General features: G+C 42.5%; 4 protein-coding genes and 2 pseudogenes across 7 annotated transcripts; 4 read left to right on the top strand and 2 right to left on the bottom strand.

Moving 5' to 3' along the window:
• Positions 1–13,533: 13,533 nt before the first annotated feature.
• On the top strand, positions 13,534–107,224 carry UHRF2 (ubiquitin like with PHD and ring finger domains 2). 2 transcript variants are annotated; one of them, XM_001142916.8, is made up of 16 exons: positions 13,534–14,093; positions 21,086–21,316; positions 34,054–34,313; positions 60,678–60,896; positions 75,607–75,716; positions 77,849–78,035; positions 81,867–81,990; positions 82,216–82,323; positions 87,025–87,129; positions 94,005–94,111; positions 97,373–97,535; positions 98,192–98,332; positions 100,007–100,103; positions 100,724–100,881; positions 104,753–104,851; positions 106,207–107,224. In XM_001142916.8, exons 1-16 carry the CDS (start codon positions 13,941–13,943, stop codon positions 106,351–106,353), a joined length of 2,409 nt encoding a protein of 802 aa, XP_001142916.3. In that variant the 5' UTR covers positions 13,534–13,940; the 3' UTR covers positions 106,354–107,224. The 2 variants fall into 2 exon arrangements, 1 of the variants encoding a protein (XP_001142916.3); XR_010148980.1 differs by having other exon boundaries at positions 13,571–14,093; positions 100,671–100,881.
• A 25,111-nt stretch (positions 107,225–132,335) lies between these two features.
• On the bottom strand, positions 132,336–241,087 carry GLDC (glycine decarboxylase). 3 transcript variants are annotated; one of them, XR_010148783.1, is made up of 26 exons: positions 240,833–241,087; positions 240,202–240,280; positions 215,642–215,777; positions 205,573–205,737; positions 201,963–202,040; positions 200,508–200,655; positions 199,965–200,161; positions 197,486–197,582; positions 190,399–190,504; positions 188,204–188,343; positions 187,496–187,576; positions 184,566–184,663; positions 183,989–184,073; positions 183,772–183,813; positions 182,520–182,662; positions 165,237–165,312; positions 158,468–158,593; positions 156,062–156,211; positions 154,572–154,684; positions 153,259–153,400; positions 150,703–150,814; positions 142,499–143,540; positions 139,926–140,021; positions 135,921–136,093; positions 134,564–134,644; positions 132,336–133,026 (listed from the first exon to the last, which is right to left on the bottom strand). XR_010148783.1 is itself a non-coding variant. In XM_001143144.8 (25 exons), exons 1-25 carry the CDS (start codon positions 241,085–241,087, stop codon positions 132,883–132,885), a joined length of 3,063 nt encoding a protein of 1,020 aa, XP_001143144.1. In that variant the 3' UTR covers positions 132,336–132,882. The 3 variants fall into 3 exon arrangements, 2 of the variants coding, with proteins under 2 accessions (XP_001143144.1, XP_054514639.1); XM_001143144.8 differs by lacking the exon at positions 142,499–143,540; XM_054658664.2 differs by lacking the exons at positions 142,499–143,540; positions 240,202–240,280; positions 240,833–241,087 and adding an exon at positions 218,228–218,455.
• LOC737867 (large ribosomal subunit protein uL23-like) lies at positions 234,701–235,248 on the top strand. The gene has a single exon (XM_054658665.2). The coding sequence runs from the start codon at positions 234,725–234,727 to the stop codon at positions 235,190–235,192; it is 468 nt and encodes a 155-aa protein (XP_054514640.1). The 5' UTR covers positions 234,701–234,724; the 3' UTR covers positions 235,193–235,248.
• On the top strand, positions 239,863–270,804 carry LOC129136016 (uncharacterized). The gene is made up of 5 exons (XM_063787350.1): positions 239,863–239,902; positions 240,535–240,718; positions 240,880–241,674; positions 249,259–249,371; positions 270,700–270,804. The coding sequence occupies exons 1-3, from the start codon at positions 239,863–239,865 to the stop codon at positions 241,640–241,642; spliced, it is 987 nt and encodes a 328-aa protein (XP_063643420.1). The 3' UTR covers positions 241,643–241,674; positions 249,259–249,371; positions 270,700–270,804.
• Positions 270,154–271,224, bottom strand: LOC473139 (E3 ubiquitin-protein ligase RING2-like; annotated as a pseudogene).
• A 5,141-nt stretch (positions 271,225–276,365) lies between these two features.
• LOC134807005 (large ribosomal subunit protein eL33-like) lies at positions 276,366–276,815 on the top strand (annotated as a pseudogene).
• The last annotated feature ends 11,543 nt before the right edge of the window (positions 276,816–288,358 follow it).

The raw sequence follows: 288,358 nt of genomic DNA, 5'->3' as shown, positions 1-288,358 counted from the left end.
TACACTTTGCCACTTTAGGAATATCCTATTCCCTAACACAGAAGTGATGTACTTGTCCTAGACCCTGTGCCCTGTGCCCCACCACACCCTAGGGCAATTCACCTGAAGCTAAATATTTCCCTAAATTTTCATTGTGTCTGGAAAGATAGTACACAGAAGCTTCAGCAGAATTGTTCGATTTTGGGAGACTCAAAGTATGCACACTTTCACAAAATATTTGCTAGTTTAGAGTGAAGTTATGCCTCCTTATTCCTGTGTAAATCTAGTAGAAAACACATGTGCATGCATGCACATGCATCACACATGCACGCATAGCACACATGTTCACACACTGAGACATACCCATATATGTGTGCATATACACAGCATACATACATGTATACATACATACATGCCTGCATGTGCATGCATGCACAGTACCATACCTTTCAAAAATCAGAAGAACTAAACAATCTCTCATCAATACCCTTAGCTGCAGAACCTATAGAAGATTATAAATGTAGCTTTTCTTTACCTTTGGCCACATTAACGTTTTTTGTTGTTGTTGTTGTTGTTGTTTTTGAGGCATAGTCTCGCTCTGTCCCCAGGCTGGAGTGCAGAGGCATGATTTTGGCTCACTGCAACCTCCGTCTCCCAGGTTCAAGCCATTCTCCCACCTCAGCCTCCCGAGTAGCTGGGACTACAGGTGTGTGCCACCACTCCCAGGTAATTTTTGTATTTTTAGTAGAGATGGGTTTCTCTATGTTGGCCAGGCTGGTCTCGAACTCCTGACCTCAGTAATCCACCTGCCTAGGCCTCCTGAAGTGCTGGGATTACAGGCGTGAGCCACCGCCCCCAGACTCCACATCAAATTCTTATGCTGGGTTTTCACCCTAATTAAACTGTGAAAGAGGAGGAAGAAATCTTTTCCTTTTTAATATCTCTATACAGGTCAATCTTGAGGCCAGGGATAGAATTTATGCTTTCATTTATACCACCAATAGATAAAAATAAAAAGTCCCATTTTTCTAACAAGAACATCTATATAATTATGTGAATATAGGCATGCGTAAACATTTAATATACATACATTAAAGTGAACAAATCACAGGTGTATAGTTCAATAAATGTTTATATATATAAACCACCCTGTGGTCACTACCCAGGTCATAATATAGAATATTATGATCACCTAGAAGGTTCCTTTGCACCTTTCCCAGTTAATACGACCAATTTCTCCACTCCCCAAAGCTTTTACTTCTAACACTATGAATTAAGTTTGCATATTTCTGAACTTTACATGAAGTTAGTCATACAGAATATGCTTTTTTTACTCAGTGTAATGATTTAGAGATCAATTCATGTTGTGGTGTGTATCAGTAGTTCATTCTTTTTTGTTGCTATGTAGTATTCCATTATGTAAATATACTATAATTTGCTCATCCATTCTCTTATTTGTAGACATTTAGGTGGTTTTCAATTTGGGCCAATTACAACTAAATCTATTACAAACATTCTTGTACCTATTTTATTGGACATATGCACTAATTTCTATTGCATACATAGCTACGAGTAGAATTGTTCCTAGAATAGGTATATAGAAACTACCCAGCAGGTTTCCAACTTGGTTTAATTAACTCACACTCCACCAGCAATATATGAAAGTCCCAGATGCTCTATATTCTTGCTAATACTCAATATTATCAGCCTTCTAATCATTAGCACATGCTAGCGGGACATACATTTCCTTGATAGTGATATTTAGGATCTTTTCATAGGTGTGGAGGCCATTTAGATGTCCTCTTTTGTGAAGGGCCTGTGCCTATGTTTTCTCTGCCCCTCTCCCACTGAGCCTATTTTTAATTAGGTTGTTGTTCACCCATATTATTAAAATTGTACTTATTTGTGACACATTTTAAGAAACTAAATACAGTCATCCCTGGGTTTACAGGGTATTGGTTCCAGGACTCCCATGTATACCAAAATCTACACATGCTCAAATCCCACTGTAGGCCCTGTGCATATTTGAAGTCAGTCCTCCATATAAGTGGATTTCGAGTCCCTCCAATACTGTATTTTTTATCTGTGTTATATTGAAAAAGAAATCTGCATATGAGTGAACTAATACTTATCAGCCAAAAAGATACCGATGACCAGTTAATGCTGGTAAACTTTGATCTACCTTAACCTTTGTGACTCAGTGTAATTTTTTCTAAGCCTAACTAAGGGAAAATTATATACTTTCTTGAGTGACTCCTCAGAATATATCATAGTGAAACACATTAAGGATTATTGTTTTGATTGTTTAAAATTAATAGTAATTGCTATGAATAGCAATTCATAAAAATTGCTTTTAAAAAATCACAATACAGTTGATCCTTGAACAACACAGGTTTGAATTGTATTGGTTCACTTATATGCAGATTTCTTTTTCAATAGATTTCTTTTTCAAAATTCAGATTTCTTTTGCAAAATTCAGCCTGAACCAGCAATGTATGAAACATACTCACAACAATAATTTGTGGTAGACTGAGGGATTGAAAGATTATGAAAAATAGAGGACAAGATGTTACCAAAGCTATAAAAGGTTATCAATGAGTAATCTATTAATCTATTATAATTAGGGTTAGGAAGAGATGGTGTTTTAGATTAATTATAAAGATGACCAGGCTGGGCACAGTGGCTCACACCTGTAATCCCAGCACTTTGGAAGGCCGAGGCGGGCAGATCATGAGGTCAGGAGATCGAGACCATCCTGGCTAACACAGTGAAACCTGGTCTCTACTAAAAATACAAAGAATTAGCCAGGCGTGGTGGTGGGCGCCTGTCTGTAGTTCCAGCTACTCAGGAGGCTGAGGCAGGAGATTGGCACGAACCTGGGAGGCGGAGCTTGCAGTGAGCTGAGATCGCGCCACTGCACTCCAACCTGGGCGACAGAGCAAGACACTGTCTCAGAAAAAAAAAAAAAATGCAAAATTAACCAAATGTAGTGGTGCGTGCCTGTAATACCAGCTACTCAGGAGGCAGAGGCAGAAGAATCGCTTGAACCCTGGAGGAGGAGGCTGCAGTGAGCCAAGATCACGCCATTGCACTCCAGCCTGGGCAACAGAGCAAGACTCTGTCTCAAAAAAGAAAAAAAAAAAGATGACCATAATTATTCCCCTCCCAATATACACACTCCTTTGCAATGAGACTTTGCAGCTCCTCCTATCAAGAGGAAGAATCAATTTTCCCTCTCCTTGAATCTGGGCTGGCCTTGTGACTTGCTTTAGCCAATAAAATCTGTTGAGGTGATCCTGTGCCAATTCCAGTCTTGGACCTCAAGAGGCCTTGGAGGCTTCCACTGGCTATCCAGTCACTGTGTGAATAAGTCGAGGCTAGACCCACATAGTACACTGACAGATTATCTCGGGTAAGAAATACTCTGCCAGAAGATCCTGAGATGTGCATGGAGACAAGTTTGACGGGTTATAAATTGTATTGCAATTTACAAAGGAAAGCACTTGAGGCTGGGTTTGGCGGCTCACATATGTAATCCCAGCACTTTGGGAGGCCGAGGCAGGTGAATCACTTGAGGTCAGGAGTTTGACACCACCCTGGCCAACACGGCGAAACCCCATCTCCACTAAAAATACAAAAATTACCAGGGAGCAGTGGCACACACCTGTAGTCCCAGCTACTCGGGATGCTGAGGCAGGAGAATCGCTTGAACCTGGGAGGCAGAGGCTGCAGTGATGCAAGATTGTGCCACTGCACTCCAGCCTAGGTGAAATAGCAAGACTTCATCTCACAGAAAACAAAAAAAAAACAAAAAAAACTTGAGGTCAGGAGTTTGAGAAAGCATTTGAGTATCAACAAGAGCAAGGAAAATTCTGCCCACCTTTTTAAAAATGCATTTTTTCGAAGCCCTGAAATCCTTGCCTGCCTGCCAAACAGTTTAGCTTTACTAATATCATCATTTTATTGTATTATAATGGGATTTATTTGGATAATTACTTAGATAATTTGTTGCATTTTGTATATATTACTTTATACCACTTAGTAGAAAATAGAAAAAGTGAAAGTACTGCTTATAATGACAGTGCAATTGGGAGCAAGATGGACTCATTAAGTTTGCCAAAAGCAATAGTCAGCTGGCACAGTGGCTCATGCTTGTAATCCCAACACTTCGGGAGACTGAGGCGGAAGGATTGCTTGAGCTCAGGAGATGGAGATCAGCCTGGGCAACATGGAGAGAACTCATCTCTAATAAAAATCAAAAAAATTAGCTGGGTGTGATGTGTGCACTTGTAGTCTCAGTTAATTGAGAGGCTGAGGCAGGAGAATCACTTGAATCCAGGAGGTTGAGGCTGCAGTAAGTCCTAATCACACCACTGCACTCCAGCCTGGGACACATAGCGAAATCATATCTCAAACAAAACAAAACAGCCAACCAAACAAAACCCAAAAGCAATAGTCGTTAGTTTCAACCTAATGTTTATGGGACTAAAGATGATCTACTGTGTACTCAATAATTAAGGGAAATAACAAAATTAAAGAATATGAGAAATATGCTAGATTAACTCAACTCTTGCTCAAAAACCTCATTTAAATGATAGTAAAGGAATTTTTAATGTAATTCAAAAGAACAGAAACAAGATACTAACACATCCTTAGAAGATGAAAAGCCTATGGATTACTTGTTGATCTCTACCCCAGAGAAACTCTGCACACAGTGGAATGTACAAGAATGTTTAGAACATTGTTTGTAAGAGTAAAAAATAGAAACAACCTGAATATACATCAAAAAGAGAATGATTGGCTGGGCATGGTGGCTCATGCCTATAATCCCAGCACTTTGGGAGGCTGGAGCGGGAGGACGGCTTCAGCCCAAAAGTTCCAGACCAGCCTGGGCAACATAGCCAGATTTCATCTCTACCAAAAAAAAAAACCAAAAACAATTAGGCAGGATGGCATGTGCCTGTAGTCCTAGCTACTTCGGAGGCTAAGGTGGGAGTATCACTGGAGCCCAGGAGTTTGAGGTTGCAATGAGCTACAAACGTGCCACTGCACTCCACCCTGGCCACAGAGCAAGACTTCATCTTTAAAGAGACAGAGAGAGAGAGAAGAGAGAATGATTACATTATGGTATACTTAAACAATGGAATATGATAGATTAGTAAAAATGAATGCCATGGAACTAGGGTCAGCAAACTGTGGCCCACAGGCCACATCCTATACTCTGATACCTATTTTTGTAAAAAAAGTTTTGTCAGAACAAAGTTTTATTCATTCATTTATATACTGAGTGGAGCTGCTTTTGTAGAACTGTAGAATGAAGTAGTTGCAATACAGATCATCTGCCTTCAAGATCTGACATATTTACCCTCTGACCCTTTAAGAAAAAGTTTGTACTAGAGCTACACGTCAACACGAACAGATCCCAGAAAACCAATACTGATTTTAAAAAAGCAAGTTTTAAAGTTATAAAAAAATCATGTTAAGTTTAAAAAGACACCCAAATTTATTATTGTTTAGAAATACACATATACATATTAAAAGTATAAAGATGCACATGACAATAATAAATCCCCAATTCAAGACAATGTTTATCTCTTTGGAAAAGAGAGAGAAAAGGGAATGTAAGCAGAGAGGGGTTTTAACTATTTGAAACATTTCTAAAGCAAGGTGGTGAATACAAGAGTGTTTACTATATTATCCTCTCTACCTTTTAAAATATGGCTAATATATTTCATAATTTTTTTTCAGAGATGGAGTCTTGCTCTGTTACCCAGGCTGGAATGCAGTGGCACAATCACGGCTTAGTGCAGCCACAAGCTCCTGAGCTCAAACGATCCTCCTGCTTCAATCTCCCAAGTAGCTGGGACTATAGATGTGCACTACCACATCTGAATAATTTAAAAAAAAATTTTGTAGACACATGGTCTCTGTAGGTTGCACAGACTGGTCTCAAACTCCTGGGCTCAAGCAATCCTCCCACCTCTATCTCCCAAAGTGCTGGGATTATAGACATGAGCCACCATGCCTGGCCCATATTTCATAATTTTAAAACTCTGTGGTTGTACTAAAAAGGGATTGAAAAATTAGATAGAAGAGTTGTGCAACAGATTCTATTTTCCAAAATTGGCTGCAATAATATCTTCCATCCCATGTGCTCTTCTTACAAAGTGACTTTGACACTCCTCCCACTGAGATGTGGGGTCTCTATTTACTCCCCTTGAAACTGAGTGTGCTTTTGTGAATGTTTTGATCAAAAGAATATGATAGAAATGACACTGTGGCCAGGCGTGGTGGCTCATGCCTGTAATCCCAGCACTTTGGGAGGGCAAGGCAGGCGGATCACTTGAGGTCAGGAGTTCAAGACCAGCCTGGCCAACATGGTGAAGCCCCGTCTCTACTAAAAATACAAAAATTAGCCAGACATGGTGGTGTGCCTGTAATCCCAGCTACTCGGGAGGCTGAGGCAGGAGAATCGCTTGAACCTAGGAGGCAGAGTTGCAGTGAGCTGAGATCACGCCACTGCACTCCAGCCTGGGCATCAGAGTGAGACAAACAACACCAACCAAAAAAAAAAAAAAAAAAAAAAAAGAAATGACACTATATGACTTTCAAAGCTAAGCCACACAAAGTCATACGACTTCCACTTTGCTCACTGGAATTCTCACCCGTCTTTGATGTCTTCAACCACCATTTAAGCAGTCTGACTGCCCCTGAGGTGGCAATTCTGTGAGAGTGTCCAAACTAGTCCACAGAGAGAGACCACATGGAGAGATCCTGAGACTTCTTAAGGAAAGGAAGAGAGAGAGGAGACAGGAAAGAGGAGAGACAGAGAGAGAGAGACAGAGAGAGAGATGGGGGTCGGGGGGCGAGAGAGAGAGAGAGAGAGAGACAGAGAGAGAGACCTAGCTAGTTCCTAACTAACCGTGTCCTTGTTCTTCCAGTTCTGGCCCCATCTGATGATACTGGCATGAGAGACCTTGAGCCAGATTCAGGCTTTTAAACTGAGCCGTTTCTGAACTCCTGCTCCACAGAAACTGTTAGAGATAGTAAAGTACTTTTATTATAAATCTCTAAATTTTTTTTGCAAAGTAAGTTGCATGTGACAACCTAACTGGAAGTTGAACCTTAAGTTAACCCCATCATTAGGATGTTGAACCCTAAATGATGTCACACACAAAATTACAACAAATTTAAAGATCTAATTGTCTTTCTTTTGTGATTCTGGAATTGGGTAACATCTCATTCTATAAAACAGAATGGGTGTTCTTCCAAGCTGAGCAGAGGGGGTTGGCTTTATAGGCAAAGGGCTGAAGAAAGCAGAAAGCAGATTGACCATTTCAAAGTTACTTTCCTCATAGGGTTAAAACAGAGTGAACTTTTTTTTTTTTTTTGAGACAGAGTCTGGCTCTGTTGCCCAGGCTGGAGTGCAGTGGCACGATTTCAGCTCACTGCAACCTCCACCTCCTAGTTTCAAGCGATTCTCTTGCCTTAGCCTCCCAAGTAGCTGGGACAACAAGCGTGTGCCACCACACCCAGCTAATTTTTGTATTTTTACTAGAGACAAGAGTTTCACCATGTTGGCCAGGCTGGTCTCGAACGCCTGACCTCAGGTGATCCCGCTTGCCTTGGCCTCCCAAAGTGCTGAGATTACAGATGTGAGCCACCATACCTGGCCTAGAGTGAACTCTCTTATCATGCAGGCTCAGGTAAACTGGGGTCCCTCTGATTGGTGGCTGTGTTGCTATGAATTTCCTGGTTTATTTATTTATTTATTTGAAAACTAGCCCCTTTCAAAGTTCAGTTTTATTATGTGGCACTTAGCACAGGTGACTCCATGCTGGTTTGGTCTGGTCTGCTGGGGGTTAGTAGAGGATCAGTCTAATAATTTTTTTTTTTTTAAACAGAGTCTCGCTCTGTTGCTCAGGCTGCAGTGCAGTGGCAGGATCTCAGTTCACTGCAACCTCTGTCTCCTGGGTTCAAGTGATTCTGCTGCCTCAGCTGGGATTACAGGCATGAGTAGCTGGGATTACAGGCAAGCACCATCATGTCTGGCTAATTTTTATATTTGTAGTGGAGAGGAGGTTTCACCATGTTAGCCAGGCTGGTCTTGAACTCCTGACCTCAAGTGGTCCTCCCACCTTGGCCTCCCAAAGTGCCAGGATTACAGGTGTAAGCCACTGGCGCCCAGCCCTCCTAAATTTTGTTAAACACTGTCATCAGTATAAGAAATGAGCTAATTGATTCAAAGACCCTCAGAAATGTTCGGCAATAGGAATGACAAATTGCAGAAGGCAGAGGAAGGCATAAGATTGAAAATGGGGATACATTGCAAGTCTTTAGTGAGAATCCCAGGTCCCCACTCCTACCTGAGCTATCGGATTGTCCAAAGAACCAGGGTCACTCACTGCAGAAAAGAAGTTTATTCTTTGGACAAAGTTCAAAGTTATTTGGACAAAGTTCAAGGGGAAGCCTCCAGAGAAACAAGAGGGTCAATTGAAAGCTAAAGAACACTGGCCAGGGAGGAAGGAGACCAGAGGTTTAAACGTTAACACTCTTTCATTGGTTACATGTCCTTGTGCAAATCATTTCACCATTTGCTAAAGAGAAGGTTAGACCAGAATGAGCTCTAAAGTAGATTTTCATAGTAAAAATATGTGATTCTATTAAAAAGAAAGAGCACACTTTTTAAAATATGACTAATTTAAGTAATGAGCAACCATATTAAGTGCTTTTTAGCCAATGGAAATTCTAGTGCATTTCTTGTAACATGTAGTCCTTTCTAAAATAGCATTAGAGATTATAATCCAAATCCTCCAGTTAAGAGAATTTAATGGTTTCCCCGCCCCATGGGACCAATGATAAGAGTATGGAACACGATACAGGGAATGGAAAGAATATGCATGCATCTAGGACTAGTGACTGCAAATATGTAACAACCCCTGAACCCAAAGCAACAGGGGAGGGAAAGATAGGTTACCAGAACATGGAAGAGCGAGTCACGTGGAGCAGGTCACCTGAAGAGGACAAGTGACATCATGCGAAGGCAAGAGACAGCCTGACTTGGTCTTGCAGGGAGAAAGCCACGGGAATATCCTGATCTCGTTCTCTTCGTATCCTGCAGGTTTTTGTCTGTGCTCCCTCCCCGTTGGTCAACCTCACTTGGAAGCTTGAGGGTACTGCCTCTATATTCTTCCTACTCTTGGACTCTAGGACTGTAAACAGGTAGATAGTGGCCCTGGAGGAGAAAAATGAAGACATCCAACATAAAAGGGCAGATGAAAAGGTATTAATCATAGCTTCAGAGGATAGGTTGTAATTCATTCTTTAAAAATAAGTTACTGGCTTTGGGACAGTAGTTAAGAAACAAGACATTCTGAAGTATAAGATTCTGGAATTTGTTCTACAATCAACCTTTTTCTGTTTTGCCTCTTGACTTGAACAAATATTGGATCATGACTGATGGTACAAACTTTAGTATTTGCTTTTCATCCATGTAAATAATTTCTCTTTATTTTCCCTGTTCATATCCAAATGGTTTCAGCTACACACTTGGTAGTAAGGTATGATATGCCAAAACTGTCTTGGCTGAGCACTGTGGCTCACTCCTGTAATCCCAACACTTTGAGAGGCTGAACCAAGTGGATCCTTGGGGGCCAGGAGTTCCAGACCAGCCTGGCCAACATGTTGAAACCCTGTCTCTACTAAAAATACAAAAATTTGCCAGGCGTGGTAGTGCGTGCTTATAATCCAGCTATGTGGGATACTGAGGCACAAGAATCACTTGAACCTGGGAGGCACAGGTTGCAGTAAGCCGAGATTGCACCACTGCACTCCAGCCTGGGCAACAGAGTGAGATTCCATCTCAAAACCAAACAAACAAACAAAAAAAAACCCAACTGTCTAATATTGCTGTTTTTGTCAGAGAACTATTTTGTTTTTACAACTGGGCAGATGCCTAAGCACACAACAACAGTACTGCAGGCAAAGAGAGAAAACAGTACACAGTACTACATGGAGAAACACAGGAAGGGTGTATTTTGTTACATATACAATCATTACTTGCAGTTATTTGTGTATACCCTAAGTCGCCTACTGCATATGTAAATTTATGTTTCCAGATGTAATTCATTTGGTCTGCAGGACAAATACATCATTTTTGAGTCTTACATCTCTAAACTCTGTGCTTAACAATATAGATTGTTTGGGATCTATACACAAATCCTATACAGTCTCAGTAGATACCTAATTTTGAGACAGTCGTCTTATCCCCTCCCCACCCCTGCAGTTCTCCATTTAAAGCCCCATCACATTAAGAAAGATAAATCTCATAAGAGTGTGTACAGGAGGTCTTAAAAAGTCCCTCTTTAAGAACTTTCCTATTTCTCTTCAATACGTCAAACTTCTATTTCCAGTGGTCAGTTAGACATCTCCAGCTAGACAGATGCTATATTTTGGATGCATTTCAAATGCAACACAGCTCATTTGGAACTCATTGGATTTTCCCGACTTGCCTCCTCTACAAGTTCAGAGCATCACCATCTGCTTGAGCCATCAATTTAAGTCTCCTAAGCTAGAAACTTGGGAACTGTTCTCAACATTCCATTTTCCTCATCCTTTATATCCACAGTCCTACAAGTTTTATAGGCTCAATTTTCTAGAATACTCTGGAATACATCCTCTCCTCTCCTACTTACCGCCACTAATTTCACCAAAACTGACACAATTGCCTCCTCTGTAAACTTTCTGACAATAAGTTCTCCCCTCATGTCCCTCTTCCTTACTTTTTCCCTAAGGCATCTGTCCAGATTCCTTTTGCTATTATTTCAAATGCATATTTAATTACATCCATCTACTCCTTAAAAGTCTTAGTTTTTCCCTGGGGCCCACAAAAATCATCTGCTTTGAATGCTAATTTTCACACACTACCCTTTTCTATTTAGTCAACCATTCTCTGATTTGCAGTCTCTTCTGACCTGTAAAAAATGCACACTTTTTTGTCTTTGTTTAAGCACTCTTTCCTCTTTGGGCATACTCTGTTTATCTAAATCTTCTCCATAACAACAGTACTAAAATAATTTATTGTGTACTACTAAGGGATAGTATGCAAACCACTTTACAATCATTAGGTTATTTCAAGCACCATTTTACATTGAGGAAATTGAGGATGTAATTTGTACAAGATCACATTTTTAAGCAAGCAGTAAAACTGGGATTATAATTCCAGTCTATCTCAATCCATGAACTGAACATTTAAATGCTGCCTCCTACTACAATGTATCACATAACTCGTGTCAAGTTATACAGTTATCTTTAAGCTTCCAGATCATTCTAGTTCCCCTTTTCTTAATCATTCTAGTTCTCCTCTCATCTCTAATCATGGTTTGCGCCAACATCAGTGTTTAGTACTAAGTTATTCTTTAATATTTTATTTTTGTTAAATCTTATCTCAACTAGATTGTAATTTGTTTTGTGAGAGGTAACTAAAAAAAAATCCTAACGTAACTCCACAAAGCCATAGAATAACGTTATAATAGTAAATAGCATAACCTTATAATAAATAGCTTCGCCTTATTGAGGTAGGTAGTAAGTGTGCTTTAGGTAGATTTGGTTGTTGCAAATGTAATTGTGCTTTTTGCCATCGAAAGTAATGGCAAAACCTCAATGACTTTTGCACCAACCTAAATATCATCTCATTTACATATGTAATAAATACTCAATATTTGCTTTAATTAAAGTAGGGGTAGACAAGTGAATTATATTTAGAGGTTCTAGGTGACTGAAATTTTCACAAGGGCAGAAACCCAAAATATGTATGTGCAGTTAACTTTTTCTGTCTCTCCTGTGTTGGGCCATCTTTTTTTTCTCTTTTTTTTTTGAGATGGAGTCTCACTCTATCGCCCAGGCTGTAGTGCAGTGGCGTGATCTCAGCTCACTGCAGCCTCCGCCTCCCGGGTTCAAGCAATTCTCCTGCCTCAGCCTCCCGAGTAGCTGGGACTACAGGCAACTGCCACCATGCTCAGCTAGTTTTTAAATATTTTTAGTAGAGATGGGGTTTCACCATGTTGGCCAGGCTGGTCTGGAACTCCCGACCTCAAGTGATCCGCCTACCTCGGCCTCCTAAAGCGCTGAGATTACAGGCCTGAGCCACTGCGCCCGGCCTTTCTCTTCTTTTTCATGATATACTACTGGATTTGTCTGTGCTTGTAATTATTTTAGCTGTTTATTACAAAAAAATGGTACTGTACCTTTATGGGAATAATTAGCACCTATCTGAATATTTAAGTTGCCGATTTTGGCAAATATGAAGTCCAAGTTGTCTTGTTTTGTTTACCTTTATATCCTCTCTCCCTTCTTGAGAAGACATATTTTCATTTAAAATAAACCCACTTGGCCGGACGCAGTGGCTCACGCCTGTAATCCCAGCACTTTGGAAGGCCGAGGCGGGTGGATCACGAGGTCAGGAGATCGAGACTATTAGCCGGGCGCGGTGGCGGGCGCCTGTAGTCCCAGCTACCCCAGGGAGGCTGAGGCAGGAGAATGGCGTGAACCCGGGAGGCGGAGCTTGCAGTGAGCCGAGATCGCGCCACTGCACTCCAGCCTGGGCGACAGAGAGAGATTCCGTCTCTAAATACATACATACATACATACATACATAATAAATAAAATAAAATAAACCCACTCACCCCCACCCCGACTCCCCAGCTGTAGCAGGGAAGGATTAAGAAGGCGGGGTGGGGGGATGGGGGAAGCCCTGTTAGGTAGTGCTGCGTTGGGCCCACTTCTGAGGGTTTAATCCTAGTAGGGTCTTTGGAGTTCTTTCTTCGGAGGCGCGTAGCTCTGCATTATTTAAAACTGTTTCCCGCAAACCCGCAATCCCTTAGGCCAAAGGCACCCCTAACGCGGAAGGTCTACGAACGGAAATGTCCGGAGTTAGAGAGCGGCCTTTCGGGCAGCTGCCCCGGCTTCTCCAAGGCCGGAGGGCCGGCTGGGAGCGCTGCAAGCCAGAGAGGGCGATCCCAGCGGGACCCGCGGCCTGAGGATAGGCCTGGAGCTGCCGCCTCCGCCAGGCGACGGGGAAACCCTCGGAAGTGGGTTTCCGCGCGAAAGTAGCATTGCGGCCAGGCGGGAAACGTGTTCGCGAAGCAGGAGGGCCCCCGGGGCCTTTCCCGGGCGACCCGACCCGCCAGGCCGCGTGGCGGGAGCTTTCCTGTTGAGCGCGGTGGAGCGCACACATTTCCTTCAGTTCTTTCTCAGAAGTTTAGGCCGCACCCGCCCGCGCCCCCTTTCCACGATTATACAAGTGCACGCCAGGGTTTCTTATTTTTGGTGTGTTTTTGAGACCAAAGAACCATATCCGCTAAGCCTGAGGAGGCACCCGCCCCCTCAGCTCTGAAACGAGGCCTCAAAACGGCAACCGATGTGGGTAGCCGCGCAATCTTCCGAAACCCAAAGGCTAGAGGGCGTGCCCAGTGGCCAGGTGCAGGCGGTGGGGCACCTAACGGCTTTGGGTAGCCCCGCCCCTCCGACCCGCCCTCTCCGCGCCTGCCCATTTTCGTTCCCTCGGGTCTGTAACCGTCTCCCGGGCCGCTTCCTCTTTAAGGCGGAGCCCGGCGTGGATCTCGCGAGATCCGGCTTGGCGCCGTGACCTCCATGTGGGAGCTCCAGCTCTATAAGTAAACACTCTGCGCGGCGCAGACATGGCCTCTTCCTATCTTTGAGGCGGTGTCTGCGGCAGCGCCTCAGAGTGGTTCAGGTCGTCTCTCCTCAAGTCGGCTAGTCGGGCGCGCGGGCTGAGAGTCGTCGCCGCCTGTCGGGCCCGGCGTCCGGTCGGTCCAGTGGGCGCGCTCGCCCGCCTGCCGCTGAGGGCCCGAGCCGCAGGGAAAGCGGCGCGGGCCGGGCGGGGCGCGGCGCCCAGAGCTCAGGGGGAGACAAAGGGGACCGGTTCCTCTCTAGGCGCCAAGATGTGGATACAGGTTCGCACCATTGATGGCTCCAAGACGTGCACCATTGAGGACGTGTCTCGCAAAGCCACGATTGAGGAGCTGCGCGAGCGGGTGTGGGCGCTGTTCGACGTGCGGCCCGAATGCCAGCGCCTCTTCTACCGGGGCAAGCAGGTGAGGCGCGCCCGCCGCGCCCCTAGCGAGGCTGGGGGCCGGAACAGCTGGGCTCCTCTGGACGCACCGGTCCGAGGGCTCTGTGCGCCGCGCGCGCAGGGCTCACCTGGCTCCGCTGCGGGTGGGCAGCCCCCGCGAGGCGCGGGGTGCGGGGCCCAGTCCCGCCGAATGGTGGGGAGTGGGTCCCTGCCAGCCCCAACTGGAGGTGCGCCGCGCGGGGTCAGAAGTGAGGGCGTCCGGAGCGCAAATATCTCGCCGTTTGTATTTGGTAGGACAGCGGCCGTAGGCACTGGGTGCCCAGGTCCCTCGCTTCCCGCGCTCGGCGGGGCCTGGGGCCCCCAGAGGGCGGGGAGGGCAGAGGGCTCTGGCGGCCATGCCACCGCGCGGGAGACCCGGAGAGCTGGCTCACCCGGCTGAGCGTCCGCCTGGCTTCCGCGGCTCTTCCGCGTCTTCGGCTCTCAAACAGGGGAAACTCGGGCATTGAGTTCTCAAGAATAAGAACCCTAGCTCTGCTTCCTGACTGGGGTACGATTCGCGCAAACTGAAGATTCGAAGGGTTTCCAGAACTTCTGGTCCCTCTCCCTCGCCGCCTTTCCTAGGTTTGGAATGTCTCGAGGGAGGTTAGAGACCTGGGCATGAAGAAACTGTCGGTTTAACCGGGGGCCGGGTTTACGAATGCCCTGTATAAGCCAAGAGTTTTATTCCCGAAGTGAAAAGGAGTATAAGACTGTTTTGCTTTTCTTACTTCTCGCCTTCTAATACTCATCTCGTTCACGCTTTAAGCATAGCACTGCAGCATAGCCAGCGGTGCATACTTGAAGGCTGTCTGTGGGCATCTCTGGTATTTTTATGGTCTGGCCAGTCTAAGTTTTTTTCCTATTCCACAAGTCTCTTATAATCTATATCCCTAGCCACTCAGACCCATCGTATTTTTCTTTGTCTTCATGTTGTTGTTAATACACTAAAAAGTTGGCATCCTGAGTTGATAGACCACAGTTTGGCTCCAATCCTGTGGTTTTAAATAAGTGTAGCTCTTTGATTTGGTAGAAGTAGCCTACAGTTGCAAACTACTTAAAAGGAATATTTTCCTCCCCTTCACAGGCTTAGTTTTCGAAGACTGTCCAGAAATTTCATAGTAACAAATTACACTTTGGGAAGGAGAGAGCTTTTTTTCCCCCTTTCTTTCTCTCTCTAAAATAATGTTATAGCACCTTTGATTTGTGTTTGCAGCCAGTTTTGTATTGACTCCTTAGTGTTTGACTTGTAAAAACAGGTATTTAGTTGTAAGCTTTGCTTTTGAAATAATTGTACACTTGTTAAATACTACATAGATTTGCTTTGCTGTGCCTCAAGTGGCTGATACCGTTTCCTTTTGATCATAAGTGAAAAAGCATGTAATCGTTTGATGCATTTTATTTTCTAGCTGGGGACAAATAGTACATGAATTCCTAGGACACTGGTGATTTCAGCACCAGAGATAGAAATGAAGGATGTTCCTGGGCAACACTCTTAAAATCTTTATTATCAAATATGCTAAAATAATTATCACATATGGGATTGGGTTAAATTCAAGGCAACAAAGTAGACTTTCAGTAAACCAGGAAGCTCATTCCAGATTCCAGGGAAAACTGAGGATAACCGTTGCACTTCCTCTTCCAGGGTCCTAGTGGGTAATTCACTACTTGGGTTTCTTCAGCCCAGTAATAAACCAGTAGGGAAGAGGAATAGACCTTTGGTGCCAGCCATTAACTTGGAAACAGAAAAGGAAGGTCATTGGTACCAGCTGTGTGTTCACTTTCTTATGCGCTGACGAGTAGCTATGGCAAGCAGTGTTATCTTTCGTGGTCTTTGGAGCTCCACAGATGAGGTAGCCAGCCTGTAGCAGGTAGCTACTGGAATGGCATCACAGAAAGTCCCCGTCCTGTAAAATACCATGTCCTCACTGGAAAAAGGTACCCCTACTTCAAAATACTTTACTGCCACGTAGTGAAAAATGTCATAAATTGTAGACAATACATTTATTTTTATTTAAGTGGTACCCACCCCCCATACTCCATTCGTATGTTAGGCTCCAGCTTTTAATCTTTGGTATGTATCAGAATCGCTTGTGGATATTTATTATAGATGTTCAGCTCACCCCAGAACTGCAAGTAGTTGAATTTAACAAGACCCCACGGGAGATTCTGATAACACTACAGTTTAGAAAATGAATGTTGAAAGATAGTCTCCCACTGGTCTCTTACTATTCAAAGTATGGTCCCTGGATTCTCAGGACCAGCAGCATTAGCTTTACCTGAAATCCTCACGCCAGACCTACTGAAGCTGACCTGCTGAAGCAGAATCTGTATTTTAACAAGATCTCCAGGTGATCTGTATGTAGGTGAAGTTGGAGAAGGCAGTGTTAATTGACTCCACTTTTTTTGTTGTTGTTTTTGTTTTTGTTTTTTTTAAGCCGGAGTCTTGCCCTGTCGCCAGGCTGGAGTGGCGCGATCTCGGCTTACTACAACCTCTGCCTCCCGGGTTCAAGCGATTCCCCTGCCGCAGTCTCCCAAGTAGCTGGGACTACAGGCGTGCGCCACCACTCCCGGCAAATTTTTTGTATTTTAGTAGAGACGGGGTTTCACCATTTTGGACACGATGGTCTCTATCTAGGACAGGACCTCAGGTGATCCGCCCACCTCGGCTTCCCAAAGTGCTGGGATTACAGGCGTAAGCTACCGTGCCCAGCCTTGACTACATATTTGAGGGTCAAAATGGAGACCTGCAATTCAGGGCTATAAGTTTTGGTTAGAGTAGGATAACATGCTGTGAACATTCTTATCTGGGAAGTTGAGTTTGAGGCACGCGGGGGATTGGGTCTTTTTAAGGAAGAGATTATGTTGGTGGCTCTCTAAATCTTTTGAGAATCCAGAGCTTTTCCTATTTTAAAGGATTCTCTCTCGTCATTCTTTCACTCCTTACCACTATAGAGGTGGTCTTAAAATAGATAACAATGTGGGGCATGAACTATAGTTGAAGAAAAAAGTTGCCTCTCCCACTTGGTTTTCACACAGAATATAAAAGTACTTGCCTATTTAAAGGAATATCTATGTATATATTATATGATGTATATAACATATATAATACACACATATATAATATGTGATGGATACGTGAAAGTTGTTTTGCCCTTCACTGGCATCCCTAGTCAGTAGTTGCTTGGGAATGACTTCCCACTGCCCTCTCAGCCACTTCCACTTGGCATTTGCTTTCTAGTATTCCCTTGCATCATTGTTGCAGTTCCTCTTGTTACCTGGAGTTTCTTCTTTCAACTCAGTAAAATTTCAAGAGTGGTCTGACAAAAAATCCTAACCATTTTTGCTTCTTAAGTATTGTAAATACTGCATCTCCATCTTCGAGTATGGCAGTTCTCAAACATTTGCTTTTGAGACATTGATGGACCTAAGTTACATGCTTCTGACTCACAGATGTTTGTGATTTCTAAATGACCGCTTCCTTTTTTCCCTACTTAGAGCTTAATTTGAGTGTCAGAGATAACTTTCAATCTTCACTTTCATTAAATGTGGAAGAACTTCGGTACTTTTCAAGTAAATCATCTCAGCACTTCACAGCTCTTCATAATATGTGAAGCTTTGTGGAATAAAGTTGTGTGGAACTTGTTATTGCGGTAGATAAATGGTCACTATTGTAGGAAGACTGGAGGAGTACCTATGAATTAGGGAAGGAGTGGATAATCTGGGTTTAAAAAGCCTGTCATAGCAAGCATGAGGAAAGGTGGTTATATGTTACTGTGGATGTAACTTATAGGGCCTCATGCCGTGATATGCTTAGACATGGTGCTCTTACGACATTTTTTCCTGTCAAATCAAATTTTAAAAAGCACCACTTGAAACAGTTTGTATTTACTCCTGACCGTCATTTAGTAGAAACTAACCAGGAGTTGACTGTAGAAATACCCTCGACGTCCCTCTGACTCTGGTCCCTCAAACCTAAGTGGAAAAATGTTCTTTCAATTTCCAGCAGTTTTATCACTTTAACTGCTATCTTCATTTTTGGAAATATCCTACTAGTTAATTTGCATGTTTTATACTTTTAGAGTTTTTTTTAATTATCTTTAAGCACTTTCATTTAAAAATAGTCATAATGTTTGTCAGTTGTATGTTATGCTTTTTCAGCTCCTCCAGAATTAGTAAGGTATTTTGTTTGGGTTTTTTTGTGGGGGTGTTGGAAAATGTCAAAATGATGGTGTGAATGCAGTGTTTGCTCCTTGAGTTTTTTGGGTTTTTTTTCCCTCCACGGGAGTTCAAGACTAGAGGGTGTTCCTTTTTTTTTTTTTTTTTTTTTTTTTTAATCAAGGAAGCAATATCCCCATCCCTATCCTTATCAGGGCTTACTTGCTTACTGACTTGGAATACTACTTTGGCTTATTTAGAGTAAGCATGGTAACTTGTGAGGTAGTACATACTTTAATTCCCTGACTGGGAAACTTGTGAAATTCTTGATCCCTTGTTCTACTTGACAAATGTGAATACCTGTAGTGTTTGAGATTGTGCTTGTTGGGTTCTTGGACCACCTGAGTTCAAATTACTGATCTAGTAGATTAAAAGTTTTAAATTCAGGACATACTTTTATTTCCATTTGGTTGACTTCTCAAATACGATGTTGCTGTGTTAGAGTTGTGAGTGTTGAAAAGTAATACATATGAAGAGTAGAAAATGAGCAATTTAAAAATTGATTATGTTTCTGGGAAAGTGATAGTTGTGGCCTGAAAGGAGTTTAGTTTTCTTGTTTCACTGTATCATAGTGAAATTGCCAACTGAACTTTATAAAGACACAAAATGGAGACTTAATTTCCTAGGGCTGTTGTACTAATGTATCAAAACCTGGGTGGCTTAAAACAATAGAAATTTACTGTCTCACAGTTCTAGAGGTCTAGCAAGGTGTCAGCAGGGCCGTTCTCTGATAGCTCTAGGGGGAGAACCCTTTACACTTTGCCGGAAATTTTCTTTCTTGGCTTATATTAGGTACATCACTCCAGTCACATGGCTGCCTTTTTCCTGTGTCTTCACATTGTCTTCCGGCTGCATCTTTCCAAATGTCCCCTTATTATGAGGACACTAGCCATATTGGATTAGGGCCCTAATGACTTTGTTTTAACTTAATTACCTCTCTAAAGACCCTATCTCAAAATGAAGTCACATTCTGAGGTACTGGGGGTTAGGACTTTAACAAAAAAATTTTGGCAGGGACGCAACTTAGCTCATAACAGTAGGTTTTACATTTCTTTTGTTAAATTTATTTCCTGATTACCTCTTTAAAAGACTGTTTCCAAATAAGGTCACATTCTCAAGTACCATGGATTAGGATTTCAACCCATAACCCTTACCAAAATATGGGTGGGTTGCAAATAATTTATTCACTATTCTTCCTGGAAGACTTCTTGATAAAACTTGATAATTCTTGCAGATGGATAGAATTAGAGAACTTCAGGCAAGTGAAGTAACATGAGCAAGAATTAGAATTATCCCTTCTTGGTTTTTTTTCTGCTTGACTTAAAAAATAAAAACCTACTGATAATGCTTTAGAAAGATAACATATTTGACTTAATGTGTTTTTTAAAAAAGTGAAACACTGAGCTGATGACTTAATGTCTTTATGAAAAATAAGGTCATAAAACAACTTTGAAAATTCACATTTCTTGAAGTTGATTCAAGCACTGATTAAAAATAAAACTTGATGAGAAATTAAATCTAGTTTAGAGTTTTTCTGTGTAGGTCATAAGGTCACAGCCACAATGAAACATTTTGGGATTTATTTATTTATTTATTTGTTTATTTTGAGACAGGGTCTCACTCTGTTGCCCAGACTTGAGTGCAATAGCATGATCATGGCTTACTGTAGCCATGACCTCCTGGGCTAAAGTGATCTGCCACCTCAGCCTCCTGAGTAGCTGGGACCACAGGCATGTACAATCACACCTGGCTACGTTTTTTATTTTATTATTTATTTTTATTTTTTGTAGAGATGGGGTTACCCATACTGGTCTGGAGCTCCTGGGCTCAAGTGATCCTCCCACCTTGACTTCCCAAAATGTTGGGATTACAGATGTGAGGCACGGAGCCCAGCCTCCCCCCACCACCTTTTTTTTTTTCTTTTTTGACAGTCTCCCTCTGTTGCCCAGGTTGGAGTGCAGTGGCGCAATCTCGGCTCACTGCAACCTCCACCTCTGGAGTTCAAGAGATTCTCTTGCCTCTGCCTCCTGAGTAGTGGGATTACAGGTGCGTACCACCACGCCCAGCTAATATTTTGTATTTCTAGTAGAGACGGGGTTTCACCATGTTGGTCAGGCTGGTCTCGAACTCCTGACCTCGTCATCTGCTCTTTTCGGCCTCCCAAAGTACTGAGATTACAGGCGTAAGCCACCGTGCCCGGCCCATTTTTTTTTTTGTTTTAATGGCTAGCAGTGTTCTCTATAGTGAATATGGAGTAATTATTAAGAATTTATGGCCGGGTGCGGTGGCTCACGCTGTAATCCCAGCACTTTGGGAGGTTGAGGTGGGTGGATCACGAGGTCAGGAGATCAAGACCATCCTGGCAAACACGGTGAAACCCCGTCTCTACTAAAAATACAAAAAAAAATTAGCCGGGCATGATCATGGGCACCTGTAGTCCCAGCTACTTCAGGGAGGCTGAGGCAGGAGAATGGTGTGAACCCGGGAGGAGGCGCTTGCAGTGAGCCAAGATCGTGCCACTGCCCTCCAGCCTGGGCGACAGAGTGAGACACCGTCTCAAAAAAAAAAAAAAGAGAGAGAGAATGTATTGGGGTCCAGAGAAGACACTGACATCAGAGGCCATTAAGTATTAAGAATGGTTTTAAGATCTCTAAATTGTAGTGCTATGGATTTTAAGTTTGGCTAGGACATTTGAGCAACTAAAAATGTAGTAAGATACATTTTAGAGAAGCATTTCACTATTCTTTCTTTATTTTCTAGTTGGAAAATGGATATACCTTATTTGATTATGATGTTGGACTGAATGATATAATTCAGCTGCTAGTTCGCCCAGACCCTGATCATCTTCCTGGCACATCTACACAGATTGAGGCTAAACCCTGTTCTAATAGTCCACCTAAAGTAAAGAAAGCTCCGAGGGTAGGACCTTCCAATCAGCCATCTACATCAGCTCGTGCCCGTCTTATTGATCCTGGCTTTGGAATATATAAGGTATGTTGTTTTCTTCAGACTTACTGTTGTGAGAATACAAATAAATTTATTTTCTGTTCAGGATGTTTTGAATAAGTAAACATTGATTGCCATTTGAAAGTAAAGATTGGGATGTTAATATCATAACTTTTAAAAGTAGTCTTTTAAAAATTGATATGAAATACGTAGACAAATGTACAAGATGTATATGTACAGTTTAAAGAGCAATAAAGGAAATACTTGGGTAATTGCACCAAGGTTAAGAAGTAGATTGATTTAAAATACTCTTTGTTTGTTTGTTTGTTTGTTTTTGATAACGGAGGGAGGCTTGCTCTGTCACCCAGGCTGGAGTGCAGTGGCGCACGCAATCTTGGCTCGCTATGACCTCTGCCTCCCAGGTTCAAGCAAATCTCCTGCCTTAGTCTCCTGATTAGCTGGGATCACAGACGTGCACCACCACACCCGGCTAATTTTTGTATTTTTAGTAGAAACAGGGTTTCACCGTGTAGGCTAGGCTAGTCTCGAACTCCTGACCTCAGGTGATCCGCCCACCTCAGCCTCCCAAAGTGCTGGAATTACGGGGGTGAGCCACCTCGCCCAGCCTTAAATACCTGTTTAAAGCCTCGTGTGTGTCCCTATCAGAACACTTCTCTCTGTCTCCCTAAGAGGTAAACTGCTTATTTTTTTATACTTTTTGTTTTTTATTTTTGCTACTTATGTATATTTCTCTAGGCAGTATGTTTTGTCTGTATTTGAATTTTATATAATGGAATTCTACTTTTTCTCAGCATTGAAAGATTCTCTGCATATGGCTGTGTTTTATTCCTTTTCACTATTATGTCATTCCATTTTATTAACATACCACGGTATATTTAATCCATAATTCATAGATATCTGGGCTGTTTCCAGTTTCATCTGTTTTAAACAGTGCTGTTTTGAACCTTCTGTTAACCTGGTGCATATGTTCAAGAATTTCTACCTAGGAATAGAAGTGCTAGTTGTTCACCCACAGGGTACTGCCAAACTACTGTACTTCGTTCCATTGGTCTGTTTGTCTATGTGTGTTCCTATTCTCTTGCCTCTGCCTCCTAAGTAGTGGGGTTACAGGCGCGTACCACCATGCCCTGCTAATTTTTGTATTTCCAGTAGAGACGGGATTTTACCATTTTGGTCAGGCTGGTCTCGAACTCCTGACCTCCTCGTCTGCCCTCCTCGGTCTCCCAAAGTGCTGGGATTACAGTTCTGAGTACTGTAGCCTTATAGAATGTTTGGATCTCCCTTTCTCCTATCTCCCCAATTTCTTTTCTCTTTCAGGGTCTCCTGGCTTTTAATATTTGCGTACAAAAACCGTAGAAATAGCATATAAAGCTCTACAAATCTGATGGGATTCTATGGAGATTGCATCTATAGATCAGCTTGGAGAATCGACATCTTTACAATGTTGAGTCTTTTAATTCATGAACATTAAAAGACTTGACTTCTCCATTAACTTAGATCTTTTCTTTTTTTGAGACAGGGTCTCGCTCTGTCACCCAGGCTCTAGTGCAGTGACGTGAACACGGCTCGCTGTAGCCTTGACCTGCTGGGGTCAAGTGATCTTCCTGCTCGGCCTCCCAAAGTGCTGGGATACAGGCGTGAGCCACCGTGCCCGGCTAACTTAGATCTTTGATATCTTAATTAGTTCTTTCTTTACATATTTAATATGTTGCTTTATTTCTGGTAGCTTTGTTTTTGATGCAATTATTATATATGGTTATCTTCTAAAATAGTAATCTGTTTGCTGATATAGAGAAATGAAATTGATTTATTTGGCTTTTGTAACCAGCAACCTTTTCAAATCTAATAAATTGTGTAGAAATAATCGAATGGCAGTTTTGCTTTATCCTTTCCTATCTTTGTAACTTCTTAATTCTTATCAGTTGGGATAAATGGGCACCTATACTGTTTTTCAAAGCATTTAAGACCAAAAAATTGGTAGATGAAGTAAATTATTCAAGATTATTCAAATGGAGATAATTTTAGATATATGGAAAAATGCCAACAGATCTACATATGTATATAGAAAGATTAAGAAGAGATAGAACCATGTTTCCAAAGAAAGTACCAGGCTTGGATGGCTGAATTGTTTTAAACCTATGAGGAGTAGATCATTATAATGTTACCTAAGTTGACCTACAACATAAAGAAGGAAAGCTTCCTATTGCTTTATAAATTGAGTTTAATACTGATACTAAAACATGACAAAAAGCACATCAGCTTCACTAACATTGACATAAAACCTAAGTTCTAGTCAGCAAATAGAATTACGGCTGTATTCGCTGATTTAAATTGCTTTTAAAAAATTATGGCTGCTTATTAAAAATATATTACTTTAAGCAAATATGGCTTGTCAGGATGTGGGGACAGTTCATTATTATAAAATGTTTCAATATAATTCATTGTACTAATAAGCCAAAGAAAACATATTAATGTAAAATGTTTTCTGCATTTAAATACAAATTTGAGTCATTAGTGATTTTTTTTTTTTTTTTAAAGAAAAGTCTTGGCCGGGCGTGGTGGCTCACACCTGTAATCCCAACACTTTGGGAGGCCGAGGCGGGTGGATCATGAGGTCAGGAGTTCAAGACCAGCCTGGCCAAGGTGGTGAAACCCCGTCTCTACTAAAAATACAAAAAATTAGCTGGACGCGATGGCAGGTGCCTGTAATCCCAGCTACTCCGGAGGCTGAGGCAGGAGAATTGCTTGAACTTGGAGGGCAGAGGTTGCAGTGAGCCAAGACCGTGCCACTGCACTCCAGCCTGGGCGACACAGTGAGACTCAGTATCAAAAAAAAAAAGGAACTCTTGATAAGAGGAATAGACAGAATAGGTTAATATTTTAAACCACATTCTATACCGGTATTCCCTTTAAAGACGAGCTAGACAAGGAAGCCAATTCATGCTTCCTTACTTGACATCTTTCTGGAAGTACTAGATAATGCAATTAGGCAAGAGAACAAAATAAAGTGTAAATATTAGAGAAGGCAAAGTTGCAGCCTATGGATACCTGGGAGAGCTGAGAAAATATTTTAGAAAGTTATGAGCAGTCACTAAAGTGGCTATCTTCAAAGTTAACATTGAGCTACTGATAGCTCAAGGAATTAATATGTGAATTAGAACAGGAAAAAAATTTGCAATAACAAAAGGTAGAATCTGGGAATAAGTTAAGACTTACGTAAATTAAAACAGTGCTATATAGTGGTCACAATTAAGAGAGAATTTTTAGCACTGAAAGCCAACTTGCCATTTTTTTCTATATTAATCTGATTTCATCCACCTTTTAAATACCAATACTTAATACATTTTTTACATTATTACTTTTTTATTTGTGTTACCACCTCCGTCATTACTTTTAAAATAAACTTATTTTAGAACAGTTTTAGATTTATAGCAAAATTGAAGATAGTAGACAGAGTTCCCATATATCCCACACCTAGTTTTCCCTCTTAAGATCTTAGTATGGTGTATTTGTTGAAATTAATGACCCATATTTTCTTAGCTTTTACCTCATGTCCTCTTTTTGTTCCAGAATCCCACTAGGATACTATACTGTGTGTAGTTTTTAAATCTCCTTTGACATTGACTGTGACAATTTCTTAGGATTTTTTTTTTTTTTCAATTACCGTGACCATTTTGAGGAGCTCTGGTCAGATATTTTGTAAAATCTCCCCCTATTAGGATTCATTTGTTTTCCTTATTTGTCTGGGTTTGTTTTGGGGAGGAAGACCGCAGAGGTATTTTCATCACGTATATAGGGCACATACTATCAGTATTCTATTTGCTAAGTATAACTTAGGTTTTACATGAATAATAACATTAACACTGATGTGAACCTTAATCATCTGGCTGGGGTAGTGTTTGTCAAGTTTCTCCACTATTAAACTACTCCCACACCTCCTTCCTGTCTTTCCATACTGTACTGTTTGAGAGAAAGTCACTGTATAGTCCACACTTAAGGAGTGGGAAGTTAATGTACTTCACTGCCTTGAGGGCAGAGTATCTACAAAAAATTAGTTAAAATTACTCAACATGGGAGGTGTATTTATTCAGACATTTACATCAGTATGAACTCATGATCAAATTGTTCCACTTTTGGCCTTTAGAAACTCGTTTATTTGATGGCTATGTCCCTTTGACATACCCCCATTATTGTGGGTGTTTTGTTTTTCTTAAGCATTATCTTACTTTCTGGCACTACAACATGCTTCAGGTACATCTTGTATATTTCCTGCTTCAGTCCTAGAATCAACCATTTCTCCAAGGTTCCCTGTTTCCTTTAATTGTCAAATGATAGAGGCCGGGCGCGGTGGCTCATGCCTGTAATCCCAGCACTTTGGGAGGCTGAGGAGGGTGGATCACTACAGGTCAGGAGTTTGAGATCAGCCTGGTGAACATGGTGAAACCCCATCTCTGCTGAAAATTTAAAAAAAAAAAAAAATTAGCTGGGCGTTGTGGCACATGCCTGTAATCCCAGCTACTCGGGAGGCTGAGGCAGGAGTATCACTTGAACCCAGGAAGCGGAGGTTACGGGGAGCCGAGATCGCGCCACTGCACTCCAAGCCTGGGTGAGTGAGACTTCGTCTCAAAGTAAATAAATTAAAAAAAAAAAAAAAAATCAAGATCTCGGCTCTAGGTATGCTTCTTACTGTTGGTGTGTCATTGCTTTTAGAGCCTTCAACAGACAGCAAGGAAATAATACATATTTGTACTAACCTGTGTATATATACATCTATGAATATTTATGTAACTATCTGTATATTAAGCTTACATTATTACTTTTCATCTTTGACCAGAGTTTAGAAGCTGCTGCTTTTGAATCGATTGTTTGGGCAGTGACAGGATGGATTTGCTTTCAAAGGAGGGCCAGTTTGTGTATCTGCACATCTGAGATTAATCAAAGTTCAGCAGTGTGGGTCAACTTCAATTTCTGTTTAGCAAACTTCTCAATACTCCACTATTCCTTCCTCTTCCCTCCACAATCTAATTCGGAAGAGCATCAGGAGAAATTACTTCTCTCAGGAGGTCTTTGCTTTTTATTTTCAGTGTTAGTGCTTTGGCTGTGAACTACAGAATTTAAACTCTATTTGACATCTCTTCTATTTCCTATTACTATGTGGTATAGATGTTAAAGACTTGAGCTTTGCCAGGAGACCTGGTTTCAAATTTCAGTTCAGCTGCTGCTTGGTTATACAAATTGGCAAGTAAATTTTACATTAAGGTTCCCTTTCCCCATTTAGGAGCACATTGGAATCTAGTAATAAAATTCTCAGAAGGTTGCTGTTCATACAATAATAAATTTAGAGCTGTGTTTAATCTTAGTTGAAGCTACTGTAGATTTATTTACTTTCTGGGGGATGAACCTTAGTAATTGTCATAGGTATTTGAAATTTTGACTGGTGCCTTTATATTTTTCAGATAGAAGTACATATTTCTGGATAGCTCATTCCATAAATAGGTGGATATCTAGCATATGTTTGTAATCGGTATTCTGCCTTCACAGAATTTTTATCACATACTGACTTGTTGACTAAACTGAAAACCATTTAGAAGCTGCTACTTTTGAAATGATTTGCTTTATTTTTATTTTATTTTATTTTTGAGATGGAATCTCACTCTGTTGCCCAGGCTGGAGTGCAGTGAGCCATCTCAGCTCACTGCCACCTCTGCCTCCTGGGTTCAAGCGATTCTACTGCTTCAGTCTCTTGAGTAGTTGGGATTACAGGCACCCGCCACCATGCCCAGCTAATTTTTGTACTTTCAGTAGAGACGAGATTTCACCATGTTGGCTAGGCTGGTCTTGAACTCCTGACCTCAGGTGATCACCTGCCTCGGCCTCCCAAAGTGCTGGGATTATAGGCATGAGCCATTGTGCCTGGCTTGAATTGGTTTGTTTTATATTTGCATTGGGTTTCTTGTATTTCCCATAGTGCAAGTCTGAGTAGTTAATATATAAAAACTTTTAAGTTGATTATAAGTCACTTAAAAATTGGGCGTTGTATTGCTTTTGTCTTGAATTCTTGGTTATGCCACTTGGTAAATATATTTTTTTTCGACATGTAGAGCTTTCTATAGTTGAAATTGCTTTATGGATGAGCAAACATTTTTGGACTTTTCCTTCTGACTGAAATATTCTTTGAACATCATGATAAGCAGGTACAAAGGATGAATTTTCAAATTAACTTTATTCGAAACTGGCATAGGTAAACATTTAAACAGTATGTTAAGATGAAATTTTAGGCCAGGCACAGTGGCTCACACCTGTAATCCCAGCACTTTGGGAGGTCGAGGCAGGCAGAGCACCTGAGGTCAGGCATTTGCAACCATCCTGGCCAACATGGCGAAACTCCGTCTCTACTGAAAATACAAAAATTAGCTGGCTGTGGTGGCGTACAACTAATCCCAGCTACTTGGGAGGCTGAGACGAGAGAATCACCTGAACCCAGGAGGCGGAGGTTTCAGTGAGCTTAGACCGCGCCACTGCACTCCTGCCTGGGCAACAGAGCAAGACCACATCTCAAAAAAAAGAAATTTTAATCTGAACTTATTTATTGCCCAATATCATTATTTTGCTCTATTTGATAACTGAGCAATATTTAACCAGTTTCAGATATTTTCATATGTTATTGCAAGAAACTAGATACCACTACTACATATGGAGAGCCTATGAAAGATTGTGCAGAGGCTGGGTCCATCCATTCACATTATATGTGCATTTAACATAAATTGAATCACACTGGGTCTAGATTGGGAACTAATTTTCTGAAGCAAGATGGACATTCGAACCTAAGTTCGTTTTAATTTTGGTTTTTGTGTATGGAAGCTTTTTATGATGCCAGAAAGATCGTACTTTCAAATGGCTGTCATCCTGGCCTAAATAATGACTGTTTAGAATGATGATGGTAAGCCTTTACAGTTTAGCTGAGCATGTGGCACTGTTAAACTTCTTACATGTTTTCTTATGCTCATTGTATAATAGAAAGTACTGGAAAGAGGAGAATTATCATTGATATCTTCTTATTTCTTTTGTCCACAGTACAGTTCTTGATGTTTAACGTTTTTGATTATGAAATGTATTAGACAATACAAAGAGCACGATCACTGTCTATAAACACCATCCAAGTTATGAAATAGAATAACAATACTCCCAGGAACTTACCAGGTGCCTCCTTCCTGATTATAACTCCCTCTTCCCTAGTTGTAACTGCTACCCAGACTTCTATGGTAATCATTTCTTTGTTCTTTACTAACTTTCTTATTAATATTAACCTTTAACAACCTATTAATAATCTTTAACTTATTTATGCAACCCTAATCCCTAATTTTCTGGTTTCTGAACTTCATGTAAATGGAACCATATTGCTTTTGCTTTTTTTTTTTTTTTTTTTTTTTTTTGGAACGATCTCATTCTGTCACTTGGCTGGAGTGCAGCCCCAACCTTCTGGGCTTAAGCGATCCTGCTGCCTCAGCTTCCTGAGTAACCGGGACTACAGGTCTGTGCCACCATACCCAGCTAATTTTCAGTTTTTCGTAGAGACAGAGTTTCACTATGTTGTCCAGGCTGGTCTTGAACTCCTGGGTTCAAACAGTCCTCCTGCCACTTCCTCCCAAAGTGCTGGGATTACAGTGTGAGCCATCACACCCAGCCCTGCATTTTAAAATTTGTGATTAAAGAAAGATGGGGCCGAGTGTGGTGGCTCATGCCTGTAATCCCAGCACTTTGGGAGGTGGAGGACAAGTGGATCACTTGAGGTCAGGAATTCGAGACCAGCCTGGCCAACATGGTGAAACCCCATCTCTGCTAAAAATATAAAAGGTTAGCCACTATGGTGGTGGATACCTGTAATCCCAGCTACTCAGGAGGCTGAAGCAGGAGAATTGCTTGTACCTGGGAGGCAGAGGTTGCAGTGAGCCAACATCACACCACTGCACTCCAGCCTGGGCAACAGAGCAAGACTCTGTCTCAGGAAAAAAAAAAAGGAAGATGGTACAATGAGAGAACAATTTTCAGAGTTGGAGAACCTGTATTCTCAGCTTAACTCCCACATTTTTTACCTGTGTATCTCTTGAGCAAATGTATTTCATGTCTGGACCTCATTAGAAAATGGGAATTATTGTATATTATAATTAAAGGAGGTAAAGTATGTAATGGTAAACAGCTAATGTTTACCAGCAGTATGGTAATAAGACTATACTCTGAGGTTTTTGTGTTTTTTTTTTGTTTCTGTTTCTTTTAGACAGAGTCTTGCACTGTCATGCAGGCTGGAGTATAGTGGCAGGATCCACGCCTGTCTAGTTTTTGTGTTTTTTAGTAGAGATGGGGGTTTTTGCCATGTTGGCCAGACTGGTCTCGAACTCCAGACCTCAGGTGCTCCACCTGCCTCGGCCTCCCGAAGTGCTGGAATTACAGGCATGAGCCACTGCACCCGGGCTATACTCTGAGTTTTAATGAGTCTTAACATTGAACGTATATACTTAGTAAGGAGACAGTTCTTTCATTTGTGTGTACTATATGCTTGCTGGGTTGGCACGTTACATGAATTTTCTCACTTTATTTCAAATACACTGCAAGATGCTGGGACAAATTAAGTAACTTGTTCATGGTTACACTTAGTGGGTGATAGATGAAGAACTTGAACCTAGGTTTACCTGCAGAGCTGGAGTGTTTTCTGCAAAACAAATGGTACCTAGCATATAGTAAAACCATCAAATATTTGCTGTTGGTATTTTCTTTTTTTAATGATTGCCCCTTGCCTCCCATACTTCAGGTTTTAAAAATATTAGATATTTGGACAGGGGAAACTTTTTGTCTAAATGTGGCTTTTCTTTTTTTGAAATGGAGGTTTACTCTTTTTGCCCTGAAGTGCAATGGCACAATCTTGGCCCATTACAACCTCCACCTCCTGGTTCAAGTGATTGTCCTGCCTCAGCCTCCCAAGTAGCTGGGATTACAGGTGCATGCCACCATGCCTGGCTAATTTTGTACTTTTAGTAGAGACAGGGTTTCGCCATGTTTGCCAGGCTGGTCTTGAACTCCTGACCTCAGGTGATCCACCCACCCTGGCCCCCTAAACTGCTGGGATTACAGGCGTGAGCCCCTGTGCCTGGCCCTTAATGTGGCTATATCTTTGATGTGAATGAATGCAGCTCTTAAGTGTAGAATTATGTGGTTGGCTTAAACTTTTTTTTAGCTTTTTAGTTCAACTCCTCTCCTCCCCATATTAATCTTTTAAAAATAATTGTATATTTTATGATGTTTTGACATCTTTGGGGGCCTTACTGGCTGAGGAGAGACTGCCCTTCTTCCTAGGGCTAGCTTATTCCTAGAGATAGTAAACAGCTGATCAGTGAGCCTGCCTTTTATATACAAAAACATCTAATCCCGAATCCATGCACTTAACTACCTCCCTTATCTAACTCTTAAACACCAAGCCAATATTCCGCCCTGATCACCCACAGCCAGGTACCAAACAACTAGAGGCCACCCCTACAATCCAAAGCCCACTGACATTATTCAAACTAGCCGTCTTGTTTCCCCTGCCTTGCCTTTCCCATGGAAAACACAATAAAGGCTCTGGGCCCTAATTTTCCCCTGTTCCCTCTGCCTCCTGACCAAACCTAGTGCTTTCCTATATTTCCCCTTCTCTTGGGGAATGAGTAATTCTTCTTTCAGTGGCATTGGCTTCTCCATGTTGTCACTTAGTTACATCAATAAATTAAAATCTCATGAGTATAATTCAGATGCTCCCACATAGGCAAATTCTGTTTTCCTCTTTTGTCTGCTATTTTGCTACTCCTTTAGCTAATTACTTCAGTTCTTAATTTGTACTAGATTACTTAGTTACCATGGCAGGGTCTTCTGTGTTCATATTAATCATACAGGCCTAAGTATTTTTCCTCTGAACTGCCTTTAAAATCCAGGCTTTATAACACAGCTTTAACATCTTGCATGCATCTTGGCCTATTCAAATTTTGCTTGACTTAGTATGTCTATCCAATGTGCAGAAAGTTTTGAATTTAAGAGCATTTCTGTCCCCACCCAGTTTATGTGCATTTCTGTGAGTGCTTACTCACAGCAATCAATACTTAGTAGGGTACTTACTATATTTAGTAGGATAATTCTTTTTTTTGGCCAGGCAGGGTGCCTTGTGCATGTAATCTCAGCACTATGAGAGACCAAGGAAAGAGGATTGTTTGAGGCCAGGAGTTCAAAACCAGCCTGGGCAACATAGCAAACTCTGTCTCTACAAGAAGTAACATTAGCTAGGTGTGGTGGCATATACCTGTAGTCCTAGCTGCTCAGGAGTTTGAGTTCAGGAGTAGGAGGCTGCGGTGAGCTGTGATCACACCACTGCATCCAGCCTGGGCAGCAGATAGCCTGTCTTAAAAAAAAAAAAAAAAAAATTCTTATGTCCAGTTGTAAATCTAGGTTTACTATATTCAAAGAATGCCCTACCTTTGTGAGCTGATATGTTCTATGTGTTGATGTTCAAGCAATGGCAGCATTTTGAGGTTGATTTAGGTGTCTGTTAACTTTAGTTTATTGTTAGATGTTAAGGTAGCCAGCTATTAGATCTGCCTGCTAGTATCTTACATTTGATAGGCAAATTCAGTACTTCATTTGTGCCGCCTCGTGTTCCTTAGTAAGGTTGATATAGCTTAATGTGTTTTTGCTGTTACCATTTTAGTATCAACTATATGCTGCATTCTCTGCTATGCAACATTTTTATAGTAATATATGAAACTTACATTTTGATTTGCTGCGACAGAGTGGTAACCTCAGTTTATTCTCCCAAGTATGATGGACCTTAACATTGATTATTTTCATTTTTACTGTGTTGTCTACAAGAGACTAAATATCTTTAAATTTGTCAGTGACTAGTATGGGAGAAATGAGCCTATGTTTATTTAATACATGAATTAATTTATGTAATGTATAACATGCTCCATCTCTGATTGTTTGTCATACCCAGCATGGTTGGCTCTTAGGTTTTTATTTTTTCCTAAACTGTTCGTTCTTGTGTAATATTAAACTTTATGTCTTTCAAGCTATTTCATTGCTACCATGTTCATTACATACACTGCCTTTGGTCAAATGTACCTCTTCCGGTAGTGACAGTTGATAGTTTTTGTTTAGTCTGTATTCTTTCTACCTTCTGTCAGTTTGTGGTTTGAAACCTTTTTATATTTTCAGTAACTTATTTCTAAGTTCCTCACTTACCTTTGAAGTTCCTGTATACCTGTCTTGTCATTTATATCAAGGTTCATGGTATGATGGCAAGAACATAAGCTTCAAAGTCAAGATGTCTTCAAATCCTAACCTTACATTTCATTAGCTTTAACCTCGAGGAAGTTAATTTCTCAGAGCCTTTGTTTCCGTATTTTGTAAAATAGGAATTAAACTTGTTACGGTTAGACATATCTAAGTAAAGAACCTTGCATAATATCTGGCATACTCATATTTAACTTACTTCTCCCACGAGGTATGCCATCTATTAGACACTTTAAGAGTGGTGTCTTCTCCCTTCAAGGAAAAGATAACTTGATGAAAATAGTGATCTTGTGTTGATTTCATTTTTTCCTTTTTAAGGGCTTACAAAGAAAGTTGAAGGAATTTCTCTTGGTTATTGTCCTGAAAGGGCTCTGGCCATTTTTTTTTTTCTTTTTGAGGCAGAGTCTTGCTATATTGCCCAGACTGGAGTGCACTGGCACGATCTCCGTTCACTGCAACCTCCACCTCCCGGGTTCAAGTGATTCTCCTGCCTTAGCCTCCTGAATAGCTGGGATTACAAGCATGCTCCACCACGCCTGGCTAATTTTTGTATTTTTAGTAGAGACGGGGTTTCACTATGTTGGCCAGGCTGGTCTTGACCTCAAGTGATCTGCCCCTGCCTTGGCCTCCCAAAGTGCTGGGATTACAGTGTGAGCCACCATGCCTGGCCTGATCTTTTAAACAGCGTTTAAAAGGAGAAGATTTGTTTTTTAAACCTTTCATTTCATAACTCTTAATTCTCTGATACACCTGTTTTTTAATACTCCTTCCTTTTGTCAGATTGCATGGGTTAGTTGTGGATCAGCCACTGGAATTGACTACATCCATTTTGTGTCTTACAGCCCTGTTCATTTTTATATTTTATCTTTGTTCTTTGAGGTGGTAGATAAATGTATTTGCCTGGTGAGTTACTAACTAGTGATCGAACTTCACCATTTTGTATAGATGGGTTCATTAGACTCTTTTTTTTATTGTGCATAATTCTCTCATTTTCAAGTTTTGTTTTCTTTTTAATACTTTACTGTTTTCTGGTTGGACTGTGTAAGTTATCTTCAGGATTATGAAGGAATTAATGGAACAGATTAGTCATATTAGCTTAAAGTCCTGGCTTTTCATTAGTGTCATTCTTACTGGATGACTTGCAAGAATGACCCTTAGGTACAAAAGAATTATATTTTCAAAAGTCTAGTGTATACGTCAGTAAGGCGTAAAGAAAACACCTATTTCATTGAAGGAAATCAGGAAGAAAGTTAGTTTTCATCTTAGTCAATAGATTTAAGATAGCACAAATCAGAAAGAATAGTTCTGATCTAATCTTGTGAACCACTTTAAACATGAGTAGCTGCAAATATTGTTTACCATGATAACCCACAAATAACTTGAGTTACATTAAGGTTTTTGAAGCAGTAGACAAAATTAAGCTTCATTAACTGATTTTAAACTTTTTTTAGGTAAATGAATTGGTGGATGCCAGAGATGTCGGCCTTGGTGCTTGGTTTGAAGCACACATACATAGTGTTACTAGAGCTTCTGATGGACAGTCACGTGGCAAAACTCCACTGAAGAATGGCAGTTCTTGTAAAAGGACTAATGGAAATATAAAGCATAAATCCAAAGAGAACACAAATAAATTGGACAGTGTACCCTCTACGTCTAATTCAGACTGTGTTGCTGCTGATGAAGACGTTATTTACCATATCCAGTATGATGAGTAAGTGCTCAAGCTATTGAGGACTTTATTCATATTTTCATTTGTAGAAACCAAAGCCTTCTATTTCAAGATTATTTTAAATAGTCTTTCTGAAGAAATCCTTTAGAGGTTATGTTCATTTGTTACTTTTTGGTTTTGGTGGTTGTACTCTAATTTAAAGGTCCTTTTAGCTCTCGATTATCTCTGGTTCTTAAGTGGTTTATTTTTTAGTATCACAATACTGGCTTAATTTGGGGTGTATGGGTTTCTGTTTGTCTTTTTCTCTATTAGGTGGGCTTTTTTTGAGATGGTCTCTCTGTCGCCCAAGTTGGAGTGCTGAATGGCACGATCTCGCCTCACTGCAACCTCAGCCTCCTGGGTTCAAGTGATTCTCCTGCCTCAGCCTCCCAAGTAGCTGGGATTACAGGTGCATATCACTACGCCTGATTAATTCTTGTATTTTTAGTAGAGATGGGGTTTCATCATGTTGGCCAGACTGGTCTCAAACAGCTGACCTCAAGTGATCTGCCCCCCTTGGCCTCCCAAAGTGCTGGGATTACAGGGGTGAGCCACTGCGCCTGGCCTCTATTAGGTATTTTGATATGTATTTTAACAGTATTTTGGAAACTGTATTTTATAATATGTAGTGTAATAGCATTAGAGTGACATCTATATGTGTATGTTGTGGGGCGTGGGGACCGGGTCTCACTTTGTTGCACATACTGGAGTACAGCAATTTGATCCTGGCTCGCTGCAATCTCTGCCTCCTGGGCTCAAGCGATCTTCCCACCTTAGCCTCCCAAGTAGCTGAGAATATAGGCATATGTATTACCATGTTTGACTAGTTTTTTTTTTTTTTAATTTTAGTTTTGAGACAGATTCTCACTCTGTCACTCAGGCTGGGAGTACAGTGATGCAACCTCCACCTCCCCAGGTTCAAGCTAGTCTCCTGCCTCAGCCTCCCGAGTAGCTAGCATTAGAGGCGCGCACCACCATGCCTGGCTAATTTTTGTATTTTTACTAGACATGGGGTTTCACCATGTTGGCCAGGCTGGTCGCAAACTCCTGATCTCAGGTGATCTGCCTGCCTCAGCTTTCCAAAGTGCTGGGATTACAGGCGTAAGCCACCACACCTGGCCGGCTAATTTTTTTGTAGAGATGTGGTCTCACTGTATTGTCCAGGCTGGTGTTGAACTCCTGGGCTCAAGTGATCCTCCCTCCTCAGCCTTCCTGAGTGTTGGGATTAAAGGCGTGAGCCACTGTGCCCAGTGCAAGATTTTTTTTAAACAGCTTTTTATTGAGATAGTTCACATACAATTTACCTGTTTAAAGAGTATAATTCGTTGTCTTTGACGTACTACCACAAACTAATTTTAGAACAACCCCCCAAAAAGAAATCTCATATTGATTATCAGTCACTCCCCAATCCCACTTCCCCAAGATAATAGGATTTATTTATTTATTTATTTAGAGACAGAGTCTTGCTCTGTCACCCAGGCTGGAGTTCAGTGGTGCGATCTTGGCTCACTGCAACCTCTGCCTTTCAGGTTGAAGCGATTCTGCTACCTCAGCCTCCTGAGTAGCTGGGGGCTACAGGTGCTTGGTACCACACCGGGCTAATTCTTCTATTTTTTAGTAGAGACAGGGTTTCGCTGTGTTGGCCAGGGTGGTCTCGAACTCCTGACCTCAAGTGATCCACCCACCTTGGCCTCCCAAAATGCTGGGATTACAGGCCTGAGCCACCACGACCGGCCCAAAATAGGTTTTAAACTGTTAGGATGGAAGTGGTATTAAGAACTTGTCTTGAGGGTTTAGATTCTGACAGTAAACTATTGTCTTTATCCATTTAAAAAATTGTAGTACGAAAGTTACTGTTGGGACAGATTTAGTATATTAAACACACTAAATGACCTTAAGTCACTAATCAAGTAATACATTAATATGTATGGAAAATATTATGCTACCAAATTCTTAACAAGTACGAGTTCGAAATCCTAGAACGCTTATCATTTTTCATACCACAAAACAGTATAACAACACTTCAGTATTCAGATTTCCAGGATATCTGGAAATAAATCAAAAGTAGATCCCTTTAATCTTTACTTTTCTGGTACTTATTGCGCTTGTGGCTAAGCGGCCAACACTGCTTACTTGACATGGTAGATGGTAATAGTACCAACGATTATCTGAGTATTTAGATCTGGGATTGGCCAGAACTGAACTGAGGCTGGGGTAGAAAGGGGTTGAAGTTGTTGTATTAATAGTAAGTGGTCTCTGGGTTTATAATGCTGTGTCAAAAGAGGTAAATAAGTAGAATGTTTTAAGTTCTTGAGATTTATTGTGGAAAGGGGAGAAACAATTAGGAAAACTACTACCTTGAATCTGATTCTGGCCAATAAGAGTTATTGTTTGGCAAATAATATTATGCAGAATGGCACAACATAGACATAGAATAAGGAACTTTAAATAGTGAACTAAGGCTTATTAAATTTTACAGTTTTAGGGGCTTGTAAAGTTGCTTTTGAAGTAAGACTATCCAGTGGATAGGACCTACCCTTCAGTTTGGTGTATCTTAGAGCACAAAACACAGTACCTTAGCATATATTTGGCAGCTTTTTTTGTCAGTTAGAATGAATGTTAAGTAAAGGGGAATCTAAATCCAACATGTGTGAAAAGACTAAAATTACCTGCCCTAAATAATTTTACGTGATGGAATTAAATGTTTCAATGCTGGCAACTTAAACATAACGATAGCTGAACTTTCTTTGAAAAATGAAAGATAACAGAAGCTTAGTAACAGGTAAATGTCACCTCTTTAAAAAGAGGAAAGGACTATATAAAATATGAGATGTATAACATAAATAAGCTCCTGGATAAAAGAATCATTATGAGCCCGATATGGTTGTGATAGAAAGCATGTTAAAGTTTCATTCTTCGTGATCATTAGAAAAATGAATTATAAAATATAATGAAGTACATGTTGATTTCAGTAAGTTATCAAACAAGTTCTTCTTTGAATGGAGGATGCATTGAAGAAAGCTGATATAGCCTAACAGTAGTAATAAGCAGATTTTTTATTTTATTATTATTATTTTTTAGACAGAGTCTCGTTCTGTTGCTCAGGCTGGAGTGCAGTGGCACGATCTCGGCTCGCTGCAACCTCTGCCTTGCAGGTTCAAGCGATTCTCCTGCCTCAGCCTCATGAGTACCTGGGATGACAGGTGCCTGCCACCACGCCTGGCTAACTTTTGTATCTTTAGTAGATACGGGGTTTCACCATGTTGGTCAGGCTGGTCTTGAACTCTGGACCTCAGGTGATCCACCTACCTCAACCTCCCAAAGTGCTGGGATTACAGGTATGAGCCACTGCACCTGGCCAGATTTTTTTATTGAGTAGTAAGCTCCAAGTGAGTCGATAGAATGTGGTTGTCATATAGTTATGCTGTAAACCTGTTTTGCTTTATTTTATTTATTTATTTTTGAGACAGAGTCTTGCACTGTGGCCCAGGCTGGAGTGCAGTGGTGCGATCTCAGCTCACTGCAAGCTCCACTTCCTGGTTGCAAGCAATTCTCGTGCCTCAGCCTCACAAGAAGCTAGGATTATAGGCATGCACCACCACACCTGGCTAATGTTTGTATTTTTAGTTGAGGCTGGGTTTCACCACGTTGGCCAAGGTGGTCTTGAATTCCTGATCTCACACACCCACCTTAGCCTCCCAAAGTGCGAGATTACAGGTGTGAGCCACCACACCCGGCTAGTTTCATTAGAAGTAAGATACCTAGTACAAACCAGATGATGCTGCTGTTGTACTGGACTGGCTATTCCCTACTAGGAATATTGTCCTCCTACTCCCATGCCTTAAAAACAATACCATCAGGACCTGGTGCATGTTCAGAGTAGGACTCAAAATGTAAAACTACAGTGAAGAGTAGCCAAAAAAACTAAATACTTAGCTTGAAAGACCTGGATTATGATAGTTCCCGTATTGTAAAAGGTCTTAGAAGAGATTTCTGTGTAACACAGAAGGGAAGTTTCAGGATAACCTAAACTTCCTACCAGTCAAATCTCTCTGAAGATGGAGAATGGTCTGCCTTGAGAAGTAGCCAGTAAACTAGCATTGGCCATTTTCAACCATAGTTGGGAAGACTTATTGGAGATGATGCACTGCAAAGAGAATCTATGAAGTTAGTAATTGTATTAGATGACCTGTAATGACAGCATGTCATTTTTACCTCTAAGCCAGTGTCTCTCAAAGTCACATTTTTGTACTTTAACTAAATAGGCTTTAAGTACTTATAGGTTACCATCCCATTGCATTTATGGCTTTATGGTATTTCTCTCAAAGAACTACTTTTTCATTTTTCTCCTAGAGTGATAAGCATTATTTGGCAAACCTGTGCACAATTGTGTCTGCAAACCTCTTGAGTGTAGCAGTGTAGTTTGAACAAGCTGTCATTTAGCAAAAGCAGGGAGATGTATTGTACATGAGATGAAAGAAACCTGCCTCTGGAATTATTCTGGGGTATGCAATGTTTGTCAGTTAAAATGGAGCTGTTTAAAAGCTGTTTTTTATAGTAATCTACATATCTAATAGATTACTAGACCAGATTATCAGTCTTTGAGATGAAGCTTCATTAAAACAGAATTCGTTGCTGAATTAGGCCAAGAGAAATAGATACTCTCTTGCATCTTCAACTTCTACTCCAGTCAGAGCAGAGTTAAAAACAATTTTTAGTCTATGAGGAATGATAGCCATTATAGATTTATGATGTTTCTTCTTAGGTAGAGGAGTTTCAAACACCAAGCCAAAAAAATTTAAGTTATAGTAGAAGATGTAATTCTAAAATATAACTGAAATAATTTGTTTCCTAATTTATCTTCACTTTTCCTTCAAAAATTATAGATACAAACACTAAGTTCATGAAAAACAGGTTATGTTAAGAGATTTGAAATGTTTTAAAATTTGAGTTTTACTAGTTGCTTGTAAATGGTCCTCTTCTATAGATTTCTTGGTGAACATAGGCTGAATTGTTTTTTGTTTGTTTCTTTGAGACAGCCCTGCTCTATGGCTTGGGCTGGAGTGCCGTGGTGTGATCTTGACTCACTGCAACTTCTGTCTCCCGGATTGAAACGATTCTCCTGTCTCAGCCTCCTGAGACACAGATGTGCACCACCACGCCCGACTAATTTTTGTGTTTAGTAGAGATGGAGTTTCGCCATGTTGGCCAGGTTGGTCTTGAACTCCTGACCTCAAGCCTCAGTTTTGGGATTACAGGCGTGAGCCTTCCTGAATTGTTGAAGGTTTCTTGTGAATATTCGATTGTCAGCCTTAAGGCCTACATTAAGCTGTCACCTTTGTGGTTCACACCTTTATGCAGATAGTGCAAAGCAAACATTGGGTTCACATCGTGTACAAAGTAGATAGATATTTATAAGTTTTTTTTCTGGATTGCTGTTCTATGTCACTTATCTGTCCTTAACCTTGTTTTAGTAGAACTCAACCTAATCAGTACTCAGGGAGAACTTTGACAGCAGAATTATTAAATTTAAACTCTAGAGATTTAGATTTCAAGGAATTCTTAAGTCATTTTTAAAACCACTCCTTTAGTGGGCACATACAACTTGGCTGTGAGAACTACCTCCCCTTACCCAAACCCTGGTTACTGGAGAGAGGCTATACTTGAATGAAAACTCTTGTTTCTAGTGGTATTTTGAACAGAAAAGGGAGGAGGACTTAAGCAAAATGTTAAGGTAATAGAGGCAATTATAAATCATTAAGTGGTTAATATAAAAGAAAAAAGGGAGAAAACATCAAATTTTCGTGTTTCATTTTAGTAAGTGTGTACTGTTCAGTTTTATATCTTCCTCAATGTTGTGTATTCCCGTCAATTATCCTTTCTGTAGTTAAGATATTAAAAGTTAAGATTAACATTTTTAAGGGCCCTAAACATCTAAATTCACAAAACTGACAGCAGTCTTGCAAGTAGAGACCCTGAAGCTATTGTTGAAGAGTCAGGATGTTGACTGAGGGAAGTAGTGGTCTTGAAGGGCAGTCATTTCATTAGTGTTTTTAATAATATCTGTGGCATAGCTTATGATATTTTAGAGAATGTTGTCTTATGTGCCGGACTCTGAGCATAACTTCTTACACAGATGCTATGTAATATTTAGCATGACTATAATGTTAGCTACATTAAATCTCATATGAGGAAACCAAGGATTAATTATATAATTAGCCAAGGGTCACATCTATTAAACTGTCTGACTCAAGAGCCCAAGAGTTAACCAATATGCAGTGTTGTGATTCAGCACAGACATGGTACATATAATTGATAGTAGCCAACTTTTCTATATTGCTTTCAGAGGTCAACATTTTATATAAATATTTAATTGCAAGTATGAGCTGAAGACTTGCTTTAGACTTTGCCTGGGATTTAAAGCAAAAAGCACACACGCAACTTCTATTGAGCTAAACCGTAGGTATGTCAACAACTTAGGGTATCCTGCCAAATTTTATCTGTACTCATCATTTGGCTGCTAAAATCTTTATCCTGCTTTTGTATATAAGAAGCATCTGCTTTCAGTGGATTTTATTTAGATTCATTTTAGTTACTTAGACTAGTGTTCCTCAACCCTGGCTACACATTGTCTAGGAAGTTTTCAAAATAATCGGTGCATGAGACCTCTCCGCATAGAATTTCTAGTATAATCCTTCTGAGGGAGCCCCCTTCCCTCTCCCTGGCATTGATGTCTTCAAAAGTTGTAATGATTCTAATCATTCCCTGATTCTATTTCATTCCCTGTGATTCCCTGTGATAATAATTCCCTATGATTCTAATGTCTAGCCGTGGTTGAGAACCACTGCCTTAGTTTATTGATTCTCAAAATAATGGTCCTTGGCCAGGAGCATCAGCACCATGTGTTAGAAATGCAAATTCTTGGCCTGTGCAGTGACTCATACCTGTAAACCTAGCACTTTGGGAGGCCAAGGCAGGTGGATCACTTGAGCCCAGGAGTTCGAGACCAGCCTAGGCAACATGGCAAAACCCGGTCTCTACAAAAAAAAACTCAGCCACCTATGGTGGTGTGCACCTGTAGTCCCAGCTACTCGGGAGGCTGAAGTGGGAGGATGGCTTGAGCCCAGGAGGTGGAGGTTGCAGTGAGTGAAGATTGTGCTATTGCACTCCAGCTTGGGTGACATGGTGAAAACCTGTCTCTACTCCCACCCCCAAAAAGAAAAAAAAAAAAGCAGAATTAAAAACAAAAGAAATGCAAATTCCTGGGCTCACTCCAGGCATATGATGAATCAGTCCTGGAGTTGGCTGAGCAATATGTGTTCTAATAAGTCCTTTGAGTGGCTCTGATGCATACTCAAGTTTGAGAACAAATCATTGATAAATTCCTTTTGACCCAGCCTTATCCATTACTATCAGGCAACTGCTGCCAAACAGCAGTATGGGGGAAAGGAGTTGATATATGACAGTTTAACTAAATATATTTTAAAGACCAAAGATGATACGCAATACCTGAAGAATCTGAGCATTCATTCTTATTTTAGTATGTCTAGGTGGTTTGTGGCCGGTTTTTTTTTTTTTTTTTCCATTTTGTTTCCTTATAGACAAAATTATTGGAACTAATTCTTTTCTAAAATTATATTTCATTCAAGCTAAATGATCTGTAGTTGACTTTAAATGAGGGACCATTTCTCCACTATACAGTCTTTACCCATATTAATTTTTCATAGAAATTAATGTCCATAATGTATTTATGGGGAAATTTGTCTGTTAAATTCTTGAGTGGGGGAAATACTGTGTAATAGTTGACTGTTCCGAGACCTAAGGTTTTTCTTGCTCTGTTGCCCAGGCTGGAGTGCAGTGGTACGATCTTGGCTCACTGCAACCTCTGCCTCCTAGGTTCAACAATTCTCATGCCTTAGCCTGTCGAGTAGCTGAGATTACAGCTGCCTGGCACCACGTCTGGCTAGTTTTGGTGTTTTTAATAGAGACAAGGTTTCACCATGTTGTCCAGGCTGGTCTCAAACTCCTGACCTCAAGTGATCACCAGCCTCAGCCTCCCAAAGTGCTGGGATTACAGGTGTGAGCCACCACCTCCAGTCAGTCCTTCTAAGACAAGCCTCCTGAACGGGAGATGGGATTGAACTAGATGTCAGATTCTTCCCTGATTGTAAAATGCTTTTCCTTGAAATGTTTCCAGTGGATGAAGCAGCTCAGTCTCTGGTCATTACAGAATAATCAATCCATAAATTTTCAATCAGTTCAAAAGTTCTCTAAACATTGGCATAAGGTTTTTTTTGTTTTGTTTTGTTTTTGAGACAGGGTCTTGTTCCATCACCCTGGTTGAAATGCAGTGGCACAAACATGGCTCACTGCAGCCTCGACTTCCTGGGCTGAAGTGATCCTCCTGCCTCCGCCTCTCATGTAGCTGGGACCACAGGTGCACACCACTGTGACCAGTTAATTTTTGATTTTTTGGGGTGGGGGGGGTAGAGATGGGGTCTCACTTTGTTGCCCGGGCTGGTCTCGAACTCCAGGCTTAAGCAATCCTTTCACCTCGGCCTCCTAAAGTCCTGGAAGTACAGGCCTGAGCCACTGTGCCTGGCATGGCACGGAGTTCATGATGATATGGTCTAGGCTTTAATTTTTAGGCCATAGTTACCACACTACCACCTGTTCTCTTTATCCTCTTAAAACCAAGGATTTAACATGTACTGTCAGTCAGTCTTACAGTTCAGTTAAAAAGGTAAGTGTAAGGAAACTATTATTGTTAGTGACTTGCTTTTCCTTTATTGCTTTATTTAACTTAGTGGTCTAATTTAGAGGTCTCGGGTTATAACTTTTAGCTGATTTCTATAAGAATAAAAGTAAGCTAGAAAACACCTAGTAGTTTGAACAAGGAAGTGTCTATGTAAAGAAGGAAAATTCTTATGAAAGTTAATATGTCTGTATCTGATCTTAAGAATGAAGTTACCTTTGGCTAGGCAAGTTGCAGTCTTTAACTGTGGGCAAATGATCGCCAAGAGCCTTTTCATAGTGAAGCCCAAATTAAAGTAGCTTAATCCAATAATTTTCTTATTAAAATAACACAGTGTGCCAAGCAGTATACAAATACTTCACCTGGATTATCTCCTGTAATCTTCATAGAAACTCAGTGAAGTGTAGATGTTTTCTTATGTGTAAAGTGGGAATAACTGAGGTTTAAAGAAGTAACTTGCTCAGTGTTAGAGAGCTAGTAAGTAGTAGGCAGATTCCAAAAAGCGCATGCTTGCAACTACTCTACCATACTACCTCTCATTTTAAGAGAAGCATGCTTTTAAAAAACTATTGTAAAACACCATCTATCTATAGCATATCAGTTTGTTTAAATAACTTAAAAATTTGTGTTTATCTCTCTAGTCAGAATGCTTTCACAGAACAGATACTATAAACCAGAGAAGTTCTTTTTCTTGTCCATAAACACGTGTATGTACTTCTCTGTGGGGGAGAACACATACTCTTTAGTATTAAAAGGGTTGCTTAAACCAAATAGGTTCAACTGTTACTTTTAATACAGTGTCAAGGCTTTACCATGGGATTGAAATCAAATGAAATGTTACAGCATCACTTAGAATTTTGTGGGTAACTTAGGCTAGGCTATAATTAAAAACTCATCTGGCAAACGTCTTAAAATATGTTGTCTTTGCTCCCAGCATTCTTGAAGATTTCTGGAGCTATTCTCAGTCTGTGGTACATGATTTTGAGTAGCCTTAATTATGGCTACTGCAAATAGAAGTCGGTGAGCCAATTGTGAATAAAATCAAGTGGTATTTTTAGATGAAAGTTTTTCCAAAAAGTAACAAAACTGATTTTCTTGAGTATATTGATGTAGTGATCTTTTTTCTAAGAGTTCCAAAAATGTTTTTAATAGTGTCAAATGTAATTATTTCTAGGTTTTGATGGGAGACAGAGTAGATTTTTCTTGAATTAAGTGTCATGTCAGTCTTGAGTACAGGAGGGAACTAGAATGAGTTGTTTAATTTCAGAACCCTGGTAAAATAACCTGTCTGCTCTATTGCTTCTTGGTTGTTATTGGTGTCTTTACCAAAGACTTAGAGTATTTCCTCTAACTGTCTATGACTTGTAGGCTCCTGAGTGGATGGTAATCAAAAGGAGGAAGGAAGAAGTTAGATATGCATTTGATTTTCTCATTGCTCATGTGTTACAAGATCACTTAGTACTTAGAAAAAGAACTTTACAGATACCAGTTGATTTCACCTCTTCAAACTTATATATTGTCCCTTTACATTTATGCTTCTCAAAGATGGTCAGAAACACTGCATTTTCACCCATGTAAGGTGTTTAAGAAACAGATTCCTGAGGGGACCCTCTCTCCCTGCTTCCTCATTGTGTGGGCCTTGGATAGGGCCTAAGAATCCGCTTTTTTTTTTGTTTAGACTGAGTCTTGATCTTGTTGCTTAGGCTGGAGTACAATGGCATAATCTCAGCTCACTGCAACCTCCCCCTCCAGGGTTCAAGTGATTTCTCCTGCCTCTGCCTCCCAAGTAGCTGGGATTACAGGCACCCACTACCACGCCTGCCTAATTTTTGTATTTTTAGTAGAGACAGGAGTTCACCATGTTGGCCAGGCTGGTCTTGAACTCCTGACCTTAGGTGATTGACCTGCCCCGGCCTCCCAAAGTGCTGGGATTACAGGCATGAGCCACCAAGTCCAGCCTAGGAATCTGCTTTTCAAAGAGGTACCACGCTGGCCATTAAGTATACGGAGCAGTGGTTCTGTCACAGGCTACATAGTTTAGGCACTAGATTTAGAATTTGGGTTGAGGCCGGTCATGGTGGCTCACACCTGTAATCCTAGCACTTTGGGAGACCAAGGTGGGAGGATCATTTGAGCTCAGGAGTTTGAGGCCAGCTTGGACTACATAGCAAAACCCTATCTCTATTTAAAAAAAAAAAAAAAAAGAATTTGGTTTGAATTCCAGGTCTTTAGTGTTTATTATTAAGGTTTTTGTTTTCTCAAATTTTTCAGCTTTTAATTTCCTCATCTGTCAATAACTATTTGACCTGTGTTATTTATGTATTGATTGATTGATTGATGGAGTCTTGCTCTGTCTCCCAGGCTGGAGTGCAGTGGTATCATCTTGACCCACTGCAACCTCCACCTCCCAGGTTCAAGCGATTCTCCTGCTTCAGCCTCCTGAGTAATGGATTACAGGGGCGTTCCACCACATTCGGCTAATTTTGTACTTTTAGTAGAGATGGGATCTCACCATGTTGGCCAGGCTGGTCTAGAGCTCCTGACCTCAAGTGATCCGCCTGCCTTGGCCTCCCAAAGTTCTGGAATTACAGAGGTGAGCCACCACGCCTAGTCTCTTTATTTATTTTTGAGACAGGGTCTTACTGTGTCACACAGGTTGGAGTGCAGTGGCACAACCACAGCTCACTGCAACCTTGACCTCCTGGGTTCAAGTGATCCTCCTACCTCAGCCTCCTAAGTAGCTGGGATCACAGGTGCATGCCACCATAACTGGCTAATTTAAAAATTTTTTCTTTTTGTAGAGACAGGGTCTCCCTGTGTTGCCTAGACTGATCTCAAACTCCTGGGCTCAAGCAATCCTTCCCCCGTGGCCTCCCAAGGTGCTGGGCTTACAGGCATTAGCCACTGGTCCTATCTCTTTCTTCTAATAATATTGAAAATAACCTGGTGATAATGGGATAAAACTTTTTGCTTTTCATTTACTAATTAATAAAGACAGGTTGTTTTGGTAAATACTCTTCCCCCCCGCCACCCTTTTTTTTTTTTTCCCACCTGTTTTTGAGATAGAGTCTCACTCCCGTCATCCAGGCAGGAATGCAGTGGCATGATCTCGGCTCACTGCTGCCTTGACTTCCCTGGCTCAGGTGATCCTCCTGCCTTAGCCTCCTAAGTAACTGGGACTCACCTGGATAATTTTTTTTTTTTTTTAATACAGTCTTGCTCTGTCACCAGGCTGAAGTGCAGTGGCTCAATCTTGCCTCACTGCAACCTCTGCCTCCCAGGTTCAAGCGATTCTCATACCTCAGCCTCCCAGGTAGATGGAATTACAGGCGTGTGCAACCACACTTGGCTAATGTTTAGTAGAGACAGGGTTTTAGCATGTTGGCCAGGCTGGTCTCGAACTCATGGCCTCAAGTGATCCACCTGCCTCAGCCTCCCAAAGTGCTGGGTTTACAGGCGTGAGCCACCATGCCTGGCCTAATTTTTTTTTAATTTTTAGTAGAAGCAGGGTTTCGCCATGTTGCCCAGGCTGGTCTCAAACTCCTGGGCTGAAGTGATTCGTCTGCCTCAGCCCCGGTCTACATACTCTTAAATAATACTCAGATCTGGGCACAGTGGCTTATTCCTGTAATCCCAGCAGTTTGGGAGGCCAAGGTGGGTGGATCACTTGGGGACGACAGGCGTTTGAGACCAGCCTGGCCAACGTGGTGAAACCCCGTCTCTATATGAAAATTTGCTTGGCGTGGTGGTGCACGCCTGTAGTCCCAGCTACTTGGGAGACTGAGGCAGGAGAATCACTTGAACCCAAGAAGTGGGGATTACAGTGAGCCGAGATCGCGCCACTGCACTCCAGCCTGGGTGACAGAGTGAGACTCTGTCTCAAAAAATAAATAAACAAACAAATAATACTTATAAGTTTTATTTTTGGCATACTTTTTGTTTTGAGACAGAGTCTTGCTCTGTCACCCAGGCTGGAGTGCAGTAGCGCAATCTCGGCTCACTGTAAGCTCCGCCTCCCGGGTTCACACCATTCTCTTGCCTCAGCCTCCCAAGTAGCTGGGACCACAGGTGCCTGCTACCACACCTGGCTAATTTTTTTGTATTTTTAGTAGAGATGGGGTTTCACCATGTTAGCCAGGATGGTCTTGATCTCCTGACCTCATGATCTGCCCGCTTCTGCCTCCCAAAGTGCTGGGATTACAGGCATGAGCCACCGCGCCCAGCCAGCATACATACTTTTTAACCTAATTATGTTGTTTCTACTATTAGCAAAATAGATGTCAGGCGGTCATACTTTATTATATATTTGATTAAGAGCTTTTTATATAAAAGCACAGTTTTCTGTTTAGTAAGTTGGACATGTTTCCAGACATTTGTAGGCCTGGTCTCTCCCAAACACTCTATATTTTGAACATGGTACTTGCTCCTCAATGAAAAATTGCTGTTTTACAGTATGATGGAAATATGCATACCTAGCTTTGAGAGTATAAAGGTAGAGGAGATATTTTAGTTCCTGAAGGAGAACAGCAGTTTACAAGGATAAAGAAGCAGAAAATATGGGGCTACCTGAGAGTAGATTAATACGGCTGGAGTGTAGAAAGCATATAGTGAGCAAGAAGAAATGAAACTAAAGGTAAATAAAGATTTCCAGTTAAACATGGCAGGTTAAGATACATGTTTCTTTTCACTCCTTCCTAAACCATCCTAGAAGACAGTAAAATAATAAATCCATAAACCCCCGAGGACAAAAAAAAAAGGCACAGAAATCAAAACACAAGAGAAAGCAACAAAATTTTGGAAGGCACAACACTAATTAACATTGCCTAGTTTAGCAGGCCAGAGAAAACTGAAACCTATGGACGAGAAGCCAACAAACGAAGCAAGCAAATTGGTGTTGGAGAACCTTGGGGAAGGCTCAGGCCTTGAATTCACTAGGTACTTTGGAGGAAGGCATGTGGAATAGAACTAAAAACAAGAGGATTGGTTAATTTGTATTAACATTTTAACCACTTTTAACCCTACCTAGTGTTTAAAACAGGAAAGAAGACACGCTCTCCAGGAAATAGGATTCAATATAGGAGGTAATGGAAGGAGATGCTAGCATGAAAGCTGTGGACCAGGCGTAAAGCCTACAAAGCCTACAATCTGGACAAAGCAAGGTGTCCAAATTGGAATTTGACAGAGGCTCTAGAAGAAATGTTTCAAAGTTGCAAAAAGACAGAGTACCTAAGATGGCTGAACAGTTTTACAACTGTGTAGGAATGTAGATAAATTAATGATAGGTACATAGTAACAACCAAAAAGAGCAACCAAATACTCAAAGGAAAACACAGTTGTGGAAGGAAGGAAATGTAATTAAAGCATACTTCATTACTTATCTGTGAATACTATTTAGTTAACATGTAAAAAATATTGATTTTACAAACTACATAGTTTCTATAATATGTTTAAGAAGAAGAAAAAGTTTGTCTCTGTTAAGTGTATGGATTCTAGAGCCAGGTGATCAGTTTGAAAAACGTCTCTGTTTTTATTACCGTCCAAATAAATAACTTCTATGCTTCATCTGTAAAATGGGGATAGAATAATGCCAAACTGTCCTAAGAGTTGTTATAAGTATATGTGAACACTTAATGGAGTGCTCTGTGTTAGTAATTACAAGAGGAGGATGGAGGCAAGTGAACTGTATTTGGTGGATGTTAAGAGTAACAGTTTAACAACAAAAAATATAAAGCATGCTGTTTGAAAATGTGGAGGTAAATAAGATAAGAATGGAAAGTTTTCGCCTCTTGAGTAACAAGAGTTAGGAATGTGGTAGGTTGTGGCAGTAGACAGACTACTTGTCTTCATTGTAAGCCTTGAATGTCACCTTTTAAAGTTTGTACACATGAGGAAAAACTTCAAAAAATAGGAAGAGCCTTTTGTGTTTAGCCAGTGTTTGGATTTTCAATTGCATAGCATTTGTGTTTATTACGGAAATCTTTAAACATTGCAGAACAGCAATATGATGAGCCCATCACGTTGCTTTAACCATCATCAACTCATAGCCAATTTTGTCTTACCTTTACCAGCACCTTTGAGCACCACTGTATACTTTTGAAGCAAGTCCTGAACCTTATATGATTTCCATTGCAAATGGCCTCATATGTGGCCCTAGAAACTGGATCCTAAGAAGTAAAGGTCTTAAGAAAGACCTTTACTGACCAGCTGCAAGTAGCGCAGTTAGCTGATGGTCTTCAACTACAGCGCTTTCTAACTCTGCCACAGTGTTTGAAGCAAAGCTATGCTCTTTCTTGGCCTCCCTCAGCCAGTGACCAAGTGTGACAGTGCTTCTAGATTTGGCAATTTCTGCCCAATGTTAATTTCACACCTGAGCTTACCATTAGACTGGCCAAGATGTTGTCAGAGTTGAGCAACACTCAGGCTTTTCCTGCCCCTTCCTTCTTTCAAAATGATAGACCAGCATCATGGTCTAAGGGCTTTTACTGCCTAGTTCTCCTTTCTTTCCCTGTCTTTCATAGGTGTTACCTTCATCTTGTCGTCTGTTTCCCAGAGTATCCAACGGACAAAATGGCTTTAAAAGGATTCTTTTTAGAGTTTGCAGAAAAGAGTTAACATCAGATCCGAGACTGGTATCCCTAAAATGGTGAGCTTATATGGGTTGGCCCTGGCCTGCTGTTTGGAAACCTTAGATTTCAGGAACATTCCCATTATTTTCTGATTAAAAATAGTTCTCTGTGCCTAAACTGTTTTTGCAAACAGTATGGTTTATGCTGAACACTTGCTTCTGGGAGTCTGGAATTATGGTATGTGCTAGGCAGTACCTGTTATCAGCCCCTAATTATCTTGAACGCTCTAATCTGCCCTAGCAGACAATATTTCCCATGTGTTTTCACAGTTGGTTGTTGGAGGCATTAAGCATGCCCTGTGTGACTACTAGGAGATGACTCTTAGAGAGCTTGTGTCTGGTTTCCTCTGGTTACCTCATGTGCCTTTTCCCTTTGCTGATTTTGCTTTTCATTGTTGTTTGTTTTTTGTTTGTTTTTTGACTGTATTAACTCAGCCATGGGTATGGCTTCATGCTATAATGTGTAGAGGAGTCCTGTGAGTTCTGCTACATCATTGAACCTGGGAACGGACTTGGAAACACTGACATACAAAGTGTAACAACAAATGTCACATAAAATTCCCAATGATTCCTTAACATCAAATAACCAATCAATGTTCATAGTTCCTTAATTATCTATTTAAAAATGTACTTAGGTTGTTCAAATAAGGATCAAAAACAAACCCCACCCATTACATTTAGTTGGTAAGTCTCGATCTACAGATTTCTTCCCCTTCCCCCCCCTCCATTTATTTTAAATAAACTGTGTCATTTGTCTTGTACAATTTTCTCAGTCTGGATTTTACTGATCACATTCCTGTAGTGATATTTGACACATTCTTCTGTTCTGTGTTAGTTTCCTGAGAAGCTAATAATTACATCTAAAGTTTGATATGATTTAAACTCTGTTAGATAAGACTACTTGAGAGATAGTGTTTGTTTACCTATGGCATGGTATCCTATCAGGAGACACATAATACTTTTCTGTGGTAAGATTCAGGTGTTGTCAGCCTGATACACTCAAAATTTGTTACCAGCTTGTATTGTAATTCCCTAGAATCCTTCAAAGGTTGACCGGTGAGATAGATACTTTTAAGTATTATTATGAACTTCCAGTGCCTTTTAACACCTATTTTTAACCTATCCCAGTTGTTACTTTGATGCTTAGATTGTCTCATCTTTAGCCTTTGGAAGATCCTTCAAGTTTAAAGTGACATAATAGTTTTTGAATGTTTCTTTGTGTTCAGGTATAACAGAATGTTCCAGCCCTGGGTTCAGCCATGTCTAGGAATCCCAGTTATTTCAAATTAGAAATGGTATTTAGAGCACATAGTCTGTGCTGCTTACTGATATGTGTTTGGTCATGTTTCTAGGTCTTTTCGTTGGAAAAGAACTAGGAAATAATACTTAAATATAACATGGGTGAATATTGATAGTTCCAATTAAATTTAGAGGAGGAAAGGGTTATAACTTAACCTCTGTGGTTTTATGTTTATTTTCTCTTAACCTGAAAATCACAGTTCCTAATGATATCACTGATTTGCTTTATCCTACTCATGGTAGTTTCAGACTAACAATACTTTCATATTGCAAACAATAGGACTACTGAAAAGTTATGTGGTTTTTTTGTCTTTAGGAAATATATCATTTGGGCTGTCTAGTGAACTTGGTGTGCTTTCACATAACTTGTAATTGTTTATCCTGGTGGTGTTAGGCTACCAGTTGTGTAGTTACGTTCATTGTGCTTTTGGTTTTTAGGGATTTCTCACATTTTGTTAATTGTGTTTATAATTATGTCACACATTACATACTTCTGTAGTTAAATCTCCAAAACAAAATAATACTAAGAGAAATTGAGCTTCCATCCTGATTCCTTCTATCCTGTTTCTTACCTAGGTTTTGTTTTGTTTTTTTTGTTTGTTTGTTTTTTTGTTTGTTTTTGAGACGGAGTCTCGCTGTCGCCCAGGTTGGAGTGCAGTGGCGCGATCTCGGCTCACTGCAGGCTCCGCCCCCCGGGGTTCACGCCATTCTCCTGCCTCAGCCTCCCGAGTAGTAGCTGGGACTACAGGCGCCCGCCACCTCACTCGGCTAATTTTTAGTTCAGACGGGGTTTCACCATGTTAGCCAGCATGGTCTCGATCTCCTGACCTCGTGATCCGCCTTTCTCGGCCTCCCAAAGTGCTGGGATTACAGGTGTGAGCCACTGCGCCCAGCCTGTTTTGTTGTTGTTGTTGTTGTTGTTTTTGAGACAGAGTCTCAGTCTGTCACCAGGCTGGAGTGCAGTGGCACGATCTGGGCTCACTGCAGTCTCTGCCTCCCTGGGTTCAAGCGATTCTCCTGCCTCAACCTCCCACCTAGTTTTTCAAGTAACAGTGTTAGTTTGGTTTATGCTTCTGTTTTAATAAAAGTGTATTGTGTATATATGCATTTGTATATATGCCATATACCCATATCAGTGTATATATGTGTATTTATACATATATACACTAGATAGAAAATAGAAACTACACATACCGTTTGCACCTTATTTTTTTTAAGTTCGTATATCCTGGAGATCACTTCATAGTATGTTTCTCATTTCTTTTTTATAGGAGCACAATATTCTATTATGTACCTGTATTATGTTATCTTAAGGGTTTCTGTTATGGACGTTTGATTGTTTTTAGACCTGTTACAAATAGTGCAGCTATAAATAGCGTTGTGTATCTTTTCATCAGGATTTCATTTATGTCCAGGATACAGTCCTAGAGGTGGAATTCCTGGGTCAGAAAGTAAATGTATAGACAGTGTTTCTGGTAATTAACAGATTCCCCTCTAAGAGGGGAAAATACCACTTTGTATTTGTCAGCAATATATGAGAGTACTTGTTTTCCCATAGCCTGTCAACAAATTGTAATCACACTTCATAAAATATTTTAAGTAGGTCTGTGTCTTAGAATCTTCATTTTGGCAGAAATATGATATGGATTGAAAGGTGTGATCCTAAAGATGGGGAAATGTGTTGGGCCTAGTCTGAGAAAGGTAGATTTTAACTAAGGATATAGAGTTACATTAAACAATCATTAACAGGTTATCGTAAGTGGGACTAAGTAACTGGATAAAGGCAACATAAGATAAATTGGAGATAACTCTTACACTTCTAAGAGCATGAAGGGTTTTTCTCAGAGAATACTGAGCACCAGCAGGTTATGGGGTAGGGGGATTCCATTTTGGATGCTTTGCATTTGAGGTGCTTCTGGGACATTTCAGTTTGGGGTGTAGATGGTTATATGAATCTGAAAAGTTTAGGCGAGAGTGGAGCTTTAGAGTTATCACTGTATATTTTAAAATATGTGTAGCTGAAGATGCCCAGGAAAATATTAGGTAACATTTGAGCGCATAATAGGTTCCCAACTTTAAGAGTAGTTTTATGTTCCTTTTCTGTTTTTTTGTTTTTTATTTCCCCCTAGCAATTGACTTACTGTCTCCTTGGTTAGAATTTAAAAATGTATGCTTCATTTTCATGACTTATCTTTTACAGACTTAACTATGTATGTGTATGAGTACAGATAGAATATATGTAATCCACTATATAATTCTCTCCTGAGTTTGTACAAATTTAGTTTTGGTGCAGGAATAGCTTAAATTCCCTTGCTGTGGTGCCCTGTCTCCATATAAACATAACTGTATATACAATTTTAAAACTTTGTTGAGGTTCTCTACTTAGTTCAAAATCTTTCCATTCTGGGTATTTAATTTTGACAGAGTTAGGTTAATGGAGGTGGTTCTTTTGCCACTGAAATATGCTTTTTACAGTATAATTTAAAAACATACAGAATGATGATAATGTGTTGTCCAAGTAATTTTCACTTTACAGCTGAGAAAGGAGTATTATCTGAAATAGAACAGGTTTCTGTCTTACATGGACTTAAGAATATTGAGGCAGGAAATGAATTTACAACTGTGGAATTAGAAAAGCATTAAAAGATCTAGTTTAACCTCATTTTATAGATTGAGAAAAATGTTTGTTATTTTTCTGACCAAACCGTTGTGAAACAACATGAGTGTATAAATACCAGATGTTGGGCTACAGACTTTAAATTTAGGTTTGACCATTAAAAAATGGGATTGGCCGAGGTGGGCAGATCATGGGGTCAGGAGATTGAGACCATCCTGGCTAACATGGTGAAACCCCATCTCTACTAAAAATACAAAAAACCAACCAGGAGTGGTGGCAGGCACTTGTAGTCCCAGCTACTCGGGAGGCTGAGGCAGGAGAATCGCTTGGACCCGGGAGGCGGAGGTTACACTGAGCTGAGATCATGCCATTGCACTCCAACCTGGGCAACAGAGTAAGGCTCCGTCTCAAAAAAAAAAAAAAAAAAAGGTAGGGATTGAAATGGAGAAGAGTAGAACTATAGACATAATTTTGTACTTGTCGGGTTCCTTCTTTAAGATTATTTCTGCATAATAAAAAAATACTAATTGACATTTACTTACCCCCATTATGTACTGTTCTAAGTGATTTAAAAGACTTCTCATTTTAGTCCTCAAAACCACCATATGAGATACAGTTACCATTAGGTACGTATTACGGGTTAGGAATATAGTCCAAAAGATTTGGTAACTTTCCCAAGTATACACAGTGGCCAGAAGCTAAGTTGAGGGGTTGGTGGGAAGTTGAGGGAGAAGCTAAATTGGGAATCTAAACCTAGGCAGACTGAAAATAGAACATCTTTTGAGTGAAGACACCAGGATTGATACAAGGATCCAAAACCTTGTCACATGAGTTGAAGGAAATTGATTAAAAATGGTTTGAATTAGGAAAGATGATGATTGAGGCTGGCAGGGACATTTAGGCTAAGTGTTAGATCTGTTGTGGCAAGAGTGTGTCGATTTCTTCATGGACTTAAAGCATAGAATGAGTTCCAAAAGCTTATCTTTGATTCAGTATCAAGTACTTTCTCTTTCCTATGTCAGAACTACGTGAACACAGAGTGGCTTTTCTTGGAGTTAAAACTGCCCCCCAGCCCCCATCACCTACGTAAGATCCCACACAGGATTAATATCTATTTAATCTAAATGAGTTAGGTACACTGTTAGAGTCCTGAGCTTACGTAGTTCTTGTTTGATTTGGAAGAGCCAGAGCTAGCTCCTTCTAACTTCAGGCCCACTTTGGTTTTGAGCAGGCCACTCTTAGTTGGGTAATGGTTCAAGATTTCTTCCCTTAGTTTCTACCTTTTTAATGCTGCCTCACTAGGATATGGTATTTAATATCATAAATACTAATTCCTGTATTTCTATGGCACAGTGGGTTTTTAAACTTGAGCATGCATCGGAATCACTGAGGGGATTTGTAAATGTAGATTGCTGGACCTCATTTCCAGAGTTTCTGACTGAGGGTCTGAGATGGAGCCCAAGAATTTGGATTTCCAGATGATGTTGATGCTGCTGATCTTGGGACCATACTTTGAGAACCACTGCTGTAGTAGCCTGGCCTACCTTTGATAGATTGAGCTTTTTAAGAGTAAGAACCAGATGTTACTCATTTCTTTGTCCCTCTACTACCTAGCAATACATAGGAGCAGCAGCTTTTTTGTTTGTTTGTTTGCTTATACTTTTAAGTTCTAGGGTGCATGTGCACAACGAGCTCATTTGTTACATATGCATACGTGTGCCATGTTGGTGTGCTGCACCCATTAACTTGTCATTTACATTAGGTATATCTCCTAATGCTATCCCTCCCTCCTCTCTCCACCCCACAACAGGCCCGGGTGTGCGATGTTCCCCTTCCTGTGTCCAAGTGTTCTCATTGTTCAGTTCCCACCTATGAGTGAGAGCATGCGGTGTTTGGTTTTTTGTACTTGCGATAGTTTGCTGAGAATGATGGTTTCCAGCTTCATCCATGTCCCTACAAAGGACGTGAACTTATCCTTTTTTATGGCTGCATAGTATTCCATGGTGTATATATGCCACATTTTCTTAATCCAGTCTGTCATTGATGGACATTTGGGTTGGTTCCAAGTCTTTGCTATTGTGAATAGTGCTGCAGTGAGCATACTTGAGGAGCAGCAGGTCTTAATTTTATAGAAGCCAGTGTGGACTGTTACTGATTTCTTTGGTCTGATGATATCAGGAAGTTAGGCCTAAAAGTGAAGAACCTGGCTCAGCATGATTGCTTATGCCTGTAATCCAAGCACTTTGGGAGGCCAAGATGGGAGAATTGCTTCAGCCCTGGAGTCTGAGACCAGCCTGGGCAACATGGTGAGACCCTGTCTCCACAAAAAGTTTTAAAACTAGCCAGGCGTAGTGGCATGCGTCTGTAGCCCCCGCTTCTTGGGAGGCTGAGGTAAGAGGATTGCTTGAGCCTGGGAGGCCAAGGCTGCAGTGGGCATGATCACACCACTGCACTTCAGCCTGGGTGACAGAGTGAAACCCTGTCTCTGAAAACAATAAATAAAAATATGTAAAATTGAAGAACCTTATAAAGCTTTAGGTTCAGGTCAGGTTAGGTTTGTAATACTTACTATTAGGAAATAAACGTACAGCCAAGTCACTGATAGAATTTTTACATGGTTTTACTTTCTTATGAAATTTCTTGTTTTTTTCTTTTTAAAATGTTTCTAGAGAGCTGGCTACATATAAAAACTAGAATCTGTTTTTTCCTGACTTTTTAATGATCGCCATTCTAACTGGCGTGATACGGTTATCTCAGTGTGGTTTTGATTTGCGTTTCTCTAATGACCAGTGATGATGAGCTTTTTTTCATATGTTTGTTGGCCGCATAAATGTCTCTTTTTGAGAACTGTCTGTTCATATCCTTTGCCCACTTTTTGATGGGGTGGTTTGTTTTTTTCTTGTGAATTTGTTTTAAGTTCTTTGTAGATTCTGGATATTAGCCCTTTGTCAGATGGATAGATTGCAAAAATGTTCTCCCGTTCTGTAGGTTGCCTGTTCACTCTGATGATAGTTTCTTTTGCTGTGCAGCAGCTCTTTAGTTGAATGAGATCCCATTTGTCAATTTTGGCTTCTGTTGCTGTTGCTTTTGGTGTTTTGGACATGGAGTCTTTGCCCATGCCTTTGTCCAGCATGGTATTGCTTAGGTTTTATTCTAGGGTTTTTATGGTTTTAGGTCTTAACGTTTAAGTCTTTAATCCATCTTGAGTTAATTTTTACATAAGGTCTAAGGAAAGGGTCCAGTTTCAGTTTTCTACATGTGGCTAGCCAGTTTTCCCAACACCATTTATTAAATAGGGAATCCTTTCCCCATTTCTTGTTTTTGTCAGGATTGTCAAAAGATCAGATAGTTGAAGATATGTGGCGTTATTTCTGAGACCTCTGTTCAGTTCCATTGGTCTACATGTCTGTTTTGGTTACTGTAGCCTTGTATAGTTTGAAGTCAGGTAGCGTGATGCCACCAGCTTTGTTCTTTTTGCTTAGGATAGTCTTGGCTATATGGGCTCTTTTTTAGTTCCATATGAAATTTAAAGTAGTTTTTTCTGATTCTGTGAAGAAAGTCAGTGGCAGTTTGGGGACAGCATTGAATCTATAAATTACTTTGGGCAGTATGGGCATTTTCACAATACTGATTCTTCCCATCCATGAGCATGGAATGTTGTTCCATTTGTTTGTGTCCTCTTTTATTTCGTTGAGCAGTGGTTTGTAGTTCTTCTTGGTGAGGTCCTTCACATCCCTTGTAAGTTGTATTCCTAGGTATTTTATTCTCTTTGTAGCAATTGTGAATGGGAGTTCACTCATGATTTGGCTCTCTGTTTGTCTGTTATTGGTGTATAAGAATGCTTGTGATTTTTGCACATTGATTTTATATCCTGAGACTTTGCTGAAGTTGCTTATCAGCTTAAGGAGATTTTGGGCTTAGACGATGGGGTTTTCTAAATATACAATCATGTCATCTACAAACAGGGACAATTTGACCTCCTCTTTTCCTAATTGAATACCCTTTATTTCTTTCTCCTGCCTGATTGCCCTGGCCAGAACTTCCAACACTATGTTGAACAGGAATGGTGAGAGAGGCCATCCCTGTCTTGTGCCAGTTTTCAAAGGGAATGCTTCCAGTTTTTGCCCATTCAGTATGATACTGGCTATGGGTTTGTCATAAATAGCTCTTATTATTTTGAGATACATTCCATCAAAACCTAGTTTATTGAGAGTTTTTAGCATGAAGGGGTTGAATTTTATAGAAGGCCTTTTCTGCGTCTGTTAAGATAATCATGTGGTTTTTGTCATTGGTTCTGTTTATGTGATGGATTATGTTTATTGATTTGCATATGTTGAACCAGCCTCGCATCCCAGGGATGAAGCCGACTTTGATCGTGGTGGATAAGCTTTTTGATATATGCTGCTGGATTCGGTTTGCCAGTATTTTATTGAGGATTTTCGCATCAATGTTCATAGGGATATTGGCCTGAAATTTTCTTTTTTTGTTGTGTCTCTGCCAGGTTTTGGTATCAGGATGATGTTGGCCTCATAAAATGAGTTAGGGAGGAGTCCCTCTTTTCCTATTGTTTGGAATAGTTTCAGAAGAAATGGTACCCACCTCCTCTTTGTACCTCTGGTAGAATTCAGCTGTGAATCCGTCTAGTCCTAGGCTTTTTTTGGTTGGAACTTGTTATTGGTCTATTTAGGGATTCGACTTCTTCCTGGTTTCGTCTTGGGAGGGTGTATGTGTCCAGGAATTTATACATTTCTTCTAGATTTTCTAGTTTATTTGTGTAGAGGTGTTTATAGTATTCTCTGATGGTAGTTTGTATTTCTGTGGGATCATTGGTGATATCCCCTTTATCATTTTTTATTGTGTCTATTTGGTTCTTCTCTCTTTTCTTCTATGTTAGTCTGGCTGGCAGTCTATTTTGCTGATCTTTTCAAAAAACCAGCTCCTGGATTGTTGATTTTTTTTTTTTGAAGGGTTTTTCATCTCTCTATCTCCTTCAGTTCTGCTCTCATCTTAGTTATTTCTTGTCTTCTGCTAGCTTCTAAATGTGTTTGCTCTTGCTTCTCTAGTTCTTTTAATGCTGGAGAGGATGTGAAGAAATAGGAACGCTTTTATACTGTTGGTGGGAGTGTAAATTAGTTCAACCATTGTGGAAGACAATTCCTCAAGGACCTAGAACCAGAAATACCATTTGACCCAGCAGTCCCATTACTGGGTGGTGTATACCCAAAGGATTATAAATCATTCTACTATAAAGACACGTGCACATGTATGTTTATTGAAGCACTGTTCACAATAGCAAAGACTTGGAACCAACCCAAATGCCCGTCGATGATAGACTGGATAAAGAAAATGTGGCACATATACACCATGGAATACTATGCAGCCATAAAAAAGGATGAGTTCCTGTCCTTTGCAGGGACATAGATGAAGCTGGAAACCATCATTCTCAGCAAACTAACACAGGAACAGAAAACCAAACACCACATGTTCTCACTCATAAGTGGAAGTTGAACAATGAGAACCCATGGACACAGGGAGGGGAACATAACACAGAGGAGCCTGTCGGAGGGTAGGGGGCTAGGGGAAGGATAGCATTAGGAGAAATACCTAATGTAGATGACAGATTGATGGGTGCAGCAAACCACCATGGCACCTGTATACCTAAGTAACAAACCTGCACATTCTGCACAGGTATCCAAGAACTTAAATTTAAAAAAAAAAAAAGAAAGAAAGAAACTGCAATCTTTCCTTTCTCTTTCAGGGAAAATGGAGACTATTGGAATATGCTAGGTTCATGTTCTTATAAGTACTGCAAATGGCAGAACTTGATGAACTTGTACAAAGATCAGAAAGAGGCCATCATCTAGTCCTGTTAAAACTTAAACTTGGGGCCGGGTGCGGTGGCTCACGCCTTTAATCCCAGCACTTTGTGAGACTGAGGCGGGTGGATCACCTGAGGTCAGGAGTTCGAGACCAGCCTGGCCAACATGGCAAAACCCCGTCTCTACTAAAAATTCAAAAATTAACCAGGAATGGTGGCACATGCCTGTAATCCCAGCTACTTAGGAGGCTGAGGCAGGAGAATCACTTGAACCCAGGAGGTGGAGGTGGCAGTGAGCTGAGATCACACCACTGCACTCCAGCCTGGCTGACAGAGTAAGACTCCATCTCACAAAACAAAACAAAAAACTTGAGGCCTGACATGGTGGCTCATGCCGGTAGTCCCAGTACTTTGGGAGGCCAAGGCAGGGGGTTGCTTGAGGCCAGGAGTTCTAAACCAGCCTCACGAACATAGTAAGACCCTGTTTCTACAAAAGAAAAACATATTAGCTGGGTGTGGTGGCACGTGTCTGTAGTACCAGCTACTCAGGCAGCTCAGGCTCGGGGATTTCTTGAGCCCAGGAGTTTGAGGCTACAGTGAGCTATTATCGTGTCACTGTACTGCAGCCTAGGTGGCAGAGTGAGACCTTGTCTCAGAAACCAAAACAAAACTTGGGATAAAAAATGTAGAGCAAGAGCTTATGTTTTTATCACCCTCCCCAGTCCCCTACTTTCCCAGCTAGCAATGAATGTCTTAATAAGACTTTAACAAGAATAGTTTTGCTCTGGGAAGTCAAATCATGAGTGTATATCATTTAAGTGCCATTACAAATATTCAGGCTCTCATTGCGAATATCTAGATTATAACAGTAATACGTGACTGAATAGATACATAACATATAGTTTATTCTAGAAAAATTGTATATAGCTCCCTCATAGTAGATGATTGTGGTTCTTGAATGTGGGCTGAACACTTACTTGCCTGACAACCTGCAAGCCATGAAGAGATCCACATCTCCAAGGCCTAGTGGGAATGGGGAGACAGTTCATGCTGATATAGAAACTACCCTGTAGGTATCGCAGTACAGGTGAGAAACCAACATGAAGTAATAACACCTGCTATTTAAGGACACTTCAACCTATTTTACTCTTTCTCTTAGATGATTAACTCAGCAAATTAGGTTTTTCTGTACATTGCATAAAACTTTAGTTGTCTTTGGTAATCATAAGCCATATGGTTTTCTCTCTCCTCAGATACCCAGAAAGCGGTACTCTAGAAATGAATGTCAAGGATCTTAGACCACGAGCTAGAACCATTTTGAAATGGAATGAACTAAATGTTGGTGATGTGGTAATGGTTAATTATAATGTAGAAAGTCCTGGACAAAGAGGATTCTGGTTTGATGCAGAAATTACCACATTGAAGACAATCTCAAGGACCAAAAAAGAACTTCGTGTGAAAATTTTCCTGGGGTAAGATTGTCTTCACTGGTGCCATTTAATTAACTGAATTGATCAAGGAATGTATTTTTAGGTATTAACCACGTGTACCTTAGTAAAAAAAGATGGAGTCTATAAAAGATGGAAATTTCCATACTGAAGGAGAATATTTTTATAAATTCTTAAGAATTTTTAAAAGTTAAGAATGGCTTAGATCTTCAACTTTAAAGTTTGGAGATACTGTTTGGAAGAATGTTGGAAATAACTGAGTGTTTTATTACAGAAATTCTTACTTCCTCGTAGGATTCTTATAGATGGAACAAAACAATATATAAAAGCATTTTAATAACTATAATTGCTATGAGGATCTGTGTTGATGTAATAGCAGTGGATGACTACTTAACCAGCTGTCTGCTGGACTTCTAAGACTAGCTGAAATTTTCCTTCATAGTGATTTTTCAACTTACAGAATTTAAACTTAATGAAGAGAATTCAGAATGCAAAATGTCACCTGAATCAAATCCTTCAGATATTTCTATCATTTCTTTCTTTTCTTTTTTCTTTCTGTCTCTCTCTCTCTGTCTCTCTCTCCCTCCCCCTCTCCCCCTCCCCCCCTCCTTCTCTTCCCCCCCCCTCCTTCTCTCCCCCGCCCCCCTCCTCTCTTGTTCTGTCACCCAGGCTGGAGTGCAGCGGCATGATCTTGGCTCACTGTAACCTCTGCCTCTTGGGTTCATGCAGTTCTCCTGCCTCAGCCTCCCAAGTAGCTGGGACTACAGGCGTATGACACCACGCCCACCTAACTTTTATATTTTTAGTAGAGATGGGGTTTCACCATGTTGGCCAGGCTGGTCTCGACTCCTGCCCTCAAGTGATGTACCCGCCTCTGCCTCCCAAAGTGTTGGGATTACAGGTATGAGCCACTGCGCCCAGCTTTCTATCATTAATTTTTTAAGAAATACTTTCAGATGTTTCCCAAAGTGATAAAAGTAGTAGGCGTTATTTGAGTTACTTTTTTACACTTTGGAAAACATTGTCACTCTTTTTCTGTGTCTGCTGCTTCTGAATAATTTGCTGAATAGTCACTAATTTCCTTTTTAATAAATAAAATCTGTTAATCATTTCCAGTTCTTTATTATCAGTAATTACATAAACATCCTTGTATATGCATTTTTGTGCATTTCTTTTCTTTAGAATAAATTGTTAGATTTGTTTTATTGAATGCCGAGGGTTTTAGAATAACCCTGACAATTTTTGTTTTTAAAAAAAAAAAAATAAGAGAAACAGCTAAACGAATATTTGTGTCAAGTTCTGATTAACTGGATTAGTGATACAAGGTGACCAATCTTGGAACAATGATTAAAAATCTAAAGCGAGGATAGGCAAGCTTATAGCCCACTAGCTGCCTATTTTTGTAAATAAAGTATCATTGGAACACAACAGTGGCCATTAATTTATGTATTATCTGTGGCTATTTTTGTGCTCCACAGTATTGTTGAATAATTGCAACTGAGACCATCTAGCCTGCAAAGCCAAAACTACTTACTTTCTGGCTCTTTGTGGGAAAAGTTTGCTGACTCCTGAGATTTAAAAAAAAAAAAAAATGATGCGAGGTGTTGAAAACTTAACATTTTAGAGAACAGATTTCAGAACTTCTTACAAACAAAAGTGTGATTCTATTGCTAGACTAAGGGTATAGCTCAGTCACAGACTTCTAAACACCTTGAAACCCTGATATGGATGCAAATCATGAAGAAGGAGAAAGCCCCTAAATAAACTGGCTATGTTAGGAGCCTTATAACCTACTTGAGTGTTGGAAGTAGAAAGCATGTGTACACAGTAGGATAACAGCACACATAGCATTGAGCTAAAAAAGCTTGCTATTAAAAAAAGATTTCCTGGCTGGGTGCAGTGGCTCATGCCTGTAATCCCAACACTTTGGGAGACCAAGGTGGGCGGATCATGAGGTCAGGAGTTCGAGACCAGCCTGGCCAATATGGTGAAACCCCATCTCTACTAAAAATACAAAAATTAGCTGGCTGTGCTGGCACGTGCCTGTAGTCCCAGCTACATGGGAGGCTGAGGCAGAGGAATCACTTGAACCCAGGAGGCAGAGGTTGCAGTGAGCCGAGATCATGCCATTGTACTCCAGCCTGGGCTACAGAGCGAGACTGTCTAAAAAAAAAAGTTTTCCCAAGTGATCCTGAGGTATAGTTAAGAGTGGGAATACACTGGCTTTAGAAGTGGAACTAAGACTGAGTGGGCCAGGTGCCGTGGCTCACACCTGTAATCCCAGCACTTTGGGAGGCCAGGGTGGGTGGATCACCTGAGGTCAGGAGATCGAGACCAGTCTGACCAACTAGTGAAACCCTGTCTCCACTAAAAAATACAAAATTAGCTGGGTGCGGTGTTGCATGCCTGTAATCCCAGCTACTCGAAAGGCTGAGGCAGGAGAATCACTTGAACCTGGGAGGCGCAGATTGCCGTGAGCTGAGGTCATGCCATTGCACTCCAGCCTGGGCAACAAGAGTGAAACTTCGTCTCAATAAAAAAAAAGACTTGAGTGGAAATTATGGATAGGCAAATACCGGCTTGATGGAGAGAATGGTTATGTGATTGCTATCCCAACAGTACAATAAAATGTAAAGTATTATTCTTTGTCATTAAAGTTTTTACTAGAAACATTAGGAACACAATAGCTAAAAAGGAACCAGTGTGGCTTATGGATAGAATTTTTTTTTTTTGGGAGATGGGGTCTCGCTCTGTTGCCCAGGCTGCATAGCAGTGGCACAATCCCGGCTCACTGCAACCTCCGCCTCCTGGATTCAAGCAGTTCTCCTGCCGCAGCCACCGGAGTAGCTGGAACTACGGGCGCATGCCACCACGCCCATCTCATTTTTTGTATTTTAGTAGAGACAGGGTTTCACCTTGTTGTCCAGGCTGGTTTCGAACCCCTGAGCTCAGGCTATCTGCCTGCCTCAGTCTCCCAAAGTGGTAGGATTATAGGTATGAGCCACCGTGTTTGGAGAAAAAAAAAATTTTTTTTTAATGATTAGAAATCTTTCATCCTCACTGGTAAGAATGGATAAATAACAGGTTGAAAGAACAAATGCATTCTGCTGTTGATAGGCATTTTGGGGCTGTTAGAAACAGTGCTGCCATCAGGTTCTTGTACCTATACCTGTATCCTGGCACTTATGTGCATTAGTTTCTGTAGGATGTATCATGCCTAGGATTAAAATTACTAGGTTGTAGAACCTGTGCATCTTCAACTTGAGTAGATAGAACCAAGTGTCTGTACCAGGTTACAGTTCTGCAACAGTATGAGAGTTCCTGTTGTTAGTTTTCTCATCCATGCTTAGTTTTTTCAGACTTCAGTTTCCACTAATCAGGTGGGTATGTAATAGTATTTCATTTTGGCTTTGATTTGCAATTCTCTGACTCCTAGTGGGGTTGAGAATCTTTTCGTATTTTTATTGACAAGTTGGATATATCTTTTGTGAGGACCTGGTTCCAATTTGGTGACTTTTTTTGTTGCTAAATAATGTGTCCGATTCATTTTTGGAAGTTCTAATTACGGAGACTAGACTATTTCAGTTATATGTGGCAAAAATACTTTTTCTAATTCTGTGGCTTGTCTTTTTCTCCTTACGATGTTTGAATAGTAGTTTTCTTAATTTTAATGCAGTTGAGGTTATCAAAGTTCAAGAAAGTTTTTTTTCCTTTATGCTTGTACTTTCTATGTCTTTCTTAAAGATACTCTTGTATTACCTTCTAAAAGCTTTGTGGTTTTGCCTTTCTTTAGGTCTTTAATTGACTTGGAGTAGATTTTTGTGTACAGTGTGAGTGAGGTAAGGGTCTAATTTAACTCAATACATATGAATAAACATTTTTCCTAGCACTGTTTATTGAAAAGCCCATTTCCCTCCCATTGATCTTCAGTATCACCTCTGTCATATCAAGAATCTTATATTTGGTGAATCCTTCTGACTTCTCTATTCTGTACCATGGGTCTGTTTTTTGTGTATCTTTGTATCAGTTCCACACTTTCATAATACAACAGAGCACATGATCCTGCCTTGTTCTTCAAGTAGGTTTTATATGTTCTTAGCTCTGTGTACTTCCATTTGAATTTTGCAGTCTTCTTTTCTCTTTCTGGTATATAGGAATACAAGTATCCTTTGATCTTGGATTCAGTAGCTTTACTAGATTTACTAATTTTAATTTACATGTAGATTGTTTCAAAATGTTTGGAATTATAATCATCTGTGAATTATTACATTTTTGTTTTGTCTTTTTCTTTACTTTTGATTTCTTCTTCTTGTCCTTATTCACCAGTTGAGCCCTGAATTACATTGTTGAAAATAAGTAGTGATAACAGGCATCTTTTTCCCCTGCTTTCCAAGAGAAAACATACAAAATTTCATCAATAACTACAATGTTTGATATAGGAATTTTGTAGATATGCTTTCCTAGATTTGGTTTGACAGTGTTTTGTGTAGGATTTTTACATTTGTATTAATGTGTGAAATTTACATGTTAATTTTCCTATCTCAGTGTCCTTCACGGATTTATGCTAGTTTCACAAAATAATTTGGAATCTTCTTTTTCTTTCTTACGGTAGAGTTTTGTGTCCTTGTCTTGATTGTTTGGTAGAACTTCTCAGTAAAGTCATCTGGGGCTGAGTTTTCTTTGTGGGAAAGTTCTTTTATGGTCAATTCGGTTTCTGTAATGATCAGAGGACTATTCATGTTTTCTATTTCTTGAACTAAAATTTAATTTTCTAGGAATTTATCCATTGCAGCTAAATTTTAAAATCTGTTGTCATAAATTTTTTTGGTACCTACATCTTTTTAATGTGTTAATCTGTTACGATGTTTTTTATTTCTGAATTTAGTTTGTGACTTTTTGACCATTCTCATCAGAGGTTTATCAGTTTTATTAGACTTTTACAAAGAACTAACCTTCAGCTTTGATCCTCTCTATTGTATTGAAGGTGCAAAGGAAGAAGCAAATAGAGGACATGATTTTTAATCTGCCTTGGAGATTTGATAAGGGAACTTGGAGTTAAAGTTCATGCTTGTTTCTGTTTTTAATTTGTGAGTACCAAAAAGTACATATGCTTGAACTGTCTAATTCTAGTTATCAAATTCTATTTTCATGTTGTCATTTTCTATTTATTTTAGCTTTGAAAAAAATTGAAAACAAGTTTGGGATTCAAAAACATTTTTAAAAATAATTTGTTCACTTACTATTGTAATATAATATATACTACCATGTGAAGTTATGCTGATTTAGATATTTATAAGTAAAGTAGTATTTGAATCCTATTGGAAGAAAATTAATTTACCTTATTAAAACTACAGATAAAGGCCGAGCATGGTGGCTTGTGCCTGTAATCCTAGCACTTTGGGAGGCCAAGGTGGGCGGATCAGTTGAGGTCAGGAGTTCGAGACCAGCCTGGCCAGCAGGGTGAAACCTCATCTCTACTAAAAATATAAAAATTATGGCCAGGTGTGGTGGCTCACGCCTGTAATCCCAGCACTTTGGGAGGCTGAGGCGGACGGATCACCTGAAGTCAGGAGTTCTAGACCAACCTGGGCAACGTGGTAAAACGCCGTCTCTACTAAAAATATAAAAATGTTAGCTGCGCATGCTGGTGCACGCCTGTAATTCCAAGTCCTTGGGAGGCTGAGGCAGGAGAATCACTTTAACCCAGGAGGCTCAGGTTGTAGTGAGCAGAGATCACGCCACTGTACTCCAGCCTGGGTGACAGAGTGAGACTCTATCTCAAAAAAAAAAGAATAAAAAAAAAAAAAGCTACAGATACATTTTAGGTTCAGTGTCATTTTTACAGAGTTTTATGTATTTACTAAATTTTTTTCATACTTAAGAAATTTCTATAGTGATATACTTCTTATTCAACATGGCTTCTTACAGAATATATACTTAATATGCATATCAAGTTGTAAGTCACTGGTCACTGTGCTTCGGCCATGCTGGCCTCCTTGTGTTGCTTGATCACGCAAACATGCTCCTGCCTTGGGGCCTTTGTACTTGATGTTCCCTCCTACACAGATACTCATTTGACTTACTCTGTCTCTTATTTCAGTTCTCTGCTCAAAAGTATCTTCAGAGTTACCTTTCTTAATCACCCTTTTTAAAATCACATACATACCAGACATAAGCTACTTAAATTCTCCCTTACTCTGACTTTTTCTGAATTCTGAATTCTTTATTTTATTTATTATCACCCCATTTGTGTTTAGTTTCCTATTGCTGCTACAACAAATTACCACAAACATAGTAGCCTAAACAATAGAGCATAGTACAGTTTGGAGGTTAGAAATCTTAAATGGATTTGGATTTCACTAGGCAAAAATCATTGTTAGCAGGGATATGATTCAGTTTTTTAGACTCTTAAGGGAGAACCCATTTTCTTGCCTTTACCATGTTTCAGAGGCCTCCCACATGCCTTAGCTTGTTACCTGCTTTCTCCACCTTCAAAGCCAACGATGTTGCATCTCTTTGACAGTTCTTTTTGTGGCTACATCCCCTTCATATTCTCTCCTCTGCCTCCCCTTCCCCTGTGATTATATTGGTTCTGCGTGGATAATCTTCCCATTTCAAGGTTTTTTATGTGCAAAGTCTTTTTTGCCATATGAGGTAAACGTATTTATAGGTTCCTGGAATTAGGACATGAACCTCTTTGGGGCCCATTGTTCTGCCTGTCATACCACTGGAATGTTAATGTTTTGTTTGTTTTGTTTGCTGTCGTGTGCCAGGCCTTGTTCTAGGCACTAGTTACAATAGATTTTCAGTACGGTATTTCATAGATTTCCGAGAGAATAGTTTTTTTTTTTGGTATTTTAACATCTCTGAAATAAAAATGTATCTTAAATTTGCTGTTGGGCTGACAGAAGTTGAATTCTTTCAAAGATTTGAATTTGCTTGTTTACTAGTCACTTGGGAGTGCCATTTAAGTTTAATACTCTGCTTGAGCCTTTTTAGACCACATAGGTAGCATGAATTCAGGCCTCTGAACCGGACTGAATCCTAGCTTATCATTTAATTCTTGGAGGATGCTTTTTTTCCCTTATACCCAGTGGCAGTATTGAAACAAGAATTTTTTTTTATCTGCAAGGTGTGGTTTATTTCTCATTTTAACTGTGAGAATGGGTTGGTATCTAAGCTTTATTTGAAGGTGTTCCTTAGACACCTCATCACAGTCTTTTTTTCTTACTTGAAATTACATAATGTGTCTTATAGTTGCTGATTACCATTTGGTGTCCCAGCTTTATTTGGGAATTCTTAGACTGCCTGATTTCAGTCTAGTTTCTTTTTTATTGGTACATAAATTGTTTTACAAGTATCGGCCTATTAGATTCAGTGAAATAGGATATTTCTTGGGGAATGAATTGATTATATGCATGTTTTTATTATGATCAATGGCATTTAGTTTTGTGTATAAAGAGTGTCTTGATAAGCCTTTAACAAAAATGGTACATAAGTGAAAAAGTGGCTTTGGCCTTGAATTTGTGACATTTATTGAATCACTTAAAGTAGTACATGGAAAGCACCTGTTTGCAGGTAGGGTGGGACAGCTGGCAGTAGATTAGTGCTTTTAGCTAAAACAACTAAATAGCCCGATCAAATAGTCATCTCTTTGAATGCACCAGAGAATCAAAGAGAACCACTGCGGGTATGTCTCTGGAGAGGTAAGAATCTCATAAGGCAGGTAGCTTTGTAGTTGTGTTTTGCCCCTAGGGAATCTGCTAATTCTGGATGCAGTGTAAAATCTAGTTCAGAGCAGCTAGGAGTAGGATGGAAAGAAAAGTCAGCAGAGCTTTTGGCAGATATTTGGGATGCCTCAAGCATATGGCCTGCTTTCACCTTTGGGCTTTGGTTGAATACTGGACTTGTGCTGGACAAGAGGCTGGAAATGTAGTAAAAAGTGGCATTTTCAGCAGTCTTAGAAGGCATACACTAGATTTTAGGGTAACTGGTGTAATGGCTCCACAGAATATGTAGGTCTTTTAGTTTGAAAACTGGATGGCTAAGGCATACAGGTAGACTAAATCTTACTTAAAGACTGTAAACCAACCTTGACTCAGCATAGATGCTGATTAAATGTTAAACCACCACAGTATCTCTCCAGCAGTAGGAAGGTTGAACTTTCCTTTATATAAGATAATATCTGAAGCTTTTGGCTCCATGATGGAGCCAAAAATGCCATTCTGCCAAAAGACGGTGCCACATAATCAGAAAACAGAAGGAATACCAATTATGGGAATAGACCCATAGGTGATCTTGATAATTCAAGTTATCAGAGAAACTTTCAAGTAACTGTGATTAATATGCTGAAAACATGGTGAATTTCAGCTGAGAATTGGAATTCACAAAATAATTATATGGAGATTCTAGAACTGAGAATTATAGTTTCCTAAGACCTTGTTAAATTGATTTAATAACAAATAAGGGCCAGGCACCGTGGCACACGCCTGTAATCCCAGCACTTTGGGAGGCCGAGGCAGGTGGATCATGAGGTCAGGTGATCAAGACTATCCTGGCCAACATAGTGAAACCCCGTCTCTACTGAAAATACAAAAATTAGCTGGGCATGGTGGCAGGTGCCTGTAGTCCCAGCTACTCGGGAGGCTGAGGCAGGAGAATCACTTGAACCTGGGAGGCAGAGGTTGCAGTGAGCCAAGATTGCGCCACTGCACTCCAGCCTGGCGACAGAGCGAGACTCTGTCTCAAAAAAAAAAATTTAAAAACATAAAAAAAAAAACAAGACACAGCAGAAGATAGGATTAGGAAACCAGAAGATAAGTCAATAAAAACTACCCATACTGAAACATGGAAAACACAAGAGTACAAGAGTGTTAGACACATAGGACTTGGTGAAAGGTGTGTATGTGTGTGTGTATGTATATATATACACGTATATATACACGTATATGTGTATATATATACGTATATATACACGTATATGTATATATATACACGTATATATACACGTATATATACACGTGTATGTATATATATACACGTATATATACACGTGTATGTATATATATACACGTATATATACACGTGTATGTATATATACACATATATGTGTGTATATATATGTATATATGTGTGTATATATATTTATATTTGGAATTCCTAAAGAAGAGAGTAGAGTGAAAACAGTATTTGAAAATATAGTAGCCCAAAATTTCCAAAACTGATTAAAGATACCAGTTCAGGTCAAAGAAGTTCTGTAAACTCTAAGCAGGATAAATATAAAGAAAATGCACAGTGGTATATCACAAACAAGAATGCTAAAAACTAAAGATAACACAGTGAAGATGACCAAGTTTTCATTAGAAGCAATTTAAGCTAGGAGACAGTGGAATGGCATGTGAAAATACTAATTTAAAAACATTCCCAGCTGGGCGTGGTGGGTCACGCCTATATAATCGCAGCATTTTGGAAGGCCAAGGCGGGCAGATCACTTGAGGTCAGGAATTCAAGACCAGCCTGGCCAACATGGCAAAACCGTGTGTCTACTAAAAATAAAAAAATTAGCCATGCGTGGTAGTGCACACCTGTAACCCCAGCTATTTGTGAGACTGAAGCAGGAGAACTGCTTGATCCTGGGAGGTGGAGGTTGCAGTGAGCTGAGATCGTGCCTGGGTGACAGAGCAAGACTCCATCTCAAAAAAAAAAAAAAAAAAATTTCCCAACTTAAAATATATTTTTCATGAAGATACCTGTCAAAAATAAAGCCAAAATAAAAATATTATCAAACAAAACCTGAAAGAATTCACCATCAACAGACAGGCACTAAGAGAAATAATAAAGGGAGTTATTTAAGTGGGAGAAATGAGATTCCCGACGGAACATGGAAATATGGGACAGAATTAAGAGCAGGGAAAGGGTAAATGTATGAGTAAGTATAAATAATTTTTTTTTAAATAGTGAACTTTAAAATATTCATAGAAAAAAATGCGTGACAACAATAATGCAGAAGATGGGGTTGGTAAATGAAGTTGTGAGATTCTGGCATCATTGGGGAAGTAGTGAAAGTAAAATTTAAAGTAGATTATATCAGGTTTGCACAGTCCAATCTCTAATGCAACTACTAAAAATAAAGGATTTTTAACAAATTAACACACTGAAAGTGAAAAAATAAATATTAGTCTAATCCAAAATAAGGCAATTGTGACTAAAAGAAGCAGATAAAGTAGAAAACATACAGTAAAATGGCAGAAACAAACACAGCTTTATCAGCCTTTATATTAACTGTGAGTCAAGCATTTCAAGACAACGATCAACAAACTAGATTAAAATAAAAAAAATCCACATGCTACTCTTAAGAAAGACTCCTTAAATATAAAATCACAGAAGTTGAAAAGAGGTGAATGGTTGGGATTGTAAGAAGATGACAACAGCAAAGACTTTTCAAATGCCCTTAAATGTCCTGGGAATATAGAGCAAAATATTACTAAATTATCTAATTCACAAACTCATGGACAGCATCTACAATGAAACAGGGTGGTATGGTATCATAACCCCCAAATAGCTGGTGGGATAAACAGTGGAAAGCTTCAAGACCTGTGTAGTATCAGTGGCTATGCAAGAGAAATATGTGTTGGGCCCAAGAATTCCAAATAATGAATTAGCTCAGCAAACTAATTTGAAAATAGCAGCTATGGTAGCCATCTTTTAAGGTAACCCCCAGTGATTCCTGCTTACTCTAATACTCACCCTCATGTGGTTTTCAGCCATACTTCACTAGGGTGGCCCTTTGTGACCAATAGAATATGGTGTAAGTGATGCTGTACCACTTCAAGATGAGGTTTTAAAAAGATACCAGCTTCCATTTTGGGTGTGCCCTCTTGGATCACTCCCTCTGAGGGAAGCCAGCTGCATGTGATGAGGCTATCCAGGCAGCTTTTTTATTTTCCCTGAGTAGAGCCTTTAAATGAGACTGCACCCCTGACCAATGGCTTAACTGCAATCTCATGAAAGATCTTAAGCCAGAACTACCCAGCTAAGCTACTCCCAGATTCCTGACCCACCCCCATATGAGTAAGTACAAGCAGTTTGCAGTAAGATCTGAAGGGGCTAGAGTACTCTTTAAACTCTTTAAATTGGTCGGTTAAAGCTCCATTCCAGGACTAAAGCTCTATATTGAGAAGAAACTGGTGGGAATAGGTTCCAAACTAAGTAGGACCAGGAGAATAGAGACAAAGGAAAAAGAGGTCCAGTTAGAAATAGGGGAGGAGAATATAGCCAAAAGATTTCAGTAAGGAAGCTTCCATGCTGTCTTTTAAAAATTGTTTTTGAGGTATAACTTACATTCAGTAATATGTACTTACCCTTAAGTGTATCTTAAATACAGTGAACATTGACAAATGGATATACGCATGTCACCACTAATCAAAACACAATGTTTTCATCACTCCCAGAAGTTCCCTTGGGTCCCATTACAGTTACCGCTACCATCTGTAGCATTGGTCCCAGACTGCCACTGATTGGCCTTCTATCAGATTAGATTTTAGTCTCCAGAATTTTGACTCTTTCTCCAAGAAATGTGTACTCTATAGCTGCTAGCAAAAAGTGAAATTAGACCCTTTAAAGGGTTTAGGAAATTTATCTTATGAAAATAAGCGAAAGGATCGATGTTAAATTCTGTATGAAGTTAGAAGAGAGTGAGAAAATAAGGAACAGTATAACATGCTTACAAGGAAAACATTCCAGAAAAGCATTAGTCAAGTAAAGGAGAGCCAAGGATTTTAAGTCAAGCCAAACTAGCCTTTAGTATAACAGCTATAGACAAATTGTCATTAACTTCCAAAACTGGGGGAATATTATTCTCATGAACCCTTCCTAAGGAATCTTCAGGAGAACTAGGTTCAAACAATCAAGATGACTGAAGATAATTTGAAATAAAGAGTTGCGCTAAACATTTAAAATATTTTTACATTTAGAAACAGAACTAACTGAACATAAAGGAGAAAGTATACTATGTACTGGCTCTATGACCTGACACAGTTAGCTATATTATAACTAAAAAGTAGAAGGGAAATATGCAAAAAATTTAAAGTGTTTTCAGTAATTGACAGCTGGCAACAATGTCTTGTGTGTAATGTGGGATAAAGCAAAGGAGTATTTGTAATATTCTGATTTTGGTATCCTTAAGAACTAGGATTTTTCTGGTTGGGGGAAAAAGGAAAAAAGACACATAATTTTTTTAAAAAGTAAATATCCTTTAGCCCTGAATTTGAATATAAAATACTAGCATGAACTCATGAGATGTTTTGTGTTTGAGTGTGTATATTAATGTGTATGTTTAAAATGTATAGGGTACAAACAGTAATCAACCTAGTTGCAGTAAGCTTTCCTAGTGCCTAACTATGGTCTCGAAATACCTTTCCCACTGAAAGAAACTCCTGGCTGGAGGCAGAAAATGGGCAAGATGAACCTGGAATATCTTGTCATGCAAATAAGGAATCCCACAAAGTCTGCTAAGTTCTCGTCAGAAGGATTTGGGAGTCAACTGGAAGCTCCCACTGGTCAAAGATGAGACAATTTGAACATCGATAAGAAAAATAAAGTGGGTCGAGACATACCAAATATATTTAAATCCATGAGTCCGTAGTAACACAGTCAGTATGGAAGTTGTTAGAGAATGATTTATTTTTAAAACTGCTAAGTCAGCATTTTATCTTTGTTATATGAGCTATACTACTGGGTCACCAACCAGTTTAATGAGGTCCTTTCTCTGTAAAATTGTGCCAAGTAAATGAGATGAGAAGGGAATGATAGAATGGGAATATCAACATTTTCTAATCCCCAAAGAATTAATGTAGGCATTGAGCATAAGTAGCTGCCGTCAGGAGAGGAAAAGAGATAAATAAATAGGTGCTTCCTGATGGAAATAGACCTATGAAATTATCTTACCAAGAAAATGAACCTAAATCTGATTGAGATTGAGACTTTAGCCCAGGAGTTGGCAATATTTTTCTTCTGTAAAGAGCCACATAGTAAATAGTTTAACTTGGGGGCCAGATGGTCTGTCACAACTACTTAACTCCCCTGTTAACAGCATGAAACCAGCCATAGATAATACAAAAATCAGATGGCATAACTAAGTTCTAATAAAACTTTATTTTTAAAGTTTTTTGACCTACGCTCCAGATCAGCTACCAATGTACAAGAAGTACGAATGACAGAAAAAACTGTTTAACCCATACTTTGGGAATGCAAATATCAAAAATCAACACTGTGAGAAACACTATAGGACAAATGGTTGGACTTGTTAACAGATTTCAAGGAGGAAAGAGATGGCATGTGAATTTATAGATTAGAGACTTTTCAAACACAGGCAAAACTGTTTTAGGGAGGTAGACAAGTGACATGATGAAAAAAATTAAGGTAAATATAACTCTTGGGAGGACATGAAGTTGTCATTGTGAGGGGACAAGGTGAGGGTTTCTGAGGTAGTTGATATTCCTATGTCTTCTGTCATTGGTGGTCACAACGGATGTGCATGTTGATAATTGGTTAAGCTATGCATTTATGCAGTTTTTTGCATTTGTGTATATTTGACATTGAAAGGTTTTAAAGAAAAGGTGGAAGGATGGAAAAAGTCTTCAAGCAAGTGCTAACCAAAAGAAAGTAAACTTTTGATTCAGAATGCATTACTAGAGATAAGATATTCAGTAAGATTTAGGCTTCTTAAATCTGTAGCTAATAAAGCAAAAGCCAACAGATTAAAAGGAGAAATGGGCTGGGTGTGGTAACTCATGCCTGTAATCCTAGCACTTTGGGAGGCCGAGGCGGGCAGGTCACCTGAGTTCAGGAGTTCGAGACGAGCCCAGCCAACATGGTGAAACCCTGTCTCTACTAAAAATACAAAAATTAGCCGGGTATGGTGGCGCAGGCCTGTAATCCCAGCTACTTGGAAGGCTGAGGCAGGAGAATTGCCTGAATACAGGAGGTGGAGACTACAGTGAGCCGAGATTGCACTACTGCACTCCAGCCTGGTGACAGAGCGAGACTCCATCTCAATAAATAATATAAACAAACAAATAAATAAATGGAGAAATGTACAAATCCACACCCATAGTAGGAAACTTTGAAGAAGTATATACAAACAAATATGAATTGAGTCTGACAAGTATGGTTTAGTATTTGAAAGACTTTATGAAAAGGGCATCTTATTTTTGCCTAGAAATTATATTTATTGGAAATTTATTTTTTGTAGATTTTTAAACTGTTACAGAATTATCCCATGTAATTACATTTTCACAAAAGTATATAAAAATATATTGCTTACATAAAAGAAATGTTAAAATTCTACCAAAGGACAAAACAAACAGAAAACATACCTTATTTCTTGATAGAAAGGTTTAATATTGCACAGATTTAACAGGAAGTTATTTAAATATTTCATTTTAATTGACAGAGTGCCATTTTATCTAGTCTTTAAATTTACAAGGTAGCTACTTCTCACCAGATTATCTAATGAAGTCTGTATTTTTTTTCTCATATTACACTATGAATGTTAACTAATCACTATGGACTTTTCCTACTATTGAAAACAATAGTTCAGAATGATTGGAATAGCTCTAATCTCAATTTATAAATAGACAGATTTCAGTGAGATTCCAAAGTGACTTTTAATTATTATTTGTATATACCTTAGATTTTGCTGGCAGAAGTTAACCTTTCTTCCTTTTTTAAACAGGGGTTCTGAAGGAACATTAAATGACTGCAAGATAATATCTGTAGATGAAATCTTCAAGATTGAGAGACCTGGAGCCCATCCTCTTTCATTTGCAGATGGAAAGTTTTTAAGTATGGATTTTTGTTTTTGGGCTTAGACTACATGTGTTGTACATGATTGAACTTTATTTTTACTGGTCAGTGAATAACTTGGAAGGAAGTATAAAACTGTAGACCATACAAATTTATTTTCAAGACAACAGTTTTGATCTAAGATTCATTTTGTTTTAATGAATTTTTCCTAAATGATAAAAGTGTTATTTTTGAAGAAATATATTATCTTGGTATTTTATTGCTATTATTTTATTTTAAAAATATTTGTGGATATATAATAGTTGTAGATATTTAAGGAGTATATGTGATATTTTGATACAGGCATACAGTGTGTAAATGATCAAATCTGGGAAATTGGGATATTCATCACCTCAAACATTTATCATTTTTTGTGTGTGTTGGGAACATTCCAAATCTATTCTTTTAGCGATTTTGAAACATACAGTAAATGTTAACTGTAGTCCCCCATCGTGCTTCTGAATACTAGATTTTATTCCTTCTGTCTAACTGTATCTTTGCACCCTATAGCCAACCCTTCTTTATCCGCTGTCCCACTTCCCTTCCCAGACTCTGATAACCATCATCATTCTATTCTCCAGCTGCACAAGATCAATTTTTTTTGGCTCCCACATATGGAAGAGAACATGTCACATTTGTCCTTCTGTACTTGGCTTCTTTCACTTAACATAATGTTCTCCAGTTTCATCCATGTTGTAAACGAAAGGATTCTATTATTTTTTATGGCAGAATAATATTTTATTGTATGTGTATATACCATATTGTCTTTTTATCTGTTGATGCGTTTCTTGCTGTTTCTTCTGTTATAGATTCTGTCCAAAGAAAAAGCCTGTTTCTGTAATTTTGTTAGCCACCCAAGTTTAGTTTTTAATAATGAGATTTATTTTTACACGAGTAAAGCCTTAGAATTATAGTGCTGATTGAGCCTTGAATTTCTGGGAGGTAATAAATGAGGCTTATATAAACATTTGAAGGTTAGAATGCAGCTGTACCTCTTCATTTTACGGATTTTTCTTACTTGATATCAAATATTTGGTAACAGAGTTAGGATTAGATTCTAGGTCTTTTAATTCATGGTGGGGCTTTTTTTGTTTGTTTTTTGTTTTTTGTTTTGAGACAGTTTCGCTCTTGTTGCCCAGGCTGGAGTGCAGTGGCGCAATCTCAGCTCACTGCAACCTCTGCCTCCCGGGTTCAGGCGATTCTCCTGCCTTAGCCTCTCGAGTAGCTTGGATTACAGGCACCCACGACCATGCCTGGCTAACTTTTGTATTTTTAGCAGGGACAGGGTTTCACTGTGTTGGCCAGGTTGGTCTCGAACTCCTGAGCTCGTGATCCGCCCAACCCAGCCTCCTAAAGTGCTGGTATTACAGGCATGAGTCACCACGCCTGGCCTCAGGCATTTGTTCTTAAAAACCTCACACTTGATTATTCTTTTTAGTTCCTTTCTTTTCATTAGAAAAGCTGTATGCTGGCTGGGTGACAGCAGTTTGGGAGGCCAAGGTTGGTGAATCACCTGAGGGGTCAGGAGTTTGAGACCAGTCTGGCCAACCTGGTGAAACCCTGTCTCTACTAAAAATACAAAAATTAGCTGGGTGTGGTGGCAGGTGCCTGTAATCCCAGCTATTCCGGAGGCTGAGGCAGGAGAATTACTTGAACCCAGGAGGCAGGGGCTGCAGTGAGCTAAGATTGGCACCATTGCCCTCCAGCCTGGGTGACAGAGTGAGACTCCCTCTCAAAAAAAAAGACCGGGTGCAGTGGCTCACATCTGTAATCCCAGCACTTTGGGAGGCTGAGGCGGGCAGATCACCTGAGGTTGGAAGTTTGAGACCAGTCTGACCAACATGGAGAAACCCCATCTCTACTAAAAAATAAAAAAATTAGCCAGGCGTGGTGGCGCATGCCTGTAATCGCAGCTACTCGAGAGGCTGAGGCGGGAGAATCGCTTGAACCCAGGAGGCAGAGGTTGCAGTGAGCCAAGATCACGCCATTGCACTCCAGCCTGGGTAACAAGAGCAAAACTCCATTTCAAAAAAAAAAAAAAAAAATGCTGTTTCCATGGGCTTTTCTTTATGAGATTCATAGATATAAAAAATGTTTTAAGACTAGACTTGCTATAATTTTGTTCTTAATAGGGCGAAATGACCCTGAATGTGACCTGTGTGGTGGAGACCCAGAAAAGAAATGTCATTCTTGCTCCTGTCGTGTATGTGGTGGGAAACATGAACCCAACATGCAGCTTCTATGTGATGAATGTAATGTGGCTTATCATATTTACTGTCTGAATCCACCTTTGGATAAAGTCCCAGAAGAGGAATACTGGTATGATTATCAGGTTTTTGTTGTTGTTCTTGCTGTGTAAACATGAAATATGTATTTGAACCACCAAAAGTAGATTTCTAAAGATACATAATATAAAAGTGCTTAAAATGTTATGGCCAGTGGTTACTTAGCATTCATAGCTCTATTCAATTACTGTAACAACCTCTGAACCATCTCTTGCTCCATTTTTTAATCCCTTCCGTTTCTTCTCTGATAATAGACTCTGTGTTCATTCAAAAATGCAAATCTGACTGTGTTGCTTTGTTGCTTCAGATGGTTTATGTTGCCTTACAGGAGGACCCTATGTGATATTTAGTTGCTTCTCCAGCAGTGTCTCTTACCACTTTCCTCTTTCATTTCCCCAAATACGCTACACTGTAGCCAGATTAAATATCTTTCAACTCCTTAAGTAAGCCATGTTCTTTTTCAGGTTGTCACACTTGACATATTTTTATCCTGGAAACATTACCCTCTTTGGTTAACTTCAAGATGATACTAATCCTTCAGCTTTTCAGTTAAATGTGGCTTCCTCTGGTAATCCTTTATGGATGGTCCTCTACCCCTAAGCATGTTAGATATCCTTGTTATGTTCTATAATAGTACTTAATATTTACTAAACACTAACAAAATGGTTTATATGGATTACTGTATTTAATCCTGTGACGTTGATACATTGAAGAAGGCTCCAATTATACTTGCCAAAATCTATTTTTCTCCTATGGCGTGGTGATAACTACAAAAAGAAGTTATTAGAAAAGAGACTGGGAAAAATGTGTCCAAAGTTGAACCTTTTAATACCAAGTTAAGGAGGTTTTTTCTTTTTAAACTATGTGCCATATTGCTACTGGTGAGCGTTTTTAAGTAAGACGGACGACTGAGTCAGAAATAACTGATGTCACAAGTGGGTAATTGGTATCTGTGAAAAACAGATTGTTCCTTTGATCTCTCCCTAACCTGTTGGGAAGGCAATTGCTGTATTATGACAGGCTGTAGAGGTGAGAGAAAGGGGGAAAGGATATATCTTCTTCCTTTTACCTCCTACTACTACCTCATATGATCACACTCTGAATTTTACCATCGCTAATAACTATTTCCTCTGACGTCTCATATTTTCCTTCTTTCTTGTTCAATGGATGACATATTCCTGCTTCTCTAAAATACGCTCTTTCACCTGCTCTCACAGTTCCATAGTCTTTCCAGAAACTTCACTTCTTCAGTTAATTCCTCTCCCACGTTGCCATTACTAGATCATTCTCATTAGCATTCTAGAATCTCTTGAATTTTCAAAATACACACAAACCTTCCTTGATCCCATTTCTCCCACTGGCTGCCTACCCCGTTCTCTGCTTCTTTCATGCAAAGATTCTCAAGAGCTATCTCTACTAATTGTTTCCATTTCCTCTCCTATTCATACTTCAGCACTCCAGTCTAGCTTTCCTTCCACTGTATCTGCTTATGTCAGGTTCACAGACACTTTTTATGTCTAAACCTAAGGGTCAGTTCTCATTCCTTACTCAACTGCTTAGCTGGTTACTCTGTTTTATAGATTTGAGATCAGGTAATCCCGATTTTCTACCTACTTCACTGGCCTTTCCTTCTTAGTCTCTTGCTGGGTTCCCGTCACCTACCAGATTTCAGAGCACCCCATCCACCCCCACCCCCAACCCTGCCAAAGCACCATCCACTTCTTTTCTATGCTAGGGAACTATGCTTGTTCCCTAGATGATCTCGTCCAATTATGAGATGTTAAATACCAAGCTAATAGTTCTGAATTTATGTCTTCATATCTAATTTCCCCTGGGCTTTATATTCCTATATGCAGTTGGTTAGTTGACTGGGATCACAAAATTAGTCCAGATGGAGTTCTTGATTTCCACAAACTCCCTAAAATCCTACTCCTCCCCCAGTCTTCATTAAATAGTACTAATCATTTTATCTACTTGTTCATGCCAAAAAGCTAAACTTCATCCCAATTCTTCTTTTGTTCTTTCACATACTCTACCTCAATAGATTTTGACAGTTCTTAATATTTCTCCATTCTCACCTCCCAGCCCAAACTACCATCTCTTCCTTGAACTTCTATAACAGATGTCTAACTAGACTCTTTGCTTCCATGTACTATCCGTTCTCCCATAGCAGCAGAATGAGCTTAAAAAGGCCTGAATTAGATCATTCATCTGTTTGAAACCCTCTAATGTCTTCCTATTTCACTTAGAATAAAAAAAAATCTAAGCCCTTACAATTTATGACCTGGTCCATATCTACTCTCTAACTTCGGTTGCTTATCACTAACCTGTTTACTTACTAACCTTGGTCTCTACCCACCTTTATCTTCCTCAAAGCATACCATTTCTTTTTATGCCTCAGGACCTTTGCACTTAAGTGTTTCTTTGCCAGGAATGCTTTTCTTAGGTTATCTACTGTAAGAAGCATACCACTTCTAGTCACTCTTGTCACATATAACCCTGATGTATTTCCACTTAACACTTTCTGAAATTCTTTCCGTGTATGTTCTGGCTTTCCTTCACTACTATGTACAAACATTTTTATCACAAACATTTATCCCCAGCACGAAAATAGTGCCTTGCACATAGGAGGTTCTGAACAAACCTGTTGAAGGAGTGAATCAATCCCAGAGATGACTTTAGGATGGTATAATTAGAAGAGTGTTTTGTATTACTCTGGAATATATCTCTACATTCGTATCAAGGTCTTTCGCTTCACCTGAAACTCCTTAACCTTAAATCTTTTCTGCTTCTGCAAATCATGTTGTCTGGATATTTAACCTGTGCACTAATTTTCTCATCAGAGAGATAATACTTGCTTTAAATCACAGAATCTTTAATAAAGTTAGTTATAAAGATGAGCCCATCAGATAAAATACAGCTTTTCTTTAGGACAGTTTATTTTTGGAAGCCTTCCTGATTTCCCAACTAGAAAGGACTTTACTTCATAGTATTTAGTGCCTTCTCAAACATAATTTGCACAAGATCAGGGACTGAATTATTTAAATTTTTCTCTCCTGTAGTGCTCAACAAAGTATCTCATAATTGGATTGACTTGTGGGCATAGTCTTCTTTGCTCTAAAAGCTACGTAGAATAGATAATTGTGAAATAGAAAGTACGGGCAAAGAAATTTAAGATTAATTGGGCAGTAGCCATTAGATCTTTGTTAGAGTATTCCCAGAGTTTCCTTTGCTTGGTGACATAAGAATAGCCTCCTCTCATTCTGTAGACATATACCTTGCTTTTTAGAAAAGATTCAAGGCAGTTTATGAAATACAAGTTACAGTAGGGTAATCAATTACAAATAGGCTAAAGGACAAACAAGCATAAGCAATTAAAATGAAGCTAGCGATAAGGTTAATATAAACAAACATCCTTGAAGTCCTGTGTACTTGTTATATAAACTACCATTTTTCTCTGGGAATTCTAATAACCAATTTAGATGGGGAGTTGTATCTGTTACACAGTTGAATGTTCTAGGAAGATCTAGCTACTTTTGTTTTAATGACAGGAACTTCAAATTTCTATTCTCAGGGTTAGTGATAAGTTTAGAGTTCTTGGTATCTTTTTGAATCTCATAGCTTTGAGTTTTGAACTGAATTTGAGGATTTATAAGTTATCTAAAGGAATGACAAGGATATTTTTAAAGCCAGCCTAACCATGTAAATATTTTGAAAAGTTTAGTATTTTAATGCTAGTTAAAGCTCTGTAATGTATACCAAATAATACATCTTAAAACTTGCTCTTACTAGGAAGGCTAATATTCTGTTACTAGCTTTAATATGGTATTGTGAAAATGCTTTCGTTCTTTTTTTTCTTTTAAAGGTATTGTCCTTCTTGTAAAACTGATTCCAATGAAGTTGTAAAGGCTGGTGAAAGACTCAAGATGAGTAAAAAGAAAGCAAAGATGCCATCAGCTAGTACTGAAAGCCGAAGAGACTGGGGCAGGGTAAAGAAGAAATTCCCCTTTTCTTCCTAATAGCAAGTTATAATATATAATGTTTTAATACCAATAGTAGTAATGGTATAAAAGATTAAACAGTATCATTATTTGTTAATATCAATGGTACTTAAATTACATAAACAGTTGGGTTCCTATTCACATCTCAGAATTAAGGGCTTTCATTAAAATTTAACATAACTGATTTCTCAACGTTTGTTTTGCGTCTTGTAGGGAATGGCTTGTGTTGGTCGTACGAGAGAATGTACTATTGTCCCTTCTAATCATTATGGACCCATTCCTGGTATTCCTGTTGGATCAACTTGGAGATTTAGAGTTCAGGTATGTTTTAACATTGGCTTAGTTGAAAGGGGAGAATTGACTATCAGATTATAGCAATGTTAATGTCTGTTGATTGTAAGTGAACCTAACACATGACATTCACTTGTTGAATGAAATGTATTTTTTAGGATGGGTGTACTCTTCCTGGAGGTTAACAAAGGAACATACATCACAGAATTGGGCATTAGCTATGCATTTTCATCACTTTGTTTTTACTGTTCTGTTATAGTTGTGGTAGTAACCATTATTGTTAAGCTTTCTAAACAGCCTTTCCTGCCAAAAATTTAGCATTTGAAATATTAAACTTGAATCATGTGGCAAATTCTCGTTGAATGTCGTGGAACTCTAAGCTTGTTTCAGGTGTTGTTTTTGGGATTTATCCTCCTGAACAAATGCTAAGACGTTGGGCAGAGGAAGTGCCAGCTAATCCGAGAATAAAATAATTTCCCGTTTCCAATTATAGACACCCAGGATTCTGAATATTAAATAAGAGGGGCCTTTTTTTTTTTTTTTTTTTTTTTTTTTGAGACGGAGTCTTGCTCTGTTGCCCAGGCTGGAGTGCAGTGGTGCGATCTCAGTTCACTGCAAGCTCCGCCTCGTGGGTTCACGCCATTCTCCTGCCTCAGCCTCCCAAGTAGCTGGGACTACAGGCGCCTGCCACCACGCCTGGCTAATTTTTTGTATTTGTAGTAGAGACGAGGTTTCACCGTGTTAGCCAGGATGGTCTCGATCTCCTAACCTCATGATCCACCTGCCTTGGCCTCCCATTACAGGCATGAGCCACCGCGCCCGGCCTGGCTTTAATTTTTATATTGAATGGCCCTGGTACTTAGACCTTTAATACAATATAACATTTAGATAACATACACTTATCCCTTGGTATCTGTGGGGGATTGGTTCCAAGATCCCCTATAGACACCAAAGTCTGTGGATGCTCAAATTGCACACAAGCTCAGGCTTGTGTGGTGGCTCACACCTGTAATCTCAGCACTTTGGAAGGCCGCAGCAGCCAGATCGCTTGAGGCCAGGAGTTCAAAACCAGCCTCGCCAACATGGTGAGACCCATCTCTACTAAAAATACAAAAATCAGACAGATGTGGTTGCAAGCGCCTATAATCCCAGCTACTCAGGAGGCTGAGGCAGGGGAATTGCTTGAACCCAGGAGGCAGAGGTTGCAGTGAGCCGAGATTGTGCCACTGCACTCCAGCCTGGGTGACAGAGCGAGACTCTGTCTCAAAAAAAAAAAAAAAAAAAAAAAATCCTTTTTACAATGGTGCAGTATTTTCATATAACCTATGCACATCCTCCTTTATACGTTAAATCACCTCTAGATTACCTATAATACCTAATAGAGTGTAAATGCTATGTAAATAGTTGTTAACACTGTATTGTTTGCAGAATCATGACAAGAAAAACTCTGGACAGATTCAGTACAGACACAGCCGTCTGTTTATTCTTCCCAAATATTTTTTACTCTCTTGACTTGGCAGATGTGGAACCAGTGGGCCAACTGTAATAAATAAAAATGGCTTAAAAAGCTATGTATATATTAAATACTGGTAAATAATTTATATTTTAAAAACGCGCCCTACTTTTATCTTTTTTATTTGTTTGTTTGGAGACAGAGTTTCACTCTTGTTGCCCAGGCTGGAGTGCAATGGCACGATCTTGGCTCACCACAACCTCTACCTCCCGGGTTCAAGCAATTCTCCTGCCTCAGCCTCGCAAGTAGCTGGGATTACAGGCATGCACCACCACGCCTGGCTAATTTTGTATTTTTAGTAGAGACAGGGTTTCTCCATGTTGGTCAGGCTGGTCTCGAACTCCCAACCTCAGGTTATCTGCCTGTCTCAGCCTCCCAAAGTGCTGGGATTACAGGCGTGAGCCACTGCGCCCGGCTTCATCATCATTTTCTGTTTCTCAGAGGCAGCCACTTGAAAATTTTAGTTTTCTCCTATGCATTTACCTTCTTATTTCTTTCTTTTTTTTTTTTTTTTTTAAGAGACAGGGTCTTGCTCTATCACCCAGGCTGGAGTGCAGTAGCAGTGACAGCTCACTGTAACTTCAGACTTCTGGGCTCAAGTGATCATTCCACCTAGCTAGGACTAAAGATGTAAAGATGTATTCCACCATGCCTAGCTGTGTTTTTGTTTTGTTTTGTTTTTTGGTAGAGACAGGGTCATGCTATGTTACCCAGGCTAGTCTCAGACTCCTGGCCTAAAGCAGTGCTCCAGCCTTGGCCTCCCAAAGCACTGGGATTATAAGCTTAGTGGCGGCGGTGTTGGCAGATGTGGCAGCAGCTTCTCCTCCTCCTCCTCCCTCCTCTCCTCCCTCCTGTCTCTTCCCTCCTCCCTCCTCCTGGATGCAGTGCCATAATCACAGTCCCCTCCTGGGCTCAAGCTGTCCTTTACTCTGAGCCACCAGAGTGGCTGAAACTACAGGCATACACCACCACACCCAGCTGATTTTTGTGTTTTTTTTTTTTTGTAGAGTCTGGGTTTCACCATGTTGCCCAGACTGATCTTGAATCCCTGGGTTCAATTTCTCCTGCCTTAGTTTCCCAAAGTACTGGGATTACAGGTGTGAGCCACTGTGCCTTGCCCTACCTTCTTATTTCTATTAATAAATAATGTATTTATACGGTTTTAAATTCATCTTTTAGTTGTATTCACTTCTTTCTTTCTTTCTTTTTTTTTTTTTGAGGCGGAGTTTTGCTGTTGTCGCCCAGGCTGGAGTGCAGTGGCACAATCTCGGCTCACCGCAACCTCCGCCTCCTGGTTTCAAGCAATTCTCCTGCCTCAGCCTCCCAAGTAGCTGGTATTACAGGTATACGTCACCATGCCCAGCTAATTTTGTATTTTTAGTAGAGATGGGGTTTCTCCATGTTGGTCAGGCTGGTCTCAAACTCCTGACCTCAGGTGATCCACCCGCCTTGGCCTCCCAAAGTGCTGGGATTACAGGCGTGAGCCACCGTGCCCGGCCATATTAACTTCTTTCTGTGGAAGATGAAACATTTAGTTTAATACTCTCTGTGTTCTTTTATCTTTGCAATAGTTGTATTATAATTTTGGTAGAACCAGTATTCAAAGTTTAGGTTATTATGACTTTGGATCTATAAATACAATAAAATACTGTATATAAATTGAATGTACTACTATAAATATAGTAAAAATACACTTTGTGTATTTCTAATTGCCTTATTTTTTTGCATCTTTTTTTCGTATACCTGTCTGTCACGTATTTATTTTCTAAACTCTGAAAGCCTCCTTATATAGTCTAAGATGACTATGAGGTTGTTTTCCTGAGCATCTAGTGAGATGGATTTGCTATTTAGAAAGTGGGGAAGATTTAGGAAAAACAGATTATTTTGGCCAGGGTTGATGAGGTGGGGAGATCAAATGGTACCTTCTGCTGAGGTGTTTCAAAAGCCAAAACCTTTCCAGGTTCTGTTGCTGTCACCTTCTTGTTGGCTTCTAAAAGCTTCTAAAGTGCCTTTCCACCCCCGCCCCCCGCCCCAAATTATTGTGCAAGCTTGAATTCAGTTTCCTTTACTCTGCTAAGAACAATTGTATTGGCCAGGCGTGGTGGCTCACACCGTAATCCCAACACTCTTGGGGGCTGAGGCAGGAGGATTGCTTGAGCCCAGGAGTTCAAGACCAGCCTGGGCAACATGGTGAGACCCCTGTCTCTACCAAAAAAAAAAAAAAAAAAAAAACCCAAAACAAATTGTATGACCAACAGATGAACTGCAGTCCTTTTTCAGGGAGTTTGAAGTTCACAAAGAAGTGACACTTGTTTCACTGAGGCAGGAATGAAGATATGAGGGGAAAAGCCGTCATCCATTGAAGTAGAAATGGATAGCATGTTTGGGTAATATTGAGGAGTTTTGGCTCAGGCATATATGTTCCTTGAAGGAGAAGCTGCAGATAAGGCTAGGAGAAATAGATAGGAGCCATATTTAGAGAGGGTAATAAATCATGTTGACTTGGGTTTGATACTGTGTGACCACTTAATATATTTTAAGAAGTTGCAAGTCAAAAGCAGAATTATTTTTAAAAGAATCATCCGGTTTGTGATAGATAGGATGGGTTTGAAGGAGCAAAACTAGAGGCAGAAAAAAAAGGATCTGTTGTGAGCATTCGTGACTCAAACTACGATTGAACAGTGGAAGTACAAGAAGATGGATTTGAGAAATTTAGGAGGTAAAATCAGCAATCCTTGTAACCAAAAGGGTTTGAGGAATAAGGGAGAAGAATGGGGCTAAAATAACTCCTGCATTTTTGACTTCACAAACTAGGTAGGCAACAGGGCCACTATCCAAGACTGGAAATAAGAGAGAAACGGTATGGACTGCTGGTAGTCCTCTTTTAGCTGAGTTGAGCTGGAAGTTCCAATAGACATAAGATGATTATTTACTAGTTATTATGCAACTCAGAATTCTACTCAATCAGTTTTAGAATTCTCAGAACCTAAAGGATATGTTTGAGGAGATTTAAAATGAGAGAGCAAAAGATAGAACTCTGTGAGACTCACTTCTTGGATCTTTAGGTACCAGGAGATTTAAAATGAGAGAGCAAAAGATAGAACTCTGTGAGACTCACTTCTTGGGTCTTTAGGTACCAAGAATATATATGAAAGCATTTTGTAAATGTATCTTAACTGTTCAGAGGTATTTTGAGACTCTCTTTAATTGTTTTATAGGTGAGCGAAGCAGGTGTTCACAGACCCCATGTTGGTGGAATTCATGGTCGAAGTAATGATGGGGCTTATTCTCTTGTACTGGCTGGTGGATTTGCGGATGAAGTCGTAAGTCATTATACAACCTTACTTATTAGTACCTGCCTTGACCATTTGTAAAATACAATAGCTTTGCCTAGGATACATCAAATACTGTTGTGTCTTTTTAGCAGTTTTTGTTGAAGTAATCAGTTTTATAGAAGTTAGAAAGTAAATCATTTGACAGTGTTTATTGTTTACATGTACTGGTTTGACTTATATGTGTTTGTTAAGTGATTATTATAAGGAAAACACATTCTCTATAGAGCTTTTTTTTTTTTTTCCTTTTTTTTTTTTTTTTTTTTTTTTTGAGATGGAGTCTCGCTATATCACCTGGGCTGGAGTGCAGTGGTGTGATCTCAGCTCCCTGCAACCTGTGCCTTTGGGTTCAAGTGATTTTCCTGCCTCAGCCTCCCAAGTATGTGAGATTTCAGGCGCCTGCCATCACACCTGACTAATTTTTGTATTTTTATGTATTTATTTTTTGAGGCGGAGTTTTACTCTTGTCACCTAGACTGGAGTGCGGTGGCTCAGTCTCGGCTTACTGCAATCTCCTCCTCCCAGGTTCAAGCGATTCTCCTGCCTCCACCTCCTGAGTAGCTGGGATTACAAGTATGCACCACTGTGCCTGGCTAATTCTTGTATTTTTAGTAGAAATGGGGTTTCACCACGATGGCCAGGCTGGTCTCGAACTCCTGACCTCAGGTGATCCTCCCGCCTTGGCCTCCCAAAGTGTTGGGATTACAGGCGTGAGCCACCACACCCGGTCAATTTTTGTATTTTTAGTAGAGCTGGGGTTTCGCCATGTTGGCCAGGTTGGTCTCGAACTCCTGACCTCAGATGATCTGCGCACCTTGGCTTCCCAAACTGCTGGGATTATAGGCGTGAGCCACGGTGCCCATCCTCTATAGAGCTTTTTTTTGTCATTCTTCTTTAAGTTTTCTCTTTTAAAAAATAAAAACTCGTTCCAGTGTTAAATCTATAGAGTTTTTTTTTTTAAATTAAACTTACTATTTTGAGATAGTTGTAGATTCACATGTAGCATTAGAAACAATACAGAGGGCCGAATCCAGTGGTTCATGCCTGTAATCCCAGCACTTTTGAGAGGCTGAAGTGGGTGAATCTCTTGAGCTCAGGAGTTCAAGACCAGCCTGGGCAACGTGGCAAAGCCCTGTCCCTACCAAAAAAACAGAGAAATTAGCTGGGTGTGGTGGCATGTGCCTGTAGTCCCGGCTACCCAGGAGGATGAGGCAGGAGGATTGCTTGAGCTCAGGAGGTCGAGGCTGTAGTGAGCCATGATCATGCCAGCGCAGCACTCCAGCCTGGGTGACAGAGAGCAAGACCCTGTCTCCTTAAAAAAAAAAAAAAAAAAAAAAAGCGGGAAGGGGATCCTGTGCCCTCTACCCAGTTTCTCCCAGTGGTGACATCTTGCAAAACTATAGTACAATATCAGAACCAGGATATTGACACTATACAGTCGGGCTGAACATTTATATTACCACAGTTTCCATTATTGTGTTGCCCTTTTATAGCTGCACCTATCAGATGTAGCCCCCCCACTGCTTCTTAACCTCTGACAACCACTAATCTTTTCTCTTTTTCTTTCTTTTTTTTTTTTTTTGAGATGGAATCTTGCCCTTGTCGCCCAGCTTGGAGTGCAATGGCGCCATCTCAGTTCGCCGCAAGCAGCCTCCTGAATAGCTGGGATTACAGGCGGCCGGTTAATTTTTGTGTTTTTACTAGAGATGGGGTTTCTCCATATTGGCCAGACTAGTCTGGAACTCCTGGCCTCAGGTGATCTGCCCACCTCGGCTTCCCAAAGTGCTGGGATTACAGGCATGAGCTACCGTGCCGAGTCTTTTTTTTTTTTTTTTTTTTTTTTTTTGAGATAGAGTCTCAGTCTGTCTTCCAGGCTACAGGGCAGTGATGCGATTTCGGCTCACTGCAACCTCTGCCTCCCAGGTTCAAGTGATTCTCCTGGCGCAGCTTTCCGAGTAGCTGGGACTACAGGCATGCATCGCCATGTCTGACTAATTTTTGTATTTTTGGTATAGGTGGGGTTTCACCATGTTGGCCAGGCTGGTCTCAAACTCCTGACCTCAAGTGACCTGCCTACCTCAGCCTCCCAAAGTACTGGGATTACAGGCGTGAGCCACTGCTCCCAGCCTCATTTCTTCCTGTAATTTTCTCACTTCAAGAATTTTTATAAATGGAAGTATGTAGCATATTATATATTAACCTTTAGGATTGGCTTTTTCCACTCAGCATGATTCTCTGGAGATTGTGGCATGTATCAATAGTTCATTTCTTTTTATTGATGAGTACTAGTCCATGGTGTGGATGTACCACAGTTCATTTAATCATTTACTCTTGGAAGAACAGCTGGGTTCTTTTGAGTTTTTAGCTATTACAGATAAAGCTACAGTAAATATTTGTGAACAGGTTTTTTGTAAACATAAGTCTTTATTTCTTTGGAATAAATGCCCCAGAAGTGCAATTCCTGGGTCACATGTGGCAGTTGCATGTTTAGTTGTTTAAAGAAACTCCCAAACTGTTTTCTCCAGTGACTACCATTTTATGTTCCTATCGGCAGTATATGAGTGATCCAGTTTCTCTGCATCTCACCAGCATTCGCTGTTGTTGCTGTTTTTTGTTTCAGCCATTCTGATAGGTGTGTAGTGATATCTTATTGTTGGACGTGATTCGTTTGCTTATTTGCCATCTGTATAGCCTCTTTAGTAGTATAGCACTTCAGGTTTTTTGGCCATTTTCTAATTGGGTTTTTTTTTTTGTTTTTTTTTTGTTTTTTTTTTTTACCGTTCATCAGATATGTGGTCTTCAGGTATTTACTTGCTTTCATGGATTGTTACAAAGATGAATCAATTTGAGTAGTTATGGAGAGAGAACACAAAATATAGTATGTTTTCAGACAAATAGAAAAGCATGCTGGCTTTCTGAAAGGCGGATTTAGCAGTGCATTTACATTAACATGGCAAAGTAAATGGAAATGGAAATATTTAGGTTCATCCTTTGCATTCTTCTTTAGCATCCATATTTTGAAGCTATATCTTTATGTATTTGTCAGAAATACAAAAGATGTTATATAGTTTATTACAGTCAGCTCTTGGAATTTTTTGAAGGCTTTATAAATAAACCAACTAGAAATGTAGTCTCTTTAACATTTGTTTTTAGTGTCTGAGCAATTGTATTTGATCTGGTCTCTGACATTTGTTGTATTTGAGACTTGGGCCAAATTATTTAACTCTGGTAACTCAGTTTCCCCATCTGTAAAAAGAAGAAATAGTATTTTATGTCGGGAAGACGATTACATTAACTGAGATAATTTATGTGGCCCTTTGCACATAGCACGGACTCAAATGTTAGTTATATTCTCTGTAGCAGAATATTAAATAAGGCCAGTCACAGTGGCTCATTCCTGTAATCTCAGCACTTTCGGAGTCCGAGGTGGGCTGATCACTTGAGGTCAGGACTTCGAAACCAGCCTGGCCAACATGATGAAACTCCGTCTCTACTAAAAGTACAAAAATTACCCAGGCGTGGTGATGCATTCCTGTAATCCCAGCTACTTGGGAGGCTGAGGCAGGAGAATCACTTGAACCCAGGAAGCAGAGGTTGCGGTGAGCCAAGATCACATCACTGTACTCCAGCCTGGATGACAAAGTGAGACTCTGTCTTTAAAAAAAAGAAAAGAATATTATCTTAAATATATGAAGTTTATTTTCTTGTTTCCATGTTTTTGAATATACTTACTGGTCAAACGTTAAAACATTTGTGGAGATAAGTACTGACGAACCGCTAATTGTCTTAGTTAAGTCTGTTACATAATGTGAAGAAAAATTTTAGGACTAAGATGACATATAGGCCTTGATTGACAGCTAAAATGTGTCTGGAAATGTTTATATATTTTATAAGCATTTTCAACTTTTTGATCTTTCTATTGTAGGCAAGTATATCTATAGGATTAGGAAAAGGAAACCTGATGAATAAGCTTTTCACATTTAAGAAAAAAAGTTTCCTGAATTCTTGAATTTGGTATAAATTTCATGAAGCCAGTGATCTTTGTTCTGTCTGGGTGAATGGATGTAATACTCTTGCGTACCTGCTGATAACTGAGTTAATATTTTAGCCTAGTAACTTAAGAATTAATCAAATGCCAGTTTTAGTGCCTTGTATTTTGGTGACCTCTTCTGAGAAGTGAGGACCCACAAAGATGACCTGCATCCTCTCAGTTGTCTTGAGAAGTAGTTTGCTCAGTGTTCAGGAGAAGACTCGGAAGCCAGAGTCTGTTTGGTTTTGTGTCCTGGCTGTGGAGCCATCTCTTTTCCTAGTTGTGTGATTTTAGGCAATTTACTGAACCTCTGCCACATCTGTAAAATAAGATTTATAGTACTTAAAGGCTTGCTGTGAGGTTTAAATGAATTAATTATATGTAAAATGCTTCTCCTAACACCACCTAACCCCCCAGTAGTAGATGTGTGTTACACTAGCAGTGGTACAGTTTTGCAGGGATGTAAAGGGTATTATGAGAGAAGTTGGTAACATTTGAGGCTATGGTCTAGACAACCTTGAATTAAGTCATTAAAGGAGTTTGGGGAATGTTTGTCTTCATTGTGCTTTGGAATTATTTATCTGATAGTCTATAGGGAGGAGGCTGAGAAGTTTGGGATAAAGGTCTTCCACCTGATCTTGATGATAGCAAGAATGTGAGCATCCAGCTTGTTGTCTTAGGCAGTTGCTTTAGCAGCTTGGGAGAAGAATAGAGGTTGGGAATAACTGAAGAACGGAGTTACTTTGGGGCAGTGCTATGTCCCTTGTGTAGATAGAGAACTGCTTTATGTGAGCTCTTCCCAGGCAGCAGAACTTGTTTAGGCTACTGCCTGCCAGGCACAATTTAATGGATCATTGACTAGAAGATGCAACAAATTTAGGTTGATTATTTTTCCATAGGAAAAATATTTTATTTTTATTTTTTAATAGAGACAAGGTCTCGCTATGTCACCCAGGCTGGTCTTGAACTCCTGGGCTCAAGCAGGCCAACTGCTTTGGCCTCCCACAGTGCTGGGATTACAGGCATGAATCATTGCGCCTGGCCTTTCCATAGGAAAAATAGCCTGAAATAATATGGTTTGAGCTCTTACAGTCTTGACAGTTTTTTCCCTCGTGATAATATAATGTTTTTGTTGCTGTAATGATTAAAGTACAAATGAGTTAATGGTACAGAATTTTAGCCATGTTTCCTTGATTTGCTGCTTGAAGAATAATCAGAAATGTTTTAAATACTATTTAGCTTACATTTGTCTTATTATGCTCTCTTACTTTCCATTACTTTTTCTTTATGGCACTCCCATAATAACTTGAAAAGTTGACAGAGTTATGAATATGAATATTGTGGAGTCTGTCCAGATACCGGGTGGAAGACTGGTTTTGATCAGTTTAAGAAGTATTCTAAACTGTTCTAGATGTACGTATTTATTAGAATTCCTTCTCATAGAATACATACTAAAGATTAAGTTTCGTAATACCTTGTTTAAAAAATATGTAGACCTTAATATTGGATTAACAAAAGGTGAAAGTAAATTTAAGGGTTTTGGACCAATAACACTTTAAGACCATGAGATGTTTATTTGTGGCTTTTAATCCAAGGGAAAAACAAAGTATAAATAATTGACTTCTATAATAAGAATTTAGTAGACACAAAACATCATTGTCTAAGTTGTCTAAACTAATTAAAATGATCTTGCATTAAAGAATCACTATTTTGCTAGTGTTAGTAGAATTAATTGTGCACTGATAGTTAGTTTTCTTAATTTGTTTCAAGTACTGAATCAGATAGAGACAATAATATCCATATAAATTTGTAGCTGCTATAGAAGTAATTGGAGAGCTTTTGGCCTTTTTTTTTTTTTTTTTTTTTACATTTAGTAGATACTTTATACTACTTTTAGATTTTTCAAATTTTTTCCAAATTTCTTCTTAATGGGAGGCTATTATTTTACCTGAATGTGTGATATGGGTGAACCCACAGAATGTGAAATAAAGGGAACTTAACTATGCTGTTAGAATTTTAATATGAAAGCCAGAGCGCAGTGGGTCATGCCTGTAATCCCAGCACTTTGGGAGGCCAAGGCGGATGGATCACTTGAGACCGGGAGTTGGAGACCAACATGGCCAACATGACAAAACCCCATCTCTACTAAAAATACAAAAGCTAGACAGGCGTAGTGGCACATTCCTGTAATCCCAGCTGCTTGGGAGGCTGAGGCAGGAGAATCGATTGAACCTGGGAGGCAGAGGCTACAGCGAGCCGAGATCGTGCCACCGCACTCCAGCCTGGGTGACAGAGCAAGACTCTGTCTCAAAAAAAAAGTTAATGTGAAGTTTTTAGGTAAATTTGCTTTTGTAGTACTTATTTATTGTTAATGCCAGAATTTGAAATTTGAGGCAGCACACTTAGGTATGGTGTAGATGTCAGTTGGAAATTTGGTTATGGAGTGTTTGTTGAAGTGGTATTATCTATAAAGAACCTACAAGCTGGTATTGATAAGTTTTAACATTGAATTGAATAAAATATAATATTTAAATCCATAAGACCTTACCTTGTTTGTAACATCCTATTGATTATTTTACTACATATATAGCATGAGACTAACCATATTTGGAGATGTTGAAAAGTATAATTTAAAGTGAAAGTGTTAGGTCAAGTTATATGACTTGAAAGTATAGTACACACAAGATTGCATTTAAATTTTGCATTATTTTGGGAGATGCCTCAAGAGAAAATGTCAACTCATAACATCCTAATGAAATGTTTTGACTCTGAAATAAGAATTGATGAAATTATACTTGGGTTTAGCTTTCTTAATAAAGAAAATCTTCTCTGACAGGACCGAGGTGATGAGTTCACATACACTGGAAGCGGTGGTAAAAATCTTGCTGGTAACAAAAGAATTGGCGCACCTTCAGCTGATCAAACATTAACAAACATGAACAGGTACTACTATAGACACTGTTTAGAATTTGAACATTGAATAAAAGTTTCATTATAGGACTGTAAATTGTAACTTACATTGCAGAGGAGAATTTCAAACTGGGAGTTAAAGATCTGAAATTAAAATTCCAGTGCCTGATTATGTAATTGTTTATCAGCATCCTAACATATCTTTATACTGTTATTTTTAAATGCCATAATTTCTAGTCTTACTGAATACATGTGATATGCATTTGAAAATGTTAACAACTTTGAAGGAAAGGAGCCTGTGTAATTTAAGTGAAATTGAGAATAAGGTGGCTTGTCTACTGCTCCATTGGTCAAAGCTAAAAGTGACAAACTCCTTTTTAGAGTAAACTCAGTAATTTGAAATAAAACTATGTTTGGGAGCCACATTTATGTACATAAATGAAACATAAGGTAACTTAATCAGATCTGTACTGAATGTACTTTTAGAATGTCTGCTAATCAGATATCTTCTAAGAGTTGTTAAAGGGAATGTTCATTTAGTTACAAAAGTGGTCTTTTCTAACTAAATCCCCTTAAGACATTACAAAAGAGCCACCGTGTGCTGATCTTTATTCTATAGAAATACTAATGACATCTCAGCTCCCATGGGTACAGAAAATTTATTAATTTCAAAATGTTTTATTTTATAAATGCATGCTAATACCAATATTAATAAGTAACCCAGACCACCAGATAGCAAAAATCACATTATAGTTTGTCCTGCTGAAATTTTTGTGAACATTTCATAAACAGTTTTTATATCCTGTTATTAAGGGTATTTTGTCGATTGAGTAAAAGTGAGTGTTTTTCACTTTGAGTCTAAATCACTCAGTTTTAAGTAGTGTCCCCTTAATTTCTGATTACTGTGTGATGTAAAGAATATACCAGTATGATTTCAAGACTTTCATGCGTATCAATTTACATAGAATCTCTGTTTTTATGTGTTCTGTATTATTTCTGATAGTAGGATTATTTTTACTGAACCAGCAGAGGAGACAGGTCAGATTTGCTGGTGAAAACATTCTTGAGACAGGAGCTTAGCTGCTCTTTTCTAGCAAGAAAGCAGTCCTTCAAGAAGAATGTCTTAAAATAAATATTTTGATGTGTTTTTGTCAATGAAAATGTATCTCAAATTTGCAAAAGGACTCTTTCAAGTTGTCAAATCTGAAAATTATTTTTCCCTTTAATAATCGATAATTTTGCTTGAAAGGAACTTCCTTCATAACTACCCACCATTGTAATGTACATGTTAAGATTCCTTTCACACTTTTGGACAATCTGATAAGTACCGCTACAATCTCAGTAGAAAATAATTGACAAGCAGTAAACATGTTTGCTATAAACAGGAGATAGTGAAAATGAAATATCAACTGAAAACAATTTAGGATTGAATTATCAGAGAGACTTTAACATCTGGTCAGTTTATACGTTAAGTTGTGAATACGCCTTGTGATTGTAAAAGTGCTTGGGCAAAGGTTACCTGTATGTCTTACAAACATGAAAACTGAGGTGAAAGGCACTTTGCTCTGACCCATAGTATACTCTTTGCCCAGTAGTGTATGGTTGAATTCATTTTTGCATCTTTGCTAAGAGGTAGTTCGACACCTTGCTTCTGAGTTTATTCCTATTTCTTCCCCGCTCTTCAAACTTTAAGAAACTGAAGAGGGCAGCAAAGTAACCTGGCCATCTTTTATCAGGGCAGTCAGAGGCACCTGACTGGTTGAGTGGCAGATAGATTAATGGAGGAGCTTTGTTACTGTATTGCCTAGTTTCATCCTCTTGGACTCTTTTCATATACTTGAATAGCCTAATTATCCTGAAGCCAGAAGTGAGTTGACAGTGCCAGTTAGTGGTGGCAGTAATTATGACTGAAGGTATCTGTGAGCATTAAAGCATTCCATTCAGTGACATGAATGAAACTTACCCTAGCTCTTTAAGATAAAATAGGTGTAATATCTCAATAGGTATTCTGTAAGACGTAATACTAGCCCTAGAGTTGATGGCTGTGTTTTTTTCTACCTCTCAGAATTTTAATGCATCTTCCTTTTAGATTAAAAAAAAAAAAAGGTAACTTGGGAAGCTTCAACTCTTTGACCACAGCTATATAAGTTATTTTTTAAAACAAAATACTTTCAAGTTTATTTACTCACTAAAAATATAACTATGGTCAAGACATTTCTTTTCAATAGGTTAGTCATTTTCTTGACGTCTATTTTTTTTAACTTGAGCCTGCATAAAAAGAATTAAACCTTGAAGAAGTATTTTATGTCATATCTGCTTTCACCAGATTGGGTATAGTTCTGTTTTTTGTTTGTTTTTTAAACCTTAAGTGTTCTCAGTGTTTTCTTTTCACTTAAGACGTAGGTGTCCTAGAGGAAAATGCTAATTTTAAACTGATTCTAAAATTGTTATTTTAAAATAGTAAAAATAACTTAAATACAGATTTTGGTACAACTGGGTTCTCCCAAGAGTAAGGTCTTCTAACATCTAATAAGCTCATTGATTTACTACTATTAGGTGAATGCATATACTAAATAAGTTCCAGCTAAGTCAGGTACTACTTCCAATTCAGTGTTCTTCTTTGACCATGCATTAATGCATTATCAGTAAAATGTAGTGATCTCAAGCAGCCAGAAGTCTTCATTGTCATTAGCACAGGCATTTGGATGCTTCAGGCTTATTGAAATTTATCTTTTTATGGAGACCTTTAAAGAACATTCTCATACACCACTTATTCTTAATATCTTTTAAACTTTAAGGATTCTCTGTTGTCTGGAATGTGGAAAGTAGACCTGGGAAGGTCATTTGTACCTTGCTGACAAATTTATATTTCTGGATTTCTTTCTACATTATTCCAGCAATTCACCTCACACCCTTACCAAAGATCACTATTGAAAAAATCATTTGCTTTAGTTTTCCAACGTTCTCCCTTCCCCCAACAAACGTTATTTAAAGAAAAATTCCATGTATTTCTAGTTGTTTTCTATTATACGTGGCACAGATGTTATTACTTTCAGAAGAACCCTACAGGCTATCTGAGAACCAATCCCCTGGCTTGGGGGTGACATCAGAAAACTGATTTGTCTTCTCTGCTGGTGGGGGAAAGCATAATCCTATTATCTGGAATAATATGGAAAGAATCATAGAATCTTAACCATCAGGTAAGGTATAATTCACCTTTTAATTGAGCTAATGACTCGATTGTGTACTTGAAGAAAAATTACATGGTATAAAGACTTCTTTGTTGTTTTTTAGGGCATTGGCCCTAAACTGTGATGCTCCATTGGATGATAAAATTGGAGCAGAGTCTCGGAATTGGAGAGCTGGTAAGCCAGTCAGAGTGATACGCAGTTTTAAAGGGAGGAAGATCAGCAAATATGCTCCTGAAGAAGGCAACAGATATGATGGCATTTATAAGGTGCTCTATCTGGCATGACATCTTGTTTGTCATTCTTCCTGGGCTTTCAAGGCAGGGTTGTTGCAAGGAACTACTGTGGGTGGGCTCGAGGAAACAGTAGCCATCTTATATTGCTACTTTTTCTGGAAATTGAACAGATGCATAAAGCAAACTCTTAACTTCAGCACTTTACTTTTAAGGCTTATTTCGAGTTCCTAGGGGCAGAGTTGGGTTAAGATTTTTTTTAAAAAATGTAAGTGTATGTTCTCTATAATAAAGCCATTTAAGTAACTGGCTGTTGTATAACTTGATTTTTATATATCTTTTTGAACGATTTTAGTTGTAATAGATTTTCAAAGCAGCACATCATAGTAATAGATTTTCATTCTTTGTTTAAAAAGAGGCATTTGCTGCCATCTTTACGATACAAAATTCTGTTAATTAGCATAATCTTGTTACTCTATTAAATTTATAGCAGTCTGTCCTCATGGGAAGTACTGTAATAGGAGTTAAGGTCAAAACTGTTTTAGTGAATATTCTTGACTTACTATCCTTACGGCAAAGCAGAATATTCAGAAGTTGCATTTAGTTCTGGCAAAGATTATTTTGATACCACTAATGTGATGAATAAGTCTAAATTTTAAATCTCAAACTGGCACTGAAATGTTGTGATTTAGGTGGTGAAATACTGGCCAGAGATTTCATCAAGCCATGGATTCTTGGTTTGGCGCTATCTTTTAAGAAGAGATGATGTTGAACCTGCTCCTTGGACCTCTGAAGGAATAGAACGGTCAAGGAGATTATGTCTACGTTTACAGGTTAGATTACATTTGTCTAGGCTGCCTGTGTGTTCATAAAAATATACACCTCTTCTATCTACATGCCTTAACACTGGATATAACCCACAGCAATTGACTGGTGGACTATAAGGGGTGAGGAATAAGATCATGCAAATAGACAGAGGAGAAGAAGAGAAAAGGTAGTATCCTAGATGTCAGACTGCCCTGGGACCAAGGGTTGTGCTTGGGAAAAGTTGGACCTGTTAATTAGAAGTAAAATATTTCCAAATCAATTTGGAAATGACGTGAAGTGTGAGGGAAAGGGATTCATGAAATTTAGGTATAGGAGGCCCTGGAAAAGGACATTTATCCTAGAGGGCACAGGGGGTGTCTCTCTGGTAGGGGAAGGGTGGGGAGGTGGCTTTATAAGAGTGGTCTGCCTTCTCCCTTTCTCACTTTTCCTCACCCCTTTTCTCTCTTCCCCCGCAAAGCTGCTTCCCTGCCCTGCCACCACCTTTAGTGCTTTGTCTTTTTTCCCCTTTGCCCATGCTCAGCTGTTAACCCATAAAGACTTCGTTGATTTTGTGTGCATAGTGGATGGTATGGCTGCATTAATCCCTTCACTGCCTGTATACCCTAGAATTTGTCCCTGACACTGACTTCAGAGCATGGTTTGAGTTCATCTCCCATCATTCCCCATTGTTGTGCTTCCCGTAAAAACTGCCAGCTTTATCATTTCCCCTGGCTCTGCCCACACTGCATGTGTAGGGGCTGAACTATGGGCAAGTGTCTGACCACCCAGGCAGGTGAGTGTGTGTCTTCTAATGCAAGTCTGTTTCTGTTTTTGTTGTCTTTTTAAACTCATAGAATTGATTGTTGAAAATAAGACCATCAACTGCTAAAACAACTACTAAAATAATTCTTTTTAATATAAAAATAACTTTGTCAAATTCACTTTCAGAAGATTTTTCAGATGTCCCTGTTGAGAGCATTGTTCTAGATAGGTTATATTTGAAACTGTGAGCAGAAGCATGTGAGCCCATCTGCTATGATGAGTAATAGTCATTGAGGCCTGAAACATACAGTGCTTTAAGCATGACTGTTATTACAAAGCATGCTTCTCCCACCCCACCCACCCCCTCAAAGAAGGTAGCCATTGAAACATAAGGATGATAGATAGAATGTATTACTTCAAATCTAACTCTTAGCTGGTGGAGGATTTAGTAATTTAGTTGCTTTAGGTCTTGTAAAAGCTCCTGCCCCTAACTTTAGGAGATGAGAAGTTTGACCCTTAATGTTCTTGATATTTTTTTAGATCAACTCCACAATTTACTGTGATCCAGTCTATCTGCTTTCTATCTGTTGTGCTCTATGATTGGTTCTCATTTACCTTCATTTCTGTATTCTACTTTCCTTAAACTTTAAGGAAATCTAATCACAACTCCTGAAGACTTATCTTTCTTAGATCTGAAACTTAAGATCAGTGTATTATAAAATGGAATCTCTTAGCAGTCACAGCTACATAAATTGGGATTTTAATAGTTGTCTGTGCTTTGAATTCTTTTCCTTTAAATGTCTGTTTCTTTTATGTAAAGTTTTTCAGTTTGGGGAACGTGTAGTCTTCCCCTCCCTTTTAATTTCTCACCAGGATCTAAACCCCCCTTCTCTGTGAAGCTTAAATCTGCATTGTACTCTCCCTCCTCCCCCCATCAGTATCCAGCAGGTTACCCTTCAGACAAAGAAGGGAAGAAGCCTAAAGGACAGTCAAAGAAGCAGCCCAGTGGAACCACAAAAAGGCCAATTTCAGATGGTAGGTAATGATTGCAAAATATAAATAATAATAACATACTTTTGTTGTTGTTGTTGTTGAGACAGGGTCTCACTCTTGTCACCCAGGCTGGAGTGCAGTGGAAAGATCTTGGCTCACTGTAGCCTTGACCTCCTGGGCTCAAGCGATCCACCTACCTCAACCTCCGAAGTAGCCCACGGCTGTACACCACCACACCTGGTTAATTTTTGTATTTTTTGTAAAGATGGGGTTTCTCCATGTTGCCCAAGCTGGTCTTGAACTCCTGGGCTGAAGGGATCCTCCCGCCTCAGCTTCCTAAAGTGCTGGGATTACAGGCAGAAGCCACTGCATCCAGCCAACATACTTTTTAATAAAGAGAAATATTAAGAAAATAAATTGAGACTTAAATGAAAGCAAAGGATTTGGCTGGGGGGGCATGGTAGAAGATGGATCTTTTGTTTAATAGTGTCAGAGCCAAATAGCAGGAAATAACAGTATCCTAAATTTTAGGGGAAATTAGATGCTGTTTTATGTTGGTTATCTTTCTGCTAAACATTACTTGTGCCAGTTAACTCTTTTGTTTCATAGTTCTGCTTAGAACCACTTGTAAGTCTGCTGATACATTTTTAAAATAAATCTAGATGACTGTCCAAGTGCCTCCAAAGTGTACAAAGCATCAGATTCAGCAGAAGCAATTGAGGCTTTTCAACTAACTCCTCAACAGCAGCATCTCATCAGAGAAGATTGTCAAAACCAGAAGCTGTGGGATGAAGTGCTTGCACATCTTGTGGAAGGACCAGTATGTGAAGATTTTTTTAAATAATAACATTCTGATATTAACAAATGATAAATAATTGTCTCATGAAGTCTGTTTTTCACACATCAGTCAAAACTTCATCCTTCTACCCGGTTTTCTAATCCAGTGCCACTACCTTTCAGAAATAATCTGAGGCAACACATAGACATGCGCCTAAATTTACTTTAAACCTCTTAGATGCTGGATTTTGACTTCTCTATGCCCAAAGTTACTTTACTTTGAGGTACTGTTCCTCAGAAGAATTTTCAGTTTGTGAAACATCGTCATTTTAATCTAAAAATCACCACGAAAGTTTTTGTTACAGTTCAAAGTTACCTAACAGCAGAAGTCTTAAGCAGTTCAGCACAATTTTCAAAACCTACATGTTAAACTAACTGGTAAAATTAACCAGATTATCTATTAAGTATTTTATGTTTTTAAATTTTCATTTTTTCTTAATCTTTAAATTAATCACATAATTTTAAAGTAAAAAGGAATCACAGTTAATTAATGTGTGGGCTTTGTGTTAAGCTGTGTTTTGCAAACAAGCCTTTCTTATCAAATCCCTAAAGTTGGAGTCTTCAAATATGAACTATCTCTTCATTCTTTTCTCACTTATTGTGTCTTTAATTTTACTTATAAATTTGAATCTTCTATTAAATATTGACCCCTTGTCATTTATAATACAATTACTTTTCTGTTTTCTTTCTCTCCAAAGTGTTGATGTGCCCCTATGTCTGTATGTCTTTTCTATCTAGACTGAAAGCAGCAACACAAAAACTCTACAGAGTTTCCTTTGTGAGAGATAGTCATTATTATTAAGGAAGAATTTTTTAAATATGATTTTTAAACTTTTAGAAATGCTGAAATTTATCAGATATTTGGATTTATATTGGAATCGTTACTTCCTTTGTCTATAAATGTGATACATTGAGTTATCTTTGGCAAAATGAAGCTTACATGTTTAGAGGACAGGGGAAAGTGATTACACTTTGAGAAGTGTTTACTTGTATTTTAGCCAAGACACCCAGGCGTAAGCAGAGTCTGACTTTGTTAGGTCACACTCATTTTCACTTATAGGAAATTAAGATACAGGAAGCAGTTGTTAATCAGCCTAATTATTCTCTGATTGGGAAAGATAGGGCTCGTTAGTGATAACTGAGGTGAGTTTCCACTGTAGGTGGGAGAGAAGCAATTACAGATGGAGGAAAAAGCTACCTGAGTGATGTGAAAGTTGTCTTCCCTATGGGTAGTGTCCCACTGGGACAGAATCTGACCTTCCTAGGTCATATTATTGTGACCTTGCTGCTAGTGATTACTCTGGATGTTATGTACTATTGCCCTGGACAAGTTTCATGCCCATTCTCTTCAGATAGGCCAGGAACACATTTATTAAGCCAGAAAAAAACAGGTGTTAGCCAACAGTGACTTTAAATAAATACATATGTGTATATATATTTATGTCCAAACTCCTTCCAAAGGCCTTGTGATCAGCAGCCCTACCTACATCTGTAGTCTCTTCTTAAACTAGTACTCTTGTGCCCAGATTGCTTGACTGCAGTGGTCACTGTTTTATTTAAACACGCTCGACGTCTTGATACCCCTGGGCCTTTACATACATACTGTTTCTCTGACTGGAATTCTCTTTTCATGTGTCTCACTCTTTCATATCCTTTAAGTCTGTATAAATAGATTCCTCAGAGAGATCTTCCCAAACTACCCTTTCTAAAATGGCAACTCTTTAAAATTTAGTTTAAAAAGTCCAAACAGATGGGGTTACTATGTTGCCCAGACTGATCTCAAACACCTGGGCTCAGGCAAGCCTCCCGCTTCGGCCTCCTAAGTAGCTGGGTTTATAGGCATGAGTCAATTTGCTCTGTTTCATCAGTTATTACTATCTGAAACTGTTTTTGTTTACTCTCCTGTAGGAACGTAAGTTCCAGGAGAGCACAGACTGCCTTTTCATTACCACTGTAGATGAGTGCCTAGCACATTGTAGCTACCTGTAACTCAAAATACCTGTATTAGATATACCCGTATTATAGGAACTATGGCAGTACCAGGTTAAATATTGGTCATTAACAAAGGTGTTTGTTAGGGAGAGAGTACCTGTTATAAAGTTTTCAGCATCTCCACATAATTGCCATATTTTAAAAATGTGTTTATAATACTTTGTAATGTATTTGACTTTAATGATCCATGTTCATAAATCAGTTAATATGAGACATCTTTTGAAATGTGACATTCAATTTTTAAATTTGAAACTTGTAAGGTTTTTTGGTTTGTTTGTTTGTTTGTTTTTGAGACAGAGTTGTGGTCTGTCTCCCAGGCCGAAGTACAGTAGCATGATCTCAGCTCACTGCAACCTCCACCTCCTGGGTTCAAGTGATTCTCCTGCCTCAGCCTCCCAAGTAGCTGGGATTGCAGGCACCCGCCACCACGCCCGGCTAATTTCTTGTATTTTTTTCTAGAGACGGTTTTGGCCATGTTGGCCAGGTTGGTCTAGCACTCCTGACCTCAAATGATCCACCCGCCTTAGCCTCCCAGAGTACTGGGATTACATGTGTGAACCACCATGCTTGGCCTTAACTTTTTCTATTAATATAAAAAATAAATGTGAAATACACTCCCTTACTACCTAAAATAACTGAAGGATTATCTTTATGACTATTTAGGAAAGAAACTAGTTTTCCTTCTAGCTTAAAAAAAAAAACAGCCAAGATGAAATGGAGCCAGTAATGGCTTTTGAAGAATACAGGGTATCCATTTGATCATGTTTACATTAGGTGGCTCTACTTTTTATAATTTCGTCCTACTGTAAATAAACATTAGCATCAGGAAGGTATGGGATTTTAGGACTGAGGTAAAATATGACAGAATAATCCTAGGAAAATAAATGTTTTGTTTATGGTATTAGATACTACAGAGTATTGTTTCCTAGTGTTTTTTTTAAGCTCCTAAAGACAAATATTCAAGTTTTATAACAGCAGAAGATTGAATAGATAATAGATGTTCATACATTTGGAATACTGTGCAAAACAGCTTTTTGAAAAAAGGCAGTCAGTATGTAATGACCTTGAGATAAGTTGCCCATGATTTTTTTATTTTTTAAGTGAAAAATAGTTTGTCCCTGGAATGTGACATTTAGGGGGACATTGACTTTTTAACATCATATATTGACTTTGCAACCTTTCCTACCCAATACTCTGATTTAAAAGTAATGTGTATGGAATGGGATTTCTTTATATAACTTTGCTCTCCTCAGGTAGTTAAAAATCAAGACTACTTGATTTTTTTAAATAGAAGACTTTTTTTTTTTTTAAGACGGAGTCTCGCTCTGTCACCCAGGCTGGAGTGCAGTGGCGTGATCTCAGCTCACTGCAAGCTCCGCCTTCTTGGTTCACTCCATTCTCCTGCCTCAGCCTCCCCAGCAGCTGGGACTACAGGCGCACGCCGCCACGCCCAGCTATTTTTTTGTATTTTTAGTAGAGACGGGGTTTCACTGCATTAGCCAGGATGGTGTCGATCTCCTGACCTTGTGATCCGCCTGCCTCGGCCTCCCAAAGTGCTGGGATTACAGGCCTGAGCCACCGCGCCCGGCCTCTAAATAGAAGACATTAAATGTGACTGAAACATTTTTATTGCTAAATAATAGATGGATATATTTTGGGATACATGTGAAATTTTGATATGTTCATATAACATATAATAAATCAGGGTAATTGGAATGTTCATCACTATAAACATTTATCTTATATGCTGGGAACATTTGAATTATTCTCTACTAGCTGTTTTGAAATACACAGTAGATGAATTTTATTAGCATATTATGAACTGCTAACTTTTCTTTCCTTATCCTTGGATACTGTTCTAGAATTTTCTGAAAAAATTGGAACAATCTTTTATGTGCGTTTGCTGTCAGGAGCTAGTTTACCAGCCTGTGACAACTGAGTGCTTCCACAATGTCTGTAAAGTAAGTAGAATTCCTTCCTCACTTTCCCTGTTAGGCATGAAGGCACACTAATTTCTATACCTGTTTTTAGCATGCTAAGAAGCATTTTCCATGAAGCAGGATAGCTGTGGAACCTTCTAGTTAAGAAGCATTTAGTTACGTCTTGGTGGTAAATGCATGTTTTAATTAGATAGTGATAATAATTCAAATATGTGTCATTTGAGATATTCTATCATGTTTGGAATTTTGAGGAGGGGCTGAAATGGGAAAGAAGGTAAGAGGTCATTGCTCTTGTCTGTAATAGCTTATATGTTTTATATATTATAGCGCAAACTGGAGTGTTTTCATTAATAAATAATATAAAACAGTTTATACCTAGCATCATGCCCAGATGAATTGAATATTGTGTTTTCAGTGTGGTGTAAAAGGAAAGTTTGTGTTTTAGTCAAGCCAAGGTTTGAATCTTGCTCTACCCAGTGGTGATTATGTGCCCTAACTTCAGAACTTCAGTTTCTTTTATAAAATGGAAACAAATCTACATAGGAGTTTGTGCCTGATCTTGAGTTAACTGTATGTTTAATGTATTTAGTACTGCTAAATATATATATATATATGCGTGTGTGTGTGTGTGTATATAATTTTTTTTTTTTTTTTTTTTTGACGGAATCTCACTCTGTCGTTCAGGGTAGAGTGTAGTGGTGCAATCTGGGCTCACTGTAACCTCTGCCTCCCCATTTCAAGCAAGTCTCCTGTCTCAGCCTGTGGAGTAGCTGGGAGTACAAGCATGCACCACCCTGCCCAGCTAATTTTTGTATTTTTTAGTAGAGACAGGGTTTCACCATGTTGGCCAGGTTAGTCTTGAATGCCTGACCTAAGGTGATCCACCTGCCTCAGCCTCCCAGAGTACTGGGATAACAGGCATGAGCCACCCTACCTGGCTGCTAAGTATATTTTTGGAAGACTCACCATATGTGTTAAGTGATTTGGTAAAATATAAAATTCATTTCTAAGCAAGGGAATCCTGATTTTTTTTTCCCCTCTAGGGCTCTGTTTAGAAAGGACAGGGTTAAAATCTAACCCAGAAGATTAGGCTAGTGGCAACCATATGTAATCTCTAACTCCACCATTTTAGTAGATGAGGAAACTGATGCACAAATTACATAAATAATTTACCTGAAGGCTCCCAATATCTGCCAGAGATGAAACTAAAGCCATGACTGTAGCCTTTTCCATAGTGCAGATTCAAGCCTTTATGTTTGTTCATTCTGTACATTTCTCTCATTACCAGTTTCTGGTTCCTATTTAAAAGCATAAGTTGCTGAGTACTTACATGCTTTATGCTCAGATTAAATTGAATGTTTTTGTTTCTACCATAGGATTGCCTACAGCGCTCTTTTAAGGCACAGGTTTTCTCCTGCCCTGCTTGCCGGCATGATCTTGGCCAGAATTACATCATGATTCCCAATGAGATTCTGCAGACTCTACTTGACCTTTTCTTCCCTGGCTACAGCAAAGGACGATGATCTGCCTGCTTTCACTGTGTTGTTCATGGTGGCTTTTTGGACAATAAAGAATCTAAAATGGGTGGGGAGGGTGGAAGAAATGGTGGACTGTATCTCTCACGTTCTGAAGCAGCTAATCCTCTTTCCCACATAGCCATCATCTTGTGTGTGTAGTAAGAGGCCCATTTCTCAACTGTCTTTTAAATATCTAAAGGTAGTTCCTGTAACAACTAGTTTTAATGAGTAAAAAGTCAAAGCCTCAGCTCTAGTTGATATCCAAGTTATGATTTATTTTGCAACTACCTCAGGACAGAAAAGATTTATGGGGATTTTAAAAATCATTGAATAACTAGTTAAATGAAATTTTAGCTACACACTGCCTCCCAAATATTAGTTGTGCCTGGTTCTTGTAATTTGATTTTACAGAAAAGGAAATGACACTTGAGATCCTTGGAATGAACACAGCTTCTAAAGTGTGCATATACTTTTTTAACGTCTCTTCTTCCATTACAATGTGTGTTTGCAAGGACAGGTTCATTTTTTTTAGCCCACTTTGTGAACTCCATTGTGCTTTTTTCTGGTGTTTTATGCAAGTTGACTACTAATGACTAATGAGAACAATAATGAATGCATTGTTGCTGCATTAGTGTAATGTGGTGTGGTTTTGCACTTAAAAGAGGTATTCATATGCTCTAGTTGTAAATGTTCATGAAAATCCACTTCTGTACTAGTCGAACTGCTTTTAGTGTCTCACCAGTGGTTTTACATCTGCAGAGTTTTGAGGGCTGTGCTGACCTTTGAGAGGATTTGAAATTGCTTCATATTGTGATCCTAAATTTTATATTCACTATATTCCCTAAAGTATACCTTAATAAATATTTTATGATCAGAAGAACAGCTCATTTTGCTTTACTTTTTTACACTTGTCTGGCTTATGTTATCAGTTTTAAAGGATCCTATATTTCTGGAGTTTTTCATTGTGCATCTCTATTGAAACATTTTTTTTACTTTGTACTGGTAATGAGAACCAGAATGAAATCTTAAGCACTCAGAACAAATTTCTTCCTCAGTTTTTGTTTGGTTGGTTGGTTTTTTGAGATGGAGTCTTGCTCTGTTGCCCAGGCTGGAGTGCAGTGGCACAATCTCGGCTCACTGCAAGCTCTGTCTCCTGGGTTAGCGCCATTCTCCCACCTCAGCCTCCCAAGTAGCTGGGACTACAGGCGCCTGCCACCACGCCCAGCTAATTTTGTTTTTCTATTTTTAGTAGAGACGGGGTTTCACCGTGTTAGCCAGATTGGTCTTGATCTCCTGACCTCGTGATACGCCTGCCTCGGCCTCCCAAGGTGCTGGGATTATAGGCATGAGCCACCGCACTCGGCCCTCAGTTTGTTTTTTGTTTTTTGTTTTTAAGTTTATTCTAATAGGAAAAAAATTTAAAATGGTAATCTAGTGACCATTTTCTGTAGTTTCTGTCCTGTGTTCAGTTTTAGTCTAATCAGTGCTACTTATTTCACAGACATAAGAATGTTTTAAAACGTTCTATTCTCTAAACTATACTGCTAGGCCAGGCACGGTGGCTTATACCTGTAATCCCTGTGGGACGCCAAGGTGGGAGGATTACTTGAGCACAGGAATTCAAGACCAGCCTGGGCAGCATTATAAGACCCTGTCTCTCAAAAAATAAAATCAGCAGGGTGTGGCGGTTTGTGCCTGTAGTCCCAGCTACTTGGGCGGCTGACGTGGGAGGATTGCTTGAGCCCAGGAAATTGAGGCTGTAGTGAGCCATGATCACACCACTGCACTTTAGCCTGGGTGACAGAGCAAGACCCTGTTGACCACCACACACCCCCAAAAAAACTACATTGTTTTCATCAGAGAAAAGTTTTAATGTGATCCAGTCAGTCCTTGCATCCCTAAGTTCACAGCCATATAAATATCATTCATTGAATACTTACTTTGTACTAGTCATTTGTATGTATTATGTGTATTCATTGAATTCTACCAACAACAAATGCTATCCCTGTCTTATGGGTGAATATCAGTGGCACAAAAAGGTTAAATAACTTGACCAAAGGTGATACAACAATCAAAAGGTGGATCTGTGCCATAAACTTAGGCAGTCTTGTGTCCAGAGCTGGTGATGTTTGCTATATAGGCAGGCCCTCACTCTTGGATATATGGCCAGCTAGTTTCAGTGCTTTTCCTGAATGTAACTAAATTCCAAATCAGGTTGTGGGAAATACCTGGAACTATGTCTCTTAGAGCAAAACATTGGAATCATTTTTATTTTGAAGCATTGCATTTAAATAGGATCTTCTTAAATTGAAAATAAATCGTTAAATTGCATCATTCATACTATATCCCCTCGTATTGGCCGCATTTCTGCATGAAGAGTGGGAAATATCTTCCAGTTTCAGCTACTTGAACTGGTTTATTTCTACCACTTTGATTAGCAAAATAGCTGATTCCGACAGTTCCGCTTTGTATTGTCTGAACTCTAGCTATAACATGATAGACTAGGAAAGAAGGCTGATGGTGGCTTAGCATATTCACAGATGTGAAGAATGGCCCAAAGCTAAGCAATTATTATTGAACCTTTGAATCATCAAGGTTCTTTTACATAATATTTCAGTTGGTATCTAGAAAATGGGGACTTTTAGGACACACAACCACAATACTAAGCAGTTTCTTTACATCATCAAATACCTAGTCAATGTTCCAATTTCCATAGTCTCAAATGTCATAAATTGCTGTTTTGTTTTCAGTTGGTTTGTCTGAATCAGGGTCCAAATAAAGACTTCACATTGTGAGTAATTGCTATCTCTTAAGAATATTTTAATCTGTATACATCCCCTCACATCCCCTCAATCTTTCTTCCCCCTCTTCCCCTTTGCAATTAGTGTGTTGAAATTGGATTGTTTGTTCTGAAGCGTTTCTGACAGAACATAGATAATGGAACCCTGTGGTGTAGTTTAACATGTTTCTCTTTATTTTCAGTTAATTGGTAGTTTAGAATTAAAGCATGACCAGATTCAGACTTGACTTTTGGGGGCAGGGGATGGGTAAGACTTTGTCATAGGTGATGTGGTTGTCCTTCAGGAGGTACATAATACCCGGTTGTCTCTTAGTCCTAAGTTTGAAAGAAGCTTTTTTCACGGGAATTTATTACATTTGGTAGGTTACAGTGATTACTATGAAGTAATCAATCACTTTAATTTGGATAGGATTTAAACTTTTTTTCTGGTTTTACTCACTTCTAAGTAATATGGTTCACTCAACAAATATGTGCATGCTAGTGTTTGAGTATATTGGTAAACTTTTGGAAGCTGGCAAAGTTTCAGAAGCTGGCAATCTAAACATCCATAACTCTCTCATAACTAACAGCTAACAGAAAGGGGCCCTACCTATATACTTAAAGCTTTGGATTTCAGTATAGATCCTGCTTGGAAGAGCTGAGTAGAGATCTGCTCTGATGCCCAATATCTGCCATTTGCCTATTAAGAACCAAACCTTTCCCTATTTTTCAGGACAGCCCTGATTGCAAGAATTGAGCTTGGTGGCCCATTCACCATGAGCTTACACTGGAAAGAGTTACCCTTGCTTGCCCACTCTGTCTGGTCCCTACAACTAGACTGTCACAGTTCCTGAAGGAAGTGATATTTAGTAACCTGGCTTAATCTAATCCTACACAGAAAAAAGATGATATACCTTCACTGGATATAAGAAAATCGGAAGCTTCTTAGAGGGACCATGCAGGCAGACCAAGTGACTGCTGTTGAAAAAGATGAAGATGATCTTTCTTACTCTTTCATGACTAGATTCGCAAGTATGAAATTGCATTGTGTTGACAGAATAAAGCAGGCTGCCATGTGAAGAGTAATTTGAGATTAAAATTCTTGGAAGTAAACATGATTGTGAAGACAAGATGCAACAGATGAAACAATTAGATACTGCCAAAATTTGAATGTATTGCTGAGTAATATTTATGGATATGCCATGGTTTATTCATCTGATGGATATTTGGATTGTTTACAGGGTTTTGCTGTTACAAAACTGCTGTGAGCCATTGTCAGTCTTTGGAAAACTCTTACAAAATTATGTACTTCCCATACAACCCATCAGTGTCACTAATTGTTAACAAAAATGACATTTCAAAGTGGTTTATACCATTTTACCTTCCTGCCAGCAGTGCGTGAGATTTATGGTTGCCCCACATCCTCTCTAATACTTGGTTTTGTCAGTTTTTTAAAATTATAAACCACTCTAGACGGTATATAACTCCTGTGAGAGACAAGAATGGGTTGCATACTTGGTGACAGGGGAGTGGACTGTGGTAGCCATTTGTACTGTTCGCCAGGTATCTTTGGCTCAGAAGTGCACGTGCTAGGATTGTTCTTCCAAGCTTCCTTGTGTTTGGATAGGGCCATGTCACGAGTTGGCCAGTTAGTCGTGAGCAGATATGCTGTATACCACTTCTAGGCAGGGCATTTCCTTGCCCGTCAGAGTTTTCTTTCTTCTTCCATGGAGACTAGTAACCCTCCAGATGGGACTTTTCTGTCAGCTTAGATCTCAGAATAAGAATGGTACAGAGCACCTAGCTAACTTGTGGTGAACATGCAACATGAGAGAGATGTAAATGCAAGTCCCTAAAGTTTTTGAGTTGTTCGCAGAGCATGACCTAGCCTATCCTGACTGATAAAAACATTCCTAACTTCCTCAGCCTAACAGCAGGTATGGAATTGAATTCATTCTATATTTTATCTTGAGACGGTCTCTGTCACAGTGACGTGATCATGGCTCACTGCAGTCTCTACCTACTGGGCTCAAGCTATCCTCCTGCCTCAACCTCCCAAGTAGCTGGGACTACAGGCATGTGAAACCTGTAGTTTGGACAGTTTTTGTATTTTTTATAGAGATGAGGTTTCACCATGTTGCCCAGGCTTGTCTCAAACTCCTGAGCTCAAGCAATCCACCTGCCTCAGCCTCCAGAAGTGCTAGGATTACAGACATGTGCCACCATGCCTGGCCTGGAATTGAATTTAATTGGCCTTTTAATATTGAATCTAAAATTTTCAGTGTTTTAGAGCTAATTCTTTAATACCCAACTCAGTTGACTTAAGCGATTTATAAATTGGTTGGTAATACAGTAGGCACCCTCTAAGATGGACCCCAGTGATTTCCTACCTTTTGCTCTTCATGCCCTGGTACAATCTCCTCCCGTTGAGTGTGGGCTGGACTTAAATTGTATTGTAAACAACAAAATACAGCAGAAGTGATCAGATGTCACTTACGAGGTTAGGTCACAAAAATACTGTGGCTTCCTACTTGGACCACCCTCTCTCTCAATCTAGGGGAAGCCAGCTGCCATGCTGTGAGCTGCCAAATGGAAAGGCACATGTGGCAAAGAACAGAGGTCTCCCACCAACAGTCCTGAAGCCTACCAAAAACCACAGAAGTGAGCTTGGAAGTGGATTTGCCTCCAGAGGGTCCTTGAGATGACTTCAGCCCTTTATTGCAACCCTGTGAGAGACCCTCAGCCACAGGTACCCAACTAAATCATTCCTGGATTCCAGACACAGAAAGATGATGAATGTTGATGTCTTAATCCATTAAGCCGTGGGGTAATTATTATGCAGTAAAAGATTACTAATACAGATAGGGTGGCCCTGAGTGCCAGTTTGCCCAGGAAAGATCCAATTTGCACTTGCTGCTCCAAAATTATTATGAATAATACCGTTTGCTTTTCCTCCTTAAAGTGCCCCAGATTGGATAACATCACCCTCTTTACTCAATTGAGATCTTTTATGACATAACCGTGAATTCACTTTTATTTCTGAAATACTGTTTCCTTAACCACAGCCAAGAATTTTTTAACTCATTGATTTTCTTTAGGAGAAAATACAGGCATTTAAAGTAAGTCTCTAGTGAAGTCTCCAGTTAATAGATGAAAATGGTAACTGTAGAAAGTACAGTAATCCCATGGGCATTTTGCCTGGAAATTCTTTGACTCTAAGGAGCTTCTAAATAGATCTTTGCCAGTTTCTAGATGCCAAGAGAAATTTTTGAGGTGCCCCTCACTTCCAACATAAATTTACCCTTTATCTATTTGTGTGGAAGATTGTGAACTAGATTGTTCAAATACTTTATCGTTTGAATTTAGCTAGTTGATGTCTACTTAAGAAATCAGTAAATCTTAGATGACCTTTTGGGCTTATATCCACCCAATACTAAATTACCCCCCACCCCCAACATAAAATGTTTCTATTTGGGTCACAGATACTTAACAAAGTGTCACAAATGTGATCTTACCAAATCCATAAGTTATTATAGAATACTCCATTTCTATAAAGAACAATCCCAATTCATGTTAAAAAAAAAATTTTTTTTTTTTTTTTTTTTGAGACAGAGTCTTGCTCTGTTGCTCAGGCTGGAGTGCAATAGCGCGGTCTCAGCTCACTGCAACCTCCACCTCCCGGGTTCAAGCGATTCTCCTGCCTCAGCCTCCCGAGTAGCTGGGATTACAGGCATGTGGCACCACACTGAGCTAAAGTTTTATATTTTTAGTAGAGACAGGGTTCCACCATGTTGACCAGGCTCGTCTCGAACTCCTGACCTCAGGTGATCCACCTGCCTTGGCCTCACAAAGCGCTGGGATTACAGGCATGAGCCACCGCACCAGGCCTTTCTTTTTAAATTTTGAAGTAATTATAGACTCACAAAAAGCTGCAAAAATAGTACAGAGAATTTCTATGTATTTTTCACCCAGTTTCCCTCAGGGATAGCATCTTACGTAATCATAGTAGGTTGTCCAGACCAGGAGATTGACACTGGTACAATAATAGTAAGTAAGAGCTTACTTGAATTTCACCAGTTTTTATGTAAACTCATTTTTGGGTGTATGTACGTATAGTTTTATAGAATTTTATCACATATATACATTCATTTTTTACATATATACATAGGGTGGTAGTGGTATAAACCACCACCATAATAGAAGATGGACTGTTTCATCATCAAAAAATTAATTCTCTCCTATTATCCTTTAGAGTCACAACTTTCCCCAACCCTAACTCATGACAACCATTGTTCTGTTCACCATCACTATAATTTCATCATCTCAAGAATGAAATATAAGTGGAATTTCATAGAGTGTGACTTTTTGAGACTGGATTTTTTCCCCCACAGCATGATAACCTTGACATCCATCTAAGTTATTGCATATATCAAATAGTTTCTTTCTTTCTTATTGTTGAGTAGTATTCCAGTTTATTCATCTGCTCATGCCTTGAAGGACTTTTGGGATGTTTCTAGTTTTTGTCTGTTATAAATAAAGCTGATAAATATTGCTGTGCAGACTTTTGTGTCGACATAATTCTAGGTGGCATGATAAGTGTATTATTAGCTTTATAATAAATCATTTCCCAGCGTGGCTGTACCATTTTACATTCCCATCAGTAATGTGTGAATTCCAGTGCCATGTATTTTTGCCCACACTAAGTATAGTCAGTATTTTTATTTTAGACATTCTAATAGATGTATAGTAGTATCCCATCATGGCTTTATTTTGTATTCTCCTGATGGCTGATGACTTAGTCATCACTTCATGTGTTTACTTGCCATCCTACGTATCCATGAAGTGTCTCTTCAAATCTTTTGCCTGCGTTTTATTGGATTGATTTTTACTGTTGGGTTTTAAAATTCTTACATATTCTGAATACTGGTCTTTTGTTAGATTTAATTTTTTTTTTAATTTTCAATTTTTGTGGGTACATAGTAGGTGTATATATTTATGGGGTACATGAGATGTTTTGATACAGGCATGCAATGTGAAATAAGCACATCACAGGGAATGGGTTACCCATCCCCTCAAGGCATTTGTTCTTCAACTTATAAACAATCCAATTATACTATTTAAGTTATTTTAAAATATACAATTATTATTGACTATAGAGTTGCCATGTTGTTCTATCAAATAGAAGGCCTTATTCTTTCTAACTAATTTTTTGTACCCATTAACTATCTCCACCTCCCCACTACCAGACCCCACTACCCTTCCCAGACTCTGGTAATCATCCTTGTACTCTCTTTGTCCATGGGTTCAATTATTTTGATTTTTAGATCTCACAAATAAGTGACAACAAGGGATGTTTGTCTTTCTGTGCCTGGTTTATTTCATTTAACATAATGATCTCCAGTTTCATCTGTGTTGTTTCAAATGACTGGATATCATTCTTTTTTATGGCAGAATAGTACTCCATTATGTATATGTACCACATTTTCTTTTCTATTCAGCTGTTGATGGACACTTAGGTTGCTTCCAAATCTTAGCTATTGTAAACAGTGCTGCAACAAACATAGGAGTGCACATATCTCTGATATACTGATTTTCTTTCAGGTATATACCCAGCAGTGGGATGGCTGGATCATATGGTAGTTATATTTTTAGTTTTTTGAGGGACCTCAAAACTGTTCTCCGTAATTTTTGTACTAATTTACATTCCCACCAACAATATACAAGGGTTCTTTTTTCTCCACATCCTCACCAGCATTTGTATTGCCTGTCTTTTGGATAAAAGTCATTTTAACTGCAGTAAGATAATATCTCATAGTAGTTTTGATTTGCAGTTCTCTGATGATCAGTGATGCTGAGCACCTTTTCATATACCTATTTGCCATTTGTATATCTTCTTTTAAGAAATGTCTATTCAAATTTTTTACCCATTTTTAATTGGATTATTAGATTTTTTTTCTATAAAGTTGTTTGAGCTCCTTATATATTATGATAATTAATCCCTTGTCAGATGGGTAGTTTGCAAATATTTTCTCCTATTCTGTGGATTGTCTCTTCACTTTGTTGATTGTTCTCTTTGCTGTGCAGAAGCTTTTTAACTTGATGTGATCCCATCTGTCCATTTTTGCTTTGGTCGTTTGTGCTTGTGTGGAGTATTGCTCGATAAATTTTTGCCCAGACCAACGTCCTAGAGCGTTCCCCAATGTTTCCTTGTAGTAGTTTTATAGTTTGAGGTCTTACATTTAGGTCTTTCATCCATTTTTATTTTATTTTTGTATATGGTGAGAGGTAGGGGTCTAGTTTCATTCTTCTGCATATGGGTATCCAGTTTTCCCAGGACCATTTATTGAAGAGACTGTCTTTTCCCCAGCATATATTTTTGTTAGATATTTGATTTACAGATATTGTTTCCAGTCTGTTAGTTGCATTTTTTGTTATGTTAGTTGCATTTTCATCCTCTTAGCAGGGTGTTTCAGAAGAAAGCTTTTAATTTTGATGAAGTCTGATTCATCAGTTTCTTATTTTATATGCATCATGCCTTTGGTGTCAAACATAATTTATGTTATTTTTTTGAGACTGAGTTTTGCTCTTGTCGCCCAGGCTGGAATGCAATGGCACAATCTCGGCTCACCACAAACTCTGCCTCCCGGGTTCAAGTGATTCTCCTGCCGCAGCTTCCCAAGTAGCTGGGATTACAGGTGCCCACCACCACCGCACACAGCTAAGTTTTTTTGTATTTTTAGTAGAGATAGGGTTTCATCATGTTGCCCAGGCTGGTCTCGAACTCCTGCCCTCAGGTGATCCACCCAGCTTGGCCTCCCAAAGTGCTGGGATTATAGGCATAAGCCACAGCGCCTGGCCCAAACATAATTTTTTAAACTGTGAAGCACAAGAATCGTTTAATACCCAGATGGTTCCCCTTGCCATTGCTCTTTCCAAACTTAATTTTCTAAGTTTTTTTCAATTATTTCCTTTCTGCCTGAAGAACTTACTCTAGTAATTCTTTTAGATCAGGTCGGCTAGTGACAACTTGTCTTAGTTTTCCTTCTTACAAGAATGTCATCATTTCACCTTCATTCCTAAGGGATATTTTCACTTTCCTGGGTTGGCATTTTGTTTAGCACTTGAAAATATCTTGCCACTTCTTTCTGGCTTCCATGATTTCTGACAAGATATCTGCTGTTACTCATATTGTTTTTCCCCTACGGATAATGCATTGCTCTTCTCTGGCTTCTTTCAAGAAATTTTGTCTTTAGTTTTCAGAAATTTGATTATGATGTGTTTGAGAATGAGTTTCTTCAGGTTTATCCTGTTTTGAGTTCGACCAGCTTCTTGAATCTAGACGTTTATCTTCTGTCAAATTTGGGGAGTTTCTAGCCATTACTTCTTTAAATGTGGTTTCAACCCTCCACTCCTTCTCCTCTTCTGCTGGAACTCTAGTGACATGAATATTAAATATTTAATTACTGTCCCAAAAGCCTCTGAGAGTCTGTTCATTTTTATTTGGTTTATATTCTTTTGTTCAGATTGGGTAATTTCTAGTGATTGAGTTCACTGATTCTTATATCTATCATCTACATTTCTTCTGTTGAGCCCATCCAGTAAGTGTTTTATTTGTGATGGTATATTTTTCTATTCTGAAATTTCCATTTGGGTCTTTGTAATGTTCTTTCAAGTTGAAACTGTCCTGTTTCTTGATAAGATCAGTAATTTTGCATTGTGTACTGGACATTGTGAGTACTATGAGACTCTGATTTCTATTTAAATCTATTTTATAAGGAAATCAAGCAGTTTAGGTTCAGAGTGCATGTTCTGGCCCGCTTTTATGGGCTGCATTTCAATGTAAATTTAGTTTTCAGAGCCTTTGCAGTGCTTTTCTAGTCGGCCTCGCTTGGGTGTTACCTAGAAGCCAATCTGAAACCTGAACTATAGCCATTCACAGTTCATTTTGCTGTGTTGAATTATGGTCGGTGTGATGCATGGTCTACTAGAGGGTCTGCCCAGGACTTCCTGCAAAGATTTAAAGAATCCATTTCTGTGGCTCCCTTTCCTCTTCAGTCCTACTTCAATCTCTACTTGGGGTGGATGGGGTGCTGCCTTTTTGCAGCCAATCACTCAGTGCAGGGCAGGCATAGTCTACAAGGGTCCACTCCACAGTCTTGGCCAGACCCAGTGACCAGGAAGAATGGGTGTGGTTTTCTCCCATGGTGTTCATGTGGAGTAGGCAGGTTTTTTTCTCCTGCAGCGTTACCCCTTTTCCCATTCATTTGGCTTTTTTTCTTTGTCTGTATCCGTTGATGTTTTCTGGTTGTAGACCATTGCACCCAAGCCAAAAGAAAGCAAAAGAAGGCAAAAAGTAAGTATAGGAAAGACCCCAGGAAGCTTACTCCCAGGATATTCCACATATCCGAGAGTGCCTAGATTTTATTTATAAATTAGCAAGAGGAATAGACTGGAATATACTTGGCTCCATCTTGTGTGGAATTTGAAGTGCCCAAAGCAGCCTTTCAAAGACAGATTTTTAATCTAAGAAACCATAACACTGTACCACAAATGAACTCTATTTCAGAGAAAACTGATATTTCATTTTATTTATTTATTTATTTATTTATTTTTGAGACGGAGCCTCACTCTGTCGCCGAGGTTGGAGTGCAGTGGTGCAATCTTGGCTCATTGCAACCTTCGCCTCCGGGGTTCAAGTGATTATCCTGCCTCAGCCTCCCAAGTAGCTGGGTGGGACTACAGGTGCACACCACCATATCCAGCTGTTTTATTGTATTTTTTAGTAGAGCCAGGGTTTCACCGTGTTGGTCAGAATGGTCTTCATCTCCTGACCTCGTGATCCACCCGCCTTGGCCTCCCAAAGTGCTGGGATTACAGGTGTGAGCCACTGCACCTGGCCTAAGAAAAATAATATTTTTTAAACACCTATGTGTCTATAGTATATGACAGACTTCCCAACAACGTGACAAAGAAGCTATTTCTTTTGTTATTATAGCTAAACACTTCCAGCAGAAGGAAAGTAACATCTATGCTATGCTCTATGCTTATTGAGGTTTTTGTTTTTAAAATATGGAAACGACAACTACTGTAGCATGCAGATTATTCAGTATTGGTCGTTGTTAAGTACTTATTTCTTAAATAAAAGAATAAGACCAGGCGCGGTGGCTCACACCTGTAATCCCAGCACTTTGGGAGGCCGAAGTGGGTGGATCACCTGAGGTCAGGAGTTCAAGACCAGCCTGACTAACATGGTGAAACCCTGACTCTACTAACAGTACAAAAATTAGCCGGGCATCGTGGCAGGCATCCAAGAGACCAAGGCAGGAGAATCACTTGAACTCAGGAGGAGGAGGTTGCAGTGAGCTAAGGTCATGTCACTGCACTCCAGCTTGGGCGACAAGAGCAAAACTCCATCTCCAAAAAAAAAGAAAGAAAGAAAGAAAGAAAGAAAATAATACAAATGAAGCTGACATACTTTCAGTCACACTTCCCATTCCCTCCATACCCAAGACATTACTGCAAAATTCTTGATACCTTTTCAGTCTTTTTTTCTACTTAATGCACCTATGTACAGGTCTCAATAAACAAAATGTAGGTATTTCAAGTGTTATAATGAAAACATACAAATGATATATTGCGTGTATTCTAAACTTCTTTTTTCATTCACCTTTATCCTTTAGCATAGTCTTCTCTTTTAATGGGTAAGCTTTGTCTCTTTATGTTTAAGACAAGTAGCTCACACTAGTTTTACTTCCCTCCAAATTATCTTTTTTTTAATTTATTTTTATTTTTTATTATACTTTTAAGTTCTAGGGTACATGTGCACAACATGCAGGTTTGTTACATATGTATACATGTGCCATGTTGGTGTGCTGCACCCATTAACTCATCATTTACATTAGGTATATCTCCTAATGCTATCCCTCTCCCCTCCCGCCGACCCCATGACAGGCCCTGGTGTGTGATGTTCCCCTTCCTGTGTCCAAGTGTTCTCATTGTTCAATTCCCACCTATGAGTGAGAACATACGGTGTTTGGTTTTTTGTCCTTGTGATAGTTTGCTGAGAATGATGGTTTCCAGCTTCATCCATGTCCCTACAAAGGACATTAACTCATCCTTTTTTATGGCTGCATAGTATTCCATGGTGCATATGTGCCACATTTTCTTAATCCAGTCTATCATTGTTGGACATTTGGGTTAGTTCCAAGTCTTTGCTATTGTGAATAGTGCCACAATAAACATACATGTGCATGTGTCCTTATAGCAGCATGACTTATAATCCTTTGGGTATATACCCAGTAATGGGATGGCTGGGTCAAATGGTATTTCTAGTTCTAGATCCTTGAGGAATCACCACACTGTCTTCCACAATGGTTGCACTAGTTTACAGTCCCACCAACAGTGTAAAAGCATTCCTATTTCTCCACAGCCTCTGCAGCACCTGTTGTTTCCTGACTTTTTAATGTTCACCATTCTACCCAGTATGAGATGGTATCTCATTGTGGTTTTGATTTGCATTTCTCTGATGGCCAGTGATGATGAACATTTTTTCATGTGTCTATTGGCTGCATAAATGTCTTCTTTTGAGAAGTGTCTGTTCACATCCTTTGCCCACTTTTTGATGGGGTTGTTTGTTTTTTTCTTGTAAGTTTGTTTGAGTTCTTTGTAGATTCTGGATATTAGCCGTTTGTCAGATGAGTAGATTGCAAAAATTTTCTCCCATTTTGTAAGTTGCCTGTTCACTCTGATGGTCTCTTTTGCTGTGCAGAAGCTCTTTAGTTTAATGAGATCCCATTTGTCAATTTTGGCTTTTGTTGTCATTGCGTTTGGTGTTTTAGTCATGAAGTCCTTGCCCATGCCTATGTCCTGAATGGTATTGCCTAGGTTTTCTTCTAGGGTTTTTATGGTTTTAGGTCCAACATTTAAGTCTTTAATCCATCTTGAATTAATTTTTGTATAAGGTGTAAGGAAGGGATCCAGTTTCAGCTTTCTACATATGTCTAGCCAGTTTTCCCAGCACCACTTATTAAATAGAGAATCCTTTCCCCATTTCTTGTTTTTGTCAGGTTTGTCAAAGATCAGATGGTTGTAGATGTGTGGTGTTATTTCTGAGGGCTCTGTTCTGTTCCATTGGTCTATATCTCTGTTTTGGTACCAGTACCGTGCTGTTTTGTTTACTGTAGCCTTGTAGTATAGTTTGAAGTCAGGTAGCGTGATGCCTCCAGCCTTGTTCTTTTGGCTTAGGATTGTCTTGGCAATGTAGGCTCTTTTTTGGTTCCATATGAACTTGAAAGTAGTTTTTTCCAATTCTGTAAAGAAAGTCATTGGTAGCTTGGTGGGGATGGCATTGGATCTATAAATTACCTTGGACAGTATGGTCATTTGCACAATATTGATTCTTCCTGTCCATGAGCATGGAATGTTCTTCCATTTGTTTGTGTCCTCTTTTATTTTGTTGAGCAGTGGTTTGTAGTTCTCCTTGAAGAGGTCCTTCACATCCCTTGTAAGATGGATTCCTAGGTATTTTATTCTCTTTAAAGCAATTGTGAATGGGACTTCACTCATGATTTGGCTGTTTGTCTGTTATTGGTGTATAAGAATGCTTGTGATTTTTGCACGTTGATTTTGTATCCTGAGACTTTGCTGAAGTTGCTTATCAGCAACTTCAAAATCTCTAAGGAGATTTTGGGCTGAGACTATGGGGTTTTCTAAATATACAATCATGTCATCTGCAAACAGGGACAATAGATCAGAAAAGATAATTTGGACTTCCCTCCAAATTATCTTTTCTGATCTATTTTCCATGTCAGTGTTTAGAATTTTAGTTATAGCTTATTTTTAAAATCCCAAGTTATTTTTAAAATATCTGACTTACTGATTTACTGACACATTTTATCTATTTCTTTGCTCACTATTTCTTGTTGAATACTTCAAGATGTTTTTGTGCCATTAGACCTTTCAGTGACAGTCTTTTTTTTTTTTTTGAGACGGATTCTTGCTCTGTTGCCCAGGCGGGAGTGCAATGTGGCACGATCTCAGCTCACTGCAACCTCCGCCTCCTTGGTTCAAGCAATTCTCCTGCCTCAAACTCCCAAGTAGCTGGGATTACAGACGTGTGCCACCACGCCTGGCTAATTTTGTGTGTCTGTGTGTGTGTTTGTTTTTTTTGTTGTTGTTGTTGTTGTTGTTGTTTTTTGAGATGGAGTCTCCCTCTGTCGCCCAGGCTGGAGTGCAGTGGCACGATCTCAGCTCACTGCAAGCTCCGCCTCCCAGGTTCATGCCATTCTGCCTCAGCCTCCCGAGTAGCTGGGACCACAGGTGCCCGCCACCACGCCCGGCTAATTTTTTTGTATTTTTAATAGAGACGGGGTTTCACCATGTTAGCCAGGATGGTCTCGATCTCCTGACCTCGTGATCCGCCCACCTTGGCCTCCCAAAGTGCTGAGATTACAGGCGTGAGCCACTGTGCCCGGCCAATGTTTTGTGTTTTTAGTAGAGATGCGGTTTCATCGTGTTGGCCAGCCTGGTCTCGAACTCTTTACCTCAGGTGATCCATCTGCTTCGGCCTACCAAAATGCTGGGATTACAGGCAGGAGCCTCCATGCCCGGCCTCGCAGTGACAGTGTTTGAACAGTAAATATTCTCAATCTTAGCAGGTCTGAAAATGTCTTCATTTTTTTACACTGGTTTTAGAAAGTTAAATTGTCTGGGTTTAGAATTCTAGGTTGCTAATTACCTTTCTTCAGCATCTTGTAGATATACCACTGTTTTGGCATCTATTGTTGCTGAAAAAGTTGAATGTCAGTTTGATTGTCTTTTCTTTGAAGGCTATGTGTTTTCTAGTAGCTTCTGAGTTTCACTAAAATGTATCTAGATGTGTATTAATATCTATTTGTTCTGTTTTGGACTCATTGTGCCCCTTTAAATTGAAAGTGCATATCTTTAGTTCTGGACATTTTTATTATCTTTTAAATATATTTCTCCTTTCCCATTCTATCTCCTTTTCGATGTCTTACAAGTTTTTCTTCTACCCTACACAAGTTAACATCTATTAAATCCTATTAAATCCTCCCTCCGTGCTGTGTTCTAGGTGATTTCCCCACTTCGTTAGTTTTCTTTCTTCCAATTCCTTAAATTTTCTCATTAATTGTGTCTAGTCCGCAGTTTAACCTGTCTAAATAAGATCTAAATAATTTTTTTTGGAGAACTATTTTAAGCTTGTTTTCAAGTTTATCTGTTCTTGTTTCATAACCTCCTGTTCTTATTTATTGATTTTAGTCTCTTCGAGCATTAAAACATACTTCTTTCAGAGTTCTTTTAATCTTTCTCTCATTTCTGATTCTTTAAGTGAGAATTTTGCCATTTGTTGGTCCTTAACATTGAATTTCATTTAAAAATAAATAAATTTGTATCTGCAAGCTTATCTTCTATAGGACTTTTCTTCTGAGAGGGTTTTGTTCATGGCTTCGTTATGGATGCAACTGCTTCCTTTGGAGAAATTTTTAGATTATTTCTGCTGGGGCCTTATATGGTTTTCTGAAACTGAACCAAATATTATGTTTTGATAAATGGGACTCCTTCACCATGCAGATAGTATGAATTGGCTCTGTATTCACATGCAGCCAAGACTCTTGTTGGATGACTTTGTTTCAACCCATGACCTGAGATGGGGAACTTGTTTCTTGCAATGACGCTGGACTAGTAGATACTGATTTTTCAGTCCTCATATTGGAACAGGGCTTTCCTAATTCTAAATGTGCCCATTTCTGCCCCTTACTATCCAATATGACTGCAGCCTCAATTCCTAATATCTATTTCCCACTGTTTTGTTTTGTTTTGTTTTGTTTTGTTTTGAGATGGAGTCTCAGTCTGTCGCCCAGGCTGGAGTTAAGTGATGTAGTCTTGGCTCACTGCAACCTCTCCCTCCCACATCAAGCAATTCTTCTGCCTCAGCCTCCCGAGTAGCTGGGACTACAGGCATGTGCCACCACACCTGGCTAATTTTTGTATTTTTAGTAGGGATGGGGTTTCACCATGTTGGCCAAGCTGGTCTCGAACTCCTGACCTCATGATCCTCCCGCCTCATCCTCCCAAAGTGCTGGGATTACAGGCGTGAGCCATCGTGCCCAGACTTCCCCAGCATTATTGAAACCCCCTAATTCCTAAGGCACAACGTATCCAGTGTAGGAACCTCAATGGGCCATGTGGTTTCAAGTTCTGTGGGTTCCCTCTTTATTTCTACCACCTGCAGACTTCCTTTTCTTCTTTTAGAACCTATTTTTTCTATGGGAAATAGGTAAAGAGGAATATTTACTGAGGAAATTTAAGTGAGGAAAGCAGGAATATTTCACCAGCATGTACATGTCTTTGAAGTAGGGATGGGAATATTTCCATACATGTTCAGTCTGTATCCAAAAAGAGAAGTGAGTGATGTTGGTATTATTCACTTCCGTAAGTGAAATAATGTCTGAACAATACCAACAGTACTCACGTAAATGTCATTATCACCATTTTACAGAGAAGGAAGCAGTTTCAGAGAGTTAGTTACTTTCCCTAAGTCACAGCTAGTCATTAGTGGGTCTAGAATTTAAATTCAAAGCTATATGTTAGTTTTCACTGTTTTTTCTGCCTCACTGTTTTTCGTTTATTTACTCAAGAGTTTACTTTTACTTTATCTTATGTCCTTTTGCCCTTGACATCAGGTTTGGACAGTATTCCAAAGAGACCTGGCCAGGCATGGTGGCTCACGCCTATAATCCCAGCACTCTGGGAGGCCAAGGTGGGAAGACCTGCTTGAGGCCAGGAGTTGAGACCAGCCTAGGCAACATAGGGAGACCTCCTTGCTACAAAAGAAACAAAGAACTAATATGCAACCTGACTAAATTTCATCTAAAAATACCTGACATTGATTGTTGCGTGATGCATATTTCTTTTAGAGACTCCCCTTATTTTCATACTATAATTACCATGGGCTTTTTTCTTTTTCTTTCTTTCTTTCTTTCTTTATTTTTTTGTGGGGGACTGAGTCTCGCTCTTGTCGCCCAGGCTGGAGTGCAGTAGTGCAATCTTGGCTCACTGCAATCTCCACCTCCCAGGTTCAGATGAGTCTCCTGCCTCAGACTCCTGAGTAGCTGGGACTACAGGCATGCACCACCATGCCCAGCTACTTTTTGTGTGTGTGTGGTATTTTTAGTAGAGATGGGGTTTCACCATGTTGGCCATGCTGGTCTCAGACTCCTGACCTCAAGTGACCCACCCACCTCGGCCTCCCAAAGTGCTGGGATTACAGGTGTGAGCCACTGTGCCTGGCCGAGCTTCAGTCTTTTTTTTTTTTTTTTTTTTTTTGAGACGGAGTCTCACTCTGTTGCCCAGGCTGGAGTGCAGTGGCACAATCTTGGCTCATGGCACCCTCTGCCTCCCAGGTTCACACTGTTCTCTCCTGCCTCAGCCTCCTGAGTAGCTGGGACTACAGGTGCCCGCCACCACGCCAAGCTGATTTTTTGTATTTTTTTTTTTTTTTTTAGTAGAGACAGGTTTCACCATGTTAGCCAGGATGGTCTCGATCTCCTGACTTCTTGATCCTCCCACCTCAGCCTCCCAAAGTGCTGGGATTACAGGCGTGAGCCACCGCACCCAGCCCCGAGCTTTATTCTTAAATGCAACTTACTTCTGGGAAATAATTGCTTAAGGACTATATTGAGCCTGCTTAACTATAGCACCTTTCTTCAGCCTCTTCTCCCGAAATAGCCTCATGCTTAGTAGCATTAGGCTTGAGATTGACAGCACTTCTATGAATGGCAGGCACTGTCCCAAGCTAAGAGCTGTCTTTTTGACAAAATACAGAAATAGTGTTGCTGTACTGATGCAGTAGCTTACACTTGTAAACCCAGCAATTTGGGAGGCCAAGGCAGGAGGACTGCTTGAGCTCAGGAATTTGAGACCAGCCTGGGCAACGTAGTACGACCTCATCTCTTCTAAAATTCAAAAAAATTAGCTGGGCGTGGTAGCATGTGCCTGTAGTCTCAGCTACTTGTGAGGGTGAGGCAGGAGGATTGCTTGAGCCAGGAAGGTCAAGGTTGCAGTGAGCCCTTATTGAGCCACTGTACTCCAACCTGGCTGATAGAGTCTTTATTTAAAAAAAAAAAAAAAAGTGTTGCTAGCTAACCCTCCATTCCCACCCTCCAACATGTCTGATACCAGAGACTATACTCACTCCTTTGCTATTTGCAAGTTTATTTAATAGGCTACCCCAACTGCCTTGTCCATGGATAGAATTTTCTTCATTGTTTCTTGGAATGCAATGAAGTAAGCTTCTTTTAACCAATAAAAACATCTAGATTTTGTATTTTGCATAACATTGATATTCCTTTGTAGTTCATATCGGATGAAATGTCTTGAACACAAACAAGTTATCTTTTTTTTTTCTCCCCATTCTTTATGCCAGACTTTTAAAGAAAGAATCTGCATCTAGTTCAGCTTCGGCTGCTTGCTGCTTCTGCTGCAAGTAGCAGTTTTAGATCAAGTTCCCAGTGGCAGCACCGGTGGGGGAAGTCTGCATTTTTTTAGGATGACTGACCTCACTCCTGGAGCTGTTGGATTCCACCCTGTTTTTGGGAGTTTATGACTTTGGTTGTTATTTAATGCACTTAAATCTTCTGAGTCTCACTGAGTTTTTTGTTTTGATTTTTCAAATGTTCTTCACAACTCTTTTGTAGGAAATTTAAAATGTTACACCCAGAACTGTACAAATATTTTACTAGTGAGGTTAAACTAAATGCAACAATGGAACAAACAGATGAAAAGCACACTAAGATTTCACTTGTGTCAGTTCTGAAAACCCTAGACCTCTTACTGCAACCAAGTTGTTTCCTTTCATGCAGTTCCACTTAAAAAGGAATTTGTAGGTTTTTTTTCAGTCCTCCATAGATTCTGCTGAATTCAGAAGAAATTGCATGCAATCCCTAGCGTTGTTTCAGAAGTTAATTTGTGAAAGAATGAAAGCCATGATCTTTTTCTTGATGGAGGTTGAAAATGAAATAATCTTTTGTGTGTATGAATTTGTACAAATACTTCCCATAGGAACAATGATATGCAGGGTTGTCCAATCTTTTGGCTTCCCTGGGCCACATTGGAAGAATTGTCTTGGGCACACATAACATACACTAATGATAGCTGATGAGCTTAAAAGAAAAAAAAAAAAAGCAAAACCTTATATTTTTTTTTTTTTTTTTTTTTTTTTTTTTTGTGATACAGTCTCACTGTGTCACCCAGGCTGGAGGGCAATGGTGCGATATTGGCTCACTGCAGCCTCCACCTCCTGGGTTCAAGCGATCCTCCCCCCTCAGCCTCCCTGGTAGTTGGGATTATAGGCACATGCCACCACACCCGGCTAATTTTTGTATTTTTAGTAGAGACAGGAGGGTCTCACCATGTTGGCCAGGCTTGTCTCCAACTTCTGACTTCAGGTGATCCGCCCGCCTTGGCCTCCGAAAGTGTTGGGATTACAGGCATGAGCCACTACACCCGGTCAAAATCTTATAATGTTTTAAGAAAGTTTACAAATTTATCTTGGGCCACATTCAAAGCATCTGGGCCACATGCAGACCATGGGCTGTGGGCTGGACAAGCTTGATATGGAGGAAAAGGGTGTAGGATACTAGATTACCCCACAAAAGCCTATTAAACCATAACTTAGCAGTACTGCTTTTATGGAAAACCCTTTCCAGTTCTAGGCATGAGAGATCACCTCCTGCCCCAAATTCACAACATATTCAAACAAATGTTGGTGTGGATGATTTGACAGCAGAATTGTAACAGAGATGTCAGAGACTTATCTCCATCCCCAGGGAGTTGTATGTATGGGAGGTGGGGAGAGGTGGGAAAAGCTCCAGACCAAAGGAACGTGTCCGAAGGCTGGGGAGTGAGAGCTTGGCAAGGTGAAAAGCAACAGCTGGGAGGCAGGCTCAAACCAGGACTAGAGGAGAAGCAGGGAGAGGGTATGATGAAGCACTCAGAGCAGCAGAGGATGAGAATGACATGTTATGAACAGAAGAGAAGGAAGAAAAAGGCCACAGTAAGGAAAAGAAAATAATATTCACACATACAAACATGCTCTGCATTAATCTTACATAGAGGGATAGTGACCCGCATCCATAAAAGGTGGTCTTCCAGCCCCTCACCCTGCCATCCTGGGATACTGTAATGATCCAGGGATGTTGCCACCAGCCCTACTCTCAGGGGCTGCTGCTCTCTGAACACAGTTTTCCTTATTTATTTATTGAGTTGGAGTCTCACTCTCTCGTCCAGGCTGGAGTATAGTGGTGTGATCTCGGCTCACTGCAACCTCTGCCTCCCAAGTTCAAGCAATTCTCCTGCCTCAGCCTCCCAAGTAGCTGGGATTACAGGTGCCCATCACCACACCCAGCTAATTTTTGTATTTTTAGTAGAAATAGGATTTCACCATGTTGGCCAGGCTGGTCGGAAACTCCTGACCTCAGGTGATCCACCCACCTCAGGTGATCCACCCACCTCAGCCTCCCAAAGTGCTGGGATTACAGGTGTGAGCCACCACACCTGGCCTTCTGAACACAATTTTCAACCTCTCAGACATTTTAATCCCTGGGATGTTCACTCCCTTCCCTATATCTTGTCTCAGATCTGGGCTCCCATGTGGTCCACTCAGTTCAGCAATCTTGCTGCCTAGTTGGTTGGGGAAGAGTGGAGGGTCAGGGGGAGACTTCTTTGACTCAGTGCTGGCAGGAGCAAGGAGCCAAGCAGATCAGAGCTCAAGGCCAAAGCGCCAGTCTGGGACTAACTGTAGGATCCCTGGCCAAAGCCAGGGGAAAGGGGGCTTTCTCTTAAAATGGTAAGACTTGCATAAAAGATGCAAGGTTAACTAAGACCAGCCTTATCCCTTAAAGGCCTAGAGTTATGGAAAGTTCCCTGAAATGGGAACAATGCAAGTTGAGAGGCAACCCTTTATCTGGATAAGGGGCATCAGGTTTCCAATGACAAAACTATTGTCCCCCATTTAGAAAAAGGATTTAGGTGCCACTGCGGAGTGCATGAATCCATCTGAGACAAACAATTTAGAAGCTGAAACGTGAGCCCTTTTAGTGATTCGCAGGGCTCTGGGACAGAACTGTTGGTCAGACGTTGGCCAGGGTTTGGGCTGTTTCCTGGAGCATGTAGGTCTCATTGGTTTTCAGATGGGGCCAGGGCTCTTGCTCTTTATCACACCAGGCTACCAGGTGAGGATTGCTCTCAGTGGCCTGTGGTGGGTCCCAGGTGGAAGTGGCTAGGGCCCAGGGCTGTGAGGATGCAGAGGGGATACCCAGTTCATAGGATGGGTGCGCATGATGGCCTCAGGCTCCCAGTCTTAAAACTGCTCCTCTCCACTCCCGCTGCTTCGCTTGACTAAAAAAAACCACCTCTGCTCAAACATGCACAACATTGTGAATGTACTTAACTTATACATTGTACCTGAGAATGGTTAAAGTGCAACATTTTGTATTATGTATATTTTTCCATGATATATATTATGTATATTTTGTATATTATGTATATTTTGTATATTATGTATATTTTCCATGATATATATTACGTATATGTATATATTATGTATATATGATATATATTATGTATATATACATATATTACATATATATACATACAAATACATATTATATATATTTTTCCATGATAAACAGAAAAATTTTAGGGGACACACTCTACACAAAGCCATTTCAGAGGCCCCATCTTCAAGCTCTGGCATTTTGTACATATCTTTAACAGAACTGCTCACAGCAGACATTGGAAATACGGGTTTCCATGGCAATGTGCCTCTTTGAGATCATTCAATTTTTTTTTTTTTTTTTTTTTGAGATGGAGTCTGGCTGTGTTGCCAGGCTGGAGTGCATTGGCCGATCTCAGCTCGCTGCAGCCTCGGCCTCCCAGGTTCAAGTGATTCTCCTGCCTCAGCCTCCTGAGTAGCTGGGATTACAGGCACGTGCTGCCACACCCAGCTAATTTTTATATTTTTAGTAGAGACAGGGTTTCTCCATGTTGGCCAGGCTGGTCTTGAACTCCTGACCTCAAGTGATCCACCCACCTCAGCCTCTCAAAGTGCTGAGATGATAGGGGTGAGCCACTGTGCCCAGCCCACCATATTTCTTTTCTTTTTTCTTTTTTTTTTTTTTTTTTTGAGACAGAGTCTTGCTCTGTCACCCAGGCTGGAGTGCAGTGGAGTGATCTCGGCTCACTGCAAACTCTGCCTCCTGGGTTCAAGTGATTCTTGTGCCTCAGCCTCCTGAGTAGCTGGGATTACAGGCACACACCACCATGTCCGGCTAGTTTTTTGTGTTTTTAGTAGAGACGAGGTTTCACCATGTTGGCCAGGTTGGTCTTGAAGTCCTGAGCCCAGGCAATCCACGGGCCTCGGCCTCCCAAAGTGCTGGGATTACAGGCATGAATCACCACGCCCGGCCCATATTTCTTTTTATTTGTTGAACACATACTACTTGGAAGGCCCTGGCTCAGCACTGAGAATCCAACAATGGGTAAAATACGGTCTCTGCTAGAGAGACCAAAACAAAGAGACAAAAACTGAGTGAACATTAAAAAATTAATTGTGGGCCAGGCACGGTGGCTCATGCCTGTAATCCCAGCACTTTGGGAGGCCGAGGTGGGTGAATCACGAGGTCAGGAGATCGAGACCATCCTGGCTAACATGGTGAAACCCGCCTTTACTAAAAATACAAAAAATTAGCCAGGCATGGTGGCGGGCACCTGTAGTCCCAGCAACTCGGGAGGCTGAGGCAGGAGAATGGTGTGAACCTGGGAGGTGGAGCTTGCAGTGAGCCGAGATCGCGCCACTGCACTCCAGCCTGGGCAAAAGAGCAAGACTCTGTTTAAAAAAAAAAAAAAAAAAAAATTACCAATTGTGCCCAGGGTACAGGAGGAAACAAACCAAGGGCCAAGATAGAAGATAACAGAGAAAGCCTATTTCATGGGGATATGAAGAAGGTATTTTTGAAATGATGAAATACAGAGAATGGCTAGGATGAAATACAGAGAACGACTAGCAAAGCAAGGTGACTGGGGACAGGGCTCCAAGGGGCAGTGCCTTTCAGGATGAGATCCGGGGCAGGGAAAGACTGGCACAAGTGTTAGGTAACACATGAGCAATTAATAGTGAAGGACAAGTGATTCACCTATGTTTGGCTCTGCTATGTTCTGGGGGCAAGTAATGGATAATAGCCATGGAAACAACCTTGGCACTCAACTACAAACACTGTGTAAAGTAAGTAGAAAAGAATTGCTGTTTGCTTCCATTATTTACTGTCATACACTTGTCCTTCCTAAGAAGGGGCCGTCCCAGGCCCTGATGGCTAGCTTGCACTAAGCAGGGTTTCCAACTCAGGAAGGGCAGAGTCCCCAGGTCTGCAGTTGCCATGGCAGCAGGGTATCCTGTTTTGGCTGATAGGTACTGGAGCCAGTAAGGCTGGGTCCAAATTCTGCCCCTCCCTCTTACTGGCTGGTAGTGGGACTTTAGGCATCTCTTCATACCCTTCCCCACATGTGTAAGAGTGGAACATTGTGAGGGTCAAATGAGGTAGTATATTTCAAACACTTAAAAGAATACCAAGCCGGGCATGGTGACTCACGCCTGTAATCCCAGCACTTTGAGAGGCTGAGGTCAGGAGTTGGAGGCCTGAGGTTAGGAGTTCGAGACCAGCCTGGCCAACATGGCAAAACCCCATCTCTACTAAAAGTACACAAATTAGCTGGGCCTCGTGGTAGGCACCTGTAATCCCAGCTACTCAGGAGACTGAGGCAGGAGAATCACTTGAACCTGGGAGGTAGAGGTTGCAGTGAGCCGAGATTGCATCAATGCACTCCAGCCTGGGTGACAAGAATGAGACTCTGTCTCAAAAAAAAAAAAAAAAAAAAAAAAAATGCCTGATACCTGAGATGCACTATTTAATAGATATCATTTAATTATTGTGTAAAAAAGGAACTGTGAATCCCATCACTTCTCTACTGCTTTGTTAGGCTAAAGTAAATTGTTGTATAAACTTTTTAAATATAAAAATAAGTGGAATGCTTGCAGATAATTCAATAGAGCACCCAGATCACTAGCATTAAAGCCTAGGGATACTAAGTAATGTTGGAGGAAGCCGCCATGCAAGGAACCAAGCAGTCATGATTAGAGCATCTGCTACTGCTAAGGCAAAGTCATTTGTGGCAGGCATGCTAGTTGCCAACCTAAAACCCATTCTCCCCACCTTTTAAAAAATTAACATACTCCTGATTTTGTTTGGGGCAGTCACATGCCCAGGTAACAGACTTCCCCACACTTTCTTGTAGCTGGGAGTGAGATTTGAACCAATTTTGGCCAGCTGCAGCAATTACTGAGTGGAACATATTCGAAAACATTTCAAAAGAAGCAGATTTGGGTGGAAGCTGCCTTTTGCTTTTTTTTTTTTTTTTTTTTTTTTTTTTTTTTTTTTTTTGAGACAAGGTCTCACTCTGTTGCCCAGGCTGGAGTGCAGTGGTGCAATCTCAGCTCACTGCAACCTCTGCCTCCCAGGTTCAAGCAATTCTCCCACCTCGGCCTCCCAAGTAGCTGGGACTACAGGTATGCACCACCATGCCCAGCTAATTTTTTGTATTTTTAGTAGAGATGGGGTTTCACCATGTCGGCCAGGCTGGTCTCCAACTCCTGACCTCAGGTGATCGTCCTGCCTCAGCCTCCCAAAGTGCTGGGATTACAGGCATGAGCCACCGCGCCTGGCCTTTGCTCTTCCCTTTTAATCCTAACTAGAATGGGTATGTGATGCCTGGAAATGCAACAGCCTTCTTGAGACCATGCGGATGAAAACTTTATGCAAAGGAAGGCAGAGCGGGAAAACTGAAGGAGCACCAGTGCTTGGCTTATTACCTCTGGACTTAAATGAGAAAAGATAAATTGCTATTTGATTGAACTTCCATAGCTGGAGTACAGTTACATGCACTCTAACTCAGTTCCAACAAAAAGGGTCAAAGTGGTTTTCACTGTTGACCAAGACAACTGTTTCTTCAGCCAGTCGAAGGCAAAACTGATGATGTAACAATGGCTATTGGGTTGGGTGTTCTCATTGCCCTTCAGCTCCCACTGAATCTAGGGTGTAATGGTGGTAAAACTATAAAGTACACCAAGAGAAAGGCATTCTTCCAATCAAAATGCTTTTATTAGAATACTAATGCAGATTTAAAAAAAAACCTCACACAGAAAAAGAGGAAAACACTCAGAAATGTGATTACAGATTAGGCATATTAGAGGAAAAGTGAGTTCTTCAGGGTATACAAAATGTAAACATTTGCCCTGGGATTTCCCACAGATGGCACAGTCCACATGGACTCTTTTGGAACAAAAAAATGTCTATTAAGTCTCCAGGATAGCCTCTATGACATCTGCAAACTTGCCACATTAAAAGTTAAAGTTCCTAAAACTTTCTACGCAAAACACAAAATGGCTCCCAATCCAGGCAGCTGGCACATGTGGAAGCAGAATACCAAAGCAAATCCGTCTTCCAACCATCAGCTTCGACTCCTTCCAGCTACTGTATTTACATTTACCTTGACAGAGATTACAGAGATATACACATTATATAAAACTCCTACTTGAGGCTGGGGTGGGAGATGAAATCTTTCTTGCTTATCAAATGCTCTAGGGAGAGGCATCAAATCAGTCCTTTAAACTTAGGGAGACAGGACTAAGAGGACGCCCTCTTTTGTTCAGAAAATGGAGACTCATAAACTTCCATGGGTGGGCAGGTACAAACCAGGTGCTGATCTCCATATATGTCATCAATCCGGGCAATCGTTGGCCAGAATTTGTTCTCTGGTTTCACGAAGGGCTGCAAAGGACAGAAGATGGAAATGCTCTGAGATGTTCTGAGAGGTTTCTCTTAGAGAAAAGGAGGTGGCAATGCTAGTCCCACAACCTATGACACCATCAGCCCAGCAAATATTCTGAGAACCTAAAATCCAACCCTACATTACCATTTAAAAAAAAGAGGCACTTCCCAGGAGGCGTGTCCCTGATCACCACCCCTGTTAAGCATCCCTATGTGCTGTTGATATCTGGACCAGTTTATAGCAAAGTTGTGTTTGAAAGACTTCAACTGCTTAAAGAAGACTTTGGAATCTATGTTTATCTGCCCATTATATCCTTTAGTTTGGATATTTAGCTGACCTTCTCTTTTAACATAGGTCTAATTTATTTGCCACGTCATTTTCCATACAATTCAGTTGATTTAAAAGTTAATTTCTCGGCTGGACGCAGTGGCTCGAGCCTTTAATCCCAGCACTTTGGGAGGCCAAGGCAGGCAGATCAGCTGAGGTCAGAGGTTCGAGACCAGCCTGATCGACATGGAGAAACCCCATCTCTACTAAAAATGCAAAATTAGCCAGGCATGGTGGCACATGCCTGTAATCCCAGTTACTTGGGAGGCTAAGGTAGGAGAATCGCTTTAACCTGGGAGGCAGAGGTTGTGGTGAGCCGAGATTGTGCCATTGCACTCCAGCCTGGACAACAAGAGTAAAACTCTATCTCAAAAAAGAAAAAAAAAAAAAGTTAATTTCTCATGCTGTGTATTAAAATAAAAATTTGAACGATTAAAAAAAAAGCATCAGCTGGGGGCGATGGCTCACGCCTGTAATCCCAGCACTTTGGGAGGCCGGGGTGGGTGGATCACGAGTTCAGGAGATCAAGACCTTCCTGGCTAACACAGTGAAACCCCGTCTCTACTAAAAATACAAAAAATTACCCGGGCATGGTGGCAGGCGCCTGTAGTCCCAGCGGGAGGCTGAGGTAGGAGAATGGCATGAACCCAGGATCATGCCACTGCACTCCAGCCTGGGCAACAGAGCGAGACTCCGTCTCAAAAAAAAAAAGAAAAAAAAGCATCATTTTGTTTCCTCTCCTCTCCAATGAATACAGGATTTACCATTCTCATTATGTTTTTATACTATTACTGCACAGATCCATAAACAGCACATAGCATAATTTGGCACATTTTTAGCCTTCTCCCTACCTCACTCAAACAGACTACACAGAACCTTCTCCATAGAAGAATCAGAAAGGAAAGGAAGGTTGCATTGGGCGCCATCTCCCTGTCCCACAGTGGAGGGAAACACATTGGTCCACTGGGCAGGACTCGTATTCAGTTTTCCCCCACTCTGTTCCCTATGGGTTCCCAGATCTGTGGTTGATACTGTGTGACCTCGCCTCTGAAAGCCAATTTCTTTGCTCCTCATTCCTCTTCAAGACCCTTATTTCACAAGGTGCCCCACATATGGTTTCTGTAATCATGAGGCTAAGAGCGTACACCCCTCAGGATAGGAGCTGGCCCGTGCCTTCCCAGCTGGCACATTCAGATTCAGAGAACTTACGAGTGGGAATGCTGCCACCTCTCTGGAATAAGGCCGGTCCCAGTGGGAAGATGTAACGCAGGTCAGGGAGTGTGGAGACATCTGAGACAGAGACACGGACAGAGGAGGGGTCAGAGCAATACACTCTCTTCTCCTCCCACCCTGCACCTCAACCGTCAATCTTCTGACAGGAGCCCAGGCAGAGAAAGCTGTTGTTTTCTTTCAATTTAGGGGGGTACAATGTGATTTGTAATTGTGAAATATTTTAAATATCAGAACGTTATGGTAATAATCATCACATCTACCACCCAGCAAAGTCTAATGAGCATTCTGTCATATTTGCTTCATCTTTTAGAAAAAATTACCTACACGTTTGGTGCTGCCTGTATATCCCCGTCCCAGTGCTAACCACTCTTCTGAATTTGGTGTTTACCATTCTCATCATGCTTTTATACTATTACTGCATATGTTAATAAACTGCATATAGCATAATTTGGCTCATTTTAAAATCTGATATCATCATATGAGTGGTATTATCCACTTGTATTATAACTCACTATTATGCTCTTTGAAATGTTTATTGCCATTTAAAAAAATAGCCTAAATCCTGAAAGAAGCCAGGTGTCTTCAGAGAGAAAAGAGTAATAAACGGTGGTAAGCATAATCATCTTGTATGCCTCCATGACTCTGTGAACTCACCTCTAGAGAGGTGCCTGCCTTCTGCAAGTCACTGGTCCCTGCCCTCTCCTACAGGTAGGCAGTTTGGGAACCTGCCCCAGCTGCTGCAGTCATATCAGACTTGTTCTCTGGCTTATAGCCATGAAGACACAACCACAGCCTTCATGGTATTCTCCACTCCTGATCTTCCAGCTTAATATCTGGACTAACAAGAAACTTAGGACTCTGACCAGATGTAAAATTAACATGTTTTGGAAGCGGCAGAGTAATGCCCAACCAACTTTTCCCCAACATGGGGCATAAACATTGTAACATCCAGTCCAAATGTCAATCCAGTTTTCTCAGAGATAACTGCTCTAATATAAGAATGTGTGCTTGTACAGACTTTGTGATGTGAATGTGTAAATTTTATTTATGCCATAATCTCACTACAGTACATCAAACAGAGATGCAGAATGTTACAAATTCTCCAACTAGACAGCTGTGGACAGCTTCCACAACTACATCATCCTTGAGTAACTGCTATGCTGTTCAAGACGATGGAAACTTCAAAGTAACAACTGCATCTTCCCAGAAGAATTACCTTATTCTAGGGAAGAGTATCATCCTCAGCTGAGAGTTCGGGAGTTGCTGGTACACTGTCCAGACATCATTTTCTAGTTTAAGGAACATTTCAAGCAATGTTCCAGGGCCTACGCACCTTCAGCGGATTGACCCTGGGGTCGACGCGGCCCTCCTCAATGTCAGCAATTTCCTGCCGAATGCTGATCATGGCATCACAGAATCTGTCCAGCTCTGCCTTGTCCTCCGACTCAGTGGGCTCCACCATGAGGGTCCCTGCCACAGGCCAGGACATGGTAGGGGCGTGAAATCCTGCAAAGGGAGACAGGAGAACTTGCCTCACTGAAGGTCAGTGGCCTACCCAGTTTGGAAGAAAAGTTCGTATCCCTTCTTATATTTTATCCTAAGAAAATCATCAGATACATTTGCAAATGTATGTATTTGGGGACTCATCTCAGTGCTGTTTATAGAAGAAAAATTTAGGGAACAACCTAATATCCAACAACGGGGGATCAGATAAGCAAATTTTACAGAGCACCTATACAGTAAATAGACAACCATTCAAAAGTACGTAAATGTGTTAAACTGGCTAAACATGCAAAAATATGAAGTGAAAAAAGCAAGCCACATAATGATATCCCATTTCTATATATAAATAAAAGGACAAAGTACTTATATAGCATATGTGTATTTTATGAGGGAAGATGCCTTGAAGAAAACATAAAATGTTAACTCTAAATATGGCCAGAAAGTGAGACTGGGATTTGTATTTCACTTCGATTGTATTTTAGAATCTTTCAGTAATTATCATGTATTACGTGCAATTAAGAGAAATAAAAATATTATAGCTTATCAAAAGTTAAATAATGAGATAACAAGCGTTAAAGACTCTGGAGCAAATCTTATCGTCCCCATTTTGTATGATAAGGAAACTGAAGTTTGGCCAGTATGTGGAAAGCCTTTGCCTTTACATTGAAGACAGGCTCAGTGTGTTTCTGTTTCCAACAGTTTTCACATGTAAGGCAGTGCAACAAGATACGTAGTCAAGAGATAGATTTCCAGGACAAAAATCAAAAACAACATTTTCCATTTCTTGTATTTTTTCTATAAAGCATTTTTTTTTTTTTTTTTTTTTTTTTTTTTTTTTTTTTGGAGACAGGGTCTTGCTGTATCGCTCAGGCTAGAGTGCACTGGCACACTCACGGCTCACTGCAGCCTCAACCTCCTGGGCTCAAGTGATCCTCCCACCTAAGCCTTCCAAGTAGCTGAGACTACAGGTGCACGCCACCATGCCCAGCTAATTTTGTTGTTGTTGCATAGACAGAGTTTCACCATGTTGTCCAGGCTACCGAGCTCAAGCGATCTGCCTGTCTCTGCCTCCCAATATGCAGAAATAACAGGCATGAGTCACCACACCAGGCCTATGAAACTTTTAAAAGCTGAAGAACAACTTCCAGGTTGATACACCTCTGAACTAATCTTGCCCCAATGTGCAGTGGTTCTCAAATTCTGATGAGCATCATTATTACGTGGAGTACTTTAAAGTCACATCTGCATGATTTCAAACATTTCTCTACCAACATTTTATTTAAAAATGTTCAGGCCAGGCGCTGTGGCTCACACACCTATAATCCCAGCACTTTGGGAGGCCAAGGCCAGTGGATTGCTTAAGCCCAGGAGTTTGAGACCTGCCTGGGCAACATGGCAAAACCCCGTCTCTACAAAAAATACAAAAATTAGCTGGGTGTGGTGGTATGTGCCTGTAGTCCCAGCTACTTAGAAAGCTGAGGTGGGAGGATCACTTGAATCCAGGAGGTGAGCCTGCAGTAAGTCAAGATCACAACACTGCACTCCAGCCTGGGTGACAGAGTAAGACCTTGTCTCCATTAAAAAAAAACCACTAACATCCAGATGAGTTGAAAGGACTGTAGGTGAGCACCCATATACCCACCACCTAGATTCTACAATGCTGTTGTTTGCTTTATCACATCTACTCATCCAGCCATCCCTCTTACTTTCTGATGCATTTCAAAGTACACTGCAGTCATTAGTACACTTCACTCTTAAACCCTTCAGCATATATATCATGACTAGAATTCAGTATCTGTTCACATATTTTTGTGATAAAACTTACAGTGAAATGCACAAATCCTAACTGTACCATTTAATGAGTTTTGGTAAATGTATACACCTTTGTCACTCAAACCAGACAGGGATTTTTTTTTTTAAGAGAACAAGCTGATTACCTATCACGTCTGCCCTTAATTCCATGTGTGAGCAAATTCACTCCAACATATCCTGCTGTAGTGGTCCCCATATTTTGAACCACCTGAGAAGTTCTTGCAAAAAAAATTCCTGCATCTGGACCCTGATTCAGGAAGTCCAAGGTAGGGTCCAAAAATCTATGAGTCATAAAACATGCCAGGTGATTCTGATAATTGGTCTGCTAATTAGCCTGGAACTGCTGGGTAAGGCAGTATGCCCCAAAATTGCCTGAAAAGACTCATACAGAAGCTGCGTGTTAAATACACAGATTACTCTTCCTTAAAAATTCACATTCAGCAGTTATGCTTAAGACCTGGAAACTGTGTTGTCATGTTCATTGTTTTTTGACTTAGCTATTCATTTGGTCTCTCATTTATTAACACTATGTGTTGAGTGCCTGCTATGTGCCAGGCACCTGGACAATTCTGGGCTTTTGGACAAGTGTGGAAACGGTTCTATCAATCTTCAAAACAACATTGAGGTCAGGAGACAACATGATTCAGAAACACTGGGTGGTAACTTCAGTTACCACCTCCCTGTGAGCCCCTCCTCTCTCTCCTTGCAAATGCTGTTGCAGTTAGATGTGTGAAGTAGGCAAGGCATCCACAAAGTGAGTGTGTTTTCCTGAGTCGGCCATTACCCAGTCGCTAGCCGGGAGGCTGTCAGGGGAAAGGAGTTCTACTGTCAGGTTACAAGAGTTGCCAAGCAGAGATCTTGAGGATGGGATTGGTAATTTCATTAATGAAGCCTTTCTCTGGCTTTCCCATCTATTATCAGTGTAACTGCATAATAAGATCATTCATTCAAGAGAGGAGTGAGTCACACACATGGGATTCCCATTATGATGCAGTAGTGAAACTATTAAATTTAAAAGATTTTTTCTTTTTTTCCCAAAACAAGTCATTAAAACTCAGATAGGACTCCATATCCATTGAATGGCAATGTTCTCCCCAACTTAGCCTTTCTGAGAATCAAAAGATCCTTGATATTATTATCATTTTCATATTATTATAATAGTAATATTGGCTGGGCGTGCTGGCTCACACCTGTAATCCCAGCACTTTCGGAGGCCGAGGTGGGTGGATTGCCTGAGCTCAGGAGACTGAGACCAGCCTGGCCAACATGGTGAAACCCCATCTCTACTAAAAATATAAAAAAATAGCTGGGTATGGTGGTGTGCACCTGTAGTCCCAGCTATGTGGGAGGCTGAGGCATGAGAATCACTTGAACCCAGGAGGTGGAGGTTGCAGTGAGCTGAGATCACATCACTGCACTCCAGCCTGGGTGACAAAGTGAGACTCTGTCTCCCCAACCCCCAAAAAAGTAATATGGTCTTAATATTATAATATTAATAACATTGTTCACTAGGAAAATGTAGTGAGCTGAGCTGAATGAACACCCACTAATGCACAGGTAAAGTGTCCGTGTCTTTCAAAATGCTTCAAAGAAAGTTGCATTTTCTTTGTGAAAACTACTACACTTATTTCTTCATTTCTAGAAGCAGCTGAAACAGCTATGCCATGACAGAGGTGGCTATAAAACTCCAATGCCATTTGTCTCTACCACTTCGATGGGTTACTTGCTCTGTCTCCTTTACCACTACACTCACTGCAACTCAAAGGGGTTTTAATTTTAATCTTAAACACTTTTCTTGGCTGTTAATGGATTCAAGATGCATATTTTAATATCTTCTGAAGGGCAGGACCAGTGCAGTCATAAGGAAACTTTTTTCTCTATTATTTTGGAGGTTGCCAAGAACCCTGAGCTCCCCATTTATCCCCCAGATCAGTTTACTGTGGTGCCTGCATTTTCCATTTGTGCTTTAGGAAGTGGTCCACAGCCAGCATGGGCGGCGGCATGAATGTCAAAAGCCACTTACCATAATCCTGGAGTCTCTTGGCCACATCCACAGCCTCAATATTTGCAGATTTTTTGAAGGGTCTCGTGTCCAAAATAAATTCATGACCCACATAACCTGTTCAGGAAAGTTGTTTCAGCCCAAGATTAGCATCAGCTTATTGTTTTACCCAAACAAATGAATAAGTAATTTAATGAATAAGTGCATCAGCTTTTTATGTGTTGATCAGCAAGGACCAAGAAGCCATGGGCACTGGGTAAGTTTATTATTGGCAATAAAGGTTTCATTTAGTCTTATTACAAATAAAAATGTTTAGCACACTGTGCCGATGTGTCTTATCTTCAGCTCACTACACACCTGTGAACCTGATTATGGCTAATGGCAGGTGGGGGGCATTACTGAACATATGACCGGAGGTGTCTGGGGATGAGATTATTTCTATTCTGCGGACATAAAATCTACTTGCAACAGTTAAATGTGTTGTATAGTCCTGATCCTTTTATACAAAATATTTCTAGAGCCATTGACACTTTTCAGCAACTTTACCCTTAACATCAAATAATTACTTTTCCGTATATATAGGTATGGATATATTAAACATATATCCATAAGACACATATAGAATTTTATGTTTCTTTGAAGGACCTTTTGATGTTTTGGTTTCAGGCTGCAAACAAAGACTTAGAAATACGCGACGTCAAACAATATACCGTAAGTAACAAGGAGTTAATGAGGCCAAAGTCTGTGCGACCCAGTTCACTTTGTTCTACCAATGACATATCCCTTATTTGAAATTACAGATCTTTATTTGAGCCTCATGTGGGCACCCAAAAGTTTTGGATTTTCAGGCCAGGCACAGTGACTCATGCTGGTAATCCCAGCACTTTGGGAGGCTGAGGTGGGCAGATCGTTTTAGATCAGGAGTTCCAGACCAGCCAGGGCAACATGGCAAAACCCTATCCCTACTAAAAATAGAATCAGCTGAGCCTGGGAAGTCGAGGCTGCAGTGAGCCGCGATCACACGACTGCACTCCAGCCTGGGTAATAGGGGCAAGACCCTGTCTCAAAAAAATAAATACAAATTTTTAGAAAAAGTTTTAGATTTTCAGATTAGGGATATTCGACCTGTAGTTCATAAACAGGCTTCTTCTCTAGGTCCAGGCTGCCAGTAGCTCCCCAGAATGAGCTACTGACCACACAACCATCATCAGGAATAAACCATTAAGTCAGCGTTTTAATAAATAGACCAATATTCCTCCGGGGCTTCCCAAATTCCACGGTCCACCAACTGATGAATTTCCTTCCAGGAAAGTATCTACTCATGAGATAATGATGTACTCCTTCTTCTTAACCCACTTTCCTCACTCTCAGCAAAAATGAATCCACTTACAGAGACTCAGAGCAAGCATAACTTCTCAAGCCTGTGAAGAATAGCTCCAGTAATTAATAGCCCCTGAAGACAGTCTACGAACTGCTGTGCTTCTTATAGAATGAATAAACATGAAAGAGGTGGAGCTGGGCTCATTGGCTCACACCTGTAGTCCCAGAACGTTGGGAGGCTGAGGCAGGCAAATCACTTGAGGTCAGGAGTTCAAAACCAGCCTGGCCGACATGGTGAAACCCTGTCTCTACGAAAAAAAAAATTACAAAAATTAGCCAGGTGTAGGGGCAGGTGCCTGTAGTTCCAGCTACTCGGGAGACTGAGTGAGAGAATTGCTTGAACCTGGAAGGTGGTGGTTGCAGTGAGCCGAGATGGCACCACTGCACTCCAGCCTGGGAGACAAAGCGAGATTTCATCTCAAAAAAAAGAAGTGGTTTTGTTTGAAAATAAAACTATAAAGAGCGTTAAGACTCTGAATATACTGAAACTGCATATTTTTAAACCACGCTTGAAGAAAAAAAAAAAAAACTTCAAAAACATTGAAATAGGGGCCAGGCGCGGTGGCTCAAGCCTGTAATCCCAGCACTTTGCGAGGCCGAGGCGGGCGGATCACGAGGTCCAGAGATCAAGACCATCCTGGCCAACGTGGTGAAACCCCATCTCTACTAAAAATACAAAAATTAGCTGGGCGTGGTGGCGCATGCCTGTAGTCCCAGCTACTTGGGAGGCTTAGACAGGAGAATTGCTTGAACCCAGGAGTCGGAGGTTGCAGTGAGCCAAGATCATGCCACTGCACTCCAGCCTGGCGACAGAGCAAGACTCTGTCTCCAGGAAAAAAGAAACTGAGACATGGTTGAGTGCTCCGTCACTCAGGCTGGAGTGCAGTAGTGCCATCACAGCTCACTGCAGCCTTGACCTCCTGGGCCCAAGCAATCCTCTCAGTTCAGCCTCCTGAGAGTAGCTGGGACTACAGGTGTGCACCACATGCCCAGCTAATTTTTGTATTTTTTGTAGAGATGGGGTCTCACTATGGCTAGGCTGGTCTCAAACTCCTGGGCTCAAGTGATCCCCCTACCTCAGCCTCCCAAAGTGCTGGGATTACAGGCCATGAGGGAGTGCGCCCAGCCAAAACATGCTTTCTAACAATGATGGGGAATAAATTGTAAGGAGTATGATTCAAAAGCAGAAAATTCAGCAGGGCATGGTAGCTCACACTTGTAATCCCAGCATTTCAGGAGACCGAGGCAGGAAGATCGCTTGAGCTCAGGAGTTTGAGACCAGCCTGGGCAGCATAGTGAGAGCTTGTTTCTAAAAAAAAAACCAAAAAATTAGCTAGGTGCAGTTGTGCCTGCCTGTAGCACCAGCTACGTGTAAGGCTGAGGTGGGAGAATCATTTGAGCCCAGGAGGTCAAGGCTGCAGTGAGCCGAGATCACATCACTGCATTCCAGCCTGGGTGACGGAGTGAGACCTTTTCTCAAAAAAAAAAAAAAAAAAAAAGAGGTAGAAAATCCTATTCATGGGTAGGTAAACATAGGAAAAAAATGCTGAAACAGAATAGTAAGTGGAATGTTCAAGGGGAAAATCATTAGACTAAGTTTTTATCAACTATTAATACCAGGACTCTTAAATGCTCAGCTGAGGATTGCTTGAGCTTGGGAGTTGGAGACCAGCCTGGGCAACAAAGCAAGACCCTATCCTACAAAATATTTAAAAATTAGCCAGGTGTGTGGCAGACATCTGTAGTTCCAGCTACTTGGGAGGCTGAGGTGGGAGAATCGCTTGATCCCAGGAGGTTGAGGCTGCAGTGAGCTATGATAATGTGACTGTACTCCAGCCTGGGTAATAAAGCAAGACCGTCTCTTAAACAAAACAAAATGCCCTGATTGTGACAGTGATTGGAGGACGAAGGCTAATAGGCTAATGGAAGCTCACTGCTCGGAATGACACCAGACAGCAGGGAGGGGAGGAGGGGAGGGACACAGTGGGGGAGGAGGCACTCTTGCTGGCAGCGCAAGAGGAGAGTCTTCCAAGCAGAGGCTCAGTAACAGCTGAAAGGCACCAGCAAGCCAAGCCCAGCGCAGCACTGCTAGTACTACAGTGCCATCTGAAGAGGCCGCCACCATAGCCAAGAGGTTTACGAAGAGCTCCATTTTCTAAATGACGTTCAGATGTCAGTTTCTAAATCCATACTCTGCTGCGTTCAAATAGAAACTGCAGTGGAATTCCAGCATCTCTCTCCATCTCTATGTGAGCCCTGAAAGGGATGAAATTTCAACTTGGTGGCTGTCAGAAGCCAGATCCTAAGATGTTCTTTGCAGCTTTTAGGGCACACAAACCTGCTATAGGGCAATGTTGGGGCGATATCAAGTGGAAACTGAATAAACCACTCAGCACCAGCTTTTCGTGTTAACAGAGTAGGTGTTTCTGCTGGACCTAACAGTGACTACAGCTGAGAAGGTACCACGTGAAAGGGGCAAGGAGGACAGGAGGGGGTGGGATGAAGGAAAAGCAAGGTAAACGTTGGGTGGCTATCTAAGTGGGAACCACCGCCCCCATATGTTCATTGTCTTCTGAGGGTAAGAACAATATGGGAGTGTGCTGTGAAAAAATAGGGCTTCTCAAAACCCTCCTTGAGAGAAGGGACCAGACCTTACTTATCCCCCATCCTCAAGGTGGCTGCCGAGGAATAAATGAACTCACTGGGTAACTACTCTGGAAAGCTCTGCTGGGCAATCAATGCTTGGTCAAGCCTTTTAGCTGAAATCCACAGAACATGACTAACAGAATCAAACCTCCTGGCTGTTTCCCTGTAGTTCAAGCGAGAATGAGGTTTCCCTGAGAATGAGGTCAGGTAAGTGGGACTGAGCAGGGTCACTTGTGAGCCAAGGATGTGAGGGCCCAGCCCGAGGCCCCTGCCCACCCATACAGCAAGGGCCACCTGGAAACCTCTGCAGGGACAGGTATTTGCAGGCAAAGTTGCTGTTTGTCTGATGGAAAAAAAAAGGCAGATGACCTGAGGTCAAGATTTCAAGATAAGCCTGGCCAACATGGCGAAACCTCGTCTATACTGAAAATACAAAAATCAGCCGAGTGCAGTGGCGGGCACCTGTAATCATAGTGGGAGGCTGAGGCAGGAGAATTGCTTGAGCCAGGGAGGTGGGGGTTGCAGTGAGCCGAGATTGCACCACTGGACTCTAGCCTGGGTGACAGAGCAAGACTGTCTCAAAAAAATAAAAATAAAAAAAAAAATAAAGGACAGGCATATAAGAAATTAAAACATAAAGAAAACATTGGGATACTAACAAAGTCATCTCCTCCTACTAATGGGAACTCCATTCAGATCAAACCTTTGCCTCCTACAAAAGTAGACAGCTGTGGATTTTTGCAATTCTTCCTTTAAAATGTATCAACTTGCCGGGGCAATGGCTCACACCTGTAATCCCAGCACTTTGGGAGGCCAAGGTGGGCGGATCACCTGAGGTCGGTAGTTTGAGACCAGCCTGACCAACAAGGAGAAACACTGTCTCTACTAAAAATACAAAGTTAGCCAGGCATGGTGGTGCATGCCTGTAATCCCAGCTACTCAGGAGGCTGAGGTGGGAGAATCGCTTGAACCCAGGAGGCAGAGGTTGAGGTGAGCTGAGATTGCGCCATTGCAATCCAGTCTGGGCAACAAGAGCGAAACTCTGTCTCAAAAAAAAGAAAAAAAAAAAGTATCATCTTACCTGAGGTAATTCCTTTCTTTCCTCATTCTAGCAGAATACAGGCATGCATCACTTAATGAAGGGAATAAGTTCTGAGAAGTGCATTGTGAGATGACTTTGTCACTGTGCAAACAGCATGGTGTACTTACATAAACTAGTTGGTAAAGTCTACTATATATACCTAGGCTACATGGTACAGCCTCTTGCTCCTACTGTACTGAATACTGTAGGCAATTGTAACACAATGGTCCGAATCTGTGTATCTAAACATATCTCAACATAGAAAAGACAGAGCAAAAATACAACATAAAACATAAAAAATGGTACATCTGTGTAGGGCACTTACCATGAATGGAGCCTGCAGGACTGAAGTTGCTCTGGATGAGTCAGTGAGTGAGTGGTGAGTGAACGGGAAGGTCTAGGACATTCCTGTATACTACCATAGACTTTGTGAACGCTGTACACTTAGGCTATATTAATTTATTTTTAAAAACTTTTTTCTTCAATAATAAATTAACCTTAGCTTACTGTAACTTTTTTATTTTTGAGACAGAGTCTCAATCTGTTGCCCAGGCTGGAGTGCAGTGGCGCAATCTCGGCTCACTGCAGCCTCCTATTCCTGGGTTCAAGCGATTATTATGCCTCAGCCTTCCGAGTAGCTGGGATTACAGATGCCCGCCACCATGCCTGGCTAATTTTTGTATTTTTAGTAGAGACGGGGTTTCACCATGTTGGCCTGGCTGGTCTCGAACTCCTGAGTTCAAGTGATCTGCCCGCCTCAGCCTCCCAAAGTGCTGGGATTATAGGCGTGAGCCACCATGCCCGGCATACTGTAACTTTTTTACTTTATAAACTAAATTTTTTAAAACTTTCTGACTCTTTTGTAATAACACTTTAAACACAAATACATTGTACAGCTGTACAAAAATATTTTCTTTCTCAATATCCTTATTCTATATGCTTTCTTCTATATTTAATTTCTTTTTACTTTTTAAACTTTTTTGTTAAAAACTAAGACACAAACACACACCTTTGTCTAGGCCTACAGATTCAGGATGCTCAATATCACTGTCTTCCACCACCTCATCTTTTTTTTTTGAGACAGTGTCTCACTCTGTCACCCAGGCTGGAGTGCAGTGGCACCATTACAACTCACTGCAGCCTCAACTTCCCAGGCTCAAGCAATCCTCCTGCCTCAACCTTCCAAGTAGCTGGGACTACAGGTGTGCACCACCATGGTGGTTAATTTTTTCTTTTTTTCTTTTTTTGGAAGAGACAGGTCTCATGATATTTCCCAGGCTGGTCTCAGACTCCTGGGCTCAAGCAACCCTCCCGGCTTGGCCTCCCAAACTGCTGGGATTGCAGGCATGAGCCACAGCACCCAGCCCCACCTCCGACATCTTGTCCTCTGGAAGGTGTTCAGGGACAGTAACACACACGGAGCTGCTATCTCCTGTGATGACAATGCCTTCTTCTGGAATACCTCCTGAAGGACCGCCCTGAAGCTGTTTTACAGTTAACATTTTTTTTTTACAGTAGAAGGAATACACTCTAAAATAATGATGGGGGCCAGACACAGTGGCTCACGCCTGTAATCCCAGCATTTGGGGAGGCCAAGGTGGGAGGATCACCTGAGGTCAGGAGTTTGAGACCAGCCCGGGCAACATGGTGAAACCCTGTCTCTACTAAAAATACAAAAATCAGCCAAGTGTGGTGATGAACACCTGTAGTCCCAGCTACTGGGGAAGCTGAGGCAGGAGAATCGCTTGAACCTGGGAGGCGGAGGTTGCAGTGAGCCAACATCACACCACTGCACTCCCACCTGGGCGACCAAGCGAGACTCTGTCTCAAAAATAATAATAATAATAATAATAATAATAATAATAATAATGATGATGATAAAAAGCATTATGTAGTAAATACATAAACCAGCAGGCATAGTCTTTATCATTATTATTAGGTACTATATATTAAATGTAAGTGTCATACTTTTAGACAACCTGCCTCATCCTTCCAAAGTGCTTGGATTACAGGTGTGAACCAACACACCCGGCTGCTACTAAATAAAATTAAACGTGAGGAAGTTTAAAATATGAACAAATAAGCAATTAGGGAAAAAACCAATAGGATGCAGTTATATATCTTTTTAAGATATGGAAATAACATGATTTGAAGCTGTGAAATCAGAGGGTCAGCTGTGAAGGAGAATGAAGTAGGCAGAACAGATGGGGGAACACAGTTACCCTGGATGGACAAGGCTGGCACTAAGAACTAGGGAAACAGTGAGCGCATTGGCTACATATACTAAAACAATAAGGTCATTTTCACCTATCGAATTGGCCATGATATATTGTTTTCTTGTTCTTCTGTCTAGTTCTCAGTCCTCACTAGGCCCCCGTGTGATGGCCACTCTCATATGTTATCACTGTGAGATAAATTGGCACAAAGTTTCTGGGAAAAAAATTGAAGCCATACATGTCAAAAGCTTCAGTGCATTTATATCCTCTGAGATAATAATTTTTTTCTATGACTCTCTCCTAAGGAAATTATCAGGCAAAATTCTTTAAAATTTCAAGCAAAGGATACTCACTGCCACATTGTAATAAATGCAAACAAAGGGAAGAAAAACTATACAATTGGCTAAATCATGGCACATCTACACAATGGAATTGACAGTGCCACTTTCAAAGAATATTTAGTGACAGGGGAAAATGCTCATAATATACAGTTAAAAAATAGGCTAAAAACTGTATTTGTAGGCCGGGTGCAGTGGCTTACACCCATAACCCCAGCACTTTGGGAGGCCAAGGTGGGAGGATCACTAGAGCAGAGGAATTCAAGACCAACCTGGGCAACGGAGCAAGACCCCGTCTCTACAAAAATATATATATAAATAAATTAGCCAGGTGTGGCCGGTGTATGCCTGTGCTCCCAGCTACTTGGGAGGATGAGTTAGGAGGATCACTTGAGCCCAGGAGCTGAAGATTGCAATGAGCTGCCATGGCACCACTGCACTTCAGCCTGGACAACAAACTAATAAAACTGTCTGTAGTATGATCAATTGTACAAACAAAGAGGAGAAGAAATACAGAAAATATTAGTAATGGCTATAACTGATTGATGGAACCATGGACCATTTACATTTTCTTTGTCATGCTTTATTATTTTCCAAAATGTCCATGTTGAGCATATATACATTATTTATGTAATCTGACAAAATAAATATTGAAGCTATTCCTTAAAGCCAGTACACAAGCAGGATACATTTCACAGAGCAGGAGCTAAGCTAGATTTGAATTAATTAGTAGCTCTTGTCACTTCTTCAGTACCCACTTCACAGAAGCATTTTATTGTGTTGCTTAGAGACATGTTGCCCACAACTGTGTTTTCTGCTCTCTGGGGAGCATTTTAACCAGCACTTCTGGTTATTTGGTCCTATTCTTTTTCAAACTGTGGAACCACCCCTTTGGATACTGATTTATAAGGGAAGACCAGCCATTAAATTAAAGATCACAGCTATAGAGGTACATTCCACCTGGACCAGAGAAACCAAGATCCCATAAGCGCTTTGTTGCTGTTGCCCAGGTGCAGGCGGGTGGGCTGGTTCCTGACGTCTGTCTCTCTGATCTAAGCTCCAGGTCCTGGTCTCTGTCCTGCTCTTACTCTGGGCCCATAGCAAGGACTTGTACCTGGTTCTCAGTGCCAGCCTTTCCCTTCCAGGGTGACTTTGTTCCCCCATCTGTTTTTCTCTCAAAGGTATCTTTGCTCTCCCTTCTCACAGCTTAAAATCATGTTGTTTTCATAGTTAAAAAGAAAATATAACTACATCCTACTGAAGCAGCCCCCTCCTCCTTCACTTCCTGCAAACATGGAATCCTTCTCCCCTCTCCTTCCCGACCTCCATCCACATCTCAGCCCATTTCAAACACCCAGCGTCTGCCTCACCATTGTGCCCAAACTACTTTCAAAGGCTACCAAAGGCTTCCTAATTGTTATAGACAAAGGTTCCTTTTAAGACTCATAATTTAAAATCAGATGTCAATCATACCTCAGTAAAAGTAGAAAAAATCTAAATAAACTTAAGTAAGATTAAATCAGCCACCCGCTCTTTACAGGGTCTCTCCTTATTATGCGTCATCACGTGCATTTGTCTGTTGACTGCCAGAGAAACAAAGCAGGCGCAGCCTCCACCCTCTCCTGGACCCTGGAGTCAGATGGACAGAGCCAGACAACACCAAGTGGGAGAGCAGCTGCTCCCGGGTGGGGTCGGGGGTGGGCAAGAGGAGGGAGTGGAGGCTGCAGGGAGGAGGTGGAGCCACACGGCAGCAGGAGGGCCAGGCAGGGGTGTTGAGGGAGGGGCACTGTGCCAAGCACTGCCAGGGTTCTAAAGCTGCCTCAGGTGTGGAGTGCCCCTCACCAGGCACCCAACTTCTGCCTCCCTCTTAATGTAGCCATCTACTTGAGGCGTTTTGTTCTGGCTTCTCACCTTCAATACTCTTTCCTGGGGCCTCACCACTTCCAAGACTCAGCTATTAGGTCCTGAGCCCACAGCCCAATGTGTAAAAGGATGCCTGGTTTTTAGTTCCCTCCCATCACTTCCAGGGTGACTTTGCTCCCCTGCCTATTATTCCCTCTATTGTAAGCCCTAGAGGCTAGCTAACCTTCAATAACAGGTGTGATTACAGGATTGCAGGTGTGAGCCACCACCCCAGCCCCTTGCTACCTCTAAGGCATGTTTCCCCCTTGCCGCTGTCTTAATGATTGTAACAGTCTCTTCATGAATCCCTACCCTCCCCTGCTCAAAAACCTTTAATGGCTATTGTCCAGCTCAAGGGTGAAGTCCAGAGCCTTCCAAGGCCTTCAAGGCCCCACGCTACATTTCCAGCCTCATTGTCATTTGCTCCCTCTCTCCTATCCCATCCTTCACTCCAGACCAGACAGCTTTCTTTTCTCTGGTTTGCTCCTGTGTCTCTGCTTACTCAGGCTCTCATCGGCTACGCTGGCTTCCTGGCCCATCTCAAATGGCTCCAGCAAGAAGGGGCTGTCAACCATTCTATCCTGCCTCTACCCAGTCTGAGTTACTCTACTCTTTCAAGGCATATCATAGCACTTTGTAAATAATTAGCTCATGGTATTTATGTACACATTTCAGTGTTGTGGAATCTTTATTGACCTGGGCTGCTGTGTAGACTAGGAGCCTAGGAGAAACCTGCATATAGTAATGCCCCTAAACAGTTAACTAAACTGGTGTTATGGCTGGGCGTGGTGGCTCACGCCTGTAATCCCAGCACTTTGGGAGGCTGAGACAGGTGGATTACCTGAGGTCAGGAGTTCGAGACCAGCCTGGCCAATATGGTGAAACCCTGTCTCTACTAAAAATATAAAAATTAGCCGGGCGTGGTGGTGCACACGTGTAGTCCCAGCTACTCAGGAGGCTGAGGCAGAAGAATCGCTTGAACCCGGGAGGCAGAAATTGCAGTGAGCCAAGATCCTGCCACTGGACTCCAGCCTGGGTGACAGAGCAAGACTCTATCTCAAAAATAACAAAATAAAATAAAATAAACCCGAGTTATTTCCAAGACCTCTATGCTATTTTCTGATATGTGCTAAGAAATAGAAGTCTCTTGCCCATGTCAGAAAAGCGCATCTGGGTCAAACTTAGTTTGGCCAAGAAAAAAACCAAAGTAATGATAGATTAAAGTTGATACTTGCCTCTTGCACCCCTGAAAAGAATTCTGTAGTGTTTTTCTAATCGCTTGGCCATGTAGTTGGCATTTAATATCGCAGTTTCCGTGGCTTGTTTAAGACCCTTGCCTCCCATCATCTGCAACAAAGGGAAAAAGAGCCATTAGCCATTGAACAGGCAAACACGAATGTGAAGACACCAACCAAAAGACACCCCCAGATAAACTCCACCCACAAAGGAAGGCAGCCCACCATGACTCTGGAGTAAAGATGAGTGGAAAATTCCAACAAGGATATCTGTCAGATCCCTCTAAGCCTGTAATGCATTTTTGTTTTCTTCTTTTAATAGTAGTTTTACGCTCTTTATTGTAGTAGCAAAGCCTACAACAGGGCAAGCTGACTACTGACTACTGTGTTATCTAAAGAGAGAAAAGAATTGTTCTTAAATTACATGTGTTTTGTGATTTTTTTGTTTGTTTACTGTGAATTTGAGAGGTCTTGATAATTGCCAGGAATCCGATGGGATCTGGGCCAATATCTCCACGGAAGCAATTTTGTCTGGTTTATTTTCTCATTGTCCCTAGTAGAGGCTGCTTATGTTTAAAAACTGCTCAATCTTGTCCTGGTAGTTAAGAGTCCCTGTGATCATAAGGGATACACATCATCACTGCAAAGAGCTTCACATCAACACTGCACCAATTCTTATGGCCTACTTTCTTCCCAGAGTACCTCACATGTGATGGAGTTGGCATATATATTAAATATATAACTAATGTAAAGAGAATGAGAGAGCACCAAATAAAACAACAGTAGTACTTTGGTATCATTAAGGGGGTCCAAAGTAAAAAGGGGCCACATTGCTCCAGGCTGGTCAAAGAAGGCTTCCTAGATTAAGAGCCAGAACTTGGCTAGAAACTTAGAAATAAGTAGAATTTGGATAGGGAAAGAGAAAGGAGAAGGTATACCAGGTGAGAAGAATGGCAGAAATGAAGGCGTGGAAGGGGAGGGCACATGACTGTCATCTGGGAGTGGATGTAGGGCAAGGTGAGTTGTGACTCCATTTTTAAGCCCAAAACTTCTCTAGGAAGGACTTCGACTTTGTCCAGCCAAACACTGGCTCTCAACCTATGTCTCATGGGGGGATTTTTTAAAAATGCAGACGGCTTAAGTCCAACCCTACATGTGCTCAGTTTGGTTCTCCTTGGAATGGGGCCTAGGCATGTGCATTCTGAAAGAATCCCCTAAGGATTTCGTGCAGGCTAGTGAGAACCAGGTAAAGCAACAGGAAGCCACGAGAGATACGTGGGTGCCTAGGGTGAGTCTAGCAGTCCTGTAGGTGCGCCTGTGGAATTGCAGCAGGGAGAGAAGCAGCTAAAGCTAGAGTCCAGGGGATAAGTAATAACAGCCTGAAATAAGAGAAGGCCCAAGGCCAGAGGGGGCAGCTTAAAACCTACTTTATTTATTTAGTTTTTAAACTGAGGCACCAGCTGGTGTTCCAGGCATGTAGCCAAACCAACCTTGGGGCATTTATTTCCTATATGTGGGAAGTCATCTCCAACCCAAATATGTTCATACAAATAACCCAGATTTACAGAACCCAGAGATCAAAAGGGAAGTGGAATTTAATTCTGCTTACAAAGAAGCAGACCTTTATTCTGATTGCTTGTGTTGTTTGCAAAACAACTTGAATATCATTTTTAAAAGCAAGTGTTAGTGTCTGAGGTACAGAATTGTTCCGGCTTCCGAGAAACTTTTCGTGAAGAATCATAAATGCCATGCTGTTCCAGAAATAAACAGTCAGCCCCACAGAGTCCTCTGGAATGATTGGCCTAGCTGCGTTTTGGGGGTTTTGTTTCAGCGGGAGCTCCCCTTCCTTTAAAGAGGGGCACTGCTTTGGGGAGACTGCTCTAATTAGCAGCCAAACAAGTGTTCTTATTCACAGTCTTGTCAGTCCAGGAGGTGGGCAGGGCAGTGTGAACAAGAACTGTAGAAAATCAACTCTGGCCCTGGTGTTATTTGGAATAAGACAAAGGAAGGAAGCCTGTACTCTGACTAATTACGCAGAGAGCACAGCGCCACAAACCCTAAAGGCCAAAGAGCTCTGGGAAAAAAACAGAGAAGCAAATTTCTGCTATTTTTCATCTTCTCCTCTGGCCCCCCGAAGAAATATATAGCAAAGTGAGATATATAGCAGGATCTCAGCAAAGTGGAATAATTAGTACATGCACTGCTTTTCACTCGGAAGGGGCTATATAAATCCTGCAGGAAACCAAAGGACGCGGCCAGAACATCCATATGACTCATGGAACTTAGCTGTGTCTGGAAAAATATATCTGATGTTTCAGTTTCTCTGATGTTAAACCCACTCTGAGAACCCAAAAGAAGTAGTGTAATGGAGGAGAGATGCAATGATTTTTAGCTCATCTCTTCAGGAAGGTTTCTTCCACCCAGGCCATCAGCAATATTCTTTGAACCACATCTCACATCATGAATTTATTTGTTTTTAAGCCAAGAAGTCTGCAGTATCCGGTCCCCACGCATACCTGACGCCCCCACCCACCTGCACATACTCCCAGGCCTCACCTTGATATAAGCCCAGGAAATGGGCAAGATGGAACTGGAGCCCCATGGGGCCGCACTGACGGTTCCCACAGGACAGGCATCCTCATTCCGCTTTAGTGAAATGACGGGATGATTGGGCAAAAACGGGGCGAGATGTTTCTTCCTGTATTTTTTTTTTAAGGGCAAATTCAGAAAACGTAAACGATTCAGTTTAATCTAATGGTAAGGTTCCGGGCCCTCCCAGAAAGCCTTGTTCCCAGCAGAGGAGCTCTGGCAGTGGAAGGGACTCTCCACCTGCTGGGAGGCAGATGCTCGGGAAGCGATCCTTCCTTCCTTCCTCCTCTGGTGGAGGTCCACCAGCCATCAGTGTCCCAGGGCTCACCCAAGAACTGTGGTGGAGGGCTTGATAGAGGCAGGCAGCCATAGAACAGTGGAGTTCCATGTCCCTCCCTCCCACTCCCAGCCCCACTCCCTCACCCCTATACACTTTCCCAAGATGGACATGGGAGGGGCTGATGAGAAGATGCCCCATGGACTGACATGAACATCACTCTCCCCACCTCCCTGACAGCTGAAGCACTAGAGCTCACACATTTACTAGAAATAATCATCATCAAAATGAATCTCACTTTAACAGTAGTCCAAAAAAAAAAAAAAAAAAAAAAACAAGAAAGAAGAAAAAAGTAAGAAGGCCAAGCTTCCAGCAACTCTGAAAACTGGCTTCTTTAGCATATTTTTGGGAGACTGAAGCAGCTCAGGAAAACAGCTGCTCTCATCATCATTTTCCCAAGATGATTTGATTTCAGTGTAAAAAGTTATCCACAGCTAAGAAATATTCCTTCAGTCCTACTCTGGCTTCATCCAATTATTTCTAGTAACCAGGTTTGTTTCTTCCTTACTTATATGTTACTTATCTCAACACCTTACATCTAATTCACTTTCAATGGAATCATTAGCTGATTTTAAAAAAGAAAAAAAAAATGCTTGGAAATGCAAAAGTCCGAAAGGCACTTTCTAGTGCCAATATTCCAGTTACAATACGTATGCTCAGGTAAAGTTCTCTATTCATTATTCTGTTAATAAGCCTGCTGTCTATGTGCAACTGGAAGCTCAGTGAGGCCAGATGCTATGGTTAATAAAATCTAATTATGCTTTTCTTTGGAAATCCCCTAAAAGCACCCATTTTGCTGCTCCTCCCCCAGCCCCTACAAGTGCACTACACCAGTGAGGGTATCCTCAACACATGAAGACTTTGATGGGATGAGTAGTCTATTTAGGGCCACTCCTTCATTCTGTCTCCAAAGCCATCCTGAAACCAGCAGCCCAGAACTTACACTCCGATGGGCCCCATGCCAGGACCACCTCCTCCGTGGGGAATGCAGAAGGTCTTGTGAAGATTTAGGTGCGAGACATCAGACCCAAAGTCTCCAGGGCGACAGATTCCCACCTACCACAAAGGCAAGGGCCAAAAGCAAAAGTCAAGAGCTTGGAAGCACCCTCCAGTGTGAAGGCCATGGCTGGCCAGTGCTGCCTTCTCCCCTCAGAGCAAAAGCAGGCAGAGCCACATCCATGGTGTTCACAGAAATGTCCTCTACACTGGCCCAGTTCCGTAGTCACAAACTGGCATCCTATAGGCAGAGTGCTTGTGGTTGCTATGGAAATAGCAACTGACCATTTAGTCCAATTTAGATTTAAAAATATGGATTTGAATACACAGTCTCTTCCTAATTATCCACACCACAACGGGAGAGAAGTGTCTCTAACACAAGAAAGGGCAGAACCTCCATGTTGTTGAAATAGGCAACTCTTCCCTGAGCAGCGCTACCTTCCCCTGCATGGTCGGCTTTAGTATGATGCACGTTACCGAATGGCCCCGTTGGGCACAATGATGGAAGGGGCTGCAGGGGCACCAGGGAGGAGGCTGAACTGAGAGAGGGAAAGCAAGGCTTGCAGTTTTCCTGAGATGATCCAGATACCAGGCATGATATCCCACTAGCCTTCCCACCACTTGGGTGTTAGGACTAACTTTGATGGTGACCAAAGGTACAGAATTCATTTATGCTACAGAACCAATAGACAATCTCTGGATTACACTTGTGAAATGAATGAGAACCAAAGAAAGGCTCTAAAATGGTAGGAAAAAAAAAAGAGGTCGGGCGTGGTGGATCACACCTGTAATCCTAGCACTTTGGGAAGCTGAGGCAGGTGGATTGCCTGAGCTCAGGAGTTCAAGACCAGCCTGGGCAACACAGTGAAACCCCATCTCTACTAAAATACAAAAAAAAAATTAAAAAATTTAAAAAAATTAGCTGGGTGTGGCAGCATGCACCTGTAGTCCCAGCTACTCAGGAGGCTGAGGCAGGAGAATTGCTTGAACCCATGAGGTGGAGGTTGCAGTGAGCAGACATCGCACCACTGCACTCCAGCCTTGGCGACAGAGTGAGACTCCGTCTAAAAAAAGAAAGAAAAAAAGAAAGAAAGAAAAAGGAAAAAAGCAAACACCAATAAGAGTCTCAAAAAGATTGTGTCACTCCTCTCCTGCAGGGGCTCCCAACAGCATTTCTTCAGAGGTTCACAGTACATAGATCCTCTGTCCCCCAAGTAATCAGGATTGGGCCCTTTGAGCCCCCATTTCACAGCTGATAAAGCTAATGCCAGGATAAGTGGCTTTCCAAGGCCATGAGAGATCAACAACCACCAGTGGTCAGGTCGTGGGTCTGAGTTCCCTCAGGCAGGAAGCCTCTCAAGAAGTCAGAATTTTTTTTTTTTTTTCACATATCCATTTTCTCAGTGGGAACTAAGGGCGGGCCTCTTCAGTTCCCACCTGAGCATTCATATTTGCCCCGTCTAGGTAGACCTGTCCTCCATGTTGATGGATGAGGTCACACACGTCACTGATGTTCTCTTCAAACACCCCATTGGTGGACGGGTATGTAATCATGATAGCTGCTAGGTTCTCCTTGTGCTTATCCACCTGTGAAAGAAAAGGGGTAGAGAAGGACATGGAGGGAGGATATGTTTCTTTCTTGGCCAAATCCTCACCTTTCATTTTAAAGGATGAAGAAAGATGAAGTCTCAGTCTTTACTTTCCTGGAACTGTCTCAAAGTACAATGACAGCAATAAAAAAAACCACAGCCATTACTCCCTTCACAAATCATTCCAAAGAAATAATAAGATCCTGGCTGGGTGTGGTGGCTCATGCCCGTAATCCCGGCACTCTGGGAGGCCGAGGCGGGCAGATCACCTAAGGTCAAGAATTCGAGACCAGCCTGGCCAACATGGTGAAACCCCGTCTCTACTAAAAATACAAAGATTAGCCGAGCATGGTGGCAGGTGCCTGTAATCCCAGCTACTTAGGAGGCTGAGGCAGGGACAATTGCTTGAACCGGTGAGGTGGAGGTTGTAGTGAGCCAAGATCACACCACTGCACTCCCGCTCGGACAACAGAGAGAGACTTCGCGTCAAAAAAAAAAAAAAAAGAAAAAAGAAAAAAAGAAATAATAAGATCCTTTCAGGCTAGGTCTCTATGGTCCAGACCAAAAGGACTATTCACAAGATTTTGGGATATTTTGGACCCAACTCTCTAAGGTGGTTTTCCCTTGGTTCAAGTCATCTCAATAATGATTTCAGACGTTTGCGGTTCTAGGTGCGTCCATTCTCATAGTTAATCTCTCTGCTCATCTTCTCATATCCATTCCTTTCCCTTGCCTTCTGCTGAAGTTAAAATTCCCAAATTACAGCTAGATAGGAGGAGTAAGTTGTAGAGTTCTATACCACTGCAGGATGACTATATTTAACAATATATAATTTTGAATAGTTAGAAGGAGGATATTGAACGTTCCCTCAACACAAAGAAATGATACATGCTTGAGATGTTGGATATGCTGATTACCCTGATCTGATCTCTATACATTTTATGTATAGAAACATCACTATATACCCCATGACTATGTACAACTATTGTCATTTAAAAAGATAAAGAACAGAGGCCAGGTGTGGTAGCTCACGCCTGTAATCTCAGCACTTTGGGAGGCTGAGGCGGGCGGATCATGAGGTCAGGAGATCGAGACTATCCTGGCCAACACGGTGAAACCCTGTCTCTACTAAAAATACAAAAAGTAGCTGGGCATGGTGGCACACGCCTGTAGTCCCAGCTAATCAGGAGGCTGAGGCAGGAGAATTGCTTGAACCCGGGAGGCGGAGGTTGCAGTGAGCCGAGATCATGCCACTGCACTCCAGCCTGGGCGACAGGGTAAGACTCCATTTCAAAACAAACAAACAAAAAGATAAAGAACAGGAATTGAAAAAAAAAAAAAAAAGAATTCCCACAAGGAGTGTTTCTGTAAATAAAAGTCTTCTTTATTCTTTCCTTTTACAGAAGGCAAGCATATATAAAAGTCACGTCCCTGTTTGTTTTCCTGGCCAGCATATCAGAGCAGGCATGTTTGAGAACATGGGGGTGGCCAGGGAAGTCATGTCCTATATTACTATAATGGAGGGACTTAATAATTTCAACTACTGGCCTGGAACACTTGTTGGAAAAAAGCTTTGTGGAGCAATGGAAGGGTAGGGGTGGATCGAAGAGAGGTGCAGCATTGTGGATTTTCAGCTTCCTTTAGAAGGCAACTGCACAGCGTTCGCAGTCTCCATGCCTAATAACACCACCATCAAAATCACATTGCTATTCCACTGGTTTCCTTCCCGCTTAAGATGCAGCTGCCAGTCCGCTGGTGGGAAGCAGATACGGTTGCTAAGCAACTTCTTCCTGGAGGTTGGGAGGTTGAGAGTGGGGGTTGGTGGAAACCAAGCTGCATGATGCCAGGAATTCAGCATGATGGGGCTGGCACAGTCATGGATATTTGCAAAGCTGACATTTGTGTTACAATTGCTGACACGAAGATGTGTAAGTGTGACTGCCATTTTGATTATTAAGTGGGGAAGGCGAGAAGGAGAGGGAAGATTGGGCAGAAAGAGGCAGGCAGTTCTGCAAGGAGTACTCTTACTACCACCATGAATAATTCATTCAGTTTTTTACACAAGCTGGAATTAGAAAACGGGGATTTCTCCCTGTTGGTGATGGGAGGGGTAGAGGAGACTCTGGTCAAAGGAAGAACTGCAGACTTTTCATTAGAATGCAAGAGAAGACATTTACATAATCCATCAAGTCCCTGATCCCCACCAGCACTCCCCATCCCGGCCCCTCCCATCTGCTAAGGAGAAGACAAGTACCATGGCCTTGAGGTGAACTGCATCGATATTCCCATATTTATCCACCTCCACAGGCTGAATCTTCATGCCTGCCATGTGGGCACTTGCTGGGTTGGTCCCATGTGCTGATTTCGGAATGAGGCAAACCTGCGGAATAGAAAGGAAGCAAAGAAAGAGCAAAATCATCATCAGACTATGAATAACGACAGAAAAGTACTACAACATGCTTGTAGCACAAATTAGACACCACCTGTTTTTATTTAGGCTGAACACTAGTGCTTTAAAATCTGCTACAATTTAATTATTTGTCATTGCAAAACAATGTCCAAAAAAAGTTTCCATATGAATCCCTAAATATTGTTCCCTAAAGATGCTCAGGAAATCAATACAATCTTCCCTTATCCCAGTACAATAAAAATAGGCCTGGACTTATTCTAACCTTGTCTCAGTTAGGATACACAGAAAGCACCTTAGAAGAACATGAGACTGGAAGTTAAACTCAAGGACTCAGGGCCCACATCACAGCTTCAGTGCTCTGCTTGGCTTATCCAGGACAGATGATAATGACAGATGTTAATTCCAAGGCCTCCCAGTACCAATACACCAATTATATCAATATTTATCGGATGTTTACTCTGTAATAAATTATTAGTTTCTATAAGAACCATAAACTAAGCATTAATAATGATCAACCCGGCCAGGTGCAGTGGCTCACGCGTGTAATCCCAGCACTTTGGGAGGCCGAGGCGGGTGGATCACCTGAGGTCAGGAGTTCGAGACCAGCCTGGCCAACATGGTGAAACCCCGTCTCTAGTAAAAATACAAAAAATAGCTGGGTGTGGTGGTAGGTGTCTGTAATCCCAGCTACTCGAGAGGCTGAGGCAGGAGAATTGGTTGAAACCAGGAGGTGTAGGTTGCAGTGAGCCGAGATTGCGCTATTGCACTCCAGCCTGGGCGACAAGAGTGAAACTCCGTATTTTAAAAAAAAAAAAAAAGATCAACCTGGCCAGGCATGGTGGCTCACGCCTGTAATCCCAACACTTCGGGAGGTGGAGGTCAGGAGTTCAAGACCAGCCTGGCCAACATGGCGAAACGCTGTCTCTATTAAAAATACAAAAATTAGTCAGGCGTGGTGACGCACGCCTGCAGTCCCAGCTACTCAGGAGGCTGAGACAGAAGATTCGCTTGAATCCGGGAGGTGGAGGTTGCAGCAAGCCGAGATCGCGCCATTGCACTCCAGCCTGGGCAACAGAGCAAGACTCCGTCTCAAAAAAAAAAAAAAAGATAAAAATAAAAATGATCAACCCCTACCCCGGGTTCACACAACTCACTCACTAACAGTGGTGGCCTGTGAATGACTGTCTAGAGTCCAGAGATGCAGCAGAAACATGGAGAAGGGGATGTAGCTTCAGGTTAAGGAAATCAAGGGAAAGTGCCTCAAGAGCTGAGCCTAAGTTAGAGCTTACAGCTGCACTGAATTTTTATGGAAGCTGGACAGTAGGTGCAATGCTAAAATTCTCAGACTCAAATCATCCTTCACTTCCTCCAAACAACCATGTGGACACAGGCTCTTGTAGAACTGATGATGTGTCCCAGTGGGAAAGTAAGTCACAAGGTTTTCCCCAACAAAAAGCATCAAGGAGAAGCCATGATTACCCTGAAAATCATCCTCCTATTTTTTATCCCACAGAGAGATGGATGGGCATTATTGAAAATAGGCTATGAAGTTAAATCTTAGCTTACAGCTCTTTCCTCAAAAACAGCAAAGGAGTCTACTTAAGAAAAATAAACGTGTACAAAAAGAAAACATTAGCCAAAGGCAAACATGAACTACTTTGCACTCTTCTACTGTCAGAAGGTTTGTGTCCCTTTAGAACGGCTGTTGGTCTCATACTGGTTATGTCACATTGTCCTCAAATCCGTTTTCTTGTTTGAATGCTTCCCTTTTGTAGTTAATTTTTTTTCTTTATTTTCCCAGGACCCAAGCTGGAGGCCCTGTCCTCTCTCACAGGTATTGCTAGTCTACAAAAGGATCGTTGGATGAAAGGATCCCTTCAGAGCAGAATATTGATAAGAAGGAGAAAGGGGAATATTAAAAATAAATATAAAATATTCATAGAACGCCAAAATGAAGAATTCATACCAGGTGAGTTCTGTTAAAACACAAACATGTAAAAACGTCAACCACCCTGTGGTACACTGAATAACCGGCTCCCAAGGACATCCCTGTCCTAATCCTCGGAACCTGTGGGTGTTTCTTTATATGGCAAGGGGGACTTGCAGATGGGATTAAGGTAAAGAAAGATCTTGAGACGGAAAAGTTATTCTGGATTTTGGGCTGGGCCCTAAATATATTCTTAAGTGTCCTCATCAGAGGGAAGCAGAGGGAGATGGGACCATAGAGGGAGCGGGAGATGTGCTGACTGAAGCAGGAAGCTCGAGCCAAGGAACGCAGGAGGCCTGCAGATGCCAAGAAAGGTAAGGAAACAGATTCTCCCGTCTCCCCCAGAAGGAATCAGCTCTACCAACACTTTGACTTTAGCCCAGTGAAACCAATTTCTGACACCTGGCCTCTGCAACTGTAAGAAAATTAATGTGTGTTGTTTTAAGCCACTAAGCCTGTAGAAATTTATCATAGCAGCCATAGGAAACTAATACACATCCTGGTACAAGGAGCGATGGAAAGAGAAGTCACAGTGGCTTTGTGAAGCACTCATTTATATGTTGCTGTCAGACATTGCTGGTTTTCTATGAGGATTTAGAGGACTTTAATTATTCTTTATAATGTTAAGTTTTTCCTCAGTTTAAAATTGTAGTGTTGGCCGGGCGAGGTTGCTCATGCCTGTAATCCCAGCACTTTGGGAGGCTGAGGCAGGCGGTTCACTTAAGGCCAGGAGTTCAAGACCAGCCTGGCCAACATGGTGAAACCCTGTCTCTAATAAAAATACAAAAAATAGCCAGGCATGGTGGTGCCCGCCTACAGTCCCAGCTACTTGGGAGGCTGAGGCATGAGAATCACTTGAACCCGGGAGGCGGAGGTTGCCATAAGCCAAGATCATGCCATTGCACTCCAGCCTGGGTGACAGAGTGAGAGTCTCTCTTGGGGGAAAAAAATTGTATTGTTGTGAGGGATATGGAAGTAACAGGACCCAGATTTGAAGTTTTGGTTTATCCAAAGCAAATCCAGCATTTGGTGCATTGATGCCCATTTAGGGGGGTACTATGTTTTCTAAACTCCCCAGGGTGCCGCGTGGCATAGAATAGCATAAGGTCATCTTTAGACTTCCTGAATGAGTGAAGGGTTAAGGAGATCTCCTGTGAAGGGAAACTAATGTCTTACCACTGGTAAAATCTAACAACCAAAGGCCACTACTTTGTCTCAGGCAGTTGGGAAGAAAAAAATATTCCCATACAGGTTTTGAGCTTTCTTTGTTGATTTACATATAACATAATTTGTTTCCTTTGGTCAATGTTTTCCCTTTGTATAGGAAACTCAGACTCTGAACAGCAAACTTAATTGTTTTTCTTTAGAGTTTTAATTTTTTCGTAAGATCTGGAGGTCTGCTGAGTAAGTCAGGATTTGACTAACAAATTGAAATATTAATTATAAAGTGTTAAAGGCCATGCCTGGTACATGGTAATTGCCATATAAGTGTTTGTTAAATAAATTTGTATTCTCCCAAAGTAAACTCATAAATCAAGAAGTTAGGCATTCCATTTTAGGAACCTCTGAAATTTAACCTAAGAGAAAATGTGAAAATAACTTCAAAAAGCAGCTTGAAAGAAAAGACCCATCAGGAGCCCAGGCACTTCTGTAGCACATGATTTCCCCACACTCCCTTTCAAAAAAGAAGGATATATTTTGCTGGATTCCATTAGAATCTATTGTGTGGGAGCAGCTGCCTCAGACATCAGTGATGTGAAAAAATCTTCCCTGATTAGTGAATACTAAATCATTTTCTTCTCTAACTAAGAAAGTTGGCTTTAATTAAAAAAAATTTTTTTTTGAGAGGGAGTCTCGCTCTGTTGCCCAGGCTGGAGTGCAGTGGTGCGATCTCAGCTCACTGCAACCTCTGCCTCCTGGATTCAAGTGATTCTCCTGCCTCAGCCTCCCTCAGTAGCTGGGATTACAGGCGTGCACCACCATGCCTGGCTAATTTTTGTGTTTTTAGTAGAGACAGGGTTTTGCTATGTTGGCCAGGCTGGTCTTGAACTCCTGACCTTAGGTGATCTGCCTGCCTCAGCCTCCCAATGTGCTGGGATTACAGGCATGAGCCACCATGCCCAAGCTAATTAAAATTTCTGATCCAGAAGGATGCCAACATTTCCAGGCTAATAAGCTGTGTATTTCTACCAGCTCAGTGGCTGGAGGGCTTCCCTGCCTCTCCCTTTCCCCCTCTCCCTGAAGCGCAGCACCCAGCCCCTCTCCCTCCTGCAGAGTGAAATGGCCTCTCATGACACTTCAGTGACGGCAGGATGGGCAATGGGGCCAAGAGAAACATCACACACAGTGGGTGGAGAAGGGAAGGAGGACAGGAAAACACAAAGAGAGGGGACAGGAACCAGAAAGAATCCACGAGTCACGGAAGAACCCCGCCCAGGCCAAACCCAAAGGCCTTTCATTCTTTCTCCTCGGCCTTTCCAGTTTGGTCCCCAGCTGATGGACATTCACAGCTACTTCCTGGTGTCAGATTGGGGAATTTGGGAAATGGCGAGGGGTGGGAAGCATTACTGCGTGGAAAGAATCTGGATTTTAGCTGGCCCTTTGCCATTTGCTAGTCACCTGCTTTCTGCAAACACTGCTTTCTGCGGCCTCTCCGCCAAGCAGTGGAGGAGTGGGGTGGAGATGTCACACAGGACAGCCTGCCCCTTTCCAGCATCCCCAGGCTCCTGGGCACCTCGTGGGGAAAGATACTAATGAAGAGGAACTCCAGAGACGACCTCAGAACATGGAAGCCATGAGGGAAAAACAGACAGGAGAGAATCTGGCATTGTTTTACTGGCTGGACACCTGGAGCTCCAAAGTTTCCTTTCTGATTCTGTGAAAGTGCCAAGACTCTCAGGTCCCAAGAGCAATTATAGTTCTAAACTAATCATTCCTTAGAAAGCTGAGAATTCAGAACCACGAATGAACAAACTGTGGGGGAATTTCAGGGTCTGTGTCTGTCTGGTTGACCACTTCACTTCTCTCTGGACTGGCAAGCAGTCCTTGACCAGGGTTTAATCATTTATTCAATTCACGAATGGCCTGTTTTTCAAAGATCTTTAGACATGAATTCTAGGGCCAGGTGCAGAGGGTCATGCCTGTAATCCTGGTCTCCCTAGCACTTTGGGAGGCTTCCTTGAGCCCAGGAGTTCAAGGCTGCAGTGAGCTATGAAGAGAAAAAAAAAAAAAAAAGGGCCGGGCGCAGTGGCTCACACCTATAATCCCAGCACTTTGAGAGGTCGAGGGGCGGGTGGATCACCTGAGGTCAGGAGTTCGAGACTAGCCTGATCAACATGGTGAAACTCTGTTTCTACTAAAAATACAAAAATTAGCCGGGCGTGGTGGCGCATGCCTGTAATCCCAGCTACTCAGGAGGCTGAGGCACGAGAATCGCTTGAACCCAGGAGGCAGAGGTTGCAGTGAGCCGAGATTGGGCCATTGCACTCCAGCCTGGGGAACAGGGCGAGACTCCATCTCAAAAAAAAAAAAAAAATTCTATTCCCCAACCAAGATGAAAGCCTGGAAAGACACACCTGTGGAATCAGGATGACCTACGCAAGGGAAGGAGGGAAAAAAATGTTCCTTCGTTTCCCCTGTTATGAAAGGGAAGTGAAACACTTTCAGCTTTTTTTATTGCAAATTCCAGGCAACTAGCCATAAGTAACCTTCCAGTGGTAATAAAACCAGAAATGGACTAAGATCGGGCCACTACCACTCCACCCTACTTACTTAGCCAGCCAGCACCACCCTATCCCCTTTGTCTGCAACTCTCTGGTATCAGCAGATGCTTTTGCCCTGCTCTCGGCTCCTAGGCGATGCTCCTATTAAGGACTTCCGCTCCACAGCTCAGTACAAACTCTAGCATAGCACTGGCCATCAAAATGAAGGAACCAGGAACACAGGCCTCCTCTGGCACAAGCTGAGGCCTGAGTTAGGTCACTGCTACAGGCACTGCCCCTGGGGGGGGGCGAGTGGTGTCCATTAGTACCTGCTGGTCCCCACAGTGGTCCCCAAGAGGCGATTGGGATCCTGGAGACCAGGTTCTCATATCCAAAGCAAACAATGAAGCAGGACCGTGAACTCTGCTTTATGCCTTTTTTGGTGCTTGAAGTTGAGAATCATCTAATGGAGAATTTATTTATTCAACAAATATTTTTTGAGCATACTATGACCAGAACTGGGCTTCAGCACAACAGGGGTTACTGAAGAATTAAAGCATGGTCTCTGCCCTTCATCCAGGCCCAGGGCCGGGGCTGAGCCAAGGAGAGGATGCTTGCAATGGCAACATTCCTGCCCTCTTCCTCCCTCTGCTCCCTAGAGAGCAGTTCCACAGCCAACTGGCTGACGTTTGCATTCTGGGTTTGAGCAAGTCTTTTATCTCTGAATGTTTTTCCTCAAAATGGTCAAGTGGGATGTCTTGGAAGCAAGGATCATAATGGCTAGTTCACAGAAATTTGTTTCTTGACTATATGTTCCCTCATCTGCTTCCAAGAAGGCTTGGAGGGAGTGTCCCACAGAAGGGACCCTGAGAGCCAGGACCTCTGTGCCCCATGGTGAGCAAGCGCCACCTCCTGCCATACTCACCGTTCTGTGCCCCTCTCCTTTCTGGTTTAAGTAGGCTCGGATAGTGGCCAGTCCAGCATATTCTCCCTGGGCTCCGCTTGCAAAGACAAGAAGAAAAGGATCACGGTTAGGTCTTCTGGCTTTCATTTACTCATTCAATATTTATTGGGCCCTGGCCAGGGGTTCACCAGCACGTGACACATAGTCACTGTCCAGATGCTGAGAGAAGCTCATCAAGGAGCTCCGCTGGAGTCAAAAGGTCTTGAACAATCAAAACAATCAAAGCAACAGCATCCAGTTTGTGCACTACAGCTCAACCACTCCTACCCAAAGACGGAGCTTTCTATACACTTGCTCAGGACCACGCATTGAAAATAGCCTTTTGTTATTATGAAAAATTTCAAAACTATACCAAAATACAGTGAAGAACAAAAGGAACTACCACGTGTGTGTCAGCCAGCTGTAACAACATGGTTTACGGTCAATCTTATTTCCTATTATATTTCTCACTAACCACTTTCATGCTGAACTATATATTTTGAAGCAAACTTCAAACATCCTATCATCAGTTCAAATGTCAATATGCAGCCTTCAGAGATAAGTATTGTTTTTAAAAATATAACTACAGGCCGGGTGCAATGGCTCATGCCTGTAATCCTAGCACTTTGGGAGGCCGATGTGGGCAGATCATCCGAGCTCAGAAGTTCGAGATCAGCCTGGGCAACATGGCGGAACAGTGTCTCCACTAAAAGTACAAAAACTTAGCCTGTGATAACATGCATCTGTAGTACCAGCTACTGGGCAGGCTGACATGGAAGGATCACTTGAGTCTGTGAGGCGGAGACTGCAGTAAGCCGAGATGGTGCCACTGCACTCCAACCTGGGTGACAGAGTGAGATCCCGTCTCAAAAAATAAATAAATAACTACAAACACAATTGTCACACCTAGAACAATGAACTTCAGTTTTTTCCTTTTTTTCCCCTTTTCTTTCCCCCTTTAAATGGGTAATGTGTCAACATCTTAACAAGGTTTAAGGAAGGCACACCTATGAGGTGAAAACAAATCATCACTCTATAATTTCTTAGTATCACCAAATATCGAGTCAAGGGCCTGATCAGCCCCAAAAGAATGAGGCACTTTTAATGTGACACCATTCCTGGCAGTCTCAGGTTCGGCTCTCCCAGGCCCCGGATGCAGATGGCTGTTAGGGGCTGGCCATCCTCATCTCAACGGTCCTGGAAGGCGCCACTTTCAGGGTATATGCAATGACTAACATTCCGGTGAGCAATGCTGACTCAATCGTAGACTGTTCTTTCATGTTCCCAGTACCCCGTGCAGGAAGGGAAGGGAAATGAGTAATAGATGTATCAGTCCCATTCAAAATGTGTATGTCTGCAGAAGCTGAAGGCAAAAATTAAATACTAAAAAAAAAACAAAAATTTAAACTTTAAACAAATGAAAATTTAAAAATAAAATAACTTTTTTTAATGTTACCCACAGAAAATAGGTAAGAATTTCAAAAAATGTGTATGTTCTCCATGCCATCACCCCCACTTTGCACACAAAGAAACTGAGGTCTGAGTGCTACATGCCAAATGGCCAACAGTGACAGATGAAGACTTGGGTGTGGAGTCAGCCTGCCTCCCAGAGCTATGGGCTCCCTTTGCAAGCAGTGCTGCTCTTCTGAGCACACTGTGCTCTCCAAGGACGGAGAGTTGTGGGAGCAAATGCTGATTTTCTTTCATAGCAGAAGTCTTGTCTGATTGATAGAACTGGGGGGTTTAGCTAAAATAAAAAATAAAAAATAAAAAGAAAGAAAAGAAGAAAGAAAGCCTGTCTTACAAGACCTGAGTCACCCCGTTCCTCGTCACCCGCACTGAGTCAGCTGCAGCTATCTCCGCTCTCTTCCAACAAGAAAGGCAAAGACTGCTCTTCTGTTTTCCTGGCTTCTGAAAAACAAGTCCTAGCCTATTTGAGGTTTTTTCATTTTGAGGACAAGAAAATGAATATGCCGTGCTTCAGGAAACCACTCACATCACAAGTAACTTCATCTCCCTGTGCCTATGTGCCTGAGAGATGCGTAAAATGGGGACAGTAACAGTACCCATCACACAGGGCAGATGTGATGAGTAGTGAGATCATCAAGGTCAAATACTTCTCAGCCAAATCCTGCCCATTCTTCAACTGGCTACAACTCTCTGCAAAGCCTTCCCTAAAGCCACCAATACAGCTCTGTCACTTGCTCAGAGAGGCCTTCCCCGAAGGCAAGAATTTTGTCAACCTTGTTCACAATTGTATTCTCTATTCCAAGAACACTGACATAAAAAATATTTGATAGATTGATTAAAGAAATAATCCTCTACCTCCTCCAAATTGTCATAGCATTTTACTCTACAGTCTTATCTGACATTAATATCCTATACATGTACTGGACATAGAAAATTATTACCGATTTCACATTTACTTTGTATGCCTGTCTTATCTGAATTAGAGCATAAGCTCTGAAAGTAGGGTCTAATTCTCAGAGTTCTGTATATTCTTCAACAGGGAATATATAGAACAGTACTCTGCATGTAGTAGTTCTGCAATAAGTATTTAGTAAATATTTTAAAAATTGAATTCCTCCAGCACAGGCAATCAATATGAATGTCATCCTTTCCCCTACAGTAAGGAACCTCAAGAAAAACATTTTATATTTACCCCTATGTTTTTCTCATGAATTCTATTCATCTGACTTTCTTGAAAGGCCAATCAAGGTGTAGACTAGGAATGAAGGAAGAGGCAGATTACTGGCTATGAGCCAGTAGTGTAGGAGAAAGACATCATGCTAAAGACTTGATCAGAAATGCTGGATTTCTCTCTCTCTGTCTCTCTCTCTGGCCTTAAACATCTATAAAATCAGCTATGTTTCAACTCAAAAAGTGCAAATGATATATTCAAATGTGACACAGGGATTACTACTGGGGAATTAGTAAAACAAACTGTTAGTGCCACCTGTTGGTAGAAAAGTCTTATGAAAAATAATTGCTTATCCACATAACCCAGACTAAGCAACCATCAACAAACTATTATATATGGAGGACAGGCTAGGTCAGTGCTTTTCTGACATCTGTTTAAAATGAGGTAGTGAATGGTCTGGAGCTGCAGGGCTGGCCAGTGAATGGGGAGCCTCAGAAACACCAAGTTTATGTGAGCACAGCTTAAACTGTCTTAGAAAAACAAGGCCCTCCATGCCGGGCGTCGTGGCTCACACCTGTAATCCTAACACTGGGAGGCCAAGGTGGGCGGATCACCTGAGATCAGGAGTTCGAGACCAGCCTGGCCAACATGGTGAAACCCCGTTTCTACTAAACATACAAAAAATTAGCCGGGCGTGGTGGTGCATGCCTGTAATCCAGACTACTTGGGAGGCTGAAGTGGGAGAATCACTTGAACCTGGGAGGTGGAGGTTGCAGTGATCCGAGATCACACCACTGCACTCCAGCCTGGGCCACAGAGTGAGACTCCACCTCAAGAAAAAAAAGAAGAAAAGAAAAACAAGACCCTCCAGTGTATGGCATTTACTCAGGCTGATTAAGGAGCTGCTGCTTAATGCAGAATGGGGAAATTGAGCAGACAACTTCTTCCAAAACTCAGATTCATTCTACAAAGAATCCACAAGAAATTCAATAGACTAGAAAAAGTAGAACAACTGAATAACAGGTATAAGAGCCCACAAGGTGAAAATAGTTGGAGTTGATGGAATTCAACAGTATTGTGATGACTATAACCCAGGCCCTTTCAGTATCAGTGTATCATCACAGGTGTGCAAGTTCAGGAGCAATACTCAATGTAAACTTAAAAAAAAAAAAAAAGAATTTGTAGATGACATGGCAGAGATAGGGTGAGGGTGATAGTTCAGAAGAGCTAAAAGTTCTTTTGCCAAGGTTAGAACAGGAGTTCAAAGAAAAAACAAATTTTAAAGATTTTAAAAATTAATTTATCTTTCCCTTTACTAAGAACCCTAGCCAAACATACTGAGAATTAGAAATGGATGTTGTGCCGGGCGTGGTGGCTCATGCCTGTAATCCCAGCACTTTGGGAGGCTGAGGTGGGTGGATCACAAGGTCAGGAGCTCGAGACCAGCCTGGATAATATGGTGAAACCCCATCTCTACTAAAAGTACAAAAATTAGCTGGGTGTGGTGGTGGGCACCTGTAGTCCCAGCTACTCAGGGAGCTGAGGCGGGAGAATTGCTTGAACCCGGGAGGCGGAGGTTGCAGCGAGCTGAGATCGCACCACTGCACTCTAGCCTGGGCAACAGAGTGAGACTCCATCACAAAAACAAACAAAAAGAAATGGATGTTGCAGGCCAGGCATAGTGGCTCATGCCTGCATGCCTGTAATCGCAGCACGTTGGGAGGCTGAGGCGAGCAGATTACCTGCAGTTAGAAGATCGAGACCAGCCTGGCCAACATGGCAAAACGCTGTCTCTACTAAAAATACAAAAATTAGCCAGGTGTGGTGGTGTGCATCTGTAATCCCAGCTACTTGGGAGGCTGAGGCAGGAGAACCGCTTAAAGCAAGGAGATGGAGGCTGCAGTGATCTAAGATCGCGCCACTGCACTCCAGCCTGGGCCACAGACTGAGACTCAGTCTCATGGCGGGGGGGAGAAAAAACATCGTGGCTAACTTTATAGACACCATAAGCAATTTCTCAGATGGTGACTGCTTTGGAATATTTGGAGATGGGTCACTGTAGCTGCATGCTTTTTATATATGCAAAAAGTAACATGAAACCCATTTTGCAAGATTGCGGAATGCACTAAAGTAATAATTTATGGTGAACACCAGCAGTCACCAAAACTCCCACTGAATCACATTGTAATTATATGGAGAAAACAGTATTTGTGTTCTCAAATAGAATGTTGTATTTTTATACAAGTCAAAAGATGTTAAAAATGTGCCATAAGAAAAGACCACGCTGTGGATTCTAAAGTTTTAAAAATTATAGTACCAAGAAATTAAGATTTATATATTTTTGAATTACTAAATATCTAGATTGACCATATCTATTTTTGTTTTAATTTTCCCTAAATATTCTGAAAATCGTTTTATAGTTTTTAACACACCGTTATAGTTTGTGCACGGATGGCCACCTTTAGTGTGTGATTTCAGTGAAGTTCCCATTGAAGTTATTTATAGGTAGTGGACCTATTTTACTTCTTATATTTGAACTTCTTAAGAAGTTTCTTGACCAGGCATGGTGGCTCATGCCTGTAATCCCAGCACTTTGGGAGGCCGAGGCGGGCAGATCACCTGAGGTCAGGAGTTCGAGACCAACCTGGCCAACATGGCGAAACTTCATCTCTACTAAAACTACAAAAATTAGCTGGGCGTGGTGGCAGGTGCCTGTAATCCTAGCTACTCAGGAGGGTGAGACAAGAGAATCACTTGAACCCAGCAGGTGGAGGTTCCAGTGAGCTGAGATCGCACCACTGCACTCCAGCCTGCGCAACAAGAGCAAAACTCTGTCTCAAAAAAAAAAAAAAAAAAGTTTCTCAGGGTATGTTTTTAAAAAAATATTATATTACATTTAAAATGATACCTTTTCATGAAAAATATTTATTTTATGGGTGATAAATTATGTTTAAATATGAGGTGAATTTGTTCCCTTCAACTACCTATAATATCTATAGCATCTAGCGTACAGCCCTTTGTACAAAATGTAACATTTAGAAGCTAAAATATACATCATCCTCCCCCAAAATAATGATTTTCTTGTAGACATAAGCAAGATTATTCTAAAATGCATATGTAAAGGCACAGTAACTGGAATAGCTACTTTTTAAAAAAAAAAAGAAAGAAAGAAACTGGCACAAATCAGTTCATCTGATGGCAAGGCTTATTAACAGTAGCCCCCTCTTATCTGCAGGAAATATCTTCCGGGACACCCAGTGGGTGCCTGAAACCATGGATGGCACCCAACCCCAGGTGTACTATGATTTTTCCTATACATACATACCTATGATAAAATCTAACTTATAAATTAGGCACAGTTAGAGATTAACAACAATAACTAAGAATAAATAGAACAATTACAACACCATACCAGTATCACTACTCTTGTGCTTTGGGTACACTACTAAATAAAATAAGGGTTCCTTGCAATGAGACATTGCAGTGAGATCGTGCCACTGTACGATTTCACTGTTCCTTGAAAGCACTGTGATAACATAGCAGTTGATCTGATAACCAAGGCAGCTACTAAGTGACTGATGGGTGGGTAGCATATACACAGTGGATATGCTGGACAAAGGGCTGATTCACATCCCAGGTGGGATGGAACAAGATGCTGCAGGGTTTCATCACACTATTCAGAATGGTGCACAATTTAAAACTTAGGATGAATTGCTTATTTCTCGAATTTTCCATTTAATATTTTTGAGCCAGTTGACCACGGGTAACTGAAACTGCAAATAAGTGGGGACTATCATATATAGCTACAATAATCAAGCCTATGTACACAGAGATCACACAGAGATCAATGGAATAGAATATAGAATCCAGAAATAGATCCACACAAATATACCCAACTATTTTTGACAAAGTTGCAAAAGTAATTCAACGGAGAAAAGATCGCCTTTTCAATAAATGGAACTGAAACACTTAGACATCCATAGGCACAATCTAAGTCTCACAGCTTATATAAAAATCACCTGTAAATGGATCATGGACTTAAATGTAAAATATAAAACTATGAAATTTCTGGGAAAAACAAAAAACAGAATAAAAATTGTTGGGATCTAGGGTAGATTTGAAACCCAAAGCACAATTCATAAAAGAAAAAAATTGATAAACTGAACTCCATCATAATTAACAACTTTTGCTCCCATTAGGGATACAAGGACAAGCTACAGAACGGGAGAAAGTATCTGCAAACTACCATAGCCAACGAGCAGTAAGGACAAATGCAATTCAGAAAATGATGCTGGGAAAATGACATGTGGACACGCTGTCAATGTGCTTAAAAGTACGAAGGAGGGTTACATTAGGATGTTGAAAATCAACTGGGTTTTCGTTGGTGCTGAGTTTAGAGGTGTGTGTGGGAATGCAGAGCCTTTCAGTGGCTTTATTATCTGGGGGAATTCCCTCTTCTGTGTGACTCTATGGGAGAGACAGGGTCCTACACTCCCCTATGAAAGCAAAAAGGATTAGACATTCCCAGTCACTAAACACTAATAAGACATGGAGGTGTGAAACATCCTGCGCAATACTCCAGCCAGGACATTATGAATCTGGATGGACGGACCAAAGGAATGGGACAGTTCCATATTTCCCACAGTGAAGATGGGGACTCTTCGCATGGTGAGACTCCATTTTCTTCTCTGCTGCCAGCCTTTCTTGGGTCTTACTCACTGCTGAAGTCTAATTCTCCAGCTTTTCCATCAACTCTGTGAACTGCCCAATAACTTCCCTGTAAATTATTTTTCTGCTGAAGTTAATGCAAGCCATTTTCTGTTGTTTGCAAACAGGAGCCCTTAGGTGGCACATACTGTTAAATGTTTCCTACAACAAGATCATGTTAAAGTCACTCATTCCCAGGCAGATCTCACAAACAGGTATTTCCTGCAGCCACCCGGGAGTTTCTCTCACCTCTAATATCAAAGTTGTTTTTTATTTGCTGCCCTTTTCAAAGCTGTCTGGCTCCAAGCAAATTATTCCTCTGGATCCCATCTGTCACGTGGACATAATGCTATCTATTTCATAGGTGAACTTAAAATCTTTATGATAGAACACATTTATGTGGGCCAGGCATGCTGCCTCACGCCTGTAATCCCAGCTATTAGGGAGGCTGAGACACAAGAACTGCTGTAATCCCAGCACTTTGGGAGGCTGAGGCAGGTGGAGGCAGGTGGATCACCTGAGGTCAGGAGTTCAAGATCAGCCTGGCCAACATGGAGGAACCCTGTCTCTAATAAAAATACAAAAACTAGCCAGGTGTGGTGGCACACACCTGTAATCCCAGCTACTCGGGAAGCTGAGACACAAGAATCGCTTGAGCCCGGCAGGTAGACATTGCAGTGAGCTGAGATCGTGCCACTGTACTCCAGCCTGGGCAAAAGAGCAAGACTCTATCTTAAAAAATAAATAAATAAAAGAATACATTTATGTGATTAAAAAAAAAATCCATCATCAGTGCAGAAGGGTTATAAAGCAAAAGAAGAAGAAGAAAAAAGCAACCCCCATCCATCCTGCCCAGTGTCACCCCCCAGAAGGAAATACTTCACAGTTGCTTGTGATACGTAAGGGTTTGGTGTTGGATATCTTTGATGTCAGACTCCCCTCATCCAAACTCTCCTTTACTCTGAGAAACAAAAACGATGCAAGTGAAACATCAGCTAAGAAACCGATACGGTAAAAATGATGGCAGTAAAGTGATCCTAACAACCACTGTCGAAATGACCCACTTCAGTTCATGGCACCTTCAGAGGACCACTCTCAAGAAAAGAAGGGAAAAATGGGTGCAGATTCCTATCTACCAGGTGGAAAAAACAGGTGACTAACAATTTAACAGTACAAATACCTTGCAAACAGTATGATTTTAACCAGTGAAACTCCATGTATTGCATGTCTCAAGTACCCTAACGTTAAGCCAGGTCTCTATCTCTATAGATTTAAAATCAAAACCCCTCAACACAACACCCTGTAATGTTCTTACCAATCTGTATCAATTTGACATAAGTTTAGTTCCATAATTAACCTTTGCTATCTAGTCAAAAAACGTAGATAAATCAGCTGGTATCAGAAGAGCGCCTCAGAGCAGTGGTTCTCACGCTCAGTCTAGTTCCCAGACAATAGAAAGCATCAACATCACCTGGGAACTTGTTAGAAATGCAAATTCAGGCCAGAACTTTGGGAGGCAGATCACCTGAGGTCAGGAGTTCAAGACCAGCCTGGCCAACACAGTGAAACCCCATCTCTACTAAAACTCAAAAATTAGCTGGGCGTGGGGGCAGGCGCCTGTAATTCCAGCTACTTGGGAGGCCGAGGGAGAAGGATGGCTTGAACCTGGGAGGTGGAGGTTGCAGTGAGCTGAGATTATGCCACTGCACTCCAGCCTGGGCGACACAGCAAGACTCCGTCTCAAAAAAAAAAAAAAAAGAAAAGAAAAAAAAAAAAGAAAAGAAATGCAAATTCATAGGCTCCACTCCATGAATACTGAATCAGAAATTCTGGGGTGCAGTCCAATGTTAGAACCACTGCCCTAAAGTCTAACAAACTTCAAAAATCAAAATATACTCTTGAGAGTTAAGGAAATTGGGAAAGAGGAGTTCCTTCTCACTGCTTTACATTTGCCCAAAGACGGCTCTCCTCATCCCTCACCCTGCTTTTTTCCTGGCATTCTGACTGTTTCTTTGGGAAATCAGAGACGGCTTACAGGTCTCTCATATTTGGCCCCCAGAGTACTCTGTTTCTGAAGCTGCACTAGGCTAGGTGGAAAACTTACCAGAAATGATCAGTGACGTCAACCATGAGCTCAGGAAGAGAGGGGAGGGAGACGGCAAATAGTGGGCTTTTGACCCTCCCTGCACTAAATTATTTGTGATATGCATATGATAGCCACATCCATCTTGCTAAACCTTTCTCTTTGGTGTTCCTCCAGGCCAAATTGCTCTCCAACCCAGTGATGCACATTAGAATTAGAGAGTTTTTTGCTTAAAAACTCTCCCACTTCTTAGCCAGGTGTGGTGGCAGGCACCTGTAGCATCGGTTAACTACTTGGGAGGCTGAGGCAGGAAAATCGCTTGAATTCGGGAGTCAGAGATTGCAGTGAGCCGAGATCATGCCACTGCACTCCAGCCTGGGCGACAGAGTGAGACTCCATCTCAAAACAAGCAAAAAAAAAAAAAAAAAAAACCCCCAAAACTCTCCCATATGGGCTCCACCCCCAGCGAAGATTCTGATGTAACTGGTTTGTGCAGTACGTAGGGCATCTGTGTTCTTCAAAGTCTCCCCAGGTAATTCTAACATGCAGCCAGGTCCAAGAACCTCTGGTAAACCTAGTGGTTTTCAGAGGCTGCTGGCCAAACGAGCTGCCTCAGCATCACCTGGGGATTTGTTAAAAATGCAAATTCTGGGGCCCTACTCCAGACTTACTGAATCAGAAACTCTGTAGGGTGAGGCTTAGTAATTGCACAAGCCCTCCAGGTGATTCTCATGCACAATTAATTCTGACAGCCATTGAGAGCCCTGTTCACACCTCAATTTAAGAATCTTCCCATGAAGGAGATTCTGGGAAAAGCAATGGCCACCTCCGTCTACATTAACAATCACAGTTTGCAGTTTTTAAGGACAAAAACAACTTCCTCAATTTTTTAAGCCAAGTGAGCTAATAATAATTCCAACTTGTCTTTCACTTTACATATCCATGGGAGGTGTTAATTACTCTGTCTGCCTTAAACATCACATCATAATTCTAAACTAGCAATTCCTAGAATGTACTTATGAGCTGCTGAATGATTTGAAGAGTGGCAAAGTGTTATGGAGAAAAAGCTGAAGCAAGCCCCGCTGGGCTCAGTGGGAAATGAAAAGGTAATTAAATACTATTTGGCTGTTTTCTACACCAAGCTGGAAACCCTCCCCGGGGTTTATGGGTTGAACAAATAAATAGGAGAAAATAGGGATAAGCTTCTTGACATTTTTTCTTTCAGGCCCTTCAAACACCCTTGGGATCAAAATGTCCTAAGGAACTAGGAAGACCAGTGAAGGCTTGGCTACATCAAGCAAAGTTATCTTGACAAAATTTACGGTTATTGTCTTAATCCATCCAGGTGCTATAACAAAATGCCAAAAACTGGGTGGCTTATAAACAACAGAAAGCTATTTCCCATTATTTTAGAGGCTGACATGTCCAAGATCCTAGAAGCCAGCAGACTTAGTGTCTAGTGAGGGCGCACTTCCTGGTTCATAGATAGCTGTGGTCTTGCTGTGTCCTCACATGGTGGAAGGGGTAAAGAGCTCTCTGGGGTCTTTCTTAAAACAATGGCACTAATCCCATTCAGGATTGTACAACCCTCATGACCTAATTACCTGCCAAAGCTCCCACCTCCTAATGCCGTCACCTTGGAGTTATAATTTATTTTTTTCTTCTTATTATTTTTTTTGAGATGGGGTTTCACTCTTGTCGCCCAGGCTGGGGTGCAGTGGTGCGATCTTGGCTCACTGCAACCTCTGCCTCCCAGGTTCAAGCAATTGTCCTGCCTCAGCCTCCCGAGTAGCTGGGATTACAGGCCCCTGCCACCACACCTGGCTAATTTTTGTATTTGCAGCAGAGATGGAGTTTCACTACGTTGGCCAGGCTGGTCTCAAACTCCTGATCTCAGGTGATCCGCCTGCCTCGGCCTCCCAAAGTGCTGGGATTACAGACGTGAACCACCGCGTCTGGCCTGGAGTTAGGATTTCAACAGGTGAATTTTGAAGGAATGCAAACATTCAATCTATAACACTTATAAAACCTTTTTATGATCCATATTGACTATCTATTCCTGAATTAAATCTCATTCACTTTTCTGTTGCTAGAGAAACCTACAACATGACTTGGTAGGAAGCCACATAACAGAGCCTTAAAAACCTCACATTTTCTAGATCCTAACCTTTCCCTTGAGCTGATGAATTCTCTCTTAGAAAGAAAATTCACCAAAGAGAAAGGTCCCTGCTGCAGCATATATGTGGGCAGGGAATGACTGCAGAAAGAACAAAAGCCTTCTGTGCGCATAACACAGAAATGCCCTGGATGAGAAGACAGCGCGGAAAGGCACAGCAGCAAGGATGAGGCTGAGCCAGCAGCGCGACATGCAGAGAAATCCAGATGCAGGCCTGAAAGTTACATTTCATTCTGCTACTTGGTCATCTGAGAACCAGAGAGTTGTATTCTGAGTCCACTTGATGTTAAATATTATCCTATTCTGCAGAGTTTGAACTGGGTGCCTTGGGAGACTACCTCACTGTATTTATTAGGATGGAGGTGCTGCTAAGGCAGATGGAGGTGGTATGTTTTGCCTCCAGCCCCAGGGCAAGCTTCAAAGCCAACCTTATCCCATATTCATCAGCTGATGGAGGAACCCTCTGAGATCAGGAAAACCAGGTGCAAATAAGCCTATAACCAACTTACTATGCATTTAGTTGTTTCACAATACGCATGTTCTCCACCATAAAAATATCTTTTTTGAATTGACTAAATAACATATGATCAAGGCTTTAAAAATTTTAAATAATCTAAAAACATAAGGACAAAAAGTAAAATCACCTGATATTCTACCACCTAGAGACAACAGTTTGAGTCCCATCCTTTCATACATCTTTCCACCTATGCCCCTGTGCACACACACACATGCAGTTTTACGCAGCTAACATCTGTTGTTCTAAATTTTATTTCACTATATTTTATTTTCTTATAATTCCCCTCCTCTCCTGCTCCCCATCTCTACGTTATTGATTTTTTTTTTTTTTGCTCGAATCCTGATTCTTTCCTTCCTTCTGCTTGCTTTGAGCTTAATGTACTTCTTTCTCTGTTGTTTTAGGGTGGAAGATTAAGTTGGTTTAAGATCTTTCTTCTTTTTTCTTTTTTAAAACAGGGTCAACCAGGCTGGAGTGCAGCGGCACCATCACAGTTCACTGCAGCCTCAACCTCCTGGGCTCAAGCAATCCTCTGGCCTCGGCCTCTTGAGTAGCTGGGACTACAGAAACACGCCACCATGCCCAGCTACTTTTGTAATTTTTTGTAGAGACTAAGTCTCACTATCTGATCCAGGCTTCTTTTTTTTTTCAAGACAGGATCTTGCTCTGTCACAGGCTGGGGTGCAATGGTGTGAACATGGCTCACTGCAGCCTAGACCTCTGGGTGTAAGTGATCCTCCCACTTCAGCCTCCCAAGCAGCTGGGACCACAGATGCAGGCCACCACACCTGGCTAATTTTTTAATTTGTACAAAGAGGGTCCCACTATGTTGCCGAGGCTGGTCTTGAACTCCTGAGCTCAAGTGATCCTCCCACCTCAGACTCCCAAAGTGTTGGGATTACAAGCATGAACCATGGCACCCAGCTCTTTCTTCTTTTTTAATGTAGTTATTTACAGCTATAAACTTTCCTGTTAGCACTGTTTTAGCTACAGCCCGTGATGTTTGATATGCGGTATCTTCATTTTAATTAGTTGGAAAGTACTTCCTCTCTTTTTTTTCTTCTCTTAGAAACAGAGTCTCACTCTGTTGTCTAGGCTGGAGTGCAGTGGCGTGATCATGGCTCACTGCAGCCTCAACCTCCTGGACTCAAGTGATCCTCCCACCTCAGCCCCCAGAGTAGCTGGGACCACAGGTGCTTGCCACCAGGCTAGGCTAATTTTTTTGGAGAGATGAGGTCTTGCTATGTTGCCCAGGCTAGTCTTGAACTCCTGGGATCAAGTGATCCTCCTGCCTCAGCCTCCCAAAGTACTGCAATTACAAGCATGACTGCACCTGGCTTCAAAGTACTTTCCAGTTTTCCTTGCGATTCCTCTTTGTTCCATTGGTTATTTATAAGGGTGTTATTTAATTTCCACATATTTGTGAATTTTGCTCATCTTTCTATTATTTCTAGTTTCACTCCATGTGATCAGCCTCTGTTAATCTGTTTTCAACATGCCCTTATGTTCCTAAATGTTTGTTAAGAAATCATTTATTTCTCTATGTTTTTAAATTTGTTGACACAGGGTAGCATATACTATTCCTTTATAATTCTTTTGATCTTATCTATATCTGGGTATGTTCTTTCTCATTTCTTATTTGTGTATATATTTTTTTCCTTAGGCAAGAAAAGAGTTAACTGATTTCACTGGATCTTTCAAATAATCAGTTTTTGTATTTATTAATCCTTGTGACTATTTTATCTTCTAGGTCATTCATTCTAGCTTTTATCTTTAATCATTTCATTTTTTACCATCATTTTGGTTATACAATTTTTTTTCACTTCCTCAGATGAATATTAATTAATTCTTCCATGTTCTCATCCCCAAATGCTGAGTCTTCTGAATCTGTCTTCTGAGTTGCTTAACTTTTCCCTCACAGCCTTAATCTGTATATTTTGGGTTTTTGTTTTGGAATATTTCCTCCAAGTACCTTTCCAAGTCACTAATTTTGTTTTCAAGAGTATCCCATCCTGATTATTTATTTGATAATTTTATTTTATTTTTTTTGTAGATGGGGTCTTACTATGTCACCCAGGCTGTTCTCAAACTCCTGGCCTTACGTGATCATCCTATCTCAGCCTCCCAAAGTGCTGGGACTGTGAGCCACCGTGCCCAGTCCTGATTGTTTAAAATTAAAACTCATGGTTTTAGTTGCAGAATGTCCTTTTTACTTAATACTGAATGTCAGCCAGCTCTGAGATCAAAGTTGTATTGCTATAACTAGTTGACTTTGCCTCACGCCAGTGCCTATAACGCTGGCTGCCCGGGCAACCTGTTCTGAGCACTCTCCCTATGCTTCCTCTCTGTTGCTGGGTCCAGTGAGGTGTGCAGCTAAAATTTTCCCTTTGCTGGCTATGGCTCCATTCACCCTTAGGGCTGAGTTCAGGTTGTTGCAACATCTTCAGCAGCAGAACCAGTCTGCAAGCTGTCAGTCCTCTGTTGGGGGCAGTGGGAGCATGACTGGGAGAATCTGAGATTAGCACAAATAAGCCAAAATAGGATTGAAACAAGGTTAAAAAAATCACTTATATATGGAATATGTGGTGTATCCCTTCCTTTTTTCTGCGAATTAAGACATCAAATTGCTTCACTCACCAGAAGCGTGGCCCTTGTACTTTCTCAACAAAGAATAAGGCATTTTCCCACCTGTCACAGCAGCTTCTGCTCATGACCAGAAACATCCTTCATTCCTTTATCTAAGCCTAAACATTGTGCAAAGCCCCTGCCATGCTCAAATCAGCTCTTGGAAATGGATGGTATAGCTGGGAATCTCAGGAACTGGAGAAGACATCATTGCCAGGAACGACATCGTGATGAAGATCTCTCACCCTCTGCAAGATTGGGATAGGGTGTGGAGTCTCACTGTCCATCACATGAATGAGAAAAATTAGGACAAAGAAAGAACACCAGGCATGTAGGGAAAAGCAGCGGAGAAATGTCTAAGACACTGGTTCTCAACCTTGGCTGCAAGGTGGAATCATGTAGGGAACTTTAAAGAAATACTCACGCCTGGGTCCCTTCCCTCACCCCAGTCATTCTCCACTGAGATTATGATTCAATCTGGGATTGTGATGTGGGCATCAGGAATGTTATAAAGTCACCATGGGATCTAACTCCTAGCCAAGGCTGTAAACCACTGCTTTAAGAAGACAAATTTCCTGATTCTTAGGTCAGTCTTCTGGGATCCTGGCTGGGAATACAATTTACCGCAAGAGCTAATAACCAGAATTAAAATAGTCTTGAAAAATCACTCTCCAATATGACAGTGAAGATGTGATTATATTCCGTCACTAGAGGGCGAAATTTCTTAATTTTCAACATTTAATAACTATCATAGACTCAAGGTTAAGAATTCACTGAGGTTTGTCTCTTAAAACAAAACAAAAATAAGTAATGAAGTTCTAAAGAAGGTATACTAAAGCTTGACTTTCATGCTATCAGCTCCTACCTATTTATGAAGTGAGACTTTAAGACCCACTTGAGAGCACTGTGTCCTTCCATTGCCACATACCCTCTTCCCAAAGGGTTTGTATTTTATAGGGTGTATTGTTTTTACAAAGTAAATGGCTTTGCTGTGTAGTCTATGTTACAAAACAGAAGGTAGGGCATCTTGAAACAGAAATTTTGCATTAATAACCAGCTCCCAGAGGGGTCAACTCTGAGGCTGCTGGTAGAGAACTATACTTTGAGTAGCCGGAGGTGGAGAACCTAGGGGCAGATACCATAACTCATTTTCTAAAGATATTCTAAAATGTAAACTCACACACTGATAACATGATTCCTGCCCATCTATCATTCATGTATGTATGTATGTATGTATGTATGTATTTATCTATCTATCTATCTATCTATCTATCATCTGTCCATCTGTCATCTATCATCATGAAGGCAGAGAGACCACAAATCCAGGGGATTCCAAATTGACTGTATATTAGAATCACTTGGTTTTGTCTTAAAAATAAAGTTTCTAGGCCGGGCGTGGTGGCTCACACCTGTAATCCCAGCACTTTAGGAGGCCGAGCCAGGCGGATCACCTGAGGTCAGGAGTTAGAGACCAGCCTGACCAACATGGAGAAACCCCATCTCTACTAAAAATACAAAATTAGCCAGGTGTGGTGGCACATGCCTGTAATCCCAGCTACTCGGGAGGCTGAGGCAGGAGAATCTCTTGAATGCAGGAGGCAGAGGTTGCGGTGAGCCGAGATCACGCCATTGCACTCCAGCCTGGGCAACAAGAGCAAAACTCCATCTAAAAAAATAAATAAATAAATAAAAAATAAAAATAAAGAGTCTTAGTCTCAACCCCTGGAGGTTATGATCAGTACGTCTGGAGTGGGGCCTGGAGTTTGTATTTTTAACAAGTGCCCAGGAGATTTTGCTGGAGGCTGTTGTTTTTGAAAATCACTGTTCTTCTTCAAAGTTTTTCCTTTACAAAGAAATTAAGGCTGGAAGAGGAGAAGGGACCTTTCAAAGTTAGTGACATTACCAAAGCAGGATCCAGGTTCTCCTGGCCCTGCTAAACTGAGACACTTGTTGGAATTCAGCATGTGTGCTTGATCCTTCTTATGCTGTGTCACTGACAGGTGTAGTAAGCTAGCTTCCAAAGACAGCCCGCAATGAACGACATCTACCAAAATTCACACCCAGGTGTTGTCCCCTCCCCGATTCAATCTGGGCCCGCCTCGTGACTTGCTTTAACAGATAGACTAATCTGGAAGGGATGCAGTGTAACTTAGGAGGTTGGGCCATTAGAGATTTGCAGCTTCTCCATGCTTCATCTGGGAACACGCATTCTGAACCCCGACATTGTGCTGTAAGGAACAAGAAAGCTCAAGGAACTACAAGGAAAGCCCCATATGGAGAAAAACTATGGCCCTAGTGAACATCCTCAAATGCACTCCCAGACCACAGCTCCTCACCAGCTACGTGAGGGAGAACATGATGCACCTTCTAGCCATGCTCTCCCCATTGGAGTGGAACTGTCTAGCAAGTCGCAAGTCACAGAATAACACAAATAAGTTGTTGTTCTAAGCCTTTAAGTTTTGTGGTGTATGCTATACAAGAATAGATTGCTGAAACAACAAGAAAACAAATGCCCTTACCTGTTTGGCTGGAAACAGACCTGGTCATAACCTGTGAGTTCACACAAATCCTTCTCAAGCTCTCGGAAAAGCTGCTGATATCCTTGAGCTTGATCCAGAGGCACAAAGGGGTGGATGTTTGCAAATTCTTTCCATGTGATAGGCTGAAAAGAAAGAAAACAAAAATGCATATATACATATTATAATAGCAATAGCAATCATAACTTTAATAATAATGACGATGATGAGAAAAGCTATGTGCCAAGCACTGTTCTAAGCGCTATACATATGTTAATTTATTTAAGTTCCACCACAACCTTATAAGGTAAGTACCATTACTGTCTTCATTTAAAAGTGGGACATAGTTGTCCAAAAAGGGAACTTATACAAAAATACAATGTTTTGCTAACTTTTCAGGGAAGAAAAGCCCCCAAAACAGATTTCTTTCCATGAAACACAATGAGTTGCTTCAGGTATGCTTGGCATAAACTCTTATATAGCAATAGATTGTTCTTTCTTCACTAAGTGGAACAAGAAACAAACACAAAAGTAAATGGGAAGGCCAGGTACAGTGGTTCACACCTATAATTCCAGAACTCTGGGAGGCTGAGGTGGGAGGACTGCTTGAGGCCAGGAGTCTGAGATCAGACTGGCAAACACAGCAAGATCTTGACTCTATTTTTTAAAAAAATAGAGAGGGAAATCTTCTTATCATGATATAAAATGATTTCTTTTGTCTGATATGATATGTCACGTCAGAATAAACGTAAGAAATAAAAGAAAGAAAAAAAAAGCTTTGCTAAAATGGATCCTGGCCTAGTAGAGATACTTGCCAACCACAACAGCGAGTTGCACAAATCTTCTGTTGACTTGAATCCCTATCTTTCTGATACAGGAATGATTTCTAGAAAGAAGGCTTAAGGTTCGTAATTCTACCTGAGATTTAGAACTATAAACAATTTTTTTAAAAAAAGCTTTCAATATGACAGGTTTAAAAGGGGGTGGGGGAGGGATAGGATAGAAAGGCATAAATACCATATACATTTAATTAATTTTATTAAAAAATAATAAGTTTACCCATACATTTAAATGATGAAGTCGTGAGAAATACAGGGTTACTCCCAAGATTGGTGAATAGCAAGGTAAAGAATTATTAAAATAGTTCTTCAATCACAGAATCACAGTCCCAGTAGATTTCACTAGTTCTGGGCTTAGGTGGAAGCTAGAACACTGCCCCTTGCTGAGTATCCACTTATAGAAGTGAGCTACTTACTGCGAGTTCAGACGAACTGTTCAGTTTCATGGTGCAGGATCCCTTTAAGAAGAACATCCAAAATGTATCACATTAGTGATTTTCTGCAGTCCATCAATCAACCCTCCATTCTCCCAGCATGGCCACCCCTTTGATGCTCTTGGAGCATATTAGGTAGGACCAAGAGAGGTGGGATTGGGGTAGCTTGGAAATGAGAAAAAAGGCCACAAATAACTACCAGTGGAATCATGCTGTGAACAAGGGAAATGTCTTTATTTTCCAGTTTCTTCATGTACCGGACAATGTTTGTTTCAGAGTGGTAGCTGTGAACACAAAACACAGAATTAGGGGCCCCAAAAGTAGATATGAGTCCATGCACATCCTCCTGAAATATAAGACACACCGAAATCTACTTTCAAAATGCAGATCAATTTTGGCCATGGACAATATGTCAACTACACTCAGAGAGAAGGGCACAGACCCCCACAAACCTCAGAGGATGTCTTGGACAAGAAGCTGACTGTGGGTATGAGTTGAAGTTTGGGAAGAAGAGGATACAGGGCTCTTGGGAGTGAACTTCAGCCTGGCGATTATTCATCCCTGCTTCCTAACTGCCAAGGGAGCAGAGCCACCAGGAAACAAAGTGTGCTCTTCCCAAGTCAGGAACGGGATCGTTATGAGGATGAAATACTTGGGAGCCACGGCTGAGCCACAATAACCAGGCCACAGCAGGCGAAATCAGCAGCAGCACTCTGCCTAGCTCCCTACCTGATTACCAAAGCACAAAACGCAGAAGTCACACAAGACACACAAACCTGTTGAACACTTGATGGGTGAGGAACGGGCTGGTCCTCTTGAACACAGACCCTGGAATACCTCTGCACTCCTCTCCCATGCTTTCAGCAACCAGTTCCTGAAGGAGAAACAGAGATGATAGGGCCAGAACTGTGCCTGGAGCCACATGTGGACATCCAGGCTTCTGGGTGGCTGGGCCACAAAGCACTCAAAATGGATCAAATATATAATTTTACTAATTTATTTATTTATTTATTTAATATTTTTTGAGGCAGGGTCTTTCTCTAGCACCCAGGCTAGAGTGCAGTGGCACGATCTCAACTCACTGTAGCCTTGGCCCTACTGGGCTCAATCCTCCTACCTCAGTCTCCTGAGTAGCTGGGGCTACAGGTGCACGCCACCACACATGGCTGATTTTTGTATTCTTCTAGAGACGAGGTTTCACCATGCTGCCCAGGCTGGTCACAAACTCCTGGGCTCAAGCAATCTGCCTGCCTTGGCTTCCCAAAGTGCTGGGATTACAGTCATGGGCCACTGTGCCTGGCCAAAGATGTAAATTTAAAAGCTAAAACTACTAAAGCTTAGAAGAAAATAGGCCAGGCGCGGTGGCTCACACCTGTAATCCCAGCACTTTGGGAGGCCAAGGTGGGTGGATCACAAGATCAGGAGATCGAGACCATCCTGGCTCACATGGTGAAACCCCGTCTCTACTAAAAAATACAAAATTAGCCAGTCGTGTTGGCGGGTGCCTGTAGTCGCAGCTACTCGGGAGGCTGAGGCAGGAGAATGGCGTGAACCCGGGAAGTGGAGCTTGCAGTGAGCTGAGATCATGCCACTGCACGCCACCCTGGGCGACAGAGCAAGACTCCATCTTAAAAAAAAAAAAAAGAAAATATAGGGGCTAATCTGCATGACCTTGGATCTGGCGATGGTTTCTTAAATGTGACACCAAAGGAATAAATAATAAACATATAGAAAAATTAGATAAATTAAATTTCTATAAAATTTGAAATGTGTGTGCATCAAAGAACATTATCAAGAAAGCTAAGAGACTGACTACCCACAGAATGGAAGAAAATATATATAAGTCATATATCTGATAAGGATTTCATATCCAGAATATATAATCAATACATGGCTTGATCCTCATTCCTTGCCAGGCTAATAATATGACTAATACAGATTGAATACTTGTCCCCTCCAGATCTCAGGGTGAAATGTGATCCCCAGTGTTGAAGATGGGCTTGGCGCTGTCCTCACAGTAATGAGTGAGTTCTCACTCTACTAGTTCCCATGACAACTGATAAGAAGTGATTGTTAAAAAGAGCCTGGCACCTCCCTCCTCTCTCTCTCTTCCTTTTTCTTTTGCCATGTGATGCCTGCTCCTCTTCCCCTTCCTTCATGAGAGGAAGCTTCCTGAAACCCTCACCAGAAGCAAACGCTTCTTGCACAGCACAGCCTGCAGAAACATGAGCCAAATAAACCTCTTTTATTTATAAATTATTTAGCCTCAGGTACTCCAATGCAAATGAACTAAAATAATGGCCCTCTTGACCCCTTAGTGATGCTCCAGAAACATTTCTCAAATGCATGAACCAAATATCTGTGATTAAATTTAGTGCAGAGTTCTACAGAGAAGGAGCTAACTCAGTTCTGTTTATTAATTGAGGTTTAAAAGAGAACACTGTGATGCTTCTTTGATCATTTATGAATGTTATCTGGTATAACCCTTTGAAGTCCTCTCTCAAAGAGGGCACAGATAAGCAAGACAGCACCACTCAGCACTCTGGAAGGTATTTCTACTTCCTTTCATCTATCCATTTAACAAATATTTACTTAGTGATTAATACACTGTGTGATTAACACCTTGCCACAGGTCTAGGTAGCTACCGTCTGCTCTCTTTCACTCTCATCCCATGGAATGGTAAATTTTCTCTTGCTTTTCCCCACTACTTCATTATTTTAGAAAGCAACTCATTACACTGAACTGCTTATAGCTTTCATGTACTCCCTCTCCCAGCCTTTGTGACTGCTTTCTCCAGTGTCTAGAACACTCGGACCCATCTTCCTTTCCCTCTTGTGCCATCTTGGTCTAGATAACTCCTGCTTATCTTCTTGGTAAGGAGCTCATCCTGTGAGCTCCCAGAACATCTTCACACATCAGTCACCTGGATTCTAATCTTAAGCTTGTTTATCTGAATCCCTAATAAACTGTAAGCACCATGAGGACAAGAAGCATGTCTAATTCACCACTGTGTCTTCAGGGCCTAGCATAGCACCTGACACATATTGGGTCCTCAATAAATATGTATTAAATGAATATCATAATTTTCCAATGAATGACATAACCAAGATACAAATGTCTTGCATCTTTGTAGTAGAGGCAGTTTCTTTCTTTTTTCTTTTTTTGAGATGGAGTTTTGCTCTTGCTGCCCAGGCTAGAGTGCAATGGCGCAATCTCAGCTCGCTGCAACTGCCGCCTCCCGGGTTGAAGCAATTCTCCCACCTCAGCCTCCTGAGTAACTGGGATTACAGGTATGCGCCACCATGCCTGGCTAATTTTGTATTTTTAGTGGAGACGGGGTTTCTCCATGTTGGTCAGGCTGGTCTTGAACTCCTGACCTCAGGTGATCCGCTCCCCTGCCCCCCCGACCTCCCAAACTGCTGGGATTACAGGCATGAGCCACCATCCCCAGCCTAGAGGCACTTTCAATGAAACACCATTAACAATCTTTCCAACTAGCCTGGGTGCATAATACTGGCTGGAGCCCTACAGCAGTGACCTCCAGCTGTCAGCAGTGACTAGCAAAGGACAGTCAGCGGAATGATTTTAACAACAAGCTACCAGTGTCACACTTGGGCCCCTTCTCCCTCACACTCAGGGGATAAGCTACTTTTGCTACCACCTCCAATAGTTATGATGAGGAATGCATGTTTTTATTTTACTTACTGCAGATGACTCACAACCAAAGATCCACAACAAATCATCCAGATCTTTTTCATTGACTGTTTCATCAAGAGAAATACCAAGCTACAGAAACAAAAACAAAATGGAAAACATCAACTCTAAACTCCAGATCACTGGAGGAATCCCAAGAGAGGTCAAAGGGGAGATGGTGCTAAACAAAATCCCATCATTCCAAAATATCAGGGTACAATTATATCCACGCTGAGGCTTAGAGGAAGGTGGCTAGACCAGTCCCAGGTTTCACAAGGCTTCGAGTTTTGCCAGCCACCTCTGAACTCTAACATTCCATGGCTGCAGGACACTCCTTTTGAAGCTAGACATGCTTATCTTTTTCTTCCCTTAACCCACTTATCAGAGATTGGGGAGATTTTCTTCCCTTAACCTGCATATCAGTTATCAGAGCCTTTATCTTAAAGTCAGTCATACTGTGAAGAGAGGAGTATTACGAGCAAAATATGTGCCTTTCAGTCCCACATATGAAAACACTAAGTCTAAAAGAAAGCAAAGGGTGAATGATCCTTCACTGAAAAGACCACGGTATTGCATAATGTAAATAACACTTGTTTATGAAAAAATAGGACTGTGCCTAAAGTTTTCCTTTTGATTTTTTAAAAACAAAGAGAAAAACTTTTAATGAGAAAGGATGTGAAAATTTGAAAAACCGGTAAAAATACTGAAAATTTGACTTACTGTGCCATCCTCAAAAAGCCGAAAATTGATCTGCCGCTGAGCGGCCCTGCCCAAGACCTCCTTCACTGAGCAGCCACACTGAATCTTCAAGGTATCAAAGAACAGGTCATGCTGGAGTTGATGCCCTGCTCGCTTGAGACCTACACAAGATAGGACAGCCCCGAAAGTCTCATATACAAACACGCTTCTCAGCCATTGACATGTCACAGAATAATAAAGAGATAAATTCTACTAGACTCTTGTTGGTCCTGGGGAGTGCTTTGGTGATTGCTTTTTAAAAAACTAAACGTGTTTATTATTATGCTGTAGAAAATTATGAAATACATATAAAAGAGTAAGGAAAATCACCATACAATTGCATTACTGCGTATATTTTGGTGTATTATTTCTCAAGAAATGGAGGAGTAGGTAATATCAGAAATATATATATATATATATGTATATATATATATATAAAATTATACCTTTTTTTTTTTAAGAGATACAGTCTCACTCTGTTGTCCAGGCTGGAATGCAGTGGCATGATCATAGCTGATTGCATCCTCAAACTCCTGGGCTCAAGCTCATGCAATCCCCTTGCCTCAGCCTCCCAAGTAACTGGGATCAAGGGCTCATGCCAGCACACCTGGCTAATAATTTTTTAAATTTTTTGAAGACAGTGATCTTGCCATGTTGCCCAGGCTGGCCTTGAACTCTGGGACTCAAGCAATTCTCCCACCTCAGCCTCCCAAAACAATGGGATTATAGGTGTGAACCACCACACCTGGTCTCATCTATGCTTTCCTATAGATCACTATTTTAAATCATATTTAATGGCTGTACAATAGTCAAACATATGGATGAACCATGATTTAATCACTTTTTTTTTTTTTTTGAGAGATGGAGTCTCACTCTGTTGCCCAGGATGGAGTACAGTGGAGCAATCTTGGCACACTGCAACCTCCGCCTCCTAAGTTCAAGCAATTCTCCTGCCTCAGCCTCCCAAGTAGCTGGGACTACAGGAGTATGCCACCACTCCCAGCTGATTTTTGTATTTTTAGTAGAGACAGGGTTTCACCATATTGGCCAGGCTGGTCTTGAACTCCTGACCTCAAGTGATCCACCCGCCTCAGCCTCCCAAAGTGCTAGGATTACAGGCATGAGCCACTGTGCCTGGCCTATTTTTATTTTTTTATAGAGATGTGGTCTCGCTCTTGCCCACACTGGTCTTGAACTCCTGGCCTCAAGCAATCCTCCTGGCTCAGCCTCCAGAGTAGCTGACATTACATACACGAGTAACCATGTCTAGCTCACTACATAGCAGCATTCTTCTGATTGCCAATGTAATAGGATAAATACTAGTTTACTGCTTTATTTTGTATCTCTTTCATTAATAATGAGGCTAAAATTCTATGTCTACTGGCCATTTATTTGTATACTTATTTCTTTTAAAATTACATTTAATGTCTTTTGCCTATTTTTCTATTAGGGTGTTCATCCTTCTTATGTTTGGGGCCAGTAGGAAAGTAAGAGTTCTACATATTAAAAATATCACAGCTTGCCAGGAGTAAAAGAGAAAAAAATATTAACACTCAGTCTAGGCCAGGCATGGTGGCTCATGCCTGTAATCCCAGCACTTTGAGAGGCCGAAGTGGACGGATTACTTGAGGTCAGGAATTCGAGACCAGCCTGGAAAACATGGCAAAGCCCTGTCTCTACCAAAAATACAAAAATTAGCCAGACGTGGTGGCGTGTACCTTAATACCAGTTACCTGAGAGGCTGAGGCAGGACAATCACATGAATCCGGGAAGTGGAGGTTACAGTGAGCTGAGATCGTGCCACTGCACTCCAGCCTGGGAGACAGACAGAGCAAGACTCCATCAAGCAAGCAAGCAAGCAAGCAAGCAAGCAAGAAAGCAAGAAAACAAGAAAGCAAGCAAGCAAGCAAGCAAGCAAGCAAGCAAGAGAGCAAGCAAGCAAGAAAAAAAGAAAGAAAGCAAGAAAAAGGAAAGAAAAGAAAGAAAGAAAGAAAGAAAAAGAAAGAGAAAGCAAGAAAGCAAAACAACAAAATAATCATAGATGTTGAAAGTATTTTTCCTGGTTTCTCACTTGACTTTTAATTTTACATGTAGTATTGGACATGCAATATTTTCAATTTTACTCAACTTTACCAATTTTATTATGCCCAAATGTTTTAGACAGATTACCAACTCACCTTCTGACAAAATCAAAGTGGCATTATGTACCCTCCTAGCAATATGCTCCAGCCCATGGGAACCATGGTAGATTGCAAACATGGCAGCCATATTCGCCAAGAGGGCCTAAAAGATAAGAACATTTAAAGAATCAAGTGATGGAGGACAATTAGTGGGAGGGCGTAACTACTTGACTTGGGATGTCAAAACTGAAGACAGGGACAAAACAAAATGATCAGATTTCCTACATTCTTTGATAGTTGGGGACAATTAATATATAACCTGCCTGACTACCTGAAAGGAACCATCATCCAAGACACCCTGGAGTTATTACTATACTAAACCTTCACATTTGACCATTACAAAGGGCTTCTTCCATGCAACAAAATCATGTCACCCTTAAGGGCAAAGATCACACTACCATCAGACATTGAGAAGCAATATTTAATGTCGGAAGACAGTGAAGCAATAAAGACCTCAGGGAGAAAAAGTGAGATCTGAGAATTTTACACTCAACCAGGCAATTCTTCAAGAATAAAAAGAAACAAGCAATTTTCAAACATTCAAGAACTTCAGGAAAAAAATTCTCCTAAGAACTTAAATAAAACACTAGAGGCTGAACTTCTGCCAACCAAGAGTTGAATAGAGAATTTGTGGCAAAGGACTGGCAAAAATGGAAATGCGCACTTCAGCTGGGAGCGGGGTGGTGTGCAACTGCAGTCCCAGTGACTCCAGAAGCCGAGATGGATCACTTGAACCCAGGATTTCGAGGTTACAGTGACCTAGGATTGTGCCACTGGACTCCAGCCCGGTGGACAATACAAAACCCTGTCTCTGCAAAATACAGTTGATGTTCAATACTGGGTCCATTTTGTTAGGTACATCTTTTTTTCTGCTAGACTACTAGAGGAAGTCTCTATGGAGCCAATGCAAAATAAGAAACAGTTTCCAAAGGTGAAGTCAGCAAACAAGGAAGTAAATGAGGAGAAAGAGACATCAGAAAACATGGAAATAGAGATTCTTGTACTAAAAGTCCTAGACAAAGTGTAAACACTCTTATGGACTCCTTACAACAATCAGAAATAAATACAGAAACTCCACAGCACTTTACAGCTGTGGAAAAGGCGAGGCTGAGGTAAAGAATCTGTGACACACTGTGCCCAAATGCTCATGGCTGTGTTGCTGGAAACAGAAACCCAGGCCTGACATTCACAGAATGCCCTGGCAGCCTCCACCACAATATTGTAGAGGTTGGTTCATGTCCCTTTTTAATTTAGAGATGATTCCTTCCATAATCAGGAGGCTATATCACACGGCTGAACAACAAATTGATGAGAAGTATAAAACCACTTTTCAAAAACTTCAAAGGGCATTAGAATATCAAAAGAAGAACCAAAAAATTAAAATAGAGACCAAGAAAATGACAATTTATTTCACAAATTGAACAAACTTAAAAATACAATGGGCTTGAATCGGTGGCTCACGCCTGTAATCCCAAGACTTTGGGAGGCTAAGGTGGGAGGATTGCTTTAGCCCAGGAGTTGAAGACCAGCAAGAACAACATAACAAGACCCCATCTCTAAAATAAATACATAAAATAACAATAACACAATTAAGGTACTTAAAAGCATCAAAAGCTAATGAATGCTCAAAATCATTAGTTATTAGGGAAATACAAAACAAAACCACAATGAGATTATCACTTGACATCCAATAGGATGGCTATAACCAAAGGATAGGAAGTAACAAGCATTGGTGAAAATACGGAGAAATTAGAATATTCATATGCTGCTGGTAGGAAAGTAAAATAATGCAGCCACTTTGAAAAATGTCTGGAAGTTCCTCAAAATGTTAAATGTAGAGTTATATGACCCAGCAATTTCACTGCTAGGAATATACCCAAAAGAACTGAAAACATTACATCCACACAAAAATTTACACAGAAGTGTTCACAGCAGGCTTATTTGAAACACCCCAAATGTTTACCAATTGATGAATGGATAAACAAAATGTAGCATGTCCAAACAATGGGATATTACCCAGCCATAGAAAAGAATTAAGTACACATTCATGCTACAATATGGATGAACCTTGAAAACCTTATGCAAAGAAGCCAGGTACAAAAGGCCACACATTGTATGATCCCATTTATATGAAATATTCAGAATAGGCAAATCCAGGGAGACAGAAAGTAGAATAGTAGTTGCCAGGGGCTATAGGAAGGGGAGAGGGATGAGGAGTGACTACTTCATAGGAATAGAATTTCTTTTTGAGGTAATAAAAATATTCTGAAATTAAATACTGGTGATAGTTGCACAACCTTGTAAATAGAGTAAAAACCATTGAGCTGTATACTTCCAATTGGTGAAACTTATGGTGAGTTACATCTCAATAAAAAAAACTAATAAAGTGTAAATTATTCCTTACTACACCTGACTTTAGAAAAGCCAACAAGGCTGGATGCAGTGGCTCACACCAGTGATCCCAACACTTTGGGAGGCTGAGGCAGGAGCATCGCTTGAGGCCTGGAGATCAAGACAAGCCTGGGCAACAAAGTAAGACTCCCATCTCTATTTTAAAAAGATTTTTATATTAAAAATAAGAAAAGCCAATGAAAGAGCTGCTCATTGTGGTAGAAGCTAAGAAATAAGAGAATATATGGCCGGGCACGGTGGCTCACGCCTGTAATCCCAGCACTTTGGGAGGCTGAGGCAGGTGGATCACGAGGTCAGGAGATCGAGACCATCCTGGCTAACACGGTGAAACCCTGTATCTACTAAAAATACAATAAATTAGCCAGGCATGGTAGCAGACACCTGTAGTGCCAGCTACACAGGAGGCTGAGGCAGGAGAATGGCGTGAATCTGGGAGGCAGAGCTTCAGTGAGCGAGATGGCGCCACTGCACTCCAGCCTGGGCGATGGAGCGAGACTCGTCTCCAAAAAAAAAAAGAAATAAGAGAATATAAAGAACAGAACATAATGAAAATTCAGACATCTGTAGTAATGCCACAAATTTATAGAAAAAATTGTTTCTTTTCCTTTTTGTTTTGTAGAGGTGGGGTCTGATTCTGTCACCCAGGTTGGAGTGCAGTGGTGTGATTGCAGCTCACTGCAGCCTGGACCTCCCAGGCTCAAGCACTCCTACCACCTCAGTCTCCTGAGTAGCTGGGATACTGGTGTGTACCACAACACCTGGCTAATTTTTGTACTTTTTTATACAGACAGGAGTCTCACTATGTTGCCTGGGATGGATTTAAACTGCAGAACTCAAGCAATCCTCCTGCCTTGGCCTCCTAAAGTGTTGAGATTACAGGTGTGAGCCACTGCACCCTGTTTTTTCAGTTTTGTTTTAGAATGGGGCCTGCTGAGCCAGAATAGGCTGAGAGAGACTCCCTATAGAAAAATTTATTTAAAAAAGAATCATTAACACACTTTCAGAGATTAAAAAAGAGTCATGCCCCATCCACGATGAGAAACTAAGAGTGGACTCCCCCACCCGCCCCAGTGACAAGAGAGAAGAGCAAGAGTGAGAAGAATGTGGAACAGCTGCTACAACAGAAGGGGGGGGTCAAAGACCTACAGCACAAAAGGAACAACTCAAAAGACAGCAGTCATCTCCTAACAAAACAGGGAGACTTGCATGCTCACAAAGAGTGAAACTGGAGTTATGAGTAATTCTTTTATGCAATCAACTATGAAAAGGCACATATGCATTGAAATAGACAGTGAAGAGTTAGAAGATCATCAGAATAAGAGGATGAAAATCAGACACGCTGGAGTACAGCCATCTCCAGGGCAAACATTTTAACAATTGCTGGAAAAGATACAGACCTTTCAACCCAAGTTAAATAATAAATTATCAGCTATACATGAACTGGAAGAAATTAAGCAACAGGAACATAAGGCCGGGCACAATGGCTCATGCCTGTAATCCCAGCACTTTGGGAGGCCAAGGCGGGCGGATCACCTGAGGTCAGGAGTTCGAGACCAGCCTGGCCAGCATGGTGAAACCCCATCTCTACTAAAAATACAAAAAATATTAGCCAGGCATGGTCGTGGGTGCCTGTAATCCCAGCTACTCAGGAGGCTGAGGCAGGAGAATCGCTTGAACCCGGAAGGCGGAGGTTGCAGTGAGCCGACATCACACCATTGCACTCCAGCCTGGGCAATAAGAGAAAGACTCCGTCTCAAAAAAAAAAAAGAAACAGGAATATAACTGGTTCACTGCAGACAGCCCAAGTTCACCTGGAAAATGAACCTAGAGGCAGAAAACTGAGGCCCTGAATGGACTTATGATCAGAGGGAAACCTGGAGGAACCTGAGGAGAAACAGCAAGACGAGCAGTCAGCTGCACCAAAAGGGAAAACGTAAGCAGAGAATTCAACAAATGGAGGGTAAACTACAGAAAGTGAGGCCATCATATAAAGATCACCATGTGGCCAGGCACGGCGGCTTATGCCTGTAATCCCAGCACTTTGGGAGGCCGAGGTGGGGAGATCATGAGGTCAGGAGTTCGAGACCAGCCTGACCAACATGGTGAAACCCTGTCTCTACTAAAAATAGAAAAATTAGCTGGGCATGGTGGCAGGTGCCTGTAATCCCAGCTACTCAGGAGGCTGAGGCAAGAGAATCGCTGGAAACTGGAAGGCGGAGGTTGCAGTGAGCTGAGATTGGGCCGCTGCACGCCAGCCTGGGTGACAGAGCAAGACTCCATCTCAAAAAACAAACAAACAAATAAAATAAAACAAATAAATAAATAAAGATCAGCTTGCTGTTCAACAGAGGAAAAGCCTGTGCCAACCAGCTTTCCTTCCTATCATACTGGAAGAGCTCATATTTGAAAAGAGGTGGCACCTTCCTGAGGCAAAACATAATACAAAAGGACCAACTGAGGAAATGGCTCCAAAGACCCGTGCCTGCAGAACCAACTCTAAGAAGATCTTATTGCCCACTGCCTTCCTGGAGAAGCTTTTCAGAGGTGGTTCTAGACGCCAAAGCCCTGAGACGAAAGAGCACTCTACCTCCCACTGAAGCACCTGTGATATCTCTCTCCGACACTTCATGAAAGAGATGCAATTACAATGGCCAGGCACGGTGGCTCATGCCTATAATCCTATCACTATGGGAGGCCAAGATAGGATCACTTGAGCTCAGGAGTTTGAGACCAACCTGAGCAACAAAGTGAGACCTCGTCTCTACAAAACATTTTTTTGAAAATTAGCTGGGCGTGGTGGAATGTACTCATAGTCCCAGCTACTTAGGAGGCTGAGACCGGAGAATAATTTGAGCCCTGGAGGTTGAAGGTTGAGGCTGCAGTGAGCTATGGCCATGCCACTGCACTCCAGAATGGACAACAGAGCAAGAATCTGTCTCAAGAAAAAAAAAAAAAAGAAGCCAGGTGTCATGGCTCACACCTACAATCCCAAAATTTTGGGAGGCCCAGGCAGGACCATCACTTGAGGTCAGGCGTTTGAGACCAGCCTGGCCAACATGATGAAACCTGCCTCTACTAAAAATACAAAAATTATCTGGGTGTGGTGGCCTGTAATTCCAGCTCTTTAGGAGGCTGAGGCACAAGAATCACTTGAACCCAGGAGGCAGAGGTTGCAGTGAGCCAAGATTGCGCCACCCCATTCCAACCTGGGTGACGCAGGAACAGGACTCTATCTCAAAGAAGAAAAAAAAGAAGAAGAGAAAAAAAAAAAGAGATGCACTTAGAATGGATCCTGTGCTCAGGAGTGGGCCTCCAACTGATCCTAGGGTTTGGCTGGGTTTCACAAACACTTCGACCTAAGCCCTGGAGCAACTTCAAGGAGCAGAACCCAGAACCCTGGTCAGAACCCAGGAAGCTCTTCCTGTTTTATCCCATCCTTTTAAAGAATGCCAGACATGGCCAGGTGCAGTGGCTCATGCTTGTAATCCCAACACTTTGGGAGGCTGAGGTGGGTGGATCATGAGGTCAGGAGTTCAAGATCAACCTGGCCAAGATGGTGAAACCCCGTCTCTACTAAAAATGCAAAAACTAGCCTGGCGCTGTGGCAGGCGACTGTAATCCCAGTTACTCAGGAGGCTGAGGCAGGAGAATTGCTTGAAACCGGGCAGCAGAGGTTGCAGTGAGCTGAGATTGCGCCGCTGCACTCCAGCCTGGGCGACAGAGTAAGACTCTGTCTCGAAAAAAAAAAAAAAAGAATGCCAGTCATAATCTCCCAGTAAGAGTGCCTCATGACTACCACCATCCCCTCAAGCACAGTCATCTCAAATGCCCTTGCTTTGCCTTCCTCAACCCATTCCTGGAGAGGCTCCTTCTCAGTCCTAAGAGAGGGTGTCTCAACTGCCACCCATAACAAACCTGGCCCAATGCCAAGAATACTAGAGACCCTGATATCCACCTTTCTATTTACATATATTTTAAGTGTGTATATAAAAGTGAAGACTGGCCTTTTTTGTCCTTTCTTACGCTTTGCCTGTTCAGGATCTGAAGATGTGATTATGGGTAAAATGAAACAAATAATGCTTTTTTTTTTTTAATATTAAAACATGTATGGTGAAGAGAAAGCATAGGCAAAGGGTGTGCATATAAAGAACACCAGTAAAACATAGTGTCTTTTTTTTTTAACTTTTTTTGTGGGGGCAGGAGTTGGGGACAGAGTCTCCCTCTGTCACTCAGGCTGGAGTGCAGTGGCATAATCATGGCTCACTGCAGCCTCAACCTCCCAGATTCTGGTGATCCTCCCACCTGAGCCTCCCTAGCACCTGGGACTACAGGAGCATACCACCACTGCCGGCTAATTTATTTTATTTTATTTTTCATAGAGATGGTGTTTCGCCATGTCGCCCATGCAGGTTTCCAACTCCTGGGCTCCAGCAATCTGCCTGCCTTGGCCTCACAAGGTGCTGGGATTACAGGCATGAGCCACCGCACCCAGCCAATACTGTATTTTGGTTCTCATAAGACAATGAGCCTTCTACACCAATAAGATCTTGCCATTTCTGGTGTGCTCACTGCTCAGGAGGTGGTGAATAAATGAACAAATGAATGAATGAATGAGTAGCTCATTTCTGTATATCGTAAGGCATTCAGTAGTCAGGTCAGACGTGTGATTTACCTGAGCTGTACAGATGTTGCTGGTAGCCTTGTCTCTCCGAATGTGTTGCTCCCTGGTTTGAAGAGTAAGACGATACACTTCTTTCCCAGTGGCGTCTCTACACCAAGAATAAGGCATCCAGTTAGCACAGATAATCACAGCACTGGGGGATGCTATAAATAGAATTACTTCTTTCCTTCCCAGCTTGAAGTGAATTCAGCAAATGCACTTGGGTGCAAGTTCATAAAGAAACAATTTCTAAACGTTCCTCATCTAAACATGATTACTGATTTTTTTTTTTTTTTTTTTTTGAGACGGAGTTTCGCTCGTTCGCCCAGGCTGGAGTGCAATGGCGCAATCTCGGCTCACTGCAACCTCTGCCTTCTGGTTTCAAACGATTCCACTGCATCAGCCTCCTGACACCACGCCCAGCTAATTTTTGTATTTTTAGTAAAGATGGGGTTTCACCATGTTGGCCAGGCTGGTCTTGAACTCCTGGCCTCAGGTGATCCGCCTGCCTTGGCCTCCCAAAAGTGCTGGGATTACAGGCATGAGCCACTGTGCCCAGCAGGATTACTGATTTTTAGACTGTACTCTGAGACACCAAGATATATACAATAAGTCTAGGAATTTTGAAAGAAAATTTTGCAGGAATTTCCCAGACAAATACAATAATGGTGACTGGGAGGATTAAGTTTCACTCTGAACTTCTTAGGAGACACAAGAAAAGTGGAAATATCTGACAAAATTGAAAAGACTTGGCTCTCTGTGGATTCTACACCACAGATTCCACCAATCACGGACTGAAAACATTCAAAAAAATAAAAAATAATACAACAATTAAAAATCACACAAATTTTATGAGCCGGGCATGGTGGCTCATGTCTATAATCCCAGCACTTTGGGGGGCCAAGGTGGGCGGATCACCTGAGGTCCAGAGTTTGAGACCAGCCTGGCCAACATGGTGAAACCCCGTCTCTACTAAAAATACAAAAATTAGCCAGACATGGTGACAGGCACCTGTAATCCCAGTTACTTGGGAGGCTGAGGCTCAAGAATCACTTGAACCTGGGAGACAGAGGTTGCAGTGAGCCAAGATCGTACCACTGCACTCCAGCCTGGGTGACAGAGTGAGACTCCGTCTCAAAAAAAAACAAAAAACAAAAAAAACAAATCACACAAATTTTTAAAAACAATACAGTGTAACAACTATTGCATAACATTAGGTGTTAATAAGATGATTTAAAGTATACAGGGGCCAGGCACAGTGGCTTACACCTGGTAATCCCAGCATTTTGGGAGGCTGGGGTGGGCAGATCACTTGAGCCCTAAGACCAGCCTGAGCAATATGGTGAAACCCTGTTTTTACAAAAAAATTTAAAAAATTAGTTGGACACAGTGGCCACGTTTACACCACTGCACTCCAGCCTGGGTGATGGAGTGAGACTTGGTCTCAAAATAAATAAATAAATAAATAAATAAAATTTAAAAAAAACACACTTCACATTATCATCACATCATTCACTAATTCAGCCTACTCACTTATATTAAAGTCCAGCTTTCATCAAAGGTCAAAAACATAATTTCTTTTTTCTAAATTTCCCCAGTAATAATCCTGGAATGCATCTAGGTCCCCCGCTCCTTTTTTTTCCTTTTTTTTTTTTTTTGAGAGGGAGTCTCGCTCTGCACCCAAACTGGAGTGCAGCAGCACGATCTCGGCTCACTGCAACCTCCACCTCCGTGGTTCAAGTGATTCTCCTGCCTCAGCCTCCCAAGTAGCTGGGACTACAGGCGCCCACCACCACGCCCACCTAATTTTTGTATTTTTAGTAAAGACAGGGTTTCACCATATTGGCCAGGCTGGTCTGGGACTCCTGACCTTGTGATCTGCCTGACTCAGCCTCCCAGAATGCTGGGATTACAGATGTGAGCCACCGCACCAAGCCCTTTTTTTTCTTTTTTTTTTTTTTAAGGAACAAAGACTACTTCTGAACATCTACGTTTTTAATCTGAGAAGTTTCACCAATGAGAAGCAGTCAGGAAAGTACATTTGGAAATTTGGAAATTACTCAAATGGCCACGTGGCGGAAGCCTCTAGGAAGGAACGCGGAGCAAAGTCAGTGTGTGCTTTGCAGTCTCAGTGCATTTGTCTTTACAGAGCCATGTGGCATAATGCTTTTGAGAACGAAACTGTCGAGACACAAAACATGCCTAAAATATTTAGTCTTTCGAGGCGTCCATCAGTCTAAGCAAATGCGTTATATGACTTCGATACTTTGTAAATTATACACAAAATTTTTCAAAAATTTACAAATTTATAGTATTTGAGAAGTACTAGCTCATATCCCAAACAGAATTGTTCTTCTGAATCTATGTTGTACATTTCCTTAACTGACTCAACATGGCCCAGTTGAATTCAGATAGAAATCAACATTTGTGATCAGAAGAAATCAGGGAAATCATAATCACAATAAAAGTAGAGAAACATGAGCCCCTTTACCTTGTTACCCCCACCATTCTTCCAGGCATCATTCTCACCAAGCTTTCTCGGACAGCAAAAAATGCTGCGTGGGGTCCCCCATAGCCCAGTGGCACTCCAAATCTCTGGGAGCTGCCCAGGGCGATGTCTACCCCAAATTCTCCAGGTGGCCTCAAGATGCACAAAGCTAAAAGGTCAGTAGCACAGCAGGCCAGGCTCTAGAAAGGAAGTGAGAGAAAAGGAACAAGGTTGCTACCTTTCCCTGAGAGTAGTGGGAGAGTAGCAAATTATCTTAACTACAGGAAGACGGGCAGAGTGTGTTCACATCCTGTGAACTCCATTGCTCATTCATTCATTCAGTAAATACATACTGAGTGCCCACCATGTGCCAGGAATCCAGGAACAGAAAAAAGTAGCAGCAAGGAGTCAGGAAGGAGAGTTTTACCATTCCATGTGATAATGGTAAAGAAATTAAGGCACATGAAAAGACAGAGAGAGAGATACGTAGACAGATACAAGTTGGGATACGCCTCCACGGACCCCCCACAAGAAAGGTATACCTACCCCACTCTGATGAGCTCTCTCCACGAGTTCCGTAAAGTCTTCCACCTTCCCCTCCGTGTCTGGGTACTGGAACAACACTCCGCTGACATCTTTTCCACTGAAGTCCATTTCACAGGGTAACTTCAGCTCAGTGAGGACTCCAGTATATCTGGAAAGACAGACAACAAAGAACAATCGTGCTTTTGGTTTATAAGGGAAAATTAATTAACATTTCTTTTCCAGTAAGACAGCATTCATTTTCTGTGCCCTCCCACAGTGGCCTCCCACCCCTGCCCACATCCCATCCCACACCAGGCACTTCAGTGGTAACTACATCACAGCAACTCAAGCGCATCCAACAGCTCTGCTTCTGTTCCTCTCTTCTATCCTCTGACTCCCCTTTGCCCTTTCCTGTCACAATCTACTCCTGAGAGAGGCCCAAGAGCATTGCTTCCTAGGGCTAATGAGCCAATATTTGTAACAACAGAGCCAGCACCTCTCACTGGGATCACCCTTAAGCGAATGGAAAACCATAAGTAAGACAAGGAGGAAGAACTTCCTTAGATTCCTGAACTAATGCCAATTATATGTCAGAAACCCCCACTCTGAAGGGATGGTGGTATGCGTAGGGGGAAGAATGCTCAACTTTTACAAAGGGAAAGCAAATATCTACCAATAGTGGTTGTTGCGAGGATTGTTTTACCTGATTACGGCACGAAAGAAAAGTACTACACTTTAAACTACATAGCATCTCACCTAGGGACTCTGCACACCCTCTGTAAACTACGTTTGCAAGGAATACACACAAAATCTTAACAGTTGTATGTGAGTCCCATTTTTCTCTGTTTTTCAAACGTTCCAAAACCTGATCAAAACAATATTTTTATTCTTTCTACAAAAAGAAAACAAAACGGGCCGGGCACAGTGGCTCAAGCCTGTAATCCCAGGACTTTGGGAGGCAGAGGTGGGCGGATCACGAGGTCAGGAGATCAAGACCATCCTGGCTAACACGGTGAAACTCCGTCTCTACTAAAAATACAAAAAAAAATTAGCCAGGCGTGGTGGCGGGCACCTGCAGTCCCAGCAACTCGGGAGGCTGAGGCAGGAGAATGGCGTGAACTCGGGAGGCGGAGCTTGCAGTGAGCCTAGGTTCCCTCAACTGCACTCCAGCCTGGACGACAGACCGAGACTCCGTCTCAAAAAAAAAAAAAGAAGAAGAAGAAGAAAACAAAACACAACTTACTATAAAGCAATGGCAATTGTGTATTTCCCCACTCAATTCTGACACAGTTTACTTACCAGAGAGATCCCCAGAAGAAAGTGAGAGGTAAGGCAAAACTCAGCAACCCCAATTTAAACAGCAAAAAACCCTGTTTCAGATTCACCTCCAATCAGTTTGGAAGTGAGAAAGAGAAAGAAACAGCAGAGATGAACATGACATTATACTGAGTTTAAAACACGAATCAAATTAATTACTTGGCTCGAGTCTGGACAACAGCTATTGTCTGTGGGTGGCAACGGGGGTCAACAAAAAATTTCCTCCTCTTGTTGTGTCTGTTGAAAAGAAAAAGCACATTCCAACATGAACATTAAATAAATAGGACTATCTTCTAAGAATGCAAAGCAAACATAGTACCGAGGGGAAGTCTAAGCACAGTATAAAAAATACTGAGTAGGCCGGGTGCAGTGGCTCATGCCTGTAATCCCAGCACTTTGGGAGGCCGAGGCGGGCAGATTACCTGAGGTCAGGAGTTCAAGACCAGCCTGGCCAACGTGATAAAACCTCGTCTCTACTAAAAATACAAAATTAGCCGGTGCATGCCTGTAATCCCGGCTACTTGGGAGGGTGAGGCCAAAGAATCGCTTGAACCAGGGAGGCTGAGGTTGCAGTGAGCCAAGATTGCACCACTGCTGCACTCCATCCTGCGTAAGAAGAGCAAAACTCTGTCTCAAAAAAAAAAATTTTTTTTAAATTGAGTCATCAGTAACTAATGGCATTTACTGATTAGCATTCCTCATAGATCCAATTCCCATTCTAACCCCATTTAGAAAGTCAGTCTTAAGATGGTTCAATTTCTACGTTTATTCAATAACAATTTTTAAAAAATGGTTCAAAATGTTTCAATATACCATGAGGAAAAAGAAAATAAACCAAAGGACAGTGATTAGATACAAGTGTAAACTGGACAAGTGCGGTGGCTCACACCTGTAATCCCAGCACTACAGGAGTCCGAGGTGCGTGGATCACCTGAGGTCAGGAGTTCAAGACCAGCCTGGCCAACACAGCAAAACCCCAGCTCTACTAAAACTACAAAACTTAGCCAGGTATGGTGGTGCACGCCTGTAATCCCACTACTCGGGAGGATGAGGCAGGAGAATTGCTTGAACCCGGGAGGCAGAGGTTGCAGTGAGCCAACATCGCCTCACTGCACTCCAGTCCAGGCCACAGAGCGAGATTCTGTCTTAAATAAATACATACATACATACATAAATTAATAAATAAAATAGTTTATTTATTTTTATTTTATTTTTGTTGGGGGGAGAACAGGGTCTCGGTCTATCGCTCAGGCTGGAGTGCAGTAGCACCATCACAGCTCACTGCAACCTCGACCTCCCGGGTTCAAGTGCTCCTTCCACCTCAGCACCCCGCCCACACATAGTTGGGACTACGGGCATGTGCCACCATGCCCAGCCAATTTTTGTATTAAAAAAATAAAATTGGCCGGTCATGGTGGCTCACGCCTGTAATCCTTATACTTTGGGAGGCTGAGGTGGGTGGATTGCTCGAGCTCAGGCGTTCAAGACCAGCCTGGGCAACATGGCAAAACCCTATCTCTACAAAAAATACAAAAATTAGCTGGGCATGGTGGCATGGGCCTATAGTCCCAGCTGCTTGGGGGGATGAGGCAAGAGGATTACTTGAACTGGGGAAGTCAAGGCTACAGTGAGCTGAGATCGTGCACCCCAGCCTGGGTGACAAAGTCAAACCCTGCCTCAAAAAAACAATTGAGGGCCGGGCGGGGTGCTTCACGCCTGTAATCCCAGCACTTTGGGGGGCCGAGGTGGGCAGATCACGAGGTCAGGAGATCGAGACCCTCCTGGCTAACACGGTGAAACCCCATCTCTACTAAAAATACAAAAAAAAAAAAAAAAACCCCTTAGCCGGGCGTGATGGCAGACACCTGTAGTCCCAGCTACTCGGGAGGCTGAGGCAGGAGAATGACGTGAACCCAGGAGGTGGAGCTTGCAGTGAGCCGAGATAGCGCCACTGCACTCCAGCCTGGGCGACAGAGCAATACTCTGTTTCATAAAAAAAAATAATTAAAACAAATAAATTAACTCGGCCGGGCGCGGTGGCTCACGCCTATAATCCCAGCAATTTGGGAGGCCGAGGTGGGCGGATCACGAGGTCAGGAGATCGAGACCCTCCTGGCTAACACGGTGAAACCCCATCTCTACTAAAAATACAAAAAAAAAAAAAAATTAGCCGGGCGTGGTGGCAGGCACCTGTGGTCCCAGCTACTTGGAAGGCTGAGGCAGGGGAATGGCGTGAACCCGGGAGGCGGAGCTTGCAGTGAGCAGAGATCACGCCACTGTACTCCAGCCCAGGCGAAACAGCGAGACTCCGTCTCAAATAAATAAATTAATTAATTAATAATAAATAACTAAATGAAATAAGATAAAAAGCAATTTTTTTAAAAAAGAGGGAAGGTGAAAATTAGCGAAAAGCTGAGAATAATAACCAGAGAGGTGGGTGGATGGCACTCTTTTGTTGCTGTGTGTCCCTGACAGAAGGGAGAACCTGAACCCACCCCCAACGGCTGCTCAGGAATCAGAAAGGCCTATGGCTGGAATGCATCAGAGGCCTCTAAACCTGCTGAGCAAGTATGGAGCTCACTCCCCACCCCAACTCTGCATAAGCCAAAAAAGAGGCTTACATGGGCATTCAGGGCTAGGGGCACAAAACCTAAGACACAGCAAGCATGTGTGCATCTTTCCCAACCAGATGACCATCTAACATGAGAATTCTACCAGGAAGGTACACTCCTAAGTACTGGCAAGGCAAATAAGGGAAGGAGAAGAACTGGAGAACCATCCTGATTCAGTAAGTCCACTTCTAGAAATGGCTCTTCAGGAAATAATCAGAAGTTTTGATAAAGATTTATTATAAGGATGCACATGAAGTACTATTAATAACAGTAAGAGACGGAAATAAACTATATGTGTAATAGACGAGAGATTAAATAAATTATGGCACTTCCATGTAAGTGCCGTGGAGATAATAGAAGTCCTACTCTATGGGCCTGAGAATCCACCCTTGACCACAGTGCCAGGACCTTTGTCACTACCCTCTTACAACCCCACCAAACAGAGACCCTCATGCCTTTACACTCAGCTATGCTGCCAAGGTTTGGAACAACAGAGAGGCTCCCGGGCGCTCAGTCATGTGTGTGTGTTATGGGGGGATCCTCATGCCTAACCCACACCTGCCCTCGAAACACCCTCACCCCCACCCCCAGCCACATCTATCCAAAGTCCACTCCTAATTGAGCTTCCCCCTCCCCTGCTCCCGCCCTCTGCCCTCACAAAGCTAGGTGCCGAGTCAGCTGTTTAAGGTCACGTTGCCACCCTAGCCTCACTGCCCTGCCTTGAGAGACCTCACCCTGTCCCCTGAACAACCCTGCTGGCCCCTGGAGCCACCCTCGCAGCCCCCAGGCCTGCGCTTGGCTGCTTCCCCATGCCAGCACTTCCCAGTGGGGGACCTGGCACCGGCTCCCTGTCCTTCCTCCCAAAAATAGTCCCCTCACCAAATATGCACATGTCTTTACCCCTTGCCTGCCAACCTCAGCCCTCCCGTCTGATCTTCCCCAACCGCAATCACAATCCGGGTGGAGACACCAAGAAGGACCCTGAGAGGGAATATCCAACCTCTAGGTTTTTGAACCTCTTGAGTTTTTCAGTTTCTTTGAAAAGTCATACTCTAGAAAGCTGACTAAAGTAATACTCACAATATACTATAGAAAGAAAACAAGGCCAGGCGAGGTGGCCCACACCTGGAATTCCAGCACTTTGAGAGGCCTCTCACCTGTAGCACAGCTGCAGTGCCTCTGCAGCTGCAGTCCCCTCATCCAGCAGGGATGCATTGGCCATGTCCAGGCCTGTGATGTCACACACCATGGTCTGGTAGTTGAGTAAACTCTCCAGCCTCCCCTGAGACACCTCAGGCTGGTATGGAGTATACTGGGTGATCCTGCAAGGGAAACAAAAGGTCTTGTCCAAACTGACTCTGCTGTTTAGAGAAGCACACAAAATGCTATCATTTCAGAATTCAGTACCTGAAAATAATTTGCCTATCTTGAGGAGAATTACATAACACATCAGTAAGCTTCTTTTTGGCCTTTGTAAAGAAGCTTAGAATAAAATCATAGTAACAATATTACTCTTTGTTTGGGGATAAGCAGTACTTATTTTTCTATCTCTCTGGTGTTCTTGTTTTTTTGTTTTTTGTTTGTTTGTTTTTGAGACAGGGTCTCGCTTGTTTGTTTGTTTGTTTGTTTTTGAGACAGGGTCTCGCTCTGTCACCCAGGCTGGAGTGCAATAGCATGATCACGACTCACTGAGCCTCAATGTACAAGGCTCAAGAGATCCTCTGGCCTAAGTCTCCAAAGTGGCTGGGACAACAAGCACATGCCATCACGCTCGGCTAATTTTTGTATTCTTTGTACAGCCAGGGTTTTGTCATGTTGCCCAAGCTGGTCTTGAACTCCTGAGCTCAAGCAATCCACCTGCCTCGGCCTGCCAACATGCTGGGATTATAGGCATGAGCCACTGCACTTGATGCTACCTATAATATCATAAACAGAAATTTCATTTGCTATTATCTTTCTCCTAGATAAAAGACCTCATTCACATTTTACAATAGGAAAGCATCCAAGAATCTAACATGTAATACTCAAACATTTTATTTATTTATTTGGATATTTGTTTTATGTTAACCAGGAGAAGTTCTACATGCTAAGAAATTAATAGAGGTCTACTTAAGAATTCTCATTATCCAGTTACTAAGAGTCCACGGCAGTTAACTCTTATGGCTATTGAAATTCCAGGATGGAAATGTTTAGAAGGCAACGTAAACATGGATTCTAACTTTATCTCCTTCAATTATTAGCCAAGAATGTGGCTTTGGATATGTGAGTTAGCCAATTTAGTTCCTTCATCCTTACAGGCGAGAGCTACCACACCTCACCTATTTTACTTGGGAGGTCAAGGCAGGCAGATCACAAGGTCAGGAAATCGAGACCATCCTGGCTAACATGGTGAAACCCGTCTCTACTAAAATTACAAAAAATTAGCCAGGCGTGGTGGCACGTGCCTGTAGTCCCAGCTACTCGGGAGGCTGAGGCAGGAGAATCGCTTGAACCCGTGGGGCGGAGGTTGCAGTGAGCTGAGATCACGCCACTGTACTCCAGCCTGGGCAACAGAGCAAGACTCCGTCTCAAAAAAAAAAAAAAAAAATTAGTACATCATGAACATCTCCCACATCAGCAAATATTTTTTACAGCAACATTTTCAATGAATGCATAGTATTATATTCACATTGTCTAATTATCATTTCCTTTTTAGCAGACACTGCTTGTTTTTTCTGTTGTTTTCTGTGCTGTGATGAATTCTTTGGAACATTATTCTCTCTCTTCCTGTTGTATATCCTCTGCTTGTCTTTATGGATATACTAAGTCTTTCCTATTTATCAGACGGACTAGCTTGTATGTGTGTATTCCTGCATGTGTATGTGTTTCTACACGACAAACAATGATTCCGAGTAAAATGAAAGTTTTTTATTACCCAAGCAATCTAAGCACTTGGCTGGAGTAGTGCCACATCTGTCTTCACAGTGTCAAGCCATGTGTGTAGATCTTGTCTGATTCAAGATCACAACTGCCTGCCTGTTGTCTATGCCTTTTGTATGACCCCATTTCTGTTCAGATTTCCCTTTCTATTTGCCTACACCATGTATTGTGTGCCTCATTCATTCCAGTTCACCACCCACTTAGAATCAGGCAAACTAATTTACAGTTGCTAAGCCAGTCTGTTCAAGCGAAAATCCATTCTGTTGTCTACACACACACACACTCACTCTCTCACACACACACAAACACACACACTCTCTCACACACACTCTTTCTCTCTCTCTCTCTCACACACATACACACACACACACATACACATAGCCGCACACCAACACCCCAATACAAGTCTCAGGAAATTATTTCAAAGTCTCGATATTGTACTGCTTGGAAAGGCAACCTCCCCACCACACTCCCGGTCAAAGATAAGAAGATGTTGGTTTCAAAGCTTTCAAAAAAGAAAGAAAGAAAAGTAGATGAAAGAAAAGTAGATGGAGGCTGGGCATGGTGGCTCACACCTGTAACCCTTGCACTCTGGGAGGCTGAGGTGGGCAATCACTCGAGCCCAGGAATTCGAGACTAGCCTGGGCAACATATGAGACCTCACCTCTACAAAAAAAACAGGCCAGGCGCAGTGGCTCATGCCTGTAAGTAATCCCAGCACGCTGGGAGGCTGAGGAGGCGGATCACGAGGTCAGGAGTTCGAGACGAGCCTGGCCAATATGGTGAAACCCCGTTTCTACTAAGAATACAAAAATTAGCTGGGTGTGCTGGCACGAGCTTGTAGTCCCAGCTACTTGGGAGGCTGAGGCAGAAGAATCGCTTGAAACCAGAAGGCGGAGGTTGCAGTGAGCCAAGATCATGCCACTGCACTCCAGCCTGGGTGACAGAGCGAGACTCCATCTCAAAAATCAAAAAATAACCATGAGGCTGGAGGATAGGTTGAGGCTGCAATGAGCCATGATCACGCCTCTGCACTCCCGCCTGGGTGACAGGAGTGAGACTCTGTCTCAAAAAATAAATACATAAAATACAAAACGTTCTCATTTTTATAAGTTTGTAAAAACAAGTAGATGAACTGAAATGTAAGCTGGTTTTCTCTGGGAGGTAAGATGATTAACACTAAATTTTCTTTTTATTGTATGTTCCAAATGTTAAATAAACCAGCTACCATTTATTAACCATCTCTTATGGGTCAAGAACACATTTACCACCTTTTTTATGATTATGTTATACATGTTCTTTGTAACAAGTTGGAAAATCCAGATAACTATTGAGAAAATAAAATCACTTAATTTCCAAACTTTAACATAACTACAGTTAACATTCAGGTGCATTTTTTCCAATCTCTTTTCTACATCATAATCTATTTATACTAAAAGTAGTACTGGCCAGGCGTGGAGGCTTACATCTGTAATACCAACACTTTGGGAGGCCAAGGTGGGAGGATCACTTGCACCAGGAGTTCGAGACCAGCCTGGGCAACATAGCGAGACTCTGTCTCTACTAAAAATAAAAGAAGTTTTTGTATCTTAACTTTTTTCAGTTAACATTATTCCATGAACAATGTCTAACATAACATCTTTAAATACTATTCAAAAACATGATTTTAACTGCTCTATGGTATTAAATAACTTATGAAATAAATTATTTAAGTTATAATTTCTTCATGTAAATCTTAATTTATTTAACGAGTTCCTTCCAGTTGAATACTTTTGATTTCAAATATTAGAAATAGCATAATAGTTAAGATCTTTATCTTTGTCTAAGGATACATTCTTAGAAGTAGAATTCCAAATTATATATGATAACTCGTTTTTTGGGGTTTTTATTTTTTTTTAGATAGAGTCTTGCTCTGTCACCCAGGCTGGAGTGCAGTGGCACGATCTCGGCCCAGTGCAATCTCCACCTCTTGGGTTCAAGCCATTCTCCTGCCTCAGCCTCCTGAGTAGCTGGGATTATAGGTGCGTGACACCACACCCAGCTAAATTTTGTATTTTTAGTTGAGATAGGGTTTCACCATGTTGGCCAGGCTGGTCTCGAACTCCTGACCTCAGGTGATCTGCCCACCCTGGCCTCCCAAAGTGCTGGGATTACAGGCGTGAGTCATGTGTAATTATCACGCCCAGCCTGATAATGAGTTCTAAGGCTCCCAGCGCATAGTACCATGTTCCTCTCCAGAAAGAGCATATCTGTCTGCATTCTCTTAAACACTACAGTGATTCACAGATATCCTTGCATCTTCAAAACTACTACGTATTAAGAAGCACTGGGTTTTGGTTTTTGTTTTGTTTTTTGAGACAGAGTCTTGCTCTGTCACACAGACTGGAGTGCAGTGGCCTGATCTTGGCTCACTGCAACCTCCACCTCCTGGGCTCAAGCAATCCTCCCACCTCAACCTCCCGAGTGGCTGGGACTACAGGCATGCACCACCACGCCCAGCTAATTTTTATATTTTTTTGTAGGGATGGAGTTTCACCATGTTGGCCAGGCTGGTCTCAAACTCCTGGGCTCAACGACCCACCCACCTCAGCCTCCCAAAATGTTGGGAATACAGGCGTGAGCCACCATGCCCAGCTGAAGCCCTGGGTTTCAATCTTTTTTTTTTTTTTTTTTTTTGTAGGGACAGGGTTTCACTATGTTGTCCAGGCTGGTCTCAAATTCCTGGGCTCAAGTGATCCTTCCACCTCAGCTTCACAAATTGCTGGGATAACAGGAGTGAGCCACTGTGCCAAGCCTTAATCTTATTAATTTTCTACAGTCATGCATGGCTTAACAGAAATATGCTCTGAGAAATACATCATTAGGTGATTTAGTCATTGTTGTGTGAACCTCATAGAGTGTACTTACATGTACTTAGAAGGTATAGCCTACTACACACCTAGGCTATGTGATATAGCCTATCACTCCCAGGCTACCAACATGTACAGCATGTTACTGTACTGAATACTATAGGCAATTGTAAAACAATGGTTAAGTATTTGTGTTTCTAAATACAGAAAAGGTACAGTAAAAATACAGAATTACAATTTTATGGGACCACTGTCATATACACAATCTGTCACTGACCAAAATATCACTACGCAGGGCATGAGTGTACTTGTGAACTGGGATAAATAACTAAACTAGCCAATATCTCTTGCCTCTCAATGGAAATAACATCACCTATATGAGAGATTTTTCTTAATGCTCAAATCAGACTAATGTACTGTCCAAAGGTTATTCAAGTGAATAATAGCAACTGTAAATAAGCATCTGTAAGATATTTTGAATTCATAAGACATTCAAAAACTTTTAAAATCCCTAGCTTTCTGTCTATATGTGTCTGTGTATGTTTTAAGACTCAGTATACAGGCCAGGTGTGGTGGCTCACACCTGTCAGCACTTAGGGAGGAAAATCTCTTGGGGCAAGTAGTTCAAGATCAGCCTGGGCAACACAGAGAAACCTTGTCTCTACTAAAAATTTAAAAAAAAAAAATTAGCCTGGCAAGGGGCCTGTAAGTCCCACCTACTCAGGAGGCTGAGGCAGGAGGATTACGTGAGCCAAGGAGTTCCAGTTTACAGTGAGCTATTAGAGCACCACTGTACGCTAGTCCGGGTGACAGACGGAGACCCTGTCTTAAAAAAAAAAAAAAAAAAGACCTAGTATATAACCAGTATTTTCTTTTTTATTGAAACGGAGTCTCACTGTCACCCAGGTTGGAGTGCAGTGGTGCAATCTCCACTCACTGCAGTCTTCTCTTCCTGGGTTCAAGTGATTCTCCTGCTTCAGCCTCCCAAATATCTGAGATTACAGGTGCCTATCACTAGGCCTGGCTAATTTTTTTTTGTATTTTTTGTAGAGATAGGGTTTTGCCATGTTGGCCAGGCTGGTCTTGAACACCTGACCTCAAGTGATCTGCCCACCTCGGCCTCCCAAAGTGCTGGGATACAGGCGTGAGCCACCGCACCTGGCCTAATCAGGATTTTCTTTTCTGTTGTTTGTATACAGGCTTGTGCTATGCTACCCAGGCTGGAGTGCAGTGGCTGTTCACCTGTGCGATGATTGGGCACTAAAACAGCCTCAAACTTCTGGACTCACATGATCTTCCTGCCTCAGCCTCCCAAGGAGCTGGGACCACAGGCACAAGCCACCATGCCTGGCTTAGGATCAGTATTTTCAATGACCCATTGGCTCTTGAAAAGTTGGAGTTTTTTTCGTTTTCATCTTTAAAAAAGTTTTTAAAGCATATGCTGATAGACCTTTCCTAAAAGCACTTCTGCAGAATTCTGTTTAGATATTATGACATATTTCCACTTAAAAAGTATTTATTCAAATTAGTTACATCTTTTCTGTCCCTTATGTAATATTTCTCTCTCAATCCTTTCATAAGTCCAAGGTGAGGTTAATGTTATTTAGCATTGCTAAAGGTAGAGACCTTTAAAATTGTTGTCTTGCAAATATGCCTAATATGTAATCTCACTCCTTTTACATGTAAACTTCTTGTATTAGTCTAGAGGTTTTTGGCACTACTGAAATTAAACAGGTGTTAATGCTCTTAACAATGATCTATTAAAGGACAGTGAGCCTTGGATCTGAGAGATGATAAATAACCCTCATTTCAGGAGAAAAATGCTATCAAAAGGCCTGCCATCATGTTTACAAGAGTTTGACTCAATTAGGTAAAACATAGTGATTAAGAAAACGTGCCTGTGATCTATAATGTCTATGTTCCAAATGACTAATTCAACTGGTTTGTTCCTAAATATATTTTAACATATAAAAAGGTATCTGCACATCCAAGAAGGCATTTAGTTCAGCTCAAATAGGATGCTTGATATATTCAACATGGCATTAATATTTAACCCAAAATAATTAGTGTTCTCTATCATTTTGGCTGTGACTTTCTTTTGGAATTGGGAAAGGGGGTTATGGGGGTTTGCAGGACAAACACTCCTGAGATTCTCTCATTTTAATCCTGCTGACAAAAATATACCAAACAGAAATAGCTACAAGGAAAATGTAAATGTTCTGATGTTATCAGTAGTTGAAAATTTGGAATAGTGAAACCCATAAAATAAATTCTAGACCTGATGTAAATTTTCTTTCAAGAGCCCAAATGTTTGTTTTCTTTCGAGGCTATGTCATCCATTTATTTTCCCCTCACGTCTCCGGAATTTGTTGGTTCCATCTCTATGGAAACCATTCAGAAGGATGATAATGTGAAATCTACCACCCACATGTGCACAGCCCTCCCTATCAGCGCTGGTGGGGTGTAATATCACTCTCTGGTTCAGATCAGCTTTCAGAGAATAGAAAGAAATAGTATTTAAAATGCACCCGAAAAGTAAATGAAAAGTACAGGACAACATCATCTCCTTCTCAAAACACTGGCTGCTCCAACGGTAAATTAACATCCGCCCACAGCCAGAAAGCAATATGGTGAATATTCTTTATGGCCACCAAGAGCAAAGGCTGCTGGCCAGTATTCAGACGGCTGGAATGCTGCAGCCCGTTCATGTACTTTTGAGGCTTTTCTTAAGGGGGAAGAGAAACAGGCCATTTTCTTTTGAAATTAACCTTGGAGTTTACCATTCAAATTTTTACCAATACCACAATGAAAAAGAAGCCTTCATCAATGCAAACGCATTCACAGACGCTACAGAGAAACTAGTTCTTTGATTTTCCTGTCCCCTTATTAATAAAGTGGAGCATATTGAAACTAAGAGTTATGTACAGGGACAGCAATACAGGAATGATTGTGCTGAGAGATCTGGCTCCTATAATGATATGATAAAAATAATTCCATCTACGACAAAGCACATGCACCCACCAGGATTACATTTGCAATGATGGAAAAGCAGACAAAGATGCAAAGTGTTTATCAAATTGTTAACACTCATTGATTGGGAGCATGTACTTGGGTATTTCAAAAGCTCCTGTTGGTACAACTTATGATTTCCCACTTAGTGAAGCCTGCATTCCCTTAAGTAAAGTTGGTTTTTACATATGTTAATCTAAAAGCCAATCTGTGCCCCTTGCTAGGAATACTTTAAATTGCAGAGGCAACAACTTACTCTGTCCTCATGTCATGATGATCCTGCTAGAAATTAAAGTTACCTCTTCCACAAACTAACTTTTAAAAAATCACCTAGGAATTATCACCATACTCCATCTATGTCTGATTTGTTTCCATGCTGGAAATGAAAAGTGGACACCTATATTTTCAAATAAGATGTCTTCCTTTTAAGACTAATTCATCATTTGAAATAAAATTTCAACTCAGTGTTTCTGGTGTATAAAATGGCACCAATCCAAAAAGATGGGAAAAAAGAGCCTAGGAGTCCCCACCTTTCCTCCTCCAGTTAGACATTATTTCCCAATGAACAGCAGAGGCACATGTCCTTAACTGGCCAGGCTGGAGTGCAATGCTGCGATCTTGGCTCACCACAACCTCCGCCTCCCACGTTCAAGCAATTCTCCTGCCTCAGCTTCCCAACTAGCTGCGATTACAGGCATGCACCACCACGCCCAGCTAATTTTGTATTTTTAGTAGAGACAGGGTTTTTCCATGTTGGTCAGGCTGGTCTCAAACTCCCAATCTCAGATGATCCACCCGCTCAACCTCCCAAAGTGCTGGGATTACAGGTGTGAGCCACCGTGCCTGGCCTTTTTGGTTCTTTACATCATACAGCAAACAGCAATGGAAAACAACAAAATAGCATGGAAGTGGACTAGAAGTATTTTCTCAAATGCAGGAGAAATGCTTTCAGTGTTGTTCTATCAGCGAGGACCGGAGTGGGCAGGAGACACAGACATGGATGGACAGACACACACACACACACACACACACACACACACACACACACACCACACAATCAGTGAGGACCGGAGTGGACAGGAGACAGACACAGATGGACACACACACACCCCCCTAGAAGTAGGAGTGACTTGGCTGGGCGCGGTGGCTCACGCCTGTAATCCCAGCCCTCTGGGAGGCCAAGGCGGGTGGATCATGAGGTCAGGAGTTCAAGACCAGCCTGGCCAAGATGGTGAAACCCCGTCTCTACTAAAAATGCAAAAAATTAGCCAGGCGCAGTGGCAGGCACCTGTAATCCCAGCTAATCGGGAGGCTGAGGCAGGAGAATCACTTGAACTCGAAGGGCAGAGGTTGCAGTGAGCCAAGATCATCCCACTGCACTCCAGCCTCGGCAACAGAGTGAGACTCTGTCTCAGGCAAAAAAAAAAAAAAAAAAGAAGAAGAAGTAGGAGTGACTTATCTAACTGTTGAGGTAAGACTGGAATAAGTAACTGAGTATGCATAGCTCAGGCCTCTCTCATATCTTTTCTAGAAGAGCCTGTCTACAGAATGCACATGTTCTCTTTCTCTGGAAAGTGCTAGCAATAAAGCTGATATTATGATCTCCAACACCATGTCTTTTTGTCAGTCAGTTGTGAATCAAAAATTTTGGGGGTGAGAAGGGAAGGGAACACAATTATCTGTCCCCCTTAAAAATCCTGACAGAAGGGCCAGGCGCAGTGGCTCATGCCTGTAATCCCAGCACTTTGGGAGGCTGAAGTGGGCGGATCACCTGAGGTCAGGAGTTCGAGACCAGCCTGGCCAACAGGGTGAAACCCCATCTCTACTAAAAATACAAAAATTAGCCGGGGGTGGTTGTGGGTGCCTGTAATCCCAGCTACTTGGGAGGCTGAGGCAGAAGAATTGCTTCAACCTGGGAGGCAGAGGTTGCAGTGAGCCAAGATCACACCACTGCACTCCAGACTGGGATACACAGCAAGACTCCGTCTGGGTAGGGTGGTCGGGGGGCAATCCTGAGAGAAGACAGTGGACCAAGATTCTCTCCCAGACTACACCACTGACTCAATGAGATAGCTCAGAAGTAGCCTATGTCCCAGGGTCTCCAAGGAGGAGTAAAGGCCTGAATCTGCCCACCTGCAGGTTTCACATCTTACTCAAATACAGCACAGAAATTAAGCTGCAGAAGAGGAAGAGATGACCAGATCCACACACAATTTAGCATCCTAGTAGATTTTATGGGACTGGAAGTGGGAAGAAACTTCTATTTCCTCAACATTTGAGCAAGAACATTTATCGATCCAGAGAAACCCGGTAGGTTCCCGGACGTTGGAGACAGCACTAGGAGGTGGGTGTCAGTGTGGAGGCTCTGAGACTGCAAGGGGACAGATGGAGGATGGAAAGAATTATGCAAATCACAGTCATCCTGTTCCTGAACCGAGAAATACATTACCATCCTGAGTTCTCCAGTAAGTTCCGCAAAATCGTCTGTGGCACTGAGCAGTTATAATAGCCCATGCCAATATACGATCTCCAGATCTGGTTTTTGCTTGAAATGGCATGCAGAGTTGCAAGGATTTCATTTTCACCTGATTGTGGGAAAAAGAGAAATGTTACAGACAGATGTCTCAGAAAAGAGCTCTAATTACAGTTTAAATCCCTCATTTTGTTTGAGTATTTATGACAGAATAACTATATGGAAAATGTAAGAGTCATCCATCCAACCAACACTAAGTACTGTATGCGACATCTCAAAAAAAAAAGTCCCCAAACAACACTCAATTTCTCCTCAAGGTTGGCCGCCCCATCACTGTTTTCACTGTTCCTTATTTGGTTCTGTTTGCTAGAACTGCCCATTTTAACACTTGCCTCATTCCAGGCTTTTTCTGTTCCCTTTGTATTTCTGCTGTATATACGCTAAATAAAAATTCTGTCTTACTCCCAGTAAAATACTGTGTTTTACCTTCTAAACTGCCTCATACTCTCTGGAAGTAGGCACGGCTTCAGTCTAATTAACACATAATCTACATTTTCTCTAAAATTGTTCTACTCAGTTGCACATTCCTCCTTTGTGTCACTGAAAGGGCAACTTATAAAAAGGCCATCACTCAACAATAGAAAATATCAGTTGTAATCAAAGACCCTCATGCAGGGCTGTGAACAGTGGCTCACACCTGCAATCCCAGCACTTTGAGAGGCTGAGGTGGGCGGATCACCTGAGGTCAGGAGTTCAAGACAAGCCTGGGCAAGGCGGTGAAACCCCGTCTCTACCAAAAAAGGCAAAAAATTAGCCAGGCATGGTGGTTCACACCTGTGGTCCCAGATTCTTGGGAGGCTGAGGTGGAAGGATCACATGAGCCTGGAAGGCAGAGATTGTAGTGAGCTAAGATGGCGCCGCTGCACTCAAACCTGAGTGACAGAGTGAGACCCCCATCTCAAACAAAAACAAAAGCAAAAAAACACACCCTCATGCAGTTTCTACCAGCATTCTCATGAAGGCACTTTGGTTAAGAAGTATAAATGTACTTGGATGCAGGTGGGACCCTTTCTCGGGTCATTCATATAATCACAAAATAATAATAGCATTTGACATTTATTGAACATTATTCCGCCAGGAATTGTACCATATGCTTTTCGCGCAGCCTAGGGTACTGAGGATTGAAGACGGTCACTTGGCTGAGGTCACACGACTTTAAATTAAAGGATTACTAATCCAGTCTCACACTTTAACTCACAGGACTAAGTTGAGAGCTGCTACATGGACAGCTCTTATACTGAAGGGTCCTTTTTTGTTTTTTTGAGAGAGAGTCTTGCTCTGTCACCCAGGCTGGAGTGCAGTGGCTCGATCTTGGCTCACTGCAACCTCCACCTCCCAGGTTCAAGCGATTCTTCTGCCTCAGCCTCCTGAGTAGCTGGGACTACAGTCGCACATCACCACACCCGGCTAATTTTTGTATTTTTAGTAGAGATGGGGGTTTCACCATATTGGCTAGGCTGGTCTCGAACTTCTGACCTCGTGATCCGCCCACCTCACCCTCCCAAAGTGCTGGGATTACAGGCGTGAGCCACCGCGCCCTGCCACTGAAGGGTACTTTTTAGATACAAATGACATCATTTGGTTCTTTCTTTACCTCTCTGCATAGAGATAGATCATGCTACTAAAATTTAACTGGGATTTAACTACTTAGGCAAATGGCTGTCTTCTTTAAGATCTTCTTGGGGACTCAGTCACTTAACCCTGGGAATTGATTATTTTATTTTTCCTCTATCAGAGAAAAACATAGGTAAAGCAAAACCTAAGACAGCAAACTGGCAAGGAAGACACTTAACATTGTTTTAACCCTATTGAACTCTATCTGAATATTATTTGCATCAATCTTTATCCTCAAGTAAAATACTTTCACCCTCCACCACACACACACAGACACACACACACACACACACACCGCACTCCACATGCTTTCCCAGGAAATAAATTCACAAGAGATATGGTCCCCCTCCCCCTCCCCCTCTCCCCACCGTCTCCCTCTCCCTCTTTCCACGGGCCGAAGCTGGACTGTGCTGCTGCCATCTCGGCTCACTGCAACCTCCCTGCCTGATTCTCCTGCCTCAGCCTGCTGACTGCCTGCGATTGCAGGCGCGCGCCGCCACGCCTGACTGGTTTTCGTATTTTTTTTTGGTGGAGACGGGGTTTCGCTGTGTTGGCCGGGCTGGTCTCCAGCTCCTAACTGCGAGTGATCCGCCAGCCTCGGCCTCCCGAGGTGCCGGGATTGCAGACGGAGTCTCGTTCACTCAGTGCTCAATGGTGCCCAGGCTGGAGGGCAGTGGCGTGATCTCGGCTCGCTACAACCTCCACCTCCCAGCCACCTGCCCTGGCCTCCCAAAGTGCCGAGATTGCAGCCTCTGCCCCGCCGCCACCCCGTCTGGGAAGTGAGGAGCGTCTCTGCCTGGCCGCCCATGGTCTGGGATGTGAGGAGCCCCTCTGCCTGGCTGCCCAGTCTGGAAAGTGAGGAGCGTCTCTGCCCGGCCGCCATCCCACCTAGGAAGTGAGGAGCGCGTCTTCCCGGCCGCCATCCCATCTAGGAAGTGAGGAGCGCCTCCTTCCGGCCGCCATCCCATCTAGGAAGTGAGGAGCGCCTCCTTCCGGCCGCCATCCCATCTAGGAAGTGAGGAGCGTCTCTGCCCGGCCGCCCATCGTCTGAGATGTGAGGAGCGCCTCTACCCGGCCGCGACCCCGTCTGGGAGGTGAGGAACGTCTCCACCCGGCAGCCACCCCGTCTGGGAGGGAGGTGGGGGGGGTCAGCCCCCGCCCGGCCAGCCGCCCTGTCTGGGAGGTGAGGGGCGCCTCTGCCTGGCCGCCCCTACTGGGATGTGAGGAGCCCCTCTGCCCGGCCACCACCCCGTTTGGGAGGTGTACCCAACAGCTCATTGAGAACGGGCCATGATGACAATGGCGGTTTTGTGGAATAGAAAAGGGGGAAAGGTGGGGAAAAGATCGAGAAATCGGATGGTTGCTGTGTCTGTGTAGAAAGAAGTAGACATGGGAGACTTTTCATTTTGTTCTGTACTAAGAAAATTTCTTCTGCCTTGGGATGCTGTTGATCTGTGACCTTACCCCCAACCCTGTGCTCTCTGAAACATGTGCTGTGTCCACTCAGGGTTGAATGGATTAAGGGCGGTGCAAGATGTGCTTTGTTAAACAGATGCTTGAAGGCAGCATGTTCGTTGAGAGTCATCACCACTCCCTAATCTCAAGTACCCAGGGACACAAACACTGCGGAAGGCCCGCAGGGTCCTCTGCCTAGGAAAACCAGAGACCTTTGTTCACTTGTTTATCTGCTGACCTTCCCTCCACTATTGTCCTATGACCCTGCCAAATCCCCCTCTGAGAGAAACACCCAAGAATGATCAATTAAAAAAAAAAAAAAAAAAAGGGAGAGATATGGTACTTTGCCACAGTAGAGTAAGGAAAGAGAGTCTTGAAGGTATTAGTTTAATGAGTAATATAATCTAACTACCTTCTGGAAGATGATCTTGCCTTCTTCCATTGAAACTTTAGGAAATAAGTAAAAATGCAATAAACCCACATCTGAGAAGATAGGCAAGGACAACATCCCTAGGAACAATCATGCAAAAAGTCCAATCACCTCCCAAATAATCTTCTTAGGGGCAGAATGATTCAGACGCCCAGTAGGAGTAAAGATTAATTAGCAGTGCCTTGTAGGCGAGTCCGGCTTCAATTATGATCCTGTGCAGGGGGGACAGGTCCCTGTTCTGCATTGGTCCAGCTCTCCAATGACAACAGCCTGTGAAGGGCTCTGTCTGTCAAACTGAGTTTAGCCTTTGGAAATCAAGCTGGATAATATGATTCTTTTTACAATACAGTAAGATAATTCTACTGATGGTGTGGAAAGGTCACTGAGGGGAGACCCCGGCCCAGGGAGATACAGTAAGAGGCCAGCACTATAGTCCAGGAGGGAGATGGATAAGAGGAGTGTTACAAGTTGAATTGTGTTCCCAAAAATGATGCTTTGAAATCCTAACCCCATGGTACCTCTGAATATAACCTTACTTGAAAATAGGGTCTCCACTGATGTAACCAAGTTAAAATGAGATCATGCTGGATTAGGGTCAGCCGTAATCCAACGATTGGTGTCCTTATAGGAAGAGCAAAATTGGGACACACAGACACACATGCAAGAAGAACGCCATGTGATGATGGCAGCAGAGACTGGAGCAATGTATCCACAGGCCAAGGAGTGCCACGGACTGCTAGCAACCCCCAGAACCTGGGAGAGAGGCAGGGAACTGATCCTCCTTCAGAGCTTCCAGAAATGAGCCAACCCTGCCAACATCTTGATTTCTGACTACGGAACTGGGAGTGAACACGTTCCTGTTGTTTTAAGCCACCTAGTTTGTGGTACTATATTACATGGCAGCCATAGGAAACTAATTTAAAAAACTCTATCAGTCATTTTTAGGAGACACGATAATACTCTTGGGCCCAGCTGGCCAGTTAAAAAAGGCTCAGGTTGGTGGGGCACGGTGGCTTACACCTGTAATCCCAGCACTTTGGGAGGCCGAGGCAGGAGGATCACTTGAGGTCAAGGAGTTCAAGACCAGCCTGGCCAACATGGTGAAACCCTGTCTCTACTAAAAACACAAAAATTAGCTGGGCCTGGTGGCATGTGCCTGTAATCCCAGCTACTTGGGAGGCTGACACAGGAGAATCGCTTGAACCAGGGAGGCGGAGGTTGCAGTGAGCTGAGATCACGCCACTGCACTCCAACCGGGGCAACAGAGCGAGACACTGTCTCCAGGAAAAAAAAAAAAAGGCTCAAGTGAACTCCAGCACTTTGCCAGAGACATGGTTTCCCACATATCATTAAGATTCTACTAGTGGAAGTAATCGACCCCAATAGCATCATTCTCTTTACTAACTAACATTATCCTCTGGCTTAAGAGCGCTGGTGCTATGGTTCTGGGATGTGTTGGAAGTCTGTGCAGAGGGGTACGGCAGCCTCCCCAACAATCCCTCACTGACCCGGCCGGAGGTCAAACCAGCACCGCCAGTTATCCAGCCCAAAGATTTGCACTGATTGCTCTCTCACTCACACGGCCTGGCATGGGAAAGGAAAGCAATATGGCCTTGCAGTCACGTTGTTCCACAAGCAGCACGGCTGAGAGAACCAACTCAATGGCTGACTTTATTTGGCTGCATGCCTGGAGAAAAATAATATTATAGTAGTTGAAATAATTAGAAATAGCTAAATGGACATTGATGGGAGCCAAAAGGATTACTGAAACCAACAGTCCTCATAGTAAGTGAAACTGCTAAGGTAATTCTTCCAGTGCAGGACTCTCCTTCCTCATACCCAGCCCCAGGAGACAAAATAGGATTAGAGGGATAGGAATTTGGCTATTGTGCCAAGAGCCACAATTACAGTCCCTCACTAGATACTGTAGCAAAAATCTAGCTCCCGCTGCATATAGAGGTGCTCAAATGTGTTGTTTTGATTTTGCTTGTAGACTTTTGGAAGGTCTGTTTACTATGGTTTTATTTTCCACTCCTATGATAGTAGCCCTAGCTGTTATGTTCATTCCCACTGATAGGAAAGGTGGGGTTAACGTTTTATGGGTCTCCAGCAGAGGCCACCTCCTGGGAAGGAGTAAATAGGCTCTCACCCAAAGGAAGGGGAAGAGTAGGACCCAAGTTTTCTGAAAAATGCACTTCAAGGACTCAGATTCAGGAAAGTCATGGAGGTGATAGAAGCCCTGGAGCTCGGGGCTAGAAGCTGAGAAGAATCCTGAACTAAATCAAACTCCAGATCGCTTCCCTCTGAGAACACAAAATGCCACCCCTCTGCCTGCCTTCAGCAAAAATCTATGCTCTCGCCCCATAGAGAGGTGCTCAAATGTGTTTAGATTTTGCTTGCAGACTTTTGGAAGGTCTCTTTACTGTGGTTTATTTTCCACTCCTGTGATAGTAGCCCTAGCTGTTATGTTAATTCTCACTGATAGGAAAGGTAGGGTTAAAGTTTTATGGGTCTGCAGCAGAGGCCACCTCCTGGGAAGGAGTAGATAGGATCTCACCCAAAGGAAGGAGGAGGCTAGGATCCCAGGAAGGGGGTGGGGCACCACCCCAGTCCTGACAATTAGCTCCAGGAGACCAGTCAAGAAGCTCAATTGACTACAGAAGGAGCAGGATTGAAATAAAAAGATAAAAAATAAAAAGAAGCAGCTCAATTGAATGGGAGTATTGCGGAAGATAAAAATGGTAGTTTATTTTTTCACTTGACAGAAGAAGAAACACAAGAACTAAGATGGTGCCTGCCACTGTGTTTCAAGACTGACCACTTATATGGGTCTTTATAATTAATTATTTTGTTCTTCATTTATACTAATTGTCCTTTTAAAAATTTCAAGTGTTTCATTCAAATGTGAAAGTCAGAGCTACTATGGGGGATGGTGATGTCTGAAGTCCCTAGACTCTCAAGTAGAAGAGAGATTTGAATTTTCCTTTCACAAGAAAACCCATTCTGTCATACCTCTCCGCACAGGTGTCCAGGAGGTAATAGGTAAAGGTCAAGCCCCTTGCGAGAGAGCCCTGACTACAGCCCAGTTCCCATCTCCCTCCCTTCAGTCACCACCTGCCACTCAGGCACTGGTCATACCCTGCCCCATGTCCTCAAACAGTAAGGAAGAGAAGATGCCACATTAGACCAGCCAGGAGCCCACTGGCCCAATTCATCAGTTGTGGGTCTCCAGATACTAATCAGCATCCTGCAGAGCAGCCACTGATGTCTTACACACTTTAATCAAATACCTGAAATTTTTAAAAGGCAAACTAGTGGGCCGGGCGTGGTGGCTCATGCCTGTAATCCCAGCACTTTGGGAGGCTGAGGCGGGTGGATCACAAGGTCAGGAGATCGAGACCATCCTGGCTAACACGGTGAAACCCCGTCTCTACTAAAAATACAAAAAAATTAGCCAGGTGTGTTGGCGGGCACCTGTAGTCCCACCTACTTGGGAGGCTGAGGCAGGAGAATGGCGTGAACCCAGGAGGCAGAGCTTGCAGTGAGCCGAGATCACGCCACTGCACTCCAGCCTGGGCGACAGAACGAGACTCCATCTCAAAAAAAAACAAAAACAAAAAAAAACAAAGGCAAACTAGCTTAAATAAAGAACAAAATATTAATTATCTGTAAGACCCAGAAGTATAAAAACTGTCAAACATGAGACAAAGAAGTTTCTAAGGTGATAAATATATACTCTAGTCTCTATAGGACCAGCCAAACTTCTCAAGCACCTGTGGACTCTGCCCCTATCCAGCTTGGGACTAATGAGTTTTCCTGGATTGGTTCTCATGATAGCTTGGTAGTTATGCCCAATTTTACCTTCTGTTGAGAACAAAGTGAGTTAATAGAATGAGCTGTCCCCTATACAACAAGTTAATGGACATTTTTGAGCCATTAAGGGTAGGTCCCTAGTCACGCTTCTTTCCATTCACTCATCCATTGCCCAACACTATAAAACTTCCCAACAAAAACTTCCCAGCTAGAAGCCAAGACAGTCTGTGACTTGATGAACAGAGGGGTAAGCTCCTTCTTACTGTGATAAAATCTAAGACCTCAGGCTTCCACACCCACACATAATAAAAAGAATTCCCCAAACATACAGCCCAGTGAGTGTCTGAATTGTTACAAATGTTTGTTCACTGGTTGCCATTTCTCAGACCCACTCATGAAATATCACTTTGGCCAGATCTGCAGGAGAACAAACCCAGTGTACCTAGAAGCCCAGAGTTTCAGTAACTTTGGTGTCAAGATAGCAATAGATGCAGAGAAAAGGAGAGAAGACAGAAAAGTCCATGATCAGAGATCTACCTGCTGAACCAACCTGAAACTGAACTTCACAGAATCCAGTGTCTAAGTCCAAGTTAAGGGACATGATGATGTCTAAATAAAACCCCAAATCCTAACTAAGGACACAATTCCTACCACTGTACACCTCTTCTCCCGTGGAAAAGAGCTACCTTTCTAGAGGAAACAGTATGGGGTCCTTAAATCCCAAAGTGGCAGCCTTTTCCTCCTGAGTAGTAAAAGAAGCATTCTGAGAAGGTGATTATGCCATCCAAACCTTGGAAAGCAAATGGGAAAAGGGAAAAAGAAAACTAGATTTTCCCCCCAGAGCAAAGCTCACAGCAGAGCACATTCCTCACACTTTTCCTTTCAACTGGACAAAACCAGCTTGCTCCTGTGCACAAGCCTAATTCCTGAACATGAACTACAGTGAAACCAACCAGGGGGAAAGAGACCAAATGAGAAAAGGGGGAATCCATTAAGAAACGCTTGAAGGCTGGGGGCAGTGGCTCACGCCTGTTAATCCCAGCACTTTGGGAGGCCGAGGCAGAAGGATTGTTTGAGCCCAGGAGTTCGAGCCTGACCAACATAGTGAGACCTCGTCTCTACAAAAAAAAAGTCAAAGAATGAGACAGGAGGATTGCTTGAGCCCGGGAGGTGGAGGCTGCAGTGAGCAGTGATTGCACCAATGCACTGCCACCTGGGTGACAGAGTGAGACCCTGCCTAAAGAAAAAGAAACACTTGGAGACAAGATGGCATCTTCCGGATCCTTGCCTACAGCTATGCAGGGCAGCCAGCAGCTGTGCATTATTTTGCACTCTCAGCCATGAAGGAATTCAGGCAATCCTTCAGGAACCTACACAGTAAATTCTTTTCTTGCAGAATAAATGCCTGCTTCTGACCTTGTTTATTCTTCTGCCTCAGAGCATTGCATAATCTCCTGGTCCTAATGTACCAAGAACAGAGTTCAGTGGCCTCTAGGCATCACTTCCTAAGAATCTGCAGGTAAGAACTTGGCTGCTCCTGCTTCTCAGAATTTAGAATGAACGCTTCCTCTTTACATCATTCCACATAAGAGCCCTTCTATAGCAACTCCTTTGCCACTGCGCCTAAAATAGCAACAGTTTTGCACTAACCACTGCATCAAATAAATACTTTCCAATAGCAATAAGATGATTTTGCTGTTAAATATTCATTTTTTTTTTTTTGAGGTGGAGTCTTCTGTTGCCCAGGTTGGAGTGCAATGGTGCGATCTCGGCTCACTGCAACCTCCGCCTCCTGGGTTCAAGCGATTCTCCTGCCTCAGCCTCCCGAGTAGCTGGGATTAGAGGCACCTGCCACCATGCCTGGCTAATTTTTGTATTTTTGGTGGAGACAGGGTTTCACCATATTGGACAGGCTGGTCTTGAACTCCTGACCTCAGGTGATCTGCCTGCCTCGGCCCCCAAGTAGCTGTTAAATTTTCAATACATTACTAGGACTAGGTTTTAATATCCTGTTTATGTGAATTTCCACAAGAACTGGAAAAATGTCATTAAAATGGACAGGCAATCTGTATGAGTCAAGATACCTGCTACAACTAAACACACACACACACATGCACACATTGTTTCCCATCCTTAACCCATTACCCCAAACATAACCCTACAATTTCTTTTGGCCTCAATTATAAGGGAAAATGTATTCAGGTTTTGCTTTTTGCTTCTTTGACAATCTAAAAATGCTATACCTAAAGTTTTACACCATATATATATATATATATATATATATATATATATATATACCCACAATATTATGTTATCATTTATATTTTAAAAATAATTATATGTGCATCTGTTTATATATTAGCAGAACATCTTTGTGATGTTTCACAAGAAATTGATAATAAATACAAGATAATAGATGAGGCTTGCTTTTCACTATATATATATATATATATATATATATATATATTTTTTTTTTTTTTTTTTTTTTTTTTTTTAAGAGAGGCAAGGTCTCACTATGTTTCCCAGGCTGGTTTCAAACTCCTGAACTCAAGCAATCTTCCAGTCTCAGCCTCCCAAAGTGCTGGGATTACAGGCATGAGCCACCCCACCTGGTCTCCCTGTATATATTTTTGTGTTTTGAGTTTTGAACAGTGTGCCTATATTGTGTATTTGTAATTAAAATGTTGGGAGGCTGAGGCAGGAGAATGGCGTGAACCCAGGGGGCGGAGCTTGCAGTGAGCCGAGATCGCGCCACTGCACCCCAGCCTGGGTGACAAAGCGAGACTCTGTCTCAGAAAAAAAATAAATAAATAAAATTAAAATGTTGCATGTAGAATGAAATCCTCCTTGTAAAATACATGGGTACATGGGTGTACATCCCATCGGTCCCAGGCATCAGTAGGCCATCCACAGACCATGTTCTGGGGAGCCCAGCCAGCAGCGCCTCACACACAGCAGCCACTAACCGCGTCAGAGCCTCCCTCACTCTTCGCCCTCCATGTGCTTGGCAAGACACTAGGAAAAGGTCTCCAAGGAAATCATCAGGACTGAAAACCAACACACTCATATTTGAATTTGCCCAATGTCACCAGTTTGAGACAGGCCTTTCTCTGCTAGAGGGTAAGGGGAAAGCTGGGGCCAGAATGTGAGGACAGAGACTGCCTGGGCAGATTGTTCTTGCCAACATCCTAATCCTCAGCTGTGAAGCTGAGAGGGAACCATGGGGTGGGGCTGGGGTGTCAGTCAAGATAAACAGACCATGAATGACAGCATGGCAGGACTTTCTCATCTTTCTGAAGGGAAGTCAGAATTTGGAAGCAAATTCCATCTGCATGCTGATCCTTTCCCCAACATCACCCAGTCATTTATAGCACTCCTTTCTCTCCCCTATAGCCACCTGGATCAAGCCCACTTACCCAGTCCATAGACCCAACTCCCTGTTACTTGTCAAGTTTCCTCCCTGGGCAGAGGAGGGTTTCACTAGCCAAGTCAGCTGAATCACGGAATGCGTTGAATCGTTCCAGAAAGCCAAGCCAATCTATATGCTACGCTCTGCACAGTGTACAGAGGAAACTGAACCTAAAACCCTTGCAGACCAGCAGAGCTGTGCCATGTGTAAGGATGTGGTCAGGGCAGCAGCACGCAGGCCCAACCTGGGGCTCTGAGTCTCCTTGCTCTAAGCCTGCCAGGCTCTTCCCTGTCTTCTTGCTCAGCCAATTAATACCACGCCTCATTCAGTCCTTCATGACCCTCAGGGGTTACCGCCCTCCTCAGGACACCTCCACTCAAAAGGAGCTGAGGCATGTCCCATCTATGTTTCTGATGACTCCTTGGTCCCTTGTCTCCGTATGAGTGAGCAGTCTCTGCAGCTCTTCCTGATCACCCGAGAGATGCATAGCTTCAAGACCCTACCAGCTGTAGCAAAACCAAAACAACATTCACTGTGGGGAGTGGGACAAGGGATGATATGTCTTGTTATTTTACTCCTTGAACTTGGATCATACTCCTTCCTGTGGGAGGCCCCTTTTCATTTAATCTACAAATGTTAAGAAATGTACAGAGAAACATTGCAATTCATAGTATTTATCTGGAATACCAGCTGACCTATGTATTCAGGCCAAATGCTGAGTTTGAAATGAGAATCAGTGCAGGTCCCAGAGGATTTGTTTTCCCTCTTTGCTGCCCCAAAGGTACATTGTCATGGCCTACAGAGCAAGAACAAGAAGGGAAGACTGTGTCCTAAGAGTCCAACTCAAACAGTGTATCATGCTTGAGAAAAAGATAATTTTTTATAGATCAAAGGCATATGGGCTGGGCACAGTGGCTCATGCCTGTAATCCCAGCAATTTGGGAGGCTAAGGGAGGAGGATGTTTTGAACCCAGGAGTTTGAGAGCAGCCTAGGCAACACAGCAAGACCCCGTCTCTACAAAATGAAATAAATTAGTCCATGTGGTAGCACATGCCTGTAGTCCAGATACTCAGGAAGCTGCAGTAGTGGGAGGATCTGTTTGGCCCAGGAGGTTGAGGCTGCAGTGAGCCATGATCATGCCACTGCAGTCCAACCTGAGTGACAGAGTGAGACCCTACCTCAAAAAAAAGTCATATGGAGAAATTTGCAGTCCAACCCAGAATCACACCAAGTAAATTGTAATCTCTTATAGTAAATGCTCAGAAAATACAGGTGAATCAATGTGTTGCAATGAAAATTCACCTAAACTTTCACGTATGGCTAGCCCAGGAACTCACCCATCACAGACTCATGATGATGAATCAATGCATAAATTGTTCTCACATTTGGTTCAACTACATCCCAAAATGTGTGAGCCTCAGAGAAACATTTATCAGTGGAAACCTGCAGCTATTAAGAAAGTTGTATAAAATAATGCAGTGTCTACAATAATTTCAGACTTCCCAAAATTTTATTTCTTCATTGTTCAGTCAGTTAGTATGTTGATGATACAGGCATTGAGAATTCTTACTAAAATTCTCAGTTTGCATTTTTGTATGAATACTCTGGACTTACAAAAAGTAAAGCAAACTTGAGTCAAAATGAGATCAAAGTTATCCATACATCGTACAACTGAGACTTGTTTAAGCAAGGCACAGTGCTATTTGATGGAGTGGGGAAGAGGACATGAAGAATAGAAGTCACAACACAGATTCGCCCACAGCGACTCACATCCCTATTCTCTAGCACCTGCCCCGGTGCAGCCCGGGCCCTCACTCCCAGCCTCCTGAGGCGGGTCACTGAGCTTGCAGGCAGAATGTGGGTGGGGCTGCCCCACCTCTCTCTCAACCTCACTGAGCTGACTAGTGGACCTTGAAGTCCTCCCCTCGGCTGAACTCAGTCACCACATTTCTCTGTTCCTGCTTCCAAGTCACTGACTGATGGTGGGGTGGAGGACACTCAAACAGGCCTTACAAATTCCCGCTATTCAATCTCAGCAGACCCTCCCTGCAGGCCGATTGAGGGTCCTCGCCACCCAGATGCTCTCAGCACACCCTATCTGCAGACCGATCAAGGGTCCTCGCCACCCAGATGCTCTCAGCAGACCCTGCCTGCAGGCCAATTAAGGGTTCTAGCCACCCAGATGCTCTCAGCAGACCCTCCCTGCAGGCCGATCGAGGGTCCTCGCCACCCAGATGCTCTCAGCAGACCCTGTCTGCAGGCTGATCAAGGGTCCTCGCCACCCAGATGCACACAATAGCTCTTCTGAAATTCACTTTTCCCTAGTACTCAGTCTCAGCCTTCCTGTCTCTCATGCAGAGAGATCGTCAGAAATGCAGCCCCTCAACTCCTCCCACCTCGGAGGATCCTTATGTCTTTATGCAGACTTTCTTCCCTCTTCTGCCTAAGAAAGGTTGAGAATACGACACAGGGGTCCATAACTCCCTGACTGAAAATATATCCTCCTGCCTCTGATGACTTCATCTCAGACTGCCCTGCCTCTCTCCTTCTGCATGTTTTATTTCCTTATATCCTGGCTTTTCTTTCTTCCCCACACTCCATCCCTGGGAAATTTCACTAATTCTCATGAATTTGTTCGGAAAACTCACTAAATCTGCAACTCCATCTCTTCTCTCTCTGGATCTCTAGACTCTACTTTGCAACTTTTGCTTCAACTTTTCCAAATGCATATTCCACGAATACCTCAAACCCAATTCTGCTCAAGCAAGACCCAATCTCTTCTTCCACTTCTCCCTGTTCCCCCTCTGTTAATCAATGACATCAACATCACTACCCCATCTAGAAACTGACTGACAGCCTCATCTCCTGCCTCTCTGGATCAACCACCACGTCTGTACAAAAACCATGCTTCTGGCCAGGCACAGTGGCTCACAACTATAATCCCAGCACTTGGAAGGCCGAGGAGGGTGGATCACCTGAGGTCAGGAGCTCGAGACCAGCCTGGCCAACACAGCAAAACTCCATCTCTACTAAAAATACAAAAATGAGCTAGGCGTGTAATCCCAGCTACTTGGGAGGCTGAGGCAGGAGAATGGTTTTTTTTTTTTTTTTTGAGACGGAGTCTCACTCTGTCGCCCAGGCTGGAGTCCAGTGGCACAATCTCAGCTCACTGCAAGCTGTGCCTTCCGGGTTCACGCCATTCTCCTGCCTCAGCCTCCCGAGTAGCTGGGACTACAGGCGCCCGCCACCACGCCCGGCTAATTTTTTTGTGTTTTTAGTAGAGACGGGGTTTCACCGTGTTAGCCAGGATGGTCTCGATCTCCTGATCTTGTGATCCACCCGCCTCAGCCTCCCAAAGTGCTGGGATTACAGGTGTGAGCCACCACGCCCGGCAGAGGCCGGAGAATCTTGAATCTGGGAGGTGGAGGCTGTGGTAAGCCAGGATTGCACCACTGTACTCCAGCCTGGGCAACAGAATAAGACTCTGTCTCAAAAAGAGAAAAACAAACAAACCCAAAACCATGAGTCTCATGCCTCTAATTCCAGCACTTTGAGAGGCCAAGGCAGGCAGGTTGCTTGAGCTTGGAGTTCAAGACCACCCTGGGCAACATGGCGAAACTCCATCTCTACAAAAAATACAAAATTTAGCCGGGCATGGTAGCTCACGCCAGCAGTCCCAGCTACTAGGGAGGCTGAGGAGGGAGGATCGCTTGAGCCTGGGAGGCAGAGGTTGCAGTGAACTGAGATCGCACCACCGCACTTGAGCCTAGGTGACATAACCAGACCGTGTCTCAAAAAAACAAACAAACAAACAAACAAAACCCCGCCATGCTTCTCCTGGGCTGCCCGAAGCCAGTGACTAAGCTCTGCCGGAAAACTAATGCAGACTTATTCATTCTCTGGAGATATAAGACTCCTCCCATGGGCAGCTGTAGCTCCAGGACTCCATGTGGGCCTGATGGAAACGCTCTTAGATCTGTTCTGTACTGTAAGACTCTTCCTACCCAGTCTTCATTCTGCTTCTCTCCCCTTCCACCAAAGTTAGACCTGCAATAGTTTGGAGGCTCCCCTTCCCTCTCCCGCTTCTCCCCCTCCCTCTCCTCTGATCTCAGAGGCACTCTGCAAAACACAGGATCAATCCTTCCACTTCCCTCTATAGTAACTTTTCCTGTCTACCCATCACTTAGAGGGGGGAAAATAAATCCCTTTTGGCTCTGAGCCCTCCATATTGTGGCCCCATACCTTGTTTTTCATGTCCCTCTGCAATCTAACATTCTAACCACATGGTCTATTCACCATCCCTCAAATAACCACGTATTTCCACACTTCCATACCTCTGCTCATGCCATAACTTCAGACGAAGTCTCCATCCTATTTGCAGACCCATCAAACTATTCAATATCTATTTCCTTATAAGTTATAATCTATAGCTGGGGATATCTTTATCATCTTTTACCTCCTGACTTTTGTACACCAAGTGCCTAAAGCAGTATCTTATCTTCTACATCTGACTCTCAATAAGTGCAGAATGGAAGCAGATGGAGGAAGCTGTAGAAGGAGATTTGGCAATAGTACCTTAATAACCCACTGATAACAAAGGTGATAGCAAACACCAATCCAAAAACCAAAAGCTGAGCAGTCTAGGGCACTTTATGTATGGGCAAATGGTCCTATGTACCATTATAGCCCTCAAGAATAGCCCTATATTTATAATACAGTATAATTGATTTCAGTTTGATAGCACTGAATATGTTTTGAGGTTAGAGTGAGTTATAGTCATACCGCTGCACTCTAGTCTGGGTGACAGCGCAAGACCCTGTCTCTAAATAATAATAATAATAGGATCTGGGTGTGGTGGCTCACACTTATAACCCCAGCATGTTGGCACACCAAAATGAGAGAATCATTTAAGCCCAGAAGCTTGAGACCAGCCTGGGCAACATATTGAGACCCCCATGTCTACAAAAAAATTAAAAAAATTAGCCAGGTGCGGTGGTCCTCCTTGTGGTCTAAGCTACTTGGAAGGCTGAGGTGACAGGATTGCCTGAGCCGGGGAGGTCGAGGTTGCACAGAGCTGTGATCATTCCACTGTAGTCAAGCCTGGCTGACATAGCAAGATACTGTCTCAAATAAAATAAATAAAATTAAATAAAAATAAAATGTTTTAAAATAAAAATGATAATAATGAACAGATGTTATACTACAGTTGTCTAAACCCCTAGAATGTGCAACACCAAGACTGAATCCTAACGTAAACAATCTTCACTTTGGGTGAGGCCAGGCGCAGGGGCTCACCTATAATCCCAGCATTATGGGAGGCCAAGGTGGGTAGATCATCTGAGGTCAGGAGTTCAAGACCAGCCTGGCTAACATGAGGAAACCCCCGTCTCTACTAAAAATACAAAAATTAGCCAGGCGTGGTAGTTCATGCCTGTAGTCTCGCCTACTCAGGAAGCTGAGGCAGGAGAATCGCTTGAACCCAGGAGGCGGAGGTTGCAGTGATCTGAGATCGTGCCACTGTACTCCAGCCTGGGTGACATAGTGAGACTCCATCTCAAAAAAAAAAAAAAAAAAACACTTTGGGTGATAATGATGCATTAATGTAGGTTCAATTGTAGCAAATGCTCTGGTAGGCAATGCTGATAATGGGAGACTCTACGCTTGTGTGGAGGCAGTAGGTTTAATGGGAAATCTTTGTAGCTTTCACTCAGTTTTGCCATGAACCTAAAACTGCTCTAAAAAATAAAGTTGGTCGGGCAAGGTGGCTCACGCCTATGATCCTAGTATTTTGGGAGGCAGAGTCGGAAGGATTTCTTCCTGAGCCCAGGAATTCGAGACCAGCATGGGCAACACAGTAAGATTGTCTCTAGAAAAAATACAAAAATTAGCCGGGCATGGTGGCATGTGCCTGTAGTCCCAGCTGCTCAGGAGGCTGAAGTGCGAGATCACTTGAACCCAGGAGGTCGAGGCTGCAGTGAGCTGTAATCACACCACTGCACTCCAGCCTGGGCAACAGAGTGAGACCCCATCTCAAAAATAAAATTAAAAAACCCAAAATAGGCCGGGCGCAGTGGCTCACGACTGTAATCCCAGCACTTTGGGAGGCTGAGGCGGGCAGATCACTTGAGGTCAGGAGTTCAAGACCAGCCTGACCAACACGGTGAAAGCCCATCTCAACTAAAAATACAAAAATTAGCTGGCTGTGGTGGTGGGCGCCTGTAATCCCAGCTACTCGGGAGGCTGAGGCAGAAGAATTGCTTGAACCCAGGAGGCGGAGGTTGCAGTGAGCCGAGATCGTGCCATTGCCCTCCAGCCTGGGTGACAGAGCAGAACTGGTTTTCTTTGTTTTTTTTTTTAAAAAAAAGTCCGGGCACAATGGCTCACGCCTGTAATCCCAGCAGTTTGGAAAATCCCAGCACTTTGGAAGGCCGAGGCAGGCGGATCACTTGAGGTCAGGAGTTCGAAACCAGCCTGGCCAACATGGTGAAACCCCGTCTCTACTAAAATATACAAAAATTAGACAGGCGTGGTGGCAGGTGACTTAATACCAGCTACCTGGGAGGCAGAGGCAGGAGAATCATTTGAACCCCGGAGGCAGAGGTTGCAGTGAGCTGAGAATCGAGCCATTGCACTCAAACCTGGGGGATAAGAGCGAGACTTCTCTCAAAAAAAAAAAAAAAAGATACTTTATCAAGATTGAGGGTTTTTAAATTTTGTTTTGTCTTGTTTTTTGAGATGAAGTCACAGCCAGCTAATTTTTGTATTTTTAGTAGAGACAGGGTTTTGCCACGTTGCCCAGGCTGATGCTGAACTCCTGGCCTCAAGTGATCCATCCGCCTCAGCCTCCCAAAGTGCTAGGATTACAGGCATGAGCCACTGTGCCCAGCCAACACTGAGATTTCTAGTTTGGGATTCTAATTTTAATAAGAAAGGAAAAACTGATCATAATTTATTTTAGGACTCAACACATTAAAAATTTTTTTTTACTTTTTTTTTTTTAAAGAGACAGGATGTTGCCCAGGCTGGTCTTGAACTACTCGGCTCAAGCAATCCACCCACCTTAACCTCCCAAAGTGCTGAGTTTACAGGTGTCAGCCTGTAATCTCATCACTTTTAAAACAAATATTTTCACACCTCCACTTTTACCATGATATACTTCGACATTTATCTGAATATCCCCCAAATAATTGATAGCATAATTATTTAAGATTCCATCAGGGATGATCCTGCAACAATATTCAAGTGCTTGCCGAATTATGTCTTGCACGTTGCATTTTTCCATTTCCTTTTTCTCAGTGAAGGTACTGCCTTTGCTTGAGTTTTTGTTTGTTTGTTTATTTGTTGTTTGTTGTTGTTTTTTTTTTTTTGAGACAGAGTCTCACTGTCGCCCAGGCTGGAGTGCAATGGCGCGACTTAGCTCACTGCAACCTCCACCTCCCGGGTTCAAGCGATTCTTCTGCCTCGGCCTCAGCGTCCCAAGTAGCTGGGATTACAGGCATGCGCCACCACGCCCAGGTAATTTCTGTATTTTCAGTAGAGACGGGGATTCACCATGTTGGTCAGGCTGGTCTTGAACTCCGGACCTCAGATGATCCACCCGCCTCGCCCTCCCAAAGTGCTGGGATTATAGGCGTGAGTCACTGCTCCCAGCTTCATCTTTGCTTCTTTACATTGAGAAGATATATTCCAACTCTTAACTCTGTCTTTCCATCCCATTTCACATCATTTCTGAACGCTCATTACATTTTACCCACAGCTTTCATGGCACCTAGAACTTTTTAAGTGTCTGTCTGATCTATTTATATTAAGAAGGTAAGATGTAAGCCCCTTGGAGATAGTGACTATGTTTATTCAAATGTATATCCTCACTGGGCACGATGGCTCCCGCCTATAATCCCAGCACTTTGGGAGGCCAAGGCAGGCAGATCACGAGGTCAGGAGTTTGAGACCAGCCTGACCAACATAGTGAAACCCCATCTCTACTAAAAATATAAAAATTAGCTGGGCATGGTGGTGCGTGCCTGTAGTCTCAGCTACTCGGGAGGCTCAGGCAGGAGAATCGCTTGAACCCAGGAGGCAGAGGTTGTGGTGAGCCAAGACTGTGCCACTGCACTCTAGCCTGGGCAACAGAGCGAGACTCTGTCTCAGAAAAAAAAAAAAGTATATCCTCAGAGTGTCTTTCAATAGTAGTCAGTAAACATTTAACAATTAGGCAACAAGGTGACAGTCCAATCTGCCTATTGAGAATTAATGACAAAAACAGAGCTTTTTCACAAGATGGCGCCGAAAGCGAAAAAGGAAGCTCCTGCCCCTCCTAAAGCCGAAGCCAAAGCGAAGGCTTTAAAGGCCAAGAAGGCAGTGTTGAAAGGTGTCCACAGCCACAAAAAAAAGATCCACACGTCACCCACCTTCCGGCGGTCCAAGACCCTGCGACTCCAGAGACAGCCCAAATATCCTCGGAAGAGCGTCCCCAGGAGAAACAAGCTTGACCACTATGCTATCATCAAGTTTACGCTGACCACTGAGTCTGCCATGAAGAAGATGGAAGACAACAACACACTTGTGTTCATTGTGGATGTTAAAGTCAACAAGCACCAGACTAAACAGGCTGTGAAGAAGCTCTATGACATTGATGTGGCCAAGGGCAACACCCTGATTCGGCCTGATGGAGAGAAGAAGGTATATGTTCGACTGGCTCCTGATTATGATGCTTTGGATGTTGCCAACAAAATTGGGATCATCTAAACTGAGTCCAGCTGCCTAATTCTAAATATATATATATCTTTTCACCATAAAAAAAATATATATATGTGTATATATATATATATATATATATATATATATGGACAAAACAGATTCTGCTGTGAGGGACTACATATACAAATAGACAATTACCAGACCATATTTAAAAATAGAACTGTCACCCACACCTGTCCAGGAAACTAACCCGCTTACTTAGAATAAACAATCAAGGAAGCCAGCCTGCTACAAGTTAGACTTACAGAGAAAGCCAGATTGCTATCTCTAGTGACAATCCAGGAAACCGAACAACAACTTCCCTAACAATTGGCCCCAAATGGCCAGAACTTGATTAATAACTGATAGCTTCCCTAATTTTTGTCCCACTTCCAACATAGGACCAACCAGGCTAAGCCAAACATGTACCCATAACCAATCACATCAGTTGCCCGACTTCTAGTAAATCCTCAGACAGCTTCCCTTGTAAACAACCTCCAATCAGAACATACCTAAAGGCTTCCCTTTTTTCCACAATAAAGCTTTCCTCTCCTCTGTCAAAATGCAAGTCTGACTCCCTTGCTACAGCAAGCTCATTACAGCCTTTGTTTCTCTCATTTAGCTAATCTTTACTGTTACAGTCATTTAATGGAAATTTATTGGAATCATCCTAAAGAAGAAATAATAATTCCTATAAGCTGGGAATTGAATGAGTCGGGAATGGCCAAAGGAAAGCCTTGTCACAGACTGCGGGGCCTACAGGCAGGACCTGGCAATGGGCATCATCTGGCTAAAGACAAGTCGTGGCCTCGGCCTGGGGAACAGCTGCCATGGCCTAGTTGCCCCTGGGGTCAGTTCAGGAGAGCGCGCAACCCAACTAGGGTGACAAAGCCAACACCTGCAGCTGCATTACACAATGCTCCCTCCCTCCGCTCACTGCCCTCCATTAACCATTTAGTAGAAATCACTCTGGAACATTCAGCTGGCACAAGTCCATCATTCTGACAACTCATCTCCTCAGTTCTAGTTGAATAATGTGAACATTGGAGGGTTTAGTTTCTCCTCTCTCTTCCACAAGCAATGTGCAATTTTGTGTAAACTTTAATCCCTGCAGTTTATCTACGATTAGTTCAGTCTAGTTCAGTCTAGTTGCCTTGAGATGAATTCACTGAAAAGACTACACAGCGAGGCATACCATAGCTAAAAGTAACTGGCTTTGGTCATAAAGTAATTTTTAACTTTGAATTAATTATAAAATGAATACCTACACTGCAGAAAATTCCAAAACTGCAAAGTAATTAAAGGAAAGCTAAAACCACTAATAAGGGCACCATTCAGAGAAATCAGTGTTGCCAGTGACACATATCCTTCTAGTCCTTTTGTTGTTGTTGAGTGCGTGTGGATGGGGAATGCGGGATTCACTTGAACAGGACAGGATTTTGAACTGAATAGCTTTGCTTGTTTCTCTGAATAATAACTTACTTAGCAGCCAGTTCATGATCAAAGTATTTTTTCAAGGCACTTTCTGAATTGTCCAAGAAGAGGGGGAGCATCCTTAGTGACTGATGAACCACCCGTCCTCCCCTGGTTCTGTCCGGCCATTCTGTCCTATACATGTTAATCCCACTACCTCCAGCAGCCTCCCCCAGATTTATCTAGCAGAGCATCACTGCTCATTCTTCAGTATTGCACTTCCGTGACCCCTTCCCTTGCCCTAGCAGCAGGCCTGAATGTTCCCACGTCTGTGCTGCCAGGAAGCTGCTGTGTTTCCGCTGGAGCAGTTGGCATATGGCAGGGTGATTCTAGTGCAACTGGGTTTGTGCACATCTGTAAACTGGATATTCCAGGTGATTCAGGACAGAAGTTTTCCACTTTGTACACCCACGACCTTGCAAAGGACAAAATGAAGAGAGAGCAAAGTAGTGGATGGAGTGTGGACAGTGGAGCTGGGCTGCCTGGGTTTGAATTCTGCCTCCACCACTTACCAGCTATGACCTTGGGCAAGTCATGCATCATCTGAATATCATGGTTTCTTCATTTTTAAAACAGAAGTATTAATGGTATTTTCCTCATAGGGTTGTAATATACATTAATACACGAAAGCACGTTAAAGAGTGTCCAGTACATGGTAAGCACTACATAAATGTCTGAGATTACTGAGTTATGTGTAATGAGTAACCCAAGTATTTCCAAACTGATCACAATCTTTACTCTGCAATGAGGACATTTAACACTCCTATAACTAGCTCTCACTACAGTTTTCTCTGTACATGGCAAACAAATATTTAATCCAGAATTCCTTTCTGACTACACTAGAACACAGGCATTCACATGAAACCAAGTTTGAGTAATGGTGCTCCACTATTAAATGGAAATGCTACTACCAGAGCTTACATGCACCAATTTGCTCTCCCCACCTGGAGAGTATTCATTCACCATGACACGTGCACACCTCAGAGTCAAAATTCATCCTTTGCAGGTGCATCCTCCTCCACTCTCCCAACACCCCCAGCTCACTATTCCAAGAAACAAGCTTTGTTGGAGAACTGGTCCATTTCAGGGAATGGGGGGACTTCTGATTGTGCAATATTTTCTGTGTGAATCATCCCAAACTAGATGGAACAAGCTCAAAATGTCACAGAAGCTGCTAGGTTTAAAATTTATATGGCATGGGCATGGTGTCTCATGCCTGTAATCCCAGCACTTTGGGAGGCTAAGGTGGGTGGATCACCTGAGGTCAGGAGTTCAAGACCAGCCTGGCCAACATGGAGAAACCCCATCTCTACTAAAAATACAAAAAATTAGCCGGGCATGGTGGTGCACGTCTGTAATCCCAGCTACTCAGGAGGCTGAGGCAGGAGAATGGCTTGAACTGGGGAGGCAGAGGTTGTAGTGAGTAGAGATCATGCCACTGCATTCCAGCCTGGGGAACAGAACAAGAATCCATTTCAAAAATAAAAATAAAAAATAAAAAAATTAAGTTTATATTCAAGTTGCAAATTACTTTTCAGGAGCACACTTCCACAGTGAAGAATCAGAATCCCTTAATGTTCAAATTATTCAGCTGGAACCAAGAACTAAACTAAAAAAGGATACACAACTTTGCCATGTTTCCCAGGCTCTAATGCTCTGAAAAGAACACTTTATTTTAGAGTATATATATTATAAAAATAGCTAACCTAAACATTCCCTGACTTTGAAAGTCTCAGGAAGGGATTCACTTGTTCAAATATTCACCTAAAATACCCTGCTTTAAAGATACACAACTCTTCACTCTTCACACATCAAATGAATTAGGATTCTGATTTTCTTTTCTTTTCTTCCTTTCTTTTTTTTTTTTTAGACAGGGTCTCACTCTGTTACTCAGGCGGAAGTGCAGTGGAGCCATCTTGGCTCGCTGCAACCTCCACTGCCCAGCTCAAGTGTTTCTGCCACATTAGCCTCCGGAGTAGCTGGGATTACAGGCGCACACCACCAAACCCGGCTAATTTTTGTATTTTTTGTAGAGATGGGGTCTCGCCATATTGCCCAAGCTGGTCTCAAACTGCTGGCCTCGAGCGATCCACCTGCCTAGACCTCCCAAAATGCTGAGATTATAGGCATTTGCCACCGTGCCCAGCCAGGATTCTGATTTTCTAAAATGGAAATAGATAAGGCTTCCCTCCAACCATCCCTAAATCTCAATTAGTTCAATTCAGCAAAACATGCAGGTTTTCAACAACGATCAGATTTGAAACCAACAAAGGCAGCAGCCCTCAGCATAGCCTGAGCAGCCAACCTGAAGCAGATAGGCTCCATACCTCAAATGTCCACCTTCAAACAAAATAAAGCTTGCCATCTGCACACTAGATCCTTTCTATCATAGCAACAAAATAAAACAGCTGCTCTCTCTCCATTTGACTCTAGAAGAAAAAGAGATAAGTATCTCCATGATTGAAAGTGAGATAACCAGATGAGTTTTTTTTAAGAGCTCAGCCAGTGCCCTTCACTTATGGATTGTCCCCTCACCCCATAGAAGTCAAATACCCACATAAAAATACCCCTGAAAAGCAATCTTGGACCATTAAAAATATTTTAAACCTAAAATAAAATTCTAAGAAAGTCTATGAGTAAACTGACCTTTCTTAAACAAATGTAAATCTTATTTGTGTGTTTTTCTAGAAAAACCATTCGGGGTAGGGCACAGTGACTCGTGCCTGTAATCCCAGCATTTTGGGAGGCCGAGGCAGACGGATTGCCTGAGGTCAGGAGTTCGACACCAGCCTGGCCAACATGAAGAAACCCTGTCTCTAATAAAAATATAAAAATGAGCCTGGTGTGGTGGTGCGCCCCTGTAATCCCAGCTAGTCAAGAGGCTGAGGCAGGAGAATTGCTTGAACCAGGGAGGCGGAGGTTGCAGTGAGCCGAGATCAAGCCACAGCACTCCAGCCTGGGCGACAGAGACTCTGTCTCAAAAAAAAAAAAAAAAGAAAGAAAAGAAAAACCATTCGGACTCGAAAAGTACTGGTGTCTTTCAGTTGGTAAATAATAAAATTTGGACGTGAGGTAAGAAAACAATTGGAAAATACTGCGATCTAAAGAAGCGTGGGGGAGGGAGGCGAGATGTCTGGTCACTTCCCCAGTTGCACGACCTTAGGCAATTCCTAGATCCTTTGAGTCTATCCGGGTCTGCGCAGGTAATGACACCTCTCAACCCAAAGTATGAGAGCACCCTGGCCGGTGAGAGGGTGCCTGGGAAATGGGGAATCTGCTACAAAACGCAGGGGAAGCTCGCGGGGGCCCCAGGATAAAGACCAAGAACCGCACAACATCGACTCTCTCCTAATACAAAACTGTCTGCTCCGAGAACCAAATATCCCACCTTCCCGCGGCTCCGGAGGTACCCGCCACTGTTTTATTTTAATCCACACATTCCCAGTCCTGAGCAATCCTAACCCCAGAGCTCGATTTTCAGGGAACCACAAAAGACAAATAGGCCAGAATAATCTAAGTCCAAGGGAGCCCTCCCGGCCACTTACAAACAGGGTCTTCCATTTTCAAGGGTCTTTTCAAACGGATGTTGGCAGGGACCGTCTTCTCGATCAATTCATCAATGCTCTAAAATTAAAACGCAAGGCAGAGGAAAGTGCCTCTGAGTTAAAAGAGTCACCTCTGTGTTTTGCGACTACAAAGCCTTGTGGGAACCTCATTTAAATCGCCTAATTAGGGTTCTTTTTAAAAGAAAAGGAAAACTCTGAGCAAGCCAGAATGATTTGGAGGAAAGAAAATCGTGAAGTGGGGTGGAGACTCCGCCACTCGGGGTTGGATTTCAGTTGCAACCGGAGCTAACCGGTATGCCCACTCTTAATCAGGGGGTCTTCCTCCTCTTGCAAAGTCTGGGTCCATCCACAGGGCCACTTGGGCTGCGGGCGGTTTAAAAATGTACACTTTTGAGGCACGAAGACTGGGTGCAGGAGAAAGTAAGCAGTTAAGAAGTAAGAAGGCAAGAGGACCAAAGGCACGAATTTGCTTCCACGCCACGGCCCGGGACCCAGGGTGCGGGGACCACGCGGAGCGCAGCAGAGCTCAGGGTAGGAGCCGGGAGGCCGCGCAGGCAGAACCCGGGCAGGGCGGAGGGGAGGCCGCGGAGGGCCGGGTGGAGGTCCTTACCGCCAGCCCCAAGGTCTGCAGCATCTCTCTCTGGTCTTTGTCCCCAGGGCCGATGTGCCTCCGAGCGAAGTCGTCGTGTCTGGGCAGAAGGCGCTCCAGGAGGCGCGAGGCCCCAGCCGCGGCGCTGTCCCCGCCGCCACTGCTGCTGTCCCGGCCCCGCGGCGCCCAGCACGGCCCCGATCCCCCAGCCAGGCGGCGGCCGCCCCCGACCCCGCGGCCCAGGCGCAGCCCCCACGCCCTGGCACAGGACTGCATGGCCGCGGCCACCGTCCCCTGCCCCGGCCCGCAAGGGTCAGCCGCGCTCTTGGCCCCTCTCCTGGCCTCGGTCCCCCGGGTGGCGGCTGCGCCCGGCCTGGAGCCCCTTTCGCTGGACAGTCGGCCGGACAGATGGATGGACGCTCGCGGGCAATGAATGGGCGCTGCGCTCAACCAAGACACTCGCGCAAAGTTGTGGCTCCACCCAAGGCACCTGCTCCGCACATTTTAAGCGGCGCCCTGGAGGCGGGAGGTGGGTTGGGGCCAGGAAGCCCTTGGCCAATGAAAGTAGACAGAGGGGGAGGGGGCGGAACAGTTCCCGCCCCCGCCCCCCTCTTCCTACCCTCTTCCCAGCCCTTCCGTAGAGTCCCGCTTCCCCTGGACCGGAGGCTGCCATCTCCAGTCCTACCCACTCCGACGCTGGCTGGTGCCGGGGGCCGGGACACTCCGTACGCCGCCCGCCAGGGTGTGGAGCCGCACTGGGGCAAGATCAGGTGGGACAGCCCAAAGACTCCGGGCCAAGTTCCTGGGGGACTCGGCGGAGATGGAAGATGATTCTCGAAGCTCTCCATTTCCTTAATTTTGAGGTATCTTTCCCTGTCACATTTCATCTCAGGGAAATTAATATGGGCAGATGGCGGTTCTTTTATCTTTGCGGGAGCGTGATAAAGGTACTCAGCCTCTCAGAGCTTCAGTTTTCTCATCTCAACAGAGCTGGATGGGATTTTAAAAAGAGATTATATGTACATGGAAAGCACTTGAACAGTAGATTTGAACACCCTCTCTATATTTCTTTTCTTTCTTCTTCCTTCTTTCTCCTCCTTCTCCTCCTCCTCCTCCTCCTTCTTCTCACTCTCTCTCTTTCTCTCTCTTCCCCCCCACCACATGTAACGCTATGGCTCACGCCTGTAATCGCAACACTTTCGGAAACCGACGCGGTAGGATAGCTTGAGCCCAGGAGTTCGAGACCAGCTTGGGCAACATTGTGAAACCCTGTCTCTACAAAAAATACAAAAATTAGTGGGGCGTGGTTGCGTGCTTCTGAAGTCCCAGCTACTCTGGAGGCTGAGGTGGGAGGATTGCTTGAGTCAGGGAGTTTCAGGCTGCAGTGAGATGTGATCGCACCACTGCACTCCAGCGTGGGCCACAGAACGAGACTCAGGAAAAAAAAAAAAAAAAAGAACTGTGTGTGTGTGTATATGGTTTTTTAAAATATATGTACTGTATATCCATATACGTGTGTGTGTAAAACTACAAAGGATATTTTGTTGTCGTTTTTGAGACGGAATCTCGCTCTGTCGCCCTGGCTGGAGTGCAGTGGCGCGATCTTGGCTCACTGCAACCTCCACCTCCCGGGTTCAAGCGATTGTCCTGCCTCAGGCTCCTGAGTAGCTGGGACTACAGTCACGTGCCACCACGGCCGGCCATTTTTTATTTTTATTTTTAGTAGAGACGGGGTTTCACCGTTTTAGGCGGGATGGTCTCGATCTCCTGACCTCGTGATCCGTCATTACAGGCGTGAGCCACTGCGCCCAGCAAAAGTACAAAGGATATTAAAATAGACATTTTTCACTGTCGTCTTACTTTGAAAGTTAGCCATCTAGAACTGGATTTTTTGTAAATGTACCATCTCCAGCTGTCTCATGACAGTTTTAGCAAGAGAATGAACTTTTAAAATTCCAGTTGTTCTAACATGGGGAAGAGAGGACAGAAGTAATCAGAACATTACTTGTACTTAGACTAGGGGAAAATAGAACCTGTTCTCTTTCTTGCTTATCCGCTAAGTTTCCTCCTCCAATCACCCTTAACAGATTCTGGGCTCCGTACCCAGGAGGCACAGACTATCCAGAGAGGCAGGAAAGTAGAGATGGAAAAGAGGGCAGGAAAATACACCACAAAGAACAGTAGGTAAAATGTCTGTATGGCAGGCGGAGGCGGGTGGTGAGCTAGGAGGGCTGGGCTGAATGTCTCCGAAAAGTTTTTCGGCCGTTTGGAATTGAAATTACAACCTTCATAAAAGTTGGGAGATCTCCTCAGTGCCAGATGGCGGGGGTTGTGGGGAAGGATTGGAGGGAGGAGGTAATCTGCATTTATTCCAGTTCCTGTCTGTGTTGTTTCTATGTATCAGAGGGACTGGAAGCCAGGGAACAATAATTCCCAGATCCCTTTGGCTCCGTGGTGATGGATGTTATTTGCCTTCTGCCAAAAAAAAAAAAATGTATATATACACACATATATGTATATGAGAATTGGGGCCGGGTGCGGTGGCTCACTCCTGTAATCCCAGCACTTTGGGAGGCCGAGGCGGGCAGGTCACTTGAGGACAGGAGTTCAAGACCAGCTTGGCCAAGATGGCGAAACTCAATCTCTACTACAAATATGAAAAAAAATTTAGCCAAGTTTGGTGGGCGTGCTTGTAGTCCTAGCTACTCAGGAGGCTAAGGCATGAGAATCACTTGAACCTGGGAAACAGAGGTTGCAGTGAGCGGAGAGCGCACCACTGCACTCCAGCCTGGGTGATAGAGCAAGACTCTGCCTAAAAAAAAAAAAAAAAAAAGAGAGAGAGAGAGAGAATTGGGAAATGGAACAAAGGTAAAAACTGTTTTCTTATTTTCTGACTGCAGCAGACAGATGCATGGACCGCTGCGGACATGACATGCTTCCTTACCAGCACCCCACCTTGAGGTAGCTGGGAAGCTGTATCCACCAATGGGAATGTCCTGCAGTTCCCCAGCAGGAATTTCTGTGTACTAGACTAGAGCTTCAGTGGTTGACCTGAAGATAGCGTTGGTATTCCCTGGTTTTTGCTCTTCCAGTTCTTCCAGTGGTTTTGTATGCACCCATTCCTGACATTTAATTCTCCTCTGCTTGAAATGCATTGAGTGTTTTTTGTTTATTTGTGTGTGTGATGTTGTGAAATACATATCTGGTATTCATCCCATTTCCTGGCCTGCAACTCCTAAAGTCTTGGGAATCTCCAGACTCCTGCCTTTTTGTATGCTAATGTGACTAACAGCTTCAGAATAGGGCTGGTCACTGGAAAGACAAAGACATAATGGGAGTTGAGACTTTCAGCCCCACCCTCAACTTCTCAGTAGGACAGAGGGTCAATGATCAATGCTTAATCAATCATGCCTTCCTAATAAAGCCTCTATAAAAACCCAAGAGCCGGACGTGGTGGCTCATGCCTGTAATCCCAGCACTTTGGGAGGCCAAGGCTGGCGGATCACTTGATGTCAGGAGTTTGAGACCACCCTGGCCAACAGGGTGAAATCCCATCTCTACTAAAAATACAAAAATTGGCCGGGCGCAGTGGCTCACGCCTGTAATCCCAGCACTTTGGGAGGCCGAGGCAGGCAGATCACGAGGCCAGGAGATCGAGACCATCCTGGCTAACACCGTGAAACCCCATCTCTACTAAAAATACAAAAAATTAGCCGGGCATGGTGGCGGGCACCTGTAGTCCCAGCTACTCAAGAGGCTGAGTCAGGAGAATCACTTGAATCTGGGAGGTGGAGGTTGCAGTGAGCCAAGATCATGCCACTGCACTCCAGCCTGGGCAACAGAGGAAGACTCGGTCTCAAAAAAAAAAAACAAAAATAACACACACACAAAAACCCAAGAGGACAGGTTTCAGAGAGCTTCTGGATAGCTGAATACACACAAAGTGGCACATGGGGAGAGGCCATGGAAGGTCCTCACCCCTTCTCCCATACCTACCTCGCCCTGCGCATCTCTTCATCTGTGTTACTTGTAATATCCTTTATAAAAAATCAGTAGACATAAGTGTTTCCCTGAGTTCTGTGAGCTATTCTATCACATTAATCAAACCCAAAGAAGGGATCATGGAAACCCCAGCTTGAAGCTGATCCGTCAGAAGTTCTGGAGGCCTAGAATTGCAACTGGTATCTTGGGGACTGAGCCCTCAATCCTTGGGATCTGGCGGTATCCCTAGATAGAGTGTCAGAATTGAAGTGGAGTGCACCCAGCTGGTGTCTGCCTCAGAACCGACTGCTTGCTTGTTGGTGGGGAGAAATCCCCATATATTTCGGGATCATGGAAGTCATCTTCTTCTTTCTGTTTTTCCATTGAGACAGAGCCTTGGTATGTTGCCCAGGCTGGAGTGCAGTGGTGCGATCTCGGCTCACTGTGACCTTGACCTCACAGTTTCAAGCAATTCTCCTGCCTCAGCCTCCAGAGTAGCAGGGACTACAGGCATATGCCACCACACGCACTAATTTTTGTATTTTTTTTTTTAGTAGGGATGGAGTTTCCCCATGTTGGCCAGGCTGGTCTCAAACTCCTGACCTCAAGTGATCCGCCCACCCTGGCCTCCAGAAGTGTTGGGATTACAGGCATGAGCCACCACGCCCAGCCAGATCATGGAAATCTTCTGTGTTGATTGTTGTAGTGTGGTGTGAGACCAGAGGAAGCACAGTTATAGTGCTTTTTCAAAACAGTTAGTTTTCCTGAATAAACCCAAACAAAGGCTATAATGGAAGCCAAAAGCAGATTGAGGAGGGCTTAATGTTTGAGTGAAAAAGGCAAGAGATTCCTGAGAGACACATTCACTCCCTGCCATTGTATGAGCTTTCAGGGAGTTTTTTCCTTTGCCTCCCCCTTTTTTTTTTTTTTTTTTTTTTTGAGTTTTGCTCTTGTTGCCCAGGCTGGAGTGCAATGGCCCGATCTCGGCTGACTACAACCTCCGCCTCCCAGGTTCAAGCGATTCTTCTGCCTAAGCCTCCCGAGTAGCTGGGATTACAGGCATGCGTCACCACGCCCAGCTAATTTTTTCATATTTTTAGTAGAGACGGGGTTTCTCCATGTTGGTCAGGCTGGTCTCAAACTCCTGACTTCAGGTGATCCGCCCGTCTCAGCCTCCCAAAGTGCTGGGATTACAGGCGTGAGCCACCGCACCTGGCCTGCCTCCACTTTTGTTCCTCCCCTGCCCGTTCTGCTCTAGCACAAATATTTTGTCCTGAGCCAGCTTCCACCTCTTATTCAGAAGTCTCATCAGAATACTTTTCTTTTTTTTTTTGACACAGAGTCCCACTCTGTTGCCCAGGCTGGAGTGCAATGGCGCAGTCTCAGCTCACTGTAACCTCTGTCTCCCGGGTTCAAACAATTCTCTTGCCTCAGCCTCCTGAGTAGCTGGGATTATAGGCACCTGCCACCATGCCCAGCTACTGTTTGTATTTTTAGTAGAGATGGGGTTTCACCATGTTGGCCAGGCTGGTCTCGAACTCCTAACCTTGTGATTGGCCTGCCTCACCCTCCCAAAGTGCTGGGATTACAGGCATGAGCCACCACAACTGGCATTCATCAGAATATTGTTATGTAAAGTCTAAAAGAAAGAAGACTTAAAAATAAGAAGAAAAAAGCAAAGAGAAGAAAAAAAGAGAAGAGGATGAAGAAACCCAATTTCATGTTGTTAGAATCTGGTGGACAATAATGTAACAAACTTGGTGACATTTCGGGAACCATAGCCCTTGAAATGAATAAAGGGGCTAGGCACGGTGGCTCACACCTGTAATCCTAGCATTTTGGGAGGCCAAAGTGGGTGGATCACCTGAGGTCAAGAGTTCGAGACCAACCTGGCCAACGTGGTGAAACCCCATCTCTACCAAAAAATACAAAAATTATCCAGGTGCGGTGGCACACATCTGTAGTCTCAGCTACTTGGGAGGCTGAGGCAGAGAATCGCTGGAACCTGGGAGGTGGAGGTTGCAGTGAGCCGAGTTCACCACTGCACTCCAGCCTGGGTGACAGAGTGAGACTCTGTCTCAAAAATAAATAAATAAATAAATAAATGAACTTATATATGTGCAGTTGACAATGGTCTTTTTACGCAGAGCTATACATATAGAAGTTGTTTATGGGGCTGAGCATGATGGCACATGCCTGTAGTCCTAGCCGGGACCCAGGAGTTCTAGATCAGCCTGGGGAGCCCAGCAAGACCCCATCTCAAAAAAGTTGGGGGGTGTTGATGCAGACCCTAGACTTGAACAGTTTATAGGTGTCAAATTGTCTGATTCCAGAATTGCTCTGAATTCTGGCTATGGATAATATGGCATAAATTCAGATGAACTTCTTCTTAGGCACTATGATGAAACTGGACCATATGTGAAATTTTGGAATTAATTGGAAACCCTTCGTATCCACGAGGTCTTGGGGGTACTGCTCCAGGAGTCCCAGCTATTTAAAAATTAAAAATTAAAAAAAAAAAAAAGGCTTGGCATGGTGGCTCAGGCCTATAATCTCAGCACTTCAGGAGGCTGAGGAAGGAGCATTGCTTGAGACCAGGAGTTTGAGACCAGCCTGGGCAGCATAGCCTGGCTGTCTCTACAAAAAATTTAAAAATTAGCCAGGGCTGGGCATGGTGGCTCATGCCTGTAATCACAGCACTTTGGGAGGCCAAGGTGGGTGGATCACCTGAGGTCAGGAGTTTGAGACCAGCCTGGCCAACATGGTGAAACCTCATCTCTACTAAAAATACAAAAATTAGCCAGGCGTGGTGGCGGGCACCTGTAATCCCAGCTACTCGGGAGGCTGAGGCAGGAGAATCACTTGAACTTGGGAGGTGGAGGTTGCGGTGAGCCCAGATTGCGCCACTGCACTCCAGTCTGGGTGACAGAGTGGGAATCCATCTCAAAAAAAAAAAAAGCCGGTGTTGTGACACATACCTGTGGTCCTAGCTATAATCACACCACTGCATTCCATCTTGGGCAACAGCAAGACTCCATCTCTTAAATGAGAAAGAAATCGCCAGGTGCAGTGGCTCACGCATGTAATCCCAACACTTAGGGAGGCCGAGGTGGGTGGACCTCTTGAGGTCAGGAGTTCAAGACCAGCCTGGGCAGCATGGTGAAACCCCATCTCTACTAAAAATATAAACATTAGCCAGGCATGGTGGCAGGCGCCTGTAATCCCAGCTACTCAGGAGGCTGAGGTGGGAGAATTACTTGAACCCAGGAGGTGGAGGTTGCAGTCAGCCAAGATTGAGACACTGCACTCCAGCCTGGGCGACAGAGCAAGACTCCGTTTCAAAAAAAGAAAAGAAAGGGCTGGGCACGGTGGCTCACGCCTGTGATCCCAGCTCTCAGAGAGGCAGAGGAGGGAGGATAGCTTGAGCCCAGGAGTTCCAGACCTGCCTGGGCAGTATAGCGAGACCCCATTCTCCACAAAAAGGAAAAAACAAACAAAAAAAAAGACAAAGAAAGAAAGAAAGAAATCTTCGAACTTGGAATGGGAACATGTTTGTAGCTTGGAATGAATTTTATTATCTTGAAACCCCAAATCCCACTGAGTCTCCTTTGATAGGTAAACCCATTCCTCCTGCCCTCTTTCATAAACTGGCAATACCTTGCATGAAGATCCTGTAATGACTTCGCTAAAGGCACTAACCTTGCAATGGAATGTCAATGCTTCTTTGCTTTCAGATCCACAACCAGAATCAGATCTTACCATACCCCAAGAAGATGAGTAGAACATTTGACATCAGAGGAGAAGCTTACACAAGGAAAGAATTGCAAAATGTTGCTAATATATATTATCCCCACAGGATTTCTATGGGAGTGGATTCTAAACCAGACAAAAAGGAATATAAAATTGAAATTATTGATTTATTTGTAGTACGAGAGATTCTGGATTCAGTGTGTTAGCTCAATCAGCCAGGAGTGGCTTTTTAGTTTGCTGAGTTGATTGATGAAACCATACTTAACAGTGCCTTCATTAAATTAGGTTAAGATACTAGGACTTCTGTCCGGGCACAGTGGCTTGCACCTGTAATCCCAGCACTTTGGGAGGCTGGGGAGGGTAGATCACTTGAACCCAGGAGTTCTAGACCAGCCTGAGCAACATGATGAGACTCCTGTCTCTACAAAAAATATAAAAATTAGCTGGGTGTGGTCGCATGCCTCTGTGGTCCCAGCTATTCTGGGGGCTGAGGCAGGAGGATTGCTTGAGTCTGGGAGGTTGAGGCTGCAATGCGTCATGATTGTGCCACTGCACTCCAGCCTCGGTGACATGTCTCCAAAAAAAAAAAAACCTGTCTCAAAAAAAAAAAGAAATCCTAGAACGTCCTTGGAATAATAGAGAAGGATCTAAGTCTTGGTGAGAAAGGAATGTTGAAGTAGATTTGTCATGAGTAACACACTCTTCCACCCTTTCAGTGTATCCCTCAGAAGAAACCAGAGGACAATCCCTTCACCAGAGTATTGAGAAGTCCATTGGTAAGAGCAGCACCAGTGTTTTTGAAAAGTCCTGTGGCTGCGGTCCTCTACAGGTATAAGATGGTGGTACACAATGGAACTGTTGAGATGGGCTCCTTGATTCTAATGTTAATGATGGAATCCTGGAGTGGTAGAAGCCAAGTGGCAGCACTGGTCAATGGAGAAAGATGAGCAACGTTGTCATAATGGGCAGTGGATCAGAGGGGTAACCCGTCAGTTGATCCACAGGGATCTTTGGTGTTCACAAATTGATGGGCAGACTACTAAAGATGTAACTTGATCTGGTGAACAAAAACTTGATATAAGTCTCCAAAATTGAGAGACCCAGCTTTTCAACCAATTCCCTGACTTCAGAGAGTTCACAGACCCAGATGAAGGGGAGGTTGAAAAAGGACTCTTGAAAAAAGATCTTACCCGGCTATGAGAATATACTATAAATCTTCCTCCTGAACTCCCCCAAAGATACCTGTGGCCATTTACTGAGGACACAAAAATACCCAGGCATCTTAGGTTACTAGAACCTAAGATAATGGTAAACCCTACATATCTAAAACCACTCTGGGCTGGACATAGGAAACTGAGGCAGGAGGAGCACTTCAGCCCAGGATTTTGAGGCTTCATTGAGCTATGATTTTGACAATGCACTCCAGCTTGGGTGACAGAGCAAGACCCTGTCTTATAAATAAATAAAAATAAAGGCTAGGCTCACGCATGTAATCCCAGCACTTTGGGAGGCCAAGGTGGGTGGATCACTTGAGGTCAGGAGTTCAAGACCAGCCTGGCCAATATGGCTAAACCCCATCTCTACTAAAAATACAAAAATTAGTCGGGAATGGTGGCATGTGCCTGTAGTCCCAGCTACTCAGGAGGCTGAGGCACGAGAATCTCTCCAAGCTACTAGGTGGAGGTTGCAGTGAGCTGAGATCGCACCACTGCACTCCAGCCTGGGCAACAGAACAAGACTCCATCTCCAAAAAAAAAAAAAAAAAAATGAACAAATTGAAAATCAATAAATTTTTTTGACACATTAGGTAGGAACATGTAAATCGTAATATTTTTGATAAATTAAGGAAGGCTGAGTGTGGACAGGTTTGAGGGGGATGTCCAGAGCTTGCTTCATAGCAAAAGCTTACTCTCCAAAGGAAGGGACTGTGCCAGAGCTTTATCCCAGCTGAGGAATGGAATGCCTCCTACTCTAGCCTCCTCCAGTCTTCTTGTCTTACATAATGAAGGAAAAATAAAAGAAAACAGAATAAACAGGGGTCAGGGCTTAGAGGAAATCAACCAGCGACTCTGCAGCCAGAGAATACAGGACAGAAGAGAAAGGAACTGTATCACTGGAAAAACAATTGTGAAGTTCATAGCCCAAGACAGAGGGCTGTGAAAACACCAGTATTTAATCGGAACATTATAGAACACACCCTGTTTCCAAAACTTAACTACAGCACCAGCAGGGCTTTCATAGTAACAACTGAAGGTGCTGCAATACACAGACTGCCCCTGAGGAAGAGTACCGTAGACCCCCTTATTTGTGGTTTCGCTTTTCATGGTTTCAGTTACCTGCAGTTAACCACCTTCTGAAACCATAAATGGAAAATTCCAGTAATAAACAGTTCATAAGTTGTTGGGGTTTTTTTTGTTTTTTTTGTTTTTTTTTTGTTTTTGAGGCAGAGTTTCACTCTCGTTGCCCAGGCTGTAGTACAGTGGCGCGATCTCAGCTCACCACAACCTCCGCCTCCCGGAGTCAAGCGATTCTCCTGCCTCAGCCTTCTGAGTAGCTGGGATTACAGGCATGCACCACCATGCCCGGCTAATTGTGTATTTTTAGTAGAAACAGGGCTTCTCCATGTTGGTCAGGCTGGTCTCAAACTCCTGACCTCAGGTGATCCACCCACCTCAGCCTCCCAAAGTGCTGGGATTACAGGCATGAGCCACCGTGCCCAGCCAACAGTTCATAAGTTTTAAGCTACATGCTGTTCCAAGGAGCATGACAAAATCTCACACTGTCCTGCCCCGTCGTGCCTGGGATGTGATTCATCCCTTCGTCCAGTGTATCCATGCTGTTTATGCTGTGCACCCTCAGTCACTTCGTAGCTTTCTCAGTTGTCCCATTCTCAGATTGACCATCAGGATATTGCAGTTTGTTGTGTTTTACTTAATAATGGCCCAAAATTTCAGAATAGTGATGCTGGTAATTTGGATATGCCACAGAGAAGCTGTAAAGCACTTCCTTTAAGTGAAAAGGTGAAAGTTCTTCACTTAATAATATGTACACCATGGAATATTATGCAGCCATAAAAAAGAATGAGTTCATGTCCTTTGCAGAGACGTGGATGAAACTGGAAACCATCTTTCTCAGCAAACTAACACAGGAACAGAAAACCAAACACCACATGTTCTCATTTGTAAATGGGAGTTGAACAATGAGAACATATGGACACAGGGAGGGGAATATCACACACTGGGGTCTGTTAGGGAGTGGGGGCAAGGGGAGGGATAGCTGAGGACAAATGCCTAATGCATGCAGGGCTTAAAACCTAGATGATGGACACACCTGTAATCCCAGCACTTTCAGAGGCCGAGGTGGGTGGATCACGAGGTCAGGAGATCGAGACCATCCTGGCTAACATGGTGAAACCCCGTCGCTACTAAAAACACAAAAAATCAGCTGGGCATGGTGGCAGGCGTCTGTAGTTCCGGCTACTCGGGAGGTGGAGCTTGCAGTGAGCCAAGATCGCGCCATTGCACTCCAGCCTAGGCGACAGACCAACACTCCGTCTCAAAAAAAAAAAAAAAAAAAAACCTAGATGATGGGGCTGGGCTCGGTGGCCCAGCCTATAATCCCAGCAGTTTAGGAGGCTGAGGTGGGTATATCACCTGAGGTCAGGAGTTCAAGACCTGCCTGGCAAACATGGTGAAACCCTGTATCTATTAAAAATACAAAAATTAGCTGGGTGTGGTGGTGTGTGTCTGTAATCCCAGCTACTAGAGGGCTTGAGGCAGGAAGATCTCTTGAACCTGGGAGGCAGAGGTTGCAGTGAGCCAAAATCATGCCACTGCACTCCAGCCTGGGCAACAAGAGCAAGACTCAAAAAAAAAAAAAAAACCTAGATGACAGGTTGATGGATGCAGCAAACCACCATGGCACATGCATACCTATGTAACAAACGTGCACGTTCAGCACATGTATCCCAGAACTTAAAGTATAATAACAAAATAATTAATAAAAAGAAAAGCAAAGATAGTATATATGGAGTTTAGTACTATTCAAGGCTTCAGGCAGTGACGAGGGATCTTGGAATGCATCCTTTAAGGATAAGAAGGTACTACTATAATTTAGAAAATGCAAGAGAAGGAAAGTTGATTGTATTTTACTTTTTCTCACTATTGTTTTTTATTCTTTTCTGATGTTCCAAGAGTCCTTCTTTTGTCATTTGCTTTTTGTCTAAAGTAATTTCTTTCTTTCTTTTTTTTTGAGACAGAGTTTCACTCTTGTTGCCCAGGCGGGAGTGCAATGGCACGATCTTGGCTCTCTGCGACCTCCGCCTCCCAGGTTCAAGCAATTCACCTGCCTCAGCCTCCTGAGTAGCTGGGATTACAGGCATGCACCACCATGCCCAGCTAATTTTGTATTTTTAGTAGAGACGGGGTTTCTCCATGTTGGTCAGGCTGGTCTCAAACTCCCAACCTCAGGTAATCTGCCTGCCTCAGCCTCCCAAAGTGCTGGGATTACAGGCGTGAGCCACCTCACCCGGCTAGAGAAATTCCTTTCAACATTTTTTTTGAAGTTGGCGACCAATTGAGAATGACTCAATTTCCCTTCATTATTGAAGGATATTTTTGTGGGATATAGAATTCTGTGTTAACAGTTATTTTCTTTCAGCACTTGAAAAACACCATGCCACCTCCTTTTGGCCTCCATTGTTTCAGTGAGAAATCTGTTGTCACTCAAATAGTTTAACCTCTAGGGATGTAATTTCTCTTTTGCTTCTTTCAGGATTTTCTTCTTGCCTTTAGTATTCAGGAGTCTGAAGTTCATGACAAGTTTGACTGTGATGTGACTTGGCATGGATTTCATTAGGCTTATGTTGTCTAATGTTCATTTAGAGCTCTTAAATCTGTAGATTTATTTATTTTTTGCCAAATTCCAGACATTTTCAACCATTATTTCTTCTCTCTCTCTTTTTTTTTGAGACAAAGTCTCACTCTGTCTCCCAGGCTGGAGTGCAGTGGCATGAACTTGGCTCACTGCAACCTCCGCCTCCTGGGTTCAAGTGAGTCTCCTGCCTCAGCCTCCAGAGTAGCTGGGATTACAGGCATGCACCACCATGCCCGACTATTTTTGTATTTGTAGTAGAGACGGGGTTTCACCATGTTGGCCAGGCTAGTCTCAAACTCCTGACCTCAGGTGATCTGCCCACCTTGGCCTCCCAAAGCGCTGGGATTACAAGCGTGAGCCACTGTGTCTGGCCTTTGTTGTTGTTGTTGTTTTCTTACATTAGAGACAGGGTCTTGCTCCATCACTAGGCTAAAGTGCAGTAGTGTGATTGTGGCTCACGGCAGCCTCAAACTCCTGGGCTCAAGCAATCCTCCCACCTCAGCCTCTCCAGTTTCAGGGACTACAGACACATGCCACCACACCTGACTAGTTTTCGTCTTTTTTTTTTTTTTTTTTTTTTCTTCTTAGAGACGGAGGCTGGTCTTGAACTCCTGGGCTCAAGCAGTCTGCCCACCTGGGCCTCCTAAAGTGCTGGGATTACAGGCATGAGCTATGGCACCCAGCCTCAATCATTATTTCTTGATTACTTTTTCAGCCTTGCCCTCTTTGTCCTCTGTTCTGAGGCTTCTGTAGCATGAATGGTAGATCGTTTGTCACAGTCCCACATGTCCGTGAAGATCTCTTCACGTTTTTCTGTTTTCTCTCTGTTGTTCGGATTGGGTAATTGCTATTGCTTTACATATGCATTCACTGATTCTTTCCTCTGTCCTTTCCATTCTACTGTTAAGCCCAGTCATAGATTTTGATGTTTAATTATTTATGTGTCTATATTTTTCAGTTCTAAAATTTCCATCTGTTCTTCTTTCTCATCCAATTTGAGTTGGTTTTTCATAGAATTTTGTTTTTTGTTTCTTTGGGTTTTGTTTTTATTTTATTTTGTTTTTTATTTTTGTTGAGACAGGGGTCTTACTTTGTTGCCCAGGCTGGTCTTGAACTCCTGGCCTCAAGTGACCTTCCTGCTTGGGCCTCCTAAAGTGCTGGGATTACAGGCATGAGCCCATGGTACCTGGCCCTTGATATGATTCTGAGTACTATGACACTCTGGTTCTTATTAAAATCTTCTAGTTTAGAAGAGAATTCTGGCATAATAAATATTTTACCTGGTTCCTGGTACAAAGTTCCTAAAACCCTTGGAATTTCCTGAGTGCTGGGAGTGTCTTTTGTTATTTATAAGGAGCCACTTTGATCACACCTGAGTTGATGCTAATGAGGTGGCTTAAGATGGGTGTCCTTAGATAGCCTCAAGATGGGGCTGGTCACCAGAAGGACCAAGTAATTAGAGGGTCGAAACTTTCAGCCCACCCACCAACCTCCAGGAAAGAGTGAAGGGGAAGGGAGCTAGAGTTTAATTCAGCTCCACAAACACCCTGAAAGACAAGATTTTATGAGCGTCCACGTTGTTGAACAGGTGGAGGTGATGAGAGGGTAGTGCACCCCAAGTACACAGGGACAGATGGTCCTGTGCTTGGGGCCCTTCTGGACCTTGCTTTATGTACCTCTTCATCCAGTTATTCATCCATATCCTTTAAAACACCCTATGCAGTCGATACATAAATGTATCGATACAATAAAATGTTTTCCTGAGTTATATGGGTTATGCTAGCAAATTATTGAACCTTAGAAAGGGATCGTGGGACCCCCAATTTATAGCCAGTAGGTCGCAAGTGGGACTTACAATTGGTGTCTGAAGTGGAGGCAGCCTGTGGGACTGAGCCCTTTACCTGTGGGATCTGACACTATCTCCAGTTAGATAGTGTCAGAATTGAAGTGAATTATAGGCCACGCAATTGGTATTTGCCATAGAATTGCCTGATGTGGTGGTAAAAACCCCTACACATCTGATGTCACAAGTGTTGTGTGAGAGTATACAGGAAAGAGGTTGGGCGCAGTGGCTCACACCTGTAACCCCAACACTTTGGGAGGCTGAGGCGGGTGGATCACCTGAGGTCAGGGGTTCGAGACCAGCCTGGCCAACATGATGAAACCCTGTCTCTACTAAAAATACAAAAATTAGCCAGGCATGGTGGCAGGCACCTGTAATCCCAGCTACTCGGGAGGCTGAGGCGGAAGAATCGCTTGAACCCGGGAGGCAGATGTCGCAGTGAGCCAAGATCGTGCCACTACACTCCAGCCTGGGCAACAGAGAAAAACTCTGTCTGAAAAAAAAAAAAAGTGTAGAGGGAAGAGTGTTTTTCCTAACAGTCAAACTGTTTATGCTCAGAATACATGTCCTGGCCCACTTCTGTGGGCTGTGGTTGAAATGTCAATGTAGTTGTTTTTTTGTTTTGTGGTTTTTTTCCTGTCTGACAGCCACAACTGACTGACTATTAGCACCACAGCAACCCTGTAAACTTGGAAGCCACTGGCAGCTTCCCTTGACTTCCTGTTCTTCAACATTATTACAAACACCCGATTCCCCAGTTCAAACCCTCTGCTTGAAATACCTGGAGTGATTTCTGTTTTCCTACTTGAACTCTGATGGATTTCCTCTCTTATGTCAAATGAACACATCTAAAGCTCATTACAGCCATGATTTGGGGAGTAATTCCTAGTAGCTTATAGTTTCTGCAAAAGTTTCAAAAATTCCCTGTGCATAGTTGGCTTGAACTGTTTAAACTCTAAAAACCTGAGTCTTTAGGTTGAGCTCTTACGTATCTGAGAATCTAGAAGAAAGAAGGTAGCCTAACTTTACCATACAGTTAGCTGACATGAGTTTCTTATAAAAATGCATACGCTTTTCATGTACCACTATTTTATCTCATTAGAGATTGTCATTGTCTTATGGCTAGAAGAAAACATCTGTTGATCCATGTCATCTTTTGTGTAGTAGTGGAGGTAAATCTCACCATCTTGCCCAGCCCAGTCTTGAACTCCTGGCCTCAAGAGATCCTCCCACCTCAGCCCCCAGAGTAGCAGGGATTACTGGCATGGGCCACAGCGCCCTCTAGAAACTAATCAATGGAGAATGCATCAACTTAAATCTGTGTAACAAACCTTACCCTTTAGGTGATTTTCCCAGTCACCTGCCCCAGGACTGTACCCACACCGTTCTTTCTTCGTCTCAAGTATTTAAGCCTGAATTCAAAGCCACCTCTTTGAGATTTTTTTTACTCCGGGAGATTTACTCATTTTTCCCTGCATGTCTCCCCTATATACACAAAATATTCAGGCTAATGAACTTCTGTTTTTCTCTCATTCATCTGGTTTTTGTTTACAGGGGTTCATTCCAACTAAGGACAGTGAAATGCCAAGAGAAAATTATTTTTCCTTCCCTACAGCACTCAACAAGGACTCTTAATCCAATCTCCATTCCTGAGTTTAGCATGCATTTCCTCGCAGATCCCAATTATAGGCAGAAAGAAACTAATATTTACAAAGGGCCTACTATGTGCCCAGTACTTTCAAACACATTAATAAATTCCAGAGAAGTGAAGTGACTTGCTTAAGATTCTGAGACCACAGAGCCAGGAAGGAGGGGTGGAAGCCAGGATTTAGCATGTAGATCCCAAGCCCTACAATTTCTGTCACATTACTGTTTTTTATTTTTCCAAGAGTGCTCCTAAATGAGTGTGAGATACCAGGCAGAAGTGAAGAAGCCTCTTTTTTTTTTTTTTCGTTTTTTTGAGATGGAGTCTCTCTCTGTCTCCCAGGCTAGAGTGCAGTGGTGCGATCTCAGCTCACTGCAACCTCTGCCTCTGGGGTTTAAGTGATTCTCCTGCCTCGGTCTCCTTAGTAGCTGGGATTACAGGCACACACTACCACACCCAGCTAATTTTTGTATTTTTATTTTATTTTTTATTTCTTGAGACGGAGTTTTGTTCTTGTTGCTCAGGCTGGAGTGCAATGGCGCGATCTCAGCTCACCGTAACCTCTGCCTCCCGGGTTCAAGTGATTCTCCTGCCTCAGCCTCCCAAGTGGCTGGGATTACAGGCATGTGCCACCACGCCCAGCTAATTTTGTATTTTTAGTAGAGACGGGGTTTCTCCATGTTAGTCAGGCTGGTCTCGAACTCCCAACCTCAGGTGATCCGCCAGCCTCGGCCTCCTTTAAGTGCTGGGATTACAGGTGTGAGCCACTGCTTTCGGCCTTATTTTTGTATTTTTAGTAGAGACAGGGTTTCAGCATGTTGGCCAGGCTGGTCTCAAACTCCTGACCTCAAGTGATCTGCCTGCTTCAGCCTCCCAGAGTGTTGGGATTACAGGCGTGAGCCACCGCACCCAGCCTGAAGTGAAGTTTCTATATGAATGTCAATGTTATTGCACTAGGTTTAATGCCATGCTGTGACCTCTCAGTTTCTTTTACTAAAGATGAGATATGACATGTGCAGATTCTGGATTCCTAATAAAACAGCCAAGCAGGACTAGCTCCCAGGTGATACTTTCTTTCCCAAGAGAAGCAGAATTATAAAGGATTTAGATGCAAGGTTGGTACCTTAATATTCTTTCCTGGCTGGCTAAGTGTGAAGTGGGGAAGGAGGGAATGGAGGGATACCAGGGGCCCTGTCCAAAAATATCACTTCCCACTATAAGCTAATTAAAGATACATTTGTGTTAACTAGTTTCTCCTTTGAAAGCAATTACTGCCATGCCAAGCCTCATTAACAACTCAGTATGACTTCCTTTAAAGAGAAAATCCACTCAGCTCTTAACTGGCCCTGTGAGTGTCCAGCTAGAGTCCTTGGATTTATCGAAGAGCAAATTTATGAAGTAGATACTTCTTCGTTTATTACAATTAAAGAGGAAAGGCAGATTCGAAAAGATAACTGTGGTCACGGGTGGTAGAGAAAATGCACTAGAGGGGGACCCGCCTTCAAGTATCTCATTGACCAGCACAGGATTGTGAAAGGACAGAAAGCCAAAGACTGATTCAAAGCCCAGAGGCCACTAATTTACTGTTAAGGACAGGACGCACAGGCAATGTGCACAGAGCATTTGCTTCCACACCTGGCTATTATTTTGTGTGTTTGTGTGTGTGTGTATCAGGATTTTAATGTACAGCTGGCCAGTGACTCAACACAACCCCATGGCTCTGAACTGTCTCATTCAAATTGTAAGTTTCACTGCATAAATAATAGGTACTGCTCTTTCTATAGATCCAATAGAAAATACTCTTTTTTTGGTTCTAGCTCTTTTCCTTGAAACTCTATTTATATTTACATTTTTTAGCACCAGGCCCGGTGGCTCCTGTCTGTGATCCCAGCACTTTGGGAGGCCAAGGCGGGTAGATTACCTGAGGCTTGGAGTTTGAGACCAGCCTGACCAACATGGTGAAACCCCCGTCTCTACTAAAAATACAAAAACTAGCCGGGCATGGTGGTGGGCATCTGTAATCCAAACTACTCAGGAGGCTGAGGCAGAAGAATCACTTGAACCTGGGAGGCGAAGGTTGCAGTGAGCCGAGATCGCACCATTGCACTCCAGCCTGGGTGATAGAGCAAGACTGTGTCTCAAAAAAAATACTGTTGCCCAGACTGGAGTGCAGTGGCGCGATCTCGGCTCACTGCAACCTCCGACTCCCGATTTCAAGCGTTTCTCCTGCCACAGCCTCCCGAGTGGCTGGGACTACAGGCCCATGCCACCATACCTGGCTAATTGTTCTATTTTAGTAGAGATGGGGTTTCACTGTGTTGGCCAGGCTGGTCTCAAACTCCTGACGTCAGGTGATCCGCCTTTCTTGGCCTCCCAAAGTGCTGGGATTACAGGCGTGAGCCACCGCGCCCAACCAATTTTTTTGTGTGGTTTTAAAGACAGGATCTCCCTCTGTCACCCAGGCTGGAGTACAGTGACATGATCATAGCTTATTGTAGCCTCTGACTCCTAGGCTCAAAAGATATTCCCATTTCAGCCTTCCAAGTGGCTGGAAATACAGGCACATGCCACCACTGCCAGCTTTGAAGTGTGTTGTTGTTGTTTTTAATAAAACTTTTTTTTAATGCAATGGAATTTTTAGTTTTGTTTTGTTTTGAGATAGGGTCTTGGTCCATTGCCAAAGCTGGAGTGCAGTGGTGCGATCTTGGTTCACCACAACCTTGCCTTCCTGGAATCAAGCAATCCTCCCACCTCAGCAGCACCTGCCCTCCCCACTGGGAAGCTAGGACTACAGGTGCTCACCACCATGCCCAGCTAATTTTTGTATTTTTTGTAGAGATGGAGTTTCACCATGTTCCCCAGGCTGGTCTCGAACTCCTGGCCTCAAGCAGTCAGCCCACGTTGACCTCCCAAAGTGCTGGGATGACAGGTGTGAGCCACTGCACCTGGCCCAATGTGTTTTTTAACGGAAAAAAAAAAATCGCACAGAAGATATTCATGCCCTGGCCAAGTCAGGGGGCTACCCCAAGTAAATGGCGATTTGCTGTGGGAATGGGAGCTGGATCTCAGTCCTGACCAAGATCCCCATGGATGAGTCCCGGCTCTGCCACTTACTGAAAATGTACATTGTAGCAGATTACTTAACTTTATTCTGCCTCTGTTGCTCATTTGTAAAATACAGTCATTGTGAGTTTTGAATAAGTCATCATTTCCTTCCCTTCTTCTTCTTATACTACCAGAGTGTTAGTCTTTGCAAACCCAAATATTTAAAGAGACTGCTATTTTTATTTGCTTTTATCACAATGTTCCTAACTTGGGTAAATCAACATGATGCAATAAGATCAAGACCTCTTTGGTCTTTTACTGGGCTGAAATCTTGTAATAAATGCTCACAAGATATCAATCAAATGGCAAAAACTATATCGTTCAAAAGATGTGAGTATTATAAATCCAGAGTAATGTCTGGTACATAATAAGAGAATTGGGGGGTATTTTAGCCACCCCCTAATCTCTGATACATATCTTTATATTAAATATCATGGATGGGCAGCCTCAAGCTGATTTGATGCCAGTCCCCTAGGTATTGAGCAAGTTGTGTAACCTCCGCAAACTCCTCCTGCAAGATCCAGGTCAGGAGCAGCCACTCAGACCCTAGGCTGAGCACGAATGCTAGAGGTTGGACCATTAGGAAGAAACAAGCCAGCACCTAGGCATCCTTTTACACAGGTTTTCAAAAAGACCCACTTACACACCTATCTGCCGGGGAGGTTCTGCTTTTCTTTTTTATTTTTATTTTTATTTATTTATTTATTTTGAGACGGAGTCTCACTCTGTCGCCCAGGCTGGAGTGCAGTGGCGCGATCTTGGCTCACTGCAAGCTCCGCCTCCCGGGTTCACGCCATTCTCCTGCCTCAGCCTCCCAAGTAGCTGGGAATACAGGCGCCTGCACTGCGCCCGGCTAATTTTTTTTTGTATTTTTAGTAGAGACGGGGTTTCACCGCGGTCTCGATCTCCTGACCTCGTAATCCGCCCGCCTCAGCCTTCCAAAGTGCTGGGATTACAGGCTTGAGCCACCACGTCGGGCCTTTTTTTTTTTTTGAAACAGAGTCTCACTCTGTCGCCCAGGCTGGAGTGCAGTGGGGCGGTTTCTGCTCACTGCAAGCTCCGCCTCCCGGGTTCACTCCATTCTCCTGCCTCAACCTCCCAAGTAGCTAGGATTACAGATGCCCGCGACCACGCCCGGCTAATTTTTTTTGTATTTTTAGTAGAAACGGGGTTTCACCGTGTTAGCCAGGATGGTCTCGACCTCCTGACCTCGTGATCCGCCCGCCTTGGCCTCCCAAAGTGCTGGGATTACAGGTGTGAGCTACTGCGCCCTGCCTTTTTGTTTTGTTTTGTTTTGTTTTTCTGAGACTGAGTTTTGCTCTTGTTGCCCAGGCTGGAGTGCAATGGCCCAATCTCAGCTCACTGCAACCTCCGCCTCCTGGGTTCAACTGATTCTCCTGCCTCAGCCTCCAGAGTAGCTGGGATTACAGGCATGTGCCACCATGCCCAGCTAATTTTGTATTTTTAGTAGAGATGGAGTTTCTCCATGTTGGTCAGGCTGGTCTTGAACTACAGACCTCAGGTGATCTGCCCACCTCAGCCTCCCAAAGTACTCAGATTACAAGCATGAGCCACCACACCTGGCCTGGGGTTGTAGTTTTCTACCTTCTGTATTTACAGATAGGTCAAGAAGAAAGTTGGGACTCTTAAGTCAGAATAAGTTAATATGGTTATACATTTAAATGCTAATAATTCAATCATTTTAAAAAGGAGAGATTGATCAGGCATAGTGGCTCATGCCTGTAATCCCAGCACTTTGAGAGTTTGAGGCAGGACAGCTGCTGGATACCAGGAGTTGGAGACCAGCCTGGGCAATATAGCAAGACCCCATCTCTACAAAAAAGAAAAAATTGGCTTGGTGCGGTGGCTCATGCCTGTAATCCCATCACTTTGGGAGGCCAAGGTGGGCGGATTGCCTGAGGTCAGGAAGTCAAGGCCAGCCTGGCCAAGATGGCTAAACCCTGTCGCTACTAAAAAATACAAAAAATAGCTAGGCATGGTGGTGGGTGCCTGTAATCCGAGCTGCTCGGGAGGCTGAGGCAAGAGAATTGCTTGAACCTAGGAGGTGGAGATTGCAGTGAGCCGAGATCGTGCCACTGTACTCCAGCCTGGGCATCAACAGTGGAACTCCGTCTCAAAAAAAAAAAAAAGAAAGAAAGAAAGAAAAGGGCCAGGCGCGGTGGCTCACGCCTGTAATCCCGGCACTTTGGGAGGCCGAGGTGGGTGGATCACGAGGTCAGGAGATGGAGACCATCCTTGCTAACACAGTGAAACCTTGTCTCTATTAAAAATACAAAAAGCCGGGCATGGTGGCGGGCACCTGTAGTCCCACCTACTCAGGAGGCTGAGGCAGGAGAATGGTGTGAACCCAGGAGGCGGAGCTTGCAGTGAGCTGAGATAGTGCCACTGAACTCCAGCCTGAGCGACAGAGTGAGACTCTGTCTCAAAAAAAGAAAAAATTAGCAAGACTTGGTGACATGCACCTGTCGTCTCAGCTACTTGGGAGGCTGAGGTGGAGGATCACTTGAGCTCAGGAGTTCAAGGGTGCAGTGAGCTATGATTGTACCACTGCACTCTAGCCTGGGCAACAGAGTGAGACTCTGTCTCTTAAAAAAAAAAAAAAAGGCTAGGCATGGTGGCTCATGCCTGTAATCCTAGCACTTTGGGAGGCCAAGGCAGGCAAATTACCTGAGGTCAGGAGTTCGAAACCTCATCTCTACTAAAAATACAAAAAATAGCCGGGTGTGGTGGCACACACCTATAATCCCAGCTACTCGGGAGGCTGAGACAGGAGAATTGCTTGAACCCGGGAGGCGGAGGTTGCAGTGAGCCGAGATCGCACCACTGCCCTCCAGCCTGGGTGACAGAGAAGAGACTCCGTCTCAAAAAAAAGAAAAAAAAAAAAATAGATAAAATTAAGTTGGGTTTTCTTTTTTGAGATGGAGTCTCACTCTGTCGCCCAGGCTGGAATGCAGTGGTGTGATCTTGGCTCACTGCAACCTCCGCCTCCCAGGTTCAAGCAATTCTGTGTCAGCACCCCCTAGTAGCTGGGATTACAGGCACTTGCCACCACACCCAGCTATATTTTGTACTTTTGGTAGAGACGGGGTTTCAACATGTTGGCCAGGCTGGTCTCGAACTCATGACCTCAGGTGATCCGCCTGCCTCGGCCTCCTAACATGCTGGGATTACAGGCATGAGCCACCACACCCGGCCAAAATTAAGTTTTAAAATATATATAATTAAGCCTAATATTAGTGGGGGGAGGGGATCACGGTGGAGGAATACACTCCCGAAAAATTTTTTAAAACAAAAATATTGAAAGGAACAGTTGTGAGTTGGTAGCCAAATTTCTTAAGGTGTTGCTTAGTTAGGCAAGGCTTAAAAAAGACAAATAAAAATTTAACAATGAAGATACTACATGAGAGGTCACATAGATGGCACACCCTGCCCTCTATGCCTAAATTCTCATATGAGTTGCATTTCCACCTTTCTGGCTCTTCGAGCAGCGACTTGGTGGTTGGCAAGAACAAGCTCCTTATGAAAGGCAGCAAAAAGGGAGCCAAGAAGAAGGTATTCAATCCGTCTTCTAAGAAAGATTGGTATGATGTGGAAGCACCTGCTATGTTCAGTGTAAGAAATATTGGGAAATACTAGGCAGCAGGACTCCAGAAAAGAAAATTGTCTCTGTTTGCTCAAGGGTCATTTGTTTGAAGTGAGCCTTGCTGAATGATGAAGTTGCATTTAGAAAAGTCAAGCTTATTATCGAGGATGTTCAGAGCAAAAACGCCTAACTTGCATGGCATGGATCTTAGCAGTGACAAAATGTGTTCCATGGTGAAAAAAGGGCAATGATTGCAGCTCATGTTAATGTCAAGACTGCCAATGTCTTGCTTACCAAGACTACTACTATTTGCTTTGCCTATTCTGTGTCGGTAAAAAACACAACAGTCGGCCAGGCGCTGTGGCTCACACCTGTAATCCCAGCACTTTGTGAGGCTGAGACGGGCGGATCACCTGAGGTCAGGAGTTCGAGACCAGCCTGGCTAACGTGGTGAAACCCTGTCTCTACTGAAAAAAAAAAAAAAAATTAGCTGGGTGTGCTGGCACATACCTGTTATCCCAGCTACTTGAGGGGCTGAGGCAGGAGAATTGCTTGAACGCAGGAGGCAGAGGTTGCAGTGAGCCAAGGTCGCACCACTGCACTCCAACCTGGGCAAGAAAGCAAGACTCCGTCTCAAAAAAAAAAAAAAAACCAGTCAGATACAGAAAACCTCTTACACTCATACCAACAAGTCTGCCAAGGAGATGACTGAAAACATGACCTGAGAGGTGCAGAAAAGTGACTTGAAAAGGTGGTCAATAAATTGATTCCAGATAGCACTGGAAAAGACAAAGAAAAGGCTTACCAGTCTATTTATCCTCTGCCTGATGTCCTGATTAGAAAAGTGAAAATGCATGCGGGGCGCAGTAGCTCACACCTGTAATCCCAGCACTTTGGGAGGCTGAGACGGGCGGATTACCAGGTCAGGATTTCGAGAGCAGCCTGACCAACATGGTGAAACCCCATCTCTACTAAAAATACAAAAATTAGCTAGGTGTGATGGCACGCCTGTAATCCCAGCTACGCAGGAGGCTGAAGCAGGAGAATCGCTTGAACCCAGGAGGCGGACATTGCAGTGAGCTGAGATAGCACCAGTGCACTCCAGCCTGGGCGACAGGGCAAGACTCCATCTCAAAAAAAAAAATGCGGCCCAAGTTTGAATTGGGAAAATTCATTGAGCTTCATGGTCAAGGCAGTAGTTCTGGAAAAGCTCCTGGGGACAAGACAGGTGCTAAAGTTGAATGAGCTGATAGATATGAACCACCAATTCAAGTATCTGTTTAAAATTCAGACTTTTAGTAGTGATAAAAAGTCCTATTTGTAAACAAACAAACAAAAACCAGTTACTTGGCCGGGCACGGTGGCTCGCGCCTGTAATCCCAGCACTTTGGGAGGCCGAGGCAGGCAGATCACCTGAGGTCAGGAGTTCAAGACCAGCTTGGCCAAGATGGTGAAACCTCGTCTCTACTAAAAATACAAAAATTAGCCAGGCGTGGTGGCAAGCGTCTTTAGTCCCAGCTACTCGGGAGGCTGAGACAGGAGAATGCTTGAACCTGGGAGGCAGAGGTTGCAGTGAGCCAAGATAGTGCCACTGCACTCCAGCCTGGGCAATAGAGTGAGACTCCGTCTAAAACAAAACAAAACAAAAAACAGTTACTTGATATTAGTAAAATGCAATGAAGACCCTTACTGCTACTTACAGGTGAATGATCAAAGGTCATTCCTGAGATTTGAGTCTAACAAATGGGAGGGTTTTGGCCGCCATAATGGAAACAGGGCTGTCCGTGAAGAGTGGGTCCAGGGTGTAGGAAGCTGACTAGCTCCAGAAAGGTGAGCTTGGGGGTTGGTGGGAGCATCGAAGGGGAAGGACAGAGCAGGCCAGTTGCTACTGTGTGGTGGAGGTCAGAGGTCAGGTTGAGGGATCTGAGCTCCAGAGCTATCTCCAGGGGTGGGGTGAGGGGAAGTGAGTTAGCATACAGTGTTCAAGCAGGCTGTTTGGGAAAGGATTCAACCACACAGATCCAACCAAACCTTGAGGGTCACCTATACTTGAGGGGCGAGAGCAAAGCTCCTTAAGGAAGCAAAGAAGTCTTGAGAGAGAGGAGGCAGGGCAGCATAGAGTCCTGGAGACCAAAGAGGAGAAAATGTCATAAATGGGGTGGGGACACTGTGACCAGACAACCCGGTGAGGTCAGAGGGAAGGGAAACAGGAAAAGACTGCATGGAATGTGAGCCCAGGAGATCCCTGTGACCTCTGAGGTAACAATTAACCTCAGGTCAGCCCGTTTGTGCAAGGCTACAGAGTGAATGACAAGGAAGGAATGCACCCGATTCCAATCACTGCTTAAGATGGCCAGTGATTAAAGATGGGAGGAAATCCCACGGTGGCTCAAGGGAACAGGAACAAGTTTTTGGAATGGTCAGACTTTGACCCCCCTTGTGGCATTGGGCAAAACACTTAAGTGGGTCACCTCCCTGAGGCCTTTCCCTTCCACATGGAGTTTCCTGGCTTTGCTGGCCATGATGGTGTAATCCAGCACTGCCTGGACAGAGCTTTACACCAACAGGTATCAGAGTCAATTCCAAAGTTCACTCAGTGGCCAGCTTGTGAAAAGAGCAAATAAACCATGGGTGTTTTATCTCAAATGCCATTATCTCTGCAAAAATGACCTCTGGAATAGCACATAGAACATCCTCTATGCATTTTAGAAAGTGAGTGCATTGGATATAAAGACACTGCAATGGCCAGGCACAGTGGCTGACACCTGTAATCCCACCACTTTAGGAGGCCGAGGTGGGTAGATCACTTGAGGTCAGGAGTTCGAGACCAGCCTGGCCAATATGGTGAAACCCCTGTCTCTACAAAAATACAAAAAATTAGCTGGGCATGATGGCGGGTGTCCTTAATCTCAGCTACTCAGGAGGCTGAGATGGGAGAATTGCTCGAAACCGGGAGGCAGAGGTTGCAGTGAGCCAAGATCGTGCCATTGCATTCCAGCCTGGGCAACATAGCAAGACTCCATCTCAAAAAAAAAAAAGATACTGCAAGAAGACGAACAACTCATCCATACATTTGAAAATATTGAAGCCCAGACACATACAGCCTTCACAAAAAATGAAGAGGAAAAAAGCCAAGTAGAGTCAAGATGAAACGTATGCATGGGAGAAAAGAAGTAATTTTCCTTTACTCATCTTAGGGTCTCCAGCTGAGTCCCTGTAAACTAGTCTGGCAAAAGACAGATTAGCATGAGTAAAGCAAACAAGTTCACTAACTTGTGCATCTTGCATGTATACGTGGAAACACCCATATGAGTAACCCCAAGGGCTGGTTAGAACTGGGACTAATATAACATCTCAGACTAAACAGAAGAAAAGGAGTTTTGGGTTTCTGGGAATGGGGAGGCAAGTAGTGGGGAGATGACCAGAGAAAGTCTAGTAAACAATGCTTGTTTAGTAAGATTTGTTCTGCAGATTTGAGTCAGTGCCTTTCCAATGGACAAGATTTGTTAAGAGTCTTCCTCTGGCTGGGTGCGGTGGCTCACGCCTGTAATCCCAGCACTTTGGGAGGCTGAGGCGGGCAGATCATGAGGTCAGGAGATCGAGAGCATCCTGGCTAACACAGTGAAACCCCGTCTCTACTAAAATACAAAAAATTAGCCGGATGTGGTGGCGGGCGCCTGTAGTCCCAGCTACTCGGGATCCTGAGGCAGAAAAATGGCGTGAACCTGGGAGGTGGAGCTTGCAGTGAGCCGAGATCGCGCCAATGCACTCCAGCCTGGGTGACAGAGCAAGGCTCTGTCTCAAAAAAAAGAAAAGCAGCAGCTCCCAAGAAGAGGAACAGACTCAGTCAGTTTCCAAAGGTCACTCTTTCATGCCGGGTGCAGTGGCTCACGCCTGTAATCCTAGCATTTTGGGAGGCTGACACAGGCAGATCACCTGAGGTCAGGAGGTTGATACCAGCCTGGCCAACATGGTGAAACCCTGTCTCTACTAAAAATACAAAAATCAGCTGGGCGTCGTGGCACGCACCTGTAGTCCCAGCTACTCGGGAGGCTGGGGCAGGAAAATCGCTTGAACCTGGGAGGCAGAAGTTGCAGTGAGCCTAGACCATGCCATTGCAGTCCAGCCTGGGCAACAAGAGCAAAACTCCATCTCAAAAAAAATAATAATAATATTTGTAAGCCGGGCCCAGTGGCTCAAGCCTGTAATCCCAACACTTTGGGGAGTCCATAGCAGGCAGATAGGTTGAGCCCAGGAGTTTAAGACCAGTCTGGGCAACATGGCAAAACCCTGTCTCTATTAAAAAAAAAAGAAAGAAAGAAAAAAAAAAGCATTTGTGACTAGATAGCCTTTTCTCAAAGGTGGTTGCCCAGCCTCCTGAGTAGCTGGGACTATAGGTGCTTGGCACCATGATGGCTATTTTTATTTTATTTTATTTTTATTATTATTATTGAAATGGAGTCTTGCTCTGTCGCGCAGGCTGGAGTGCTGTGGCGCAATCTCGGCCCACTGCAACCTCCACCTCCAGGGTTCAAGTGATTCTCCTGCCTCTGCCTCCAGAGTAGCTGGGATTACAGGCGCCTGCCACCACACCCGGCTACTTTTTCTATTTTTAGTAGAGATGGGGTTTCACCATGTTGGCCTCGGCCTCCCAAAGTGCTGAGATTACAAGCATGAGCCACCGCGCCCAGCCTTATTATTATAATTATATTAATATTATATTTTAATTATATTAATGTTATATTAATATTACATTGTATTTATGTTGTATTTATATATAAATATTATATTTAACAATATAAAATATACATTATGTATTTTATTATTTTATTATAAAATAAAAAATAGCCGGCATGGTGGCAGGCACCTGTAGTCCCAGCTACTCAGGAGCCTGAGGCAAAAGGATTGCTTGAGCCCAAAAGTTGGAGGCTGCAATGAGCTACAAGCACATGTCACTGCACTGCAGCATGGGTGAGAGTGAGACCTGTCTGTAACAACAAAAAAAAGTTTTATAGCTCCCCTCTATATGAGACGGGGGTTTGTGGACTGGAGTTTTGTTAATTTATTTACCTACACTTTATTTTAACATATATAAAAGTGCTTAGAACAGTGAATGCCTAGTGCATGTAAATACTATCAACTCTTATTATTATTCCCCTCTTCTACCTAGTAGAATTCTTTTAGTTTTGCCCTTGGCAATCGCGTTCCCAAACAGTATCCCTCAATTGCTGTTCCAGCTGAGGCACTCGGAAGGATAGCTTGTTTCTGTGTTTTGGGGAGAAGTGGGGAGAGGGGAGAAGCCTTTGGTCTGATACAGGAAATCCCGCCTGAATGCTGCCATCTAATGGTCACATTAAAAAATTACAAACTAATCCAGTGTTTTCCCTCAGCAAAGAGCATTTTTAAAAATACTTGAAGACTGTATTTTACTCCCAATTTAATTTTTCTTTCTTCAGCAAAATCTGTTCATGAACCAAGTTCTCATGGAATGTAAGATTTTGTTTGATTCTTTCCAGGACCAGAAATTCCAAAATTATGGGGGAAAAATGGGAAAAAAAATTACATTGCATGACAATGGACATTAAGTTCATAAAGAACTTCTTTTTAAAATGAGATATTATGAAAGAAATACCATGAAAAGAATAATCCTATGAGAACTGTTTTTAAGGACAGTAAATTTGAGCCTTGGGTCTTCATGATGGTACTACAGTTTATATAGAAAACTATGAATATACAAGACTCCGGGGGAAAAAAAAGTCGGAATACATAATATTTAACATTGTGTATGACTAAAAATCTTTTGAGGGGAGCGGGAAAAGGACAGCCAACTGAATCTTTAAGAATACAGAAACTATGAAAAATTCCTGGGTCAAAGGATGCTCCAAGTGGAAAAATTCCTGGGTCAAAGGATGCTCCAAGTGGAAAAATTCCTGGGTCAAAGGATGCTCCAAGTGGAACCACACTTTGTGGGGGGGGGGGGGGGGGGGAACCCACAAGAAACTTCAGGTATTTTTTTTTAAAGAAAAGAAAACAGTACTGAATAATTGCAGTCCCTTCCAAAAAGGAAATCTTAAGTTAAGGGGAAAAGATTTGAATAGCGTAAACGAGTCTGGCTCAGAAAGAAAACTGAACAACATATCCAAGATCTGTCCATAAAAGTAATGCCAGTCATCTTTATTTTTATTTATTTATTTATTTATTTTGAGACGGAGTCTCGCTCTGTCGCCCAGGCTGGAGTGCAGTAGCGCGATCTCAGCTCACTGCAAGCTCCACCTCCCGTGTTCACGCCATTCTCCTGCCTCAGCCTCCCAAGTAGCTGGGACTACAGGTGCCTGCCAATGTGCCCGGCTAATTTTTTGTATTTTTAGTAGAGACGAGGTTTCACGGTGGTCTCGATCTCTTGACCTTGTGATCCGCCCGCCTCGGCCTCCCAAAGTGCTGGGATTACAGGCGTGAGCCACCGTGCCCAGCTGGTACATCTTTAATATTAAAGAAATGCACTATTAAAAAGTTCAGTCTCAGAATTGGTTTTTAAAAGCTCATTTGTGCTCCCTTGTATGTGCATAGTAAAGTTCCATGGGTTTGTTCACTTTCTAGTATTTCTCACTGACCAATTCCAAAGAAAAAGAGCAATTTAATACAGTGAACTGGCCACTGGCTGTTACTATATAAGTGGTATACTGCTTCTCACTGGCTGTATCAAGGCTCATCTGGTTTGATTCACCTTTGCTTCAAAGTTCTTCTAAAGCTAACCTCACAGCCAGCTACTTGGATAAGTAATCAACAGTGGTGTTACCAGAAGTCTTTATGTATCTTGTCTGTGCACTGTCATCTTTTTCCATAAGTGTGGGAGGAGGCCTGAATATTAATTCGATTTCACTAGCGCCATCCATTACTGGATCAATTTCCATTGCTGCATTGTTGTTATCAAGCTCAAGCCCAGAATCATCAGTTGTTTTGGTTCATTTGTTACTAGGGCCTGCTTCCTGATTGCTATGTGTGGAGGCATTACTACAGTGTGAACTGTCACCGTTATCTTCTGCTCCACTACCATTTTCAATCTATTGTTTCTTGCCTCGCTGCAGTTATCTTCAGTCCTTCTTCAGTGCTGTGACTGAGTGCTTGCTGATTATTGTGCTTGCTGATCCTGACTAATACTCTCTCTTGATGAGCTTCATATTCATCACGACTTGGATAAATTTTGCTGATGAGTGCATCAAACTTTGGGTCTGGCCTTGGTGATCTTTTGGAAACCAGTTTTTTCCAACAGGTAAGATATTCTTTGTTGCCACTTCTAAGGGCTATGATGTTGCACTGTGCACAGAAACGATGTAAAGACTCCTTTGTAGTCATGGTGTTCTTCAACATATCCAAACAAATTGGGCACATTAAATCACTGTGCAGACTTCGAGGTGAAACCACAATTTCTAAGCCATCTGTTATTGCCTTCTGTAAGAGAGTCACTGAGGTGTTCATTGTAACTCATATAAACTGAGTTCCCATGTTTTGCTTAATGGTTGAGTTCCTTTTGTCTGCACAGTCTGAGACATTGAGGCTCCCGCCCCAGCCAGGGGCTCACTGGCCATGCAGGAGCGAGACTCGGGTAATCGGCTGCCGCGGCAGCTGGCGCCGCCTTTCAATATAGCGAGCCGCAAAGAGCATTTTAACACAAGCCTCCAGGGTTCCCGGACACCCCACTCTGTCCCCACGGATACCAAAATCTGCGCGTATCCGCGCATGTTCAAGTCCCTAATATATTCTGGTGCATATACTATGGTGTCAAATTTGTATGTAACCTACGCACATCCTTCCGAATATTCTAAATCTCTAGGTTATTTATAATACCTTAATACAATGTAAGTGCTATTTAAATGGCTGTTATACTGTGCTTTTTATTTGTATAATTTTTATTGTTGTATTATTGCTTTTTATTATTTGTTTTTTTCTGAACATTTTTGATCTGCAGTTGGTTGGATCTAGGATGTAAACTGCAAGTGTGGCAGGCCGACTGCACTGTTTTGTTACTAGAGGGAGTGAGAACACACCTGTGGACTTGAGCACCTTCCATTCACCAGTTGCTGCATGGGCATACTCTAATTCAGGTCTCCCCACAACCCTCTGAGTTAATATTTCTCTCCCCATTTTAAAGATGAGAAAATAAAGCCTAGACAGTTTAACTTGGCTTCTGTTTTGAAACTAGCAGAGAGATGAATTAGGCTTTGTATCCATGTCTATCAGCTTCAACCTTCATGCTTTTTCTTCTGTACCCCAGTGCCTGTTAAATTTTGGAAATCCCAGAAACAGCCCAAAAACTTGGGTTAATCTCCTTAGAGATTTTGACAATGTCCTTTGAGAACCACTGCACTACAGAAACACAAAACCCTTTGCATATTGTCATTGAATAAATTGTACCATTGAGACCTGAACCAAGAGTTTTAGATATGTAAGTTAGAAACAGTAGAGACTAGGTGTAGTCGGTGCTAAAGTAATTGTGGTTTTTGACATTGAAAGTAGTGGCAGCTGGGTGCAGTGGCTCACGCCTGTAATCCCAGCACTTTGGGAGGCCGAGGTGGGCGGATCATCTGAGGTCAAGTTCGAGACCAGCCTGACCAACATGGAGAAACCCCCTCTCTACTAAAAATACAAAATTAGCTGGGCGTGGTGGCAGATGCCTGTAATCCCATCTACACGGGAGGCTGAGGCAGGAGAATCACTTGAGCCAGGGAGGCAGCGGTTGCAGTGAGCGGAGATCGCACCACTGCACTCCAGCCTGACGACAGAGCGTGACTTTGTCTCAAAAAAAAAAAAAAAATTTTAGCCAGGTGTGGTGGCAGGCGCCTATAATTCCAGCTACTTGGGAGGCTGAGGCAGGAGAATCTCTTGAACCCGGGAGACTGAGGTTATAGTGAGCTGAGATTGCACCATTGCACTCCAGCCTGGGTGACAAGAGCAAAACTCCAACTCAAAACAAAAACAAAAACAAACAAACAAAAAAATCTAATTTTAAAATAAGCTTGCTCTCAATGGTATTTTTTTTTAAGGGGTAAAGAAAAGGAAACTAAAAAAATAACAAAAATCTCGAAGCTCCAGTCAATCTAAAGTCCAATAACCTCTCTCTCTGTTTTTGTTTTTTTTTTTGAAACAGGGCTTTGCTTTGTTGCCCAGGCTGGAGTACAGCAATACAATTCTGGCTCACCACAACCTCTGCCTCCAGGGCTCAAGCAACCCTCCTACCTCAGTCTCTGGAGTAGCTGGGACTACAGGCACACACCACCACACCCGGATAATTTTTGTTTTTGAGATGGAGTCTCACTCTGTTGTCCAGGCTGGAGTGCAGTGGAGCGATCTTGGCTCACCTCTGCCTCCCAAGTTCTGCCTCAGCCTCCAGAGTAGCTGGGATTACAGGCATGCACCATTACGCCTAGCTAATTTTTGTATTTTTAGTAGAGATGGGGTTTCACCATGTTGGCCAGGTTGATCTTGAACTCCTGAGCTCAAGTGATCTGCCCACCTCGGCCTCCCAAAGTGCTAGGATTACAGGCGTGAGCCACCACTCTGGGCCACATGTTATCATCTTTTATTTAACCAGACTCAATATGGACATGTAGTTTATTTCAGATTTTTACCAATACAAGATAATGCAGGAGTAAACAGCTGCATACATAAACCTAACACATATTTCTGTGTTCACATTCAGAGAAAAACAGCAGTGAAACAAAAAGTGGCTTTAATCAAAACGGTCTTGAAGAAAACCAAGCATACAGGAAAAGACTTAAGAGAAAAATAACAAATAATCAAGCAGACTAAGCAGGGCCAGGCTTAGGTGGTGGGAGGTGGAGTTTGCAGTGAGCCAATATCAGGCCACTGCACTCCAGCCTGAGTGACAGAGCGAGACTCTGTGTCAGAAAAAAAAGTAGACTAAGCAGTAAAGTTGCCCAATAATTAATCCTCTTGCCCTAAATGTTCCAATTAAAGTTACATTGACAGAAATTGTTTACTCAGAGACTGGGCTCTGGCTCTTCCTGTGTGCCATCATGGCAAAGTTGGAAGGAATCAGGATGTAATACAAGAATGGCAAGCTCTCTTACTCTGTTTTGTGTTGTTATAACAGAATGCCACTGACTGGTAATTTATTTTAAAAAGAAATTTATTTATCACAGTTCTGGAGGCTGGAAAGTTTAATATCGAGGTGCCAGAATTTCGTGAGGGCCTTGTTGGATGGGCAAGAGATGGGAAGAGGAAGCGGTCTCAACTCTTTCTTTTTTTTTTGAGATGGAGTGTCTCTCTGTTGCCCAGGCTGGAGTGCAGAGGCACAATCTCGGCTCACTGCAACCTCTTCTTCCCGAGTTCAAGCAATTCTCCTGTCTCAGCCTCCCTAGTAGCTGGGACTACAGGCACATGCCACCATGCCTGGCTCTTTTGTATTTTCAGTAGAGACAGGGGTTTCACCATATTGGTCAGGCTGGTCTCGATCTCATGACCTCAGGTGATCCACCCGCCTCGGCCTCCCAAAGTACTGGGATTATAGGCATGAGCCACTGCGCCCGGCCCCAACTCATTTTTTTTTTTATCAGAAACCCACCTCCATGATAAGTAACCCACTCCAGAGATAATGGCATTAATCCATTCATGAGAGTACAGCCCTCATGACATAATCACCTCTTATAGGCCCCAATTCTCAACACTGCCGGGCAAAGGAAATGATCAGAAATCCAAGTAATGTTTCCAGACAGGCTCGCAAATCTTAGGCAGAGCTAAGATTGAGGTGAAGCAGAGAGGCTAAACTAGACACGGTAGCCTGTAAAGTCTGGGCTGTGCAGTTGGGTAGATCAGCGTTGGAGTCTCAGATCTGCCAATTATAGGAATTATTAACTTGGGCCAGACATATAAATTCCTTGACCTTCATTTTTCCACATTTCCTCATCTTAAAATGCAGAATGATAATGAATCTTCCTCAAAGTTGTTAGAAGGATTAAATGTGATATGGGATAGCTTCCATGCAGAGTAAAGTGGACGGCGTGGAGTGGCTGTTCAGTAACTGACAGCTATTAACCAGGAAACACAGTTTTATCTAATTAGGGTAGAAGAGGCACTGTGGTTTGGCCTCAGAGGCTGAAACTAGATAGACCTCAATCCCGAAGCTCACAAAGGGGATGCAGGTGACAGTGGTGAGGGTCAGACCATGGGAAGCTAGGTCTCAGAAACCAGGGTGACCCATGAGGCCCATGAAGGGTGAGGGGACACAGGGGAGCAAAGCCATGAGTTGAGTCCAAAAAGTAGGTCCTCAACAGAAACTCCTCTAATTCCTTTGATTCCCCCAAAAAGCCCCTAGACCTGTACAGCTTTTACTTAGCTCCTTTGGTAGGCATTTCCCTCTCTCCTCCAACTATGTTTGCCTAGGTTATGTTTCATGTTGACCAAACTTTCAATGTTTACTTTCTGCTTCCTGAATAGTATAGTCTTATTCCAGAAAGAGAATATAAGTCTTTTGTTTTCCTGGGAGGAGTGAGAGGAATCTAAATTCCTTCAGAAAAATATGGCAGCTCTCTTGATCATCTCATCATATCAAATTTATCCCCACACTCCCAGGATCCTACCTTTTCATTTACTTTATTTTATTTTTAAGACGGAGTTTCGCTCTTGTCGCCTGGGCTGGAGTGCAATGACACGATCTTGGCTCACTGCAATCTCTGCCTCCCAGGTTCAAGCGATTCTCCTGCCTTAGCCTCCCAAGTAGCTGGGACTACAGGCATGCGCCACCATGCCCGGCTAATTTTTATATTTTTAGTAGAGATGGGGTTTCACCATCTTGACCAGGCTGATCTCGAACTCCTGACCTCGTGATCCACCCGCCTCGTGATCCACCCACCTCGGCCTCCCAAAGTGCTGGGATTACAGGGGTGAGCCACTGCGCCTGGCCTACTTTATTTTATTTTGAAATAGGGTCTCCTTCCATCACCCAGGCTGGAGTGCAGTGGCACAATCATGGCTCACTGCAGCCTCAACCTCCCATGCTGAAGTGATCCTCCCACCTCAGCCTCCTGGGTAGCTGGGACTGCAGGCACACACCACCACGCCTGGCTAATATTTTTTATTTTTATTTTTGTAGAGACAGGGTCTCCCTATGTTGCGCAGCCTAGTCTCAAACTCATGGACTCAGGCAATCTTCCCACCTCAGCCTCCCCAGCTGTTAGGATTACAGTCATGAGCCACCACACCCAGCCTGATGCTACCTTTTAAATGCTTTGTGAATCTATACACTTCTTTAGACTTCACTATCATCACTATTATTCAAAATGCCTTCATCTTTTGCTAGACTCTCTGTCATCTCACTGGAGTCTTCATTTCCACTTGTGCCCATGCCCATTCTCCATTTTCAGCTAAGTAATACTGCATTATAAAACCCAACATTTGGCCGGGCATAGTGGCTCACACCTGTAATCCCAGCACTTTGGGAGGCCGAGGCAGGTGGATCACTTGAGGTCAGGAGTTCGAGACCAGCCTGATCAACGTGGAGAAACCCCGCTTCTACTAAAAATACAAAATTAGCCTGGCATGGTGGCGCATGACTGTAATCCCAGCTACTTGGGAGGCTGAAGCAGGAGAATCGCTTGAACCCAGGAGGAGGAGGTTGCAGTGAGCCGAGACCGCACCATTGTACTCCAGTCTGGGCAACAAGAGCGAAACTCCATCTCAAACAAAACAAAACAAACAAAAAAACATAATTTGAGCACATCTCCCCCTGGCTTAAAAAATTTCTAATAATTCTGTTCCCACCATCTTGGTTCCTGTGGAGGCCTGCTGGGAATAGGAACAGGACTTCTAAAAGGAACTATGTCTGGAGAGCTGTGGTCCAAGGCCATTTTTGCCAGCTATAAGCAGGGTCTCCGGAACCAAAGGGAGTAGACTGCTCTTCTTAAAATTGAAGATGTTTATGCCCATGATGAAACAGAAGTCTATTTGGGCAAGAGATGTGCTTATGTACACAAAGCAAAGAACAACACAGTGACGTCTGGCAGCAAACCAAACAAAACCAGAGTAATCTGGGTAAAGGTAACTTGGGCCCACGGAAACAGTGGCCTGATTCGTGGCAAATTCTGAAGCAATCTTCCTGCTAAGGCTATTGGACACAGATCCGAGTGATGCTGGACCCCTCAAGGATTTAAACTAACGAAAAGTCAATAAATAAATGTGGATTTGTGCTCTTGTATTTTATTTTATTTTATTTTTTTGAGACGGAGTCTCACTCTGTCACCCAGGCTGGAGTGCAGTAGTGTGATCTCAGCTCACTGCAACCTCTGCCTCCCGGATTCAAGCAATTCTCCTGCCTCAACCTCCCGAGTAGCTGGGATTACAGGCGCGCGCCACCATGCCTGGCTAATTTTTTTTGTATTTTTAGTAGAGACGTTGTTTCACCATGCTGGTCAGGCTGGTCTCCAACTCCTGACCTCGTGATCCACCTGCCTCGGCCTCACAAAGTGCTGGGATTATAGGCATAAGCTACCACACTTGGCCTGTGCTCTTGTATTTTTAAGTGGATTAAAAAACTTACTACCTTAAAAAAAATTTCTAATTGTTCTATTATCAGGATGATGTCGCAATTCTTTTTCTTTTTCCTTTTTTTTTTTTGAGAGGGAGTCTCGCTCTGTCACCCAGGCTGGAGTGCAGTGGTGCGATCTCAGCTCACTGTAACCTCTGCCTCCTGGGTTCAAGCAACTTTCCTGTCTCAGCCTCCTGAGTAGCTGGGACTACAGGCGTGAGCCACCATGCCTGGCTAATTTTTTTGTACTTTTAGTAGAGACAGGGTTTCACCATATTGGTCAGGCTAGTCTCGGACTCCTGACCTCAGGTGAACCGCCCACCTGGCCCTCCCAAAGTGCTGGGATTACAGGCATCAGCCACTGTGCCCGGCCAATGTCACAATTCTTTAACATTGCCCACAAAGTCCTATATGATGTGGCCAGACTCATCTTGGCAACTCTCCTCTTTGCTCAGAATGCTGCAACAGCACCAACCTTTTTCCAATTCCTGTAAGTTTTCGAGCTCTGTTCAATCTCAGGACCTTTGCACATTACATTCCCTCTGCCCACAAGGCTCACTTCACAACTTTTCACCTAGCCAGTTCCTCCTTCAGTTCTCTCACTAATTTGTAACTTATTCATTGAAACCTACCCAAATCTTCCAAATTAGGTTGTCTTTCTGTTTTACACTTTTATAACACCCTGTACTTTGTCACAGCTGCACTTATGACAATTCTAATTAAATAACATTTGCTTGGCCATGTGTGGTGGCTCATGCCTATCACCTTAGGAGGCCCGGGTGGGTCACTTGAGCCCAGGAGGTCAAGGGTGCAGTGAGCCATGACTGGCACCACTGCACTCCAGACGGAGCAACAGAACCATACCCTTTCTTAAAAAGAAAAAAATAGGTTGCTTCATTATTCTCGAAAATCTAGCTCCTTAATTGACTTCATTATTCTTCATTATTATTCACTAATTATTGACTTCATTATTCTTCACTAATTGACTTCATTATTCTTCACTGTTCTTTAATTGGCTTCATTATTCTCGAAAATCTAGCTCTTTAATTGCTTCATAAGTCCAAGAACTTACGTTCAAAGGTATAAATCAAGCGCACAGCACAGTTTAAGGCACACAGTGGGACCTGGTAAATAATGAATGTCCATAATTACCATATTGCATCGTCAATCATATCTATGTGTATATGCACATGTGAACACTAAAAGATACAAAACTAGAACAAAAAAAATTAGCTGATTTCCTGCATTCTCCCTGGAAGTTGGGGGTTGTTCTTTGCCTACTTAGCTAGTGGGAGAGGGACCCAACAGCTAAGAGACTAATTACAGTAAATCTTCTCCAAGTCTGACCCTGAAAAAAACAGCCTATCCATATAAAAAGAACTTGTCAACTAAAAAGGATAAGGAAAATCAGTCTGACTTTGGCTATCTCCCTATCAAAATTCAATTACCAACATGGTGAAACCCTGACTCTATTAAAAATTCAAAAATTAGCTGGGCATGGCGGCATGCGCCTGTAATTCCAGCTATTTAGGAGGCTGAGGCAGGAAAATCGCTTGAACCAGAGAGGCGGAGGTTGCAGTGAGCTGAGATTGCGCCACTGTCCTCCAGCCTGGGCCACAGAGCAAGACTCCATCTCAAAAAAAAAAAAAAAAAAAAAAAAAAAAGATACAGGAACTTAGCCTTCAGTAATGTATCTTCAGATATAAAATAAACAGACTGAAGAAAATGAATGAAATGTCAAACATCTATTTCCAGTTATGATGGGCTGGTTTATTCAACCAATGTGCCCATTGATAATGACTAAAGGTGCTGAACAGGCCGGGCACAATGGCTCGCGCCTGTAATCCGAGCACTTTGGGAGGCCAAGGCGGGCGGATCACCTGAGGTCAGGAATTTAGGACTAGCCTAGCCAACACGGTGAAACGTCATGTCTACTGAAGATACAAAACTTAGCCAGGCGTGGTCGTGGGCACCTATAATCCCAGCTACTCGGGACACAGAGGCAGCATAATCACTTGAACCTGGGAGGCAGAGGTTGCAGTGAGCTGAGATTGCGCCACTGCACTCCAGACTGTGTGAGAGAGTGAGATTCCATCTCAAAACAAAACAAAACAAAAGAATAAAATAAAATAAAGAGACTGAATAAAATATAAGGCACATTTCCCAAAACATCGAGTTGCTGATAAGATAGTAAGAAATTATTAGGATAAAAGCTAAGAGAAGGTGAGAACCCAGAGAAGCAAATGGAACAGAGAAGCACAAAAGCTATTCTTGCCCTGAGGATATTTGCTAGTCAGGCAACATCTAGTTCTGTTTTTAGTAGCCTCACAGGGCATGGAAACAGCATCCAACGTCTAGGGCTTTCCACGGTAAAAATGCTACTAGGTGACCCTTCCCATATTAAGTTGGGACACCATAGGCTATGCCCTAAGAGTGAAGGTGGACCAGCATCTCAGAACACTGGGAAAGGTTGCTTTTGCATTGACTATAATGGGAGTGGGGAGGAGGCAAAGCAAAATTTTTAAAATCCCATCTTTGGCCGGGTGCGGTGGCTCATGCCTGTAATCCCAGCACTTTAGGAGGCCGAGGTGGGCGGATCATGAGGTCAGGAGTTCAAGACCAGCCTGGCCAACTAGTGAAACCCCATCTCTACTAAAAATACAAAAATTAGCTGAGCATGGTGGTGCATGCCTGTAGTCCCAGCTATTCGGGAGGCTGAGGCAACAGAATCGCTTGAACCTGGGAGGTTGCAGTGAGCTGAGATTGCACCATTGCACTCCAGATTGGGCAACAGAGTGAGACTTTGTCTCAATAAATAAATAAATAAATAAAATCCCGTCTTTGAGTAGATGTGGTCACTGGGCAGCTTTCGCCCAGGTTTGTAACCTGCATCTGCTTTGATCCAAAGAACTTCAACCCATGAAAGCTAGTCTCAGACTGAAAGGGCTTCAAGGCACCTAGCAGAAGCAAACAAAGATCTTCTCCAAATGAAGCCACAAGTACTTTTTCTCACAAATACTTTTTCAAGAACAAAAAGTAAACACACAAGGAAACAAGACACTGTGGGTGCACTGGCATGCACCTGTAGTCCCAGCTACTAGAGAAGCTAAAGAGGATCTCTTGAGTCCCAGGAGACTGAGTCCAGCTTGGGCAAAATGAAAAGACACCATGGATGTATACACAACATAAACATCAGAAAGAAACTTGAAAAAGGCTGGGCGTGGTGGCTCATGCCTGTAATCCCAGCACTTTGGGAGGCCGAGGCAGGTGGATCACCTGAGGTCAGGAGTTTGAGACCAGCCTGGCCAACATGGTGAAACCTGACCTCTACTAAATATACAAAAATTAGCCAGGTGTGGTGGCAGGCGCCTGTAATCCCAGCTACTTGAGAGGCAGAGGCAGGAGAATCACTTGAACCCAGGAGGCAGAGGTTGCAGTTAGCCGAGATCGTGCCATTGCACTCCAGCACTCCAGCCTGGGCAACAGAGCAAAACTCCGTCTCAACAACAACAACAAAAAATTAGCCAGGAATGGTGGCACACACCTGTAGTCCCAGTTACTCAGGAGGCTGAGGCACGAAAACCGCTTGAACCTTGGAGGGGGAGGTTGCAGTGAGCTGAGATCAAACCACTGCACTCTAGCCTGGGTGACAGAGTGAGATTCTGTCTCAAAAAAAAAAAAAAAAAAAAAACCTTGAAAAAAATTCAGACACTGGAATTATCATAATACAGATTACAAAATAATTATGATTACTATGTTCCAAGGAATAAAATAATCCAACCATACCAATTAGCAGGAAATAGGACAGAGAAACATGTTGAAATGGTCTATGTATATGGAATCATCAAAGTCACAACCGTGGGAAATTCTGTAGAGTTAAAGGCCCCAAGTTCTTAAACGCTTTCAACGCTTTACCATTAAGTAGGATGTTTGGTGTATGGTGTTTTGCAGATACCCTCTATAAGATTAATTTCTCTTCTATTCCTGGTTTTCCATGAGTGTTTATCATGAATAAGTGTTAAATTTAATAAATTATTCTACATTTATTAAGATGATATTTTCTCCATTAATTAGTTAGTATCTTCAATTACAGTAATTTGTCTTCTCATGTTAAAACAACCTAATTTGGCTGGACGAGGTGGCTCACGCCTGTAATCCCACCACTTTGGCAGGCGGGTGGATCACTTGAGGTCAGGAGTTTCAGACCAGCCTGGCCAATACGGTGAAACCCCCCACCGTCTCTACTAAAAATACAAAAAAAATTAGCCAGGCGTGGTGACGCACGCCTGTAATCCCAGCTACTCGGGAGGCTGAGGCAGGAGAATCACTTGAATCCAGGAGGTGGAGGTTTCAAAAAAAAAAGAACAAAACGTCTCAAAAAAAAAAAAACCCCCACAAAACAGAACAAAACAAAAAACCACATAACTTGGCTATGGTATTATTCCTTTCACATAATACTAGATTTTGCTAATATTTTGCTTACAGATTTTTCCGTCTAGACTCATGAGCAAAACTTGCATACATTTTTCCTTCCATTCGCTGTTCTCGTCAGGTTTTCCTATCGGGGTTATGCTAGGCCATTAAAAAGTTTAAAAGTGTTACCCGCTTTCATCTTCCTTCCCCCTTTTATTCTGGAACTATTAAAGACTGGAATTATGTTTTCCTCTTATATATCGTTCAATTTGCCAGGGAAGCCATGGTGGCTTGCAGTCGTCTTTGTTGGAAGACTTTGGACTACTCTTTCAATTTGTTACTAAACTATGTAGGTTTCCCATTTCCCTAAACATGGAAACAGAAGACCTCCTAGGACGTCTCCATTGCGGGAGGGAGACTGCAGAGGTCTCCGGCCACAGGACTGAGGAAAACCGCAAAAAGACGCGGTCACTACTAGGCGGAGTTAAACTATGGAGCCGGTACCCCCAATACCCTGCCCGGCAAGGCCGCCTCGTGACGTCCCCGTCTGACAGAGTCCCTCCCCATAGGGCCGCGACAGAACCACCGCACGATGGGACACGCGAAGGTAAGCTCAGGTCTCAGCGCATCGTGTGGGCGTCGGGACAGCGTCCTGGGCACCTGTTCCTTCCACCTGCTCAAATCTCTTTCCCTTCTATGAAGAAGGGGGCTCCGGGCCCCATCCCCAGGGAGCAAGAAGACGCAGAGGACCGCGCGGGTTCAGGTGCCGCTGGAGAAATGGAATCTGACGGAGAAACTGATCTGGGGCGGCAGCCCGCTAGGTTCGCCTGACTCACTAAATGCTACTACAGTGCCCCACACGGACTGCCACGAGCGGGTCACGTGACTGGACTCTGGATCCGCTGTGCTGTGATCGCCGCGTAGCGCGCGGCTCTGCGCGCGAGACTATAGGCCTCTGGGCCGCCGGTGCCTCCGCGCGGTCACCGCCTCCACCCGCCTGGGCGCTTCCCTCGGCGCATGCGTAGCACACCGACTCCAGGATTGTTTCCCAAATCCCACTTCCGCCACTTCCTCCTCCCGAGACCAGCCAAGCGCGCCTGGCTGTCTGCCCTTCTTGGGCTCTTGGGGAGAACGTGGTCCGGGAACTGGCGGTCACGGGGAGGCAGCACAAGAGGTTTTCGCCCTCATCTGCTGGTGCAACTATCGCGACCATCACCCTGAGAGCTGGAGGAAGGGTGCCGCAGGCAAAGAGTGGCGCGCCTGCAGATTCGGTTCCGCGCTTGCGGCTCTCGCGAGTGCCGGCGCTGGAGTGTGGACCGCGCTTGCCGGTGACGCGTGGTGCAGACACGTCGCCGGTGCCTCTCTCCCTAGGCCTTCCTGGGGGTGAGCTTCCGTCCCAGACGTCTTCGGTCCTACACCGCTTCCATTTCTTTTTTTTTTTTTTTCCTTTGAGACAGGGGCTCATTCTATCACCCAGGCTGGAGTGCAGCGGCGCGATCTCGGCCCACCGTAAGCTCCGCCTCCCGGGCTCAAGCGATCCTCCCACTTCAGCCTCCTCAGTAGCTGGGACTCCAGGTGAGCGCCCTGCTAATTTTATATTTTTGGTAGAGACGGGGTTTCGCCATGTTGCCCAGGCTGGTCTCAACTCCTGGTCTCAAGTGATCCGCCTGCCTTGGCCTTCCAAAGTGCTGGGATTACAGGCGTGAGCCACTGCACCCAGCCCTACGCCCCATCTTTCTGGGTTTCTGCCTGGTATTGTTACATCTCCAACAGGCTTAACTCAAAGCTGACTTTCCGCCTGTGCTGTATCTGCCCCATGGTCCTTTAGAGTGTATAAAATATAAATGGCACTTTGGGAGGCCGAGGCAAGAGGATTGCTTCAGCTCAGGAGTTACTGACCAGCCTGGGCAACATAGTGAGACCCCCGTCTCATTAAAAAATAATAATGCAGGCAGGGCGCAGTGGCTCATGCCTGTAAACCGAGCACTTTCGGTGGCCAAGGCGGGCGGATCGCCTGAGATTGGTAGTTCGAGACCAGCCTGACCAACATGGAGAAACCCCATCTCTACTAAAAATACAAAATTAGTTGGGCGTGGTGGTGCGTGCCTGTAATCCCAGCTATTCGGGAGGCTGAGGCAGGAGGATCGCTTGAACCCGGGAGACGGAGCTTACAGTGAGTCGAGATGAGCTACTGCACTCCAGCCTGGGCAACAAGAGCGAAACTCCATCTCAAATAATAATAATAATACAAATAAATAAATGTACACACACAAATAAATGGACTTGATAGCGATTTTTTAGGTTTTCAGCTGCCCAATTCAAGAAATGTATTTCTTCTTGTTCCTGATTTCCGTCACTGTCCCAAGGCAGTGGGATTAAAGCACCACTACCGTTTTTAGATCCTTGTGTTTGGCATTCCATGTCCTCCTCTCAAGACGTTTGATGTAACTTTCTCCATCTGCTCTGTTGAAACATAAGCTTCAAAATCTTTTTTTTTTTTTTTTTTGAGACGGTGTCTCGCTCTGTTGCCCAGGCTGGAGTGCAGTGGCGCGATCTCGGCTCACTGCAAGCTCCGCCTCCCGGGTTCAAGTGATTCTCCTGCCTCAGCCTCCCAAGTAGCTAGGACTACAGGCGCCCGCCACCAAGCCCGGCTAATTTTTTGTATTTTTAGTAGAGACAGGGTTTCACCGTGTTAGCCAGGATGGTCTCGATCTCCTGACCTCGTGATCCACCTGCCTCGGCCTCCCAAAGTGTTGGGATTACAGGCGTGAGCCACTGCACCCAGCCTACCAGCCTAGACCTAGTTTTAGTTCCTTTTTTTGCTTCGCTCCATTGTAGCTTAGGAAGCTAGTTTCAATTCCGGATTCTACCGTCTATCTGTATGTCTGGGCCTTTGGTTAGTCTTTCTAAAATGAAGATTGCTCATTTTACAAATGAGTAAAAACTACCTGACATGTAGTGCAGGCTTTGTAAAGCACTCATCATGCTGCTTGTCATACTGTAAGCACTGATATGGCATAGGAAATCCAACCCCCAAACATAGCACCTTGGAAGTTGAGAAAACAGCATATACTGGAAGGCCACTGTCACATCTCCCTCACCCGTCTCTGAAGCAGGCCATAAAGCCTAGGAAGGTCATCCTCTTATCTCTCTTGAAAACCCTCATGTGGCAGGTGTCCTGCCCTATATCAGGGTGGAAGGAATGTCACACAGGGACACCAAGAATAATCTGAACAAACAGGTCTTGCTAATCTCATGCCCCCAATTTATTACCGTGAGATCATACCCGCTTTGTTCAGTCATACTTCTGCACAACTATCCACTTTCTCAAACCTACGCATAAAAGTACACAGACTTTTCTTTGGGTCTTCATTTCCTTAGGAAGACTCCCCATCATGTAAAACTTATATTACACAAATTTGTATGCTTTTCTCTTGTTAATCTGTATTTTGTTATAGGAGTCTCAGCCATGAACCTTACAATGGTTAAGGAAAACTTGCTTTTTCTTCTCTACACACTCAAATAAATTAGTTTGCCTCCTTTTCCATGCTTACCCAATATAAAATAGTAAAATGCCTCTTTTTTTTTTTTTTTTTTTCTGAGAGGGAGTCTCGCTCTGTTGCCCAGGCTGGAGTGCAGTGGCGCGATCTCGGCTCACTGCAACCTCCGCCTCCCAGGTTCAAGCAATTCTCCAGCCTCAGCCTCCTAAGTAGCTCGGATTATAGGTGCCTGCCACCACGCGTGGCTAATTTTTGTATTTTTAGTAGAGAAAGGGTTTCGCCATAATGGTCAGGCTGGTCTCGAATTCCTGACCTGAGGTGATCCACCCATCTTGACCTCCCAAAGTGCTGGGATTGCAAGCGTGAGCCACTGCGCCCGGCCTAAAATGCCTCTTAGTAAGACTTAATTTCTGTCCAGGCATGGTGGTTCATGCCTGTAACCCCAACACTTTGGGAGGCCGAGGCGGGTGGATCACCTGAGGTCAGGAGTTCAAGACCAGCCTGGCCAACATGGTGAAACCCCGTCTCTAATAAAAATACAAAAAGCATTAGCCGGGCATGGTGGCGGTGCCTGTAATCCCAGCTACTCGGGTGGCTGAGGCATGAGAATCACTTGAATCCGGGAGGTGGAGGTTGCAGTGAGCTGAGATGGCGCCACTGCACTCAAGCCTAGGTGACACAGCAAAAATCTGCCTCAAAAAAACAAAATAAAAAATTAGAAAACGTACTTAATTTGTGCTGTGCCACCAAAAAATGTGCATGCTAGAAACTGTACTTTACACTATGACATTTTATGTAACTGTCTTATTTCCCCCATGAGACTGCAGTGGTCTCAAGGGTAGAGGATTGACCTTGTCCATATGTGTTTTCTAGGCTTCCATCATCTGCCACAGACTGACACATGTACTAAGTTGTACGCCGTAAATACTTCATAAATAGTTACTGAAGGCATAAATAGGCAGAGAGTAGAGTTTGTTTGTTTGTTTGCTTACAAAAAAAGGGAAAAGAAAGCAAATGCTGAAAAAACTTGCTGTTACCATGCACGCATGACATGAGGTCTTTGTAATTGTTTCAGGAAGATTTCCTTCTCCCCATGCTCCACCCTCTTCATTACAAAGATGAAATTATTTTTGTGTTTAATATTTATTTATTTATTGAGACGGAGTTTTGCTCTTGTTGCCCAGTCTGGAGTGCAATGGCATGATCTCCGTTCACTGCAACCTCCATCTCCTGGGTTCAAGCGATTCTCCTGCCTTAGCCTCCCAAGTAGCTAGGATTATAGGCATGCGCCACCATGCTCAGATAATTTTGTGTTTTTAGTAGAGATGGGGTTTAGCCATGTTGGTCAGGCTGGTCTCGAACTCCTGACCTCAGGTGATCCACCCGCCTTTGCCTTCCCAAAGTGTTGGGGTTATAGGTGTGAGCCACTGCATCTAGCCTTTTTTTTCTTTCTTTTTTTCTTTTGAGACAGAGTCTCACTCTGTTGCCCAGGCTGGAGTGCAGTGTCATGTGATCTTCTCTCACTGCAACCTCCTCCTCCCAGGTTCAAGTAGTTCTTCTGTCTCAGCCTCCTGAGTAGCTGGGACTACAGGCACCCGTCACCACACTCAGCTAATTTTTTGTATTTTTAGTAAAGACAGGGTTTCACCATATCGGTCAGGCTGGTCTTGAACTCCTGACCTCAGGTGATCCACCCGCCTCAGCCTCCCAAAGTGCTGGGATTATACGCTTGAGCCACCACGCCCAGCCATGGCCTATTATTATTATTATTACTATTATTATTATTATTATTATTATTATTTTGTGACAGAGTCTTGCTCTGTTGCCAGGCTGGAGTGCAGTGGTGCTATCTTGGCTCACTGCAACCTCCACCTCCCAGGTACAAGCAATTCTGCTGCCTCAGCCTTCTGAGTAGCTGGGATTATAGGCGCGCGCCACGACACCCAGCTAATTTTTGTGTTTTTAGTAGAGACGGGGTTTCACCATGTTGGCCAGGATGGTCTCAATCTCTTGACCTCATGATCCGCCTGCCTTGGCATCCCAAAGTGCTGAGATTACAGCCATATATTTATTATTATTATTATTATTATTATTATTATTATTATTATTATTATTTTGAGACAGGTTCTTGCTCTGTCACCCAGCCTGGAGTGCAGTGGCATGATCTTGGCTCACTGCAACCTCTGCCTCCTGGGATCAAGCAATTCTCATGCTTTAGCCTCCCGAGTAGCTGGGATTACAGGCACACAACACCACACCTGCCTAATTCTTCTACGTTTTGTAGAGATGGAGTCTCGCGCCCCCCGCCCGGCCAGCCGCCCTGTCCGGGAGGTGAGGGGCGCCTCTGCCCGGCCGCCCCTACCGGCAAGTGAGGAGCCCCTCTGCCCGGCCAGCCGCCCCCTCCGGGAGGGAGATGGGGGGGTCAGCCCCCCGCCGGGCCAGCCGCCCCTTCGGGGAAGTGAGGGGCGCCTCTGCCCGGCCGCCCCTACTGGGAAGTGAGGAGCCCCTCTGCCCGGCCAGCCGCCCTGTCCGGGAGGGAGGTGGGGGGTCAGCCCCCCGCCCGGCCAGCCGCCCCGTCCGGGAGGTGAGGGGCGCTTCTGCCCGGCCGCCCCTACTGGGAAGTGAGGAGCTCCTCTGCCCGGCCACCACCCCATCTGGGAGGTGTACTCAACAGCTCATTGAGAACGGGCCATGAAGACAATGGCGGTTTTGTGGAATAGAAAGGGGGGAAAGGTGGGGAAAAGATTGAGAAATTGGATGGTTGCTGTGTCTGTGTAGAAAGAGGTAGACATGGGAGACTTTTCATTTTGTTCTGTACTAAGAAAAATTCTTCTGCCTTGGGATCCTGTTGATCTGTGACCTTACCCCCAACCCGGTGCTCTCTGAAACATGTGCTGTATCCACTCAGGGTTGAATGGATTAAGGGCGGTGCAAGATGTGCTTTGTTAAACAGATGCTTGAAGGCAACATGTTCGTTAAGAGTCATCACCACTCCTTAATCTCAAGTACCCAGGGACACAAACACTGCGGAAGGCCGCAGGGTCCTCTGCCTAGGAAAACCAGAGAACTTTGTTCACTTGTTTATCTGCTGACCTTCCCTCCACTATTGTCCTGTGACCCTGCCAAATCCCCCTCTGCGAGAAACACCCAAGAATGATCAATAAAAAAGAAAAAAAAAAAAAAAAAAGAGATGGAGTCTCGCCATGTTGCCCAGCCTGGTCTTGAATTCCTGGCTTCAAGTGATCCTCTAGCCTCAGCCTCCCAAATTGCTGGGATTACAGGGATGAGCCG

The sequence above is a fragment of the Pan troglodytes genome, chromosome 11, assembly GCF_028858775.2.
Source record: "Pan troglodytes isolate AG18354 chromosome 11, NHGRI_mPanTro3-v2.0_pri, whole genome shotgun sequence".
NCBI classification, from domain to species: Eukaryota; Metazoa; Chordata; class Mammalia; order Primates; family Hominidae; genus Pan; species Pan troglodytes.
Note: the sequence above shows the minus strand (reverse complement) of the source record. Positions and strands in the feature narration are given on the sequence as shown.

Bases quoted from the DNA above. Each gene is read 5' to 3' on its own strand.
- LOC737867 (XM_054658665.2), top strand. From the start codon at position 234,725: ATGGCGCCGAAAGCGAAAAAGGAAGCTCCTGCCCCTCCTAAAGCCGAA.
- UHRF2 (XM_001142916.8), top strand. From the start codon at position 13,941: ATGTGGATACAGGTTCGCACCATTGATGGCTCCAAGACGTGCACCATT. The intron at 82,324-87,024 runs GTATGTTTTAAC...ATTGTTTTATAG, and splicing joins CTTGGAGATTTAGAGTTCAG to GTGAGCGAAGCAGGTGTTCA. The intron at 97,536-98,191 runs GTGCTCTATCTG...GTTGTGATTTAG, and splicing joins GATATGATGGCATTTATAAG to GTGGTGAAATACTGGCCAGA.
- LOC129136016 (XM_063787350.1), top strand. From the start codon at position 239,863: ATGACACCTCTCAACCCAAAGTATGAGAGCACCCTGGCCG. The intron at 239,903-240,534 runs GTGAGAGGGTGC...ACTCTTAATCAG, and splicing joins GTATGAGAGCACCCTGGCCG to GGGGTCTTCCTCCTCTTGCA. The intron at 240,719-240,879 runs GTGCGGGGACCA...CTTTGTCCCCAG, and splicing joins GCCACGGCCCGGGACCCAGG to GGCCGATGTGCCTCCGAGCG.
- GLDC (XM_001143144.8), bottom strand. From the start codon at position 241,087: ATGCAGTCCTGTGCCAGGGCGTGGGGGCTGCGCCTGGGCCGCGGGGTC. The intron at 197,583-199,964 runs GTAAAGGGGCTC...TTCTTGGTGTAG, and splicing joins AGAATGGTGGGGGTAACAAG to AGACGCCACTGGGAAAGAAG. The intron at 187,577-188,203 runs GTAAGTCAAATT...TTGTTTCTGTAG, and splicing joins GGCTTTTTGAGGATGGCACA to CTTGGTATTTCTCTTGATGA.